Here is a 216,448-nt window from a genome sequence, read left to right on the forward strand (position 1 = left end):
CACCAGATGGATACCTCGGACTTTCAGTGGAAAAGAGTCCTGGACATGCAAACACACACATACAAGGACGGGTGTAGAAACAATATAACGCTCTTAGACTTGAAAAACAAAAGGAAAACACATTCTGTAAAAATGTGAACAAATTGAACACTGAAGCTGTTCAGCTATTTCAATAAACAATATTTCTAAGCAATCAAAAATTATCACTGTAAAAAATCATCTTTCTACCGGCCGATCTGATAATAATGCTCAAAGGGAGGGAAGATAAGGCTGAACAAAAGGACTCATTCCCATACTTCGTTATGTTGAAGCCTCTTGGAGCAAAGAAGGTTTCACAGCACCAAGATCATTTATTGAAACTTGTTTAACTTTGGGGGGAAACAATTCTGCTTTCTTTACTTGTTGCTAAAGTAGCGCTAAGTGCTAAATGCTGCTGAGAGCCAGGACTGAGAGCTGGGAATGTTGCGGTCCACAACGCTGTTTGATCAGAAGTAGCATACTCAGTACAGATGCACCTGTAATGCCACAGCTGGATCTACCACAGTGCAGTATTAGTGAATTCCACTCTGAAACTGTAGCTAACTAACAAACATATTGACTCTAACAATGTGCTGCTTTAATGGTGTGTTGTTTAGCTGTGTTCCTAACTTACGCAAGAACGTTACAGAAATAACCTTCCTGTGTGCAACATGCAGTCATGGGGCAACCCAGTCTCACGGCATTTCGTGTTATTAGTCACGAAATTAATTTAATCTATTGATTCGTGTTCACCAACACGATTTTCACCTTTTTTTCGTGTCACACAGAACGATTTTAAAAGCAATGTATTTCTATTGGTAGTATGTTTCGTGCCTGCAACACGTCTTTTTGTCCGGTCGGGTCTTGGAAGACCAGAAGCTGTGTGGTTCATAAAAACATGTTCTTACTCAATATCTTACCCTAGCCTAACCCTATCCCTTTTATTTTAAATTGTATAATGTCTGAGTTTTTTTGCCGTCAGTGAGGAAAAGAAATGTCTCAGAGCCTCAGAATACTGACATCTGTATTTTATGTCATCTCTATTTCCTTCTAATTTGTTATTATTTGGTGCAGGCACGAAACATACTACCAATATAAATACATTGCTTCTAAAATCGTTCTGTGTCAGAATACTGAAATCTGTATTTTTTTAAATGTCTTTTTCCTTCTAATTTGTTATTATTTACATTGCTTTTAAAATCGTTCTGTGTGACACGAAAAAAATGGCGAAATCGTGTTGGTGAACACGAATCAATAGATTAATTTCGTGACTATAACACGAAATGCCGTGTTGCATGAGGAGGTTAGTGGAGACATCGATTTCTCCTTTCTGTTATATAGTGTTTATTTAGTATAATGTTTGATTATGGATGCAGCATTGCACCTTAGCATATGTAGAGTTGTGTGTCCAGCTTCACAGCACATAGTAAGAGCTGTGTTCACATAAAGCTGACCTGGAGCAGGATGCTAGGCCTACCGAAAGCACAGAGGAAATCTTTCTGGCCAGGGAAGGGTTAACCTGCAGAGCGTGGCCTAAGCTCCATCCCTGCAGGTCAAAAATGGCCTTCAGACCCTGCGTCTGTGTCTCCGTTTCCATGGAGATGATCTCTGATGTCATCAGGCTGACACTGAACACCTGGAAGGCCAACCAGTCTTTTGGGTCCCACTGTCCTGCAAACAGAAACCACTGTACTCTGTCTTCATTCACATTGCATCAGTCTGTAGCAGTAAGCTCTGGTTACAACACGTATCAACAGGAACATAAATATATATATGAATATATCACCTTATATTGGAATGTGTTAGCAAAGCAAATATATATATATCCACACAAAGAACACAGGTTTACTGACCGATCCTGTAGATGAGCACCCTGCTGCCGCTGTGGTCCCGCTGGGGGAGGACAGCGTGGTACGTTGTGTTGAGGAGGCCGAGCACAGAGGAGGGGGACAGACAGCGGCTGATCTCAGGACTCTCCCTGCGCCACCGCTGATAGTTCAGTAACAGCTGCACAGGACACAGGAAATGAGAGTTATTCATAGGAATTAACTGCGTCCACCCCCCCCCCTGTGACTGCAGTTGAAATACTGGTGCACTATAGAACACATGCTAAACAAGTGCTATCAGCTACAGGTCGACACAGATCAAATGGGTTTATCGCCTATAATCTGTTCTGTTCCCAGTACCAAACCCTCAAGGTAAATACTGATCAAACCGAAAATAAAAAAACTAATTCAGTTGCGAAGTTTTATTAAAAGCAAATCCAAGAAGAATTTGTGTGGTAAGAGTCAGGGTCAGTTTGTGTGCCAGTGATTCAGACTGCTGAGCTTACACACAGTTGGGTGAGCTCCAGGTGTGTGCACAGTAAACCACTCAGCTTCATGTTGAGCCAACCAGAGGACCAGCTCTACTCAACAGCCATCAAACACTGCGTACTACAGTATACAGTCTGCGGTACGCCAGTGTATTTTATTATTTGATCTTTTATCAATGTAGGGTGACCTTATCATTTACAATTAGCGGATTTAATATTTCTGTATTGCTTGTTTTACACCAAAAAAAAATGTCTAGGATAATATTTGGCAAGCCTAACCAGATAAATATATGCAGTATTTAGTGTTTTAGTTGCCTCAAGAGGGACACATTTTGACTTCTGAATTCTGAAGCTCTGTGATTGTCAGTGTAACTGTGAACCGACATCCACAAGACCCTGAAACTGGAGCCACTGAATGCTATTCAGTCAAAATTAATTTGTATTTATGCACAGATGTTTTTGCTCTGTCTACATGTGTCTACACTATCAACAGTGTCCAAAGTCACTTTTTCTCTAATGGATATAGTTTTAGTGTACAAAACTGTAAGTACCCGATGGCTCGTTCAAGTACTGGATCACATGAAGGCTTGTTTGTAAAGTGCCTGAACGACGCATTTAGAGAGTAGCAAAAAATGCCTAAAATGTAGCAGATACACTCATCGCTGAAATAAATAAATAATGAATTTGACCATCCATAACCCGATCACACATATGGTTTGGTATCCTGCTGCAGAGGTCCCTCTCCCACCTGGAGAAGGCTCGGGGCTCTGTGAGGATCATGTTCTTTGATTTCTCCAGTGCCTTCAACACCATCCAGACCCCACTGGACAAGCTGCAGCTCTCGGGGGTGGATCACCACCTCACCTCCTGGATCCTGGATTACCTCACCAACCGTTCACAGAACACGAGGATTGTATTGCGTGGATAATAGACCAATCACAGTAAATGTTTATTTTTCATCTCACAGTGCACATATTTAAGTAATCATAACACAAAGCTAAAAGTTAATCTGTTGTTCCTTTCTCTTTTCAAGAGTGCTTCAGAGGATGGCTGAATTCACAAAACGTGGAGAAGACCAAGAGGGAGAAGTTGGCCGGTTACTACATTTCACAAAAAATGCAGGACCTTGTGAAAAGCGGAAAGAAACAGTTGAAGGAAATTGCTTACAAATATGAAGTAATGGGTGTTTTGAAATGTTTTCAAATGTGTGTTAATGTTCATTGTGTGTTATAAATTATTTTCTTGCTTCTAATCATTTGATGTATGAGTATTTATTTACAGACAATACATTCTATACATTCTGGTACCTTTCTGGTGAGGTAGGTGCTCTGATCTGAAATGATAGATGTTCATTGAGCTAGTGCAATTGGGTGAGAGTGTTTCATCATCATATATGACCAGCTTAACCATCAAGTAATCCCAGCTAAAGTTCTACTCAAGATCATACCAGTCTGACCAGCTAATGGTGACCAGCTAGAACACTGTGACCAAACCAGCTATCCTGACCAGCTAAAGTGTCCAAAACCCCTCAAAACCAGCAAACTAATAAAGCCTAATATTGACTGGCTGGTCTAAGCTGTTTTTTTCAGCAGGGTCTACTTTTACTTAAGTACAAGATCTGAGTACTTCTCCCACCTCTGCCTGCAGCAGTCATAAACAGCTCTATACTTCATTAAGTCAATCTGACTCCTCTCTCTGAAGTGTGTGTGTAAAACACTCCTCTCTCTGAAGTGTGTGTGTAAAATACTCCTCTCTCTGAAGTGTGTGTGTAAAATACTCCTCTCTCTGAAGTGTGTGTGTAAAATACTTATAATATTATTACTCGTATACTGCATTAGCCTGACTTCACACTTCTACCCACACATCGCCTCACACTCATCTGTTTTTATTTCATATGTATACACACTTTCTGTACCTTTTCCTTACATACACAACAACTTTAAAACTTTTAATTGAATTTGTATTTTTACTGGTTTTTATTTTTAATTTTCTTATTATTTATTTTTATTTTGTTCTTATTTTATTCTTGCTTTATTAAGTCCTGTGTATTAAGTGTTGTTATTTATCACAAAGCTATGTGTGACTACTGCTTATTACCTGGAAATGTGGGGTTAGTATTTGTTTTGGTTTTGGTTTATGAATCACTTTGAGTTACCTTTGTGTATGAAAAGTAAGTCAAACGTACTGTGCGTGTGTGTGTGTGTGTGTGTGTGTGTGTGTGTGTGTGTGTGTGTGTGTGTGTGTGTGTGTGTGTGTGTGTGTGTGTGTGTGTGTGTGTGTGTGTGTGTGTCGGGCAGGACGGGCTGTACCTTCAGGGAGAGCTCCACGTCCAGGTCTCTGGCCCACAGGAACTTGGTGAGGAACTGGTCTGAGAAGATCCTGACGGAGGCCAGCTCCTGCAGGGCTCTCCGCCTCAGGTCGACCAGCCCCCGGCCCAGCGGCTCCAGATCCTCCGGACCGCCCCCGAGCTCAGAGCCGCTCATTTCGCTCCCAGGTCCCGCTGCACTCACTGCCAGAGGGCTACTGCGGAGAGTGCTGTGTGTGTGTGTGTGTGTGCGTGCAGGGTTGGGTTGTAACGCAATAGCCTACATGTAACGGCGTTACGTAATCAGAATACAAAAATCAATTCAGCTCGCATTGTATTTGAAAAACGAGTAATCTCATTATAGTTACTTTCGTAAACCTGAAGTGAATACATTTTGGAATACTTATTGGAATTATTAGTGGAAACGGTTTCCTCACAAGTCACAACATGTACTATTCATTACCGGCAGATCTGTGAGAGAGAGAGAGAGAGAGAGAGAGAGAGAGAGAGAGAGAGAGAGAGAGAGAGAAGAGAGTTGAGAGAGATGAGAAGAGAGAGCGAGAGAGATGAATGAGCTAGAGAGAGGATAGAGAGAGATGAAGAGAGAGCAAGAGAGAGAGACGAGAGAGAGAGAGAGAGAGGCGAGAGAGAGATGCAGCGTGTCTGTGAGGCCCCGCCCCCGCACGCAGATGAGCGAGAGAGATCTATTTTTAAATATATTGAAAGTTAGATGTACGGAATTAGTTTTGTTTCATAAAGATAAAGCAACACTTTCTCAGTATCAAGCAAAAACTAAGAGTTTAAGAGAAACAAAACTGAGTCAAGCAAAATAAATGTAATTTCAAAAAATAAAACTAAAAACTTTCATGAAAACTCCCCAGGAGACACCAACACAAACGTGGCCGAGTGGGCTCCGGAGTTTGCTGCATGAGTTGCACTGTATAATCTGTGGTGTAGTGGGCTGTCACTCAAAAACCGAGTAGCCAATGGGGACGCACCCCTGAAAGTCCCGCCCACCTGGGACGTTTGTGTCAGAATCGTAAACAAAAAATGAGGGAGCGCAAACGAGAAGAGCTACAGTCTGATCATTGAGAAAGAAGCAAAGAGAACTGCAAACAAAAAGATATGTTAAAACAAAGAAAAAATACTTATAGTTTACATGAGTACACAAATGATTTGTTTGCAACTTATAGTTTCATTTTTTAAATTAAATTAGTTTTCCTTGATTCTGAGAAAGTGTTCCTTTATCTGTATGAAACAAAACTAATCCCATACTCATAGCCTACTGTGCTTTTCACGCAGACAATAAAAGTGAATTTTGAAATGACAAATAGCTTTTTTATTTGTATTTGCATTAAAAACGTGTTTTTAAACCCTTCTGTTCAAAGTTGATATTTTGTTTCTTAAAAGATTAAATCTTTAAAAACATGCTGTTTGCCATTTTTAAAGTTTGATGGAAGAAATTAAAATATAGGTCACTGACGTGGAGCTTTAGGCCTGCAATGCTTTAAAAAAAAAAGTTTAGTTGTTTCAGTTTTGCAGAGTGAATATGGATGTTAAATTCACAAATTAATATGAATAATCTTAAACAAGAACAGGATCTTGAGCCATGATGTTTTTAAAGTACAGAAACATTCAGAATGCATGACGATTCCTTCATAGGTTTTGTAATAGACCCCTAGTACTCTTAATTTATAAAGTAATAATAATACATGTGAATGATTGAGCTCATTAGTGGCCTGACTGGCCCTCCTAATTTCGTTTAAAAAAAGTAAATGATGATCATTGTGAAGGGGTGTCCAGCCCATATCAATAACAGACCAAACTACAGGCTAATGTGAGATTCAGAAATTAGTTTTAAAAATCATGTCTTCATGTTATAGTAGGCCTACCTTGCATGAACCTGTTTGAAACCTTAATAACCCCATGATGTGATTATTTATATCTTAAAACCTTTAACAATTATATTTAGATGTTCATAAATATCTACATTTATGTATAAATACATGTTAGACAAACATAATTAATAGATGATCTCATTAATACCTAATTTATATGTACTACAAAAATAAGATAAAGTTTACTAAGCCACCTTTTTGTTTTAATTTATTAATTAGACAAAATGAATTCTGCTGAAAGTCATATAATGCTGTGTCTCAAACAGATAGACTAGGTTATTCATTTATTTGCCAAATAGTTGCTGCAATGCTACAATAACATTTGCAATTCGTTTTTAATCTGCCATGTACGGTATCAATGTCTCTCAGCCACCGTAGGGTCGTATAGGGGGCGTGTCGCATAGGGGGCGTGTCGTATAGGGGGCGTGTCGCATAGGGGGCGTGTCCTATAGGGGGCGTGTCGTGTAGAAGCAATCCAGACGATCAACCGGATCCTGTGTTTATTTCACCCTGCTGCACTTTTCTGTTTTCTACAGGTCAGTACATGAAAAGGATCGATGTTAACTTGTGTAAACAAGGTATAATGTTCGAGATGTTTAAGAGAGTGTGTCAGAAAGTTTTGAGCATGTTTGACATTGTAACGGTACTTTAAAAATACTAAACTGTCGGCAACTATAGAAGTGTAATTCCCCAGTGTGTGCAGATTTGACATTTGCCCTTTATACAGTGAGTATTACTGTTAATTGCACTACATATTATAGTAGCCCTGCTTCGCTATTGCACATGTGATATTATACAGAATGTGTTGGGAAGTATAAAACTGTGTCACATACTAGTGAGTGAGATACATGTTTAAGTTGGGAATGATGTTGCACTTGAGGTACAGTAATTGACTGTGACTAGGGTTGCATATCGTTGACTTTTTTACGATACCGATACCACTGAACGATACCGATACTCAACCGATACATATCGTGATACTTTCATGTTGCATAAGGGAAACATTGAGTCATCCTGCAATTACTCCCATGAAGCACTTGATGATATAGTTAACATGTCAAATGAATATTAAATTCAATTGTGGGACTTGGACCTTTTAATACTGAACAAACAATGAAAAACACGTTATCTATGAAGAAAACAGATTCTGCAATATCATTTATATCAACCATCAGACGGGAATAGCACATCTTGTCAATGGAAAAAGAAAATGGCACCAGGATAATCAATATTCAACCTGAGATTCGACTGACCAGAGAACACATAAAGGATCATGAGATCTCGGCATTGCACATAAAACAAATAGCATCATTAAAATTCAGGGATGCAAACTCATCAGGTGAGAGCCTTGGTGTCATCCTGGACAGCTCCCTCTCATTTTCACCTCACATAAATAACATCACCCGGACTGCCTTCTTCCACATACGCAACATCTCCAGACTCCGCCCATCCCTTTCTCAATCAAACACTGAAATCCTGGTCAATGCATTTGTCACGTCCTGCATCGACTACTGTAACGCCATCCTCTCAGGCATACCCACCAAGCTCATCAACAAACTACAAATCATACAGAACTCTGCAGCCCGGATCCTCACCGGCACCAAGGCCTCAGAACACATCACCCCCATCCTCATCCAACTCCACTGGCTCCCCGTTCAATCAGTCATCAACTTCAAAAACCTACTGCTCACTTTCAAAGCCCTACATAACCTGGCCCCCCCCCTATCTGGCTGACCTTCTTCAGGAGTACACCCCGTCTCGCTCCCTCCGCTCCTCCTCTGCTGGTCTGCTAACCGTCCCCACCCCACGCCTCGTCACCATGGGTGCTCGGGCTTTTAGCTGCACTGCTCCCAGACTCTGGAACTCCCTCCCCCCGCACATCCGACAGTCAGACACAATCACCATATTCAAATCCCAATTAAAAACCCACCTGTTCAGATCTGCCTACTCACTGTAGTCCTCCCTATTATATGTTTCATTTGTGTCCACTTGACTGTCTCCTCCATGATTTCCTGTTTGTGTTTTTATCATGTTTTGTTGCCTATTAGCGTTTTATTTATTTATTTTTTAACAAATTGTACGGTGTCCTTGGGTGTCATGAAAGGCGCCTAAAAATAAAATGTATTATTATTATTATTATTATTATTATCAGGTATGAAAAAGGTGGCAAGGATCCGAGCCCCCCGACCCCCCCACGGAATATCGGCTTTAAAATGAGGAATAACAGGATGTTAGCAGTCAGAACAACTAAAGCAGGTAATAATAACAGAAACGCCAAAGAGTCACATCTAATATAAATATATAAAAGCATTTATTTTAATTGTGTAGCAGTCAGTTTATAATTTTGGCAGCACTGTTGAGCATTTTGAAAATGTATTTTCATGCCTCTGTGCAAGGCTTAGTCTTTCTATCTGTATAGCCAGTGGTGTAAAGTAACTAAGTTCATAAACTCAAGTACTACTTGGGTACAATTTTGAGATACTTGTACTTTATTTATGTATTTCAATGTTTTGCTACTTTGTTCTTCTTCTCCTCTACATTTCAGGTAAATCGTGTACTTCTACTCCACTACATGTATTTAATACCTTTAGTTACTTCACAGATCTGGATGAATGATGTGAAATATAACCAAGTGTTAAATCAGACTTTAGTTCCACCTGGAGTAAATCCACAAGCTACCCTGCAGTATACAAAGTCATTCAAACTAGCTGCACCTTTACCAGCTTTGATAACACTTTCATGATCAATCATTATAAAACATATCATATATATTATTCTGAAATGGACCAATCTGCACAATGACTACTTTTACTGTCGCTACTTTAAAGCTCCCATGTCATGCTTTTCTGGTTATTACCCGTCCCCTTGTGTTATGAAGGTTTTTCTGCATGTAACCGGTCTGCAGAGTCAAAAACCCTCAAAGTACACCCTGTAGAGAGTAAAACTCTGACACAGAAAAGACCTGTCTATGCTGCCCCAGAACGCTTCGTTGGACATTTTTCTTTTTCTATTTGTTTCTTCCGGGAACCGCATGACGTCATGCGGTTCCCGGAACCAAAATGGACCAATCCGCGGAGCTCCTCACACACCAGGAGGGGTGGGGACCTTTAGCGTAAATGTTCAACTAACAGGGAGTCCCCTGGTTGGTAATAGACGAGTTGGGATGGTGGAGAAATGCTCTCCGCAGACCCATTCTCACAGCGTTATAAACCTCTTACTCAATATCAAGCCACACTTATTGTTTTCACTTCGGCTGTGAGTGTTTGTGTGTGCTCAGGATGAGTTTCGCTTGTTCTCGCTGTATCGCCGACCCGGAAACCACACCAGTAAGCCAGCTCACTGAGCAGCGAGCCTCGCAACGTCCCGACCAATCGGAGCACACTGGGCTCACAGGGAGGGGGGGGGCAGGAGCTCCAACAAGCCGTGTAGGACAGAGAGTGAATACACATACTATACAGAGATGCTGTATGAGAAACCAATGTGAGTTTGGAACATTGCACAATGTAAATGTATTCTAGTAGACCTCAACAATGGAATTATGATCAGTAGAAATGGCCATGACATGGGACCTTTAACTATATTTTGATGATAATACTTTTTACTTTTACTTGAGGAACATTTTGAATGCAGGACTTTTACTGTAACAGAGTATTCCTACACTCTGGTACTTCTACTTTTACTCAAGTATAAGATCTGAGTACTTCTACTTTTACTCAAGTACAAGATCTGAGTACTTCTCCCATCTTTGTTTGTATGTTGACGGTTTAAAAAAAAAATCTTTAAAGCACTGAAAAACATTTTAAAATGTATTTAATTTACGTTGAATTTGTTTCATTACTGTATTCGTTTCTGTGTTTCTTATTGTTTCCGAATGTTTCGTCTATTTGAAAGAAGTTGTATTAGGCGCTTTCACACCGGAGTACTTTTCCCAGTATAGTTCCGATATAGTTCCGAAAATGTGCGTTCACACCAAAGAAATCCGGAACTAGAACTTAGTTCATGAACCTTTTCACCCCTTTTTCAGTCCCTGCTAGAGAGCAGGTACTGTCATGGGAGAAAAAGCAATGGGACGTCGTTTCCTCCGGAGCGTCACGTGAAGCGACGTCCGTTTGTGATGATGCCGCACAGCTGATCGTCTAACAGCAGCCAGATCAGTGCATGCGCTGCATCGTCCAATCAGTGAGTGATACACAGTAAGGGGGCGGGGCGAGTGTCTGAGGATTTCACCGGAGGATGGTCTGGTAGTTCCTCGATTATCGCTCCTCGATCCTCGGTCCTCGGTCCTCCGGCACAAATAAGGCCACTGGGACGATACTCAAGATGGCGCAGACAAATCAACTTCCGGTGATACCGAGACCGAGGAGCGAGGAAATGAAAAATAAGAGAAGTGAAACGCACCCAGGGACTTATTCCGGTGTGAACGCGATCTGCTCTTTAGTTCATCAGAACTAAAGAGTTCTGATGAACTAAGTACGGCATAGTACTTGGTGTGAAAGCGCCTATTGACAGTTTGTATGTGACAGTTTTGAATAAAGTTTTTTTTAAAGTGCTTGAAAGCAGTTTCAACTGTATTTATTCTACGTTGAATTTTATTTCTGTGGTCTTTTTATTTTTTGTATTGTTTTTGGAACATTTTGAACATTTGAGTGTTTTTTTTGTAAGTTGACAGTTTTAAATAAAGCTTTTTAAAGAAGTGCATGGCAGCAATTTGAAAATCATTTTTGGATTTGTTTTATTTCCGTCATCTTTTCTCATCAAGTTGTTTAAATTGCTCAAAAGCAGTGGAAAAGGTATTTATTTTAAGGATTTGTATACTTCTGTCGTATTTGTTAATTTGTATTCTTCATGCTTCATCTAAACATCTGATAATGACAGTGTTTGTATAAAGAATTTTTTTTAAAGCGCCAAAAATCGATAGAGAGGCGAAGTCCCTCCCTTTCCATGGGACCTTATTTTGGAAAAAGTATGTATTGAAGTCAATGGAGAGAGAAAGATGATCTTTGGATCCCGTTTGAATTGTGCCACGAATTACACATATGATGTTTGTCAATTTAAAAGATAAATTTCCAAGTCAAAAAAATAAAAATGTGTCGTAAAACTGTGAAGTAACACATTTGTTGGTGTGAAAGCGCTCAATGAACTCCATCTCCCGTCTCGCACCACACACCCAGACGGCCGTCACGTTGGCACATTTCACTTCTTTCTTTCAGAATGAGGCGGAAAGTATTAAACGAGGTGAAAATCACTCCAAGTCTGGGCATGTTGAGAGCTGTACATACACACAAGGGGAGTTAGTCTGTTCCTAAGAGCCAGCATGCGGGACCGGGACTCTGGGATTTGTAGTCTTTCTAGTTGCGTATTTTTCATAGTCTTATATTTCAACAGTTTTACGACAAACTGTGACTTTTTTGACATGGAAATTATTTTTTAAATTGACAAACATCATATGTGTAATTCGTGGCACAATTCAAACGGGATCCAAAGATAATCTTTCTCTCCCTATTGAATTCAATAGAGTGGCGAAGTCCCTCCCACTTACTTCCGGGGTATGGGACCTTATTTCGGAAAAATTATGCATTGAAGTCAATGGGGAGAGAAAACTTATCTTTCGATCCCGTTTGAATTGTGCCATGAATTACACATATGATGTTTGTCAATCTTAAAAAATCATTTCCATGTCAAAAAAGTCACAGTTTGTCTTAAAACTGTTGAAATATAAGACTTTGAAAAATACGAAACTAGAAAGACTACAAATCCCAGAGTCGCGTAAGTGATGTCACAATTGAGACACTACGATACACGTATAATACCGTATATATACGATCAGCGCCATATAGATATAATCTATCTATATGGCGGTGGCTAAGATAAGATAACTTTAACAAGATGCCTGTGTGCTTAGTACCAGGTTGTTATCATACCAGCAATGGGTCTTGCTCGTTCTTTCGCTTCCCGTCTGATGAAAGAGGAGTGTGTAGATCAAGTTAGCTACCTAGCTAGTAGCTAGCACGTTAGTTAGCATTACAGCCGTGTCATTTTTATTAGCCTTAACATGAAGTAACATTAAGTAACCCAAAATGTTAAACAGTAAGAGTAGTAGTCATATTTCGTGAACCCTTTGAAGAGTACTGTCACCGGTGTGATCATTCTATAATACACAATTTAAGCCCGGGGGAGAAATGCTAACGCTAACGCTAGCGATCTTCTCTACTTCATGCTATCTGCACAAATGGTTGACATTAAACATTAAAACGACCAGGCAGTTCAGAGAGAATCAAAGGAAGGCAGGCAGGCAGCTTTGCATGACATTCTTCAGGACGTGTTTCATTGTGGTGATAGTGAGGGTAGTCAATCGTTTTGTTGACAAGACAGTAGTGACGGCCATCTTGGTGACGTGTGTTGTTGACCAGAGATGTAGTTCATTGAGCGTTTCACACAAAAGGAAATTATGGTAAGATAATGGTGAGGTAATCATTAGGTAATGGGTAACTACTGTTTGAGTAATGGTAAGGTAATCATTAGGTAATGGGTAACTACTGTTTTAGTAACGGTAAGGTAATCATTAGGTAATGGGTAACTACTGTTTTAGTAATGGTAAAGTAATCATTAGGTAATGGGTAACTACTGTTTTAGTAATGGTAAAGTAATCATTAGGTAATGGGTAACTACTGTTTTAGTAATGGTAAAGTAATCATTAGTTAATGGGTAACTACTGTTTTAGTAATGGTAAAGTAATCATTAGGTAATGGGTAACTACTGTTTTAGTAATGGTAAAGTAAGCATTAGGTAATGGGTAACTACTGTTTTAGTAATGGTAAAGTAAGCATTAGGTAATGGGTAACTACTGTTTTAGTAATGGTAAAGTAATCATTAGTTAATGGGTAACTACTGTTTTAGTAATGGTAAAGTAAGCATTAGGTAATGGGTAACTACTGTTTTAGTAACGGTAAGGTAATCATTAGGTAATGGGTAACTACTGTTTTTGTTTGCGTTCCTTGAGTTTACCGTACCCAAACGGCCTAAGTAATGGTAAGGTAAATAATGATGACTTAAGCAGTAAAACGTGAGTCGGATCCACCTCCACCAGTTGATCCAGTGTGGGACCCAAGCCAGCCGAAGATGGCAGGTTTAAAAGCGCCCTGCTGCAGCGGACCATTGCTTCAATCAAAGTCTCCCAGGAACTCCTCATTAAGTAACCATTAACGAATGATTCGTTAATACAGTACCCCCCAGTCTGTTTACCAGTAACTAACTAACCATAAGTTCACTGAGGAACTACTCATTAACTAACCATTAACTATCTAGTAGTTCCTCAGTAACTAAGCAGCAACTAAGCACATTTTGTGTACCTTATTGTAAAGTGTTACCAAAGAAGTTGTTTGTGGCAATATTTCAGTCGGCTACCATTCCTTTTGGACACACATATTTCTACATGTTTGGCTTTTCATGGCATGTGTTGATTTATTTTCTACTCGTCGTCCTCAGTGGTGAAGAGGAAGGCATGGAGTTCTTCCTCGGCAGGTAGGTTGTCCTCCTCACTGACTCTGATCTTCTGCTCAACAGGGAAGCACCTGGGCATGAGCTTTCTTCTAGCCTGGAGAAAAAAGGATAAAGTTCAAACTGTTCAAAATGTATTTTTTAAAGTAACATTAACTTTTTGTTGCTGTAATGTACTCAAGCTGATTTTTCCCAAATCGTACCTGATGCCAAGTTTTATACATGTATTATATTATTTTTATTGTTTTATTAATTAATTAATTTAATAGGTTTTTATATTTTATCGTATTTATTGGTTTTGTCTTCCTTTATTTTACCGAGGGATCATATTGATGAAATGATTATTTATTTTGTATTAATATACCTTTTACCTCGTGTGTCCCTTAAAGTGTTGAACTATGATATCATGTTGCTATGCGGCATATGTGCTAAAAGGCTCTAACGTCTGGCCTGATGTGAAATTCTCTTTCTCTGCTTTGACTTGTGATGTGTGCCTTGTGTTTAAAGCACTTTGAGCTGCGCCTGGTGTAGGAGAAGTACTATAGAAATAAATCTTATAGTGGAGGATGATCCTGATTAATTGGATTAAATTAAAATGTGTGGTATAATGTTTCCAATATGGCATTATTCCTGTTGGAGAGAAGACTCACTTTTTTCTTGCTTCCATCCATTGATCTTAGCTTGCACTTCTTCAGCATTTCTAAGTGCTTCTCCTTCTCCAGTCTCAGCTGCTCCTCACGCAGCCTGGAACATGATGCAGTACAAGAGAAGAAGGTTTAACCTAACAGAGCTCATCACACAACCGCACCTCTCTACACGTTGTTAATAAACCATTTACTTTAGTGACTGGCCTGCAACATATGACACTAAAAAAAGCTCATTTGCAAAGTCTTCCCATTTTTTTCTGCACTTTCTGTTATTAGTCTAGTTGCCACATCATAGAGTCCTATTGTGAATCCATAAATATTGAGTACCACAACGTTTTCTGTAAGAAATGTATAGTACGGGTCCCCAGCACATACAAACTGCCGGATGCTAACTTTAGTACAGACACTAGTTAAAAAATGGGCAGATTTGGACAATTTCTGAGTGGTTTTGGGGGTTATTGAGGAGTCCATTTCTGACATTTTCAGGATCAAAAATGGCAGTTTTAACCAGAAAATGCCAATCTTTGTACTCTCTGTGGGCTGATTTGATTAATTTTGGGTGGGTTTAGAAGATTTAGGGGACTCTGGATCATTTGGATAGGACAGATTGCATATTTTGAAGATAAATTGTCTGCAGTAGGGATCATAACCAGCCTGTCACAGAGAGTACACATATTGCCACCTTCTGGTTAAAACTGCTATTTTTGATCCTGACAATGTCAGAAATGTCCAGGTTCACATTGCTGGCAAGTCATATCATTTCCATTTACAACATATGTGAATACTCTAGGGCAAATAGTAAAACACTCAGAAAAGGAAACAAAGGATTATGTACATGTTGGGTGAAATATATGACCCCTCATACACTCTCTCATTCAAAGCATAAATACTGTGATCCACAATATATTGATCTAAACACCACTGGGATCCACCTTTAACTCCAGGCTCATAAACACAGACCTGCCCCTCCTATCGTTGTCCTTGATCAGCCTCAGTGTCTTCAGGTTCTCTTTAGGGATGCTCTCCAAGAACTGGAACAGTACAGATATACGGTATTCAACACTGGACAGCTTCTCCAAGGTGCTGAGGTAGGTCATATGGGAGTCCACGCAGCAGCGATGCACTTCAGTTATCTTCACACCCAGAGCATCCGACATCGTATCCTGTAGGTAGGGAACAGACAGAAACACATATCAAACATCTCAATGAGATGCTGCAGGCCACACCCCTCTGCAAAGCCTTTTTTCATATTTTTACTTTTTGATATGGTTGGATCAGGACAGAAAGAGAGCGAATCTTTGTTCCTGAAACGTTGTGAGTCTCTTAACACAGAGGGGACACATGTGTATGTATAAAAGACATGAACAAGTGGATTTTGAATAATAGGCGACCTTAAAGTCACAGGAACAATGCAACATAAAACAAAACAAAAACAATAAAAAGTAGTGCAGGAAGGAACAGAGAATAAATAAAATAGTGCAAGAGAATGTTGCAAGACTAATGTGCAAGTAATGCAGGAGAAGTTAACTATAAGTCAAATCAAATAAGATGAGCTAAAGATAGAATGTAATATTACATTCTGTACAGTGAAATAAAATACTGTTTATTGTAATAATAGATCAATATTTCAGATGCAAACAGATTGATTGTATGAAGTGGTAGCAGTCTAATGGCCTGTGGGGTGAAACTGTCCCAGAGTCTGCTGGAATGTGTGCTGCGGTGAGATAGGATACCACTTTAGATGATTTCTTGCTTTTTAAATTGTAGGTTAAATCAAATGAAAGTGCATCCTTCAGAGTTCTACTCTGCTGTATCTAACGTACAGTACACTGGGCTTCCTTACGTGGTCCTCTGTTTTTAACGAGTCGTGGAGCTGAACCTTCTTTTTGAGCGTGGCGGCTCTCTCCTGGTCGCTGACGATCCTGTCCTTTATCTCGCCCAGCTGCAGCGTAAGTTTCTTATCATCCTCTTCCCTGCACACACACAGGGGAGAGAGACATTCATCAGTTTATTATCACATGCTGGTCACAGCTTAGTATCTAGCACTTCATGTTTTTCTTTTGAACATTTATTAAAACAAGTTCCTTGAAAGCCAGTCTCACACAACATGGTAAAGTGTTGGGAAAATCCTGAATGTCCTCTTCCAACATGAGAGTAACATGATAACAAAGGTATCATAACTGTAGCTGTGAACATGACAGGATGTCTGATTACCTAGAAGAGCATCAGGACTGTTTGAGGCATATGATAGCTATGTGATTAACATGATGATTCAGCCTCTATGGAGATAGACATATGACAAGCATGCTCATTTCTGACGTGGAGCTAATCTGAAGTAAACATTGAATACTGCTTTCTATTCCTCCATCTTGTGACTGTGTAACTCCCTCTCTTGGATATCAGCATGTGAAGGACACTGTTCAGGAACTAGTTGATGCTCTGTATGTGATGACTCCTTCCATTCTGGAGAGGATCACAGATACATGGATCCTGAGATTGAAGCTCAAGCCGGGGACCAGGGAGATTTTTCAAACATAAAGATGCGAATAATACTGTTTAAAAATAAAAAAGTACAATATAAAATAATATTTCTCAATACAAAAGTATTAGACATACAAAGAGGTTAAGGATTATTAACCTCTCTGTATGTCTTATTTTACTATTCCAAAATGTCCAATGTAATGTCTAAAATATGTTCACTTTGCTATATACCTTATAACAGGCGACCACTCCTCTCAATACATCTCCATCTTGAGTTGTAGCGCCCTTTGAGTTTGTTCCTTCTCAAAAAGACTCTGTGTGTAACCCCCTTTATAATTTCATCACACACATGTGCAGAATTCACAAACATGTCATGGATATAAGATAGGGATGGGAATTTGAAAGCAAATGTATATTAGAATATTCGACGAACTAAACGCTCTGGGGGGGCAAACGGCTCCGTGTTTACGCCTATACGATCATTTCCTGATAACGTTGAAGCAATAGCCCCGCCTCTCCCCACCTCTCCTGCTCAGAGATCAGCTGCTGGGCTGTCAGGAGACGGGGAGGAAAAGAGAGGCTCCGTTTTTTATTATTATATTATTATATAGAGTCGTTATCAATTTGTTTTAAAGCTCAATAAATAACAAAGAAGACCTTTGACCGGCACTTTTCTAATTTTGTCCGGAAGATTTAAACTTTAACGGACATGTTGACCGGCGAAAAAAAAATCTAACTGAAACTCTGCCGCACGGTCCCCTCGTTCCTTGGAAGAGGCGGAGAGGTGGGTGTTTGTCATCTGCTGGTGGACTAACCGGAGAGAATTACAGCAGCAGGAGCAAACGCTTGCCTCGGGGAGGGAGAAAAAGAGCCAGAGCGTCCACAGCGGAGAATAAACAGAAGGGCAACCATGGCAACCATGGCAACCATGGCAACCATGCGCGGGAAGTCTTCTTCGCTGCTTTTGCGGCAGGAGTACAGCGCCACTTACAGGCCCGGCATATGTACTACAGCGTCTCCAGCGCTTTCGAGCGGTCTCGTGTGAACGGACACGTTTCTGGTGCCTGTTGCGTGTGGACGGAAGACTTTTTTGATATCGATTTTGGTCCGTTTGCGTTATCGTCCTCGTGTGGCTCCAGCCTTAGTAATAGAGGAGAGGCGATTATTACCCTCGCCCAAACACTTATTTACTGATAAACAAAATCATAACTGTTACTCAGTGTGATTGGCTGCTTCACATCCCTCACAACGGAATAGGAATTATAATTTCTTGATCTTATGAAAAGTTACACTAAGATATTGAACCTTATTATCTGAGCATTGACTGTCATCTCAGTCCTGGGAACACCCGACATGTGTCTCAGAACATGGCGTCCCCGGAAGTCCGTATTTTATCTTTTTCAATTGTATTGGTTGGTTTGTGGGTTTTTTATGTTCCCTTAGTCCCGTTTTTTACTTTACATGTTTTTGTATTGTACATGCCTCTTTTTTGTCTTAATAATACCTTTAGTTTGTTGTCTTTTGTTAAAGCTCATTGACTTCAGAAGGAAGAGGATGTTTCAACAGCCCCTGTGCATTCTGGGAGAGGATGTTGTTATGGGGAAGGACTACAGGTACTTGGGAGTGCACCTGTCTCTTTTTCTATAACCCACAACAATTTGCACAACAGCTGCTTTGCACAGTTGTAATTAATATATAATACTATGCCAATAAGTGTCTGTAGTACATTTCTATATATTTCTGTAGCTTAGGGAGATTGTATATTGTAGACTTTAAAGTATTCAATGTATTCTATATTTTCGTTATATTGTGTATTATTTAAATACTCTAGTGATATATGTCCTTTCTATTGTGAATTTGTATATACTTGCTGCTAGTGTCACTTTTAATTTTATTTGTATCTTATTCTATCTTTTTTACATTTGTAACTTGTCGAATGCATGATAACACTGCTGCTGTGACAACATGATTTCACAATTTGGGATGAATAAAGTATTCATCCACCCACCCGTCCATCCGTCCATCCACCTGGGTCTGCCCGCCCTCCACCCCCCGTCCATACATCCATACATCCATACATCCATACATCCATATATCCATACATCCATACATCCATACATCCATATATCCATACATCCATATATCCATATATCCATATATCCATATATCCATACATCCATACATCCATATTTCCATACATCCATACATCCATACATCCATACATCCATATTTCCATACATCCATACATCCATACATCCATATATCCATATATCCATACATCCATACATCCATACATCCATATATCCATACATCCATACATCCATACATCCATACATCCATACATCCATACATCCATACATCCATACATCCATGCATCCATGCATCCATACATCCATACATCCATACATCCATACATCCATATATCCATACATCCATACATCCATACATCCATATATCCATGCATCCATGCATCCATACATCCATACATCCATACATCCATACATCCATACATCCATACATCCATACATCCATACATCCATATATCCATGCATCCATGCATCCATATATCCATACATCCATATATCCATATATCCATATATCCATACATCCATACATCCATACATCCATACATCCATACATCCATATATCCATACATCCATATATCCATACATCCATACATCCATACATCCATACATCCATACATCCATACATCCATACATCCATATATCCATGCATCCATGCATCCATATATCCATACATCCATATATCCATATATCCATATATCCATATATCCATACATCCATACATCCATACATCCATACATCCATATATCCATACATCCATACATCCATACATCCATACATCCATATATCCATACATCCATACATCCATACATCCATACATCCATACATCCATACATCCATACATCCATATATCCATATATCCATACATCCATACATCCATACATCCATACATCCATACATCCATACATCCATACATCCATACATCCATACATCCATACATCCATACATCCATACATCCATACATCCATACATCCATATATCCATACATCCATACATCCATACATCCATACATCCATATATCCATACATCCATATATCCATATATCCATATATCTAATGCTTTAGCCTCTGCATATTATTTAGGGCTATTCCTTTCTAGAGTCAAACTAACCTCAGGATAAATCATGCTTACATTTTCCTAGAGGTGGTCTCTATGTCCTGCACGAGCTCCTTCAGTGGCTCATCTCTATGTCCTGCACGAGCTCCTTCAGTGGCTCATCCACCCAGTTTGAGATGCGAGTCAGTGACAAGACCTGATCTGTAAACTCTGTCACCAGGTCCAGTATCTGGTGGGGTTCAGAGGAGAAGACATGTTCCTGCATGGGGGGGGGGGGGGGGGGGGGGGTACACTGTGAACATTGCAAATAAACACTCAAGACACAATGAGGTACAGCAGCAGGAAAACTGACCTCAGATTGGGAGCTGTCGCCATCCACGTTACCATCCGTGACCCTGCAATGCCAAAGACAGGGTCAGTGCTGGAGACAGATGGAGATGCACCGAGCCCTGAAGACTTCATCTGCTTGCATCTGACCATTTATTTATTTTATTATATATCACTACAATAAACAATACATTTGATTTGATTTCACTGTACAATATTTCATTTGAATGTCTTTACTTGTCTATCTTATTCTATTTACACGTCTCGTGCATTTACTTGGTTTTTGTTTTGTGTTCTATATAGGAAATAAGTATTTGATCCCTTGCAGACTTTGTAAGTTTGCCCACTTACAGAGAAATTAATATACAAAATATTTGTAAGAATATACAAAAGAAATCGAGAAATTGACATTATATAAAAGATAAAAATGTATTTGCATTTAATTGTGTGAAATAAGTATTTGATCCCCTTGCAACCAACAAGGATTCTGGCTCCCACAGACCAGTTACATGAGTCCTGTTCCTTTAGGAAAGTACTCCTAACATCAACTAGTTACCTGTATAAAAGACACCTGTCCACAGAATCAATCAATCAGATTCCAACCTCTCCACCAGGGGCAAGACTAAAGAGCTGTCTAAGGACCTCAGGGACCAGACTGTAGACCTGCACAAGGCTGGGACTGGCTACAAGACCATCAGAAAGCAGCTTGGTGAGAAGGAGACAACTGTTGGTGCCATTATTCAGAAATGGAAGAAACACAAAATGAGCATCAGTCGCCCCAGACGGGCCCCCCCGTGGGGTATTGATGATCATGAGAAAGGTGAGGGATCAGCCCAGAACTACACAGGAGGAACTTGTTAATGATCTCAAGGCAGCTGGGATCACAGTCACCAAGAAAACTATTGGGAACACACTACACCATAATGGATCAAATCCTGCAGCGCCTGAAGCCCCCCCCCCCCCCCCCCCCCCCCCCCCCCCCTGCTCAAGAAGAACATGAGAGGCCCGTCTGAAGATTGACAATGAACATCTGAATGATTCAGAGAAGGCTTGGGAGAAGGTGTTGTGGTCAGATGAGACCAACATCAAGATCTTTGGCATCAACTCGACATGCCGTGTTTGGAGGAAGAGATGCTGACTATAACCCCAGAACACCATCCCCCCCCCCGTCAGGCATGGAGGTGGAAACATTATGCTTTGGGGGTGTTTCTCTGCTAAGGGGACAGGAGGACTTCCCTGCACCGAGGAGAGGATGTACGGGGACATGTAACGTAACATCTTGGCCGATAGCCTCCTTCCCTCAGCCAGGACTCTGAAAATGGGTCATGGAGGGGTCTTCCAGCAGGACAATGACCCTGAACATACGGCCAAGGCAACACAGGAGTGGCTAAAGAAGAAGCACATGTAGGTGATGGAGGTGCCTAGCCAGTCTCCTGAGCTCAATCCCATAGAAAATCTGTGGAGGGAGCTGAAGCTTCCAGAGGCCAAGCATCAGCCTCAAAACCTGCAGGATTTGGAGAGGGTCTTCAGAGAGGAGTGGACCAACATCCTTCCTGAGATGTGCACAAACCTGCAGACCAACTACAAGAAGCGGCTGACCTCTGTGTGTCCAACAAGGGTTTCTCCACCAAGAACTGACACATGTTCTGCAAGGGGATCAAATACTTATTTCCCTCAGTTAAATGCAAATAAAACGTTATCTTTTATATAATGTCAATTTCTTTCTCTCATTAGTCAAATAAACCTACCATTAAAATCATAGACTGTTAATTTCTTTGTAGGTTGGCAAACTTACAAAATCTGCAAGGGATCAAATACTTATTTCCTCCACTGTATATATTATGTTGCATTGTTGGAGGAGCTTGGCACTTAAGATTGTCCTTGCCATATCTACACTGTAGCTTCTGTGTATATAACAATAAAGCCTTTGACATCTTTGAGAATGAAACACTGAACCACAGTATATGAGTTAGACCAACACTTGCGGCGGTGATTGTGGTGGATGTGAGCATTGATGTGTCCTTACAGCGTGTCAGTGTGGGGGGGGGGGGGAGGACTCCACCTGCACTGGAGTCCAGACCTCCCTCCGAGTCTGTGATCAGGGATGATTTCAAACCAAAGTCAGGGGATTTAAAAAAGATACCTTAAATAATACATTCATATTGTAACTGATGTTGATTCACTTAGTTGTAACACTTTACCCTGCACCCTTGCTGGCTCTCTGAGGTCTGTAGTTCTCAGAGCCTCCTGCCACTCTGAAGGCGGCCGCTTCAACAGGATGTTCAGGTATCTGTTATATTCAGGCCGGATCTCATCAAACATGGGAGGCTCCCTATGAAGAAGAAAGAGTACTTTTGGCAAAAATGTATTGGTAATTTTACTGAAGTAAAGCATCTGAATACTTCTTCCTCCACTGGGCATATGTTCACATACAGTTAGCGTGGGGCAGATGTTCACATACAGTTAGCGTGGGGCAGATGTTCAGTTCACATACCTGGGGCATATGTTTCACATACAGTTAGCGTGGGGCCATATGTTCACATACAGTTAGCGTGGGGCATATGTTACACATACAGTTAGCGTGGGGCCATATGTTCACATACAGTTAGCGTGGGCATATGTTCACATACAGTTAGCGTGGGGCATATGTTCACATACAGTTAGCGTGGGGCATATGTTACACATACAGTTAGCGTGGGGCATATGTTCACATTACAGTTAGCGTGGGCATATGTTCACATACAGTTAGCGTGGGGCATATGTTCACATACAGTTAGCGTGGGGCATATGTTCACATACAGTTAGCGTGGGGCATATGTTCACATACAGTTAGCGTGGGGCATATGTTCACATACAGTTAGCGTGGGGCATATGTTCACATACAGTTAGCGTGGGGCATATGTTCACATACAGTTAGCGTGGGGCATATGTTCACATACAGTTAGCGTGGGGCAGATGTTCACATACAGTTAGCGTGGGGCAGATGTTCACATACAGTTAGCGTGGGGCAGATGTTCACATACAGTTAGCGTGGGGCAGATGTTCACATACAGTTAGCGTGGGGCAGATGTTCACATACAGTTAGCGTGGGGCAGATGTTCACATACAGTTAGCGTGGGGCAGATGTTCACATACAGTTAGCGTGGGGCAGATTGTTCACATACAGTTAGCGTGGGGCAGATGTTCACATACAGTTAGCGTGGGGCAGATGTTCACATACAGTTAGCGTGGGGCAGATGTTCACATACAGTTAGCGTGGGGCATATGTTCACATACAGTTAGCGTGGGGCAGATGTTCACATACAGTTAGCGTGGGGCATATGTTCACATACAGTTAGCGTGGGGCATATGTTCACATACAGTATTTATGTTAAATGAACAATGTTAGCATAAGCCTACCTTTTATTAGTCCTTATTTGATCGGTTAACTCCTCATTTGTAGAATACTTCTCCTGTTTAACCTTGCCGTGTCTTTCAGAACTGATAACGGAGACAAGATTACAACATTAGATCAATATATTGTATCCAGTCTTAAGTTACAATGACAGAGAATCCACTGCTGCTCACAATATTCTGGCATTCTCGGATGTCTCCTCAAACTTCTTCTGGCACTGTTCAGAGATGTAATTCACTTCTATAAAGTCATATTCAACCAGTTTCACTTGTACCCTCTTTTTAAGACAGGCTTTCGTCAACTTCTTAGCCTTTGACCTGCCGGTCTTTAGAGACTCCTGTGGATGGAAGGATGAGGGGCAAAAGAGAGTTGCAGCTCATTAATGAGAGGGAGGGGGTCATCAGGGAAGAATTAACACGTTATGTTAAATTGATCATTTTCATTCAATTGAGATTATGTTGAACACATTTTTGGATCTCAGCATATATTTTTGATAGCGCGCCTTACAAAGGCAACCAGGCCCGACCTCAGCGACTTTGAAGTCGCTACATTTTGTCAACGGAAAATATAGCGAGCCTCTCACCCTCTCTTCCACACACGCCTCACACAGGTGAACAGGTGATTATATTTACTCTTAGTGCTGCCCTATACCCATGTTAGCCAATTCATCCAACCAATATTTGATCCAAAAGTAATAAGTAACAACATTATAAACAAAGACCTTATGACATTTACAACAGAAACCCCCACTCTCTGACATTCATGGCTCCTACAATGCATGTGATGTAAGCAGGAACACCAGCACAGTACAGCTTCGCTCCACTCTATGGAAACATTAGTTAAACCCCGGCAGCAATCAGAGACGTCCTCTGATCTACCCCCCCCCCTCCCCCAATCTTCTCACACAGAGCATTGCTGCGAGAAGTAGAACAGCAGGTGTAGCAGGTATAATAATACAATCCCCACCACCCTGTAAAGTATACAGCGTTTTAACAATAGCAGCAATACTAAAATGGAAAAAAGTGATTTAAAAGATGTCACTGATCCTGCCAGCCTCAGATCTCGGGCAGGGAGTTCCAGAGCTGCTCTGACGGAGAACGCTCGATCACTCTTTGTTTTTAGCCTGGTGTTGGTAACAGCCAGCAGAGCCCTACCAGAGGATCTGAGACTGCGGACAGGCTCATATGGGCACAACAAGTCAGGGAGGTAATCAGGAGCCAACCCGTTAAGAGCTTTAAAAGTAATCAGTGAAATCATAAAACAAATTGTAAAACAGACAGGTCGCCAGTGAAGAGAGACTAAAACAGGGGTGATGGGGTCTAGCCTTCTGGTATTTGTCAAAAGTCTTGCGTCTGTCATTTACCTCATAATCTTTTCTCCTGAGTTCCTTGTACTGTTCGTCATCGCTATCAGTCTCTGAGGATAGAGGAAAGATAATTGCAATATGAAGTCAGCAATCATTTCCTGTCATAAGTAATGCCTCTGCAACATTTAACATGCTCTGATCTCTCAACCACCTTGTTCATTTAGGAATGTCTTCTGGTCAGGACTGTCTTGTCTTTGTTTACAGGGAGCTGAGTTATTCTGTATTTGTTGAGGATTATCTATCTTCTGCCCCATTTGATCCATGTCTGAAAGAAGCATTAGATTATTATTATTATAGTTATTTTTTACAGTAGATACTTAGCTGTAGTGAGACAAACCTGAGATTGCTGAGCCTCTGAGGCTGTGCTGCCTCTGTATTACAGTAGCTGCAGAACGGTAACCATTCAAAGCTATTGAGGCAATTCTAGGCAGACAGAAGGGAAGGCAGTGTAGGGATACTCGGTTACAAGTCAAAGTCCTGCAAAGGTGCAGCTAGTTTGAATGACTTTGTATACTGCAGGGTAGCTTGTGGATTTACTCCAGGTGGAACTAAAGTCTGATTTAACACTTGGTTATATTTCACATCATTCATCCACATCTGTGAAGTAACTAAAGGGATTAGATACATGTAGTGGAGGAAAATTACACGATTTACCTGAAATGTAGTGGAGTAGAAGTATTAAGTAGCAAACAAATTAAAATACTCAAGTAAAGTACAAGTACCTTTAAGTAGGCCTACAGTACTTGATTAAATCTACTTTGTTGCTTTACACCACTGATTCCAGAGAAGGTAATAACATAATTAGAAAAAGGAATATGTTGAGTGTCATAAACGTACCGTTAGCCGTAGACAACAGTAAGCCTGCAGAGCGGGGCATTATGCGGACTGAACGTTGGCTTAATAAAGCTAAATTAGCTTAACAATGTATAATAGCTGAAAAACAATTGTTCTGACAGAGTATACATAAAGCAAACCGATTTAGTATTTAACTTAATATAACACCAAAAATAACTTAGGTATTTAACTTTATATATTATTATTTTTGTATTTATATATATTATAATGAGGCTCTACTTACTGTAAATTGAACTCTTTAGCGTTAGCTAGGTTAGCTAGGTAGCCCTGCGGTCATGGTAACTGCCTTCCACACAGCTTCAAACGGAAACATTGCAGATCGATGCCACCGTTTGTTTGTATCATAACATAATCGCAATTGCGCAGGTCTGCGCAGGTCTCGCTTGTCTCAAACAAGCCTACTGTTAATACTGTTCATACTGCTCACAGGCTGCTGTGTATATCTAGTGTATTCATACCCCTCACTGTTTATTCATCATTCAATTCATTCTATATTTTATTCTGTAGATTGTGTACATTACTTTTCACTTTACTGCTTGTTGCACTCCTGGTTAGAAGCTAAACTGCATTTCGTTGTCTCCTGTAATCTGTGCAATAACAATAAAGTAGAATCTAATCTTGAGCAGGAACAAATGTATTTACTTAGTACATATCTGACATTAACGATTAAACACATTTGTGCATTCTTTATAAATGCAAACTGGTCGAGAACACTGACAGAAGTAGTTTTGAAAAGTAATAAGTGGTTCTGTCTTTTACATGTAGGATTTAACCCCCCTTGTATTGATTTGTTTTAAAATGAACAGACACTTGAGTCATTCATTTGTAGTGATATAATAATTGTGGGATTTCTATTGCATCCATTTCATCTGCAACGAAGAACGCCAGCGCAATTTCGGCCTTTGCAAACCGAGTCAAGCCGACTCCGAGCTGTCCGACTTCAGACGAGCTGTTTGAGACCTCCCCCAGCTGCACTCGGCTATTCTCGTCTACTTTCGAGGCGAGACGCAGCTCATCTCAAACAAGCCTTATATTTTTTACATTGTATATTTTGTTCATCGCATTGTTTTCTCAGCCGTTTTGAATAACGTTTTAAATAAAGTATTTTAAATGGCTCAAAGGCATTTTAAACTGTATTTAGTATACGTTGAACTTTATTTCTGTCATTTTTTTTCTGTTTTTCGTATTATTTTCTCAACGCTGTTTCCACATGTCAATGATTCTGAAGTTTTATTGATTCTTTGTACGTTGACAGTTTTAAACAAAGTTTTTTTTATTTTGAAGAACTCGGTAGCCGTCTGAAGATGGCGGCCGTGAAGTTGTTGACAGTTGTACTTCTGAACTTTTCCTTCACTTTTGTCTCGTCTTTGTACTTTCACATGGGGGACACCGAGAGGAAATGCTTCATGGAGAAGATCCCGAACGAGACGATGCTCATGGGTGAGTTTAACCCGGGATAACGAGAGTTTAACCCGTGACAACGATACGTTAGCTCTCAGGCTAACAGCTGATCAACAAACTGAGGAAGTTATTTAGAGGAACAAAGGCACCTTAATGAACAGCATAAACTCATCGACTTTAAACAGAGGGGAAGAAGTACTCAGATCTAGTACTTCAGTAAAAGTAGAAGTACTCAGATCTTGTACTTGAGTAAAAGTAGAAGTACTCAGATCTAGTACTTCAGTAAAAGTAGAAGTACTCAGATCTTGTACTTGAGTAAAAGTAGAAGTACTCAGATCTTGTACTTCAGTAAAAGTAGAAGTACTCAGATCTTGCACTTCAGTAAAAGTAGAAGTACCAGAGTGTAGGAATACTCTGTTTCAGTAAAAGTCCTTCATTCAAAATGTTCCTCAAGTGAAAGTAGAAAAGTATTCTCATCAAAATATAGTGAAAGTAGCGACAGTAAAAGTAGTCATTGTGCAGATTGGTCCATTTCAGAATAATATATATGATATGTTTTATAATGATTGATCATGAAAGTGTTCTCAAAGCTGGTAAAGGTGCAGCTAGTTTGAATGACTTTGTATACTGCAGGGTAGCTTGTGAATTTACTCCAGGTGGAACTAAAGTCTGATTTAACACTTGGTTATATTTCACATCATTCATCCACATCTGTGAAGTAACTAAAGGTATTACATACATGTAGTGCAGGGGTGTCAAACTCAATTTCATCACGGGCCACATCAGCATTATGGTTGCACTCAAAGGGCCGGTTGTAACTTTAAGACTATATCATTAATTAATATAACTTCATAATTAACTACGTCTGAAAGCAGAAGTCTAGAGCAAATAATTGCAAGTCTCTTCAGTAAGAATGTCACAATATGATTTTAAAAGAAAAGCCACATTCTGGAAAAACATTGATTGTGACATTTTGAAAAAGAGAAGTGACATTTTGAAAAAAAAATCTATTTATGAGAAAAAGGCTAATTCTAAGAAAAAAGGCATATTTGGACAAAAAAAGTCAAATTCTGAGAAAAAGTCAAATTTGAGATGCATTGTGGGACATGTCGTTTATGGGCAACGTGCTTCTGTAAAGTAGCATGTAACCGTATAATAAACATATTATATTCTTTGCAAGCTCTTGTGGGGCCACAGAAAATGAAGTCGCGGGCCGGATTTGGCCCCCGGGCCTTGAGTTTGACACCCCTGGTGTAGTGGATTAAAGGTACACCATTGACCTCTGAACTGTAGTGGAGTAAAAGTACTAAGTAGCATAACATGGAAATACTCAAGTACAGTACAAGTACCTCAAAATTGCACTTCAGTACTTGAGTAAATGTACTTAGTTACTTTACACCACTGACTATAAATAAAAGTTACCATCAAATACACATACTTATGGTATAATGCTATTAACACTAGATTCAAAGGCTTTATTTTCATATGCACAGCAGCTACAGTAGATATGCCAATACAACACTTACATCTCAAGCTGCTCCAACAATTCAGCCTTAATATGAGACATCAAATCAATGTTAAAATAAAATAGTGCAATGAGTAACAGAGTAGAATAAACTAGTGCAGATTTTGTTGTGAGACCAATGAAGTAAAATATATACAATTTCAGAAAATAATAATAAAATAAGCTAAATGTTGCAGAGCTTGTTGTAAGTGACCAAGTAAAAGCAGGAGTCTATACACATATATACACATATATATATATATATATATATATATATATATATATATATATATACACACATATATATACACATATACTGTATACTAGCTAAGTTAGCTCACAGCTGAACAAACTATGAGGAAGTTCCTTTTAAGTCCAAATGCACAGTGATAAACATATTAAAGTAACTCATCTTGGCTTGGCAACTGGAAGGTCACCAGTTCGAGTCCCGGCAAGACCAAGTGCTACCGAGGTGTCCCTGAGCAAGGCAGCGTTCCCTACACTGCTCCCCGGGCGCCGGACACTGGCAGCACACTGCTCCTAACAATAGGATGGGTCAAATGCAGAGGAACAATTTCGTTACATAGTACCTGTACTGTGAAATGACAAAAAAGAGCAATTTAATTAATTTAAAATGACCTACCCCACCTTTAATGGATTGAAAGTATTTGTTACGATCGGCATCTGACATGAGAAATACTTCCTGAGCTAAGTCTTCATTGTATTCCTGCTAATGGAAAGTATACTCGTGTTACGCCCCTGATAAAAGGGGAGAATTATGACAAAGTTAGGTTTCACTTGCCGGTACTTTACTCGAGTCAGTTAACAAATGCAACACCTTTCAATAGCCGCGTTCACACCAAGTACTTTCCTGTACTTAGTTCCGGCACTAAGAGCCCTGGCGCTTTTAACCCCAGGGTACTTAGTACAGATCGCGTTCACACCGGAGTACTTTTCCCTGAGGGAAGATTACAAGTACAGTAGGTGGCGGTAAGCACCTTAAAGTTGTTTGCAACCCGCTACAAAACAAGAGAAGAAGAAAAACTGATACAGGATCTGTTTAATCGCCATGTCGGTTTTCTTTATTGCACTCTCAAGACATAACATTAAATAGAAATATTTTAAATGTAACTAAAGTGTCAGTTGTACATGTCAGTAAACATTGTCAATATAAAATAAAGTGTCAGTTGTACTATATAATAACAGTAATAACAATATAAAATAAACTGTCCCAGCTGTAGGGAGTCTCAGCAGCATACCCACCTTTATTATATATCTTCCTGAGACCCACTGCATCCGTCTGCCATAAACACTATGCAAACATACATGTTAGTTTTGCCCCATAGTGGACTCCATGTTGTGTTGTGTGAAATGGGGGGGAATTAAAAGTTTAGGTCAAATAATATTTAAAATGATATAAATTATCATATTTGTGTATGTGCCCCTGCCATTCCCCCACAAGGTTGCAACATTGATGATAAATAAATGACAAATAAAGCTTTGCCAGTTTATAACCGATGAAACATGATGGTATCAGAATAATCACTTACATGTGATGTATAGGATGCTACACAGGTCACAAAAGATAAAGTGTCAGGAGAAATAAGCTTAATCGCCATGTCGGTTTTCTTTATTGCACTCTCAAGACATAACATTAAATAGAACAATTTTAAATGTAAATAAAGTGTCAGTTGTACATGTCAGTAAACATTATATATAAAATAAAGTCATAACAGTAATAACAATATAAAATAAACTGTCCCAGGTGTAGGGATATTCTCAGCAGCATACACACCTTAGTGCAACGTTGTGTGTCGTGTCAGTATTTACAAAAACTATACCAAATAAACTGTTATTAAATGCAGTTTGTCGCTCATCCTGCCGCTGCGCCGACGCTTCCTCATGGCGCAGCGCCCACACTTCATCCTGGTGCTGCTGGCGCTCCATCTGCTGCTTGAACACTTCTGCCTGGCGCTCCATCGAGGTGAGCATCTTGTCCTCCGTTTCCTGGGCCTTGGTGAACAGCACCATCTGATCTCCACGCTGCGACTCATTCACCACGGCACGCCGGTCCTCCAACGCCTGGGCGGTGTCAAAGAAATTCGCATCCCGTGTCCGCTTTCCTAAGAGGGGAAAATAAGCAATATACAATATACAAGTTTAGTCGCCATGTAGTTTTACAACATACTAGGAATGTGTTTTTTGTATTTTCACAAATAGAATTAAGGTTTCACAAATCTGAAACTGTGTTATAAAGAATCTTTTGACTCTCTGGGATAATCCAGTCCAAATAAATCGGCTATGCAGCGATTTAAGAGGTTCAAACACGGAGGATTGTTCCTTTTTGAAGAGTGCTTCATGTATGCTTGAACTTTGTTTAATGTTGTTGAGGCAAGTTAAACATAAAATATGATGAATATTATGAAATAAACATGATTGTGAACATCAGTTCGATGCGTAACGTTCTTTCAAGACAAAGTTACAGTGTGTGTGTACTGTGTGCTCGGGGCCGGTGTTAGCCTATTATGGCTAGCATGGCTAGCTTGATCTACTGAGCAAATAAAAGTACATCTGAGACCATTATTGTGCAGATTAAAACCCCAGTGCATGTAGTTGATTTTACCTTCGTCGTGGTCGTCATCGTTGGCCACTGAATCCGCCGTTTGTAGTCCTGCCCGAGTTTCTTTATTTTTAGCCGGTGTGCCGTGGGGCTGTGCACAATTCCCAGGTCGAGTGAAAGCTACCGAACTGGCTTCAGTGCATTCCCTGGGTCGCGTCCTCTGCGTAGATCTCCAGAAGCGCCGACACCTCCTCATCATTTCTTGATGCTTGCCATAACTGCTTTCAAAAACAAACACAACGCACGGAGCGTTGTGTTTTTGTAGCGAGGAAAAACAATGGCGGCTCTACACAACATTTTCAGAGTTGTACGGGCGTGGTTTGCAATTCGCCCAGCCAATCAGCACTGGGGCACTTTTGGAGAACTTTTCACCCACAGAAAAGTACGCTCTCTGAGTTGGCTCTAAAAATGGGGGTAAAAGTACCCGAGATTAAGTACGATTTTTGGTGTGAACGCGACTCACGGAACTAAAACGCGAAAAGTACGGTGAAAGTACTCCGGTGTGAACGCGGCTAATAGCACACATACAGAAAGCCTCTCGTAAGAATGCATACCCTCGTCTATTAACACTGTAATTCAATCAGGAGACTCCTTAGCCCTAGTTTGACCGAGTTTCTCTCTGCAGGAAACTATGGGACCCGGCTGTTTGACGGACAGAGAGACGAGTACCTGCCGGTCTCTCAGAACATCACCTTATCAGTCCAGGTCAAAGATCCTAATGACAAGGTTAGTCCTGGTTTGGTTCTGATTAAATAAAAACACACGTTTGAACTTGTCTTCCACACTCTGAGGGTTTTTACACCTGAAAAACCTAAGTTAGAAAACAGTGTCTAGGTTTTTTCACAAATTACTTTTACCTCTATCTCCTAGGGTCAAAGTTCATATGGCTAGGGATTACTTTGACCGATACGCGCCGGCCCGTGCCTTGGACTTCTACACAACTGCTCGGGTCTTGATAGATTGAGTGGGGAAGTTCAGGAGATATTTCCTCCTGTAGAGGAGTAGGAGTACATTTAAAAGCATTATTTTGTTTAAAATGTTCATTAATGTGCACTGTTCAAATAAACGATTAAAAATGACAAAAAGTACAGAGAAGCAAAACATTGAAATACTTAAAGGTGGGGTAGGTAATTTTGGAGAAACCGGCTCGAGATCGCTAGAATTTGAAAATACACAACCGGAGAAAATCTGCCACTTCCTCACAGAGCCCCTCCTCCAACACACACGAACGCACACATGACCAATGAGGGCACGAGATAAGTTTGTGCACAGATGGAAGGCTGACAGGCAGGTAGGCCATCCAGTTATTTTAGCCGGGCCGGCTCAGATGATTGGTCGTGCTTTTTACAGTACTACGGCTTCCACAGATGATATTTATTTATGGATTTTTTGTCAAAGCATTTCAGATATTCATTGCTATCGGGATGTTAAGAGCATTCCATGGAATATAACAAGTGTTTCTGAAATAAATTAAATACCCCACCTTTAAGTAAAGTACAAGTATCTCAAAGTTGTACCCAAGTAGTACTTGAGTTTATGAACTTAGTTACTTTACACCACTGGCTATAAAGATAGAAAGACTAAGCCTTGCACAGAGGCATGAAAACACTTTTTCAAAATGCTCAACAGTACACAATTAAAATAAATGCTTTTATATATTTATATTAGATGTGACTCTTCTGTTATTATTACCACTGCTGCTTTAGTTGTTCTGACTGCTCACATCCTGTTATTCCTCATTTTAAAGCCGATATTCCGTGGGGGGGTCGGGGGGCTCGGATCCTTGTCACCTTTTTCATACCTGATGAGTTTGCATCCCTGTGTTTACCAACCGAGATGGAATAACATAAATGTGATTTAGTTGTTTATTGGTGTCAGTGTTGACTGTGGGGGAAACTTCTGCAGCAATAGGAGTCAGGACTCACAGAGAGACACGAGGAGAGCTGGAGCTTTGATGGAGTCAGGACTCAGAGAGACACGAGGAGAGCTGGAGCTTTGATGGAGCCAGGACTCAGAGAGACACGATGGAGAGCTGGAGCTTTGATGGAGTCAGGACTCAGAGAGACACGATGGAGAGCTGGAGCTTTGATGGAGTCAGGACTCAGAGAGACACGAGGAGAGCTGGAGCTTTGATGGAGTCAGGACTCAGAGAGACACGATGGAGAGCTGGAGCTTTGATGGAGTCAGGACTCACAGAGACACGAGGAGAGCTGGAGCTTTGATGGAGTCAGGACTCAGAGAGAGACACGAGGAGAGCTGGAGCTTTGATGGAGTCAGGACTCAGAGAGAGACACGAGGAGAGCTGGAGCTTTGATGGAGTCAGGACTCAGAGAGACACGAGGAGAGCTGGAGCTTTGATGGAGTCAGGACTCAGAGAGAGAGACACGTGGAAGCTGGAGCTTTGATGGAGTCAGGACTCAGAGGAGAGAACGAGGAGAGCTGGAGCTTTGATGGAGTCAGGACTCAGAGAGACACGAGGAGAGCTGGAGCTTTGATGGAGTCAGGACTCAGAGAGAGACACGAGGAGAGCTGGAGCTTTGATGGAGTCAGGACTCAGAGAGACACGAGGAGAGCTGGAGCTTTGATGGAGTCAGGACTCAGAGAGACACAAGGAGAGCTGGAGCTTTGGATGGAGTCAGGACTCAAGAGAGACACGATGGAGAGCTGGAGCTTTGATGGAGTCAGGGACTCAGAGAGACACGAGGAGAGCTGGAGCTTTGATGGAGTCAGGACTCAGAGAGACACGAGGAGAGCTGGAGCTTTGATGGAGTCAGGACTCAGAGAGACACGAGGAGAGCTGGAGCTTTGATGGAGTCAGGACTCAGAGAGACACGAGGAGAGCTGGAGCTTTGATGGAGTCAGGACTCAGAGAGACACGAGGAGAGCTGGAGCTTTGATGGAGTCAGGACTCAGAGAGACACAAGGAGAGCTGGAGCTTTGATGGAGTCAGGACTCAGAGAGACACGAGGAGAGCTGGAGCTTTGATGGAGTCAGGACTCAGAGAGACACGATGGAGAGCTGGAGCTTTGATGGAGTCAGGACTCAGAGAGACACGAGGAGAGCTGGAGCTTTGATGGAGTCAGGACTCAGAGAGACACGATGGAGAGCTGGAGCTCTGATGGAGTCAGGACTCAGAGAGACACGATGGAGAGCTGGAGCTTTGATGGAGTCAGGACTCAGAGAGACACGAGGAGAGCTGGAGCTTTGATGGAGTCAGGACTCAGAGAGAGACACGAGGAGAGCTGGAGCTTTGATGGAGTCAGGACTCCGAGAGACACGATGGAGAGCTGGAGCTTTGATGGAGTCAGGACTCAGAGAGACACGAGGAGAGCTGGAGCTTTGATGGAGTCAGGACTCAGAGAGACACGAGGAGAGCTGGAGCTTTGATGGAGTCAGGACTCGGAGAGAGACACGATGGAGAGCTGGAGCTTTGATGGAGTCAGGACTCAGAGAAAGACGAGGAGAGCTGGAGCTTTGATGGAGTCAGGACTCAGAGAGACACGATGGAGAGCTGGAGCTTTGATGGAGTCAGGACTCAGAGAGACACGAGGAGAGCTGGAGCTTTGATGGAGTCAGGACTCAGAGAGAGACACGATGGAGAGCTGGAGCTTTGATGGAGTCAGGACTCGGAGAGACACGATGGAGAGCTGGAGCTTTGATGGAGTCAGGACTCAGAGAGACACGATGGAGAGCTGGAGCTTTGATGGAGTCAGGACTCAGAGAGACACGATGGAGAGCTGGAGCTTTGATGGAGTCAGGACTCAGAGAGACACGATGGAGAGCTGGAGCTTTGATGGAGTCAGGACTCAGAGAGACACGAGGAGAACTGGAGCTTGATGGAGTCAGGACTCAGAGAGAGACGAGGAGAGCTGGAGCTTTGATGGAGTCAGGACTCAGAGAGAGACACGATGGAGAGCTGGAGCTTTGATGGAGTCAGGACTCAGAGAGACACGATGGAGAGCTGGAGCTTTGATGGAGTCAGGACTCAGAGAGACACGAGGAGAGCTGGAGCTTTGATGGAGTCAGGACTCAGAGAGACACGATGGAGAGCTGGAGCTTTGATGGAGTCAGGACTCAGAGAGACACGAGGAGAGCTGGAGCTTTGATGGAGTCAGGACTCAGAGAGAGACGAGGAGAGCTGGAGCTTTGATGGAGTCAGGACTCAGAGAGAGACACGATGGAGAGCTGGAGCTTTGATGGAGTCAGGACTCAGAGAGACACGATGGAGAGCTGGAGCTTTGATGGAGTCAGGACTCAGAGAGACACGAGGAGAGCTGGAGCTTTGATGGAGTCAGGACTCAGAGAGACACGATGGAGAGCTGGAGCTTTGATGGAGTCAGGACTCAGAGAGACACGAGGAGAGCTGGAGCTTTGATGGAGTCAGGACTCAGAGAGACACGATGGAGAGCTGGAGCTTTGATGGAGTCAGGACTCAGAGAGACACGATGGAGAGCTGGAGCTTTGATGGAGTCAGGACTCAGAGAGACACGAGGAGAGCTGGAGCTTTGATGGAGTCAGGACTCAGAGAGACACGATGGAGAGCTGGAGCTTTGATGGAGTCAGGACTCACAGAGACACGAGGAGAGCTGGAGCTTTGATGGAGTCAGGACTCAGAGAGAGACACGAGGAGAGCTGGAGCTTTGATGGAGTCAGGACTCAGAGAGACACGAGGAGAGCTGGAGCTTTGATGGAGTCAGGACTCAGAGAGAGAGACACGTGGAGAGCTGGAGCTTTGATGGAGTCAGGACTCAGAGAGACACGAGGAGAGCTGGAGCTTTGATGGAGTCAGGACTCAGAGAGACACGAGGAGAGCTGGAGCTTTGATGGAGTCAGGACTCAGAGAGACACGAGGAGAGATGGAGCTTTGATGGAGTCAGGACTCAGAGAGACACGAGGAGAGCTGGAGCTTTGATGGAGTCAGGACTCAGAGAGAGACACGAGGAGAGCTGGAGCTTTGATGGAGTCAGGACTCAGAGAGACACGAGGAGAGCTGGAGCTTTGATGGAGTCAGGACTCAGAGAGACACAAGGAGAGCTGGAGCTTTGATGGAGTCAGGACTCAGAGAGACACGAGGAGAGCTGGAGCTTTGATGGAGTCAGGACTCAAAGAGAGACACGATGGAGAGCTGGAGCTTTGATGGAGTCAGGACTCAGAGAGACATGAGGAGAGCTGGAGCTTTGATGGAGTCAGGACTCAGAGAGACACGAGGAGAGCTGGAGCTTTGATGGAGTCAGGACTCAGAGAGACACGAGGAGAGCTGGAGCTCTGATGGAGTCAGGACTCAGAGAGACACGATGGAGAGCTGGAGTTCTGATGGAGTCAGGACTCAGAGAGACACGATGGAGAGCTGGAGCTTTGATGGAGTCAGGACTCAGAGAGACACGAGGAGAGCTGGAGCTTTGATGGAGTCAGGACTCAGAGAGACACGATGGAGAGCTGGAGCTTTGATGGAGTCAGGACTCGGAGAGACACGAGGAGAGCTGGAGCTTTGATGGAGTCAGGACTCAGAGAGAGACACGAGGAGAGCTGGAGCTTTGATGGAGTCAGGACTCAGAGAGACACGATGGAGAGCTGGAGCTTTGATGGAGTCAGGACTCAGAGAGACACGAGGAGAGCTGGAGCTTTGATGGAGTCAGGACTCAGAGAGACACGAGGAGAGCTGGAGCTTTGATGGAGTCAGGACTCGGAGAGAGACACGATGGAGAGCTGGAGCTTTGATGGAGTCAGGACTCAGAGAGACACGATGGAGAGCTGGAGCTTTGATGGAGTCAGGACTCAGAGAGACACGAGGAGAGCTGGAGCTTTGATGGAGTCAGGACTCAGAGAGAGACACGATGGAGAGCTGGAGCTTTGATGGAGTCAGGACTCAGAGAGACACGATGGAGAGCTGGAGCTTTGATGGAGTCAGGACTCAGAGAGACACGATGGAGAGCTGGAGCTTTGATGGAGTCAGGACTCAGAGAGACACGATGGAGAGCTGGAGTTTTGATGGAGTCAGGACTCAGAGAGACACGATGGAGAGCTGGAGCTTTGATGGAGTCAGGACTCAGAGAGACACGATGGAGAGCTGGAGCTTTGATGGAGTCAGGACTCAGAGAGACACGAGGAGAGCTGGAGCTTTGATGGAGTCAGGACTCAGAGAGACACGAGGAGAGCTGGAGCTTTGATGGAGTCAGGACTCGGAGAGAGACACGATGGAGAGCTGGAGCTTTGATGGAGTCAGGACTCGGAGAGACACGATGGAGAGCTGGAGCTTTGATGGAGTCAGGACTCAGAGAGACACGATGGAGAGCTGGAGCTTTGATGGAGTCAGGACTCAGAGAGACACGATGGAGAGCTGGAGCTTTGATGGAGTCAGGACTCAGAGAGACACGATGGAGAGCTGGAGCTTTGATGGAGTCAGGACTCAGAGAGACACGATGGAGAGCTGGAGCTTTGATGGAGTCAGGACTCAGAGAGACACGAGGAGAGCTGGAGCTTTGATGGAGTCAGGACTCAGAGAGAGACGAGGAGAGCTGGAGCTTTGATGGAGTCAGGACTCAGAGAGAGACACGATGGAGAGCTGGAGCTTTGATGGAGTCAGGACTCAGAGAGACACGATGGAGAGCTGGAGCTTTGATGGAGTCAGGACTCAGAGAGACACGAGGAGAGCTGGAGCTTTGATGGAGTCAGGACTCAGAGAGACACGATGGAGAGCTGGAGCTTTGATGGAGTCAGGACTCAGAGAGACACGAGAAGAGCTGGAGCTTTGATGGAGTCAGGACTCAGAGAGAGACGAGGAGAGCTGGAGCTTGATGGAGTCAGGACTCAGAGAGAGACCGGAGAGCTGGAGCTTTGATGGAGTCAGGACTCAGAGAGACACGATGGAGAGCTGGAGCTTTGATGGAGTCAGGACTCAGAGAGACACGATGGAGAGCTGGAGCTTTGATGGAGTCAGGACTCAGAGAGACACGAGGAGAGCTGGAGCTTTGATGGAGTCAGGACTCAGAGAGACACGATGGAGAGCTGGAGCTTTGATGGAGTCAGGACTCAGAGAGACACGAGGAGAGCTGGAGCTTTGATGGAGTCAGGACTCAGAGAGACACGATGGAGAGCTGGAGCTTTGATGGAGTCAGGACTCAGAGAGACACGATGGAGAGCTGGAGCTTTGATGGAGTCAGGACTCAGAGAGACACGAGGAGAGCTGGAGCTTTGATGGAGTCAGGACTCAGAGAGACACGATGGAGAGCTGGAGCTTTGATGGAGTCAGGACTCACAGAGACACGAGGAGAGCTGGAGCTTTGATGGAGTCAGGACTCAGAGAGAGACACGAGGAGAGCTGGAGCTTTGATGGAGTCAGGACTCAGAGAGACACGAGGAGAGCTGGAGCTTTGATGGAGTCAGGACTCAGAGAGAGAGACACGTGGAGAGCTGGAGCTTTGATGGAGTCAGGACTCAGAGAGACACGAGGAGAGCTGGAGCTTTGATGGAGTCAGGACTCAGAGAGACACGAGGAGAGCTGGAGCTTTGATGGAGTCAGGACTCAGAGAGACACGAGGAGAGATGGAGCTTTGATGGAGTCAGGACTCGGAGAGACACGAGGAGAGCTGGAGCTTTGATGGAGTCAGGACTCAGAGAGACACGAGGAGAGCTGGAGCTTTGATGGAGTCAGGACTCGGAGAGAGACACGATGGAGAGCTGGAGCTTTGATGGAGTCAGGACTCAGAGAGACACGATGGAGAGCTGGAGCTTTGATGGAGTCAGGACTCAGAGAGACACGAGGAGAGCTGGAGCTTTGATGGAGTCAGGACTCAGAGAGCGACACGATGGAGAGCTGGAGCTTTGATGGAGTCAGGACTCAGAGAGACACGATGGAGAGCTGGAGCTTTGATGGAGTCAGGACTCAGAGAGACACGATGGAGAGCTGGAGCTTTGATGGAGTCAGGACTCAGAGAGACACGATGGAGAGCTGGAGCTTTGATGGAGTCAGGACTCAGAGAGACACGATGGAGAGCTGGAGCTTTGATGGAGTCAGGACTCAGAGAGACACGAGGAGAGCTGGAGCTTTGATGGAGTCAGGACTCAGAGAGACACGATGGAGAGCTGGAGCTTTGATGGAGTCAGGACTCAGAGAGACACGAGGAGAGCTGGAGCTTTGATGGAGTCAGGACTCAGAGAGACACGAGGAGAGCTGGAGCTTTGATGGAGTCAGGACTCAGAGAGACACGAGGAGAGCTGGAGCTTTGATGGAGTCAGGACTCAGAGAGAGACACGATGGAGAGCTGGAGCTTTGATGGAGTCAGGACTCAGAGAGACACGAGGAGAGCTGGAGCTTTGATGGAGTCAGGACTCAGAGAGACACGAGGAGAGCTGGAGCTTTGATGGAGTCAGGACTCAGAGAGACACGATGGAGAGCTGGAGCTTTGATGGAGTCAGGACTCAGAGAGACACGAGGAGAGCTGGAGCTTTGATGGAGTCAGGACTCAGAGAGAGACACGATGGAGAGCTGGAGCTTTGATGGCAAACACTGACGGTTTATTTGGAGCTTCGGCCGGAGAATTCACAAGACATGTCACGGGTCTGACCGCACGGTTGAGATGCCACAATCAGTTCTGAAGAACCCTTCCTCTCGTATGAGGTTTGAACTAGTTTCGCTAAGGGTAATCAACATTCTTCATTAGATAGACTAAACAGCTGAGGACACTGAATCACATTAGTTGTCGGTTATGGCTCGGGGTCATCTACGCCCCGAGAAGGATGTGTTCCAGGTGTCCCACAACAATGACTATCTCTGACCGAGAGTTGCCCAACAACAACTTGCTAGGGCAGCCCCTCCTTAAGGGAGACCTATCATGCAAAATGCACTTTTGTACGTCTTTTCTACATGAATATGTGTCCCCGGTGTTCCAGGGAACTCACCAAGTGTCAGAAAACACAACCCTCTCTATTTTCCTCCATACCCAAATCTCTAAAAAAGGGGCTGCAACGGATCTGATCAAAACTGATCCAGATTTGAACACTGTCCTGACGTCAGGACGGTGGCGCTACGGCTATTGGGCCAACTCCACCAATCAGGAGGAGACAGCCACGGCCATTGCCATTCGAAAGCGCTGGAGACGCTGTAGTACATATGCCAGGCCTGTAGGTGGTGCTGTTCTCACTGAATCTGCCCTTGCTAAAACAGAGCTAGAAATGGTCAAATTGAGCAAAATGAGGCATGGCTAAAATGCATGATCTGTTTGGTATTTTGAAAAAAAAAAAGTATAAATATGCCTTATATAGGTATGGTCCTACACTATATTATTCAAATATAGCATGATAGGTCCACTTTAAGGGAGATAACGGCTGCTCAAGGCTGGAGCATCTGTGTCAGAGGGTGAAGGAGGACACGAGGGCAAATGATTCCCTAACATTGACTGTAATACGAATGACTGGAAAACACCAATGTGAACAAACCTTTACTATAATAATAGTTTGAAATGTTTCTATACGTTTCTTATTTAATTTGTATTGAGTTTTAAAGTGTGTAACTCATCCCAGTTGTATGAGTTTTTGTTTTTTTTCTTAAAGGGTTTACTTTTTATATATATGTTTAGTTTAGCTAATTAGATTTCTCCTCTTTCTCGTGCGATAAAAAACAATCCCGGTTGGTTAACATTTGAGTAGAAGATCTTTGTTAAATGATATTGGATATTCTACCATTTTTTTAATCATATTTTTATTACATGTTACCAAACTGTATGTGTTGAACAGTCTGTTTGATTTCTTCCTGTGTTTCCTGCAGCTGGTTCTGTCTCGGTCTCACGGCTCGGAGGGAAGCTTCAGATTCAGATCTAAGGAACCTGGAGGATACCAGATCTGTCTCCAAGCAAACTGTTCACAGCACCCCCTGCCTGCTGGAGTCCTGCTGGTGAGAATACACACTGTTATAGAGTGGTGCAGGAATGAGTCCTAAAACCCAGAAGTGAGTCAGCATTTCACCACTTCCTGTTCCCTCGTCTCAGAGTCGATGGGATCTCTCCACTTCCTGTTCCCTCGTCTCAGAGCCAATGGGATCTCTCCATAGGATTTAGGAAAATAGCTGGAACTAAGGTCTGTGGTCGAGACACATTGAAGAGACGGATCACGTTTTGTTCTAGGACATTAAATCCATCAGCAGTGACCCCACTGGTGATTTCTGAAGAGTTGACGTGTCTGAAAAACGATGGTTGTTACCAAGTGGCTGAATAGGACTACAGAAGTTGTGGAGGACGTTGTACGTCATTACGCCGAACACGTTAACACTCCTCTAAGTTAGTTTGCCCTGTTCTGCTTGAAAGCAAGTCCCTGCCTCCTGCTAACTGTTCAAACAAACGCTTCAACTTGTTCCATTTAGAATCTGTATGTTTGAATATGGATCTGAAGTTGGCGTGACGTTGAAGTCGTGCTGCTGGACTCGGCTGTAGTTCCTTTATAGCATAACGTTAGCATTTAGCTTCTGGAGATTAGATTTATGATTAGAACATTATAAAAGTAGACATGTGGAGATTATCCGGCTGAACAAAACGTGCATTTATCAAACAGGTTCGTTTTCCACAGACATTATTTTTTACAATATTCCTAAATCCTGTGGAGAAATCCCGTTGCTTTTTGTCGAGGGACAGCAGCTTACTTCAGGGTCGGCCTACACAAATACGTCATCACTGCACCGCTCTATGAGTCCTAAAACCCGGAAAATACTTTTGCCTCCTCTGGTCCCCTCGTCTCCAAGTGAATGTTTTTTTTGAACTTGTTTGTGCTGAAATAAGGTCTGTTGTTAACACAAGCTGAAGAGTTGAAAAAAGAGATTTTCACGTTTTGTTCAACAACATAAAATATATCAGTAAATACCCCGCTGGTGAATGTCTGAAGCGTGTGATAAAAAAGGCAGTTGCTAACAAGTGGATAAATTAAACGACTAAATGTCACCACGCCTTGAGTTAAGGAGTGGAGATGCAACTGTTATGTAGTGTGTTTATATGACGTTAGCTTTTTCTCAAAATTCTGACTTTTTTTCTAAAAATTCAAACTTATCTCGTGCCCTCATTGGTCATGTGCGCGTTCGTGTGTGTTGGAGGAGGGGCTCTGTAAGGAAGTCTGAAGGAAGGGGCAGATTTTTTTCGGCTGCGTACTCTAACGCACTCGAGCTGCTTTCTCCATTCTTACTATTATATTTTTAATAATCCCTGGTCCCCGGCTTGAGCTTTAATCTCAGGATCCATGTATCTCTGATCCTCTCCAGAATGGAAGTAGTCATCACATACAGAGCATCAACTAGTTCCTGAACAGTGTCCTTCACATGCTGATATCCAAGAGAGGGAGTTACACAGTCACAAGATGGAGGAATAGAAAGCAGTATTCAATGTTTACTTCAGATTAGCTCCACGTCAGAAATGATCATGCTTGTCATATGTCTATCTCCATAGAGGCTGAATCATCATGTTAATCACATAGCTATCATATGCCTCAAACAGTCCTGATGCTCTTCTAGGTAATCAGACATCCTGTCATGTACACAGCTACAGTTGGGATACCTTTGTTATCATGTTGCTCTCATGTTGGAAGAGGACATTCAGGATTTTCCAACACTTTGATACCAACAATACCAAATTATCTTTAAACTGTTACACCTAACTTGTGTATAAAAGCTGAGGTGTTGGAGGTCATTTGAATAAATAATAATACATTTTATTTTTCAAGTTCATCTAAGACAAATGTCCCTCCTGCAGGCGGTTCACCTGGACCTCAGAGCGGCCGGAAGAACAAACAACTCCGCTGAGATCGCTGCGAGAGAAAAACTGACGGATATTCAGCTGAGAGTCCAACAGCTGATGGAGCAGGTTCTACAGATCCAGCAGGAGCAGAACTCCCAGAAGGTGGGTGTGTGTGTGTGTGTGTGTGTGTGTGTGTGTGTGTGTGTGTGTGTGTGTGTGGTGTGTGTGTGTGTGTGTGTGGGTGTGTGTGTGTGTGTGGGTGTGTGTGTGTGTCAGTAATTGACACCTTATGTTGAGGCCTTTCCTCCATGGATGTATAATAAGAACTGGATATCGCGTTGGAGGCGGGGTCTCGTTCTTTCCTATGAGAGCTGCTCATTGGCTCATGAGGACAAAATGGCCCAACTTTTGAGAGAGCGGCACGTCACAGATTACCCAGCATGCCTGGCACTCAGAGCAGAAGTACCCTGTATGTAGCTCATAGAGCATGTTGAGTTTCCCCTTAAGCCCCGCCCCCTGTCAGTAAGCCCCGCCCCCCGAGCTCCCACTCTCGGCTCATTAGAATTAATGGAGAGAGAAAATACATCTGGATTCGGCTTTTAGTGCATTTTACAACTTTAAGGACCGAATGATTCTAATAAGGGCTATAACATAGTTCATACTGGGTACTTTATTTAGTTTTTTAAAAAGTATCCGCTGATTAACAGACGTCTCTTTCCCGATGTTAGTCAATGGGAAAAAGTATTTTTGGGCCGGGTGACGTCACGGACTGATACGGAAGTTGCAGTACCGCCGTTTGGACACTACGGATATTGGGCACAGAGTCCGGCGCACTTCCTGGGGGCTTTCTTTCCTCACTGAAATGTCGGGTGGACACAATATTAGAAACATCTGTCAATAAAGTTTATTTTTTTAGCACGTAAATCTGCATTTATATAATAAACCAAAACAATTTATAATAGTAATTAATTAAACTACTCGCATCTTGCCGTTACTGAGATGTAATGAGTAACGCTGTTGCTTAAAGGGGAATCTGTTTAATTATAGCATGTGTGACCAGAAGATTTATTCTGGTGCAGTACGACACCTTCTTGTTTTTGTTGTTGTTTATTTGTTTACCTTTATTAACCAGGATAGGTCTCATTGAGATTACAAATATCTTTTTCAAGAGAGTCCTGGCCCAAGAACGGTAACAGCAAGTTTAAAACACACAATCACAACACAGTCATACAACAAGTTAGCCCGAAGCATTTACAGCCACAGCGGCTTCAAGGTCATTGAGAGTCGCTTCAAGGTCATTGAGAGTCGCTTCAAGGTCATTGAGAGTCGCTTCAAAGTCATTGAGAGTTGCTTCAAGGTCATTGAGAGTCGCTTCAAGGTCATTGAGAGTCGCTTTGAGTCGGTTTAAGGAAACCAGCTCTCCCAGGACGTCCCCATCTCAACTTTCTTTTCTAGTTTTCAGTTCAGTTAGTATCCTTCCTTAGCAAAGAAAGTCTATTTAATGTTGTTGAATCTCTGTGTCTGTTTGCTTCACAGTTGAGAGAAAGAGATTTCCTTGAGGTGACACAAAACACCAACATGTGGATCTTCTGGTGGCCGGTCGCCCGCTCGCTCTACGTGGTTTTCATCATCATCTGGCACACCAAGTCCTGGTGAGACCTCAATGATCCACAATACCATCACCAACATCACACATTAAAGGTCCCCTATCCAGGGTGCGTACGGGTGCTGGAAATCCTTGAAAATGCTTGAAATTGTACGAGGTGTTTTCAAGGTTTGAAAAGTGCTTGAATTTTGGGAATGGTGCTTGAATTTGGGATAAAGTGCTTGAAATTGTAAATGCTTTACTTCGCTTTTTAGATTAAAAGAAAATAAAGAAGTCGGAGCGCGCTTAATTGCTTCGCTTTTACATAAAACAGCTCCGCTCCGGCCTTCCCGCGCAATGCGTAAGTGTTTTTGTTACGTGTGTGACCTGGGCATTCTGATGAGAGTGATAGATGACAGTATGCCAGGAGGTTGCCGTTTCAACGAGCGTTGGCTAGCAGAAGACAAATACAAGCCATGGCTAAGACGAGGGTCAAGCCCACGAATAGCCTCCTGCAAAGTGTGCAACAATAACGATGCGAGAGTCTGCGCTGACGAGCCACACACTACACGAAAGGTACGCCATAGTAGAGCATTTTAGATTAGGCTATCGTTGCATGTAAAATACATGACACTTTTCTCTGTGCGGCAAAACAACCTCGCCAAAATGGCTTCACTAGTCTGGCAGTATTTTAAGTGTCCGAAAGTGACAATAAAATAGCGGTATGCAACGTGTGTGTGAAGCAGAAATCCTGCAGCTCCACCCGCTGTGACGGACCGGTGAGCGGAACACACATTAAGAGTTAGACCTAACACACTTAGCTATTTTATCTACCTCTGGAACAAGCTGATTCCGGCGATCGGCCCCAAAATTGGCGATCGGAGCATCCCTAATAATTGTATATGATATGTTTTATAATGATTGATCATGAAAGTGTTCTCAAAGCTGGTAAAGGTGCAGCTAGTTTGAATGACTTTGTATACTGCAGGGTAGCTTGTGGATTTACTCCAGGTGGAACTAAAGTCTGATTTAACACTTGGTTATATTTCACATCATTCATCCACATCTGTGAAGTAACTAAAGGTATTAAATACATGTAGTGGAGTCAAAGTAAACCATTTACCTCTGACTTGTGTTTACTGCCAACCTAAAAGTACCTCAAAAATAGTAATCGATAATGTATTGAAAAGTTATTTGGCTGATTGTTTTATATTGGCTCAGCCAGGTTATATGGGATGCCCAGTCTACGTACAGATGGGTCTCATTTTGAAATATTAAACTTAGTTTTCTTTTCTAACATTTTTAATTGTTCATCCTCATGTAGAATGCTATTATGAAACACATTTGGTTGTTTATAGCATAAAGAACATCAGATTTAATGTGAGGTAGGGAAATAATCATTTGAGTATAAGTATGTGTATATAAATATGTAATTTACAACAGCTGTAAGATGCTTGAAAAGCTTAAAAATGCAGCTTGAAAATGCTTGAAAAGTGCTTGAATTTGACTTTGGAAAAGGTGTAAGAACCCTGCCTATCATACTGTTTCTCATCAATATATCACAGGTCTCAGATATATCCAGAGCCTGTCTCTGATTGGCTGAAACACCAAACAGATCATTGCAGCATTACCCATAATCCCCTCTGTTTCAGCCCTGTTTCCAAAGTGCTGATTCTCTGTCTGTTACTTTAGATGAAAATAAGGAGCCCCTCCCCACGCCCCTCTGAGAGAGATTTGGTTACAAAGAACTCAATGGTGCTCTAGGAGGAGATTCAGGTGATAAGGGGGGGGGGGGGGGTTACCTTGGTTGCTGATTGGCTAATGGTTACACAAGCCAAAACATCGTTATGACATGTTGATGTAGAAGAGACATGAAGAAGAGGGGACACATGTTGATGTAGAAGAGACATGAAGAAGAGGGGACACATGTTGATGAAGAAGAGACATGAAGAAGTGGGGACACATGTTGATGAAGAAGAGACATGAAGAAGAGGGGACACATGTTGATGAAGAAGAGACATGAAGAAGAGGGGACACATGTTGATGAAGAAGAGACATGAAGAAGAGGGGACACATGTTTGATGAAGAAGAGACATGAAGAAGTGGGGACACATGTTGATGAAGAAGAGACATGAAGAAGAGGGGACACATTTGATGTAAGAAGAGACATGAAGAAGAGGGGACACATGTTGATGTAGAAGAGACATGAAGAAAGTGGGGACACATGTTGATGAGAAGAGACATGAAGAAGAGGGGACACATGTTAATGAAGAAGAGACATGAAGAAGAGGGGGACACAATGTTGATGAAGAAGAGACATGAAGAAGAGGGGACACATGTTGATGTAGAAGAGACATGAAGAAGAGGGGACACATGTTGATGAAGAAGAGACATGAAGAAGAGGGGACACATGTTGATGATAGAAGAGACATGAAGAAGAGGGGACACATGTTGATGTAAGAAGAGACAGTGAAGAAGAGGGGACACATGTTGATGAAGAAGAGACTGAAGAAGAGGGGACACATGTTGATGAAGAAGAGACATGAAGAAGTAGGGGACACATGTTGATGAAGAAGAGACATGAAGAAGAGGGGACACATGTTGATGTAGAAGAGACATGAAGAAGGGGACACATGTTGATGAAGAAGAGACCTGAAGAAGAGGGGACACATGTTGATTGAAGAAGAGACATGAAGAAGTGGGGACACATGTTGATGAAGAAGAGACATGAAGAAGAGGGACCATGTTGATGAAGAAGAGACATGAAGAAGAGGGACACATGTTGATGTAAGAAGAGACATGAAGAAGAGGGGACACATGTTTGAGAAGAAGAGACATGAAGAAGAGGGGACACATGTGTGAGGAAGATAAGAGACCATGAAGAAGGGGGGACACATGTTTGATGAAGAAGAGACATGAAGAAGTAGGGGACACATGTTGATGTAGAAGAGCATGAAGAAGAGGGGACACATGTTGATGTAGAAGAGACATGAAGAAGAGGGGACACATGTTGATGTAGAAGAAGACATGAAGAAGAGGGGACACATGTTGATGTAGAAGAGACATGAAGAAGAGGGGACACATGTTGATGTAGAAGAGACATGAAGAAGAGGGGACCACATGTGATGTAGAAGAGACATGAAGAAGAAGGGGACACATGTTGGATGAAGAAGAGACATGAAGAAGAGGGGACACATGTTGATGAAGAAGAGACATGAAGAAGAGGGGACACATGTTGATGTAGAAGAGACATGAAGAAGAGGGGACACATGTTGATGTAGAAGAGATATGAAAAAGTAGATTTTGCAGAATAGGTGACTTTTAAAAAAAAGTTTTATTTCAAACATTTCGGTGTTATTTTCATTACTTCATTATAACTTGTAAAACAAACAAAAGTCTTGATCTCAGGTAGTAGAAAAACAAAGATTTACATTTTAATATGAAAATACACAAAGTTTTATTTACAACGTCTGAAGAAAGCTCTGTCCATTTGAACATGAAGTGTCCGCTCTGTGTTTCAGGTGACGTTCCTCTTCAGTACACTTTGGACCTACAAGGGAAACAACAACAACAAAATGGGACTTATGAAACTTGTAAATATTTCCAGAAGCATAATCAAATACTTTTTTATATACTGAGACCCCCCTCCCACCCGACATCAGAATACCTTTATTAGTCCCACATGTACATTGTTACAGCAGAAAAGAGCCAAAGACAGCTTCATGTCACCTCAGTAGCATAACACATTTATTTTTTTAAATACAAGTTACAAAACACACCCTGATGAGGGCCGTAGTTTGGACAGCCCTGTTATATAGTCTGACCACTGCAGGAAGGAAGGGCCTGAGGTTATTTGAAATACTTTTTTATACACTGAGACCCCCCTCCCAACCCGACATGATTAGTTCACCTGGAGAAGGAGGATAAGGAGAGGAGTCCCAGCAGGAACTCCAGGGCGTAGAAGAGTAGCAGCACGGCGCTGAGGATGAACTCCAGCCGCAGGACGAAGGTCTGGAGCAGCAGGAAGTAAACAGCCAGCGCCGTGCAGGGGAACAGGATGAAGAGCGACGCACACGAGGCCAGAGAGCGCTCACACAGGTTCCCCTTCCACCCTGAACACACACAATGCACCCTGAGGTCAGTACTGAGAGAGAGGGAGAGAGAGAGAGGGTCAGTAGAGAGGGAGAGAGAGAGAGAGTCAGTAGAGAGAGAGGGAGAGAGAGAGAGGGTCAGTAGAGAGAGAGAGAGAGAGAGAGGGTCAGTAGAGAGAGAGAGAGAGAGAGAGGGTCAGGAGAGAGAGAGAGAGAGAGAGAGAGAGAGAGAGGGTCAGGAGAGAGAGAGAGAGAGAGGGTCAGTAGAGAGAGAGAGAGTCAGTAGAGAGAGAGGGTCAGGAGAGAGAGAGAGAGAGAGAGAGAGAGAGAGAGGGTCAGTAAGAGGAGAGAGAGAGATAGTCAATATAGAGAGAGGAGAGAGAGAGATGGTCAGTAGAGATAGAGAGAGGGTCAGTAGAGAGAGAGAGAGAGAGGGTCAGTAGAGAGAGAGAGAGAGAGAGGGTCAGGAGAGAGAGAGTATGAGCGAGAGGAGTCATAGAGGAGAGAGAGAGAGGGTCAGGAGAAGAGAGAAGTAGAAGGGTCAAGTAGGATGATGAGAGAGAGGGGTCAGTAGAGGAGAGAGAGAGAGAGAGAGGGTCAGGAGAGAGAGAGAGAGAGAGGAGAGAGAGAGAGAGGGTCAGTAGAGAGAGAGAGAGAGAGGGTCAGGAGAGAGAGAGAGAGAGAGAGAGGGTCAGTAGAGAGAGAGAGAGAGGGTCAGTAGAGAGAGAGAGAGGGTCAGTAGAGAGAGAGAGAGAGGGTCAGGAGAAGAGAGAGAGAGAGAGAGAGGGTCAGTAGAGAGAGAGAGAGAGGGTCAGTAGAGAGAGAGAGAGGGTCAGTAGAGAGACAACAACATTAGCCACCTTTAGCTTAGCGGTGGTGACCTGAAGTCATGTGACCGTGCTGTAGTTCCTCTAAAGCCCATTTCTGGCTTTTTACTTCAGAAATCACAGGGTGCTAATATGTGGAGATTATCCTGCGAAATGTAAGTATAAAAAATAAACGTGTGTTTGCCAAAGAGATTATTTTCCACAATATTCCAAAATCCAATGGAAAGATCTGATTGGCTTTTCACGGAGGGAACCAGGGAGATGCCTAAAGGGTCCACGAGATACAACATCCTGCCACACTTTGTTGGACGATATAACAAATGTTTGATTGAGCCATGCAGCACATTTCAGCACTCTCTATCTGGAGTTTTGTGAATGTAATATTGCGTTTGCCCACATGGTGGCAGCAAAGAGCAGATCTGTGGAAATGTAATAATAATATGCATCCTTATTTAAAGGTAGTTCAGGTACAGTTAGATTATTATTATTTTTCACCGTAAAAGATCCTGAGAGTCTCCAGGCCGAGGAAGAGCAGCAGCAGCACCACGTCCAGAAGCAGGTTATCAGACGGGTAGGGCAGAAGAATCCCTACACACAGGAACAAGACATATGTTTGGTGTTTCAGCCAATCAGAGACAGGTTCTGGATATATCTGAGACCTGTAATATATTGATGAAGACGAGGATAATAGGGGACCTTTAACGGAATAAAATGTGACCAAATCCTGAATCTCTGGGACCTTTTTTGTATTATATGCACTTTACTGTGTCTAAACTTTGCACAATGTATGCACTTTGGTTTCCTGACCCATTGTTGATTCACTTTAATGAATAAAAACTGAAATGTTCCTAATACTTGAAGCTTCATTTAGTTATTTATCGGTGCAGTGGTACCATATACACAATAACGATGAAGTGAAGGTTTCCCCAGCAGATGGTGCTGCTCTACAATAAAACATCTCAAAGTAATCCAGTGTCTTCACAAGGTCTTTCTCATCTCACAGACAGTAATGGTTTTTCAGACGTGTGGAGGTGTGAAATGTTCTCACAGACCTTTATAGATGAACATCAGGATCTCTGCCAGGTAGAAGGCAGCGAAGTACCAGACGTTCAGGTAGAGGAGGACCTGCAGAGGAGTGGACGACAGCTGAGGGAGAAGGAGTCAAGGAGCACAGGGGAGCGTAGTAAACACACACAATTAAACGGATGTGCGTGCATCAATTTCTTGTGAAGGATACAATTGGTTGGCTCCCTGCAGAGAAAAAGATACAATGATATTATTAATAGAGGTTATAAGTTGTACAATGCTCAAGAAAACCCATACTCCCTGGGATATATGAAGTATTGTCATTCTGATCTAAAGATGTATTCAAATGCATCACATTTTTTATCTATGTAGTACTATGTATATATATGTATCTGTCCCTTTAGTAGATTGGTATAGGAGAGTATTCAAATGTATTCTGTATATTGTATAGTGTGTATTCTTAGATACTACTTTGAGGTACTTGTACTCTACTTCAGTATTTCAATTTTATGCTACTGTGTACTTCTACTCCTCTACAGTTCAGAGGTACATGGTGTACTTTTCCTCCACTACATGTATTTAACACTTTTAGTTACTTCACAGATGTGGATGAATGATGTGAAATATAATCAAGTGTTAAATCAGACTTTAGTTCCACCTGGAGTAAATTCACAAGCTACCCTGCAGTATACAAAGTCATTCAAACTAGCTGCACCTTTACCAGCTTTGAGAACACTTTCATGATCAATCATTATAAAACATATCATATATATTATTCTGAAATGGACCAATCTGCACAATGACTACTTTTACTGTCGCTACTTTCACTATATTTTGATGAGAATACTTTTATACTTTCACTTGAGGAACATTTTGAATGCAGGACTTTTACTGTAACAGAGTATTCCTACACTCTGGTACTTCTACTTTTACTCAAGTACAAGATCTGAGTACTTCTACTTTTACTCAAGTACAAGATCTGAGTACTTCTTCCACCTCTGTGTATAAGTTATATATACTATATTATAAAGAAGTCTGATTAAATCACAAGCTAACATGCTAACTTGTAACAGCTGACAAAAACAAGCGGAGTTTTTCTTTCCTTTTTCTGTCGCAAGGTAAACTTGACAACAAACCGTTAAAGTAGGAAATAACGTTATTTCAATATACTTATTATTATTTGTATTTCATGTACAAATGTGTTTCGGCAGAAAGAGTGTTTGACTCACCCGGCGCCATGTTCGATTGCCATGGAAACAGCTTGGGCGGAAGAGCCCCTTCTTCGGGGTTAGGTTCAACCCGCAGCAGTTTTGCATTACTGCCCCTTACAGGCTGCATGTGGGACTACTAGATATATATAGATAGGTAGACAGATATATCGATAGATAAATAGACAGACAGATGGACAGACGCACAGATAGATAGATAGATAGATAGATAGATAGATAGATAGATAGGTAGATAGATAGATAGATAGATAGATAGATAGATAGATAGATAGACAGATGGACAGACGGACAGATAGATAGATAGATAGATAGATAGATAGACAGATGGACAGACGGACAGACGCACAGTAACATGTTTTGGCTCAGTCATTTTTTGATTTTACCTTATATCTATGTTCAATCACTTATACTATTCTTCATACTTGCATCTTGCATTAAGTAGCTCTTCAATGCTACTGTGTGTACAGTAACACAATCAACATGATGATTTAACATATATAATGTAAATCAAAAATATATTTTAGAATAGCTGAAGACATAACATGTTGACCAATGACCACTTTGCTTGGTATTGTATTCTGATGCAACAACATAATGTACTTTCAATTCCTCTGTTTTCAACAAGTGTGTGTTTCTTTCTATGTTTTGGTTGCTATATTGTTTTATTTCACTTCCTCTGACAAGTCCCACTTTAATTTGAAAGTGTTCAGCGTGCAATCCATCTCCTGTTCCTTCTGTGTGTATTAGTTTTTCTGTTCTCATATGTCCCAACGCTCAACAAACTACAACACCCAGCAGGCCCATACGGCGCGCTGATTGGCCAGACTTAAACGAGGGTTTACGTGGCACTGCTGTGTCCGCGCATGCGCAGTCTCTCTCTCTCTCTCTGCTGTGATGGTGTCTGTCAGGATGCGGTCGTGTGTGTTGTCGGTTTTACTCCTGAACGTTTTCTACAGCGTCGTCTCCTCTTTGTACTTCCACATCGGAGAGACCGAGAAGAAATGCTTCATCGAGGAGATCCCGGACGAGACGATGATTATCGGTGAGTGAGGAGAGGAAGTCAACCGGCTAATGTGCTAATGCTAACTAGCTCACCAACTTGAGCTAATATTAGCTAATCGGCTAACTGAGTTCACACACACGGACCTGTAGTGCTGATGTGTTGATTTACAGCTCAGTATGTAGACACACACACTCACTCACAGGAGTTACTCAGACATTACAAACTACTTTTATACTTGCATCTTACCTCCCGAGTTTAATCTTAATTAAAGCAGCATTTTAAGTCACATTTCAGTAGCTAAATCTTTGTTTATGTAGCTAAATGTTCAATTTGTACTTCTCTGGACACACCCTAAGCATCATGTAAGGACATTTTATATTCAACCACCTTTTCAAAAACTAATGAAACTAGTTTTTAGAACAAGTGTTCAATATGTTGGAGTCATGTTTCACAAAGTCAACAAGGGCTGGGAGATGTTAAGAGAATCAAACATTAAGATCATTTGTATTAAATAACTCAGTATTGCAGGTTAGACTATTGGTGCTTTCAAAAAATACTTTAAAAATGAGAATTCTGACAAATAATTGTAAGTAAAATGGATTCATTGACTGCGTAGTTAACCCTAACACTATTAGTATATTGAAAATGTAAAACTATATATAGCTTCATGTCACAAAAATGTGTTTCAGAAACCTAATGTCAACTCTTCTGGTGAAGAACAAGGTTATAAGTGACCAACCTCAGTTCACCTGTTTGTGCAAATAAAGCAACAGCTGTTCAAATGAAGGTACTTTAACAAGTTGCTTAATTATCTTGGATGTACTTTTTATTTCAAATGGAGTCTGCAAAATGACGGCAAAGAAAGAGTAGAAGTTATTTAAGTAACATATGTTTCAACTTGGCCAATAAAATCTAACAAAAAACACGATTCTCATTTATTTTTGTAGCTCTTAAAAGCACTTGTTATGATCTACCTGTCTGTATATAGATATGCTCATAAAACTGTGTGAAAGAAAGTGCATATTTATTATTGAAAAATGTACAAACGGGCCAAACCATGACCCAGCTGTCTCACTTTGTATACCGATCACACCGAGTACACTTACCCTTATATACACTTGGCTAAGATAAGGCAGAATGTACAATTAAACACTGTACAGTATAATATATATGTGTACTGTAAAAAGGGAATATTGCTCTGCCACTCCACTGAGACAGTACTGTTGAAGAGATGCCATTTGCAATATACACTTTTTCTATTCTTACATACTATTAGTGTTGTCACCTGCTGCTACCTCGTTATTTGACATGTTCCCTTCAGTTTTAGTATGCTGCTACTTATTTCTGTTCCCTGGATTTGTACTAATTTGATTTACTTTATTAACGTATGCTTGCCTCTCCATTTAATATGTTACTTACTTATCTTGTTCTGGCCTGCGTGTCTCTTTGCTGTAATAAAGTAAATGTCCCCGCTGTAGGACGAATAAAGGACACTTCACATAGTAAACGTTCATTTAAACATTAGTCCATTCATAAAATAGTCCACCTCCATGAACCCCTGACCTCTCTCTGTGCTTCAGTAAAGTATTCTCTGTGTTTCCAGGTAACTACCGCACTCAGCTGTACGACAAACAGCGGGAGGAGTATCTTCCGGCCACGCAGGGCCTCGGGATGTTCGTGGAGGTCAAAGATCCCGACGACAAGGTGACAAACATAATGTTAGAAACATCTCCCTGCTCACCGGCTTGAGCTTCAATAATCAGGATCCATGTGTCTGTGATCCTCTCCAGAATGGAAGTAGTCAAAACAAAAGAGAATTAGACTTTTTCTCAAAAATCTCAACATTCTGATATTTTTCTCAAAATTTGGATTTTTCCCTAAAATTTGGATTTTTCCCTAAAATTTGGATTTTCCCCCAAAATTTGGATTTTTCTTTTCCTCAAAATTCGGACTTTTCTCAAAAATTTGAGTTTTTCTCGAAATCTCAAAATTCTGTCTTTTTCTAAAAATATAAAAATCCAGATTTTTTCCAAATTCCCGACTTTTTCTCAAAATCATGACTCTTTTTCTCAAAATTCTGACTTTTTCTGAATACTTAAAGATGTTAATAATCCCTGGTCCCCAGCTTGAGCTTGAATCTCAGGATCCATGTATCTGTGATCCTCTCCAGAATGGAAGTAGTCATCACATACAGAGCATCAACTAGTTCCTGAACAGTGTCCTTCACATGCTGATATCCAAGAGAGGGAGTTACACAGTCACAAGATGGAGGAATAGAAAGCAGTATTCAATGTTTACTTCAGATTAGCTCCACGTCAGAAATGAGCATGCTTGTCATATGTCTATCTCCATAGAGGCTGAATCATCATGTTAATCACATAGCTATCATATGCCTCAAACAGTCCTGATGCTCTTCTAGGTAATCATACATCCTGTCATGTTCACAGCTACAGTTGGGATACCTTAGTTATCATGCTACTCTCATGTTGGAAGAGTACATTCAGGATGTTCCCAACATGAAGCAAACTCCTGCTCTCTGCTGCACTTTCTCAATGCATTGCGATGCATTTTAACCTGTCACCTGATTGTGTGTTGAATTTGCACTATCCTCATTTTAATGCACAATTTCATAGTTTAATCTAAATGTATTTTATATATGTCTACTCTATGCTATTTTTAGTTTGTTTTTATGTCTTTTAGTGGTAACTGTATTCTGTGTGATATCAATTTTCTGTGAAATGTCTATGAAGCACCTTGAACTGCACTTGTTGTATGAAAGGTGCTTTACAAATACAGATTATTACTATGTTATTCTGATCTGTGTGTGTGTGTGTGTGTGTGTGTGTGTGTGTGTGTGTGTGTGTGTGTGTGTGTGTGTGTGTGTGTGTTGTGTGTGTGTGTGTGTGTGTGTGTGTGTGTGTGTGTGTTGTGTGTGTGTGTGTGTGTGTGTGTGTGTGTGTGTGTGTGTGTGTGTGTGTGTGTGTGTGTGTGTGTGTGTGTGTGTGTGTGTGTGTGTGTGTGTGTGTGTGTGTGTGTGTGTGTGTGTGTGTGTGTGTGTGTGTGTGTGTGTGTGTGTGTGTGTGTTGCAGGTGATCCTGTCGCGGCAGTACGGCTCAGAGGGCCGCTTCACCTTCACCTCTCACACACCTGGAGAGCATCAGATCTGCCTTCACTCCAACTCCTCCAAGTTCGCTCTGTTCGCTGGAGGCATGCTGGTGAGGAGACTTTAGAGCTGATTTCAGATCAGGGCTGATTTCAGATCAGAGCTGATTTCAGATCAGGGCTGATTTCAGATCAGGGCTGATTTCAGATCAGGGCTGATTTCAATATAGTTTCTTTAGAAGCACGTTAAAAAAAACTTCAAGACAAGCGACCAGGATGCTGCTTAAACGCTGACGCCTATTTATTTTTCCAGATTCAAGGCTTTTATTGTCGTTTGTACATAGCCACAGTGTAGTTATGTCAATGAAAAACTTCACAGGTCACAGGCTTGAGTATTTCAATGTTATGCTACTTTGTACTTTTCCTCCACTACATGTATTTAATCCCTTTAGTTACTTCACAGATCTGGATGAATGATGTGAAATATAACCAAGTGTTAAATCAGACTTTAGTTCCACCTGGAGTAAATCCACAAGCTACCCTGCAGTATACAAAGTCATTCAAACTAGCTGCTCCTTTACCAGCTTTGAGAACACTTTCATGATCAATCATTATAAAACATATCATATATATTATTCTGAAATGGACCAATCTGCACAACGACTACTTTTATTGTCTCTACTTTCACTATATTTTGATGATAATACTTTTCTACTTTCACTTGAGGAACATTTTGAATGCAGTACTTTGACTGAAACAGAGTATTCCTACACTCTGGTACTTCTACTTTTACTCAAGTACAAGATCTGAGTACTTCTACTTTTACTCAAGTACAAGATCTGTGTACTTTCTCCTTCACAGGTCACAGGCTCCTTCAACAGTGCAACACAATAAAACAGTTAAAATAGTCCAAGTAAATACAAATACAAATAGAAATAGTGCAAGGAGAGTGTACGTAAGGGATAATGTGCAGCGACGCGGTCATTATGGGGAAAAGAACAGCGACAGGCTGATCAGGAGCCCGACGCGAAGCGGAGGGATCTAGATCTGCATGAAGGTGTTCTCCATAATGACCAAGTCGCTGCACATTATCCCGCTTATCACACGGCCACATTCTCAACAAAGTAATGATATGACTCCCAATATTAATTGAAATGCTTTTATGGATTTATAAAATTATTTTATTGATTTAAAAATAGTTGTATGTATTGATTTAAATTGACATGCATCCGCTAAGGAAAATAGTCCGTTGTTACCGTTTGAAAAAAAAACGTAGTAGCGGCAGGAAGGCGGAGCTTTTTGATTACTGATTTGAAAACATCGTTGCTTGCTTTAAAAGTAGCACAATTCATGATGTCAAACCTTGGAAAGTATCTAGATATCCCTGCCCTAATGCCAAAGGAACTGCACACTGAATATGTGTCGCCGTTTGATGTCTATGTCTGGACCGCTGCGTAAAAAGGAGGGTTTCTGCCCGTTACTTCTCCGCTGTTTTCTTGTCGCTCTTGTCTTGTCAGTTAGAAAAGCAAACTGCATGCAGTTTGCTTTTCAGCCAAACTGTATACAGTTCAATCGACCGGACTTGTTTGTGCAGATGTGAGCGTCCTTGACACCGGTCAATAAGTCCTTGACAGCGGTCTGTCTGTTCTGGATTAACAACGTGTCACGTGTTCTAAATTGACCAATCAGAATCGAGTATTCAACTAAACCATGTAATAAATACAAGTAATTGGAATATGATATATTAGATAAATAATGTGTTAGTTGCAAACAGATGAATGTTATTTCAAAGTTCAGGTGTTTAATAGTCGTATGGCCTGTGGGATAAAGCTGTCCCTGAGTCTGGTGGTTTGAGTCTGTCCCTGAGTCTGGTGGTTTGAGTCTGTCTCTGTCTCTGGTGGTTTTAGACCGGCAGCAGACAGAACCGCTTGTTTTGTGACTCCTTCCTGCCCCTCTCTAAATGCTCGTTGTGTTGCAGAGGGTTCACCTGGACATCCAGGTGGGAGAACACGCCAACAACTACGCTGAGATCGCTGCTAAAGACAAGCTGACGGAGCTGCAGCTGAGAGTCAGACAGCTGGTGGAGCAGGTGGACCAGATCCAGAAGGAGCAGAACTACCAGAGGGTCAGTACTAAAGCATGGTGGTGAGAGGGTTAATGCATCATGGGACAGAAGGAGTGAGTTGTTCACTAGGGGTGTAACGGTTCACAAACATTTCGGTTCGGTACGTACCTCGGTTTGTACGTCACGGTTCGGTACGTACCTCGGTTTGTACGTCACGGTTCGGTACGTACCTCAGTTTGTACGTCACGGTTCGGTACGTTTTCGGTACAGCAGAAAAAATTATCACGAAACATACAAATATTTTTTAGTTTTTTTTTTATTATTATTAAACTGTGAATAATGTATTCACTCAAATAAATACAAAATATAATAAAATAAACATTAAGGTGCAGCATTTCAATGAACTGAAATCATCTGTATTTGAACTGTACTGTACTAGTACCTAAGCAGCCATGACGTTAGGCTTGTCATTGTATTTTCATGTTTTTTTAAGAAAGATGAACTTGTCCACATTGCTTGCTGAAAGGGCAGATCTGCTGGCACTACCAATGTCTCCTGCTGTGGAGAACACCCTCTCTCTAGGGACAGAGGTAGCAGATACAGCCAGGTAGCGCTTTGCTAACATGGCAACATAAGGATATTTGGCGTTTGAAATAGCTTTGGCTCGGTCTGAACTTGTTGCGAGTGGTGGAGGCTTCAATGCTAGTGGGAGTTGGGTTTGCACTTCAGTCTTTTTTCTTTTGGTACCGGTGATATTCACCTTCAGGTGATGCCTTTTGAAATGAGAGTGCAAGTTTGATGTATTGCCAGCCGCGTAACCAATGTTAGTTGAACAACAATGTCGACAAACAGCTTTGGTTCGGTCCACCTGTCTTTGTCCGTCATCCTTGTACGTAACTGCAAAACCAAAATGTTCCCAAACCGGAGACTTCAATGATGCTGGAGGATCTTCCAGCTCAACTTTATCTGCGTTCGCCATTTCGACAGTTACGTGTACCGAACCGAAGGGCCCATACCGAATACGTATACGTTACACCCCTATTGTTAACACATGTTGACGTTTGTTTAAGCCAGGCTGCTACATGTGAACTAGCTCGTCTCCCTCCAGTAGACGGACGGAAAAACACGTCATCCTTAAACTTCAACTTTACAGATCAGATTAGGATTGTTTGTAGTTTTTTTACTTCGAAGTCTACTTGGTCCCTGCTGCTGTTATCCATCCTGATGTGTGTGTGTGTGTGTGTGTGTGTGTCCTCAGTACCGTGAGGAGCGTTTCCGGCAGACGAGTGAGAGCACGAACCAGCGCGTCCTCTGGTGGTCCATCGTCCAGACCCTCATCCTCGTGGCCATCGGCATCTGGCAGATGAGACACCTCAAGAGCTTCTTCGAGGCCAAGAAACTGGTGTAGACTTGTGACTGTGTGTGTGACTGTGTGTGTGTGTGTGTGTGTGTGTGTGACTGTGTGTGTGAGAGAGAGAGAGAGAGTGTGAGAGTGTGTGTTTGTTTGGTCTCTACTGATTGAAGAAGTGCTTAGAAGAAAAACTGCAAAGAAGATGGACGCAGATGGAAATCCAGCTGCACGAAAAAACATCCTTTAGATAATAATTATAATAATATTAATAATTATACAATGTATTTATGTAGACGCCTTTAAACGGAGTTGCTTTCACACAAAACATTTCATACCCAGAATAACCTTTCTCTAAAAAGGCAGAAACTTAACATCGAACATAAAACAAACATGAAAGCAATTCTGCAAAAGGTTTTTTAAAAAGTGATTTTATTTTAAATAATTGCAGCCCTGATTTTACGTAGGCAGACATTATTAATATTATTATCATCATTACTGGTTTCTGTTGTTCCCGTTGCTCTGCAGTAGACTATCAGGGGGAAATGTGACGACTGTATTTATTTAGTTCTGCTTCTCTTTCGTCAGAGTTAAACCCGTCAGTCGAGTTTTTAAAAGCTTCTTTCCGTCTCCTCTCTCTGTGAGGACGGCGTCACGTGTTACTGGCCAACGAGAGATTCCATTTTAAGCAAATTATAATCTGGATTCAAGTCATTTAATTTCTATTTCTGGGCAGGAATATAATGTGGATATGTTGCAACTGAAGTAATCAGTACTGTTGCTTCAGAGCGACTTCCCCCTCGTGATTGATCTTCTTGCTTGTCGTGTTTTTTCTGTGAGAACACAGGAAGTGGCAGACATCACATGTAGTGAAACGAGCTTTTTATCGTGCTGGATCGTAGTTTTTTTTTTATATCCGCCTCATTGCCATATATCAGGTTTGATCTCCGTCTGATTCAGATTAAAACCGACGGTGTTTCTCGACCAAAATCAAGCTTTTTGAGATGGTTGACGTGAACGCATCAGATGTTGCATCAAAAACGTACATTATTCGAAAAGAAAGATTTCTGAATGATCACGTGATCTTAACCCCGAGGTGTTTGAACTTCTTTTAACCCTATAATACAATCATTAACTCAGCTTCCGTTGTGTTCTGAATCTGAACCTGAGGAGTAAGAAACGTCCATCTTTCAGATTTAAAACACATTTTTGAGAAATACTAAAAGTGTTTCCCTCCTCAGCCTTCAAGAGTGACTTCATTGTTTTATTGTTTTCTTCCTCTCTGGTGGTTTGTGTGAGTTTTATGTTGCTGGTAGTTTTCAGAAATGTTTTCCGGGGTTAGAATAAAGATTTTGGAGGAGGGCTTTGGATTTATTTTATTTTTAGGGAGTTTTTTGTCCATGTGAAATCTGTCTGGAATTGCACTCAAAAATAAAGTTTGTCACATTTGTTCAAAGGCCTGATTGTTTCTTTCTTGTAATATTCCTCATTTAAACATTATTAATGTCACTCTAGGAGGTTTTCAAATGCTGTAACTATTTTCTTTATAGGGCGGATCATTCGACAGAGGCAAGGCAACGAAACTTAAAGGTGGGGTAGGTAAGTTTGAGAAACCGGCTCGAGATACACTTGTTATATTCCATGGAATGCTCTTAACATCCCGATAGCAATGAATATCTGAAGTGCTTTGACAAAAAATCCATAAAGAAATATCATCTGTGGAAGCTGTAGTACTGTGAAAAGCACGACCAATCATCTGAGCCGGCCCGGCTAAAATAACTGGATGGCCTACCTGCCTGTCAGCCTTCCATCGGGGCACAAACTTATATTTTCAAATTCTAGCGCACTCGAGCTGGTTTCTCCAAAATTACCTACCCCACCTTTAAGATAAGAAGCAGCATTTTACGGCGCGCCATGCATGGAGCCGCCTTGAGGGGGTTTCCCGACATGTTGTTGCAGTAAATTGAAGGGTGTTTCATGTTGTCGTTGCTGTGGACCTTTATCTACCTTCTTTGGGGGCCCCCTTCTGGTCCGGGGCCCCAAGCAGTTGCCTGCCTTGCCTGTTCGCAAGCGGCGCCCCTGACACAGACCCATCTTTAAGTAGCAATACTACACTGTACAAATACATCTAAAAATAAAGCAGTAAAATCTCTAAATTAAACGTGTAAGTCTGAAAAAAATATGTAATATGTGTTTTTAAAGTAAAAACTATTCATAACATTAATTTGAAAATTGTACGAAATGCACCAAAACAACATAACGTGACACGTCACAGAGTTTGTTTAGGCCAAATCTCTACATTATTACTAACACATTAATCCGTTAGCCACCGCAATATGTTTGCCTTTCACTTCCAGTGGTCTAATTATTATATTCTGGGATAAATATATATTTTTTAAAACACTAGATTTATGTATTCTTATATTTGTGGGTAGTAAGTCGGAGTAAACACTCCCTATTTACGGCCCGTCCACACGGCGGCGTGCGTTCCCATTCACTTTGAATGGGGTGACGTCACGCTTTGCCGAACTGCATTGTGCTTCCGTCGCTTCGCTTTGCTCTTGTTGCTCGCTTCAAAAGTTCAACTTTTGAAGGTTCGAAGGAAGCGCCAGCCAATCAAATCCCGTTTATGCAAATCTGCCAGTACTAGCGCTAGCCAATCAAACCGCGTGTATGCCAGGTCATTTCCTCATGTTCCAAAACATGGAGGAAAAAATAATTGTAGCGGTAGGGAATCACCCGGGTTTGTACGACCAGTCCCTGTTTACCTACCGGGATACACACCGGAGGAGCCAGGCATGGAGGGAGGTGGCAGAGACAGTGGGTCATACTGGTAGGTTTTCGCCTGTTTGGGGAGTTTATATCCAGTGTACTTCGTTTGAATGGACAGCTAGCAGGCATAGACAGTGTATTTAGCCACCATGCAATGTTGCATAAAATAGCACCATAGACATTAATGTCATAAATGTTCATCATATAAAGTGTGACATGTAAAACCTTTTATGCAAATGACAGTGATAAAGGGATTGAAATTATTCAAGTAATTCAAGAAATTAACTTTATTATTTCATTTCATTAGAGGAAGTGTGCAGGACAAGGTGGAAGTCACTGAGGGACAGGTTCAGGAGGGAGAACACTAGGGATAAAGAAGCCAAGAGAAGCGGGGCAGCGTCGTCAGGGGAATATAAGCCCTGGCGTTTCACGGCAGTGATGGGTTTTTTAACCCCATTTCTCACTGAACGTGAGACGTCCAGCAATGTCCCCCGGCAAACCCTGCCTCCATCCCCCTGTACTACTCCTGACCCTCAACTCCCCAGCCCGGTGCCAAAGGAAGAGAGCCAGCTAGGTGAAAGCCAGCTAGGTGAAAGTCAGCCAGCCAGCAAGCCGAGGCAGGGCAGACAGGACAGGAGGAGGAGAATGTTGAGGACCGGGGAAGAAGGAGAAGGGAGATGTCGTCCTTTGAGAACGGGTTGCTGTCAGCCATCGGTCCTCTGTGCATGCCACCACCTCAACTTCGATGAGGACGAGTTATTTTTCCGGAGCCTCTTGCCTTCAATGAGAAGGCTGTCAATAGCAAAGAGGGCAAGAGTGAGATTTGCTATTCACAAAGCTATTTTTGAGGCAGAGCTGGAGGAGGAAGAAAACTGATTTTTTGTTATTCACACACATACTGATCCACACTACATTTGTACACTCATCACTGCACACACTTCACTCACAACATTACATAAATAAAAGTTATTTAAAGTATGTTATGGCTATACTGTGTCTTCACTTGTTCATGTGGTTTGTCAGTTGCAACACCAGAAGCTTCATGTATGTCGATATATAATGTGCTGTCTTCTGTATAATTGTTCATGTGAAAACTATGAGTGGTTTATCAGTAAAAACAGGGCTGAAGGAAAAAGGTTGTTAGTCATATCATAATATCAATTCAAGAAACATGTTTATTAGGAATGTTTGATTTTTAAATGGCTCATTTGGAATATTTGCTTTTTAAAGAAAATATGGGTAGCTCTTAACCCAGATGCAGTGGGTCTTTTTTGACCCGGTGAGGTGGTTTTCTTGAAGTATCTTTGTAATTAAAAAATGTTATCATTACATATTCCAGCTATTCCTCAAAAAACATCTTTTGGATATCATGCCATTCAAATTTTTAATTTTTATTTTATACATTTTAAGAAATTGTAGTTTTTGTATTTCTACCCCAAGCTTCCATAAGTGGGTCAAAAATGACCCGCATGCATTTCTATGGGAACCTTTGATTCGTATCACCTGTTGCTGTCAGGAATACATTCACTGTAGACCACACAGACTACATCACAAGTGACACCTCTCAGGAAGATTATTTTACACAGCAAGATCTGATAACTGTCAGTATAATAATAATAATAATAATACATTATATTTTTATAGGGCTTTTCAAGGACTCAACAACTCTTTACAATATAAGGGAAGGTTTGGGTGGGGGGGGGTATAGGACTATCAAACTTGATCAACCGGCATGGATTGATGGGGGGCTATGAGTAGACAAGAGGAGAAGAGATGAGTTTTGAAAAGGGACTGGGATACTGTGAGGGTCTCAGAATAGCGGAGATCTTTGCATCGATATGTTCAAAACGTTTTTTTTCAAAATGTAATTTTTTTTCTAAAATTATAAATAGTGAAAAATGAAATATAAAATATTTCTAGTGTGAACCAAAATATAATACTAAATATTATACAAGTGATTTTTCTTAACCAAAATGACAAAAAAAGCATTAAAAACACATATTCTAATACGGGTCCTTTTTGACCCACTTATGGAAGGGTCCAGTCACTCGGGCATCTAAGGGTTAAAAGAGCTTTTGGCATGGAGGCTCTTAAAAGAGCCATGGTGACCCTACACCACATACTGCTGCCATGGCACTGCACCCTCCTCATTGAAATAGGAGCAGAAGTTCTCCCGCAGTTGGATGGATCTGCGTGTGGCATTGTTGGAGCCCATCCTCGGTGCATCACGCAGGGTTGGAGTAGCTGGAGCTTCATCCGTGGACTCCGCGATAGGTGTGCATAGTTGTGCAACACACAGGTGGCCTTCACACACTACTCTACTACCTCCGGGGTGGTGGTGATGACACGCCTCAACATTCTCCACTAAGATGAGAGGATGCCAAGAGCACATTCAACCACCAACCTGGCCCGGCTGAGGCGGTAGTTGAACATGAATTTGCCGGAGCCTGGATCACCACGTGCTTCCCAGCAATGGCACCAATAACATTTGGAAAGTTCCAGCGCTCCTGGAACTCAGCAGCGATGGCTCTCCAGTCCTCCGTCTGTGGTACCGGCATGGTCTCCTCAATCAGGGCGGTCCAGATGGCACCCGCAACCTCCCTGGCGATTACAGCCACCGTTGCATGCCCGACCCGATAGCTGAATGCTATATGAGTCACCGGTTGCCAGGTGCCTGAGAAAAAAGTAATAAACATGACATTTAAAAAACAAACAATTGCAGACCCCACACACACACACACACACACACACACACACACACACACACACACACACACACACACACACACACACACACACACACACAGACCCCCCCAACACACACACACACACACACACACACACACACACACACCACACACACACACACACACACACACACCACACACACAGACCCCCCCCCAACACACCACACACAGACCCCACACACACACACCTTTTTATTGTCTTTCCCACACATTTGCCATGTACACAGGGGAGCAAGACTGTGTTTACCTAGCTATCTAAATTAATGTTATCCATCTGAACTAAATCACAGACATCATTCATCCATGGCATGCATTCTCTCTCTTTCTATACAGAGTCAGATTAAAGAAGTAGAAATACACAAAACTTACCGTAGGCAGATGGCGAGTCGCTCGGCGGGTCCGATTGACAAACGCATACTGGTGTCCGCCTTTGTAATCAGTGGACCCACTTTGCCGAGCAACTCGTCGAAATTGTCTTTGCTCCTCCTAAAGTACTGCTGAAACAGTACGTCATCCAGACGGAGCTCTTGGACCAGAATGTGGTATTCCCCCCGTTGCTGACGTTTTTTAATTATCGAATGTACCCAACAGCGACGCACACCACGTCGCCTCCTGCGATACATTGCATACATTGCATAAACCAAAGCCACCCCAAACCGGCATCCATTGTGGCTATAGTGGAGAAGCGGGCTTTTTTGCTGTGTATGTCCGGGGCGGGAGATTCATGTGATTGGTTGTTGGTCGCATTAACCCCCAAGCTTTAGACACGCCCACCGGCAAGCTTCAACGCACCCCGCCGTGTGGACGCTGTGTTACGGTACGTCCACACGGCAGCGTCACGTTCAAGCTTGCCGGAGCGCGACCAACAACCAATCACATGAATCTCCCGCCCCGGACACACAAGCACGCGGTTTGATTGGCTAGAGCAGGGGTGCACACACTTTTTCAGCTTGGGAGCTACTTTTAAAATGACCAAGTCAAAGTGATCTACCTACAGGGCCGCCCCTGCCCAAAGTCATGTGGTGAGGCCCTCTGTGTCGCGAGCGGGGGGGGGGGGACTGCGAGCACCGGAACCTTGCAGCGGCGGGAAAATGTGGCGCGCTTACACTAATTGCGCCGCATTTGCACTTCAGATGAGGAGGTGAGGCCCCCTCCACGAGGTGAGGCCCCCTCCACGAGGTGAGGGCCCACGCAGTCTGCGTGATCTGCGTGTAGGAGGGTCTGTCTACCTACATTCTGAATGCTAAACATATATGTATTTATATACTGAGTATACCTTATGTTGCTGTACCTTGCATAACTGCATGAACCCGTATGGCACATTACAACTCAGTACATTTTTGGTCATTACGTCAATTTTATACCCTTTCTTTAGTAGAATTGTATAAATTGGAAGGCTAACTAGGTAATCAGCTCGCTGGTGATTTGCAGCTGGCGTGGTTGACCGTGCATGCGTGGTGAACTGCGTGTTAGAAAAGATGCGATCTCAGACTGGCTAACCTGTACGTCAATCAAGTGGCAAAGCCAAAGTAAGGATGGATTTGTTTTTTCAATGCCTTGCGTTCTACCCACACTACGGTCGATCACGATCGAAGTATTGGGATCGGGCTAGCGCTTGTACTGGCATATGATTTGATTGGCTAGCGCTTCCGTCGACGCTTGAAAAGTTGAACATTTCTCAACTTTCGAAGCGAGCAACGGAGGCAAAGCAACGGAGGCAAAGCAACGGAGGCAAAGCAACGCGACGGAACCACAATGCAGTTGGGCAAAGCGTGACGTCACCCCATTCAAAGTGAATGGGAAGCGTCTCCGTTGAAGCATGCGACGCTGCTGTGTGGACGTACCGTTACAGTTATTAGGAACAGTACTTGTGTAGACGTAGTTCTATGTTCAACATTCATTAATGTACCAAAAACAATCGTGTAATGTTCCTTCTATGTTATAAAAGTCACTTAAGAAGGAATGTGGAATATATTTTCAATTTTAATAAAGAAAGAAATAAGTGTCTGGTTCCTAAAGTTAAATAAAACTCCTGATCCAGTTTTACTCACTGGTTGTTTGATATCTGGTATTTTTCTTCTCAGACCCATTTTGTATTTATAATAAGAAAATAGAGTTATCAAAAGCCCTATATTAAACTCATGTAATTACAGGCACAATATGCAATAGGTTTATTTTTGATAGAATAAACAGTAAAACTATTCACATGACCTGGAAGTTATTGAAGAAATATGATAATTTTTCACATAAATAATACTAATACAAAATATTTAAAGTATTACAATGCAATAAAAAGAGGTGTGTCCTTTGCAGCCAGTGTAGTTATTTGATCCAGTACTGATATTGAATCATTAGGTCACATGACCTAGAAGCTATTGAATACATATTCTAATGTTTCCATAAATGATACAAATATAAAATATTATTATGAGAATCAAAATCTAATTAAAAGTGGTGTGTTCAACAAATGCAAGGCAAGGCAAGTTTATTTATATAGCACCTTTCAACACAAGGCAATTCAAAGTGCTTTACAAAAATGTAAGACATTAAGAAAATGGCATTTAAAAACAGTCATTAAAAAGCAAAGATAATAAAATCAACATTAAAAGACAAAATACATGATGTATGCTCTAGAGTGGATTTGTTTCACATTCACACGATCGGGAAGCTGTCGATTTATTAAAACGAACATTGTTCTTGTGTCATTGAAAAGTCATTAGTTGATGGTCCCTAAGTGAAAGCTTCAATTGTTTCGCGGAGAAGATTCAGCGAGAAAACTGACGCTCATCCAACCTGAAACTAACTTCACCACGGTCTAATATTAAAATAAAATAAGATGAAATGGACTTTAATTAATCCCCGTGGGGAAATTCAAGGGGATTCGGGTTTAATTGAAGATGTGCAAGAGGGAAATACATTCACACATAAAGCAAAGCTAGTATAATTAGCTTGCAGAACGTGTATTTATGAGATCTCGCTTTGCACAAATGGTTTAGTCCGCCTGCAGCACTGGGAGAAGAGGAGGAATAGGAGGAGGAATAGGAGGAGGAGGAGGGGTTCAGGGACCAGATGATGCTGTCAGAGAGGAGGATCAGAAACACCGAGCTCTCCATCCCATGTGCTTGGCAGAGAAATAAAGGATAATGGGCTCGGATCCTGTCATGTGCCGCGAGAAGAAACCTGAATAACGTCGCCTGGGTACAAAGAAGGACTATAATAATAATCAGTTTGATCTTTTCCTGAAAATGCTTCCCTGCTCTTCATCCGCGCAGATGGAGGGATGCGAGGAGCCGCACATACACACGGAGGTATACCGATACAAAACATTAAGAAAGAGCGAATTTGTCTCTCCATATGCGATGTATTCTGCATACTAAGCATTATGAATGTGTCCGAATATTAGTGCATGTGTTCTCGGCTAAAATTGGACATTTTTCACGGTGATATCAGCCGGTGTAATAATTCGCCGGCTTCTCCTGGAGGTTTTTTGTAGACATGAAAGAGCCGGACCCCTCCCTAAATCTGCTGCTCCTCTCGACATTCAAGCAGAGAGGAAGGATCACACTTTATATTCATTCCGGGGATCTTAAAGGCGGTTTCATGACAAACTTTCATGATTTCTAAATGTATTTGGTGGTTTTAGAGAGAAATGTGCCTGTCAGTCTTAATTCTGGGTTAAATGTCTGATTGTATTCCCCTAATAATCAGAAGTAGCCTCAGGTTTGAACATTAGAATAAAACAAAAAAAACATAATTATTCCATTCATTAGTTGCCTCTAATCTAGCATTTCATGTAGTATTTTACCCTAAAATCAGTAAGAATATAGTGGAAATTGACCCGCAACTCCCTCTGGGGATGATGCCTTGCTTAATTAATCACCAAAGGAATTGTGTTATAGTAGCTTAGCCATTAGCTCCACCCTTTGACTTACAAGGAAAACCATTCAGTAACAATGACTTGCTCAATTATTGGAGTTACATTGGGAGCTAAACCATTACAGTGTTTGATAATGCCTTGCTTTCCACTTTGACCTACATTCATTTTGCAACACACCTACCCTATAGAAGTGTCCAATTGTGTCCAAATAAAGGTACCTATTTACTGGAAATGGATCCCACAACCCTATAGGTGTGTTAATGCCTTGCTAATGTCGTTGACCTACATAAAGAGGAATGGATCACTTCTCTTCTTGCAGGAATGAGTCCTAAACCTGGAAATGAGTCAGCATTTTAGCACTTCCTGTTTCCTCTTCAGGGATTGTTTCTTGCAATTATCAGAAATCCAATGGAAAAATCCCATTGATTTTTTGTTGAGGGAGCCCTTGGGATGCTAACGTTCTTGAGAGCTTGTACCTAGACCTTTATGTTATACAAATTAAGCATCAAATATATACAAAAGTACTGACAAGATGGTCGATTAATTGCTTTAGATAGTTGAGTATCAAGTCAATTTACAGGCTAAAATGCGGAAATATGTGTCCAGTTTGAGGATTTTATAATGTTTGTCAGACAAAACAAGCAAGAAGTCACTAAAGAAACTGATATGTTATAGATTAGACGTGAACATAATCTTTAGTTTTGAGCTAATTGAAAGACAGATGATACCCTCTCTATATAAAACCTATTCTCTGTCCATCTGATTGAACAGAAGCTACATTAAAACGTTGGGTCCTGATGGAGGGCCGTCCCCCAGCTGGTGCATAAATCAAACAATGTGCCTCCTCCGACCTTTGTTAAAGCTCAGCTGGTGCCAACACCCCCGACAGAAAAGAAGAATTAGTGCTGCTTATAATGAAGCAATCATGAGCAGCGGAGCTAACCTAGCTTAACTAAACCAGGTTGTATTTGATCGTTTCTGTACATGCTGGTGTGTGTTGTTGGAAATAATATCAAACCACATGTTTAAATGTCATGAAATAAAAATGAAACATGAAATATCACAATATTTTTGATCAAACACGTCAACATATATATTGTAGTGTTGACAATTAATGTATTAAAAAAAAAGCTTATTTCATTTTCAGTATATATCAGTATGTAGTGTCTCTACTTTAAAGAGTCCTCTCCTGCTGATGTTCAGGTGTATATCAGTATGTAGTGTGTCTACTTTAAAGAGTCCTCTCCTGCTGATGTTCAGGTGTATATCAGTATGTAGTGTGTCTACTTTAAAGAGTCCTATCCTGCTGATGTTCAGGTGTATATCAGTATGTAGTGTCTCTACTTTAAAGAGTCCTCTCCTGCTGATGTTCAGGTGTATATCAGTATGTAGTGTCTCTACTTTAAAGAGTCCTCTCCTGCTGATGTTCAGGTGTATATCAGTATGTAGTGTCTCTACTTTAAAGAGTCCTCTCCTGCTGATGTTCAGGTGTATATCAGTATGTAGTGTCTCTACTTTAAAGAGTCCTCTCCTGCTGATGTTCAGGTGTATATCAGTATGTAGTGTCTCTACTTTAAAGAGTCCTCTCCTGCTGATGTTCAGGTGTATATCAGTATGTAGTGTCTCTACTTTAAAGAGTCCTCTCCTGCTGATGTTCAGGTGTATATCAGTATGTAGTGTCTCTACTTTAAAGAGTCCTCTCCTGCTGATGTACAGGTGTGTATCAGTGTGTAGTGTCTCTACTTTAAAGAGTCCTCTCCTGCTGATGTTCAGGTGTATATCAGTATGTAGTGTCTCTACTTTAAAGAGTCCTCTCCTGCTGATGTTCAGGTGTATATCAGTATGTAGTGTCTCTACTTTAAAGAGTCCTCTCCTGCTGATGTCCCGCCCCTTAGCCTATCACGTACAATGTGTTGGAGCGCTAGCCAGAAGCGCGAGTGTTACATAGTGATGTCACTGTATTCTAGAAGTAAACAAAGGAGTCCAATGGAGGCGTTTCAGGCAGAGGGGAACACAGGGATGTTAGCCTTTGGAGACCATTTACATGCACTCAAATCTATATAACACGCTACAGGAAAAGGGAACACCCCCTAAAAGCAGGGGCCTCTTTAAACATGTCTCCATTCAAATCCAGAGGAAAGAGACTGCTGACTTCACGTTGACCTTTCAGCGGGAACTGGGGATTTAAAATGTTCTTATTCAAAAGAAGGAAGTGAAGTCTCTCTGTCTCTCTGTCTCTCTGTCTGTCTGTCTCTCTGTCTCTCTGTCTGTCTGTCTCTCTGTCTCTCTGTCTCTCTGTCTGTCTGTCTGTCTGTCTGTCTGTCTGTCTGTCTGTCTGTCTGTCTCTCTGTCTGTCTGTCTGTCTGTCTGTCTGTCTGTCTGTCTGTCTGTCTGTCTGTCTGTCTGTCTCTCTGTCTCACTCTCAGCGTCTCCTGTCTGTCTGTCTGTCTCACCCTCAGTCTCCTCTCTGTCTCTCTTTCTGTCTCTCTCTCTGTCTGTCTGTATGTCACACCCTCAGCGTCTCCTCTCTCTCTGTCTGTCTATCTGTCTGTCTGTCTGTCTGTCTCTCTCTCTGTCTGTCTGTCTCACCCTCAGAGTCTCTTCTCTCTCCGTCTGTCTGTCTCACCCTCAGAGTCTCCTCTCTCTCTGTCTGCCTGTCTCACCCTCAGAGTCTCTTCTCTCTCCGTCTGTCTGTCTCACCCTCAGAGTCTCTTCTCTCTCCGTCTGTCTGTCTGTCTCACCCTCAGAGTCTCCTCTCTCTCTGTCTGCCTGTCTCACCCTCTGTCTGTCTGTCTCACCCTCTGAGTCTCTTCTCTCTCTGTCTGTCTGTCTGTCTGTCTGTCTGTCTGTCTCTCTCTCTGTCTGTCTGTCTCACCCTCAGAGTCTCTTCTCTCTCTGTCTGTCTATCTGTCTGTCTGTCTGTCTGTCTCTCTCTCTGTCTGTCTGTCTCACCCTCAGAGTCTCCTCTCTCTCTGTCTGCCTGTCTGCCTGTCTGTCTGTCTCTCTCTCTGTCTGTCTGTCTCACCCTCTGAGTCTCTTCTCTCTCTGTCTGCCTGTCTGCCTGTCTCACCCTCAGAGTCTCCTCTCTCTCTGTCTGCCTGTCTCACCCTCAGAGTCTCCTCTCTCTCTGTCTGTCTATCTGTCTGTCTGTCTGTCTGTCTGTCTGTCTGTCTGTCTCTCTCTCTGTCTGTCTGTCTCACCCTCAGCGTCTCCTCTCTCTCTGTCTGTCTATCTGTCTGTCTGTCTGTCTGTCTCTCTCTCTGTCTGTCTGTCTCACCCTCAGCGTCTCCTCTCTCTCTGTCTGTCTATCTGTCTGTCTGTCTGTCTGTCTCTCTCTCTGTCTGTCTGTCTCACCCTCAGAGTCTCCTCTCTCTCTGTCTGCCTGTCTCACCCTCAGAGTCTCCTCTCTCTCTGTCTGCCTGTCTCACCCTCTGTCTGTCTGTCTCACCCTCTGAGTCTCTTCTCTCTCTGTCTGTCTGTCTCACCCTCAGAGTCTCTTCTCTCTCCGTCTGTCTGTCTGTCTGTCTGTCTGTCTGTCTGTCTGTCTCTCTCTCTGTCTGTCTGTCTCACCCTCAGAGTCTCCTCTCTCTCTGTCTGCCTGTCTCACCCTCTGTCTGTCTGTCTCACCCTCTGAGTCTCTTCTCTCTCTGTCTGTCTGTCTCACCCTCTGAGTCTCTTCTCTCTCTGTCTGTCTGTCTCACCCTCAGAGTCTCCTCTCTCTCTGTCTGCCTGTCTCACCCTCAGAGTCTCCTCTCTCTCTGTCTGCCTGTCTCACCCTCTGTCTGTCTGTCTCACCCTCTGAGTCTCTTCTCTCTCTGTCTGTCTGTCTCACCCTCTGAGTCTCTTCTCTCTCTGTCTGTCTGTCTCACCCTCTGAGTCTCTTCTCTCTCTGTCTGTCTGTCTCACCCTCAGAGTCTCCTCTCTCTCTGTCTGCCTGTCTCACCCTCAGAGTCTCTTCTCTCTCTGTCTGTCTGTCTCACCCTCAGAGTCTCCTCTCTCTCTCTGTCTGCCTGTCTCACCCTCAGAGTCTCCTCTCTCTCTGTCTGTCTGTCTCACCCTCAGAGTCTCCTCTCTCTGTCTGTCTGTCTGTCTGTCTCACCCTCAGAGTCTCCTCTCTCTCTGTCCGTCTGTCTGTCTCACCCTCAGTCTCCTCTCTCTCTGTCTGCCTGTCTCACCCTCAGCGTCTCCTCTCTGTCTGCCTGTCTCACCCTCGCTGCTCCTCAGGGAGATGAGAGCTGACAGAGTGTGAGACTGCAGGTAGAGACGAGACAGAAAGTGGGACGCTTCCTGCTGGAGGAGAGAGAGTTCATCCTTGTGTCCTTTTATCTCTGAGTGCAGCGGTGACGCCCTGCAGAGACTCACATTCTCTCCGTTACTATCTGCATCAGGAGCAGGTCCAGCGCTATTTCTATTTAGAATACCTTGAAACCTCTGAAATATATTATGTCATTACTCGAATGGATGAGTCAAAACTTAAACTGGGGTGAATCAATATTTGTTTTATCCCCGTGGAATTGTTTTTTGTGACAGTTGATCTATTTTAGGATGAAAACAATAAATACAAATTGAAGACAGGGGCAGTGGCTCAGTCAGCAGGGGTGATCATTAAAGAGGGGTTCATCCTCCAATTCTATCTATTAAAAAGATTAAAAAAAGGTCAAAGTAAAATGTGCACTAAAAGATATTATACAAGACAAATATTTATTCAAAACCAAGTTAAAGTAAGAACTGCACTGACTTCCTTCCTACACTATATAAGCACAGAGGAGAATGCAGAGAAAGCAGAGACTTAAAGGGGACCTATCATGCTATATTTGAAACATATATTGTAGGGCCATACCTTTATAAAACATGTCTGTGAAGTTTTTTTTTCAAAATACCAAACAGATCATGCCTCATTTCGCTTTATTTGCTCTTTTCCAGCCCTGTTTTTGCAAGCGCTGATTCTGCTTTTGTGGCAGACTACAGCGCCACTTACAGGCCTGGCATATGTACTACAGCGTCTCCAGCGCTTTCGAGCGGTCTCTCATTCCCCTGATAGGTGGAGAGTTGCCCATATAGGCGGAGCTCCCTGTTTCTGACGTCAGAACAATTCAAATAATAATCAGATCCGTTGCAGCCCCTTTTTTAGAGATTTGGGTATGGAGGAAAATAGAGAGGGTTGTGTTTTCTGACACTTGGTGAGTTCCCTGGAACACCGGGGACACATATTCATGTAGAAAAGACGTACCAAAGTGCATTTTGCATGATAGGTCCCCTTTAAGGAAGGGTTTAATGACATGTAGATATGAAATAAGCACATAGGTAGAATGACAGGCAGCTACAGTCGGCTCAAAGCAAAGAAACTACAATGATCTGCAAACTGAGTGTCAAAAATACGAGGTGAATGCAAGACAGATTGGACCGGCAGGAATCTAGACATTTCACGAGGACATTGTGACACTTTCTCTTAGGGCTGTGCGATTATGGCAAAAATCATAATCACGATTATTTGGGTCAATAATTGATATCACGATTATTAAATACGATTATTCATTGACTTTGAAAACATCCATTTATTGAACTTTAAAACAAATACAAATAATAATTTGAACAGTATCTTTTTAACTGTTGATTACCCTGAACGTATCATTCAACTGAAAAACCAATACAAAAATAAATAAAAGAAATTATACATTTAAATAAATAATATCAAAATAATAAATACCAATAAAGAAGATCAACAAATATTTTGGAGCGCACTTCCACAAGCTACTAAACATATATAAATATGATAAATACAAATAAATGAGACCAAAATAATATGTTGCACAGTCACAACCTAGCAAAGCAAAATAATAGTTTTTTTCGATTATGTTGTTTTCGTAATTGTGGCAGGCCAAAATCGTAATTGCGATTAAAATACGATTAATTGCACAGCCCTACTTTCTCTTGTTTCAATCTTTATTGGTTGCACAAAGTTAATCTTTCTCCACTAGTTATTTACAACTACTATCAGAGAAGCTCCTTTTTTTCAATAATAGTTGAACTTGTAAATCTCCAGGACGTAAGGAATGATCGTACATGCAGTCTTTCTTCTGGAAGTAGCTTGAATCTAGATGGACTCTTTTCTTTGTTTGTTTTACACATGAGTTCACTGAGTTCTCCACGACTTCCAATTACCGTTTGAAATGAAGCGTGTGCAGATCAGCAGCATTTCAGATTCTCTATTTTTCAGAAGGCCGATGCACATCAGCGTCCAATAAAGAAAAGAGGCAGTAAGTGCAGTTCAGATGGAGGAGAGATGACTTGTTGACCTGAGATTAGACGGGAGAGGGAAAGACGATAAAGACATACACTTGGTTTGGTAGAAAACTCAACAATGATGCTTCAATGCATCTAATGGCGCATTTCCACTACTCGGCCTCGCTCGGTATGGCTAGGCCTCGTTAGGACTGGCTCACTTTATGGCACATTTCCATTACAGTTTAGGAACAGAGATAGTAACTATAGTAACGCAGTGTAGGCGGAGCCGTGACGTCATCTTCAATGAGAACCCCAGAAAAACAACACAGCCGTTAGCTGTTAGCACTCAGAGCTCACAGCTCCTCATATCTGTTCAGAAACTAGACCAAAGTGAAACAAGTACAAACCACAGACTGCCTGTGTCATGGTGAATACAGTCGCTGCTTTATTTATGTCTGTATAGGCCGTTGTTGTGAGTGTGGACGGTCGGAGCATATACTGCGTTAGCTTAGCCAATCTACATTTAGAAAACACGCATTTTAAAAGGTGTTTCTCCTGCCGTCTGTCTGCAGACTTGACAAAGCATTAATTCATGGTTTTTACTAACCGGTATCAGTATGTTGTTACTTCATCATTTTGAAACGTGTATTACAATTAAATCACGGTCAAATATGTCCATCTTGTTGTAGTTGTAGCCCCCTTGCCAGCGATTCTCTCTCTAGTTTAGCATACTCAGCCCGACTCAGCCTGGTTGTCTCTGGCCCTAGACCCACGATTTTATGAGGCCAGAAAAACTGTGAATTAGGACCCGCCGGCCGGTACTAGGCCAAGTGGAAACGCAACCAAAGACGGGCCGCTGACGTCACAGCCCTCTTAAACCGGGCTGCGCGCTGTAGTGGAAACGCGCCATAATTGGATGTTTCTCACTGAAAATGCAACTAGGGAATCTTAGTTTACCTCAATTTAATCTTGTTTAGACTTTTGTTTTTCATCAAATGACCAATTATTTTCAATCTGTACCGATGATTCAACGAGGCAACCATTTGTGTTCAACCATCTTGTTTCCATACATGTATTTTATGCCAATTGTGAACATGGGAAACACTGAATGGAAACGTCAACCTGATTACCTAAAAAAAGGTTTTTACACTCGCTTGCAGGTGATTTTTCTGCCTTTGTCGAAAGTAGGGATGTCCCGATCACCTTTTTTTGCTCCCGATCCGATTCCGATCATTTAATTTTGACAATCTGCCGATACCGATTTTTCCCGATCCGATCTTTATGCAATGCATTAAGAGAAAAAAAAGGTAACAGATAACGGCTGGTCATCCAACGCGATGAATTCAGCTATCTTGGCTGGTATTGTTTTGGCCTTTTCACTGTTCTGGGGCAGTTTCTCTTTCCTTTTAAAAGTCTCTGAAAGTGTCGGTTGTTTCAGTGCCGTTACCTGAGTGGCCGCTGTGTACTCGTCGTGTTGTTGTTGGTGTTTGTATTAGATTGGTCGTGTTGAACGTAGCTCTGTTCTTTCCACCACGCGGAACCTCCGCCTTGCAAACATTGCATCTGGCTGTTACACTGCCTTCGCTTTCAATTTTATAATACTTCCAAACTCCTGACATTTTCTCTGTCCCGACTCCCGAGGCACCAGCTGAACGTAGCCTCTCGTTACACCGGCTGAACGTAGCCTCTCGTTACACCGGCTGAACGTAGCCTCTCGTTACACCGGCTGAACGTAGCCTCTCGTTACACCAGCTGAACGTAGCCTCTCGTTGCACCAGCTGAACGTAGCCTCTCGTTACACCAGCTGAACGTAGCCTCTCGTTACACCAGATGAACGTAGCCTCTCGTTACACCAGCTGAACGTAGCCTCTCGTTACACCAGCTGAACGTAGCCTCTCGTTACACCAGCTGAACGTAGCCTCTCGTTACACCAGCTGAACGTAGCCTCTCGTTACACCAGCTGAACGTAGCCTCTCGTTACACCAGCTGAACGTAGCCTCTCGTTACACCAGCTGAACGTAGCCTCTCGTTACACCAGCTGAACGTAGCCTCTCGTTACACCAGCTGAACGTAGCCTCTCGTTACACCAGCTGAACGTAGCCTCTCGTTACACCAGCTGAACGTAGCCTCTCGTTACACCAGCTGAACGTAGCCTCTCGTTACACCAGCTGAACGTAGCCTCTCGTTACCACCAGCTGAACGTACTCTCGTTACACCAGCTGAACGTAGCCTCTCGTTACACCAGCTGAACGTAGCCTCTCGTTACACCAGCTGAAACGTAGCCTCTCGTTACACCAGCTGAACGTAGCCTCTCGTTACACCAGCTGAACGTAGCCTCTCGTTACACCAGCTGAACGTAGCCTCTCGTTACACCAGCTGAACGTAGCCTCTCGTTACACCAGCTGAACGTAGCCTCTCGTTACACCAGCTGAACGTAGCCTCTCGTTTACACCAGCTGAACGTAGCCTCTCGTTACCCACTGAACGAGCCTTGTAACCCGCTTAGCCCTCTCGTTACACCAGCTGAACGTAGCCTCTCGTTACACCAGCTGAACGTAGCCTCTCGTTACACCAGCTGAACGTAGCCTCTCGTTACACCAGCTGAACGTAGCCTCTCGTTACACCAGCTGAACGTAGCCTCTCGTTACACCGGCTGAACGTAGCCTCTTGTTGCACCAGCTGAACGTAGCCTCTCGTTACACCAGCTGAACGTAGCCTCTTGTTGCACCAGCTGAACGTAGCCTCTCGTTACACCAGCTGAACGTAGCCTCTTGTTAGCTTACTGCTACTATTAGACACTGCACCCACTCTGTTGCCAGATTTGAGAGAAATAAGCAACCAGGTTGATGAAAACAAGCCCAAAAGAAGCAACACATACATGATGTTGTGTAATTTTAAACCAAAACTAAGGCCTCAGGATGACTTTAAGACGTGAACATGGTCATTTTTGTTTTGTAACATTAAATAAAATAATAAAAATATTTTATTAAAAAAGAAAGAAAAAAAATCCCGATCCCCAATTTTTTTCTCCCGATTCCGATCTTTTGAAAATCACATGATCGGCTCCGATCCCCGATCGCGTGATCGGATCGGGACATTTGTAGTCGAAAGAGAGTTATTAGATTTGGAAACGCGTTTGTTGAAAGGGGGCGAATATTAAACGTGCATGCTGCTTCTGTTCTTTCAATCTCTCCAGATATATATTGACATTGTCTTCAGACATGGCCAATACTAGCCAACATGAAAGAACAATTCCCAATGTGCGCCAAAAATACAAAGTTAGGTCATTAATTACAACGAAGTTTGGGTTTTACAATGGGGCGAAAATGCTCGTTGTTTGGGTTTGATTTATAGTTTGATGCATTGTGTGTCCTTTCCAAAGATGCAGCCTGCAGTTTGTCCTTGAGTGTTGACGCAGGTTTGCACTTAATAACCTCAGTGACGTCTGCAGCTGTTTCATCGCCTTCAAAATCCACCCCAGCTTCTCCACAGCTGTTCATCTTATATATAGAACAATAGAGCCAATAGACCTCTTTTCTTAGGGCAGCTGTCATGTCAGCAGGAGCAGAAAGAGTCGATCTGTTATCAGAAGTGATGAGCTGTCGTTTGGTGAAATAAAGGCATGGGAACATTTGGAGACGATGGAGAAAGGCAGTGCAGATTGTAGTTTGTAATTGGGCCAAAATGTCCACATCTTCCCTCTGTGTCTCTCTGGATATTAGGAGACTTTAGAGACAAAGGCTGCTGTCCGATGAAAAAGCTCTCCATTCAAATGTAAAACAACCTTTACGTATGCGATTCATCTGAAGTTCTAGTTCTTAATAGTAGAATAGAAAAACACAGTTGGCCCGTTAACTCATGTAAAACGATTTGTATGAGCTAATGTTTCAAACTTAGAGGGTTTTAAGATCCATTCTGTCTTTTTAGAAATGGTTTGGGAGTCAAACTGTGTGTGTGTGTGTGTGTGTGTGTGTGTGTGTGTATCCTGTTGGTGTCAGTGACCTGTATACTCAGTGTGTTGTTGAACGTGATGTAATGAGTCGACCTGCTGTGTTCCTGCAGTGCACCAGACTGACGGAGGAGAGAGACGAGGCCGAGAGACAACTCAAACACATCAAGAGAGGTGAGTCCACAGATCCTCTGCATCCTCACACACACACACACACACACACACACACATACACACACACACACACACACACACACACACACACACACACACACACACACACACACACACACACACACACACACACACACACACACACACACACACACACACACACACACACACACACACATAACAAGTGTTTGTGTTTTCTAAATGTAAGTATATATCTCATTCTTGAAATAAGAAAGATATCTCGATGCTAGCAAAGCTACACATGTCTTGCAATAACCAGAAAGTCACTGATTCCAAACACAAGCCAAATGTACTCAAAAACAAACTGTCAATTCTTCTTTTACTATTAGCTTTTTCTTAATTTTGAATGAATCCTAAAGACCCAAGGTGTAGTAAACGTATCATTTAAAAAGGTTAAACACAGTCGATCAGATACCAAGTAGCACAGACCCCACATTTAGACAGGTGACACCTTCACTTCCTCCCCCTTCACACAATGAGGAGGGGGGGGGGGGTGTACCACATGTTTCCTTGACGACTGTCAGGATATTTAAGCCAACAGTGGGAGAGCTTTTGTGTTTTAGGGCAGATTAACTTCTGATAGTAGCTGGTAGGAAGAAGGCTGCTGTCATGACGATTAACACAGGTAAGAAATTGGGGTTTTTACAGCTTTTATTGGTAATAATCAGACATAGATGCTTGTAGGCGTTAGCTCTTATGTACATTGCCTTGTCTATCTATCTATCTATCTATCTATCTATCTATCTATCTATCTATCTATCTATCTATCTATCTATCTATCTATCTATCTATCTATCTATCTATCTATCTATCTATCTATCTATCCATCCATCCATCCATCCATCCATCCATCCATCCATCCATCCATCCATCTATCTATCTATCTATCTATCTATCTATCTATCTATCTATCTATCCATCCATCTATCTATCCATCCATCCATCCATCCATCCATCCATCCATCCATCCATCCATCCATCCATCCATCCATCCATCCATCCATCCATCCATCTATCTATCTATCTATCTATCTATCTATCTATCTATCTATCTATCTATCTATCTATCTATCTATCTATCTATCTATCTATCTATCTATCTATCTATCTATCTATCTATCTATCCATCCATCCATCCATCCATCCATCCATCCATCCATCCATCCATCCATCCATCCATCTATCTATCTATCTATCTATCTATCTATCTATCTATCCATCCATCCATCCATCCATCCATCCATCCATCCATCCATCCATCCATCCATCCATCCATCCATCCATCCATCCATCCATCCATCCATCCATCCATCCATCCATCCATCCATCCATCCATCCATCCATCCATCCATCCATCCATCCATCTATCTATCTATCTATCTATCTATCTATCTATCTATCTATCTATCTATCTATCTATCTATCTATCTATCTATCTATCTATCTATCTATCTATCTATCTATCTATCTATCTATCTGTGATGCTTAAAGCTAATGTCTTGGATGACCTAAAGTATTGTTGTGTGATACATGATACTAATGCTTAAAGGTTGTACAACATTTTGATATCACTTCAATTTAACTTTGAAAAACCGTCCAATTCTTTCTCATAATTTCGCTTCACATTTAAATTACTCGAAAATTAGCAAAAACCAACTGAGAAGCGTCTTCTTGTAGTTTCTTAGTCTTTATTTTGGCTGCATTTGCTTTTACTTGTCGTTGTTTCCATTATATTCCACCTGAGTCTTCAAATCTTGTGACCTTTGCTTAGACTCGCCGTTTGATTGTCATTAAACAGCTCCGTATTTGGCAGCCATTGGATGAAAAACAGATTTGAGAAAGCCCTTGTCCTGCAGTGGTTTGACTTTTAAAAACGAGTACAATCAAAATGTAGGACATTGTTTGAATATATGGGACAACGGATAGAAAAGCGGGTCACCTGGTCATCCTATTAGTGTGAGGCAAGTTTCTTTCAGAGCTGCTGGATATTGACTTGAACAGATGAATTAGTTTTACAAAAAATCGGGCATAATCTGCGTGTTTTAGCGAGCACTTCATTGGTGTCATTAGAGTTCAGAAAGTAACGATAGACCTCTGTGTGACAGGAAGTTGATCGAATGTGTGCAGAATGGCTAAGTTTGGGGTCTTTTTCTCAAGGTGAAGCACACTTTAAAGAACTTTCTTTAACAATACGGTCATTCGTTGGAATAATGTACCATATTTGATCAAGTAAGACGACACGTATATATCTTTTGTCCAGGTTTTGGTGACATTAAATTCACAAAAGCGGAGAGAAGAGTTGAATAACCATCACATATCACAGACCAGTCTTTAATGAGTTATGTATGTATCGGACATTAATGCTGGGTTGATTTACAGTATGTCTTTCTCTGCTTATGGATCAAGTATGTTCCTCCATATATTGCAGTATACAGTATGCAATAAGGTTTACTAAGGGCCGTTACTGTCAGCTGTGTTCAGTGTTTTACAGACGCAGTGAAAAATGGACTCAATGATTGTATTTCTACTTATTTACTTATTTAAAACCGAACAGTACACACAGCTGGATATAACACAAAAAGAGATCTAAGCTGACAAAGCAAACTTTTGATATCTTAGACTTTAAATACGACTCTGACCAGTTCACATGTGTATTTTCGGTCAGGGAAATAATGATGATACCCTGTAAGATAAACGCACGATAAGCCAGACTTGTTGTCAGAAACATCTCATAAACGTGTCTGAAGCAGCAAAACCTGACCTAAACTATTTTACTTGGAAACCAAACAGTACAGCTGGATGTAACACAAAAAGACATCTAAGCTGACAAAGAAATATCTTTTTGATATCTTAGATTGTTTAAACACGACTCTGACCAGCTCACAGGAGTATTTTTGGTCACATGGGGTGGGCTTCTATTTCACAGTTAAAAGTGAAACAAATGATGAAACCCTGTAAGATAAACGCACGATAAGCCAGACTTGATGTCAGAAACATGTCAAAAAACTTGTCGTGACATGGATGTGCATCTTAAGTTGGAAACCAACCAGCAGATGAAGCTGGATGTAAGACATAAAGAGATCTAGGCTGACACATTTGGATTTTTAGTAATATTTTAAAGTTAGAAGTGAAATGAAAGATGATACCCTCTAAGATAAACACATGCTATGCCCTTTGGTTAACCAGACTTGTTGTCAAAAACGTGTGTGAAGCATTAAAACCTGACCTAAAGTGATGCGAGTCAGCAGAAAGGCTGATCCTCCTCTTCATAACGTCGTGTCATACGTTCATTCTCTCACTCATTAATTCATCCTCGGCCGCTCCCCAGAGAACACAGCAGTCGCGCTTGTCATGTTATTCCTGTGAATTATTAAAGCCCACATGTTATGAATTATTCAGCAGCAGAAAATGGGGGAAGGATGAGTGTTTGGAGGATGGGGGAGGGGGGGGGGGGTTACTCTCCTGCCTGACTCTTTATCCATTGTGGTCCTTTCAAAAGGCCTTTTCTACCTGCTACTCCATATTTGATGGCCACATTTTAATGGATTTAATGAGGGAGCGTCTGCTCGGCAGTAGGTACTTCATTTGAGGCTCGTTTGAATCTCAAAAGGCCAAATTAACCGACTATAATACAGCGAAAACATGACCTGACCCAAGACTCAACGTTAGATAATTAACACCAGTATTTTGAACGAAAAGCCAAGTTTAATGGTGAAATTATGCCCGAAATATTGTAAATGTACATGATAGTTTACAGACTTCCTGTTTCACCGAAGCATTCTTCTTTTCTGTGTAAACATAATCATTTCAGGTGTGCTCACAGTTTTACCAAGAGTCAGTACAATAAGTAGACTCTGGGTTTGAAAAGTGAGTCCAATGAAGAAGTGCTTTTTCAGTCAAATTGTATAGAAGTCTAAACGAAAATTGCCCGACTCGTTTGAATCTCAAAAGGTTCAAACTGGGCGAATTAACCGACTATAATACAGTGAAAACATGACCCAAGACTCACCGTTAGATAATCAACATCTCCATAGTGGCATTTAATACGTGATCGTATTTGATGTTTTTCTATTCATTCATTGTCCCCAGAGGATGAATCCTGAGTGCTCAAAGCTTCCAACATTTTGGACTGCAACCAAAAAAACCTGCTATTTCATAACTTATAAGCAGGGGTGCACATAACTGGTACACAGGTACGCATGCGCGGCAACAATCTGAAATGCGTACCGTCACTTGTGTCACAAAGCGCATTTGCGTACCGACGTACTTGTGAAGCTTTTCCAGAAGGCGGTTAGATCACCGGACGACTGAGTCGGTCTCCTTGTGCACAGACGGGGCTGCTGTTAACGTCGGTCTGTACAGCAGCATTGCGCTAAAACAGCTGATCACAACGTTCACACGCGCTGTGGTCACGAAGCTCTGTACTCTACTACCACCCCCCCCCCCCGTTGACAATCGCGATGCAGAGGGCTTCATGGGAACTAAGTTGGAGTACCAAACACTGACTCACCTCACTGAGAAAGTTGTGTGCACCCCTGCTTATGACCCATTAATGGTGTGTTGTGTTGAGTCATTTTCTGCAGAGAGCCTACAGCCTTCTGTCTGGACTCTGGACATCAACCTGAACCCAACTTTAGAATATTTGGTCAATGAGCGTTCTAAAAAAATCTAGAGGTTGATAGAAGTAGCATCTCGGTGGCTGACAGATTGTTTTGTCTATTAAAATGTTTCTATAAGATTTGGTACAAACATTCATTGCTGAATCCTGAGTGCAGCGAACACCTCAAAGCTTCCAACATTTTGGACTGCAACCAAATATACCTACTATTTAATGACTTATAACCTATTCATGGTGTGTGGTTGTGTACTTTTCTGCAGAGAACCTACAGCCTTGTTTGTTTGTAGCCTTTATTTAACCAGGTTAAAAAATCCCATTGAGATCAACGATCTCTTTTTCAAGGGAGACCTGCAGTACATTGGTTACACATAAAAACAACAGAAAACAAAAAGGACATCACAACATAATTACAGGGTATAAATTAGCAACCTATTCACAGTATCAGGTATCTAATAACATTTCATCCAGCCGTGTTTTAAAATGATGCAAGGGAATCAAAATGCTCAAGGTCCATACAGCCTTCTGTATGGACCTCTTTTTTTTGTCGGTTCTGGACATTAACCTGAACCCAACTTTAGGGTTAGGGTTGTAGGAACATTTGGTCAATTGAGAGGTTGATAGAAGTGGCACAGATCGTTTTTTTCTATTAAAATGTTCCTATCAAATTTGGTACAAACATTCATTGTCCCCAGAGGATGAACCTGAGTGCAGCGAACAGCTCAAAGCAACAGAAAATACCTTCTTCTTAGCAGGAAAAATAGTTGCTCCACATTCTGTTAAAGGCAGATTTGGGTAGGATTTTCCTAATAAAACAAACAAAAACATTTATGGACTAATGACTTATAACCCATTAATGATGTGTTGTAGTGTCTGTTTCTGCAGAGAGCCTTAAAAATACCTCTTATTTTGCCGGTATTCAACCTGAACCAAACTTTAGGGTTAGGGTTGTAGGAATGATATTTGGACGAGCCTTCTAAAGATGTGAGAGGTTAATGGAAACTAAATAGTAGCAGCAATGATAAGAAGCAACTAACAATAGACATAGGGTAAAGATTACAGACAGAAATACACAGAATGGATGTGCAGAGAGTGAAGAGGGTTCCTTGAATAAAACAAGAAGAAGAATATGGTTGTTTTGCCTTCTGAAGAACATAAATCAGCTGACTGTGCCTGGGAGAAACTCGAGGATGTTTGGTCGTTTTTTAACGTTATTTTAAGGTAGAAAACGTCCTCCATGGAAGCAGGCGGAGTTGATGTCTCACCGTCTGTAAGTTATGTTTAAGCCGGAGCAGCAAGTCGTTAGAGAAGGAGCTGAGTGTCAAACAGAGGATGGGAGTTTTATAGAGATTGAAATCAGATGGAGGGAGAGGAATGAGTAAGAGTGAGTAACTTTCATACATCCATGGTGTAGACAAACAATCCCAGCAATGCAAAGCTACTCCCAAGGGTGATCAATAAAGATATTTATATATTAAGAAACAGGAGCGAGCATGAAGAGAATAAAGTCACTAAAACACACATATACGATGAATGTCACGCTTTAAAGGGGACCTATCATGCTAAATGCACTTTCTGATGTCTTTTCTACATAAACATGTGTCCCCGGTGTGTCCCCGGTGTGTCCCCGGTGTGTCCCCGGTGTGTCGGGAGGAAAATAAAACCCTCTCTCTTTTCCTCCGTACCCAAATCTCTAAAAACGGGGGAACAACGGAGCTGATCCAGATTTGCGTCCGATATGACGTAATATCTGAAATGTGGACCCACGGCCCTATCAGAAACGTTGCTATCAGAAACAATGCCCGACTGTTTTGGACGTAATATGGTCGGTGTTTACATTAGCATCGCTAACACTCAGAGCTAACCTGTACTGGAGAGCATGTGTGTGAAGAAGCAGGAAATAAAAAGGAACTCACCTTGTGGTATAACCGGCAAGAGAGAAAGCCTTTTTTGTTTGTTAAAGCTTTTCACCCAAAATCAGCACTTTAGAAACAGGAAGTGAAACAGAGGGATATGAGGCATGGCTAGAATGGGTGATCTGTTTGGTATTTTGAGCAAAACACTTCATCGACATGTTTTTTATATATTTTTATATATCTGAGACCTATGCTATTGCCTAAAAATAGCATGATAGGTGACCTTTAAAAACAAGGACTACATAAGAAATGTTATTTATTTTCGACCATACTTTTAATAACAACCAGTCTGCTACCATAACCTAAACAGCTCTTTTTCTGTTGTTGTTTTATACTGGCTATCAGGTGTAATCAATACAAAGGCTACAGCAACGTCAGACTATCTATATATATCTTATATATCTATATAAGTAAGATCACAGTGAAAATAGCAAACTGGTTCCACTTGCAAACCAAACAAGCACCTGCATGAAACTAGACTAGAACTCATTTCAGTGGAAAAGGTTGTATTACAGAAACGTCTGATGCTACTGTAAGTGAACATGTAGCTTGAAGCTAACTGTGATAGCACTCCTCTTTACAGAGCTGTTAGCCTGTAGCGTTGTTAGCTCACAGCCCAGTAATTCAGTACTCTGTAGATAAAAGCCTGTGGCTGCACTTTCCCTGCTTGTAATGAAACACTGAGAGCACAAAGGACCGACAAACTGGTGACAACACAGCTGCGAAGTCTCAGTTCACCAGTGGTGACCTTTTTGGCATCAAAGTACAACACAGTCTCACGGCATTAATCTATTGATTCGTGTTCACCAACACGATTTTCACATTTTTTTCGTGTCACACAGAACGATTTTAAAAGCAATGTAAATAATAACAAATTAGAAGGAAAAAGACATTTAAAAAAATACAGATTTCAGTATTCTGACACAGAACGATTTTAGAAGCAATGTATTTATATTGGTAGTGTGTTTCGTGCCTGCACCAAATAATAACTAATTAGAAGGAAAAAAAGATGACATAAAATACAGATGTCAGTATTCTGAGGCTCTGAGACATTTCTTTTCCTCACTGACGGCAACAAAACTCAGACATTATACAATTTAAAATAAAAGGGATAGGGTTAGGCTTAGGGTAAGATATTGAGTAAGAACATGTTTTTATGAACCACACAGCTTCTGGTCTTCCAAGACCCGACCGGACAAAAAGACGTGTTGCAGGCACGAAACATACTACCAATAGAAATACATTGCTTTTAAAATCGTTCTGTGTGACACGAAAAAAAGGTGAATATCGTGTTGGTGAACACGAATCAATAGATTAAATTAATTTCGTGACTATTACACGACATGCCGTGAGACTGGGTTGCAAAGTAGGGCAGGACGGCAAATCTTAAAATAGCCCTGTGACATTGGGTCATGAAGACTGTTGATTATTTTCATCAAGCAATTACATTAAGGCCAAAACCCGGACGTTTTGGCATCCATTTTGAGTTTTTCAGTCCAAAAACCCTCAAAAGCCCAACAGCTCATATTTACAGCTGTGGAGCAGAAGCTTAAGAGAAGCACTTGAAGGCAGGATTATCTCCTCTATTGTTCACAGTTTAGCTCCGTTAATGTCACAGCTTAAACACAACCGGCACACACTCTTTCTTTTGGTTGTAAATGTACGTTTTTAGGCAAAGAACTTGACATTTTTCACTCAATGACTCATCCCAAAAATAATAATTCTGACTGGAACTGAAAGTGTGTTGATTCCCCGTCGGTGTTTTTGAACGGTTTTAACACCGCGCTCCGTGGATGAATGTTCTGTTGGCTAATCCTCCAAATCATGTGGTAATAACACGCGCCGTCACTAAAGAGGCTTTGGGTTCGCGGCTGACAAACAATAGCAGCGTTCTGTTTTTAGCCCGGCGGATAATTACAGGTTTTAACGACACGTCATTTCTCTCAGCCTGAACTCTGCTGACCCAGAACTCTTCCTGACAGGCTGGAGGGATAACTGTGTCTCTGGGAGAGGAAGTGCTGTCTGATGGAGGCTTTTAAGCTCTCCGTTATGTTCTTGTGCCTCTGGAAATGATGTATATGTTGACCTGAAGTTGTATTATTACTTCCACCAAAGCAGAGATGGCAAAAGTACACACATCCTTTACTCAAGTAGAAGTACAGATACTCGTGTTTAAAAATACTCTGGTGAAAGTAGAAGTACTGACTAAACTTCTTTACTCAAGTCAAAGTAAAGAGGGCTTTGAAATGTACTTCAGTAAAAAGTACCCATAACTAGCAGCTGTTTTAAAGAGTACCTGACCTCCCTTTATATTAATAGAACAATAATGTCATTGTGAGCTAATGAATGTTTCCATGCTGAACAACGGCAACATGACAACGTTTTCATTGGTCCCTCTTCTTAGAGAAGACCAGGAAATGATGGATACACGGATCGTGTTCAAATCAATAGGCACGCAATGACTCTAAATAATAATGATCACGCCACCAAACACACATTCAAACTAAAGGAACCAGCCTGTTTGGGAAATGTGAGAAGTAGAAAGTACAGGTATTTGTGTTCAACATGTAAGAAGTAGAAAGTACAGGTATTTGGGTTCAACATGTAAGAAGTAGAAAGTACAGGTATTTGTGTTCAACATGTGAGAAGTAGAAAGTACAGGTATTTGTGTTCAACATGTAAGAAGTAGAAAGTACAGGTATTTGGGTTCAACATGTAAGAAGTAGAAAGTACAGGTATTTGTGTTCAACATGTAAGAAGTAGAAAGTACAGGTATTTGGGTTCAACATGTAAGAAGTAGAAAGTACAGGTATTTGTGTTCAAAATGTAAGAAGTAGAAAGTACAGGTATTTGTGTTCAACATGTAAGAAGTAGAAAGTACAGGTATTTGGGTTCAACATGTGAGAAGTAGAAAGTACAGGTATTTGTGTTCAACATGTAAGAAGTAGAAAGTACAGGTATTTGTGTTCAAAATGTAAGAAGTAGAAAGTACAGGTATTTGTGTTCAAAATGTAAGAAGTAGAAAGTACAGGTATTTGGGTTCAACATGTAAGAAGTAGAAAGTTCAGGTATTTGAGTTCAACATGTGAGAAGTAGAAAGTAAAAAGTCGTAAAATAAGTAGTGGAGTAAAGTACTGATACCAGAAAAATGTACTTAAGTACAGTAACGAAGTATTTGTACTCGCCACCCCTGCCGTTGGAGGCTTTTAAGCTCTCTGTTATGTTCTTGTGCCTCTGGGAATGATGTATATGTGGACATGAAGTCGTATTATTACTTCCACCAAGGAGGTTGGTTAGTTTCAAGTTTCAAGGCTTTATTGTCATGTGCACATTAGCTACAGTGTGGATATGGCAAAGAAAAACTGAAGCTCCTCCAACAGAGCAACATGAATATATATAGGAGGACATACAACAAATAAAACAGATAAAATAGTGCAAGAGAATGTTTTAAGACGTGCAAGTTAATACAAATAGAATATAAATAGTGCAAGAAGAGTCTATACACAAGTACATGGAAGGATATATTAGATAAATAATTTGCTAAATGCAAACAGATGGATGTTTATGGTTGTTTAATAGTCTTATGAAACTGTTTTTAAGCAGGATTACAGAAACTCTACTGACCCAATGTTCCTGAAACTTGGTGGAAAGGTGAAGCGAGAGCCAGGGAAAACACAATTACATTTTGGAGCAGATTGTGGATAGAGAAATTATTCTAAGTGCAGCCAACAGCTCAAAGCTTCCAACATTTTCGACAGCAGACATTATTCTGGCAGACATTAAAGGTGGGGTAGGTAAGTTTGAGAAACCGGCTCGAGATACACTTGTTGTTATATTCCATGGAATGCTCTTAACATCCCGATAGCAATGAATATCTGAAGTGCTTTGACAAAAAATCCATTAATAAATATCATCTGTGGAAGCTGTGGTACTGTAAAAAGCACGACCAATCATCTGAGCCGGCCCGGCTAAAATAACTGGATGGCCTACCTGCCTGTCAGCCTTCCATCTGTGCACAAACTTATCTCGTGCCCTCATTGGTCATGTGCGCGTTCGTGTGTGTTGGAGGAGGGGCTCTGTGAGGAAGTGGCAGATTTTCTCCGGTTGTGTATTTTCAAATTCTAGCGCACTCAAGCTGGTTTCTCCAAAATGACCTACCCCACCTTTAAGACGTTTGCTTGCAGGAAAAATAGTTGGTATACATTTTGTTTAAGGCAGAATGGGAAGGAAAATTGTGTGTGGTGTCTGAGAGCCTTTGTTTGAGCCTTCTGGATATTCCTGTACACACATGTTCAGCATCACAACACACAATACTGTATACACACACACACGCTGAAACCCCAAAACGTAATCAGTATGCCGTTTATTATCAAAAACCTCCAATAATAGCGATAAATGTGCAATAGAACAATATTTTGAATTACAAAAATGTCCCAAATTGGGATCAATAAAGTACATACACAAAAAACACAACCAAACACACACACACACACACACACACACACACACACACACACACACACACACACACACACACACACACACACACACACACACACACACACACACACACACACACACACACACACACACACACACACACACACACACACACACGTAAGCTCAGAAAATAGACTTGTTTTGTAACATGACTTTTTAGTTTCACACCACACATGAACAGTGATTGGTCTCCTGCGAAAAACGTAGTACTGATAATAAGTACCTTTGTTAATTAACTTAGGTTACATACATAGGCTAAGTTAAGTGTCTTAGAAAAGTTAAGTACGTTACATAAATGTACCTACATGTGTAAAAATAACTCCATGTTATGAGTCACAAACACAACAACCCAGACCTCCTAGACTTTGTTGCTCTTTATTCTACGTCACATGACTTCCTCCTGGAGTAATAACACTACGGCCACTAGAGGGCGCCACCTAACTAAAAACGTAAATATAAATCGCAATGAAAACGCCAGTGTTTTAACAATTTAGGTCAAAAAAGAGACATATACATTATATAGTACACATACAGAGCGTCATTTAAGGTAATATGTATTTATATAGCCATTCTGAAATGAGTTGTGCACTGATTAATAGAACGAAGAAAGAAATTGCAAAATCTTATGAAATCAAGAAAACTAGAATAACCTTTCACAGTGAAAGTCCGCAACTGCTGAAATGCCATCTAAGAGTTTGTCATGGCATAAAATCCACTTTACATTACGTAGACTTTGTTGGTCTTTGTTCTACGTCACATGACTTCCTACTTTCCTACCGTGTTATTAAAACGGCCACTAGAGGTCGCTGCCTAGCAAGAAACACAAATATATATCGTAATAAAACGCCAGTGTTTTTACCAATTTAGGACAGTCTTACACATTAAATAAAGCCACATCATATCACAACGTTATGTATAGTACATGTACATAATTTAAGTTAAGAGTTATGTATGTTGTTCTGAAATGCACTGATTGATAGGATAAAGGAAGAAAGTGATAACAAAACCTTGTAAAATCTAGAAACGTTTCTTCACCTGTAACTACTTAAATGCGGTCTTGCTGTTAATATTAATACTACAACCATTAGAGCTCGCCCCTTAACAAAAAACGGAAATAAAAAATCGCAATAATAAGCTTGTGTTTTTACAAATGAAGACAGTCATACTTCTAAAATCCACTTTTCGTCCTTTGTAGCGTTGAGAAAACACAACAACTTTTAACAACTATTCCCGATGTGTCACTCGAACGAATAAAGTTATTCTGATTCTAAATCCAAATGGTTTCTGTTTTTCGGAAGTGACCTTTGATAACATGTATCTGTCAGGGAGGCTGAGTCTGAGAGAAAAGCGAGGAGAGAGGAAGAAGGAGGACGGAGGGAAGCTTCTGGATCTATTTTTAATCCCTCATTCAATGTTTAATGCCTGTGGACGGGCCGGTGGTGTGATTCCCTCCCAGCCAGAGACTCATTCAAACACTCACACACACCACACGGCTCATCGACCTCCTCTTGGCTGCAGATCTGTGGGCAGAGATAATTAAAATGTTTATTCTGTTATAACTTTAATTACCCGTGTACAAATGTAATCAGTAACCTTGCATTGATCCTGATTACGTCATAGGTTACTCCCGAAGCCTGCTGCTGCTGCTACTACAACTACAAGTGCACGAATACATGAAATAATTACACATTGTAATATTCAAACATTGTATTATGTCCATACAACATGCTGCAGTTTTATTTTCTGCACTCTATGCATCCAGCTCTTGTTCTGAACTTCAGCACTGGATGGAAATCACTGTGTGTGTGTGTGTGTGTGTGTGTGTGTGTGTGTGTGTGTGTGTGTGTGTGTGTGTGTGTGTGTGTGTGTGTGTGTGTGTGTGTGTGTGTGTGTGTGTAATCAGGTTTGTAGGGCCAGCAGGAGTGTGTAAATGGATCAGGATGTTAGAGCTTCCTGCTGCTGGAAGACAACCTCAGGTCACATCACTTAAACTCAAACCATCAATGAGGAGAGAGAAAGATTCGAAGGCTTTATTTGTCATGTGAACAACAGCTGCAGCGTAGTACGGCAATAACCATCCCATGCTTCTCCATCAATGCAACATACAATATACTTAAGATATAAAAGAATAAATAGTGCAAGTTTTTTACCATTTGGGTATCTGGAGTGCTTCAGCAACTAAACTATGCAATAAGACAAACCCTCAGTCAGTATTTAGTGAAGATATTCACTCTTCTTCCCATGTCAGATGCAGGATAATAAGAATTTACGTTCCCTTATCTGAGTTTCTACACACATGAAGTACCTTTGCAATATTTCTTGCATTAGATCTCAGTTCACAGCGTGCTTCTTTTGAGACAGGGGCTTGAATGGGGTTTTTAAGACAGACAGTGGGTTTATTAGAAACACAAATGTACTTGCAAATGAGCATAATATGTCCCCTTTAAAGGACACCTATCATGCTATATTTAAATGATATATTGTAGGGCCATACCTATATAAGGTATATTTTACGTTTCTGTTTTCAAAATACCAAACAGATCATGCATTTTAGCCATGCCTCATTTCGCTCTATGTGCTGTTTGCTGTCTACGGGTCTGATTCTGCTGACCACGCCCCCCTGCAGGAGAGGGGAGACGTGCTCTGATCAGCTGCTGGGCTGTCAGAAGAGGGGGAGAAAAAGAGATCTCCGTCCTCCGTGTTTTATTATATAGAGTCGTTATTCATTTGTTTTAAAGCTCAATAAATAACAAAGAAGACCTTTGACCGGCACTTTTCTAATTTTGTCCGGAAGATTTAAACTTTAACGGACATCTTGACCGGCGAAAGAAAACCTAACTGAAACTCTGCCGCACGGTCCCCTCGTTCCTTGGAAGAGGCGGAGAGGTGGGTGTTTGTCATCTGCTGGTGGACTAACCGGAGAGAATTACAGTGCTTGCCTCGACGGGGAGGGAGAAAGAAAGGCACAGCGGAGAATAAACAGAAGGGTAACCATGGTAACCATGCGCGGGAAGTCTTCTTCGCTGCTTTTGTGGCAGACTACAGCGCCACTTACAGGCCTGGCATATGTACTACAGCGTCTCCAGCGCTTTCGAACGGCAATGGCCGTGGCTGTCTCCTCCTGATTGGTGGAGTTGGCCCAATAGCCGTAGCGCCACCGTCCTGACGTCAGGACAGTGTTCAAATCTGGATCAGTTTTTATCAGATCCGTTGCAGTCCCTTTTTTAGAGATTTGGGTATGGAGGAAAATAGAGAGGGTTGTGTTTTCTGACACTTGGTGAGTTCCCTGGAACACCGGGGACACATATTCATGTAGAAAAGACGGACAAAAGTGCATTTTGCATGAAAGGTCCCCTTTAAGATATCAATGTCATTTCTATTATCGCAGTTATCTGGTGAAATTCTGAATGAACACAAGTTGCAGAAAACCAAGAGGTTCATAAAAGAGAGTATGATCTTTATTTTGACACGGTGGCATTACTACTTCATCGTACCCGGTCTCCTGGCTTTCCAAAGTCTCCATATCTGGGTCATTTTAAAAATAACCGAGGGTTAGCTGAGCTCTGGTGACATGTTGGTCAGCTGCAGGCGTCTCACAGCCTCAGGGTCATTGTGAGAGTTTTATTTTAGCTGTTCATTGTTTACACGGAAAAACACTGAACACAACAGAAGGAGAAAAACTGCAGATCTCAGCTCTGCATTTAAAGGAACCTGTGAGTTTGGGGTTTTAATAGAAAATGGAGGACTGGATTACACAGTTGCTAGAGAAATTGTCAACACATTGTGTCGGGTGTGATATTCATGCTGTGTCAATGCAGATGATGGCAGCTGGTATTTGCTCATGTGGTGTATACAATAAGCTGGATCCACATTAAAAAACCTATACATCTGGCTCATGCTGCAGGTGTGAATGTATGGGGTCTGTTTCTAACAACTAACTTATCCTTTATTCAGTCTATTCCTCCATGTACAGGAGTTCAAACAAAAGGGAACTCTATCTATTCGACATATTCAATCAGTTCATAGGTGTGGGAAAATACTACTGATTATGTGAAAAGTGTTTCTATTACAGATTACAGAACTCTTTTTAAGCGGTTCCCATCTTTGAATTTGACCTGCATTTAAATCCCTGTCTCTCCTTTTCCTTTTGTGTGTGTGTGTGTGTGTGTGTGTGTGTGTGTGTGTGTGTGTGTGTGTGTGTGTGTGTGTGTGTGTGTGTGTGTGTGTGTGTGTGCTCAGTGTCTCAGATGGTGATTGAGGAGGTGAGCGTTCTGCAGACTCAGCTGGAGATCGAGAAGTCGTGCCGGGAGAATGCAGAGGCCCTGGCCACAAAGGTCAGAAACACACACACACACACACACACACACACACTCACACACACACACACACACACACTCACTCAATAATCAATACTAGGATTAGCATAATTTGGGGTTCAGCTGGCACTAGCAGGATGCTGAATCAGGATGACTCTGCATTGAGACTGTTTCCTCTAAAATCTTTACTTACTTGCAATAAAACACAGACATAAAATACGTAAGTGAATTAAAAAATGTGCTAACAAGTGTCTAAATGAGACGACTAAACATCATCACGGCCAACATTAGCTACCTTTAGCTTAGCGGTGGTGACGTGAAGTCATGTGACCGAGCTGTAGTTCCTTTATAGCCCAACATTAGCCACCTTTAGCTTAGCGGTGGTGACGTGAAGTCATGTGACCGTACTGTAGTTCCTTTATAGCCCAACGTTAGCCACCTTTAGCTTAGCGGTGGTGACGTGAAGTCATGTGACCGTGCTGCAGTTCCTTTATAGCCCAACATTAGCCACCTTTATCTTAGCGGTGTTGACGTGAAGTCATGTGACCGTGCTGTAGTTCCTTTATAGCCCAACATTAGCCACCTTTAGCTTAGTGGTGGTGACGTGAAATCATGTGTCCGTGCTGTAGTTCCTTTATAGCCCAACATTAGCCACCTTTAGCTTAGCGGTGGTGACGTGAAGTCATGTGACCGTGCTGTAGTTCCTTTATAGCCCAACATTAGCCACCTTTAGCTTAGCGGTGGTGACGTGAAGTCATGTGACCGTGCTGTAGTTCCTTTATAGCCCAACATTAGCCACCTTTAGCTTAGCGGTGGTGACGTGAAGTCATGTGACCGTGCTGTAGTTCCTTTATAGCCCAACATTAGCCTCCTTTAGCTTAGCGGTGGTGACGTGAAGTCATGTGACCGTGCTGTAGTTCCTTTATAGCCCAACATTAGCCACCTTTAGCTTAGCGGTGGTGACGTGAAGTCATGTGACCGTGCTCAACATTAGCTTTTTATTTACAGTGGTGTTAATATTTGAAGATAATCCTGCTGAATAAAACAAGTCCTTGCGATGCTAATATTTGTGATACCTTCAATCAAAACAGCTCATCAATATGTATTGCTCTCATCTTATTTCCATTGACCCCTGTGACCTTTGCCCTCCAGCTGAACTGTGAGAACAGGAAGTTTAAGTACCTGAGTCTGTCGTCTCGGACCAGTTTGGAGGAGCTCGCTCCCTCCATCGAGGCCGACAGCGCAGACACCAGCCCCGACAACTTCACCCAGTACCAGCAGCAGATTAAAGGTACACCACGTGGAGTTATATCCACTCAGTTACAGAAACAGATCAAAGGTACAATACAAAAAAATAAGCGTTACTGTTCTGATTGTCTGCAGAACTGAGGGAGACGGTGAACATGTTGTTGGACGAGAAGAAGAATTTCGTGTGTCAGGTTCATGAACAGCAGAAACGGATAGAAGAGCTGACTTCACAGGTGAGGAGGGAGCAATATCAATATCAATTCATCTTCATCTTCATCTTCCTCTTCTTCTCTAAGGTGCATACTAGTGCCTGATTGTATTTAATTCTCTTTGCAGTCAGAGAAGGATCAGGCGGAGATGAAGGAGCTTCGTGAAACTGTCGAGCAGCAGCGTAAAACCATCAAGAGATTCAACAGAGGTGAGTCTGACACATTATAAACACGCTGAGATGAAACAGAATCTATTTATTGAATTGTTACTTTATTATTTGCCCAACTTGTTTGTGTGTTTGTTTGTTTGTTTGTTTGTTTGTTGACACCGTGTAAAGCGGCCTTGGGCCCCTTGAAAGGCGCTATAATACATGTAATCTATTATTATTATCATATGTTTAAACAGAGGCTGAGGATACAGAGCTTTAAATACTTCAAAACAATATAGTCTGATATGTACAACCTTATTTTAATTAGCATGTTATACCTACAGTTATATACGCATAGTAGGGGGGCTTTTAATGGTGTTCAGACTGAATGCAAAGTGAATGATTAAGGCGGAACAATATCCAGAGAATAGCTTTAACACTAAAACTCTCTCTCTGGTCTAAAATGGGAAGAGACTAGCTTTGCATTTAGACGTTTCCTTAATCCATCCTGATGTTCTCTCTCTCTGCTCCCGTAGTCTCCATGATGGCGACTCAGGAGTACGACGGGATGAAGGAGCAGCTCGACCTGGAGCAGAGTCTGAGAGGCAAAGCTGAGACGTACGCACACGAGGTAAAGAAACCATCACAGAAACATGATGCTAAGCTAGCTAACAAGACAGTGTCCCATTTACACATCATACACATTTACACATGGCACCATTATTCATGTTTATGTACACCTGGTCAGTGTCCTTTAAAGGTCCCCTATTATACTGTTTTTCATCAATATATCACAGGTCTCAGATATATACAGAGCCTGTCTCTGATTGGCTGAAACACCAAACAGATCATTGCAGCATTACCCATAATCCCCTCTGTTTCAGCCCTGTTTCCAAAGTGCTGATTCTGAGTCTGTAGCTTTAAATGCTAATGAGCTGCAGCTGGCCACGCCCCTCTGATAGATGATTGGTTTAAAAAAACCACAATGGTGCTCTAGGAGGAGATTCAGGTGATAAGGTGTGGGGGGGGGGGGGGGGGGGGGTTACCTTGGTTGCTGATTGGCTAATTGTTACACAAGCCAAAAAAAAAATTGGCCAAAATCTGATCAGCTCATTTTCAGACAGGTTTTTATAGAAATGGATCAGGAGAAAAAGAGAGAGAACCTTTGTTCCTGAAACTTTCAGAGTCTCTTTCCACAGAGGGGACACATGTTGATGAAGAAGAGACATGAAGAAGAGGGGACACATGTTGATGTAGAAGAGACATGAAGAAGAGGGGACACATGTTGATGTAGAAGAGACATGAAGAAGAGGGGACACATGGTGATGTAGAAGAGACATGAACAAGTGGATTTTGCATGATAGGTCCCCTTTAAAACATGGTGGAATGATATCCCTTGTATTGATTGGTTACTGATGATCAGAATCTCTTTACACAGAGGGGACACACAAAAAGTGGATTTTGCATAATAGGTGACCTTTAATATTCGATGTTGGTCTTCGCCATCTCTTAAGCTGCTATATGTTGCATTGGCTTGTCTATAGAAGCAGTGCTTTTCAATATTAATAAATGGAGCTGCAAACTCTTGTTTTTAGAGCGGATGAATAGCATGTTATTTTTATGGTTTTCGTTGCAGCAATGCTTAAAGAGGAACCTGCTAAGTATCAAGTGTTTGCACCGATAACAGTCTGAAAACATTCCATCTAAATGTGACGTCAGCTGTTTTGCAGAGGCCAAATTTAAGTAATGTCTGATGTGATTAACATGTGAACAAAAGTCTTATTCAAGGAGCTTGATCCTCACATTTCTGAGGTCTGACGATATGAAGAAATGACTTCCAATGAATCGAAAAGCTGTTTGGTGTGTGTGTGTGTGTGTGTGTGTGTGTGTGTGTGTGTGTGTGTGTGTGTGTGTGTGTGTGTGTGTGTGTGTGTGTGTGTGTGTGTGTGTGTGTGTGTGTGTGTGTGTGTGTGTGTGTGTGTGTGTGTGTGTGTGTGTGTTAATATCTGTGTGTCTGATTTATGGAATCTGAATCTGATGTGTACTGACCTGAGAAGTGAAGAGCCTGCAGGATCCACCAAACTGTGTGTGATGGGAAAGATGTGTAGAAGATGTTTCATTCCTAACTCCCTCCTTGTTTCTGTCCTCTTCCTCCTCCTCCTCCTCCTCCTCCTCCTCCTCAGATGTTGGTGAAACAGAAGGAGGCGAACAGACAGAGTATGCTCCTCCTTCAGAGTTCAGAGCCCAGCATTCAGCTCCTCAAAGCTCTGGAGGACGTCGCTGCCGTCTCCAAAACTCTGGAGCAGGAGCGACTGCAGCATCAGCAGAAGGTGAACCTTCAGAAGAGAGGAAGCTCTAACGTACTGTCAGATAGACACAGCTATAAACTAGCTGGGCGAAGAAAGTGGAGCATTTAGAAGCTAAAGAGACAGATGTTGGGAGGTGGAGACCAAAAACAGAGTTCAGATAGTCAATGATGACAGTTTTTACAACCTTTTTGGCTTTAAATATAATGTTAAAATAATAAGAATACAATTAAATAACATAAATACGTTTTAAAAAAGTCATTAAAAAAATCAAAAATAAGATTAAATAAATGTAAAAAAAAATGTTTTGTATAATAAAGTAATAAATAAAAGAAATCTCATTAAATGAAAGTAAAATAAAAATAATTGGGTTGAAATTAAAAGTATGAAATAAAATAAAAATTGTGTATGTCCTTGTGCTACAACGTATACAATGGGAAAGATAAAACAGCTGTCACATATAAGATAGATGTGTCAGTTATTGATTATCGTGTGTGTGTGTGTGTGTGTGTGTGTGTGTGTGTGTGTGTGTGTGTGTGTGTGTGTGTGTGTGTGTGTCTGTGTGTGTGTGTGTGTGTGTGTGTTTGTGTGTGTGTGTGTGTGTGTGTGTGTGTGTGTGTGTGTGTGTGTGTGTGTGTGTGTGTGTGTGTGTGTGTGTGTGTGTGTGTAGGTGGACGGTCTGGAGGCCCAGATGGAGCAGAGCTGTGTGAAGAAGCAGCTGGAGGCTCTTCAGATGCAGCTGGAGCTCCTGGACGAAGCTAAGAAGGAGGTGGAGGGACGACTGGAGGAAGAGGAGAAGAAGAACGAGGAGCTGGAGAACAGAGGCACACACACACACACACACACACACACACACACACACACACACACACACACATACACACACACACACACACACACACACTCAGATCAAATCAAATCAAATCAGGTTTTATTTATAAAGCACTTTTAAAAGCGATTTTTGGTCGAGCCAAAGTGCTGTACATGTAATAAAAACACATTACTACAAATCACAATAAACGACAATAAATTACAACAGATATATATTAAAAACAAAATAAAAATAAAACACACGGAAAAGTCAGGAGTCGTGCTCCGCTCTGACTAGAAAGCCAGAGAGAAGAAGTGTGTTTTTAGTTTAGATTTAAAAACCCCTAGGGTCTGGGCCTCACATGGAGGGGCAGATACCCCTTTCACACCAAGGCTTTTCCCCTTCAAGCTCCGTGCTAGAGCTTTTCTGGTTCAGAACCGGTTCTTCGGTTTAGCGCCGGCTCTTTTCACACCGCTCAGAGCCCGACTGGTGCTGCCGCTGCTGCGTCATGACGTCACAGTTTACGTCGCTGAGTTTCTCCCCAACGCCGGAGCTCACCTCACAACAACAACGGGCCGGGGACTGCGTTGCTTTTAATCATACGAAGCCAGATTAAATTAAATAACGACTTCTCCAACCTTATACTTTTCTCCAGAGTGCCGTGGTTCATTGTTTATTAATGTGTTTCATTTACCGACCGCTGCAGTGCTGGCTGCTCTTCCACGGGAGTTTATTCTCCCGTTAGCTCCGGGTTAGCTCACACGGCTCTAAAGTATTCACTGTCTGACTGTCACACAAGCAGCTGATACATATCCCCAGTTCCCCTTAAGTGAATGTGTGTCAGTCTGAATTGACGCTGTTTGGTGTCAGTCTGAATTGACGCTGTTTGGCATCACAACGCTGTTATGAAAGTTTCTCTGGTATAACATGGGTGATGTTAGCATAGCAACCGAAGCTAAACTGACTACTTGCTAAGCAGTTTTCTACAGGCACTTTTTACCGGCGTATTTTTCATTATGATTCTACTTGTGATAGTCGGACATGACAACCTGTGCAGCCCATGTATTGATTCCATCCGATAGCTGCTATAATAACAAACAAAACGTCTGCCTGCTCTCCACAATGATCAATAACAGCGAACGGATGGTCAAAGTAAGGTACAAATAAACAGAATCACACGAAGCCTGGTTAGTGTTGCCTGACTTTATAAAGCGTGTTTTTTTTTAACAAGTGTGTGGTTGCGTTCTAGTCACTTTTGCTCAGCACTACTGCTGGTTACAACTTTTATTTGCCGTACTCGCCTTAAGTGTTAGCTCAGGTTAATCTCGCCCCCCTCCGACGTAAGCGTGACGTATGCGGTTCTTGCTTCTAGACGGACAACTTTTTGGTGCTCGAAACGAACCGGATTCCGGAGCTTAGAGGCTGCTCCGCTGCGGTGTGAACAGGAAAACCCGGTGCTTTTCAAGCACCAGCACCGAACCGGCCCCGAAACACCGTTGGTGTGAAAGGGGTATCTGTGTTCCAGAGCCTAGGGCCAGCTGCTGCGAAGGCTCGGTGCCCTCTGGTTTTTAGCCTGGTCTTGGGCACTACCAGCAGCAGCTGGTCAGCAGACCTTAAAGCTCTGGCTGGGGTGTAGCGCTGGAGGAGTTCAGCTATATAGGCCGGAGCCAGCCCATTTAGTGCTTTAAAAACAAATAAAAGGAGTTTAAAATCAATTCTGAACCAAACTGGAAGCCAGTGCAGTGAGGCCAGAATTGGGGTGATGTGGTCACGCTTTTTGTGGCCAGCTGGACTAGCTGCAGGCGTTTAATTGAGGCCTGGTCCATACCCACATACAGAGCGTTACAATAGTCCAGTCTCGAGGTTACAAAGGCGTTAATAACCCTTTCTAAGTCATTAAAAGATAAATACGACTTGGTTTTGGCCAATAGTCTTATTTTAAAAAAGCAGGATTTTACATGACCTGCTTGTCGAATTTAAAAGTCACACTCACACACAGAGAGTGGAAACAGCAGGTGGAGAAAAGAGGGTTCTCACTTGAATGGTATTGAATTAAAGGTGATAGGACACTCCGCATAGCAACAGAAAATACTAGTTTCTGATTGGCTGGCAAGTGTCTACTACTACTATCAACATATGTATGTTTGTATAAATGTGGCACATCTCCTACAATCTCATGTCAGGTGCCATTGTAAAATAAAAGCCCTCTGAAACAATAAAACAATTCATGAGATGATGAGGAAATTAAAACTCAGTAATTAGCAGCCACAGTTTAGTCACCGCTGTCTTCTTCTTCTGTGGTTTCTGTGTTTACTCCTCCATTGACTCCCAAATAGACTTTTTGTGACCCATCTGCTGCGGGGAACCTGGCAAACACACAGCATTTCTCCTGGCGTGCGACATGGCATCTGTGTGTGTCTAAATGGGTCACATGACGTCGGCCAAAAGCACCAGCTGAAACGGTTAAAACGACAACAATAAAAACAGAAGGCTCTTTCATGAGCCGGGGAAAGTCCTCAATCTGGAGGGAAACGTGGAGGCACCAGGAAAAACATTGTAAATCAAAGTGATGCAGTGTTATTAATGTGAAGTACTTTCTCTCTCTGTATTTGTGCACACATGCACATTAAGCTGCAACAAAATTGAATTTCGGTGGATTAATTCCTAATCTTGTGATCAAAATATTTAAAGAATATCTCGAGAGCATTGTTGAGTACAACCTTATTATCAAAATGCACCACATGTTTTAATCTAATACAATGTTATGCTTCAATGCTCTTTTGTTTGCGTTTTAAAGAGAATATTTCCACTCGTCAATAAATGTTACCTATTTAATTCAATCTATAATCAAACACTTCAATAATAGCAATAATTGTGTAATAAAAAATATTTATACAAACACAAGAAGGTAAAGGAAAAATAGAAATTGTGCTAAAAGTTCAAATAAAATAAAAATATTTATATAAAAACAATAACTTAATGAATATAATACTAATTGTTTAAATAAAAACAAAATGTTAAAGTAAAAATGTGCAAATAAAAGGAATAATCCAAATTAAAATAAATGTTTTTTTATAAGAAACAAAAATAGAAAATCTCAATACAAATATTTTATAAAATGGTGTTTAATGTTGAACATTTCAACATTAAAATACAAATACTTGTATTCACTAAAGTGAAATAAATACATATAATACATGTATTACAGTTCTCCCTGTTTTCACTGTGTCACGTTTCTGATTGTCTTTCTCTCCTCAGTGCACCAGCTCCAGCAGAAGGAGGTTGCCATGACGACCGTCCCTCCTCCCCCCCCTCCTGACCCCGGGGTCGCCCCTCCTCCCGCCCCCCCCGCCACAGCCGCCTCCACCTCCACCTCCTCCCCCTCCTCCCCCGCCGCCACCCCCACCCTCCAGATGCAACCCCCTCAGGTGAGGATGACACACACGCACACACACACACACACACACACACACACACACACACACACACACACACACACACACACACACACACACACACACACACACACACACACACACACACACACACACACACACACACACACACACACGCACACACACACACACGCTCGGGATCACATCAAAACACACACACATGAACTCATTATGCAGTGTATTGTTTGTAATTCTTTGTTCAAGTCAATACATTTTAGTAATTTAATTCAATCTTTAATCAAAAACCACCAATAATAGCGATAAATGTGCAATAAAACTATATATCTTTTATTACATTTAAGTCCCAAATTGGGATCAATAAAGTACATAAAAACCACAACCAAACACACCTCCAGCATCACAACACACACACACACACACACACACACACACACACACACACACACACACACACACACACACACACACACACACACACACACACACACACACACACAGTATGTAGTATATTTGTGGTAATTCTCTGTTTGTTAGGGTAGACAGGCAATCATGACATTTTACAGCATTATATCAAAATAAAAGACAAAAATTGAAATAAGTTTGAGTTTATTTGTATTTATTTTTGGATAAACATCAACATTATAAAGCAGTATATGTTTTAAACACACATGCAGTGTTCAGTGTTTGACTCTCACTCATTGCCTCTCAGCTCTCTGATCGCCATCATGAGGAAATCCTCCAAAGGCTCCAAAACCTCCGTGAAGACAGAGCAGCCTGCAGGTGAGTCTCCATGCACCTGAAAGTTAGACCAGATGGGATGTCATGTTATAATCCAGTGAATCAATCAGAATCTGAATCAGGTTTATTGCCAGGTACGTTTACACATACAAGGAATTTTCTTTGGTATCTGGTGGTGCGAACATAAAATATCTAAAAAAATATGTTGCAAAGTAGTTAAAAAAGCAATATATAAGAATGATAAAAAATAAGTATTTTTAAGAAACAATTTTGCATAAAAAAAGATATTTACACCAAATTTAAAAGTAACTATACAAATAACCTTACAAGCTAAAAAAACAATGGGATAATGAGTATATGGCAAACTACAGTCAATTATATTTTTAAATGGATGGCTGTGCAGACATGTGTGCAAAAAGCAGTCAGAGAGTTGAGCATGAACATGGCTCAATAAGAAAATGATGTTGTTATACCTCTAAAGATTAAAGTGGACCTATCATGCTATATTTGAATAATATAGTGTAGGACCATACCTATATAAGGCATATTTATACTTTTTCTTTTTCAAAATACCAAACAGATCATGCATTTTAGCCATGCCTCATTTTGCTCAATTTGACCATTTATAGCTCTGTTTTAGCAAGGGCAGATTCTGTGAGAACAGCACCACCTACAGGCCTGGCATATGTACTACAGCGTCTCCAGCGCTTTCGAACGGCAATGGCCGTGGCTGTCTCTTCCTGATTGGTGGAGTTGGCCCAATAGACGTACAAAAGTGCATTTTGCATGATAGGTCCCCTTTAAGTTAGAATGATAGCTTACTGTCTGATCAAGTCTGAAATGTTTCCCGGTCCACTGCAGCTCCATTTGAAACATCAACAAGGACAGATATTAAGACGAGAATCAGACATTTAACATAACATCACGATCACGGAAGACAATATGTTCAAGACCCTTTAACGTACATTTGATTTGAGATTTAACTTTGCATTTAATTTTAAGATTGACCCTGTATCTCCAATTTGATGCTAACAGAGGTATTGTTCATTTTGTATTATGTGTAAGCCTGATTTATCGAGTTCCTCAAAGGGTTGACCTACAATCTTTGAGCAGTGTAGTAGTTTTGACTCTAAAATGGTAAATTAAGCATTTTTACCGTAGTATAAATGCCTAATGTTCCCCTTTTACTTTCACTATCTATATAACTAGTTAGCTAGCTTACGTTAGCTCTTTTTTTAGCTTGTTCCTAACATTTTAATGCTGCCAGTAATTTAAGAACAATAATCCCAATGCATCTGTTTGTATGTATCTGTCAGGGAATACAGTAACCTTAATTTGTATCCTGATGACAGAATCCCATCACATGTCATCCATTACCTCCCAAACCTGATTATATAACGTATTAAAACTAAAATCGTTGAGCTTTCTTTACTCCAGAAGGCGAGGGTGACGACGTGAAGGCGAAGGCGGTGAACGAGATGATGGAGAGGATCAAACATGGCGTCGTCCTGCGGTCCGTCAAGAGTCAGGAGAGCAAGGTGAGGAAGAGGAGGAAACACTGAGGGGATTTCAAGAGGAAGCTGCTTTTATTTATTTAAAAAAAAACTATATTTTAGGTGTTTTCTGATCATAAAATAGCATTTAAAAAGAATCTATAAGTCACAGACACCTATAATTAACCTGTAGTGGCCTTCGAAAAATAGCATTTGATAAAATAATATCATCACAGCACTGCACTTTAAAATCTATATTGTCTTTTCAGATATATGAGCCAATGAGTGTTTTGTTAAAAATTACTAAAAAAGAGGAAAAAGTGCAGAATAAACAAAGTAAAATGTTAATTTCACTATTGCCATTATTTATTTTTTACTTATTTCGCATTTTAATTGGATAACGCAATAATATAGTTTCTGGTGACAATTTAAAATGAATTAATTCTGACCGTGCATCAACAATAGAGAGGAGGTCAAAGGTCACCACTCTCTGACAACAAATATTCCTGTGACGTCAGAATGATAAAGGAAAAATCAATCTCCACTTCTAAACATGTCAAAGCAGCTTTTGTTGTTTTAGTGTGATAGAGTGGTGTGGGAATGAGTCAATAAACCAGAAATGAGTCAGCATTTTAACACTTCCTGTTCCCTCCTCTTAAAGTCAATGGTTTTTTTAACGTGTTTTTGTTTGGAAGCCCAACATTAGCCGCCTTTAGCTTAGCGGTGGTGACGTGAAGTCATGTGACCGTGCTGTAGTTCCTTTATAGCCCAACATTAGCCACCTTTAGCTTAGCGGTGGTGACGTGAAGTCATGTGACCGTGCTGTAGTTCCTTTATAGCCCAACATTAGCCACCTTTAGCTTAGCGGTGGTGACGTGAAGTCATGTGACCGTGCTATAGTTCCTTTATAGCCCAACGTTAGCCACCTTTAGCTTAGCGGTTGTGACGTGAAGTCATGTGACCGTGCTGTAGTTCCTTTATAGCCCAACATTAGCCACCTTTAGCTTAGCGGTGGTGACGTGAAGTCATGTGACCGTGCTGTAGTTCCTTTATAGCCCAACATTAGCCGCCTTTAGCTTAGCGGTACGTCATCACTCCCCCACTCTATTGTTTTTTTCCCTCTTTTGTCTCTTCTTTGTCGTCCTCCTGTAAAGCTCAGGACGTTGGTCAGTAAACATGTCGGTTTATATTTCCTGTCTGCAGTCTGATGCACTCTGTCTGATTATCTCCTCTCTTTCTCTGCATGTGTCTCCACAGAGAGTAGCAGTAAAAGTGAGTATATTGACGTTTGCATCAATCTTGTGATGTGGGGGAGACACACACACACACACACACACACACACACAAACACACACACACACACACACACACACACACACACACACACACACAGACATACACATACACATATGGGCTGGACTGTGAACATTTCTTATTGTAAAGCCGCAATTTAATTCATTCAGCATAGAAAGTGAGTGTTTTATGGAAAATCCATGGCACTGAATCTCTAATGATTATTTTTTATTATTTACTAAGTATATTCGTAACATCTTGAAATCTTAAATGTAGTATCACTCAGTATAAATGCATGTATACAGAATACTTTATTTATCCCAAGGGGGAAAGTAGTTTTAAGATAGTTGCTCCTTAAAGAATAAAATGTAAATGGTAGATTGATATTTCTAGTACATTTGGCTAATATAATCAAACTCAATGAATTTGTAAAGGAGGTTTTAATCCTATTTTTAGGTATGAGGTATTTAGGATGTACATGCACTTACGCAATCAGTTTTTGAGCAGGAACTTTGCATGATAATCAGAAAACTAGATTTCTTTGCAAAAATGTGTATATTACAATATTGGTGTATCCATAAATGTGAAATTCCTGGTTGCTACAGTACATGCGTGCTAATAAACCAACTGAAATCTCCCACCTCTCACCCCTCTCATTGTTCCTCAAATGCATACAATTATATTTATGTTTTGTTCTTTTCTCCAGCCGCCTCAAATCAGTGAGGAGAAACCTGAGAAACCTGAGAAACCTGAGAAACCTGAGAAACCTGAGAAACCTATGAAACCTCAGGAGAGCGCCATGGAGGAGCTGAAGGGCATCCTGGTAAAAATATATAAATATGTATCTGGATTTTTTAGTTTTGTCCCAAAGCTGCTGCTCTTAAAGAAAAATAGTGTTGTTTTAGTACCGATATTAATGCTGAAATGTACAGTTCAAAAGGGATTTAAATAAGTCCAGTGTCAGTACATTGAATCAGAGCGCTCGTTGAAACATATCATAGATAATATGAATAATAGTAATAATAGTAGTACTAGTGAAGAGTCTGCAGTGACGCTGTGTTTCTCCAGGAGACGGTGAAGCGGAGCCCCAGTCGAGGCTCCCAGGATTCGGGTTCGTCCGTTCCGTCGGGGCCGTCTTTGCCTTCAGGGAAGAAGGACAGCGAGCTGGAGGTCATCCTGAGGCGCAGACGCAACAAGGCAGGGGAGGCCGGCTCCGCAGGTACACACACACACACACACACACACACACACACACACACACGCACACGCACACGCACACGCACACACACACACACACGTTTCGAAATGTAACGCAATACTTTTTCAACAAATATCTACCTGTCTCAAATAGTCTCATCTTGCAATAATGGCTTTTATAAAACGGTTTACTTTGATTGATTTGATGATTATACAACAGAGCCTCCAGGCGTATTTCCATTGTGGTCCTCTTGTATAACACCACCAATACATTAAGAAAAACAAACTTTTTTGTTTATTAAATTCAAGTTTCCACCCACTATATTTAAATAACTATTTAACCGGTTTATTACATTTGACCACTGAACACATGTAATGGTTTGAACCGCAGTGTGCATGTGCGCCCAGAGGAGGGCGCTGTGCTTCACAGAACGATGCACATTGTGTAACTAACAGGTCAGAATAACACTGACATGGATTTATCTGCTTTTCCATCATCGACTGACCTCATCTGGCCGGATGGTCTTCTCTAAAGAAGAGGGACCAATGAAAACGTTGTCATGTTGCCGTTGTTCAGCATGGAAACATTCATTAGCTAACAATGACATTATTGTTCTATTAATATAAAGGGAGGTCAGGTACTCTTTAAAACAGCTGCTAGTTATGGGTACTTTTTACTTTTTTGCATTTCTTCTAATGTGATGTTTATTTTTCCAGCTGTGAACAATCAAAAGCACAACTTTTGAAAGAAGAACATCCATAACATTAATCTGTTTGCACCTTAACAATTATTTATCTAATATATCAAATTCCAATTACTTGTATATAGACTCTCCTTGCACTATTTATATTCTATTCTATTTTATTTACTTGCACTATTATCTGTTGTATTGTGTTGCTCTGTTGGAGGAGCCTGTGACCGAAGCTTTTCATTGACATATCTACACTGTAGATATGTCAATGAAACATGAGCCATACTGTAGATATGTACAAATGACAATAAAAGACTTGAATCTTGAATTGAATCTAAGAAAACAATCTCATGAAATAACAAAGAAAGATGTCATCCTCTCTTTTCCCTCTGGTTCCTCTCCAGATGAGCGTGAGGGTCAGATGAGCCACGTCGCCTCTCTGGACAGTCTGAACGGGAGGCGAACCAGCAGCGAATCGGGGAAAGATACAGAGGTTTCGGGGGGTCTGAGCGTCCCCTCGGACTCTGCCGGTCCCCGGGTCAGTCCGGAGAGACGGGGGTCCGGACCGGGGCCCGCCGTGGTGGCCCGGAGGAAGAGCTCCGAGACTAAAGAGCCCAGAGCCGGGTCCTGGCAGGAGAGGAGGTCCTGCAGCTCGCTGTCTGAAGCTCACGAGAGTCCCACCAGCAACGGCTGCTCCAACAGGTCAGAGAGAGAAACTAACAGTGTTGGGAAAATCCTGAATGTCCTCGTCCAATATCAGAGTCCACATGATAACAAAGGTATCCCAACTGTAGCTGTGAACATGACAGGATGTATGATTACCTAGAAGAGCATCAGGACTGTTTGAGGCATATGATAGCTATGTGATTAACATGATGATTCAGCCTCTATGGAGATAGACATATGACAAGCATGATCATTTCTGACGTGGAGCTAATCTGAAGTAAACATTGAATACTGCTTTCTATTCCTCCATCTTGTGACTGTGTAACTCCCTCTCTTGGATATCAGCATGTGAAGGACACTGTTCAGGAACTAGTTGATGCTCTGTATGTGATGACTCCTTCCATTCTGGAGAGGATCACAAATACATGGATCCTGATGTTGAAGCTCAAGACGGGGACGAGTGATTATTAACATTTTTAAGTATTCAGAAAAAGTCATGATTTTGAGAAAAAAGTCAAGATTTCCAAAAAAATTAGAAAAAAGTCAGAATCTTTAGAAAAAAGTCAGGATTTTGAGGAAAAAAGTCAGGATTTTCAGATTTTCAGAAAAAACCCAACATTTTGAGAAAAAAGTCAAGATTTTCGAAATTTTGAGAAAAAAAGTCAGGATTTGAGAAAAAAGTCAGGATTTTGAGGAAAAAAGTCAGAATTTTCAGATTTTCAGAAAAAACCCAACATTTTGAGAAAAAAAGTCAAGACTTTGAGGAAAAAAGTCAGGATTTTCAGAAAAAAAACAACATTTTGAGAAAAAAACTCAGCATTTTGTACATGACAGGATGTATGATTACAAGAACCGGTATTCCTCCATCTTGTGACTGTGTAACTCCCTCTCTTGGATATCAGCATGTGAAGGACACTGTTCAGGAACTACTTGATGCTCTGTATGTGATGACTACTTCCATTCTGGAGAGGATCACAAACACATGGATCCTGAGATTGAAGCTCAAGCCGGGGACCAGTGAGATGTTTCTAACAGGAACCAATGCTTTACCCTGTTAGCTCTTATACTGTGATCTCTTGCAAGACTTTGTGCAAGGAAGTACCGTCTAGCTCCATTACATTGAAGAGAAGGCAAAACATCTCTACAACCGATATCTCACTCTCTGACAGTTTCCATGTGTTTGTCTTGTCTCCACAGTGCGGGCGAGGAAGATCAAACTGCGCCTGAGAAATGTATCGAGACGAACGGAGTCGATCACGCTGAACCCGGACAGGAAGAAGTCCTGAAGGACAACGGCAGCTCCGAGTGTTAGGCTGGACTCTGAGGATCCCGGGCTTGTTTCTGTTACCTGATCCATCACTGGCTCTGATTGGCTGACGTGAGAGCGACGTCATCGATATCCACTCTCTGATCAGAAGGGTTTAAAGTGCGGTCACACGTTTGCCTTTTTTGTTTATCGCCGTCAGAACAAGAGGGGGAAACTTTGTCGTACTTTTTTTGTATTTGTGTTTTTTTCAAAAGTATACTTATAATACCAGGTTACTCTGTTAACGAACATGTAGCTAATTTATTGAACACGCTTGAGCTTTTTCTAAATCTATTTCCTGAAGCTTTATGTTGAAAAAGCTGAATATTAAACGCAGATAAACTGTTCAGAACATGCTTGTTGTGAACGCAGCCTCACATTTCTAGCCATTGTAGAAGCCCTACCTCCTTAAAAACAACGCACCTGTCACTCGTCAGCAGTTTAGCAATGAATTGAATAAAGCGTGGGTCAGTGCAGGTACTGTAACAATGACAGGAACGTTTTTGAGAGATGCAATAGTCCTTAACCTGGAAGAAACACAGAAGAGCGTCTGCAAAAATGTGTTAAAAGTTATCAAAACGTCACGCTAATTTTACAATAAGTAGGTGATAGAAGACGCTAACTTTCCAAACAGACAATTCGTTGCAGTCGCAGTGTTTGCATTAACTAGAAAACATAATCTACTGTTTGTTTTCTTGATCACTTCATTGTGCAAGTGACCCCTTGAGGACATCTGGGCTTACAAGGCTTTACTTTCAGGCCATCAACATGCATTAAAAGTTCCTCTGCTGTTTCTAAAGGCACTGTTTTAGCATCTTAAACAACGTCTGTGAGCCTTAAAGTGATTGCAATTAGGTACAAAGTTTGGAGATAATAAAACTATATGTATAACACACTTATCTCGCTGGCCTTAACCGTTATGAGCAAAACAACCTTCATGAATTTCAAGTAGAAACTTTTCAAACCTTAATTTTCACCACCTTTTTCCATTGAATTATCCAAAATTCACCGACTGCTTCCCCCGTGTCTCAGAGAAGCTGATTGGTGGCCAAGGAAAGAGATCTTATTTTATTTTAGGTGGAAAATATGGTCAACAATAAGGAATAAAAGGTTCACTATAGAGATTGCATGTCTTAAGAAAACGTACGGAAACATGCACAAAGATAAAGAATACATCTCAAATGTTTAATGCGGACATTTTGGGATTCTTGTTTGACAAAAACGTTTCTGAAAAAAGCAATTGCCATACTTGTTGATTTTCATATCCTTATACCTTAAGTAGCCTCAAATCCATTCAAATATAACAATGGCTCTTTATTTGAGCTTGCATGGGATCTGTAATCCAATGAACTAAAGTGTTAAACCATTAAACCTTTTCACAGCTCAATAAAACTGCATGTATGAAAGGTTTACCCATAATAATCATCAAACATGACCGAGTATCGGCGAGGGGCTTTCTACAATGGCTGCTGTTAGGAAGATATGACTCCAGCATTTATGGGTTCTTTTCTTTGGAAGGTTTCTGAAAACAAACCTGTGGATCCTGCAGAACTGTACGAGGGAAGCTGCACCCTTTTTTGCACAGGACCTCTTCAACTTGTACAATGACTGCAAACTGCAAAGCTTTTAGTTGTTTTATAATCGATGCACAAATGATCTGTTCAATATCACTTTGTGTCATCAGAAGGAATGCACTGTACGGTTTAGATGCAGCTCTACAACCTCTTCTTTGACTTCCTCCCATGTGTGAGCGGGCTGCACAAACTGATTCACGGGAGATCAGGTTGCTTTTAGATTCATTGGTGGAAATAGAGTGGTGCAGGAATGAGTCCTAAAACCAGGAAGTGAGTCAGCATTTCACCACTTCCTGTTCCCTCGTCTCAGAGCCAATGGGATCTCTCCATAAGATTTAGGAAAATATCTGGAACTAAGGTCTGTGGTTGAGACACATTGAAGAGACGGATCACGTTTTGTTCTAGGACATTAAATCCATCAGCAGTGACCCCACTGGTGATTTCTGAAGAGTTGACGTGTCTGAAAAACGATGGTTGTTACCAAGTGGCTGAATAGGACTACAGAAGTCGTGGAGGCCGTTGTACGTCATTACGCCGAACACGTTAACACTCCTCTAAGTTAGTTTGCCCTGTTCTGCTTGAAAGCAAGTACCTGCCTCCTGCAAAGTGTTCAAACAAACGCTTCAACTCGTACCATTTAGAATCTGTGTGTTTGAATATGGATCTGAAGTTGGCGTGACGTTGAAGTCGTGCTGCTGGACTCGGCTGTAGTTCCTTTATAGCATAACGTTAGCATTTTGCTTCTGGCCATTAGAGTTATGATTAGAACATTATAAAAGTAGGGTAGACATGTGGAGATTATCCGGCTGAACAAAACGTGCATTTATCAAACAGGTTCGTTTTCCACAGATCTTATTTTTTACAATATTCCAAAATCCTGTGGAGAAATCCCGTTGCTTTTTTGTCGAGGGAACCAGCAGCTTCCTTCGGGTCGGCCTACAAAAATACGTCATCACTGCACCTCTCTATATTGGAGCAATTTACTTAACGGACGCTTTCCTTCAACCACTAAGGCAGAACATCTTGTCTAGGGTTAGGGTTAGGACAAACACGATCAAATTCAACGATTCAATAAAAACGTATATATTCCTTAATTACTTTAAAGCATTCATGGTTTCCACCTTAAGATTTAGATAAAGAATCAGTGTCCAAAATGTGCAAAGATACCTAAAGACATGACTTCCATTGGATTTGTCTTCTTTGGAGCAGTTCATAGATGAGTTTCAAGGCTATCTGCAGAGTCAGTTTCAATATTTATTGTGTTTTTATATATTTAATGTAAAAAACACACTTAATCAGGAAGTTCCTTTGACACCTAATTGATGATGCATTTTGATCGGGAACGTTATTTTTAACTGCAGATTCTAACCTCAGTGCAATCGATAACTATTTATATATCAATGAGTAATCCTAGCCCTAATCCTCATTATTAATAATACTAGATTGAGTGACCTTAACATTGATTACAAGTTCCAAGTAACTTGACTTCCTGAGCAAACTGCATCCACTGATGGAGTCCAAAAGTTGTGCCGACTTTGTTCAAGAACTGTTCAAGTCTTAAAGCTCTTGAGACGTCTTGAGTCTTCATTGTGCAGCCCTGACTGTAGTATAGAGGTTTTTAGAGTATCTCCTCATGAAGTTCGTCTGCTTAGACCAACTCTTGCTGAGCCTAAACTTAAGGAGGCTGAGGGGAAAACCCAGGACCAACATACTATAAAAACTGTGCTGGAAGAACTGTAGGAAAGCACTTTCTTTCCACTCTCGCTGCTGAGGCTCCGTCCAGGTTTCAGCGTGACGACTATCAGGCTTTTTGAGGCGCGAATCAGACAGATGTGGAGAAGAAATGTGGATAATATTTCAGGTTTAGAGGAACAACAGCAATGATAGTAGCACAGCGCTATCAGATAACAGAAGTGTTCTCAGGGTTTCAACCAAAAACCAATCTGCAGCAGGCAGCAAAGCGTTGGGGAGAAACGACCAGAAAGCCATTTTTCTATGAATGAGCGAAGGATAAGAGCTGCTTTGAAGGAACGAGGTGCTTGTTTTCTTTGTCTACCTCTCCACAAACACCTGCCTCCTTACCTGAATTACATGTTGTGGTGTGTAATACTGTCCCTCCAGCAGAAATAAGATGTCTTCCACACGCCTTCCTCCACTGTATGCACACTCATTGTTTCTGTACTCGGTCACTCACCGTCACATTTCACCGTGCATTCCTTGACTTTTTTATTTGGTAGGGCTGTACTGTCTATATATAGCTTTCCTGACACGTGATGCAACATTAGGAACCATTTTTGAAGAGTATGCAATTACATAAGGCACATTTGTATGATGCTTTCACACCTTGTCATTCTTTCTTTAAACACATTTCAAAGTGCATTGTGTTCCGTCCATTAGGTGTATTTGATTCTAATGCAAAGGACCAGGATTGAAGGAGGCACATTATAAAACCCACTGAATCTGATGCATATCGAGGGGTGGTGTTTTGGGTCCTATTTATTAACCAAGTGGCTACTTAACAAAGGGATTCACTGTATCTGACAGAGTTTGGGTGACTATAGATATTGTGTGTGTTTGGGATATACATGGAGTGGTGTTTTTTAAAACATGAATTTTGATTTTAGCATCACTTGAAATAAATTGAAACTAAAACCAGTGTTTGTCTTTTTTTTGAAAAAAGTAAATAAACAAAAGCCACCGATACACCTACACAAATGAATGGTTAGGACAAGCTCACCTACATTGAGAAAACAAAAAGAAACACAATATAACATACCTTGGCCCAAAAGACCAAATGCTCAATTATTTTGAAAGTTATTTTGTTATTTGGTTGAAATAACTCCCTAGTCCCATATACTTAGAATATAGAATATATAAATCATTGAACTTAATCATTGCTGACTGAGACTTCTACATACATTTCTACCAGAGGTGGGAAGTAGTGGAGTACAAATACTTTGTTACTCTACTTAAGTACATTTTTCTGGTATCAGTACTTTACTCCACTACTTATTTTTCTGACGACTTTTTACTTTGACTTCTTACATGTTGAACCCAAATACCTGTACTTTCTACTTCTCACATGTTGAACACAAATACCTGTACTTTCTACTTCTTACATTTTGAACACAAATACCTGTACTTTCTACTTCTTACATGTTGAACACAAATACCTGTACTTTCTACTTCTTACATGTTGAACCCAAATACCTGTACTTTCTACTTCTTACATGTTGAACCCAAATACCTGTACTTTCTACTTCTTACATGTTGAACACAAATACCTGTACTTTCTACTTCTCTCATTTCCCAAACAGGCTGGTTCCTTTAGTTTGAATGTGTGTTTGGTGGCGTGATCATTATTATTTAGAGTCATTGCGTGCCTATTGATTTGAACACGATCCGTGTATCCATCATTTCCTGGTCTTCTCTAAAGAAGAGGGACCAATGAAAACGTTGTCATGTTGCCGTTGTTCAGCATGGAAACATTCATTAGCTCACAATGACATTATTGTTCTATTAATATAAAGGGAGGTCAGGTACTCTTTAAAACAGCTGCTAGTTATGGGTACTTTTTACTTAAGTACATTTCAGAGCCCATACTTCTTTACTTTTACTTGAGTAAAGAAGTTTAGTCAGTACTTCTACTTTTACCAGTCCTGAGTCCTAGATCTGAGTCCTGGACTTCGAGTCGTGGCTGAACCTGTCTCTGCGGTCCTGCCTGACTCTCATCATACTACTTCCCTGATGGCTCCCACAGGATTGTTGACATCCTCGTGGATTCATCTTCTTCTTATAGACACATGCATTTCCAAACATTTGGACTACCTATGTTGTAAATGTATTATCTCTTCGATTTACACACGGCATCTATTGCACTTCTGTCCGTCCTGGGAGAGGTATCCCTCCTCTGTTGCTCTCCCTGAGGTTTCTCCCATGTTCCCCTTTAAACTGTGGGTTTTTCTCTGGAAGTGTTTCCTTGTACGATGTGAGGGTCTAAGGACAGAGGGTGTCGTATTGTCATACTGATATTCTGTACAAACTGTGAAGTCCACTGAGACAAATTTAACATTTGAGATATTGGGCTATATAAATTGATTTATTGATTGATTACCAGAGTATTTTTAAACACGAGTATCTGTACTTCTACTTGAGTAAAGGATGTGTGCACTTTTGCCATCTCTGATTTTTACTAACGTTAATATATTTATTAATTTCTGTGCGTGTTTCACACAATGTTGTTTTGCTTGTATCCTTGTATTCTGTGGATACGATAACATTTATAACAAGTGCACTTTCAATTTCTCTGAAAGATGGGCACGTGTCTTTAACAATATCTTTGAGTTGCTATCATATTTTATTTCACTTCTTCTGACCGTTCCCCTTTTATTTTGACTTTTTGTGTCAAGTTGTACACAGTGCGAGGAGAACCACAGTGACTGTTGTCTCTTCAGTAAATATTTTAAAAGCTCACATCACCTGGAATTTCCGGCATATTCACGTTCTGCAGTGCTTCTCAAAGTGTGTTCCGCGGGCCACTGGTGGTCCGTGAGCGCCCCCTAGTGGTCCGTGAGTATATTGGTACAATTTCACATTTTAAATAAATAATTACATTTAAAGTGGACCTATCATGCTATATTTAAAACATATATTGTAGGGCCATACCTATATAAAACATGTCTGTGAAGTTTTTTTTTCAAAATACCAAACAGATCACCCATTGTAGCCATGCCTCATACTGCTCAAACCCCTCTTTTGCAGCCCTGTTAGAGAAACGCAGATCCATCCTGTTCCAAACCACGTCAAGGATTATTTCTGAAACAGTATGGAGCTCAAATGCTTTTTCTCTTGCAGGTTTATCACAAGGTGAGTTCCTTTTTTTATTTCCTGCTTTTTAAACACATGTACTCTCCAGTACAGGTTAGCTCTGAGTGTTAGCGAGGCTTGCTAATGTAAACAAAGACGAGATTACGTCCAAAACACGTCAGGCATTGTTTCTGATAGCAACTCTCTGTGGGTCCGCCGACGTCACAGAGGATGGAAAACTGTATCCGCTCGTTGTACACCCGTTTTTAAAAGATTTGGGTACGGAGGAAAAGAGAGAGGGTTTTATTTTCTGACGCTGCATGAGTTCCCCGACGCACCGGGGACACATATTTATGTATAAAAGACATCACAAAGTGCATTTTGCATGATAGGTCCCCTTTAAGTTTTCCGCACTCTCGCGGGAATGTCTCCGCAATGGAGGCCGGATATGCACAGCATTTGAAACTGAAGGACGATGCTATTCCTAGTTTGTTTGGACCGTTTGGAGCAGGGGAAGATAAGTTTCACTTAAGCTCGCTCCGATTGCATGATATAGCCCAGCGCAACACCTTCGTCACACATGTTGCCACTTGTTTGTACCATTTTCAGGCGATTTGTAATCTGTTCTAGAAAAACGATGTGTTTTTGGATATTTATGGAGTTAGGTGGTCCGCGAGTGTTTTTTTATTGGTTAAGTGGTCCTGACCTTGGTATGAAGAAAAAAAAAAGTTTGAGAAACACTGGTATACACCTTAAAGCCCCCAGAGACAAAAGTAAAATGTGTGATATTGGGCTAATTAAATAAACTTTGATTTACTTTCATTGCTGTATTTGGCACAAGAAGTACACTTCACTTCAGAGCCCTCAAGAGCCAGACATAGGCCTAAATGTTTATTAGCGTCAAAAATGGTTTTGCTATTAAAGGTTTTGCTACTCCCTAAACCTCAGAAACAGGAGTGTAATGGATGGGATTTCTAACAGGTTTGAGATTTTAGATTTTGAAGCTCTTCTCCACTAAAGCAATGAGATCACGCAAACAGAGATAACCGTGTTGTTGTTACAATGGAGGGTTTTTTTAAACGGGGGAAAAAAAACTGAAGTTTGTTAAAGTTAGAAAGATACCAAGGCTTGTGACTTGTGTTTTGGGGATCAATAAAGTCCAAATCATCGTTGGGCTGTCACCCAATGAGTGACGTCTGAGGAAGATAAAAAATGTAAATTAAACATTGTTGAGAAAATGCTACATCTCTTGCATTTATTGAAGTAGAGGAGCCTTATTGTTTACCTTTTTAATATCAGTTTTGTTAAGTTTCAATTGCTTGGTTTTCGTGAAATTAGCCTATTTTCCTCTTAAAGTGTAACAGATTGATGCATCTCCACAGATCATCTTAAAGGCTTCGGAAACTAGGGACAGAAGGGGAGAGGGTACCAGGAAGGCACTTTTTAGTATTTGTAAGTATTTGAGTGAAACAGGGTTGATTACAAGAATTTAAAATAACGTAAACACAGTGGTATACTTCCACAAGTGGTGATAGGCTGACATGGTGATACACACTCTTGTACAGTAGGTGGCGGTATGCACCTTAAAGTTGATGAACATGTGTGTGTGTGTGTGTGTGTGTGTGTGTGTGTGTGTGTGTGTGTGTGTGTGTGTGTGTGTGTGTGTGTGTGTGTGTGTGTGTGTGTGTGTGTGTGTGTGTGTGTGTGTGTAAATATGCAGCGGTGTTCATTTGTAAATCATTTAGTATAATCACACAAATTCTGTGTTTTATATTTAATAATTCTGTGTTCTTCATTTATTGAACGTTTAATATCTGACTAGGTCTGAGATCAGTGGGCGGAACCTCTGAAATGTAGTCACTGTACTCAGAAGATTATTTTTGTGGGGACTTCCCCATTCATACTGTGTCCCTCACGTTTCCTCTTCCCTTTTTGCGAATGTTCCATGTGAGAAGAGTTGGTGTGAGGAGAAAAACAATTGAATGACGACTGATTTGTTGTATATTGTCAGATTATCATTGAATAAACGGAGATCGCCTCAACTGTGTGCTGGCTCGGGTCTCATCCATCATCAACACGTTACAACCCAGTGACGTGCGGTGAGGTTCATGGCTGGTGAGGCACTGACTCTTTCAGAGTCAGATTTACAAATATTATAGCCTATTTTTACCTTAATCGAAATATTCTGTTATTTTCAAAAGCTTTTTTAGTCTGATGCTATGATTCATTTTAAACAGACCGATCAACAAAAGGATACCCAAAATCTAAATATTGGATTGTTCTTTCTAAGTAAGATCCCATTTTCATTACAGTTGTGGTCTTACCTTGACTTGAAGATGAAGTCCATGCTATCCTTCTGGACAACAATCTCTATTACTGTTTTGTAAAAGTCGTCCTTATCTTCCTGTAGTTTCAAAAGTCTAGTTTGTTGTTTGCGGTAGAATAACAGTAGCAACAAGAACCTGTGGGCTCACGTGCGCCCCCTTCAGTGCGACAGAGGTTATGGCTGCCTCTCCTGGTGCTTTTTTCATTGCCGTTGTACGATGAGACCAGCGAGCCTAAATATCATATATACGTGAAATAAGTTATTTAGAGACTATGGATGGCGAGGATAAGTGTAATAAAGGGATCTACAAACATTACATTGGTGACCTACAGTGAGATGGGAACAGGCATGCGCTTAGGGCCCGCTTTCCAGCCAGTTTCTGTGGGGTCACGCATTCTGAATTGAGGCAGAGCTCATCTGTGCCTCACCTCACCCCACAGTAAATTAAATTAGTGCCCGCGCTCCAGCAAGTTACTGTGGGCTTACGTGAGGCAGTGCTCGTGCCTGCCTCACTTCTCATCGCTCCCGTAGCGGAGCTCCGCAAATTTGCTGATTTTGACTGTAAAAAGCGATTAGAATCATACAGAAATCACATTTACACAAGATCAGTGGAGACATTTTATTATTATTATTATTTAGTTTTTCTTTAATTGTTTTTCCGTTACATTGGAGTATGAGTATGAGGCTCTGCCTCCCCTGCCTCCACTGACTGCACGTCGCTGTTACAACCATAGACTGTATATATAAAGGTTACAACGCAGACACCGCTTAACGACACACCGGTTACATGTGTGTGTGTATGTGTTTAATGGGGGTTTTGAACCTCCAATCTAGAAGCTTTGAAGTCTTCAATGTTTTTGTTTCTATTATGTTGGAACTTGAGCATGATTCCTATCAGAGGGAGGAGCTGCAGAGGGGGAGGGAAGTTGAAAGTGAAAGTATGAAGTCAGACTTGTCAGACTGCCAGATGCCATTTTACAGCTCGACACGAGGAGGACAACAGCGTGAGTGTTCACTCCAGGATCTGCTTTCTAACACATTCATTATTTACTCTGTTATACTGGATGTCAGAAAATAACTTCTTGGTTAAAAATCTGCATCCTAGAGTCCAATGAGACTTCTGCAAGTGTTGTGAACTTTTATCATTTCCTGTTTTCTGATTCATCAGAGTTTCATAACATGTGACGCAGTCAAAATGGCGAGCGGCCTGTCTGAACCTGTCTGACTGATTTCATGTATTTGAACCAAGTTTATTATTAAGATGGTTTAGATTGAAACGTGTGTGTGTGTGTGTGTGTGTGTGTGTGTCTCCAGTGTTACTGGTGTATCTCTCAGACTGGAGAAGATGAGTGATTTAAAAGATGATGAAGAGGACAAATCTTCAGTCCCCAGCTGTCTGTCTCTGAAGAGTGACCGGTCTATGGGGGACCCTCCAACCTTCAGAAATGAACCTGGACCCTCAGACACAAAGTAAGAGTCTGTTTCTACTGTAACCTGACCTGAAGAGGATTCTGTTTTGTTGGTATCTGATAATCTAAACTGTTTAATGAAACCCAGTAGAGTACATTAACAACGTTGAACTCTTGCTCCTTGTCATCATCAGCAATAGTTAATGATCTACCAGTGAAATCGTCCTCACACTCTACATGTTGGACTTTGTGTTAAATTAAGCTAATAAAACTATTGATGTGTGCTGATTCTCTCGCGTCCAGGAAGAAGTTTAAAGATTAAGAGACAAATGAGTCTCTGAAAGGGTTCAAATTGGTTACTTTAATTTAAGCAGCGTGGTAGTGAAACAAACAAAGGGTAAGGAAGAGACAAAGCCGGTGATGTCTCCAGGGGGCTGCAGCGTAGAAAAAGAGGCCGGGCTGTACTTTCCGATCTTCTTTATCCTCTTCTCGTTCCCTCCCGCTGTGCAGATAGTGGGACCGCCCTTCTCATATTTCAATGTTCGATATCGCGTGAGAACAGATGATTTCGACATTCTGTATTCCCTGCCTACTTCCTTAAGCCTTTTCTCCTCCTTATCTCTGTGATGACTTTCTATTTAATGCCTTATAAACAGCTGTAATAGTTAGTTTAGAAGTCCTAGAAACACCTCTACGGCACAGTTCTCATTTATGGTAACTCCCTCTGACGTCATAGCTTACTCACGTATGTGTAAACACTCTACGATCAACTGTACCTTCATTTAATACTCAGCAGTAATAATATCTCAACGTCTATCGATGTAGTGTTAAAGTCTGTACGTTTTGGTGTGTAACACTCCAAGTCATTTTCACTTTACATTCAGAAAACGTATTATTATTAGCCACATGCTAACTGCTAACCGGATATGAAGGATTTTCAGAATAAAAGCTTGGCATTGAGATTTCCTTAGAACTTCTGGGTTTTTCCACAATAAAACAGCTTTTAAACTGACGATATGTTTTAGACTGAATTATGCTATTAAACATTGATTTTAATTTCTAACAATCCCTCCTTTCACACCTTTTAAGGTGTGAACACAATACTAAAATTAATGAGTTCTTCATCTGAACTTTGCATAGTACATAACTCATATTAAAAACATACAATCAGAATGTAATGGTTTAAATAACCATCATCAAAAATACAACAAATACAAAAAGTACTTTGGCTGGTCTTCAAACATAAAAGTTTTCCCTTCTGCATAACTTCTAGTTTTAATCATTCAATATCACTTTTTAAAATAGCAGCAACTTGTGGTATTAGAACATTTCTTACTCCCTCCTTTCACAGAAATCGTTCCTATACCACTTTCAGTGTTAAGACACTTGTTTTACAAAGTTTAAAGAAACATACCATTTGAGAATCGCATCAATAATAACAGTATAAAACATAAAAGTTAGAAACTATTTTAGAATAGTGCAAAGTAATACCACTTTGTAGCTGGTTCTTTATTCTAATGATTTCATCATTTGAAATTTCACATTTGGACATTCTTTGAACAATCTCATCATTTATCATCCATATCATTTAACATCATTTACACACTGTCATCATTTTCATCAATATCTGTATATGGGTTGGGTCGTCTTGTTCTGCTAGCAATTGAAACTGTTCCCTTATGAGAAATGTACCCTCCCCCCTTTCATACTTTTTAAAGTATGAAAGTAATATGTTCTCTAGAAAAGGCCGTGGTAATCAATCGGTAAGTTAGGGTGCGGGTACATGGAATGCAACTACAACATCTAGCACTCCCCTGGGCACCCCTATGCTATCCTTGTACACTGTGGAGCCTAAACTCCCTCCTTTGACTGGTCTCTTAGCCCTACTGGTTTTGGGGTGTTTCGCCATGTTGATTAACTGCCCCACTGTCATTGGTACTGCATATAAAACATCACTGGCTGTACAAGTGCACAGGTCCCAGTCCAATCCTGTGGCAAGACTGCGTACAAGGTTTTAGTTCCATGATACCATCAAACATCTACTCTGGGATACGGCATTTCAGACAGTCATTTCTGGGAGAAGATTTTGGTCAGTTACAACAATTAGAGAATTTCATCACTTATGGTTCCTACTTCAGTACCTTTGGGTGGTCTGTTCTAATGCTGTGATAAAGTTCCTTAAATGGTGTGAAAACCGGTGGAATATCAATAACTCATTACACTAATTTATCTTCAATTCTAGTCTACTTAAAGAACTATGCTAACCCCTTTAACAGTGTGTGGAACCTTGGGTGTTCGAGCATGTAACAGTTACTCCCTCCTTTATCAAGGATTTTAAAAACAGTAGTTATTTCATCCATGGTTTGTAGTTCAATTTAGGAATTTTCACTTATGGCGGATATGTTTCTACTTTAAATAACATCTCTAAATTTCAGGTCATCTCTGATTAAATGGATGACCATCAGGAGGTGGTGGCGCTTGTCTTTTAAACTCATAATTTGGTGCCGTGCGCTCCCTGTGAAGCTACAAGTAAGATTTAAAACAACTGCTGGGTGGGTTGAGTGACCCCTTCTCCCTAAACGATATGGGTTGTCAAAAATATGCATCATTGCAATGAGTGATCCAAGGTCCCGCATGTATTACTCCCAATTATATTGCTTTTTCCAAAATTAAATTTGCAATCGCTCTTTGCCCAGTGTCCTTTAAAACTCTACATCTTGGACAAACAAATGTTATTTCCACCTTAACAGTTATCCTATGGTAATAACTATGCTACAATGGCGAAAACAATACTTTAGATTGGGATACTATATTTGGCTTGGTATTAGCTCTCCCTTTAACATCGTCCAACAAACACAGATTTGTCTGTTCTTATAGAGTGGTCACTAAAACTATCCCTTTAGCTGTAGATCAATATTGTAACACATTAGATTTTTACCAAATTCACCCATGAATAAAATGTCTTAGGGAATAATTCGTTTCCATGATGGAAAGATTGAAAAATATGTTCTACTCTGTACTCCTAAGTCCCAAAACACTCACTGCTTAAAGTGTAAAGTGTGGTGAATATTTCCATCATGTCTACCCCTTTATCTCACAGTACCCTCAGTGTGTTTTAGGATTAATTCCTCATTTTACTTTAACAGTTTCCTCTTTATTACTATTTTAATTTACCAATTCATTAATTCATGGCTAATAAATCTTTTTGTCTTTTCGCATTTATCAAATCAATTCAAGTTTGTTTGTGAATAAGTGTGTTTATGTATAAACTCACTCACTCCCGTTTTCCTTTTTCTCCTCCTCTTGTTGTCTCAAGCCACGACCCCCTCACATTCTGTTAGACCATGCCAACTCCTCTGGTTCCGTCTTCTCCTCAGTCCATCAGCTCTTAAATCCTTCCGCTGGTACTCTTTTCAGTGGCCCAACTGCTTTGCATTTCATCTCCTTCTTTACAGTCTCTTCGCTGTTGTATGGAGGGCGTATTCTGCTTTCATGTCCCACACTCTGCTCTTGTGCCATATCTCGTGGCTCAGCTTGGAACTTCATGTCCTGGGTTAGGGACTGATGAGAGTATGCCTCTTTATGTCAGCATGCTGTTCTGGTTCTGGATGCCTCGGGTGGAGATGGTTCTGGATGCAGTCTTGTCGTTGTTGGTTCAGCTCTGGTTCTCTGTCTGTTCGATGGAGAAGGAGGAGGAGTCTCCTATAGTGAGGTATTTTGTCTGATAGGGGTCGTAGCAGTCTGACAGGCAGAGAGAGAGAGTCCAGGTCTCGGGACGTATTACCTATAGAAATTCTAACACACTGAGGTAAAGTAAATCCAACCTTCTCCACTCTATCTTCTAATCATACTATCTGTTTTAATTGTTAAATGCCATCTAAACACAATTAATGTCTACTAATAAATGTACTATATCTCTAAACATTGTTTTTCTCCCACCGTAACACGTCTACTCCAAATAACTCTTTCAGGAAACCATTTTCTTCTATAAATTGAAATACTTACATGTTTCAAGCACCACATATTTCACACACTATAAAAGGACGTCCCCATATATTCTCCAATATTTTAAATCTCACTATTACTTAGAGCAATAGTAACTTTTGTGACTGGATGGATCTGTGCACTGTCGCCACAATCTGTTGGGGTGGTTTTGTTCATAGAGTTTGTACATACAGTTGTCCTCGTGGGTTAGTACCCTGTTTCTACTGTAATAACTTTTCAATAATTGTGCTCAGGTCACCAGTCGGTTGTCCATAGTCTTAACGGGGGGTGTTTCTGGTACAGACTAAAACATGGATCCAGTGTATTTGGAGATTCCCCTAAATTGTAAATCCCCATCACTTAAATATTCCGATCACTTAAACCCATCTCATCATTTGGTACAAGAACTGCATATAGGGGGGGTGAATCATCTTGATTGTAACCTCCTCATCTTTGGGAACGAGTATTTCTAACTCCTCCTCTTGTTGCTCAACTGATCTTTTGGCTCTGGGGATAAGTGAAAGTCTCTGAAACACAGCTGGTGTTTTGTTAGTGATGTGGGCATTTTCTATGAGTGAACTAATGGATCCATGTCTTTCATGATATTGTACTCCCCATCCAACCAGAAAGGTGCCAAGTGTAATGAGCACAATCAACAATGCTATTCTGACTCTTATCCTTAGGGGACCCCCACAACAAAAATAAGTTTTCACTTTAGTGTGCAATCTTATACAAATCTAAAGACAATTCGTCTTTCCTGTAGTTTCTATCTTAATCTTATTTCTATTTATTGTTTTGTTCCAGCTCTGCCAAATCAGTCCTAGCTTCCAATACTTCTCTGGAAGTTGCCAGTGAAGGGTGACAATGTGTGAGGTGGTGTCAATTTGCTCCTTTTTTCTTTACCTTTAAACCGGAGCGCGTGTGAAGTTCATTACAACTTGTCACGGTTCCGACCACCGGGGATCAGCCCACTCTGTTTTGGGAACTTTCACCCTCACCCAATCACCTGACCGAACAGGAGTCTCTTCTGATGTCTCGTCTGGTATCTGTGCAGTTTTTCCTCGCCTGTGTAGACAAAAACTTGGATAATATTACTCTGAGCTCTGACATATTCATCCACTTCTATTTGTCTAATATCTAAAACTGGACCACTCCCTCCTTGGAGGAGGCCCAAGCTTTGGTATACCTTTTGTTGTTATGCGACCTATTGTTGACAACATGTTATTAGTTATTAACTACAACGTTACCGAAATCCATTATCTGACTAATCATGACCTTCCCTCCTTTGAGCATAAAATGCTCAATTAATATCGCAATGATTACTCTATTATGAATAGGACATGGAAAAACCCTTAACGTCGTAGCAAACACATAAATCCTCTGTGTACCCACAAGGCGTACAAAGATGTTGTGTGATGTATCGTCTTCCAATGGTATAAATGCACATTGACTAAAAATCTGCCATTAGCACAAAAATATAGTTTACTTCTTGTTAGTTCAATAATGGCTTTTGTCATGGTACTATGTATCAGTGTTGCTGCGAAAAAAGCACACTGGTGTTGCTAATACGTCTTAATAGCTCTAGGATTAGAGATTGGCTGACACTGTTAAACAAACAAATCATGACAAAATAATATTTCTTTAAACTAGAGGGAAATACGAACTATTCTCACAGAGGGTTGCACGCAGAAGAACATGAAGGGCTGATGTCCCTCACTTAAAAATAGATATTGCCTTATGCACTACTTTATAAATCAGCAAATTCACTTGAACATAAATAAATGAAGACTGATTATTGAAACTGTTGTAAAAAACCCTACAACTTCTTCATCCAAGCTCAGTGTTGTGTTATTTAGTTGGCAGCTCATGCCTTAAATCAGAAACTTCAGACCTATTATAAAAATGTGTTTATGAGAGAATGTAATCTGACTCCATATATTCCTCAATTTATAATAAATGAAGTTCCCCTTTAAACACAGCCCCGGTCTTCAGACAGGGTCTATCTATGTACTGGCTGGTAAATGTTGTGCCAGTTTCTGTCACTCTGTCACTGTTCTCCCGCTAACAGTCACTCTCTAGTTCTGCTGGGTTCTTGTTGACTTCTTCACTGGTTTGAGACAAGCGATCTTATTGAAACACCTCCCTTTGTAGCCAGACTTCACCACAGCAGAATCGAATTTCTGTTTTCAGGTCTCAGCAGCTCCACATCAGGTATATCTTCGCCCCTTGAACTGCAGTCGATTTCAACAGGAGGACTTGGTAAGGACCCTCCGTCTTGGGCGAGGACTAGGCTTTCATCTTCATCTTTTGGGCGTAAACCCATTGTCTTGACCTCTCTAGCTGTGTGGGCACAATAGTTTTCTGTGTGGGGGAACAACATCACTCGTAATCTCTTTCCTTCTCATAATTACAAAAATAGTCTGCTAAATGTTCTACTATGTTTTAATCTTCTTCTACTAATCTGTGGATGATTTATATTTAAATGCAATATGCTACTCACTATTGTTAAATAACATTCAACACATTCATGTTTGGAAATACTATTCCTCTTTGACATCCCTGAGACCCCCTGCCTCTGTTGTAGTCATGGAAACCTCCCCTGGGGTAACTGTGTGAAGGGCCGTTGTTTGGGGCTTGTTGCTGTGTGGTGCAATGTTCTGGTACTTGTAGCATCCTGTGGTGCGGATAATCTCTGGACCAATGGCCCATTTGGCTGCAACAGTAACATCCATCAAACCGGAATCCTCTTCCACGTCTTTGTTGGTTCTGCATCTGAATCTCTGGCACTACTCGAGTTTGAACTGTTGGAGGTGTCTGGCCTGCCTTCTCTGGTTCTATGGCTATCTCTGAAAGCTTCTCCTCCCTTCTCCTTGTCTTGTTCCTACAAGCCTCTGTGTCTTTCTCCGCTACCTGTATCTTCAAAAGTCTTATCTGTAGCGCTTCCCGCTCTGTCTTTTGTGTTTCTCTTTCTCGTCGTCTTTCTTCTGCGATTTCTTCTAATCGTATGTTCTCTTCCATCAGCTGTTTGGATTTACTGGTTAGCACTCTTACTTCATACTCCAATTCTTTGACACTTTTGTCCGTGGAGACTCCATTGAACTGCAATACTTCTATAAATCCAACATTTGGGGAGGGAGGAGGGACTTCGGCCAGGCTTAGATACAGCTTTGGAGTTTGGATAACTTGAGCGTCTTTAGTTTTTTCTGCTATGTCTTCCCTCACTGGCAGGTCTGCTACTTGGACCACATTTATGCTGTCTGTCAATAGGCTGGCATATTCCAGATGGAGTATCACACTTGTAACTCTTATAAACCTTTGTTCAGCTTCCCTCCATACATTTAGCTGTTGTAGGCATTGTTCATGTTCATAGTCGAGTACTGCTCTTCTATGGGCTTTTGTTGGTCCAGGTTGATCATCTGCTGGAATCAACCCTCTTGTTTGCCACTGTTTAAACAGTTTCTCTATTTGGTTCCATGTCTTCTGACTATCATTCGGATTTGTTGTAGCATCTGATCTGATGTTTACCCTTTCCTTGATGTCTGCAGTTGAGCCTGGCATTGCGAATGCTCTTAACTTGGTGTCTTTTGGTGACATATTTCTTAAGTAGTTGGATATAGTTATTAAATGTATCAAAGATGAATTACTAATCTACTGAATAGTACCTTCGTTCCTGATAAAAAATATCCTATGTCATCCGAACTTAACTTCAATATCTGGGATTCTTTTTTATTTTTATTTTTTTTTTATTTTTTTTTTTTAAAGATTAATAAAGTAAATAAAAAATATGCACATTTTTAATATCAGATTTTTTTTTTTTTTTTTTAAAACAAAAATTGTACAGTGGCTTGGCTTTGAAATATGCAAATAGAAATCTTGTAAAAATCTAACTTTACTGTGTATAGTAGTAGTGTTACCAATCCCGCTTCAATCTCATTAGTATGCATAAAAAAGTGACAGGTCACACCTTCTAAGTCCCCGCCCCCTAATTATGCTAATGAGCCCCCTTTGATATGCTAATGAGCCCCTTTGTTCGAGGTGTTATCGCGTACAGGTGTTACATCCTCCCGGTAGCCCCCACCCCTCTCAGCCCCCACCCCCCTTAGCCCCCACCCCTTCTCAGCCCACCCCCCTCCCCCTCACATACAGGTGTTACATCCGCCCTGTAGCCCCCACCCCTCTCAGCCCCCACCCCTCTCAACCCACCCCCTCCTCTCCCCTTACAGTAGGCGTCACATCCTCCCTGTCGCCCCCCACCCCTGAAGATAGTGAGGGGGTGGAGTCAGTCATAAAAAAAGAAATCTATGCAAAACTAGATAAAAGCCAGTCATTTGAGCTTTGAAACAAATTGATATGATTCAATATTAAACCAACTAATTATAGTAGATTAATTAACTATTCAAACGTGTACAGTAATTTACAATAACACGGGAATAATAAACGGGTCAGCAACAGCGGGTCTCTCCCGTCAGATTAGACTTTACTAGATTAGACTTTACTAGCGTTTATACCCATATCGATCAGATCTAGCTAGTTCTAGCTAATGATATGACTACCTGCTTATTAAAAGACACCTAAACAATAAGCGTCACTATGCAACGGGGTGAGGCCACAAAGTATAGTACAGCATTATGCATTTTGTTTACATGCCCACCGGAACCCCGAGGCATTACCAACAGATCAACGCGCAATCAACCCATACAGGACATCTCTTGCTACACATTATGTGTAGACATTATAATTGACTATTCTTGTCTGTCACATACTCTTTTGTCTGTCACACACTATTCTTGTATGTCACATAAGTGGCGCAACTGATGCGGTATTGCGCTAAAGGGGGCCAGTCAAGAAACGGGTGCAGTATCTGTGCCGGGTTCAGACCCTCCGTCTGAGGCTCTTCATGAAAAATGGAGTCTGGGTGTGTGAGACTGTCTCCCCTCATACCCCCTCCCACGACCTCCCCTCCCCCCTGCCTGTCACCTCCTGATCTTGCGATCAGCTGTTAATTCTCATTCACTAAGTCACCTAAAACTTTTATTGGAATTGGGTTTTCTTTAGAGCTGTTTTCAGTGAGACAATGCAGTTTCTGATCATTTTAAGTTTCAAGTTTCAAGGCTTTATGGCATATGCCCATTAGCTACAGTGTAGATATGTCAATGAAAAACATAGGTCACAGGCTCCTCCAACAGTGCACATAAAACAGATAAAATACTGCAATTTGTGCGTAATTCTCTCACAAAGGAACTGTAAGATACACGTGTATGTATGGAAAACTATATAACTTGGTCAAATATTCATTCATTTGTAATGTATTGAGTTTTCTTCAAGAATCAAACTCTAAATGGAGAGTTTGTGATTTTAACACTGTTTCGATGAAACAATGCAGTTTTGATAACTTGACTTGACTAACATTACTTTTTTAAATATATGTTTTTTAGATGCTTTACTTTTTGATTTCTTTCATATTATTTTAACACAACATTACTTTTTTCATATTTTTCAACATACTGTGATATATATATATTTTTTTCTCTCCATTATATTTTTGAATATACAGTGATTTTTATCAAAATACAACATGCAACTATTACATTATACAATATTACGACTTTTTGCGATATTTTCAACACAATATGGCTATAGCATTTGATGCATTTGATGCAATTCTAAAAGATAGTCAGATTCCTAAAAAGTTACAAACGGATGCAGGAAAATAATTATTTGTTTCTTCAGCAAGGCTTCAAAAATCTTGTTAAATAATTATTTTCCAGCATCCGTTTGAAACTTTTTAGGAATCTGACTATCTTTTAGAATTGCATCAAATGCTATAGCCACTTCTAAGATACGTTTTTTAAATGTTTTTCTCTCATCCTGCTATATTCCTTCCAGGGGAGGATCCCTGGGGATTGATCAGAGCAAAGAAAGGCTGTAAACACTGACACACTGACACACAAAACACTGAAACACTGAAACACTGAAACACTGACACACAAAACACTGAAACACTGAAACACAAAACACTGAAATACTGAAATACTGAAACACTGAAAGCACTGACACACAAAAACACTGAAACACTGAAATACTGACACACAAAAACACAAAACACTGAAACACTGAAACACAGAAACACTGAAACACTGAAACACTGAAACACTGAAACACCGACACACAGAAAACTATTAAACACCGCTGCTATATACTATGACCATTCTTTACTTATTTATAATATGGTTCAAATGGAGTAATTTGAGTTGTCTGATGCACTTGATACAATTTTACTTTTTAAAATACTGATGTGTTTATTCAAAACCATTTCAACACACAGTGTCATGACTTTTTCAGGATCTTTTTGTCAAACTATACTATGACTTTCTCTCATTTTTTTTATTTTTTATTAGAGATCCTATACTGACATTGCAGACAAAACTATATAATATATTTCTTAACTACATACTATACTTGGACTTTTTTCAAGATACTTTTAACATACTATACTAGTACTTTTAAATTAAATGTTTGGACATTCTACACTGTGACTCTTTTTTAAAATGCTATGTAGGAAATACTATACTATGATTTGAAGACAACAGTTTTTTTTTAAAATGTAAAAAACACTTTTTTTATTTGCAGAATTTCATATTTACAATTTATTGTTTTCACCCCATAGGAATCAATAATACATTTATACTGACTGCAACATCCCCAGGATCTTCTCCAGCATAGAATCCCCCAGATGAAGGGAAATATTATAATGGAGTTTTTGCACTTCGGCCAAAGTATTCATGTGTATGCTGTTTTTGACACAAAGATGCATTACATCTACAAACAGAGCATACAATGCGAGCACATGATACACTTTTGGTGTTTGTTTCATTTCTTCGGTAATGTTACAGAATGTTTCGGAAAATGAAGATTCCAGTACCACTTTAAATGTTTCGTTTACAATCGTTTCCCAATGACCCGGAATAGTACTGCCAGAATGAACGATATCCAAAATGTCTTCTAGTTTACAAACTTCAGCCGTTCTGTTTACACGGGGATCACTACTCATTCTGTTTTCAATCGTCATCAACAACACACTTATTAAACAGGTATTGACTGCATTCTGATAGATAAATACAGATTGTTTTCCATAGTAGTTACCCATTTTTATTTTACTTTAAAGAAAAGTCAAAGTATCGAAAAAATCCCCGGCTTCAAATCAACCGCTGGTTATTAGTCTTCTTCCTCTCCATCCAGCTCGGCGTGGATCTTTTCAAGTCTCTCCTTGAGGCGTCTGCAGTTTTGAGATTGTGCAGAAAAGCCTACGAAGCGCCTTGGATCCTTCATTCAGCTATGTAAATGTTTATATCATTAAGACTCTGGTCAATCGCAGTAATGAAGTCGGCGAGCCAAAGTCTTTTTCATTAACGCGTTGTAATTGTTTCTGAAGAAATATTCTGGAATGTCATTCACACAATCGTGTTGCCTCTGGCTGGGGTGACTGACTCGGGATCCATTGCAGATTTCTTCTCTGTACCGATGCAGCACCCTCTCCAGAATATCAACCAACTCCGATTTCACTATGTTCAAAAACAGAGACGTCTTGGCCCCAGGAGTAACATCAGCAGCTATAGTATTGCAAGATTTGGGTGTCCACAATGCTGGGGACGATAGTAGTCCAGGAGTTTGTTCCTGGCTGCATCTCGCGGGGGGGAGACTTGGTTTTTCTCAGATCCCTGGCTAGTTTTCAACGGGCGTCTTAGTGGGGTCCTTCGTTTTAGATGATTTGCTGAGTGGGGGGTGGACTTATTGCGTTGAGTGGGGGGAGTCATCTGTAGAATTGAGAGTTTTTAGAAAAGTTCTTTAAGCTTTGTAGCTTTTTCATCTATCATTTCCAACCAAGCAGCAAGAGGTCAAATGTAAGAATAAGTAATAGTTTGTCACGATTTTACGGAAAAAGTCAAAAGTATAGTTTGTCTGAAAAAAAAAAAAAAAAAAAAAAAAATATATATATATATATGGAAAAGTCATTGTGTACAATAGTATGTTGAAAAACAAAAAAGAAAACTCAATTCATTACAAAATAATGAATATTTTACCAAGTTATAAAGTTTTACATCCATTAAAGTGTAACTATAAGTATCTTTGTAGGAGAAAAAACAAAACAAAAAAAATAATTTAAGTTACTTCCATAAAACTGGATTGTCTTACCTTTAAGAGTCACAGTCTTAAAGAAAATCTGTTCAGAAAAAGTACTTAACTTTCTACCAGTTGTAAAGTTGTCATACATAAAACTGTATCCAAAGAGTAAGTGAAAGACAACGGGAGAAAAAAAAAAAAAAATTCCCCTTTTAGAGTCACAGTCTTTAAGAAAATACATTTTATTACAAAATAATTGACATTCTACCAGTTGCCAAATGTTCCTACATTAAAGTGTATCAAAAAAGTATCTTGGTAGCTGAAAATAACTAAAATATCAGAGATAACCTACATTATTTAACTGTACAAGTGTTTTTAAAAATAAAAAACGGGGTATTAAAGAAACCCCCATTCCTTACAAAGTACTTCATATTATACCCTTTTGTTAAGTGTTGCATACATCAAAAGTGTATCTAAAAGTATCTTGGTAACACAAGAAAAGAGAAAAAAAAGTAAATAAGTGTTAAAAATCACAAAACTTGCCTTTTAGAGAAACAGTCTTTAAGAAAAAATCTAATCAGACAATGTACTTCATTTTCTAGTTTTAAGGTTTTGCATTCCTCAAAGTGTGTCTAAAAGTATCTTGGCATGAGAAAAAAGCCAAAATCTGCCTTGTGTCAGTGAATAAGTGTTAAAATCACAAACTTATAGATAAGCTAGAGGCTATTTTAGATTTGTCTATTAGAGTTAAAGGGTTAAATAACATTTTCAACTGCTGTTCATAGTTACTGGATACATAACGAACCTCATCATTATCTCGATTTTCTACTTCCATTTTTTATTTAACAGTGAAACGTCTTATTTTAGTACAGTCTAGTCAAAGGAGTTAATACTATTACTATATATGAAAGCAAAAATAAAACACATTTTCATTTGTTATGGTTGCTTAATTGAAAAACACACCATTCGCCACATTTTCAGAAAGACATATTACATTTGACCAAGTTAATGTCGTAGTGCATTCAAGGTAATAGACTTAACGATTTGCACTGCTGCTTCTCTCCGCGTTTCATTTACAGTGATCGGTTTATCGTTCAATTCACATTGCCCAAGTAGATGTTTAGGGGTCTCTTGGAAGTAAATGAATGCATTTCTTTTTATATCAGATAAGTGCATTAACATCACTTGCAAATTCTCTATCCTTTCACCCGCAACGATTATAATCTGCTTTGCTTCTTCTTCGGTTTCACCATTATTAGCTCTGAATGTAATACTTTCTGGGGCTTCTTGTGCTTCTTGTGGTCTGTTGAATACCTGGCATAGGATTTGTTTAGCTGTAAGGACGGGTACCATATAATTATCTTCAAAAGCTGGAAATTCTTACAAGTTCCCCCTCCTCAAAGTTCATTCCCGTAGCACCTTTCCCCCACTGATGCTAGTGACCCCCCTTTGTATGCTAATTACCCCTTTGTTCGAGGCGTTATCACATGTAGGTGTGTTCAGTTAAACACTGAGATTTTCAACATACTACTCTACAAAATGATTTTTTCATATTCTTTTGACAAACTATACTTGACTTTTTTACGGAAAATCATGACACACTTTAATGTGACTTATTCTTAATTTTACCATACTAAAGTAAGACTTGAAAATACTATATCGTTTTCTAGTTTTTTATATTATACATCCTTATTTATGTTAGTGTGCTGAGAAAACACAATAAGCAATAGCGTTTTAACAAGCAGTTTAAACTGTCTGTGTCAGTTTTACTTATCTCCATATTAAGTGATTATATAATATGACAGTGATAATTTCTATGTTTATTCATTGCAAATACTTAGTTACTTACCACTTGAACTGTTTAGCTCTTCAAGGTTAACTGACCTAATATATACACTTTTTTTGTAGTATTGTCACCACGTTCTTAAGAATTATATGGACGAGTTGGCAGCTGCCATGGCTGGACTGTCAATCAAAAGTTACCAGTTATCAAGCGATGGTATGGACAACTTAACAGCTGACTTGGCTAGACTTACTATGAGGAGTCAGCAGGTAACAGATGAGTGTGTGAATGAAATAACAGCTGCCTTCAGAGGACTCTCCACTAATGCACAGCAGCTTCCTGTTAGTGCCTGCACTGAGAATCCTCAAATACAGAGACAAGTCACTTTGTCCACGCTCCCTGAGACCCTCAAGCCCACTAATGCCCAGGTGAATAATATTGACTTGTGTTAGTTTTACTTAAACTTACTTACAATAAGTGATCATAATATGACAGTGATATCTTCTATGTTTATGCATTGCAAATACTTAATTATTTTTTGTTAGTTCTTTAAGGTTATATAACCATATGTTTGTCACCGTGTAACAAGTGATCATTTGGAAAAATGTATCCCAGCCTTTGAAAAAACTCAAAGGGAGAGGACAGTGAAGGCCATGAAGCCAAAGCCAAGACGTGGTGGAGTGCTGCGCAGGTATGTTCTCTAACAGCAACACTCTATTAAACATGTCTTTATTGACTACAGCTTAAGTTCATCCTATCATAAGGCTAAAAAAGTATCTTAGTAACAAAAACAAAAGCAAAAAGCATTAATGTTAACAACGCCTCAAAGGGCGGACTCCTGAGTTCCATGGCACGTGGACTATTTATATCATCCAGGGCTCAACACCAGTAAATACACCTCTCTTTATCCGCTCTCCAAGCCTCCAAGGGCGGACTCCTGAGGTCCGTAATGCCCCCCTAACATGACACTTAGACTATTTACATCATCTAGGGAAGCACACCAGTAAATGTAGCCTCATGTAACTTCATATAGGGATTCTTTAATAGTTGTGTGAAGTAATTAAACAATAAGGGGGTATTAAGATCTTTAAATTATAATTTTCCTCTCAAAGAGACTTCGTTGCACACACACACACACACACAAACAAAACAACATTAAATAATGACATGATATTATAGTGATAACACATAATGTGTAGAAAGAGATCTCCTGTATGGGTTGATTGCGCGTTGATCTGTTGGTAAATGCTCATCTATCATTTTCAACCAAGCAGCATGAGGTCAAATTTAATAAGTAATAGTTTGTCACGATTTTACGGGGAAAAGTCAGAGCGCAATGTCACATCTTAAAGACAGCTTGAACTGGATAGATGGTTAGTCTTTTTTCAAACATACCATATGTTCTGCATGTTAGTATATTTGGCCAAATCGGGTTAGGCCCCACTGCCCCACTCCCTCAATAGGGAAGTCACGCTTTGGGAAGAGGTGTTTAATTTCACAGATCTGACTTGGTTGCTGTTGTGATGGCTGTAGTAAGAGGGACGGGGGAGGAAAATTCATAGGGGGAAGAAGCAGAAAGATAACTTGTTTGTAAAACGGACAGCACGTCAGTTTCAGGAAAGATGACACCGGTTTTAGGCATGACATGCCAAATATCCTGAAGCCCTACAAAAAAAAAAAGTATATTGTGTTGAAAATATCGCAAAAAGTCGTAATATTGTATAATGTAATAGTTGCATGTTGTATTTTGATAAAAATCACTGTATATTCAAAAATATAATGGAGAGAAAAAAATATATATATATCACAGTATGTTGAAAAATATGAAAAAAGTAATGTTGTGTTAAAATAATATGAAAGAAATCAAAAAGTAAAGCATCTAAAAAACATATATTTAAAAAAGTAATGTTAGTCAAGTCAAGTTATCAAAACTGCATTGTTTCATCGAAACAGTGTTAAAATCACAAACTCTCCATTTAGAGTTTGATTCTTGAAGAAAACTCAATTCATTACAAATGAATGAATATTTGACCAAGTTATATAGTTTTCCATACATAAACGTGTATCTTACAGTTCCTTTGTGAGAGAATTACGCACAAATTGCAGTATTTTATCTGTTTTATGTGCACTGTTGGAGGAGCCTGTGACCTATGTTTTTCATTGACATATCTACACTGTAGCTAATGGGCATATGCCATAAAGCCTTGAAACTTGAAACTTAAAATGATCAGAAACTGCATTGTCTCACTGAAAACAGCTCTAAAGAAAACCCAATTCCAATAAAAGTTTTAGGTGACTTAGTGAATGAGAATTAACAGCTGATCGCAAGATCAGGAGGTGACAGGCAGGCGGGAGGGGAGGTCGTGGGAGGGGGTATGAGGGGAGACAGTCTCACACACCCAGACTCCATTTTTCATGAAGAGCCTCAGACGGAGGGTCTGAACCCGGCACAGATACTGCACCCGTTTCTTGACTGGCCCCCTTTAGCGCAATACCGCATCAGTTGCGCCACTTATGTGACATACAAGAATAGTGTGTGACAGACAAAAGAGTATGTGACAGACAAGAATAGTCAATTATAATGTCTACACATAATGTGTAGCAAGAGATGTCCTGTATGGGTTGATTGCGCGTTGATCTGTTGGTAATGCCTTGGGGTTCCGGTGGGCATGTAAACAAAATGCATAATGCTGTACTATACTTTGTGGCCTCACCCCGTTGCATAGTGACGCTTATTGTTTAGGTGTCTTTTAATAAGCAGGTAGTCATATCATTAGCTAGAACTAGCTAGATCTGATCGATATGGGTATAAACGCTAGTAAAGTCTAATCTAGTAAAGTCTAATCTGACGGGAGAGACCCGCTGTTGCTGACCCGTTTATTATTCCCGTGTTATTGTAAATTACTGTACACGTTTGAATAGTTAATTAATCTACTATAATTAGTTGGTTTAATATCGAATCATATCAATTTGTTTCAAAGCTCAAATGACTGGCTTTTATCTAGTTTTGCATAGATTTCTTTTTTTATGACTGACTCCACCCCCTCACTATCTTCAGGGGTGGGGGGCGACAGGGAGGATGTGACGCCTACTGTAAGGGGAGAGGAGGGGGTGGGTTGAGAGGGGTGGGGGCTGAGAGGGGTGGGGGCTACAGGGCGGATGTAACACCTGTATGTGAGGGGGAGGGGGGTGGGCTGAGAAGGGGTGGGGGCTAAGGGGGGTGGGGGCTGAGAGGGGTGGGGGCTACCGGGAGGATGTAACACCTGTACGCGATAACACCTCGAACAAAGGGGCTCATTAGCATATCAAAGGGGGCCCATTAGCATAATTAGGGGCGGGACTTAGAAGGTGTGACCTGTCACTTTTTTATGCATACTAATGAGATTGAAGCGGGATTGGTAACACTACTTATAGTGTATTCTAAAGTGCATGCAATTATGCTAATATCATAAACTGTGTTTACTTCAATTATGTGGTGTTTAGATATTCTACAGTCTAGGTTGAAAGACTATTATGTAAGGTTTCTTATCTTAATATCAGGAACCACCTGTGATTCTATTTATGTGTGATGAAGTACGTATTCATCTATAACACTTGAAAGTAAACTTTAGCATATTATTATAATCAATTTGTGTTGTATTTATACGTTTTTCTTTTTACCCCTATTTTGTGCAACAATTCTGTACAACCAGCAGAGTGCGCTGTTGTTTTCAGCTTTTTCCACCCATGTCAGCACTTCTAAAAACGGACTTCTTTTTAACAAGAAGCTTATTTTCTTAATAACTACCTTTGATATGGGAAGGAAATGCACTTTATGATTAAACAGTAAAACATAAACCAGCGAATACACACTTGCAAGCACAATTTTTAAGGATTAATCAACAAAACATAAACCAGCCATCACACATTTGCATGCACAATGTTTAGGATTAAACAGTAAAGCATAAACAGGTAAAACTCCTTTGCAAGGACTAATATTTCAAAAATCAGATTTGAGCTTTAGAAAATACAATAATCCTTTTCTTCAAAGACCAAACTCCAACGGTATAGATAACCTGATTCAGCAAAATGGAATATCTAATTCCAACTTTGACTCAAGAAGAATGATTTATTCTACACACTATGGAGGTCATGAATATTGAATTAGCCTCATGTGAGTGAAACTGAATGGATTTCAAAAAACAACTGGTCCTCTGAATTTGCATTTCACAGAATGGCGACTGCCATGTGTTTGTTTGTCAACATGAGGTCAAAACAAGATGGCAACTGATTTCAAAACAAAGAGTTTTTTGCAAGAAGAATGGCTGTCTCTGATGCGTTGAAATCCTGAGGTGTTGATTCAACAAAGAAACCACATTCCAGGCCAAACTTCAGAGCAGTATAACAGCACGACACTCTCAATATGCTGAACAATTTAAACAAGTTAACAATACAAATAGTTAGAGACCATCAAAACTATTTAGTCTATGGTCGTCTGAGCAACTCTCACGCTATAATGCGACCAAATGGGAAGCCAGTCAAACACTATTAGAAGAATATCGTCTATCTAACGCACGAATGCCGCTTTTCTTTCCGTAATGCACACGCAATGATTAAAGAGTATACTTCAGACTTCCACAGACTCTTATCCCTCTTAGGTGCCTTACAAACAATGGACGTCCACTCTCGGGAGCGTCGGAGTGGTGCGGTCACCCTAAGTGACAGACCTAAAGTATCCGGGATTCAGGCATCTTCCCTGGCTTGTACATTTTTGGTGATGCGCCCTGGAGGTATCAGACTATTTTAAACAACTTTTCCCCGCTTTTCAAACACTTATTCCGAGGTTTTAGCCAGTCATTTTGCACGAAATCATTTAACATTGACGGTCTCCTGAAAAAGCACATATTCTGTGCATTTTCAGGAGAGCGTCTATGTTAAATGATTTCGTGCAAAATGACTGTCTAAAACTCTCTTCCAGACATTTAAAAATACTTTCCCCGACCATTTAAACATTATTTCTGGCTTGTAAAGTGCAGTTATGCGCCCTGGAGATATTGCACTATTTACAAAATGTAGCACTCTGTTTATTTCACACCTCCAGGAGAGACCAGGGGGAAATCACCTCTCTCTGCCCCCTCACAGAGCCCCAAGGACGGACTAATTACCTCCAGCATGTCCCCATAACAGTGGGACTCTGTTTCTTTCACAGCTCCAGCAGAGACCAGGGGGAAATCACCTCTCTCTGCCCGCTCACAGAGCCCCAAGGACGGACTAATTACCTCCAGCATGGGCCCCTAACAGTGGGACTCTGCACCTCCAGCAGAGACCAGGGGGAAATCACCTCTTTTTGCCCGCTCACAGAGCACCGAAGGACGGACTAGAGACCTCCAGCACCAGTCCCTAACAGGGGGACTCTGTTTATTTCACACCTCCAGGGCGGAGACCGGGAAAATCACCTCTCTCTGCCCGCTCACAGAGCCCCAAGGACGGACTAATTACCTCCAGCATGGGCCCCTAACAGTGGGACTCTGCACCTCCAGCAGAGACCAGGGGGAAATCACCTCTCTCTGCCCCCTCACAGAGCCCCAAGGACGGACTAATTACCTCCAGCATGTCCCCATAACAGTGGGACTCTGTTTCTTTCACAGCTCCAGCAGAGACCAGGGGAAAATCACCTCTCTCTGCCCCCTCACAGAGCCCCAAGGACGGACTAATTACCTCCAGCATGTCCCCATAACAGTGGGACTCTGTTTCTTTCACAGCTCCAGCAGAGACCAGGGGAAAATCACCTCTCTCTGCCCCCTCACAGAGCCCCAAGGACGGACTAATTACCTCCAGCATGTCCCCATAACAGTGGGACTCTGTTTCTTTCACAGCTCCAGCAGAGACCAGGGGGAAATCACCTCTCTCTGCCCGCTCACAGAGCCCCAAGGACGGACTAATTACCTCCAGCATGGGCCCCTAACAGTGGGACTCTGCACCTCCAGCAGAGACCAGGGGGAAATCACCTCTTTTTGCCCGCTCACAGAGCACCGAAGGACGGACTAGAGACCTCCAGCACCAGTCCCTAACAGGGGGACTCTGTTTATTTCACACCTCCAGGGCGGAGACCGGGAAAATCACCTCTCTCTGCCCCCTCACAGAGCCCCAAGGACGGACTAATTACCTCCAGCATGTCCCCATAACAGTGGGACTCTGTTTCTTTCACAGCTCCAGCAGAGACCAGGGGAAAATCACCTCTCTCTGCCCCCTCACAGAGCCCCAAGGACGGACTAATTACCTCCAGCATGTCCCCATAACAGTGGGACTCTGTTTCTTTCACAGCTCCAGCAGAGACCAGGGGGAAATCACCTCTCTCTGCCCGCTCACAGAGCCCCAAGGACGGACTAATTACCTCCAGCATGGGCCCCTAACAGTGGGACTCTGCACCTCCAGCAGAGACCAGGGGGAAATCACCTCTTTTTGCCCGCTCACAGAGCACCGAAGGACGGACTAGAGACCTCCAGCACCAGTCCCTAACAGGGGGACTCTGTTTATTTCACACCTCCAGGGCGGAGACCGGGAAAATCACCTCTCATTGCCCGCTCACAGAGCCCCGAAGGACGGACTAATTACCTCCAGCATGGGCCCCTAACAGTGGGACTCTGCACCTCCAGCAGAGACCAGGGGGAAATCACCTCTTTTTGCCCGCTCACAGAGCCCCAAGGACGGACTAATTACCTCCAGCATGGGCCCCTAACAGTGGGACCTCCATAACCTTGCACACCCTGAGTCCCCGGGCCCCCACAGTTAAGCACTCCCCCACGGACTAAACACAGGTATTCACACCCACCAGAACCTCGTGCCCCTGGTGACCTTACAAGGGGGTGGTTTTATGGTGCTTCTGTGTCCGCCCATCAGCATCCATATTCGGCCGTCTTCACGGCATCACCCCCCCTTCTGTGGAGGGTATTCTCGTGCCCCTGGTGACCTTACAAGGGGGTGGTTTTATGGTGCTTCTGTGTCCGCCCATCAGCATCCATATTCGGCCTTCTTCACGGCATCACCCCCCCTTCTGGGCTGGAGGGTATTCTCGTGCCCCTGGTGACCTTACAAGGGGGTGGTTTTATGGTGCTTCTGTGTCCGCCCATCAGCATCCATATTCGGCTTTCTTCACGGCATCACCCCCCCTTCTGGGCTGGAGGTTCAAACACTTTAACTTTTGTTCACCCTCCTCTGGCTTACACCTCCTCCGCCAACACTTGAGCGCTCATCACAGGGTTCAGCACCAAGGAGAGTGCCTCCCCGGTGCTGATGGAAAGTGGCACTTTTTCTGCCCCTGGTAACCATCAAGGTTATTGTTTTTTTTTTTTTTTTATTTTATTTGAACAAAAAACACAGTTGACAGTACAGAGAGGCTAAAACATAAACTATTTACACGTACTACTGCTACTATAACAGTACTACTAAATTTCTTAACCTACGTTTTAAAGTGCAGTTATGCGCCCTGGAGGTGTTGCACTATTAACAAAATGTATGCCCAGGATTCTGGCACCTTTCCTGGCTTGTAAAGTGCAGTTATGCGCCCTGGAGATATTGTACTATTTACAAAATGTATACACAGGATTATAATAATAATTATATACACGGTATACATATTCACAATGTTTAGCGGGATTCAGGGGACCAAATTAGGCGTCTAATTCTTACGGTGCACCAGGGCAAACAGGTTGAGTCCACGGCCCCTGCCCCATCATCAGGAGTGTCAACCAGCCCCGGTCCCGACTTCATTGGCCTCTTTCCCTCCCGCTTCCGCTTCCGCTGCTGCTGCCGCTCCAATGACCCATCAGGTGAAGATGATAGAGCTGTACTGTTATAGCAGCCCTCTTCGGAGGTCTCCCCATCTGACAGCGGTAGACATCCTTCTGATGATGATGCAGCTGCTGCCGCATCTGATGACGCCCTGAACATGGAGCGGATTCTCAATGCCTCCTTTATACCTGGCGCATTCGCGTAGAACCGGTCCGCCGTGGTTACGTCGTGACACATAAACCTGGCGAGAATCGACCGGCTTTCTGGATCTTGGTGATGCTTGATATTGTCAGCCAGGGCAGTGCGCAGGATTGTGAAGGTGACGGCTGTTTCTAGCCCAGCATCAGCCCATGCCCTCTTCAAGTGAGCGTTCAGGTTCTTGGAGGCCCGATTCCCCCTTGTGAAAAGGAAGAATTCATTCTGAGGACCCAGCAATGCCTCTTTAATCCCCATCCACCGCATGACCCAGCTAAACTCCTCTACTGTAAGCGCCAGCTGTGCTTCGCCATATGTCTTGGCCGTCTTGTGATCCTGCACATGGATGATGTAGCCCTCAGCAGTTCCCCTTATGGCTGCCTCTAAGACCTCACTGTTTTTCATGTTTGCGTACACGCCCGTACGGTGGCCATACAGGAGGCTCCAATGGAGGGTGAGATAGCCATAGAGAAGCTTCTGGGTGGTTGAGGTCGGCGTGCCGGCCATCAGGTCGAGGAGCTCCGGGATGCGCTTCTCAGCGGCCGCCATGGCGGCGAGAAGCTCCGCCTGGCTCGGCAGACGATCCAGTTTGTTCCTCTTCACCTTAAACTGATGTAGAGTGACTGCCTTATTCAAGTGTTTCATGTTGGCTTTCACCTCTCTCATTATGTGGGTCATATCAGACTGGGTGAGCTTGCACCCCCGGGGCTTTGACTCAGACATGTACCCCATGAACTGGTGCACATTCTTCAGGAAGAACTCTGATGTTGTGACTGCCCGGCCCGGCTTTACAATATACTCGCTCCAGCCACGGATCATCTTCATGTTTCTTAGGAACAGCCAGTCTGACAGGCGGTTAACACCATGGGCCATGTATACTATGAAGTTCTTTATCCGGCTGATCTTCGACACAACATTGTCTTTCTGTTTTACTGTCGGAGCGACACCCAAACAGTGATCCAAGTATGTCTGAAGGTACGCCTCCATGCTTCTAGGCAACGTGATTTCACGCATGGTATTCCCCCGTCCACACCCAGTGGACCAGTAATTTGAGGGAGAGGGCAAGTCATTAGCCAGCTTAGAGGCACGGGTCTTCCGGCATACAGGGGTCTCGCTACCGGAGGCTACTGCAAACATGACAGTTTCCACCGGGGTCTTCACAGGGGTCTCGCTACCGGAGGCTACTGCAAACATGACAGTTTCCACCGGGGTCTTCACAGGGGTCTCGCTACCGGAGGCTACTGCAAACATGACAGTTTCCACCGGGGTCTTCACAGGGGTCTCGCTACCGGAGGCTACTGCAAACATGACAGTTTCCACCGGGGTCTTCACAGGGGTCTCGCTACCGGAGGCTACTGCAAACATGACAGTCTTCACCGGGGTCTTCACAGGGGTCTCGCTACTGGAGGCTACTGCAAACATGACAGTCTTCACCGGGCTCTTCTCAGGGGTCTCGCTACCGGAGGAAACTGGTAATATGACAGTCTTCACTGGGCTCTTCACAGGGTTCTTGACCGGTCTCTTTCCACCGGAGGCTACTGCAAGCATGACAGTCTTCATTGGGCTCTTCACAGGGTTCTTGACCGGTCTCTTCCCACCGGAGGCTACTGCAAGCATGACAGTCTTCACCGGGCTCCTCACAGGGGTCTCGCTACCGGAGGTTACTGGGGACTGCATGACAGTCTTCACCGGGCTCTTCACAGGGGTATTGCTGCCTGAGGCTACTGTGTTTATGCCGGAGGTATTTGGGATTGCCAGGCCCTTAAATCGTATACATTCGTCCTCTTCCTCAAGAACAGCAGCACTCTGCTTCCTGGGTTTTAGCTCCTTTTTCAGCCTGGAGCGCAGGGTCTTCACCTCATCATTGAGGGCATCCTTCTGAGCCCTCAATGCCACATTTTCCAGCATCACCTGCCTGCAGTCCTCGTTGTCACACTCGGTATGTGGGGAGAAGGGTGGAGGGTGCCCGGGGTATTCCTCCTCATTGTCTATATCCAATGATGTAGCCATTCCAATGATGGGGTTAGTCTCACGGAGGTCATGGAGCAACTGCAGTGCCACACTATGCTTCAGCCTTGCCATGACCTGATGTGCCTTATGTCGGGACAACTCAGGGTGGTCATGTTTTACATGACGGTCCAGTCTCTTCCCAGCGTACGAACACCCAGCGATGGGACAGGGTTTGGTCCGAACATTTATCCTTCCACTGGCTATTTTCAGGAGGATTCCCCTCTCCTCCAAGTTCCGCACTGCATGCTTGTGCTTAAGGTGTTTGTTCAATGCCAGATAGAAGAGTCTGCACACCGGGCATTCAGATGACATCCTTCCTGAAACACACATAATGATTTTGATCAAAATTATGTTATAGTTCTCCGTTTATATGCGTTAGCGTGAGCGGTGGTTGCGACACTGGGTCCGATGCATCAATTCATGGTGCATGGACGAAGGGAAGTATTGGGTTACCACCGGGTCAGATGGTCCCACTTCCGCACCAACGCGGGGCTGGTGATGGCAACATTGGGTCCGATGCATCAATACATGGTGCCCCGACCATGAGAGGGTTTGGGGTACCCCGGAACCAGGCACCACCCCAGCAGGAAACGGGTTGTATGGTCAAAGGAGGAAAGAGTGATAGAACCGGGGTAAAGCAAAGAAAGTGTCCGACAATAGTGACTTGTGAGGCGGCCAGAGAGTCTGTCATATCTCGGTCCTATCCTCCAGGCAACGCTGTGGCCAAAACTGGGCTAAAAACTAAAAAAACTAAAAAATATTTCATCCAGGGAAATTTGGGTGAAAATGAAAAAAAAGTACCCCAAAATAGTCCTTCATTAGCCAGCAGCAGTCCCCTGTCGACTCATGTGACATTCCTCCAGGGTTACATAGAACCAGGGTGTGGGCTCCGAGCCATCTCCGAGACATCTCTAGTCCGTGTTGATAATGGGGGAAATGTACCCCAAAATAGTCCTTCATTAGCCAGCAGCAGTCCCCTGTCGACTCATGTGACATTCCTCCAGGGTTACATAGAACCAGGGTGTGGGCTCCGAGCCATCTCCGAGACATCTCTAGTCCGTGTTGATAATGGGGGAAATGTACCCCAAAATAGTCCTTCATTAGCCAGCAGCAGTCCCCTGTCGACTCATGTGACATTCCTCCAGGGTTACATAGAACCAGGGTGTGGGCTCCAAGCCATCTCCGAGACATCTCTAGTCCGTGTTGATAATGGGGGAAATGTACCCCAAAATAGTCCTTCATTAGCCAGCAGCAGTCCCCTGTCGACTCATGTGACATTCCTCCAGGGTTACATAGAACCAGGGTGTGGGCTCCGAGCCATCTCCGAGACATCTCTAGTCCGTGTTGATAATGGGGGAAATGTACCCCAAAATAGTGCATCATGACTCAGCAATCATCACACTCAACTTTGGTGAGAACCGGGCAAAGGGGTCAAAATCCGTCAATGTGGGGGGTGAAACGGCTGTACGCGAGCCCTGGGGGGGGCACCCGGGACCGGGCAGTGCCCCCGGCAGAAGGAACCGGGTCAAACGGGCCAAAACAGGAAAAAAAATAAAAATAAAAAGAACCAGGCAAAAGGGGGGAAAATGGGAAAAAAGTGTCCGAAAATAGTGCCTCATGACCCCGCAGGAGTCCCCCGCGGACTCCCCTGACATTCCTCCATGGTCGAAATCATCCAACTCAACTTTGGTGAGAACCGGGAAAAGGGGTCAAAATGTAAAAATTGTACCCCAAAATAGTGCCTCATGACCCCGCAGGAGTCCCCCGCGGACTCCCCTGACATTCCTCCATGGTCGAAATCATCCAACTCAACTTTGGTGATAACCGGGCAAAGGGGTCAAAATGTAAAAATTATACCCCAAAATAGTGCCTCAAAATCGGGTAGAGTCACCTGGAAAGTGCCCTCGCATTCCTCCATGGCTCAAAATGTCGAACTTAAACTATTTGGAGAACCAGAGAAATGTAAAAAATACGCCCCAAAATAGTGTCTCAAAATCGGGTAGAGTCACCTGCAAAGTGCCCTCGCATTCCTCCATGGCTCAAAATGTCGAACTTAAACTATTTGGAGAACCAGAGAAATGTAAAAAATACGTCCCAAAATAGTGTCTCATAATCGGGTAGAGTCACCTGCAAAGTGCCCTCGCATTCCTCCATGTCAAACTTTAAGTATTGAGAGAACCAGGCTGGGGGGTCCTTGCGCCACAAAATTAGGCCCACTCAAAGTGCTTGGTGAGCGGATACATTCTTCCATGATTTGCAACAGCCGTTATTTTTCTGAGTGCACCCAAAAACTGGGTTTCCGATTTCGTGCAGACGGTAGTTTGAAAAGTATGGATGAATCTTTTTAACAGAGAAGTGGAAATGAAGCCCAGGGACTTTTTCCCCTTCTCCGTTGTACCAACCATCGGAGAAGGGGAAAAATCGGCCTGAAGCGCCAATAGTCTGGCCCCTTCTCCCGTTGGCACTCTGTCATTTTTTTGACAATTTTTCAAAACTTCATTTTTGATTATTTTAAGTTATAATTAAGCGTTTTCTTCAATTTTTTTTGCTTTCCACGGGTGGGGGCGCCTGGCAGGCCGCCTATGAGCACCCAAATTCGGCCTGGATCATCCAGGATTTGTGGGCTAAGCTCCATAAACTGACTAAATCACCCAGAGAGGTCACCTTTCTAGCCCAAATATATATAATACAAATACATTTAAATAGTAAAAGGTGCACTTGTGCTCTGCATTACCCGGAATTTTATTTTCATAGCCCCATGATAGTGATTAAAAATCATTTTCATGGGAAAAAGTGTTAAAACGCCTGATTAAATTATATGCAGGACCCCAGTGAGCTCCAGACTATGTGCATTGTGTTGGGGAACCATATAAATGATAGAATAAATGCATTTAAATGCAAAAATAATGATTTTAAATCATTTTAGGGGGACAATTGTGGAGAGGAGCCTGAAAATGACTCTGCAGCAGGCTGCCTATGAGCACCCAAATTCGGCCTTCTTCACGGAACCACGACCCCTTCTGTGGAGGGTATTCTCGTGCCCCTGGTGAGCACACAATGACCCAGGAAAGAGTCTTCAAAACACAGGTAAAACTGTGTTAAACAGTGGGGTAACATGTTTGAAATGACAGCACACTGCTGCTTGTTGGCAGCCTGACTCACTTGACTTGTCTCACACACACCCAGGGGGGGAGAAAGAGGACACATTGACCCAGGAAAGAGTCTTCAAAACACAGGTAAAACTGTGTTAAACAGTGGGGTAACATGTTTGAAATGACAGCACACTGCTGCTTGTTGGCAGCCTGACTCACTTGACTTGTCTCACACACACCCAGGGGGGGAGAAAGAGGACACATTGGAGCACAGAATGACCCAGGAAAGAGTCTTCAAAACACAGGTAAAACTGTGTTAAACAGTGGGGTAACATGTTTGAAATGACAGCACACTGCTGCTTGTTGGCAGCCTGACTCACTTGACTTGTCTCACACACACCCAGGGGGGGAGAAAGAGGACACATTGACCCAGGAAAGAGTCTTCAAAACACAGGTAAAACTGTGTTAAACAGTGGGGTAACATGTTTGAAATGACAGCACACTGCTGCTTGTTGGCAGCCTGACTCACTTGACTTGTCTCACACACACCCAGGGGGGGAGAAAGAGGACACATTGACCCAGGAAAGAGTCTTCAAAACACAGGTAAAACTGTGTTAAACAGTGGGGTAACATGTTTGAAATGACAGCACACTGCTGCTTGTTGGCAGCCTGACTCACTTGACTTGTCTCACACACACCCAGGGGGGGAGAAAGAGGACACATTGACCCAGGAAAGAGTCTTCAAAACACAGGTAAAACTGTGTTAAACAGTGGGGTAACATGTTTGAAATGACAGCACACTGCTGCTTGTTGGCAGCCTGACTCACTTCACTTGTCTCACACACACCCAGGGGGGGAGAAAGAGGACACATTGACCCAGGAAAGAGTCTTCAAAACACAGGTAAAACTGTGTTAAACAGTGGGGTAACATGTTTGAAATGACAGCACACTGCTGCTTGTTGGCAGCCTGACTCACTTGACTTGTCTCACACACACCCAGGGGGGGAGAAAGAGGACACATTGACCCAGGAAAGAGTCTTCAAAACACAGGTAAAACTGTGTTAAACAGTGGGGTAACATGTTTGAAATGACAGCACACTGCTGCTTGTTGGCAGCCTGACTCACTTGACTTGTCTCACACACACCCAGGGGGGGGAGAAAGAGGACACATTGACCCAGGAAAGAGTCTTCAAAACACAGGTAAAACTGTGTTAAACAGTGGGGTAACATGTTTGAAATGACAGCACACTGCTGCTTGTTGGCAGGTAAACATTGTTTAATTGTTTAAGTGTTTTTAAATGTATGGAACAGTGTTTTGTCTCTTTCAAAACTCTCCCGTCATTGGCCGGATACATGGGGACGATTTTATATTCACTATGACCGTTACTATTCCAGTGAGACGAAGTACGTCCGGTGACGGGAGTGATCCCATGTTAATTTTGTCCAAAAACCAGAGCATTCCCTTATCACCAATTAAACAAGAGACCATCTCACTTATTTGGGACAATGAAAACAAGACGATTCCATCTGTTCTTGAGACTAAAAACGAGAAGATTCCATCAATTAACTCTTTAACAAGAAGAGTCCATCTTTAACTTGCTAATAAAAACGAGAAGATACCATCTATTTCTCTTTCAAGAAGATACCATCTGTCTTGAGAATATACAAACGAGAAGAGTCCATCTATTTCACTCGTCAAACACAATATAATATATAAATACCGGCTCAAAAGCACATTAATATATATCCGGCTTGGAAAACACACACATTATAATCATGCAGTTGGTTTAAAAACATGCAGTTGGTTAATGAATCAAAGAAAGGAAAATAGACTCACCCTTGGTTTGTCTCAGAACAGCGCCACGTGATATGTATTTGCTATAAATGTGGATATTTTAACATTAAACTAGGCAGTCCTTCTCAGGAGTCCAACTTACCAGACAGACACACACTCCTAATTATTTACTATGTAATCTATTGAAGATTTTGAATAAACAGGTACTTCTTTACCTTTCTGTATGGGCCCGAGTGTATGTCTGCCGGCATTGATCAAGCTCCTTTCAAAAACTGCAGCTTCTCTCCTGGTGTCGCGATCACGTCGGGAGGTTACCAATTATTGATGTGGGCTGATTCTCTCGCGTCGAGGAAGAAGTTTAAAGATTAAGAGACAAATGAGTCTCTGAAAGGGTTCAAATTGGTTACTTTAATTTAAGCAGCGTGGTAGTGAAACAAACAAAGGGTAAGGAAGAGACAAAGCCGGTGATGTCTCCAGGGGGCTGCAGCGTAGAAAAAGAGGCCGGGCTGTACTTTCCGATCTTCTTTATCCTCTTCTCGTTCCCTCCCGCTGTGCAGATAGTGGGACCGCCCTTCTCATATTTCAATGTTCGATATCGCGTGAGAACAGATGATTTCGACATTCTGTATTCCCTGCCTACTTCCTTAAGCCTTTTCTCCTCCTTATCTCTGTCATGACTTTCTATTTAATACCTTATAAACAGCTGTAATAGTTAGTTTAGAAGTCCTAGAAACATCTCTACGGCACAGTTCTCATTTATGGTAACTCCCTCTGACGTCATAGCTTACTCACGTATGTGTAAACACTCTATGATCAACTGTACTTTCATTTAATATTCAGCAGTAATAATATCTCAACGTCTATCGATGTAGTGTTAAAGTCTGTACGTTTTGGTGTGTAACACTCCATGTCATTTTCACTTTACATTCAGAAAACGTATTATTATTAGCCACATGCTAACTGCTAACCGGATATGAAGGATTTTCAGAATAAAAGCTTGGCATTGAGATTTCCTGAGAACTTCCGGGTTTTTCCACAATAAAACAGCTTTTAAACTGACGATATGTTTTAGACTGAATTATGCTATTAAACATTGATTTTAATTTCTAACAAAACACAAATATGTAAAACGTTTCAAACTCAAATGAATTTTAACAACAGAAACCCAGAATCAAGACTCAAAAACTAAATCAGGTGAACAGTCATAGATCAAAATCTGCTCTTTAAATAAACTAATGATGTTTAAAACATGTGTTGTTTCTACAGACAGAGAGCAGAGTCTCCAGTCCCCAGCTGTCTGTCTCTGAAGAGTGACCGGTCTATGTGGGACCCTCCAACCTTCAGTAATGAACCTGGACCCTCAGACACAAAGTAATGGCGCATTTCCACTACACGGCCTCGCTCGGCCTCGCTCGGTATGGCTAGGCCTCGTTTCCATTACAGTTTAGGAACTGGGGTAGTATCTATAGTAACGCAGTGTAGGCGGAGCCGTGACGTCATCTTCAATGAGAACCCCAGAAAAACAACACAGCCGTTAGCTGTTAGCACTCAGAGCTCACAGCTCCTCATATATGTTCAGAAACTAGACAAAAGTTAAACAAGTACAAACCACAGACTGCCTGTGTCATGGCGAATACAGTCGCTGCTTTATTTATGTCTGTATAGGCCGTTGTTGTGAGTGTGGACGGTCGGAGCATATACTGCGTTAGCTTAGCTAATCTCCATTTAGAAAACACGCATTTTAAAAGGTTTTTCGTCTGTCTGCAGACTTGTCAAAGCATTAATTCATGGTTGTTACTAACCGGTATCAGTATGTTGTTACTTCGGCATCATTTTGAAACGTGTATTACAATTAAATCACGGTCAAATATGTCCATCTTGTTGTAGTTGTAGCCCCCTTGCCAGCAATTCTCTCTCTAGTTTAGCATACTCAGCCTCGTTGTCTCTGGCCCTAGACCCACGATTTTATGAGGCCAGAAAAACTGTGAATTAGGACCCGCCGGCCGGTACTAGGCCAAGTGGAAACGCAACCAAAAACGGGCCGCTGACGTCACAGCCCTCTTAAACCGTGCTCCGCGCTGTAGTGGAAACGCGCCATAAGAGTCTGTTTCTACTGTAACCTGACCTGCAGAGGATTCAGTTCTTAGTGCATCAACAAAGTTGAACTCTTGCTCCTTGTCATCATCAGCAATAGTCAAGTCTCCTCTGATTTTGGTGCAGTTTCCCCACTTGAAAGGGACTTGAGGCATCTACTGACTTTGAACAGGATTCCACTCCAAAGACACAGCTTTACTTTCCAGTCTTTTATTTCAGCAGTTTACTTCAAACAGAAGTCCATTTACTTGCTGAATGGGTCATTTAGTGTAGGGGGAAAACCTTTGAAACAAGAAGGATGCATTTAGACAACTTGCAAGTTATTAAAATAAACAAAGCATGCAAACAATACACTGACACTGCTGCCTTAATGATATCATGTGAGCAGTTTGTAAAGGAAAAACGCAGCAGAGTACAGCAAGCTAACATTATTTGAGGATAATTCAATATGCAATTAAATATATTGTAGCGACCCTGTACAGGGTGCTGGGTGTGTCACTCAAGCGTCCCCCGTCTCTCTGCCAATCACAGAGCTGTACAGTAATGCTGGTCGGTGTTCTGGCCTGTGGTTGGGGGAGCAGAGGGGGTAGGGCTGGGAAGTTGTGACGATTGAGCCTGCTTGTGTGTGTGAGTTAGGGAGTGGAGTACGGAGTGATGATGAACCTGCAACTAGGCCTGTCGCGATAATCGATAAATTGACTTATCGTACGATAAATAAAAATGGACTCGATAACTTTTCTGAGCTCGATAAATTGCCGTTTACATAAGGATGTGACCAGCATTTTAGCCAGGAGCGCTGTGGCTGCCAGGCGCGCTGTGGCTGCCAGGCGCTCTGTGGCTGCCAGGCGCGCTGTGGCTGCCGGCCACGTGTGCTGTGAGGGGCGGGGCTGACACACAGCCAGGTCAGGACACTCCGTGTGCACGTGCAGCAGCGTAGCAGCCAAATTAATAATATAGCGACAACGTGTGACTTACTCGTGGGGAATTTTAAAGTGACATGGAATTGGTTACAAAACCTAACTACACATGTCAATTCTCCGGTGTGGCAGTATTTTGGATTCAAGCCAAATCAACGAGGTGAACCTACGGACTTGAATGAGCCGGGCGGTGTGTCGCATTTGTTTAAAAAAGGTAGCGACAAAAGCAGGCAATACCACGCATTTTAAACTACACCTAAAACACAACCCACCCCATTCCGTTTTCCCAGCTGTTAGCAAACACGGCAGCTGGAGATGGAGAGCCCCCACCATCCCGACAGTTTGCAATCAAAGATGCATTTGCCCGACAATGCAAACATGTTGGTGTTCCTTGCTCGAAAACTTTGAAAAACAGATTTGGATATGGCCTGTTGAGGCATCTGGGTCTTTGTATGGGCAGTGGACTGTACACTTGACTTGTTTTAAGGAGGTTTTTTTTGCTTGTGAGACAATGTGTGCTCATATTTATTTATTTATTTATTTATTTATATATATATCTATATATATATAGATATATATATATATAGATCTATATATATATATATAGATATATATATATATATATAGATATATAGATATAGATATATATATATATATATATATAGATATATATATATATAGATAGATATAGATAGATAGATAGATAGATAGATAGATAGATAGAGCTCTGTTTTCCAGCCTGAGTCTATTTCATTTATTGTGTTGGTTGTGTGTGTTTTAATTTATTTATTTGTTTTATTTATTATATATCATTTATATATTTTAACATTATTTCACATTTCATTTGCAATGTTGAATGTTGAATAAAAAGTTATGTTTGAAAGGATGTACTTGAATTATTATTATATATTATCATTATGTCAGTGGTCTAAAATGGTCTTACAACAGTGCCGACAATATTATCGTTTATCGCAATAATTTCCAGGAAAATGTATCGTCCAACAAAATTAATTATCGTGACAGGCCTACCTGCAACCTGTAACCTGAAACCGTATGCGATCAAAGGAGTTATTAAACCCAATAACTTGAAGCCTGTTTCCGACTCCTATTGTTGAACGTTACAATGTTATCATTGTATCTGTGGTATAAAATGGTTTTAAATATCATGTAATTAAATGTTGATAAATACTGATTTAAAAACTAAATATATCGTCAACAACATGATGTAACTACTTGGGCATAGTTATGACATTTCTTTTTTAAGATGTTTATTAATAATAGTAACAACTTGGTGAGCTGGTTGAGTTTGGCATTAGCAGATATAACAGAGTTTAAGAGATTACATGTAGAGTCAATGCAAAGACCCAGAACACGGAGGAAGTGAAGATGGGAAATTCATATCACCTGCGTATTCGTGCAGCGTGACACATTTCAACTTGAGTGTAAAGTTTGTGACGCTCTGTTACAAAAACCTGTCAGTGTTGAGATTGTGCTCCTGTGGTCTCTGACGGTCTGAGGGGAGTCAGAGAGGAGAACAGAGCTCTACAGCAGCTCATATTAAATCATGGTTATTAATGTTCCTGTTTAAACCAGAGACTGTCTGTGGTGCTAACAATATAGTCACTGCTGTACGTATGACTACATGAAGTTATTCTGAGTACTGATGGAGCAGCTACAATGTTAGCCTAGCTTTAATCAAACCAATCTCATTCAGAAAACAAACATTTTTAAATGTTTATGCTCGTTGTGTTGGAGACAGACTTGACAAAGCTTTTTACAAATCAGTATCATTCTGTTGTTATTTAGGCATCCTTTCCATATGTTTATTGATATGAATTCACAGCAGATTCTCTGTAAGTTGGGTTTATAAAGCACCAGGTTAATACAGCTGTGTGTCTTAGTAGATGTAGTGAACTTGTGCTCCTCTGGGTCATGAATCCAGACAGGATGCTCTTTGGTTTTATGATAATGTGAATTGTAAGCTATCTACCGGATCACAAAGGTATATTGTATAGACCTTTTTTTTAATATCAAACTAGAATGTGCCCCCTTGTTGTACCTTTGGTGATAATCAGCTCCCCTAAAGTGCTATAAAGGATGTGTTCATCTCCACAGAGGGAAGAGGAAGAGTGGTGTTCCTGAGGAGGAGCAGCTGTCCAGCTGTGCTCTGTGTCAGGACGTCCTGAAGGATCCAGTCTCTACCAGCTGTGGACACTGGTTCTGCAGACAGTGCATCACCTCATACTGGGAGCAGCAACATCCATCAGGAGACCCCTCCTGTCCCCAGTGTGGAGAAAGATCCAGAACCAGAGCTGGACTGCAGACAGCCAGTCAGACCAGCTCTGTACGAGGTAAGAGGCCGAACTCATGCAGCGTCTTATTCCTCTTCCTGGTTCATTTGGTCTTGATGAGGTATACTGTTGTAGAGCATAGACATTAAGCTGTTTGCAAAACATTTCAACTCAGTCTTTTTTTATTAGTTTTATTGTTAGATTCTCAAAAGCATTTTCTGATCCTCTCATGTTTCCTTCTCTTTCAGCAGATAGTGGTCTGCAGGAGGTTTTAGATGAACATAGGCTCAGTCTGAGGAGGAGATGTGAACGTGTGACTGAAGGAACTGATCAAAGTGAAACCCTCCTCAACAGGATCTTCACTGAGCTCTACATCACACAAGGCCAGAGTGAAGAGGTTAATACCCAACATGAGGTGAGGCAGCTGGAGACAGCTTCAAAGAAAGAGACCCTCCATGACACTCCAATCAAGTGCCAGGACATCTTTAAAGCCTTACCTGACCAACAGACTCTCATCAGAGCGGTCCTGACCAACGGAGTTGCTGGAGTTGGAAAAACCTTCTCAGTGCAGAAGTTCACTCTGGACTGGGCCGAGGGTTTGGAAAACCAAGATGTCAGTCTGGTGATCCCGCTCTCCTTCAGGGAGCTGAACCTGATCAAAGGTGAGCAGTACAGTCTTCTCAGGCTGCTCCATGTTTTCCATCCAACCTTACAGAAGGTCACAGCAGAGCAGCTGGCTGTCTGCAAAGTGCTGCTCATCTTTGACGGCCTGGATGAAAGCAGACTTTCTCTGGACTTCAGAAACAATGAGGTTGTGTCTGAGGTCTCACAGCAGTCCTCAGTCAACGTGCTGCTGACAAACCTCATCAGGGGGAAGCTGCTTCCCTCGGCTCTCGTCTGGATAACTTCCAGACCTGCAGCGGCCAATCAGATCCCTCCTGAGTGTGTGGACAGGGTAACAGAAGTACGAGGCTTCACTGACGCCCAGAAGGAGGAGTACTTCAGGAGGAGATCGAGTGATGAAAAGCTGTCCAGCAGAATCATCTCTCACATCAAGAGCTCCAGGAGCCTCCACATCATGTGTCTGATCCCAGTCTTCTGCTGGATCACTGCTGCAGTTCTGGACCACATGTTGACTACAGACCAGAGAGGAGAGCTGCCCCAGACCCTCACTGACATGTACTCACACTTCCTGCTGGTCCAGACCAAGAGGAAGAAGCAGAAGTATGAAGAGGGACATGAGACCAGTCCACAGCAGCTGACGGAGGCTGACAGGGAGGTTCTTCTGAAGCTGGGGAGGCTGGCGTTTGAACATCTGGAGAAAGGAGACATCATGTTCTACCAAGAAGACCTGGAGCGCTGTGGCCTTGATGTTACCGAGGCCTTGGTGCACTCAGGCGTTTGTACAGAGATCTTCAAAAGAGAGAGTGTGATCTTCCAGAAAACAGTCTACTGCTTTGTTCATCTGAGCATTCAGGAGTTTCTGGCTGCAGTCTACATGTTCCACTGTTACACCAACAGAGACACAAAGGTACTGAAGGACTTCCTGCAGGGAGACTGGCCCTATGAGAACAGTAACAACAGTTATCAGGATTACCCATCCCTGGATGTCTTCCTGGAGAAAGCCATGGAGAAATCCCTCAGTAGTAAAAATGGCCACCTGGACCTGTTTGTCCGCTTTCTCCACGGCCTCTCTCTGGATTCCAACCAGAGACTGTTAGGAGGCCTGCTGGGTCGCACAGACAAGCGTCCAAAAATCATCCAGAGAATCTTCAAAGGCCTGCTGGGTCGCAGAGACATCCAGAGAGCCATCAGCAACCTGAAGAAGATGAACAGTGATGAAATCTCTCCTGAAAGGAGCATCAACATCTTCCACTGTCTGACAGAGATGAAGGACCACTCAGTACATCAGAAGATCACAGAGTTCCTGAAGTCAGAGAACAGATCAAAGAAGGAACTCTCTGAGATCCACTGCTCTGCTCTGGCCTACATGCTGCAGATGTCAGAGGAGGTTCTGGATGAGTTGGACCTGAATCAGTACAAAACATCAAAGGAGGGACGACGGAGACTGATTCCAGCTGTGAGGAACTGCAGGAAGGCCAAGTAAGTCCAGATGTGATTAACTTTATAAACTAATGTGGATCAGATGTTTAATTATTCAAATACTGAGAGCAAAATAAAACCAACACTGTTCTTCTATTTATTTATAATAATAGTTAAATTGTTCCGTTTCTCTCTTCATATCGAGTGATGGAGGCGACATGTCAAACACATGAAGGACTTGAGAGGTTTCTCAGCATGTGATCACACCACACAGCAGGACTTACAGTTATCACAGAAACATGTTATTATTACTTTCTAGTAGTTTCTTTATCATTAAACACGTTTTTATCACAATGTGTTGGAGTTTAAAATCAGATCTATATAATTTCCCATCAATAACAGAGTTATGTCTTAATGCTGATATACTGAGAACATCTGATGGTATTCAGTTTAAAATATTGAAACTTTATTGGTTTGTTAGTTGTGTTTGTGTTCACAACACATGTTCAGATGCTCAGAGAAGCCTACACACTTTTCTCTGGGTATTGTCCACAGTAATGATGTTACATGTCTGATATGTGTAATGTGTATTTGTAAAGCACTTTGAGCACCTGGAAAAGCGCTATAATAAAATGTAATGAATTATTATATTATTAAACATTAATTATTCACATCCAAATATTAATTAACATTTAAATATGTACATCATCTATTGTGCAAAATCCTCTTCTGCATGTCTCTTCTACATCAACATGTGTCCCCTCTTCTTCATGTCTCTTCTACATCAACATGTGTCCCCTCTTCTTCATGTCTCTTCTACATCAACATGTGTCCCCTCTTCTTCACGTCTCTTCTACATCAACATGTGTCCCCTCTTCTTCACGTCTCTTCTACATCAACATGTGTCCCCTCTTCTTCACAGTCTCTTCTACATCAACATGTGTCCCCTCTTCTTCATGTCTCTTCTACATCAACATGTGTTCCCTCTTCTTCATGTCTCTTCTACATCAACATGTGTCCCCTCTTCTTCATGTCTCTTCTACATCAACATGTGTTCCCTCTTCTTCATGTCTCTTCTACATCAACATGTGTCCCCTCTTCTTCATGTCTCTTCTACATCAACATGTGTCCCCTCTTCTTCATGTCTCTTCTACATCAACATGTGTCCCCTCTTCTTCATAGCTCTTCTACATCAACATGTGTCCCCTCTTCTTCATGTCTCTTCTACATCAACATGTGTCCCCTCTTCTTCACGTCTCTTCTACATCAACATGTGTCCCCTCTTCTTCATGTCTCTTCTACATCAACATGTGTCCCCTCTTCTTCATGTCTCTTCTACATCAACATGTGTCCCCTCTTCTTCATGTCTCTTCTACATCAACATGTGTCCCCTCCTCTTCATGTCTCTTCTACATCAACATGTGTCCCCTCTTCTTCATAGCTCTTCTACATCAACATGTGTCCCCTCTTCTTCATGTCTCTTCTACATCAACATGTGTCCCCTCTTCTTCACGTCTCTTCTACATCAACATGTGTCCCCTCTTCTTCATGTCTCTTCTACATCAACATGTGTCCCCTCTTCTTCATGTCTCTTCTACATCAACATGTGTCCCCTCTTCTTCATGTCTCTTCTACATCAACATGTGTCCCCTCTTCTTCATAGCTCTTCTACATCAACATGTGTCCCCTCTTCTTCATGTCTCTTCTACATCAACATGTGTCCCCTCTGTGGAAAGAGACTCTGAAAGTTTCAGGAACAAAGGTTCTCTCTCTTTTTCTCCTGATCCATTTCTATAAAAACCTGTCTGAAAATGAGCTGATCAGATTTTGGCCACTTGTTTTGTGTAACCATTCACCATTAACCAATCACCAACCAAGGTAACCCCCCCCCCCCCACCTTATCACCTGCATCTCCTCCGAGAGCACCATTGTGTTCTTTTTAACCAAATCTCTCTCAGAGGGGCGTGGGGAGGGGCTCCTTATTTTCATCTAAAGTAACAATCAGAGAATCAGCACTTTGGAAACAGGGCTGAAACAGAGGGGATTATGGGATGCTGCAATGATCTGTTTGGTGTTTCAGCCAATCAGAGACAGGCTCTGGATATATCTGAGACCTGTGATATATTGATGAGAAACAGTCTAATAGGGGACCTTTTAATTTATGTTTCTTTTGGTAACAGTCAGTGACAGCAGGAGCACAGACATGTGGTCAGATCACACTGACAACACATTCAACTCTACTATAATATATTATGATATATAATATAAAATGGACTAACAGCAAATCTCAATCAGAACATATGTCAAATATGTTTTCATCAAATGCTTCAAGTTAATATAATGTTTCCTCTTGTTTTAACACATGTTGTAATATATGTGTTATTATAGACTCACTTACTGTGGACTCTCAGAGACTGAATGTGAAGTCGTGGCCTCAGCTCTGAAGTCTGACCCCTCTCATCTGAGAGATCTGGACCTGAGTCAGAACCCTCTGAAGGATTCAGGAGTGGAGCTGCTGAGTTCTGGACTAAAGAGTCCAAACTGCAGATTGGAGGCTCTCAGGTCAGTTCACTGACTGCAGTTCATTCAGATCTGTTTGTGTTTATGATTTTCTGAATTTGAACAAATACATTTTAATTGTTATTTCTTCCATCTTTGCTAATGACTGCATATTGATCAGATTAACAAAGAGAAGGTGAATGTGTGAGGGAGAGTGTTTGAGCTTCCACAGACTCACTCTGTGCTCCATGAGTCAGTGGAGATGCTGTCAGTACTGATGATCTGTGAGGGAGATGAAGGAGTTGTTAAACATCTGATCAAAGTTAAAGATCCAGATTATCAGTGGATTGTTTCTGCATCATCTCTGACATTGAAACCCTGTTTAACTCTGAACAGATTATTAAACCTGGAGTTATTTCAAACAGGAACATTGTTTTCTAAAGTTATATCATGTTTTCTTTATTCAGACTGGGGCTCTGCAGTTTGTCAGAGATCAGCTGTTCTGCTCTGGCCTCAGCTCTGAAGTCCAACATCCATCTGAGAGATCTGGACCTGAGTGAGAACGCTCTGCAGGATTCAGGAGTGGAGCTGCTGAGAGATCTTGTGGAGATTCCAGACTGCAGACTGGAGGCTCTCAGGTCAGTTCACTGACTCTCTGTTACTGCTGGAGATCTCACATGTATAATTTGTTATTCAACTTAATATTTTACATATATATAACATCCATACGTTTGTAAATGTTGTTTTGTTCACATTTGTATTTCTCTCAATGTAGTCTGCAGTCATAACAGTAGATTGTTTCCTAAAGAAACTATTATTCTTCCACTGTTAGTTGTTAAAGTAAATGTATGTTTTCTTTAGTAAATGGTCTGAATAAAGAAGGTCCTCTGAACTAATATTACGTCTGACAGTGGTGCTGGGCAGGACAGGACAGTGGTGCTGTTCTCACAGAATCAGCCCTTGCAAAAACAGAGCTAAAAAAGTGCAAATTGAGCAAAATGAGGCATGGCTAAAATGCATGATCAGTTTGGTATTTTGAAAAAAAAAAAGTATAAATATGCCTTATATAGGTATGGTCCTACACTATATTATTAAAATATAGCATGATAGGTCCACTTTAATGAACAAAGTGTAATCTGTACTTGGTCAGGGACAGGAAAGAGCACAGACAAATTATCATTTTAAAATCTGTATTTCTCAAAGAATTATAAACAAATGCAACAACAACAATATCTGAGTAGTACGCTACTGTTTGGAAATAACTTAGAATTTGACAAAATAGAATAAATACCAAAATATATCTTCTTTGAAAATAAAGATTTCTCTGCATACTTTCTGCACTACTATCCAGTAAATATAAGAACACATGCACATGTTCATTAAATAAGACATCTGGATGCCCAAACAAATGAGGATGTAACAGAGAAAAGAGCAAGTAACAAAATGGGGCATATTTAGTGTAACCTCTACAAATGGAACAACATATATGTTAAATAAAAGTGATACCCAAAGTATCTCCACATTACAGATGGAGCATTATTTTTGGCCACCAATGAACCTGAAAAGGATATTGCATTGTTTTTGTTACTTTCATTGCTATTGTTTACATTTCTTAAGTGTAATTTAACTCAACTTCCTGTTTTATTTAGACATGCTTTTATTTAGAAGGCGACTTTGCGCTATTAACAGGAAGCTACTGTTCCCAAAGAAAAAAACTTGACGGAGATGAACGGAGATAAAGTACAGACATTAACAGAGATATCTACATTTAAATACGGTGATATCAAAAGAAAAAGTTTACATGAAAGTATTAGCAAGAGGCACAAGGTTAGTGTTAACTAATATAAACATGTGTCCTGATTCGTTCATACTGTTTTATAACTTTACGGTTCACTTGTTTAATAGTATGCTAAAGTGATGCTCATATGGATGAAGCTTAACTGTAGTTGTTGTTTTGTGTATTTGTGTTGCTCTTACGTTGATTTTTGGAGTTTTTAATAAATGAGAAATCATCTGTCAAGTGTACGGCCATCTTTCGGAGGGATATGCTACACTTGGTGTTCCGGTTTCCTGTTGTTAGCATTCCAGCTTCACAGTAGCATGCAGCTAGCACGTTCTTGTGTGTGTAGTTAAATGGAAAATAAAGTGTGGAGTTCCATATTAAACACACCGCCTCCGACTCCCATTCATCGGCTCTACACCATGCACATTTTATATTTAATTAAATCGCAGCCTATTGCGGTTATGTAATCGCAAAAGCTGATATTGCGATTCGATCAATCGTGCAGCCCTAGTTCCCAATCATTTAGATGTGTTTTCACAGATAATAAACAGAAGGCTGATATAAAGATGATCCTCAATAACAGAATGACGGTCACTGTTATTCAGGGAAAGATCATTGATTAGGACGCAGTAATGATGAGCTGCACATTTCAGACCTGAACATCTGATTGGATTATAAACTGATTTTTATCCTCATCATGTTTTCTTCATTCAGACTGACGAACTGCAGGTTGTCAGAGATCAGCTGTTCTGCTCTGGCCTCAGCTCTGAAGTCCAACATCCATCTGAGAGAGCTGGACCTGAGTGACAACGCTCTGCAGGATTCAGGAGTGGAGCTGCTGAGGGATCTTCTGGAGAGTCCAGATTGCAGACTGGAGACTCTCAGGTCAGTTCACTCACTCTCTGTTACTGCTGGAGATCTCACACGTTTCATTAGTTATTTAGTGGGAATGCTGATACAGCATTCCAACTATATGTTATTCTACGGACAACATTTTTATTATTCCGCCGGAATTTTGCACCTCTTCTCCTCCTGCGTTCAACATCGCAGAAACTCCTGTTGTGGCGATCCAGTACTCACAACAGGAAAGAATGAAAAGAGAGGAATCAATGAAACACAAACACAGAAATAGTTGAGATTAATCATTATTATTTAGTTGCGCACCACCAAACAACAATGGGGAAACATTACCTGCTCTCAAGCAATCATACAGCAATGCTCCCACGAACACAAGACAACACAGGGCGATATAGGTTTCCTAAATGACACACGAACATGTTCCCTAATCATGTTTAACGCACACACATTGTCAGGTCTCCTAAACTTGGACATGTTCCAGATGTCGAAAGGTCATCATCTTATGACTTCTTTAGGGGTCTTGCAGGATATGAATTATCCAATTAACAAACTATATAAACGTCTGCACATGAGCGCACATACATTTCTTCCATAAACTAACACTTAACTGTATTATATCTAAATGTAGCCGTTTTGCATTTCCTTTGAGCTTGGCGTCAGCTCACTTAACGTAATAATTAGCAAAAAGACGATTCTATGGAAACTGTAATTCAATAACATACCTAGTTACTATGACTAGTGTTAAGGAATAATTCTTCTAGATATCTAACCTTTTGCTCTGTGACGTTTTATGATCTACTCTGACGTCTGTTATCTCCTTTAAGGAAAGGCATTGGTGCCATATGTGTTGTTGTTACCAGTTTGTGACCGGTCAACTTGTCTGGCACGAAGGGTAATTGTTGTGAGAACGCTGAGGCACTTCTTTATCGGTGTTTGTGGACTCTAAGGTGTGAAATCTTTGAGGCCATAAGTGTCGGACGCAAGTGATTCAGTGTTCCCAGCTGTTTAGTCTACTCCTTCAGAGATGTTGATTACTCTCTGTGAACCAGTTAAAAGGTCTAACATAGAGAGAGGCTCTTCAGAATTGACGTGTCAACTCTCCTGTGAAGTCAGACCCTCTGACTCGTGATTTGTGATGTGAATCCTCCAGCCGATACTCTGAATAAACCCATCAGTGTTTGACATCAAAAGCTCCAACTCTCACCGTGTCTCCTTCCTGAGTCGGTGACTCCCACTGCATTGCTACACAGAAGTTTCCCCCACAACTAGGTCCAAGATTGATATAACACTCCGTTCAAACATCAAAACGTTCAGCTCGGTCGGGAATCGATGGCTATCATTTTGATTATTCATAACTTTCATAATTCCAGAGATACATCCTATAATTCATCACATTTTTAACCATTGAAGTCAATGGAGAAAATCTTCAGACTTGAACAATCTTCATGTGACTTCAACTGCTAACTCTTCATTCATACTTTCACTCAGAAACCTCATTCCAACTTTAAAATGTTACACATCTTTCTGACATTATTCGTGTAACACAACTTTTAAATCTTACTTTTAGAGATATTAAACATTGTTCAGACCTTGGTAAAGAGGCTTTCTTCAGATTTTAACATTAACTAGAGTGCGTGATGTCACAGCTAGAGGGTAAGATATCTTGAAATTTGCCTTCATATTTTTTTTTTAAACTGCCTTAATTCCCAAACCCTCCATTCCTGAGACATAATTATTCATGACAAACGTAGGAAAACATCTCGTAGCTTGAAAAATGACAAATAATTAGGCAAAAATAATTAAACAAAATGCCTCTTGAGGGCATGAAGTGACAAAAACTTTCAACATGTCTCCATTAAAACCCATTGTAATTTCAGGCTGATATTTCCTCACAGCAGCAGCCGCACACCTTTAGTTAAACTGCCAAAAAGGCCACATTATTAACCCGAAAGTACACAAACATTACACTTCAGATACTCAACTTCCTTGACATGCTTCACGTTTTGAAATTTCACAGATATTTGTTATGGTTCTTCCACAAAACGTTCACATGTAAGAGGTTTATCTCTCATTCAGAACAATGCAAACCTTTGATCTCTACAGAGCTCATTAGCTCAACTATAAACACCTGTGTAATGGAACACGATGATGTCATCACTCCAACTGACAGCAGTCAGTTCTATTTCATACTTACTGACCGCCAGAGGCGGTGCTTTAGCACTGGATATCTTCTGTCTCGCGCATGCGTAGGTCGAATATTTATATCAACAAAGTCACGTGTGACCCCGTATGACACCGGAAGGTATAAGTTCCGGCGCTGTCAACGGGCTCAGTCCTTTTTCATCTTCTCGCTGCGTAGGTTACTACTTATGAGTAGAAGCCAAGCTAAGCTTACTGAAAATTGGGATTCTAGCTCATCGCTACCTGTAGCCTTGCGATCGTTTGATCGGAGCTGCGGGCTAGGAAAAACGCTCGCCCTCCAAAGGCTGCGACGAGCTGTCCGTCCTCCCAAGGGAGGGGACCGTGGTGTTCACCGCCCGGACCCCAGGAGCTCCGGACCGGTAAAGAGCGGACGCTCCTGCACACAGCCGGTGAGACCGCTACCAATTATTGCTGATTGTGCTATATCTATATACTCTCAAACTAATGAGATAATTGTGTACAAATTAACCGAGGGCTCTCGCTAATTTGTTACTGTTACCTGTACTATCATCCAGTTAGCCGAGTGCTCCCGCTGAAAGCTAACTTTCTACTGCGCTAGTGAAGAGAGCGTCTCCGCCCTCCTCCTCACTACATACTTTTGGTTCTTTACCTGTACTATCATCCAGTTAGCTGAGTGCTCCCGCTGAAAGCTAACTTTCTACTGCACTAGTGAAGGGAGCGTCTCCGCCCTCCTCCTCACTACATACTTTTGGTTCTTTACCTGTACTATCATCCAGTTAGCTGAGTGCTCCCGGTGAAAGCTAACTTTCTACTGCACTAGTGAAGGGAGCGTCTCCGCCCTCCTCCTCACTACATACTTTTGGTTCTTTACCTATACTATCATCCAGTTAGCTGAGTGCTCCCGCTGAAAGCTAACTTTCTACTGCACTAGTGAAGGGAGCGTCTCCGCCCTCCTCCTCACTACATACTTTTGGTTCTTTACCTATACTATCATCCAGTTAGCTGAGTGCTCCCGCTGAAAGCTAACTTTCTACTGCACTAGTGAAGGGAGCGTCTCCGCCCTCCTCCTCACTATACTTTTGGTTCTTTACCTGTACTATCATCCAGTTAGCTGAGGGCTCCCGCTGAAAGCTAACTTTCTACTGCACTAGTGAAGGGAGCGTCTCCGCCCCCCCTTTCACTGCATACATTGGTTCCTTGCCTGTTCTATCGTCCAGTTAGCTGAGTGTTTTCGTTCAAACTAACTGTTACGGCGTTAGTGAAGGGAGCGTCTCCGCCCCCCCCTCTCACTACATACAATTGTTTCTTTACCTGTTCTATCATCCAGTTAAGCTGAGTGTTTTCGTTCAAGTTAACTGTTACGGCGCGAGTGAAGGGAGCGTCTCCGCCCCCCTCTCACCGCATACATTGTTTCTTTACCTATTCTATCGTCCAGTTAAGCTGAGTGGTTTCATTCAAGCTAACTGTTACGGTGCTAGTGAAGGGAGCGTCTCCGCCCCCTCTCACAGCTCACAATTAGTTCCTGTTCTATCCTCCAGTTAGCCGAGTACTCTCGCTCAAAGCTAACTTGCTACAGTGCTAGTGAGGGAGTGTCTTCGCTCCCCTCTCACGGCGCACAATTGGTTATTTTATTTAATCGTTTATTTGACAGGGACAATGCACTGTAATGAACACTTAAAACATTTAAAGGTGTCAAACGTAACAGTGCCAGATTTAGCTTTGAGCTATTTTCCATTCTCTCACATAAAACATTAAGGAAATTACTTTTTACAAACAGGGTAAAAAAAATATATATATATATATATATATATATATATACATGATATGCAAAGAGTGGCAATGACACATAAAGTGTTCCATCCTCCAGTTAACTGAGTGCTCTCGCTCAAAGTTAACTTGCTACAGCGCTAGTGAAGAGAGTGAATCCGCTCCCCTCTCCCTGCACACAGTTGGATGCCCGTTCCAGCCTTCAGTTAGCAGAGTGCTCTCGCTTAGGCTAACTCGCTACGGCACTAGTGGAGAGAGTATTCCGCTCTCCTCTCACGGCATAAACCCATTAACTGACTTCATTTTTTCTCACTCCAGTTAGCAGAGTGCTCACGCTCAAGCTAACTACTATTGTGCTCACTCCCCTCCACGGCATATTTGTTTCCTGGCCAGTTATTTACAGGCAGCTGAGTGCTCTAGCTATCGCTAGGTCTAACGGCTCTAACACCTGTATGGCTCCTCTTTAACCAGAGGATGGCCATGACCTTTGCCCCTCTTGTCTTGGCCTCGAGCATCTGAGGGAGGGCCTTTCGGAGGACCCGTGCATGAATTGCACCATCATGCCTCGTGCGGTAAGAGCTGCCGAGGTTGAACTACTGACTGAGGGTGGCCTTCCCCCCCGCACAGTCGACTCCAGCCCAACCTACCCATCCTAGGCGTTGGGCCGCAGAGGCTGCGGGTGCACCGCCCAAGAAGAGGACTAAGCCTGATAGGCTGTCCTCCAGGGTGGACCTACTCACTACTGAGCTAGCCCAGATGAGGTCACTCCTCTTGGCTCTCCATTCCCGAAACAGCGCCTGCCAGTGCGTTCTTTAGGCGCACTCCGGCACCCGCCACCCGCACTGTTCCTCCCTCTTGTGAGTATCTGAGGGAGTTACATGCATGCTGGAGGGACACTAAGGCTCTTTACAGTCTTACGTCCGATGGCCGAGCCTTGGTAGCCATGCAGGATGCGGCAAGAGTTGGCCTTGACCACACGCCGGCTGTTGAGCCTACCATTGCTTCCCTCATAGTTTCCCCTGACGAAGCCCTGAGGTCGGAGGCCAGGTGCCCTCGACTCCAATGTCGGGTCACTGATGACCTGCTCACTAAGGTTTACGATGCAGCGGCGCGCATGGGCCGTGTAGGCACCTCATGCTCGCCCTCTCAGCTTCCCTGCAGCAGGATGCTCTTAGCGCTTCCTTAAATCAAGGGTACAAGCTTCAGTTCCGACGCTGGCCCCAGTCTTCAGCCGGGTCAAAATGACCACCATAAGCGACCCGGCAAAATAAATCGCCCTAAACCAGGAGCTGTCAGTCCTCCTTGCCAAGGGTGCAATCGAGCCTGTGGACCCCATCTCACAGCCCGGGCTTCTACGCGACCTACTTCCTTGTAAGGAAGAAAGGCGGTGGACTTCGCCCAATCCTCGATCTGAGGAGACTCAACAAGTTCCTAAGGATTTTAACTTTCCATGTGCTGAGCACAGCGGACGTTCTTCGTACCGTGGCCAGGGGGGAATGGTTCACGTCCGTCGACTTGAAGGACGCTTATTGTCATGTGCCTATTGTGCCTCATCACAGGCAGTTTCTTCGCTTTGCCTTCAGAGGTCGTCATTTCCAGTTCAGGGTGCTCCCATTTGGACTCTCCCTCTCTTGGACGACTGGTTAATCTGTGCACCATCCCGGTTACAGACGATCCAGGACACGGCTCTCCTTCTCTCTCATGTCGCCCGGCTAGGCCTCAAGGTGAACATGGAGAGGAGTTGTCGGAACCCCTCTCAGAGCCTAACCTTCATTGGGGTGGCTCTGGACTCAGTCACTCAACCAGCGAAAACAGTGTTCTCGCCCCCGCTCCTGGTAGACGTGATGCTTTATTCTAGCAGCAGCCGACTGGATAAACCGTCCTGCTAAAACTTCTTGTTTTTTCCAGCTAGGTGAAGGCAGTGCTCTCGCTCCCGCTCCCTCTGCTGGTAACATGGGTGTAGTTACATCCCTTTTGTGTTCGGCGAGTAGGAGCGTTGCTCTACTCTTTCCGTTCAGCAGGTAGCTGGTGAAGGCTGTGTTGTCGCACCCCGCTCCCGCCTACGCTGCATCTGGCATTCGTTATTAACTCAACCAGTGAGGGCGGTGTTCTCGCCCCCGCTCCTGATAGACGCGCTGCTTCATTCTAGCAGCAGCTGCCTGGCTAGGCTGTCCTGTTAAACTTCCTTGTTTAACCCAGCTAGGTGCGGACCTGTCCATCTGCTGCACAGACTCTGCTGTGGGACGCCTTGGCGTCTCCCCAACAGGAAGGACCTCTTGTCTCAGTTGGAGGGTCGGATGTGGCACCCCGACCCCTGCCACCTCCAGCTGTGGGTCTGGCCACTGGGCCCGACCCACTGCTGAGCGACTGCATAGAGTCTGTCAGGAAGACTATTCTCAAATGCTAGGGACAACCTACTCGTAGGCAGTACGAAAACAGGTGGAAACTGTTTTTTGACTGGTGCCAAGGGCGAAATGAGGACCCAGCATATTGCTCGGTACCTACGACCCTTGAGTTCCTTCAGTCCCTCCTGGACGACGGCCGGTGTCCCGCTACCGTCAGGGTGTATGTGGCTGCTATATCAGCTCAACACGCAAGGGCTGACAACAGCACAGTGGGGAGCCATAGGCTGGTATCCCTCTTTTTAAAGGGGAGCTCTGAGGCTTCGCCCCCCGAATTTCCCAAGGGCCCCTACATGGGACCTGCCCTTGGTGCTGGATGCCCTATGCTTGCCTCCTGTTGAACCTTTGTTACAGGCAGAACTGAAGTGGCTCTCAGCTAAGACTGCTTTCCCTCTTGCCATCACCTCAGAAAAACGTGTAAGCGAGCTTCAGGCCTTGTCCGTGAACAGCTCGTGTCTGAGGTGGAACTCAGATGGCTCAGGTGTCACCTTATGGCCGAACACAGCGTTCCTCCCTAAGGTGCTGGCACGCTCTCATTTTAATCAGCCTATCCAGCTGGCACGGTTTGACCCCCCATCAGGAGAGGGGGAAGAGAGGTCGAGACTCCTATGCCCGGTGCGGGCCCTTAGAGCTTATGTCCAGACTACCGCTGACATGCGTCAGTCTGAGCAGCTCTTTGTGTGTTACGGTGGTCCTAGAAGGGACTGTGCGCTCTCAAAACAGCGCTTGTCCCACTGGATCGTGGACGTCATTGCCCAGGCATACAAGGCGAATGACCGTCCCTTGCCACCTAGAGTAAAGTGCCACTCTACCAGGAGTGTCTCCACATCATGGGCGACCTGGAGAGGTGTGCCCCTGGAGGACATATGTGCTGCGGCCACATGGGCATCTCCGAGCACATTCGCCAGATATTACAGGGTGAATGTTGCCGCCCCTCACCCGCTGGGTGTGGTCCTCCTGCAGAGTCCGTCTAGGCCATCCTTATAGGTGAGTATTCAGACTTCCTCGTGACTCTGTTGATATAGGTCATCCAGTGCTAAAGCACCGCCTCTGGCGGTCAGTAAGTATGAAATAGAACGATAGTTACGTATGTAACTACGGTTCTATGAATACTGGATGACCGCCAGAGTTCTTGGTCACTCGGAATTTCGTGTTTCTGCGAGAAGATTCCAAAGGACTGAGCCCGTTGACAGCACCGGAACTTATACCTTCCGGTGTCATACGGGGTCACACGTGACTTTGTTGATATAAATATTCGACCTACGCATGCGCGAGACAGAAGATATCCAGTGCTAAAGCACCGCCTCTGGCGGTCATCCAGTATTCATAGAACCGTAGTTACATACGTAACTATCGTTCTAACTGTTCATTTCATACTCACACACACACACACACACACACACACACACACACACACACACACACACACACACACACACACACACACACACACACACACACACACACACACACACACACACACACACACACACACACACACTCTCTCTCTCTGTCTCTCACACACAATGTTCCAAACGGCCCAAAACTTCACAGGTTTGGTAACGATGCAGCCATCAACGCATCTAAGCATATTATGGGGTGTCATCAAATGCCGTTGCCATGGCGACAGACCACTCGCCATGAAACATGATGTCGCTGTAAGTCCAATGGACACCGTCCAATCGTCGTCCAATCTTCACTTGTATATCACCGGTCCATGCCTCAACAGCTCTACGCCAAATCTGAAATCTCACCATATGCCGTTTCCATGGGAAACGCATCCCTCGCCATAAAACACGATGTCCCTTTAACTCCTATGAAAATGTTAATAAAGTGCTCAAAATTCACATGTGTGCTAACAGTCCAGCCGTGAAGACATCTACGAGACAGTTTTGAGATTTCTTCAAATGCCGTCGCCATGGCAACACAATGCTCGCCATGAAACACGGTTTTCTCATAACTTCAGTGAAAATGCTTCAAACGGCCCAAAACTTCACAGGTGTGGTAACGATGCAGCCATCAACACATCTAAGCATATTATGGGGTGTCATCAAATGCCGTTGCCATGGCGACAGACCACTCGCCATGAAGCACGATGTCGCTGTAAGTCCAATGGGAACGGTCCGATCGTCCCCCAAACTTCGCTTGTATATCACCGGTCCAGCCCTCAACAGCTCTACGTCAATTATGGGGTTTCTTCAAATGCCGTTGCCATGGCAACACAATGCTCGCCATGAAACACGGTTTTCTCATAACTTCAGTGAAAATGTTCCAAACGGCCCAAAACTTCACAGGTTTGGTAACATGCAGCCATCAACACATCTAAGCGTATTATGCATAGACTGTATATATAAATGGACGTAGGGTCCGTGACGTCACCCATAGGATTCTGCAGAGTTGCCGAGAAGCCCTTAGTAGGCGGAGTCGGCCACTAACGGCTCGACAGTGGCGTCAGAGTTACACTCCCGCCTGCTCCAGCCTGCTCCAAATAAGGGCAAAGAGGCGGAGCCGAGGCGGGACCTCCTGCCTCCGGGCTGGAAGTTCCAGAGCTAGCTCATGCTACCAAGCTAAGCTAACATGCTCACTATCTGCACACTGCCGTCGCATTTTACGTTTCTAAGGTAAGCGGACATGAGACTATTCAGCAAAACTATAAATAATAATCTAAGTTGAGTTTTTAGCATAATACTTCAGAATCTTAAAATCCCTTAACGTTTGTATGCAATGTGCTAAATGCAACACTGGAATCAAGCAAATATTAATATGTTTGCATGACATTAGTTATTTATATTTTGCCATCACTTAATTATACGTTTAATACATTTAAGTTAAGCTAAGGTGCATGTGATGATAGCTAGTTAGTGCTCTTACCTGTGAGGCCTCCTCCAAACAGCATTATAACCAGACTGTATCATTAAAACTATAAGTACCAGTTCTAGATCCTTGACTTTAGACAAACAATTCAAAAAACAAAATGTATTTAAAGACCAATCTTTATTTGAAGGTGCCTCTTAACCTGAGATATTAGTTATACAGTAATAGTATTGACAATCTAAAAAAACTGAGCAACTCAACAGTCAACTTTATATTTCTTATTGTCTAAAGCAGGGGTCTCCAACCTTTCTTCATCTGAGAGCTACTTTGAAAAAATGAAAGTGGCCAAGAGCTACTTGCATCACATCGCTTACATTTATTCACATAGCCCTCATCAGTTGAATTAAGCTATACTTTTGTACACGTGTGAAATTGCAATACCTAAAGCTTATCAAAAATCTTAACTTCACATCAAGGTCCAAGAAAACGAAGATTTCTCACATATTATTATGGCCCACATAATAAGTACATCACTGAACATTCACATAAGTGTCCTTAATCACCATCTTACAAGCATTTCACTCTTTTGTTAGTGAGATGAATGGCACTGCATGCAGTCCACCATACAGGTGTATGCTGGACCCACTTAGGTTCACTCTAATAGAGTCATTTAAATGTTCATCAGTCGGTCTTGTTCTATATTTAGATTTCATTCATGTCAGAAAAAGCTGCTTCACAAAGGTTTGTAGAACAGAACCAAATAAAGCAGACATTTTCAGTGCTGCTTGGTGAATGTTCTATAGTTTTCTGGGTCTACAAGGCTCCAGAAATGTTGTGAGTTTTGCTGAGACTTAAGCTGAACATGATTTTGGAGATCTCCACAGGATTGACACTGAACAGTTGTTCAGCCATCTTTTTCTTCTTCTTCTTCTTCGTCTTGACATTAAATTATAAACCATAATAAATCAATTGTATAGGTCTAGCCTCCCTATATCTGTGTGTGAAAATGGTTCCATCCTCAAAAACAAAAAACTAATACTTCTGCAGTCTAGCTGCAGCTTCTAGCTACGGTCTTCTGTTAAAAAAAAGACACTGAATGTCTTGAATGTGGCATCACACACAGGACTTGAGTCTGAAAACAGCAGGAGTATTTACAACAGCATTATAAAAACTAAAATAGTGCATGTGGGTGCACACTTACATTCTCTGTCTTACTGTTACATAAATCCCATGAATGTATGAGATTAAGTTAGCTTCATCATATCTCAATCAGTGATTAAGTGAATAATAAAGTTTCTATCGGGTCACTATCAGCCTGTCACTCATTATTTTCAGGAGGGGGCGGGGCTTGGAGGAACGGAGAGGAGACGGTGATCGCGGAAGCTTTCCTCCTGCCTTCACAAACTTTACACAAGTATTTATCAACTGAAAATAGCAAGAGGACATTCATACTCTGCAATCCAAGACTTGATTAAATCCACCAAAAACCTGACATGACGATAACGAGTGTTTTTCAAAAAACACAAATCCCTCCCTGTGTGTCTCTGAGGCGCAGCGACAGGGCCTGATTCAGAGCGGGTCATTCTGCTGTTGGTTCTGGACTGGTGCTGGTGGAGAAAGCAGACTGCTCCGTGTGTGTTGTCGCTGTGCTGCTGTCACGTCTGTTCCTTGATCTCTGCATCACTGACCACTTGATATTCGTGTGACAGAAAAAATTCTAAAATAAAAAAACGTTATTGTCCAGCCGCGGCCGAAAAATCAATGAGCAACCTTACTACGCTATAATCGATAATCGAGCGGCGAGCTACTGAAAAGCTGCCCGCGAGCTACCGGTAGCTCGCGATCGACGTGTTGGAGAGCCCTGGTCTAAAGCATTTATTATTTTCATTTTTCCCCTCTCATATTCAGTGTGGATGGATTGAGACAGCGTGGTGTCCAGAGAGCTGCAGAGACTTCAGGGAGAAACCTCCGTGTGATGGACTGGTCTTAACATCTCATAACATCAGCTTTTAATTTTCCTATTGGATGTTTTTCTTGACCCTCAGAGAAAGAGGAGATGCTGAGTCGTGTCTTTCAGGCATGTCCTTTCCTAACAAAAATTACAGGAAACATAAAACATATTATGGCAGAACAAGTGTGTTATTTATGAAAGAGGTGAGTTTGTGTTTAGGGGCTGTAGATATAATTATTTTGTAATTGTCATGTTTTATTTTATTTCAACAGTGAGCTACAAAGACAATCAGATTATGAATGAACAGTATGAAATTCATCAACATTGAAATATATTTTATTATCAAAATAATATTTAACTGTTATTAAAACAAGCTTGCTCTGTTGTCTCACTGAAAGAATAACTTTTACCACGTTTTTACAGACAATATTGAGAGATAAATAGCAGTTGTCACTATGCGTTAAATATCTTTGCCTTCAATACCTTAAATTAGAAAGCTGACAGTCATATTGTTTGTTAACATCTAAATGTAACCCTTTGCATGGAAAAAACCCTCAACTTCACTGATGTGTAGGTGATCTAGTATTTAGTATTGTTTAATGGAATGTATATCAGTGTATTAAAGTCAATACTTCATTTATTTAAACCAATATCTTTCTTGATTCTTTGTACAGTATGAAAAAAGAGTATTTGTACCTGTGCTGAAGTTCACTGCTGTGAGGAGTCCAGTTCTGTCTCTCACTCTCTGGTCCAGCCTGTCTGCATAACCTGGAAACTTTAAACAAACAGATATATATGTAAAGTACCATGTGTACAAACAATATAACTTATTCTCTTTTGTTGAACATGTTGGATTGTGTATTGTCCGAGTTAAGGGCCTTTTTATTTTACTGTAACTTTGGAAGTTGTGTTACCAATGCTTACTATTTATTTGATACCAATTTGGTAATGCAATTAATAAAAACAACAAGGTTTGGGTTCGTTCTTCAGATGACTGTGATGTTAACGTGTAAGCTCAATAATGAAATCCAGCTCAACCAACCATATTGTAATATCTAAGTAATCATCTTGAAATATGACATTAATAATTGTAATATACACACATCTTATTGTGAGGTTGATTTCACATACACTACTTTGACGTTAGCTTGTCTACATACTTGAGCATAGCCAATTTAAATTAACCTTAGCGATGCATACAGTCCCTACCTACATAATAAAATATCTCTCTTAGTTACAAGGATGACCTTATTTTATCAACCTCAAACAGAAGCCGTTTGTTCTCCAGTATTATCCCACTTAACGCTTAACACTTGTCTATTTCGTTTTAACCTTTATATATACGGTCTATTTTTTTTTTTATTTTTTATTTAGCCTTTATTTATACAGGTTTAAAATCTCATTGAGACACAAGGTCTCATTTCCAAGAGAGACCTGTCAGTGGTAACACTACCACACAAAGTTACAGACAGACAGGACACCAAACACAGAGGCAACAACAAAATACAACATCGTAAAAAAAGCAGTCACCGAAATCCACACAGCAGTCAGTTAAAGCAGGTGCAAACACCCACAGATGATTTCTCCAGCTTTTTTAAAATTAGTTTAAAATCCGTGATGGGTATCAAACTGGTCAGCTTAAGTTCCTGCTGAAGTGTGTTCCAGGTCGAGGGGGCAGAGTATGATATGGCTTTTTTTCCAAGCACCGTGCGAACTGAGGGGACGGACAGAGTGATGTCATGTTGAGATCGTAGGCTATAGCTGTACTGTTTGTGTGATATGTAAGTGGATATGTAGAGGGGCAGCAGTCCAAGCATAGCGGTATAGATGAATTTGTACCAGTGCAGTGATCTGCGCATTGATAATGATGTCCAGTTGACTGAAGAGTACAGCGTGCAATGGTGTGTGAGGGGTTTACAGTTTGTTATGAACCTCAGAGCCCCATGGTAGACAGCGTGCAGTGGTGTGTGAGGGGATTACAGTTTGTTATGAACCTCAGAGCCCCATGGTAGACAGCGTGCAGTGGTGTGTGAGGGGGTTACAGTTTGTTATGAACCTCAGAGCCCCATGGTAGACAGCGTGCAGTGGTGTGTGAGGGGTTTACAGTTTGTTATGAACCTCAGAGCCCCATGGTAGACAGCGTGCAGTGGTGTGTGAGGGGGTTACAGTTTGTTATGAACCTCAGAGCCCCATGGTAGACAGCGTCCAGCAGATGAAGTGAGTGAGCTGAGGCGTTCATGTACACAACATCCCCGTAGTCCAAGAGCGGCAAAAATGTGGCAGCTACAAGCCGTTTCCTCGCACTTGTGGAGAAGCAGGCCTTATTTCTAAAAAAGAATCCCAGTTTTAATTTCAATTTCCTTAAGAGATTGTCAATATGCTGTTTGAAGCAGAGATTTTCATCTATAGTGATGCCTAAGTATCTGTAGGTGTTAACAGCTTCAATGGGGTTATGCTGTGCAGACATGATGCAGGGAAGAACAGTTGGTAACCTTTTCTTATTGGAAAACAACATGACTTTTGTCTTATCTGAGTTTAACACCAACCTAAGGTGGAACAGATGTGACTGAAAAGTGTCAAAAGCAGACTGCAGACGTTCAAAGGGCAACAGTGCTAGCACAACAGTACACAACAGTATCATCTGCATATAGATGTACAGAGGCATCAATGCTTTTACCCACATCATTTATATAAATAGTAAAAAGGGTCGGTCCCAAGACCGAACCTTGAGGAACACCTCTGGGCACATTAAGAAAGCTTGAGGAGAGACCGCTGAATTTTACACATTGCTTGCGATTCGAAAGGTAGTTTGCAAACCAACCAACAGCTTGGTCAGACAGGCCTATATGGGGTCACTTCATGGTCCACAGTATAAAAAAACTTGGATAAGTCTATAAAAAGGGCAGCACAGTAGCTCTTTGCGTCCAAGCTTTCGACAATGTCATTCACTACTTTCAAAGCAGCTGTTACTGTGCTGCTTCCTAAAGCCTGACTGGTGAGGAGATAGAATGTTGTTCAAGCTTAAATATTCTTTGATTTGATCATTCACCAGCCTTTCAAGTACTTTATTATTATTATTATTATTACTTTTATTTTAGTAGCTAAAATAGAGAGCTTGGAAATTGGTCTGTAATTATTCATCACCATGGGATCACCACCTTTCAATAAGGGGAGAACATTTGCAGTTTTCCAAACATCTGGAATGACATTGTTTGTTATAGAAAGATTAAAAACATGACACAGTGGTTTGGCTAAAATATCTGCAGCTAGCCGTAAGAAATAAGGGGGGAGATCGTCCGGGCCTGCTGATGTTTTGGGGTCTAGGCCCTTTAGAGCCTTACAAACCTCCCCAACATTGAAGGGGTTGAAGGAGAAAGTGTGGCTACTGGAGGCATGACTATTGGCGATGGAGGGAGATGATTTACCAAAAGATAATGTGTCAAACAAGGAACTGGACGCAATAAAATGTTTATTAAAACAATTAAGCATCTCTGTCTTATTTGACACAGGGGTGGAGTCAACAACAATGTTTGGAGGCAGCTCTAAGGAGCGAGAGCTGGCAGAGAGGGATTTTATGGCATGCCAAAATCTCCTAGGATCGTTCAAACTGTCTGTGGTCTGGGATAAGTAAAAATCGCTTTTGGCTTTTTTGGTTTTTATGGTTTTAAGTTAACTTTGAGGCTACGATTAGCATCGTTAGCACCGATGTAGCTACCACTCACTTACACGCTAATCCAAGCCTTAACATTCATTACGTAGCTGATTAAAATCATAAACACATAAGTACTCGAATTTCACTTACCGCAAAACGGCATTCATGCACCGTCTGTTTTAACCGCAGAGCGAGTCACAATAGTCCGATATATAAGCATGAAGAACAAACAAACACGGCCGGGGTCAAGTTGTGTTCCCTGGATGAACTGGGCAGGCAGAGTCCCTGTAGCTTCACGGACGGAGCAGCTAGCAGAGAGACAAGAAGCTAACAGCAGCAGTCACCTGACAGAGCTGTCACTCAATGTGACCACGCCCTAATTTATGCAAAAACTTTAAGACCTAATATAAATAAAAGGGTCATGTTAGAAAACAATTCACTCACAGATCCATAATCATGAAGGTGGAATCTAACTATATACATAATAAAATGTATTGGAGCCAGGGCTAGAAACGTTTTTTTTCTGCTGTGAAAATGGGCATTTTAACATGGGGGTCTATGGAAATTGCTCCTTTCTGCAGTCATCGCCTATCGGCCAATATATGAACTGCAGTTTGTGGCACTTCCGTATTGGCGTCCCGGCTCTTCCCCAGAGTTTGCCGCTTGGTATTATGGGGTGTCATCAAATGCCGTTGCCATGGCGACAGATCATTCACCATCAAGTTAGTTCAAAAGTTTGCAGTTCAAATATTCTGCTGCTTTTCCAAGCCTTTTTAATTTCTTTTCTTCACTCATCACACATTCAAGCCCCCAGTGTTCATGTATCATTTCAATCTAAATTCTTCACTTTCTTCTTACACATTACATTTCAGCATAGCAGTTTAGCGCCAGCTTTTCAGCATAAAGCATTCCCACTAGCAATTTCTTCAGGAATTGCATTCTCTAGTTCAACTTATTCTTCTACATATATATTACATCCATACGTTTGTAAATGTTGTTTTGTTCACATTTGTATTTCTCTAAATGTAGTCTGCAGTCATAGCAGTTGATTGTTTCCTAAAGAAACTATTATTCTTCCACTGTTAGTTGTTAAAGTAAATATATGTTTTCTTTAGTAAATGGTCTGAATAAAGAAGGTCCTCTGAACTAATATTAGTTTTACATAAAGTTTACTTTGTGACATAGAAATGTTTATGTTCCCAATAGGGCTTCACGATTTGGTGAAAAAGTCATATTGAGATTATTGTGGACAATATTGCGATTTGCGATTGAATGAACAAAGTGTAATATGTACTTGGTCAGGGAAAGGAAAGAGCACAGACAAATGATCATTTTGAAATCTGTGTTTCTGAAAGAATCATAAACAAATCCAACAACAACAATATCTGAGTAGTAGGCTACTGTTTGGAAATAACTTAGAATTTGACTAAATAAAATAAATACCAAAATATATCTTCTTTGAAAATAAAGGTTTTTTCTGCATACTTTCTGCACTACTATCCAGTAAATATAAGAACACATGCACATGTTCATTAAATAAGACATCTGGATGCCCAAATAAATGAGGATGTAACAGAGAAAAGAGCAAGTAACAAAATGGGGCATATTTAGTGTAACCTCTACAACAGGAACAACATATATGTTAAATAAAAGTGATACCCAAAGTATCTCCACATTACAGATGGAGCATTATCTTTGGCCACCAATGACCCTGAAAAGGATATTGCATTGTTTTTGTTGCTTTCATTGCTATTGTATACATTTCTTAAGTGTAATTTAACTCAACTTCCTGTTTTATTTAGACATGCTTTTATTTAGAAGGCGACTTTGCGCTATTAACCCTTAGATGCATAAGTGGGTCTTTTTTTACCCGGTGAGGTGGTTTTCTTGAAGTATCTTTGTAATTACATTTCATATTCCAGCTATTCCTCAAAAAACATGTTTTGGATATCATGCCATGCAAATGTTTTATTTACATTTTATACATTTTAAGAAATTGTAGTTTTTGTATTACTACCCCAAGCTTCCATAAGTGGGTCTTTTTGGACCAGGTGAGGTGGTTTTCTTGAAGTATCTTTGTAATTACATTTTTTTATCATTTCATATTCCAGCTATTCCTCAAAAAACATGTTTGGATATCATGCCATTCAAATTTTTTATTTACATTTTAAGAAATTGTAGTTTTTGTATTACTACCCCAAGCTTCCATAAGTGGGTCAAAAATGACCCGCATGCATTTTCTATGGAATCCTATGTGAACCTTTGATTCTTATCACCTGTGGCTGTCAGGAATACATTCACTGTAGTGACACCTCTCAGGAAGATTATTTTACACAGCAAGATCTGATAACTGTCAGTATAATAATAATAATACATTATATTTGTATAGGGCTTTTCAAGGACTCAAAATTGCTTTACAATATAAGGGAAGGTTAGGGTGGGGGGTATAGGACTATCAAACTTGATCAACCGGCATGGATTGATGGGGGGTGGGCTATGAGTAGACAAGAGGAGAAGAGATGAGTTTTGAAAAGGGACTGGAATACTGTGAGGGTCTCAGAATAGCGGAGATCTTTGGGACAATATGTTCAAAAATGTTTTTTTCAAAATGTAAAGAAAATGTCTAAAATCTTGAAAAATTAAATATAAAATATTTCTAATGTGAACCAAAATATAATACTAAATATTATACAAGTGATTTTTCTTAACCAAAATGACAAAAATGGGATAAAAACACATATTATTCTAATACGGATCCTTTTAGACCCACTTATGGAAGAGTGTAGGGTCCAGTCACTCGTGCATCTAAGGGTTAACAGGAAGCTACTGTTCCCAAACAAAAAAACTTGACGGAGATGAACGGAGATAAAGTACAGATATTAACGGAGATATTTACATTTAAGTACGGCGATATCAAAAGAAAAAGTTTACATTAAAGGGGACCTATCATGCAAAATGCACTTTTGTACGTCTTTTATACATGAATATGTGTCCCCGGTGTTCCAGGGAACTCACCAAGTGTCAGAAAACACAACCCTCTCTATTTTCCTCCATACCCAAATCTCTAAAAAAGGGGCTGCAACGGATCTGATAAAAACTGATCCAGATTTGAACACTTCACTGACGTCAGTAAAGTGGCGCTACGACTATTGGGCCAACTCTCCACCTATCAGGGGAATGTGGGGTTGGGCCACGGCCGGCCATTGCCGCTCGAAAGCGCTGGATACGCTGTAGTACATATGCCAGGCCTGTAAGTGGCGCTGTAGTCTGCCACAAAAGCAGCGAAGAAGACTTCCCGCCCATAGTTACCATGGTTACCCTTCTGTTTATTCTCCGCTGTGGCTTTCTTTCTCCCTCCCCGAGGCAAGCGTTTGCTCCCGCTGCTTTAATTCAATGCAATCCCTCCCCGTCGAGGCAAGCACTGTAATTCTCTCCGGTTAGTCCACCAGCAGATGACAAACACCCACCTCTCCGCCTCTTCCAAGGAACGAGGGGACCGTGCGGCAGAGTTTCAGTTTCAGTTGCTTTCGCCGGTCAAGATGTCCGTTAAAGTTTAAATCTTCCGGACAAAATTAGAAAAGTGCCGGTCAAAGGTCTTCTTTGTTATTTATTGAGCTTTAAAACAAATGAATAACGACTCTATATAATAAAACACGGAGGACGGAGATCTTTTTTTCTCCCCCTCTTGACTTGATCAGAGCACGGCTCCCCTCTCCTGCAGGGGGGCGTGGTCAGCTGCAGCTCACAGAATCAGCCCCGTAGACAGCAAACAGCACATAGAGCGAAATGAGGCATGGCTAAAATGCATGATCTGTTTGGTATTTTGAAAACAGAAACGTATAAATATACCTTATATACTGTAGGTATGGCCCTACAATATATCATTTAAATATAGCATGATATGTCCACTTTAAAGTATTAGCAAGAGGCACAAGGTTAGTGTTCACTGATATAAACATGTGTCCTGATTCGTTTATACTGTTTTATAACTTTGCGGTTCACTTGTTTAATGGTATGCTAAAGTGATGCTAATATGGATGAAGCTTAACTGTAGTTGTTGTTTTGTGTCTTTGTGTAGCTCTGACGTTGATTTTTGGAGTTCTCAATAAATAAAAAAATCATCAGTCAAGTGTACGACCGTCTTTCAGAGGGATCTGCTACACTTGGTGTTCCGGTTTCCTGTTGTTAGCATTCCAGCTTCACAGTAGCATGCAGCTAGCACGTTCTTGTGTGTGTAGTTAAATGGAAAATAAAGTGTGGAGTTCCATATTAAACACACCGCCTCCGACTCCCATTCATCGGCTCTACACCACGCACATTTCTTTATTTCATTAAATCACAGCCTATTGCGGTTATGTAATCGCACAAGCTGATATTGCGATTGCGATTCCATTAATCGTACAGCCCTAGTTCCCAATCATTTAGATGTGTTTTCACAGATAATAACCAGAAGGCTGATATAATGATGATCCTCAATAACAGAATGACGGTCACTGTTATTCAGGGAAAGATCATTGATTAGGACACAGTAATGATGAGCTGCACATTTCAGACCTGAACATCTGACTGGATTATAAACTGATTTTTATCCTCATCATCTTTTCTTTATTCAGTCTGTGGAGCTGCAGTTTGTCAGAGATCAGCTGTTCTGCTCTGGCCTCAGCTCTGAAGTCCAACATCCATCTGAGACATCTGGACCTGAGTAGCAACGCTCTGCAGGATTCAGGAGTGAAGCTGCTGAGAGATCTTCTGGAGAGTCCAGACTGCAGACTGGAGACCCTCAGGTCAGTAAGGGGTCTCTGCTGGTTCAGCAGTATTGTATTAAACACAGGGAGGTGTTTCTCTCACTGGGGAAACAGATCAGTGATGTTATACATCCATACGTTTTTAAATGTTGTTTTGTTCACATTTGTGTTTCTCTAAATGTAGTCTGCAGTCATAACAGTTGATTGTTTCCTAAATAAACTATTATTCTTCCACTGTTAGTTGTTAAAGTAAATGTATGTTTTCTTTAGTAAATGGTCTGAATAAAGAAGGTCCTCTGAACTAATATTAGTTTTACATAAAGTTTATTTCCTGACATAGAAAAGTTTATGTTCCCAATCATTTAGATGTGTTTTCACAGATAATAAACAGAAGGCTGATATAAAGATGATCCTCAATAACAGAATGACGGTCACTGTTATTCAGGGAAAGATCATTGATTAGGACGCAGTAATGATGAGCTGCACATTTCAGACCTGAACATCTGATTGGATTATAAACTGACTTTTATCCTCATCATGTTTTCTTTATTCAGTCTGAGGAACTGCAATTTGTCAGAGATCAGCTGTTCTGCTCTGGCCTCAGCTCTGAAGTCCAACATCCATCTGAGAGAGCTGAACCTGATTGAGAACGCTCTGCAGGATTCAGGAGTGAAGCCGCTGAGAGATCTTGTGGAGAGTCCAGACTGCAGACTGGAGACCCTCTGGTCAGTAAGGGGTCTCTGCTGGTTCAGCAGTATTGTATGACACTCAGGGAGGTGTTTCTCTCACTGGGGAAACAGATCAGTGATGTTACCCACTGACTGCAGGCTCTTTCATTCTTCCATCAACTATAGAAGGCCAGCTGAAAATGCAAAGCCACATTTATATATATTATTATTTATTTATAGCCACTGTCATTTTATTTTGTATATATTGATTGTTGTATTTTTTTATTTAGGTCTTTATGTGTAAAAATGTGTCTTTGATTCTGTGTAAATATATATATATAAATATTTGCATACATATTTTTATATACATTTGTTTTTATACTCTGGATTGTGGGAAATGGTATTTCGATCTCTCTGTACACACAAACTGGAAGATTGACAATAAAGTTGACTTTGACTTGACATTTAGTAATCAACTCTCTCACAGACACATGGGATTTGACTGAAGAGTGGAAAAGGTAGTCTGTTTTTATGGGATGTTTTTAGTTTCTAGACCAGGGGTCGGCAACCCCTGGCACGTGTGCCACCAATGGCACGCGGCACCGTAACCAGTGGCACACTAGGAATAAGTGGAATAAGTGTACAAAATATTTATTTTATTTTCGGATCCTGAACGAGACCGCCGCCAGAGCGCGTCTCCCTGTTACCTGCAGAAGGAAGCCATGCACGCAACGCAGCCCCACTCAAAAAGGCCGATCGCGAGACGTAACATACATGACACTTGTCTCGGTGTGCGGCAAAACAAGCTCGCCAAGATCGCTTCACCAGTCTGGCAGTATTTTAAGGTGTCAGAAAAAGACAATAAAATAGCGGTATGCAACGTGTGTGAAGCAGAAATCCTGCAGCTCCACCCGCTGTGACGGACCGGTGAGCGGAGCAGAACACACAAGAGTTAGACCTAACACACTTAGCTATTTGATCTACCTTTGGAACAAGTTATAAATATATTTATTCTTCACTGTCACTCATTACTGGATCAGTGAGCTGCATGAGATACTGACGGGCTGTCAGGAGAGAGAGAGAGGGGGAGAGAGGAAAAGAGAGCGCTTCCGCTCATTTCTCCCGTGTTATTATCCAAAGTTAATGTAATGAGTGTTAAACATCACTTTTCCCGAGTGTTTTCGTCGAGCTCATCAACACCCCCCCCCCCCCCCCCCCCCGTTGATAATTCACGATCGTCGGCACGCTGATCTTTTTTTTTTTTTAGAATGGCACTTCATATCAAAAAGGTTGCCGACCCCTGTTCTAGACTAATGACTGGTTACTTCCTGTAATGCAGCTGAGAGCAGTCAGTCGTAGTGTTTGCAGAGAAGATATGATGGGATGTAAAGCATGAGAGCAGTCAGGACTCTGAAGCTGACTGACTCAAAGAACAAACACTTATTTTAAACTGGATCTAAAACTGTTGGGTTGTGTTCATCCCTACAGGATCAGATATAATGAGCCTATCAGAGCCAAGATCCAGAAGACCTGTGAGTACTGAATATCCTCCATTCATCAAGATATGAAACTCTTTCATGGAGCATGACCTCAGAGGAAAACAACACTCTTGTTTTTCTCTCTTCATCATTCTGGATGTTTCTCTTCATGTTTTATTATCATCATGATTCTCTCTCTCTCTCCTTCTCCTCTCAGGTGACAGGAAGTGAAGACACACAGAGAGGTGAGAGGTCGTACTGTGTGAAGTTTATTTATTGAGGTTTCACCACGGAATAAATGTAGTTATTAGTTTTTCTGGGAAAGAAAGTCCTGCATTCAAAATGTTCCTCAAGTGAAAGTAGAAAAGTATTCTCATCAAAATATAGTGAAAGTAGCGACAGTAAAAGTAGTCATTGTGCAGATTGGTCCATTTCAGAATAATATATATGATATGTTTTATAATGATTGATCATGAAAGTGTTCTCAAAGCTGGTAAAGGTGCAGCTAGTTTGAATGACTTTGTATACTGCAGGGTAGCTTGTGGATTTACTCCAGGTGGAACTAAAGTCTGATTTAACACTTGATTATATTTCACATCATTCATCCACATCTGTAAAGTAACTAAAGGTATTAAATACATGTAGTGGAGGAAAAGTACACCATTTACCTCTGAACTGTAGAGGAGTAGAAGTACAAAGTAGCATACAATGGAAATACTCAAGTACAAGTACATCAAAATGTTACTTAAGGACAGTACTTGAGTCAATGTACTTAGTTCCTCTCCTGATCTGTAAAGCTCTCCCAACATATGCAGGTTAGCATCCGGCAGCTTCTATGTGCTGGGGACCCGTACTGTACATTTCTATCATCACACTTTGGGCTCCTCAACATCTCTGTGTTCCCAGCAGGACTCTCTGAGCTGCAGACACATTCTTTCTGTGACTTAGATCCAGATATTTGGAGCATAATAACTGAAGCTGTTTCTCCATGTTCAGGAACTCTGAGTCCTGCGGCAGGAAGCGGTCCTTCTCTCCAAGAACTCCTGGAGCCAGGCCTGCAAGCTGGTCCAGAACTAGAGTCCAACCGGTCGACCTCGTGAAGTTAAACTAAACTACACAATTATTAAGGATCATGTTTAAAGTTTAAAATGGATGCTTTCAGACTGCAGGGTTTCCCACACATAGACTCTACTTGTATACAGGTATATTAACGGCCGCCAAAGTATATTTCGCGACCCATTTTTTGTTTTGTCCGCAAGCACGACGCCATCTGCGATCGATTAACGAGTGGACAATGATCCCTCGCTCTACGCCTCCTGTAGAGCGAGGGATACTCGAATACTGAATGTTCCTTCTGTATCAGAGTAGCACATGATAACAGAGGCCCTACGTAGCTGTGTACGTAGCTGTGTACGTAGTCGGATGTCTGACTACATGGATGGTGCTCATGAGACACTGTGTTGAAGTTATGATAGCTATGTTCCTCAGATTGGCATGAGGACACAGCCCCTAGAGCAAGGGTGTCAAACTCAATTTCCTCTCGGGCCACATTAGCATCATGGTTGCACTCAAAGGGCCAATTGTATATATAAGACTATATAAAAATACATATAAATATTTAATAATATAAAATAATGTATTATATTACATTATTGCATTGGATTATTATCGGATAGGCTAGTAACTTCATAATTAACTAAGTCTGAAAGCAGAAGTCTAGGGCAAATAATTGCAAGTCCCTTCAGTAAGAATGTCACAAAATGAATTAAAAAGAAAAGCCAAATTCTGAAGAAAAAGAATGTCAAAATCAAAAAAATAAGTCAAATTTTGAAAATAAGTGACATTTTGAAAAAAAAGGAAATATTGGAAGAAAATAAGTCAAATTCTGAGAAAAAAGGCATATTTGAGCTGCATTGTGGGACATGTAGTTTATGGGCAACGTGATTCTGTAAAGTAGCATGTAACCGTATAATAAACATATTATATTCTTAGCAAGCCCTTGCGGGGCCACATCAAATGAAGTTGCGGGCCGGATTTGGCCCCCGGGCCTTGAGTTTGAGACCCCTGCCCTAGAGAGATAGGCATATGACTGTCATGTGTATTGCTTACGCAGGCCTTAGCTAATCTGAACTAATGTCAGAATACTGCTTTGAACCAGTATTCCTCCATCTTGTTGACTGTAACTCCTTCTCTTGTATATAAGCATATCAAGGACTCTACTCTGGGAACTATTTGTCCCACGCAGCTCTGTGTGTGAAGACTACTTCCATTCTTGAGAGGATAATAAATACATGGATCCTGATATTGAAGCTCAAGCCGGTGACGAGTGATATTTGTATAACACTCTGCTACCGCGTGAAGGGTCTGCTAACAAGCGACCAACAGAAAGGGAGACCTTACGAGAAACAGAGAAGACGACGTAAACATCGTTTCTCTGACTGCAGTCAAAGCAGATATTTTGTGGATTATAAAAATGAAACTATAAGAATTACTCAGAATGTTCTTTTACAAATATTTCAAATGTTTCTATCCGAGTGCTTTCCTCATGAATTATCCATAAATCTTGGAGTTTGTTTTCTGTGTATTTCATAATCTTAGAGGATATTTGATTTCATGTAACTTTCAGATCAAACATGTTTTTATTGCGTTTCTGCAATGCATAACAAGGGTTTGTCCTTTCAGAAATGGAAAGCTAAATGTATGCAAATACAAATGACACAATTGTTTGTAATGGTTATATGTACAAAGAGAAAAATAAAAAACAACAGAATGAGAGAGGCTTTAACATTTTTTATTATTGTTTTAAATAAAGAAGATTAATTGTGTTAATTGTTCAAAGGAGACAGGCTGCATGTTTGCTAATTTAATAGATCCAAGCTAAAGACATTAAAGTCTCATTTTATCCTCGGAAAGTTCACAAAAAAAGCTTCCTAAACTTTTATTCTGACAATCTCAAATGTGGAGAATCTCCTGACTGGTTTCACATCCACAGTTTGAACCAAAGTCTACAGATATCTCAGCGTTCATGTAGCCGAGAACACTTTTTCTTTATAAAAGTTTGTTGGTTTTGACACGTGAAAAAGTAGAGTATTGCTCCATATGTTGTCTCCAGTACTGAGCAAGACCACTCTCTATTCCAGTAAGTCTTCACAGGCTCTGCAGCATTTAGAAGTGACGCTGCACAGATCAGTGCTGCAGAGTTACAGCGAGGAAGAGGAGGAGGAAGAGGAGAGATGAGAGGAATCCTGCTACGAAGCTGGAATGGGAAAGATGACTTCAGCAGGGAGAGGAGATGAGGAAGAGGAGAGGATATTAGGAAGAGGAGATGAGGAAGAGTAGAGGATTAGAATAAGAGAGGCAGGGAGAGGACGGATGAGATGAAGGTAGGCAATGAAAAATATGAGAAATGAAGTAGAAATGGAAAGTCTGGGTCTGACCTTGCTTCAGTCTCTGAGGAAAAATACAAATGTTTGGTTGAACTGTCCCTTTAAAGACATCATCATCATCAGCTGGTCCCCCTTGAGGTGTCAGTTGGAAATTATTTCTCAAAAATCTGACTTTTTTCTCAAAATTATGTTTTTCCTCAAAATTATGACTTTTTAAGAATAAAACTGAAATTGATTTTATTTCTCAAAATTCCAACTTTTTCAAAAAAAATCAGACTTTTTCAGAAAAATAAGAAATTAGATATTTTTCCTCAAAATTCAGTTTTTCTCAAAATAATGACTTTTAATATTATAATTTTTAATAATCTGACTTTTTTTGAAAAATCTTTGTGAGCGTTATTCAGAGCTCATCTGTGTGTTTCACCCTCATGGGGAGTGGAGGATAAACGTTGCAAATGCATGAGTTTTTGCATTAAAGGATTTCTAAATCGTTGTTTTGGTTGAACTGTCCCTTTAAAAACAGAAGAGATCGTTTCCATAGCAACCTAAAAAAAGACACACATGCGGATGCTTTCAAATGTATTTATTCATATATAGGAATAAAGAAATGAAAGGGAATGAAAATAAAGTTGTCATTAATTTATTAAAATATCAAACAGATGTAGGTTACAGCTTGACTGATGATTCTAAAATGGGTTTAAACAATTAATTTGGTGGAAAATAATGACTTTATTTACTAGAAATCCTTAGTTAGCACTAAATGAAAGTTTAAATTAGTCTTCTTTGGGAAGCTGCACATCATCTTCATCATCCTCTTCATCATCATCATAATGCTTCTCCCCCTTAAAGTGTCAAGTGGCAATTTTAGCACAACTCCAGAATAAAAGAAAACAATTGGTATTTAAAATTAAATTAAAAAATAGTGTGCAGACATTTACACATGCAACAAATGGATATATACACAAACAGCTGGTTTAAATTATTTATGAATAAGGCTTTTATATCAACAAGCCTTTTGTATACTGCCACATAACACTGGAGACGTCTGAACAGAAGCAGTGAGTCTGCGGTTAAACCCAGAATAACTAACACGTGTCATTAAAATGTGTTTTATATTACATACATTACATTATAATACATGCAGAGCCTCTCTGTTCAATTAAAACCCAAAGAAAATAACATTTTCAAGGTTAGGTGTTTACAAATGCATGCTGTTTAATAAAACAAACAACAAAGTCAGTCAGAAATGTTTGTAGATACTTTAAAACACCCAAAAAATGTGATCAAAAGAATCAGAAACACAGGAGAGCTCCGACATAAAGACGGTACGACTCAGTTCCTAAAGTCTGACTGCATTATTACTTTGTTTAGTGACGGTTCATTCTGCTAGGGTCGAGTATCAGGGAGATCTCACTGATTATAATTATTCATATTTCTTTTTATTAAATCCTATGAATAATATATTTTCCCTTTTATCGTATTTTCGACTTCATCCAGATCTCAGGTTCCAGCATCACGTGATCTTTGGTGCCTTATAGAGACTAGAAACACAAACAATGCTGTAATGTAACTTTAATGTGTTGGACAAAAGAGAAATCATTTAAAAGGTTTTTTTAATATCTACGGATGAGGATTGGGGTCGAAAATAAAAAATAAAAAATTCTGGATTTTTCTTAAAGTTCTAACTTTTTGTCCAAATTATTACTTTTTAAAGAAATGAAGAAAAAGTTACTTTTTTCTCAAAATGTTCTTAAATTTAACTTTTGTCCAAATTATGAATTTTTGGAAAAAGTAACATTTTCTAGATTTTTCTGAAAAAGTCAAATGCTTCAATTTATTCTGAAAAAGTCACATTTTTAACACTTTAAGTATATTTCTGGGAAAAAGTTAATTTTTCAGATTTCTTTCTGAAATTCTGGCTTTTTATTAAAGTTCTAACTTTTGGTCCAAATTATTGACTTTAAATCCGAAATCTGACCTTTTGTCCAAATGATGTCTTTTCAGAAAAATTAAGAAATATGGATATTTAAAATTATGAGAAATGTAAGACTAAGACTCCTATTATTTTCTTTGGTGAATGTTATTAACTTCCATTCTCGCCTCACCTCGCTTCTGAATAATTCCCCAAAAGCTCTTATTTTTTCCAATTAGTTCTTATTTAATTGAATGATACTCAACCCCATTATTCCCTAAAAATACAGATACTTGATTTAGAGTTTTCCTGATGTGTCTAATGTCAAAGAAGCGCGCCGTTACTGAATAAGACATAAATCAAAGTGCAACAAAACATGTTGATTTTCTTCTAAATGAGGTGGTGGTTAAAAGATCTACAGGAAACTAAATGTCAACAACTAATGTGGAAAACGTTTTGATAGTCCAGATTTAAATAAACAAATGTGTGAGGTAGTTTGATTAAACATTAATATATTCAAAATGATAGACTACCTCTTAAATACCTCTACCTAAAATCTCTCGAAGCTACCTGAAGGAATGAATTTATCATTATTATTACGTTATTGTAAGTTTGCACGACTTTCCAGGACTTCAAATGAAATGTGGCAGTTTGTTACAGCAATGAAATGATGAAATACAAATTCTCACAGCTTCTTAAAAACACGAAAAAAGCAGTGTCCATCATATCCAACAGCAGCAAGTGGAAGGATCAAATCAAATAAAAAATGTGCCCTAATATGTTTTCTAAATGTCTTTTTTCGGGTCATCACTGCACCATGAAGGAGGAAAACGCCTCGGTGCTTTTGAGTCCGTTTCGCTCTATGATCTTCTCGATGGCGATGTAAGTTCCCGTGATGAAGCCGATGAGCCCGATGAGGCTAATGGCGGCGTTTTTGATGGTGACAAGAGGCGAAAGACCCTCCGTGTGGAAAGTGATGATCTACAGGATGGGCGGAAAGATCAGCGCCAGAAAACTGCTGCTGACCGAACCGACCAATGAGATGACGAGGTCCAGCTCTGGGATCAGGATGGCCAGAGCGCCTGGAAAAGAAGAGGGAAAGGAGAGAATATCGGTCATAACGGGGTCTACTTTAAAGAGTCCTCTCCTGCTGATGTTCAGGTGTATATCAGTATGTAGTGTCTCTACTTTAAAGAGTCCTCTCCTGCTGATGTTCAGGTGTATATCAGTATGTAGTGTCTCTACTTTAAAGAGTCCTCTCCTGCTGATGTTCAGGTGTATATCAGTATGTAGTGTCTCTACTTTAAAGAGTCCTCTCCTGCTGATGTTCAGGTGTATATCAGTATGTAGTGTCTCTACTTTAAAGAGTCCTCTCCTGCTGATGTTCAGGTGTATATCAGTATGTAGTGTCTCTACTTTAAAGAGTCCTCTCCTGCTGATGTTCAGGTGTATATCAGTATGTAGTGTCTCTACTTTAAAGAGTCCTCCCCTGCTGATGTTCAGGTGTGTATCAGTATGTAGTGTCTCTACTTTAAAGAGTCCTCCCCTGCTGATGATCAGGTGTGTATCAGTATGTAGTGTCTCTACTTTAAAGAGTCCTCTCCTGCTGATGTTCAGGTGTATATCAGTATGTAGTGTCTCTACTTTAAAGAGTCCTCTCCTGCTGATGTTCAGGTGTATATCAGTATGTAGTGTCTCTACTTTAAAGAGTCCTCTCCTGCTGATGTTCAGGTGTATATCAGTATGTAGTGTCTCTACTTTAAAGAGTCCTCTCCTGCTGATGTTCAGGTGTATATCAGTATGTAGTGTCTCTACTTTAAAGAGTCCTCTCCTGCTGATGTTCAGGTGTATATCAGTATGTAGTGTCTCTACTTTAAAGAGTCCTCTCCTGCTGATGTTCAGGTGTATATCAGTATGTAGTGTCTCTACTTTAAAGAGTCCTCTCCTGCTGATGTTCAGGTGTATATCAGTATGTAGTGTCTCTACTTTAAAGAGTCCTCTCCTGCTGATGTTCCTCTGCGGGCCTGCTAACCGTCCCCACCCCACGCCTAGTCACCATGGTGGTTATGCTTTGTTTTGAACGTTCATCACTATAATAATCAAAAGGAAAAATATGAAAGTTAGTTTTTACTGAAATGATCAAATAAAGTCAACGTTTCACAGAGTGTACTGAGCTGTGTGGGGTTTGTTAAAATTTTAAAAACATCTTTGAATGGTGATATACACAGTGATAGATGTGCAGGCCTAACACGTTTATACTAAATACATTTGTATTTATTTTAAGATATGTTCATACAATCATACGTATTGGGATCATTTGTATTAATGTGTTCCGGAGGGAGAGGGTGACGAGCATAAGTTTCACTCCTTTTTTATTTCAATTCCAACTTTGTTCATGAAGAATATGTTTCTCTGTTGTCCACGTTCATAAAGCATAACAGCATCAGAGCACGGTGCAGAGTCTCTAGATGAGTTTACAGTTGTCCGCCGTTCTTATTATACATCATGTAGTCCCCTGTATAGAAAACTCTGGCCGTGTCTCAATTCAGGGGCTGCATCCTTCGAAGGCTGCATTCGCAGACCGCATACGTCACTTCCGCCGAAAGAAGGCTGTCCCAATTTTTTTAAAAGACTCCTCCCAGGGGTAGACATTAAGGGTAAATGTCAGTATGTAGTGTCTCTACTTTAAAGAGTCCTCTCCTGCTGATGTTCAGGTGTATATCAGTATGTAGTGTCTCTACTTTAAAGAGTCCTCTCCTGCTGATGTTCAGGTGTATATCAGTATGTAGTGTCTCTACTTTAAAGAGTCCTCTCCTGCTGATGTTCAGGTGTATATCAGTATGTAGTGTCTCTACTTTAAAGAGTCCTCTCCTGCTGATGTTCAGGTGTAAATCAGTATGTAGTGTCTCTACTTTAAAGAGTCCTCTCCTGCTGATGTTCAGGTGTATATCAGTATGTAGTGTCTCTACTTTAAAGAGTCCTCTCCTGCTGATGTTCAGGTGTATATCAGTATGTAGTGTCTCTACTTTAAAGAGTCCTCTCCTGCTGATGTTCAGGTGTATATCAGTATGTAGTGTCTCTACTTTAAAGAGTCCTCTCCTGCTGATGTTCAGGTGTAAATCAGTATGTAGTGTCTCTACTTTAAAGAGTCCTCTCCTGCTGATGTTCAGGTGTATATCAGTATGTAGTGTCTCTACTTTAAAGAGTCCTCTCCTGCTGATGTTCAGGTGTATATCAGTATGTAGTGTCTCTACTTTAAAGAGTCCTCTCCTGCTGATGTTCAGGTGTATATCAGTATGTAGTGTCTCTACTTTAAAGAGTCCTCTCCTGCTGATGGTCAGGTGTATATCAGTATGGAGTGTCTCTACTTTAAAGAGTCCTCTCCTGCTGATGTTCAGGTGTATATCAGTATGTAGTGTCTCTACTTTAAAGAGTCCTCTCCTGCTGATGTTCAGGTGTATATCAGTGTGTAGTGTCTCTACTTTAAAGAGCCCTCTCCTGCTGATGTTCAGGTGTATATCAGTATGGAGTGTCTCTACTTTAAAGAGTCCTCTCCTGCTGATGTTCAGGTGTATATCAGTATGTAGTGTCTCTACTTTAAAGAGTCCTCTCCTGCTGATGTTCAGGTGTATATCAGTATGCAGTGTCTCTACTTTAAAGAGTCCTCTCCTGCTGATGTTCAGGTGTATATCAGTATGGAGTGTCTCTACTTTAAAGAGTCCTCTCCTGCTGATGTTCAGGTGTATATCAGTATGTAGTGTCTCTACTTTAAAGAGTCCTCTCCTGCTGATGTTCAGGTGTATATCAGTGTGTAGTGTCTCTACTTTAAAGAGCCCTCTCCTGCTGATGTTCAGGTGTATATCAGTATGTAGTGTCTCTACTTTAAAGAGTCCTCTCCTGCTGATGTTCAGGTGTATTTCAGTATGTAGTGTCTCTACTTTAAAGAGTCCTCTCCTGCTGATGTTCAGGTGTGTATCAGTATGTAGTGTCTCTACTTTAAAGAGTCCTCTCCTGCTGATGTTCAGGTGTATATCAGTGTGTAGTGTCTCTACTTTAAAGAGTCCTCTCCTGCTGATGTTCAGGTGTATATCAGTATGTAGTGTCTCTACTTTAAAGAGTTCTCTCCTGCTGATGTTCAGGTGTGTATCAGTGTGTAGTGTCTCTACTTTAAAGAGTCCTCTCCTGCTGATGTTCAGGTGTATATCAGTATGTAGTGTCTCTACTTTAAAGAGTCCTCTCCTGCTGATGTTCAGGTGTGTATCAGTATGTAGTGTCTCTACTTTAAAGAGTCCTCTCCTGATGATGTTCAGGTGTGTATCAGTATGTCGTGTCTCTACTTTATCTAAAATTATGAGAAATGTAAAACCTCTAAATAATAAAGAAAAGACTCCTATTATGTTCTTTGGTGAATGTTATTAACTTCCATTCTTTCAAGGACTATTGCAACACCTCGCTTCTGAATAATTCCCCATAAAGCTCTTATTTTTTCCAATGAATTCTTATTTAATTTTGATTAATGATACTCAACCCCATATATGCACTTTTAAGACCTTATAGACTCCAGCTGTGTTTTACAACAAAGATTTCAAGTTACAGATTACAGCCAATAAATCGGTTTATTCCAGACTGTTTCTGGCCCATGAAGCGAATTGGGGGACAACAAACATTGTCCTTTTTCACTACGATACTACTGTGTACTTTTAATGACACTCAATATGAATGCTGAGGCATTAATAAAAAAAAACAACATCCTGTCACCACAAAAGAACATTAAAAGGCTTTATTTGAGAACAGTCAGGCACGTGTTAACGTAACATAGTGGATCCAATAACAAAGGGATTGGATCCACTATGTTACGTTAACCTGTTAAGCCCTGAGCCTGTTTTTCAGCTTTCAGGCTTGAAAATGCCACTTCCACAACAAAGACTATATCTTCACTTCTAAAAGGGGGAAATGAATAATCTTTTTTCTCAAAGCAAGGTTACATCTGTGAGTTGGATGAAGAAGTGTCAGAAATCAATATAGATGTTTTTATTTTAAAATAAATTCATATGGAACATAGTAAAAACATGTAAATTCTATCTCCGCCTAAAAAAAACCCATTACAGATAGTGAAAACCACCCTTGGATGATGGGTTAGTAGACTAAAAGCTTTAGGAATCCAAAGTACAAAATATAATAAGTACCCTGTATCAAGATTGATGCAAAACAAGATAAATTTGACCTTTTTAGAGAGATTTAGAAAAATAAAGTCCAGGCGGACTCACCTCTGGGTAATTTGGGAACCATCAGTTCCATTTGACCTTTTTCACTGTAAAAATCATTTTATTACTTTGAATTATCACTATAGGTATTCATTCCATCCAAATACAACTGTTGTAAAAAAAAAAAAAAAAAATAAAAAAAATATACAAAATGAAGTTTGACTCCAACTGGAGCAGATTTATTTAAAACTTTACAATTTAGCATGCCATTCCTCGTAACAATTTTTTTTGGAAGTGAAGCACAGAGGGACCTCACACTTCCTGCAGTACACAGCTGTCTTCACCTTCTTTTTGCCAGCATCATGGCAGTTCCTGCAGTTCTTCCTGATCCGGACATCTTTCCCATAAAACTTGGGCCCGCATGTGAGTGGTGGTGGGGGTGGTGGTGGTGGTGGGGGGGGGGGGTGGAGGTGTTCCAAATTCCAACATTTCTGCAGCAAGCTGCTCCCTGAAAGTCTTCTGTGTGTGTGGCTTTGTCCTGCTGGGGTCACTCGTCATCTTGTGCAGCTCCTTGTGGAATCACCTGGGAAATTGAAGTTATATGGCCATTTCTTCCTCCAGTAGTCCGATCGGTTGGGAACGGTGACGAGGCCTGAGAAAATTATAATGGACAGGAAAACATAGAAATCCCTCACAGTCAGCATTTTCCAAACATGCTTCTTTCCAGCCTGCAGTCTTTTCAGGGCGTTGGCGTTCGTGTTGGAAATGATTGTATGAACCACTGAAGCGCTAAAAAAAAGTCTGAAAATGGAGAGGGGAGACCATGCTACAGTGGGGTCGAGCGCTGGGCCTGGGACCCTGGCTGGTGTGAAATTCAGTGGCTCTGGTGTTTGGTCATTCTCCTCTCTGTTGTGCCACCCGAGTTCTTCTTCTGTCATTCTGGAAGAGGAAGAACCTTGGCCACGCTTCCTGCGTTTTACACATTTATCTGATGCTTTTCCTTTTCCTGGCTGAGGAGCGGGAGCCCCACCTCGGCCACGCTTCCTTTGGTTTACAGATGCATCTGACGCTGCAGAAAGCTGGTAGAAACCAGACGATGGTAAGTGAGTGCTTTTTGGATGCAGGCTGAGTGGCCAATACTGGTGCAGATCTCTTTCTGGAGGAATGTGATGGTGATGCAGGTGTGGCAGGTGTGGTCTGGGTGAAAGTAGGCAGTGGTGAAGCCATTGCATCCTCATCTCCATCACTATGAAAAGAAATGTGGAAAAACAAAGAGATTAGATTAATCTAATTAATCCAAGATATCCGATTAAAGCTGAGACTCCACATATTCCATACATGTAGTGTCATCACTGTACGACCCCGAATTTGCGGAGCTTTCAGCCAGAAAAGAGAAAGTAAACAACATCCGGTTTCAAAAATATTACAATAATTACATCTTACGGTTTTTATTCCGTTGAACACAACTTTTGATCACAAATCAAAAAAGGTAAGATGTAATTATTGTAATATTTTTGAAACCGGATGTTGTTTACTTTCTCTTTTCTGGCTGAAAGCTCCGCAAATTCGGGGTCGTACAGTGATGACACTACATGTATGGAATATGTGGAGTCTCAGCTTTAATCGGATATCTTGTTTGTGCAGTTACGATAAGTAATAAGGGCATTTTGAGAGTGAGTGCTGTGCAAAACTCCGTTAGCATTAGTTAGCATTTTTTCGCAAAATGCTAATTCTAAGGCTTGGTAGTACTGTTGTGTTTCTTTTAGCTAAAAATGGTTCATATCTTCAGTTAGCTGAGATTATTATTATTATGAGAGTGCTACACATTAATAGTTTCATAAATTTAAGAAGCCCTGAGACATTATCTAAAAAAAAAAAAGTGGGAGGGGTCCAATGGGGGGATCGCCGGGCTTAAGAGGTTAACCCCACGGACCCTTCGGGGGGTCCGTGGGGTTAACGTAACATAGTGGATCCAATAACAAAGGGATTGGAACATATGTTACACCAGCATGAAAAAAGATAGAGGTGGTAGTGATCGTTTACATGAAAGTTGATCTGTAAGTTGTGGTAGTGCAATTATTGGTTATACTTTTAAAAAATCAGTAAGAAAAGATCAGTAAGAAAATACAAAAGGCAATTTGTGGGTTGAGTGTGGGAAGGGAGGTGCCCGTATCACTCATGGCTGAATAAGGCACCTCTTGGTCCCTGATTGCCACTAGTTTTTTTGCTGGCAGGAATGGAAAGTGCAAGATTTCTCCAGATCTGTTGAGGAAAAAAAAGTTACAAAAAGGGAATTGGGTATGCCGAGCAGATGCAAATATGTAGTGTGATATGTCTAAGATACAAAAATACAATAAAGAAAGTTATGACCAAACAGTGGTACTAACCTGGAGTGGTTTCACCGCACTGTCTGAGATAATTCATGGCAGTCATGTACTCTGCTCCCAAAAAGGTTTCAAAACTTGTTCCAGCCGGAATCGTCTGGAGACATTTGGTGGAGTCCTTGAAGAGGAGGTTTTTCCCTGAACCTGACTGGAACATCCTGAATGGGGCATCACTGACACTGCTACAAAACTTGGCCTGTAGACAAAACAAAGATTTAGAAACAGACCTATTTACAAGGCCAGCATTTGACCCGGGTTTAGAGTTAAAACAATGCTGTTGAAAGTTAGAAAAAATGCATGTTTTATTCTTTATCTTATGCCTCATGACCTAAATCATCACTGACCTGCTGTTCAAGAAGGATTCGAACAACCTCGCTGTGGGTCTCCGGACGCGTCACCACAGCGTGGGCGGGCACAGCAGCCAGGTTACACTTGGCGTACTCTGAGACTTCCACTGGGGCAGCCTGCCCAGGGCAGATCAGCTGGTAGTCATCAGCGTTTACTCCACTAGCCCATGCTGGACCATTGCCTTTGACAAGAAGAGGTGGAGGATGGTTTAGGTTTATATAAATAACACATTCATAGCTGAGATTAAGACAGGTAAGTGTCAGTCTCTCACCATTGCTGTTTTCTGGAACAATTGTGTGTTTTATGAAAGCAACCTCCCCTGCATCCTCAACCAAACACCTATAATGACATGCACAACATAACAACACAAAGATGAGGTGCTCTGGAAGAAAAAGTAAATGCCATGGAAATACCTTTATTTGCTTTATTAGAGCAGAAGATTGATACCCCTGAATGTTAGGTAAAGGGCTGAAGTCAGGTGGAAGTTAGCTTAACTTAGCATAAAGAATAAAGCATAGGGAAACAGCTAGCCTGGCTCTCTTGAAAAGTCAAATAAAATGGTTTATTAGCAGCAAAGAAGTTCATTCATTAATACAAGATATCTTCAGTTTTTATGCCATCCACAAACATATGTGTGTTTTGGGGTTTTATGAGGAGTTTGTGCTATTTCTTGGCTACCAGGATTGAAACTGAAAAAGGTTTGAATGTGGATGAATGTCCACTGTCCTTTGTCCTACCTAAAAGCTCCTGCGTAGCCGTTGTACTGCTCTTCAGCACTGGCACTGCACTTTGACTCATCTCCCACCGTCTTTCCACTGCCGGCACACTGAGAACAGAACGGAGAGCTGGGGTCTGATCCGGGGGCACAGCCGCTGCTGAAGAACTTGGCTGAGGAGAGGACGAGACGAAGGAGGCAGGTGTTACACTCAGAGGAAGGAAACTAATCATGGATCCTAAAACCTGCATTTCTAGTGCATGATTTTGGAGAAAACGTTATTGTGTTAATTGTGTTCCCTGAGAAGTTAGTTTTTTCTCTAGGATCATTTCAATTTGTTCTAGGTCATAGGGAGGTGGTCGGAGTTGATGTTGGGTATGCAAACCACAGAACTGTGAAAACCTAAATGATCTGTTTTGTTTCTTTGGTCACCATGGTGATGAGCTGTAATTGCTGTTTTTTGGATCTTACATCTCAGAGATCCAAACAGTGTTGTCTTTGTGAAAAATAGTATTAATAGTCTTAAGCTTATCTAACCAAGCGCTTTGAGTTGTCTAAACGCACTAAAAACGTACAAAAAAATGATGTTTAGTTCCTACAACTTTGTAAATACTGCGCATTCAATAAAAAAGGTCTTTATATTGTTGATCACAAACATAATGTTGGCAGCTTTCCGTGTCTTTCGTTACGTATTTGCACATGGGAAGAGCACACGGTCGCTTACTGAAGTCACAGTCTTGAGTCTGTTTGTGGATTTGACCCATGGGGATGTTCCAGCCAGCAGTTTTGCCGAGTCCAGTGTGGCAAGACCTGTGGCTCTTCAACGTGTCCCAGGTCAGACCTGAACTCTTCTTTACCACAGCAACAGCATAGTACGAGGCCGTGCCTGCAAGAGTGGAAGTACAGAAGGACTCCAATTACAAACGTTTTGTGCAACATCATTTGAAGTTATAGATAATTCAATTTGAAAGATCATCTGCTCTGGAATTTCCTAATCATTTTCACAAAGTGTTATTTAAGAGAATAAAAGGTTTTCACTCTGTACACTTCATTAGAATCAAATGGGGCTTCTCTTTTAAAAACTTGTCTTTCTTCATTTGTAATATTGTGACATTAAAACCATGTTTTGGTCCTCAAGGCTGCATTTGATCACACACTCCTAATCTTTATGGTTCAAGTTAAAAGTACTAGGTAAATGTATGTTATTTTGTTATCAAATATACTTATCAATATTTTAACATTTCATTTTACCTCCAGGGTTGTTGCAAAGATCTGTGGAGACAGACAGAGATCCAAATATTATGAATGTGTAACAGTTCAAACACAGGATTGTATGGGATGGTTTCTATGTAGGCCTCATACCTGCACTATACTGCTCCACCATAGCTGGCACCAGGCCGCACTTTCCTGCTGTGTACACCTGACCTCCATCCACTGCCATCGCATCAGCCTCTTTGCGCTACAGGGTCAAATATAGCATCAGAATAAAACACCACTGAATCAAAACTAAATAGATATTAAAGATATTCCCATATTTTCTTCATCAAGAGTCTTACCATAATCTTGTTCACGCATTCTTCAACTGTGGTGGCATTCTGGCATTCAATGGCGGTGCTGCCATCACCCAGACTGTTGATGCTCCACATGTCACACTTGGTGGTCTCAGCGTGGCCCACAGCGCACCATTTAATGGCTCTGGAAGCAGAGCTTGCTGGCTCTGGAAGGTTACGTAACAAGAGTCAGTGTCTGCAACTAAATAAGTGTGTTTGAGTGATGGTTTGCAAGTTCTGGGAGAGACACTACAGGTGAATAGGGTACAAGGTTTACATTAGTATATACATGACATTTCTTCAGTAGATTACTTACATTTTATGAGTTTTCTGAAATGTTTAAATGTGCAAATAAGGAATTATCTAATGCTAACTTTTGGTTTAGAAATGAAATCTTCAGATGCAAAAAGATTAGTAAAAGAAACACCTTCATGTTTAATTTGAATGATTTCTATCCACTAGTCTAACATGATAAAGTAGTAAAATAGCCTACATTCTTAAAATTGACCAGTGGACATTTTGTTTGTGTTGCCTGTCTCTACAGTATGTGTGTTCTATCTGTGTGTTAACAGTACCTTTCTGAAGGGAGCGGACAATGCTCATGTATTCAGCACCCAGATACAGGAAGGAGTCTGTGTTTGCAGGCAGCCTCACCAGCCTGACTGTTGAGTCCTTGAACATCAGGTTTTTGGAAGGTGCATAGTTTTCAGAAGAGAAGAGTTGAAAGTCCTGAAAGGTTTAAAAGTAACATGTTTGAATCAGTCATTTTATGTCCTGACTCACTGTATTCCTCCATCTCCTCACTTATTCAACGTTACTCCTCGATCTTTGTGCAGTACAGATCTTTGGTGTGATACCTGTACTGAGTTGAGGCTATTCCAGATTAAGTCAGCAAGCTGCGCGTCCTTGCGGCTGACGACTGCGTGAGCCGGTGCTCTGGCCAGATGGCAGGTCCTGTAGTCGTCAATAGGCGCTCTGGTGCCATCCTTGCACAGCAGCTCATAGTCTTGCTTTTCAGAATCTGAAAGTGTGATACAACAATGTTATAAATATCACTCCTACAATCAGTCAAAAAACTGATACCACATTTTGTCAAGTTCTGTTCATTTCATTGGTCAAATCCCACAAATATGATATCAGTTATGGCAATTATGACCAAGAGTGAGAATCTTAGCCGTGGTTTTAAATCCAAGCGTAATTTAACAGTAAAACTAATTCTCATATGAGTATGTGATTAAAGCTTCAAAAGATTTTCATTAGAACAATTACTGATACATAATTACAATTTGTAAAAACATATTTTAAACAAATAAGCTTGGCTAACATTAATATATAAGTCAATTATTCAAAAATGAATAGAATAAATGAAAATGTGACACTGACCAGGGACAGTGAGATGCTTCACAAAAGCCACATCTCCAGCGCCGTCCTTCAGACACCTGTTACAAACCAACAGGTCCATTAAACCAAAGAGTCCCAGGATGGAGCTGTGATCATATTGAAAGTTAACCGTGTAGAGGAGATACTGACTGGAAGGCTCCGGCGTAGCCGTAGTAACGCTCGTTGTGGGACCAGGAGCAGTCTCCACGGCACAGCTCGCACAGTTTGCTGCCACGCGCTGACCCTGGGGCACAGCTGGCGGAGAAGAAGTTGCTCACCGCTGTGCACAAAAAGAGATTTTAGAAATGCTGTTTTTTGAGTTCTTTACACGATGGAGCTGCTTCAAATGTTATATTATGTTTTTGTTGCCCGTAAATAGTCAAATTAAACACATTGGGCATACAAATACTTGTTTAACTAAGTCTATAATATATAGAAATATGCTTCTTACTGAGTGTTGTAAAAAGATTGATCCTGGTCTCCTAAACATTTTAAAACGGCCTTTTCAGGTACGTTTTGAGAAACACATTTTTTCTCCCGGATAAAGTTTGTTTTTGCACAAATGTCTTCGCAAAACCAAATGTCTTCGGTTCACTTTTCTGATTTCCGTCTGTAATTTAAATAACATAACAAATGTACTTTTCTTTTAAAGTCAAACCATCACATTTGACTCAACAGAAGCATGTGGTTTAGTTGCATTTTGTTTAAATGTCCAACATTAACCACATTTGAAAACTGCCACAGTAAACTTGAAGAACTTTACAATAAATGAGGTTGCAGGGATCTAAAATTATACAAATTCCAAGGAAGAAATACTGAGGACATAATTATAGTGACATATTGATTCTGTTTTTTGGATTGTCGTAAGATTCAGTGTTACTCACCGTCTTCCACAGAGGTGTCTTCAACGCCTGACCACTGAATTAAGTTCATGGACACCAGAGTGCCTACGGGGATGTTCCAGCCTGCAGTTTTACCCACGCCAGTGTGGCAGGATTTCTTCCCCTGGAGCCCTTTGATGCCAAATGTAGTGCCCTTCTTCACCACAGCAACAGCGTAGTAGCAGGTTTCTGAAGCTGGATGAGTGCAGAACAAATGTGAGCAAAAATTACACACGTATTTAATACATCAGAGAATTTCATCAGTAAAGACGGCTGATGTGTTTACTTACAGGTACTGTAGTCCTCAGCAATAATGGGCTCCAGGTTGTAGTTGTTCAGCCCAGCAGTGTAGATGTCCCCTCCGTCCAAAGTGATGGCATCTGCCTCACCAGCCTGTTTTAAAGCACCATTTATTACCAACCTGCACCAACATGTGATCAATGGTTATATTGCATAACTTGTGTGTAACTAAATGCAGTTGTTCAAAAACTGTTTTTCTTATTTTCAACAATACTTCTCCTATACTTGAGAACTTCCATTTAATACATATTAAATTAATATGAAAATATTGTTATTTTGACTTCACAGGATTACTGCAGTGGATTTCCAGGTTGAGATGATGTATTTGATTAGATATGATGCAATGTTATCGATGACAATGACTCAACAGTATATCAAGTAGCTCTATATTGACCAGCGAAAAGAATAAAACATTTCATAAATAATAATATGATTAATGGAAATCCTGTGTAGCCCACTATACTATAGATACTTAAGGAATATTTGGCAGTGGATACTTTTTTTAGACAAGCTTTCCTGTAAATATTATTAAAAATATTCACATTGTGCTGTTGCTACTTTCAAAAAAGGTGATGATCTTTCCTCCTTCATCACTTTCCTCCATGTATTAGCCATTTTCATTGGCTGAAATATCAAATCAAACTGAAGACAAAGTTTTGAAGAATATTTTTGATGTGATTCCTTATGGAGCACATCTCATTAACTGTATGCATTCCCTGGGTATATCACTCTCAGAGGTGGGAGAAGTACTCAGATCGTGTACTTAAATACAATTACCAGAGTGTAGAAATACTCTTTTACAAGTACAAGTCATTCAGAATGTTATTCAATAAAAAGTACAAAAGTATTGGCATCAAAAAATATGCTCAAAGTACCGAAAGTAAAAGTATTTATTATGCAAATTGTCCCATTCCAGAATAATGTATGATATGTTTTAATTATATGATCAAAGCTGGTAAAGGTGCAGCGACTTGTATTTACTTTGTAAGGGTAACTTGTGAATGTTACTCCCTGTGTAACTAAAGTCTTATTTTAGTGTTGTTTAACCTTGTGTTGTGTTCAAAAGCTGTTACCGTTCATGGTGTTCGCGGGTCAATTTTGACCCATGATTTATCTCAGTCCAAAACACACACAAATAATGACTATCATCCAATATTGTTTCAACTACATCATAACTAACTTCTAATGCATTCATAACCGTACAATCCTGTTGTAATTTTATTTTATGGCCCAAAACACATTACACCACATATTTAAGTAAAACATGTGATTCAATTCACTCATTATATTTCCTATAGGGGAGACAGTGGATCATTACGTTATCTGACTATAATAGACTATTAGAATACAATTTCCCCCAAAAAAGTTTTAAATGATTGTTACAGTGGATGAAGGGGGTGGGGTGGGGTGTCTAAAGACAAAGAAGAATCTTGATTGGGCTAAATTGGACCCCGAGAGACCCACAACATGCTGCTCGGTCTCCCCAGACCCCAACACCAAATTATACACTTTTTTTTTTAGAGACCTTCAGACTTGTCTAAAATGGTCAAAATCAGTTTTGTAGTGTTTAGCTGTTGTGGAGGATATCATGAAGCCTTGTTCCAATAAAAAAAACTAGAGCGTAGTTATTATATCATTTTAACTTGAAACGGGTCACGGGAGACCCGAACACAACATAAGGGTTAAGGAACTAAATATATTAAATAGATGGATAAGTGGAGTAAAGGTACACGATTTCAATTCTGAATTGTAGTGGGGAAGAAGTACAAAGTAGCAAAATGTTGAAATACTCAAGTACTTGAGTAAATGTACTTAGTTACTTTACACCACTGGTCACTCTCCTCACCTTAATGGCCATGATGCACTCGATGGTGTTAGATTTCGTCACGCAGGTGAAAAGCAGGAGCTATGGCTGCGAGGGCGACGCATTTTTCCAGCTCTTTCTCTGACTTTACGCACCATTTCACCTTGGCAGCGGGGGCCGCGAACACAGCGGCTGCAAACACAGATACACGGGTAAATAAATGCCAAAGCACAATCATTGAGCTTTTTAGGTAAATCTGTGATTAAACGATGCCTGTGCATGAATATGAAATGTTTTGTACCCAGGGATCCGAGCAGCGCCACAAGGAGGAGAGTCTGCATGTTGGGTCTCAGGTCAGAAGAGCATAGAGTGTGGGAGGCAGCCGGGGCTTTTATAGCAAACCTCTGATCAGCTGAACAAAAAGTTTGCTCAGGTTTCCTAATGTGTGCGTGCATGGGCGCGTGCGTGTTTGCACTTTAGGTTGCTGTTACGAGAAAACAGGAGGGTTACATTTCCAACATTTCCAGATAATGGAAATCCACAGATCCCTCTATTTAAATTGCAATGTAACAATTTTGATGTCAACACTTTTATCTGAAAATGTTTTGGTCGCCTTTCTAGTTACCCTTTGAGGAAAAATACATTGACTGATTGGTTGAATAATCAATCGATAAAGACATGGATTAACCAGGCTTTAAAGATTGTAGGTCCTTACATATAAATACATGAGAAAATAAGTAAAGTAAGCTAAGTAAGTGAACTTGGAAAAACATTAGCATGTATCTAATATGCAGAACAAAATGAGGCAACATATTGATGTATTAGTATTATAAGGCAGTATTAACCAGTGCATGAAGTAAAAGTACAAATAATCCATTAGAAGTCAATCCTCATATATCATATTATTTGTTTAAAAACCTAAAAAGACCTCCTTACATAGATGTTCTTAGTAATTGGGCTGTGGGTGTCCTAGCCTCCTGCTTTAATGAAGAATAGGGAACGTTAGTTGTAAACCTGAATATATACACTATATTAAAGTAATTCAGCCACTTCAGGGGACCATGGGACTCACATCAGTTAGCATCAGAAGTAAAAAGGCAAAAGCGTTTAAACTAGCCAACCATTTATCAAGTAGTTTTACTTAGAAAAGCTGCAGTGTGACCCACATACTTTAAGAAGTCGTGTTTACAGAGTCAATGTTACCCAACACAAGATCAAAGGTTCCTGTTGAGCTACACCTCCCTTTCTGGTCCCATCTGCCAAATATGAAAAATAACCCAATACCCAATAACCCAATAACCCAATAACCCAGATAACCCAATAACCCAGATAGATTTATTGTTTTATTCCGGGATGGTGAAACTTAGCAGATCCAATACTGGACGAATACGTAGATTATATTTCATGGACTTAGGCATCTATAGCTGTGGGAACATGTTTCAAATGGGGGGGGGGGGGGGGGGTGACACCAGGGCTGGTTCTGACCAATTTGCTGCCCTATATGCAGATTTTAGCTGGCAATGAAAAACCTCGACAAAAGACCAATACAAACGGTGGACAGTTATATAAAAGCCTTTAAAATGCATTTAGTAATTGTATGAACATGTTTTATTGGGAGGTGGACGTCACATCCTCTAGGGGGGTCCGGGGGTATGCCCCCCCGGGATGTTTTTTTTTAACATTTAAAAGTAAAAGCTTCAATCTGGTGCACTAAAGCCCCGGATGCCCAGGCCAGGCGACGCCACTGGTCTTGAGTCAATTGAAAATGATCCAAACTGCACGCAGACTTTGGATGATGGCTACTAGTCTCGGCCCTCAACACCTCAATATACAATAGTGAGTTTTCCTCTAAGCTGTTGCCATGGCAACACATATCCCTCGCCGTTAAGCATGATATTGCTATAACTCCTGTGTAAATGGTAAAAAAGTGTTCAAACTTTACATGTGTGCTAACGGGTACAAGCCCTAAAGACATATATGTGTCAGTTTGGAGATTTCGTCAAATGCCTTTGCCATGGTAACAAAATGGTCGCCGTGAAACAACGGTTTTCCTCATAACTCCAGTTAACATGGTCCAAACGCCCAGAACTTCACAGGTTTGATAACGATGCAGCCCTCACACATCTAGGCATATTATGGGGTGTCATCAAATCCGTTGCCATGGGCGACAGGATCACTCGCCATCAAACACATGTTTATGATACTGCTGTAATCCCATGTACGTTGTCCGATCGGCCTGAAACTTTCCACGTTTGCCACGTTCGAGTCCTCGAGACACCTAGACACACACCTCGACGGGCGGACAACAGCCTGCGGAGCGTCGAAGACCCCTACAACGCTGCTTGCAGCTTTATTTGTTATTATTATTTATTATTATTATTATTATTATTATTATTATTAGGGCCGCCGCTTTCCACCTTCTTCTCCAGTAGGAAACTCAGATGAGGGTGTACTCTTATGTGTGGCTGTGAACATTTTTTTTTATTATGAAGGGCAGACCATCTATTTGTATTTATATTTTTGTTTTTTTTAGAAAGGGGCAGGTCATATAAAATTGTATTCTTCTCCCTGCTCCTTTTCGCTCAATGGTGTGTAGGAGACAATGTGTTGTTGGCAATTATTGTACATTTGGCTATGCGTACCATGAGTCGGGACAAAGATAAAATGAAATGAAATATCCCACCAATCAGCTACTGTGGTGACTTGGCACAGTGGAGCTTATCATGTTTGTTAGATAATGGGCCCTGCAGTCCCGCGCACTTTGGATCAACAGGGACAGTGAGGGGGGGCTTAAAAGTCTCTTGAGACAATCTTGGCCCCCATTCCCTGTTCAATAAAGCACTATAAAACAAGATTGGATAACACTGTGGTCATCATCTAGAAGTTAATAATGAAAATATACTCAAACTGAGTTCTTAGAAGTCCATTCAAACACATTTCGACAGCTGTAGTAGATACTGTATCAGGTCACCATTGTCTTTAAATGCTTTCACACCTCAGGGGCAGATACGCCATGATTGTATCACAATATCATAGCTAATCACATCTCTGTGTCTTGTATCTCATAGCATCTCTAGCTCTGATGTTTAGATCTAACTTGAAAGGGTGATGTTAGTTTCCCCTTTTTATGTTTGGCATACAGCACACCAAAACAAACAAAAGACAGAAAAAAAACATTTATTACATAGAAGATTTGGATATAAAAAGAGATTCAAGTAGAAACACAAACACATATTCTGTAGTACCACCAAGGTACAAGACAGCATATATACTTTATGAAGACTCCTGTACTTTTACTTAAGTAGGATTTTGAACACAGGAAAATAATTGCTCATATTACTCATTAAAAAAAGTATCTTTGCATTGATGTTGATACTTTTAATCACAGTAAGTCAAGGATCTGAGTACTATAACTAGCACAAACCATCGTAATTTAATTATTTATTTACTTTTTGTTCAATGCAACTTTCTTTGGACATGTTCCTCCTTGACCTTTTTGAATATTTGAACACAAGCTTTCCCTACCTTTCCTTAGCAAAGAGTTTTCAATTGTTTAGGATTAAGACTAAAGATTTAAGAAATACTTTATAAATCCACAAGGGAAATTACATTTGTCCCAACCCTGACCCTTTTCACTCTGTTGTTATTGACATGACATCACACACATACTTTAACCACACTCTATTCATGTTTTGGTAGCCAAGTGCATATACTGGTATGATAATTATATTCTGATTCTGATAACTGTTTGTTTTAAAAAAAAAATCACATGACTGAATGTTAACCAGGTTTTCAGTCATTAACACTTTGGTTTAAAGCATCATACTCATTCTAAACAACTTTTTAAAGTATTTATTGGAAGCTGTGGGGAATTAAAGCAGAAGACATGAGCGGAGAAGTATTTTGCGTTGGCTCTTTCCTGAACTTCAGTTTTTGGTGCTCCCATATCAACTGCTGAACTGGATGGTTAACTTTCTGCTGAGAAACATTTGACCTTTGTTATAAAAATAAACAATCCATGGAATCACACGGCTAAAAATCGATAGTTCTCTTGCAGCTGCTGTGTTGCAATAATCAGATACACTTACACAAGATACAGAATTGTTGGGACACTAACACCCATACCATACATGTCAATCTGAATTAAAAGCTTGAAATAACACAAGATAAAGATTACACAAGATGATAAGTGAAAAACAAGTTAAGGTTTAGCAGCCGAAAGAAGTGAAACTTACTTACAGAACTTTGTGTTCCAAACCAGAAGTCATCATGCCAATGGCATTGATCTTGTTCTTGACTGATTCAACATGATGTTTTGTGTCAGAGAACAACAAACATGACATGGTTCTGTTACACGTTGGTAGCTTAAATACAAATACAAAATATTTGAGATTATGCAAGGGAAGGCCATGTGGCAAGACCAACCTGGTCTCACCAGAATGCGTGACTCCACCACGACTCCTTAACACTGCAGTGCGTGGTGGAGTCACGAACTTTGCTACATTTACGTGTCTGCACCACGCAAACAACCCCAATGTAAAGTGAATGAGGCTCCTTTGTCCTTAACCCTAGCCCTGAACAGCTCTACGCCAATTATGGGATGTCATCATATGCCGTTGCCATGGTGACAGATCCCTCGCCATGAAACACAGTGTTGTCATAACTCGATGGAAAATGGTCCAAACTGCACCAGACTTCAGATGACAGTTAATGGTCCGGCCCTCAACGCATCAATATGACAATAGTGAGTTTTCCTCAAAAGCTGTTGCCATGGCAACGCATCCCTCGCCGTTAAGCACGATATTGCTATAACTCCTGTGTAAATGGTAAAAAGTGTTCAAATTTCCCATGTGTGCTAACCGTCAAGCCCTCGACACACATATATGTGTCAGTTTTGAGATTTCGTCAATTCGTTGCTATGGTAACAACATGGTCGCCGTGAAACACGGTTTTCTCATAACTCCAGTTAACATGCTCCAAACGGCCCAAAACGTCACAGGTTTGATAACGATGCAGCCCTCAACACATCTAGGCGTATTATGGGGTGTCATCAAATTCCGTTGCCATGGCGACTGATCACTCGCCATCAAACACAATGTTTATGATACCGATGTAACTCCTAAATACATTGTCCCATCGGCCTAAAACTTCCCACGTTTGCCAACGGCCGAGTCCTCGAGACATCTGCCTGACGTCGACGTACGGACAACAGCCTGCGGAGCGTCGAAGACCCGCTCAACGCTGCTTGCAGCTTTAATTATGAATGTTGTTACATCAAGGCTGAAAATTCGTTTTTTTGTATTATATTTCCATTTAATCTTGTGGACGTGCAGATTCCCTGTCCTCCATCAGGGGGTGCTGCAGCACCCTCTGCACCCCTACTTCCCACGGCCCTGGATGTAAAGCATGAGGTCAGTCAGGACTCTGAAGCTGACTAACTCAAAGAACAAACACTTATTTTAAACTGGATCTAAAACTGTTGGATTGTGTTCATCCCTACAGGATCAGAGGAGAGACGTTCAGAGCCAAGATCCAGAAGACCTGTGAGTACTGAATATCCTCCATTCATCAAGATATGAAACTCTTTCATGGAGCATGACCTCAGAGGAAAACAACACTCTTGTTTTTCTCTCTTCATCATTTTGGATGTTTCTCTTCATGTTTTATTATCATCATGATTCTCTCTCTCTCTCTCCTTCTCCTCTCAGGTGACAGGAAGTGAAGACACACAGAAAGGTGAGAGGTCGTACCGTGTGAAGTTTATTTATTGAGGTTTCACCACGGAATAAATGTAGTTATAGGTTATGGTTTTTCTGGGATTCCAGACAAACCATAATAACTAACACGTGTCATTAAAATGTGTTTTATATTACATACATTACATTATAATACATGCAGAGCTCTGTTCAATTAAAACCCAAAGAAATAAACATTTTCAAGGTTAGGTGTTTAAAAATGCATGCTGTTTAATAAAACAAACAACAACAAAGCGAGTCAGAAATGTTTGTAAATACATTAAAACACCCAAAAAATGTGATCAAAAGAATCAGAAACACAGGAGAGCTCCGACATAAAGACGGTACGACTCGGTTCCTAAAGTCTGACTGCATTATTACTTGTTTAGTGACGGTTCATTCTGCTAGGGTCGAGTATCAGGGAGATCTCACTGATTATATTTATCCATATTTCTTTTTATTAAATCCTATGAATAATATTTTCCCTTTTATCATATTTTCGACTTCATCCAGATCTCAGGTTCCAGCATCACGTGATCTTTGGTGCCTTATAGAGACTAGAAACACAAACAATGCTGTAATGTATTAATTATAATGTGTTGCTATTGTACAAAAGAGAAATAATTAAAAACTGTTTTTAATACCTTCAGATGAGGATTAGGGTCGCATGTGAAACAAAAATGTATTTCTGAAATTGAAAATTATGGCTTTTTGTCCAAATTATGACTTTTCAGAAAAATTTGACTTTTTCAGAAAAATTAAGAAAATGTTACGCAAACTCCTTGTAAGTGAAAAAGTACTTGGAAATTAACCGGATCTTGCTTCTGAGAATATCTCTGAATATATCTAAAGTTATGAGAAATGTAAAATCTCTAAATTATAAAAAAAGACTCCTATTATTTTCTTTGGTGAATGTCATTAACTTCCATTCTTTCAAGGACTATTGCAACACCTCGCTTCTGAATAATTCCCCAAAAAGCTCTTATTTTTTCCAATTAGTTCTTATTTAATTGAATGATACTCAACCCCATTATTCTCTAAAAATACAGATACTTGATTTAGAGTTTTCCTGATGTGTCTAATGTCAAAGAAGCGCCGTTACTGAATAAGGCATAAATCAGAGTGCAACAAAAAATGTTGATTTTCTTCTAAATGAGATGGTGGTTAAAAGATCTAAAGAAAACTAAATGTCAACAACTAATGTGGAAAACGTTTTGATAGTCCAGATTTAACCTGGGTACTTGAGCAGGTCTACCTACTTGAGCAGGTCTCCCTTGAAAAAGAGATCAATGATCTCAATGGGATACAACCTGGATAAATAAAGGTTTGAAATGAAATGAAAACCTCTTAAGCCCTGAGCCTGTTTTTCAGGTCTCAGGCTCGAAAATGACATTCCCAGAACAGATGACCATATCTTCCCTTCTAAAAGGGTTAAATTAATAATCTTTTTTCTCAAAGTAATGATAAACATGTGAGTTGGATGTAGAAAAGTCAGAATCAATAGATGTTTTTTATTTTAAAGAAAATTCAGATTTTACATAGTAAAAAACTGTAAATTATAGTGTCCGTCCAAAGATTATTTTTTACTTATAGTGAAAACCACCCTTGGATGATGGGTTAGTAGACTAAAAGCTTTAGGAATCCAAAGTACAATATATAATAAGTACCCTGTATCAAGATTGATGCAAAACAAGTGACATTTGACCTTTTTAGAGAGATTTAGCAAAAAGAAACCACTTCTGGGGTCATTTGGGTGGATTTTCCATATCTCCATTGAAGACCTCTTTGGAGACTACAGAGCCAAGGTAAAAATGTTAGCATTTTTAGCTACCTAGCGTCACCTGTTTTTATGTCCGTTTTTGCTTATAACGTCGCCATTTCGTATAATTCAGTGATAATGTGGGTGTCCAACGATTCTGTGTCACCTCACGATGTGAATCGATGTGTTGGATGTGGTGAAAAGATAAATAATGTTTTGTGAGTGATTTTCGGTGCAGTAAGGTGTTAGCATTTTTCGCTCGTTGCTAATTCAGAGGCTCAGTGTTAGCATTGTGGGTTTTATTTAAAAAAAAAAAAAAAAACAGTTAGATGAGTTTCTTCCCCGTTACATGGATATAAAACATTCATAGTTTATTAAATGAACATGCCCTCAGACACTGTTTCCTGCAAGATGTTGCGGCAGTGCCCCGGTACCGGGGTCTCTCGGGCTTAACAGGTTAAATAAACAGATTTGTGAGGTAGTTTGATTAAACATTAATATATTCAAAATGATAGACTACCTCTTAAATACCTCTACCTAAAATCTTTCGAAGCTACCTGAAGGAATGAATTTATCATTATTATTACGTTATTGTAAGTTTGCACGACTTTCCAGGACTTTAAATGAAATGTGGCAGTTTGTTACAGCAATGAAATGATGAAATACAAATTCTCACAGCTTCTTAAAACACGATAGATTAATGCAACAAAAAAAAGCAGTGTCCGCCATATCCAACAGCAGCAAGTGGAAGGATCAAATCAAATCAAAAATGTGCCCTAATATGTTTTCTAAATGTCTTTTTTCGGGTCATCACTGCACCATGAAGGAGGAAAACGCCTCGGTGCTTTTGAGTCCGTTTCGCTCTATGATCTTCTCGATGGCGATGTAAGTTCCCGTGATGAAGCCGATGAGCCCGATGAGGCTAATGGCGGCGTTTTTGATGGTGACAAGAGGCGAAAGACCCTCCGTGTGGAAAGTGATGATCTACAGCAGTGGTTCCCAACCTGGGGGGCGACCAAAGATCGCAGGGGGGGCGCCAGGCCTCAGATGATTTGAGGCCAAATATCATATTTAGACTTTTTTTTTTATTTATTTTTTTTACATATAATTGTAACGCAATACATGATTGTCACTAAAAGCCTTGTCTCTACATTACAATAAAATATTAAAAATAATTGGTTAATTAATTTGAATAAAAATTCAAGTTAGTAGCTATTATAGGCATAACAAGACAGAAATGTATAATTCTTTCTTTAATAGAAATGTTTCTTCTGCCCGTAAAGTGTCCAAACCAGGCTTTTCTGGATAAGCGCATTTTTAAAACATAGTCATTGTCCATGCCGGTTTCAGATTATTTGTCACAGTTGCTCCGATCAGATCGGTCTCCTCCATTTTGTAGATTATTTACGACTTTTGAATCCGCATAAACACATCGGCAAAATCCGGCTTACTTTGAGCATGTGTTTTAAACAGTTTAATCCCTTTGTGAATTGTTTCCACTTGCGCCGTCCTTTAATTTCTTCATACAGCGGGAATCCAAATTAATTAATCCTGAGTCCAATAAATCACTCCAATAGTGCTCCTTAATTACGCTTTCATCCTCCTTTAACAACATACTTCACATTCATCCAGTTTGTGACAGTAGTTGTAGCATTTTTGAGACTTTTAAACTTTAATTACCGCTGTTGCGCCAAATGACTCCTGTTGGAAGTTGCGCCCCCCCCACACACACAGACACAAGGGGGGGGGGCACCTTCCAACAGGTGTCATTTGGGGGGGCTCTTGGGAAAAAAGGTTGGGAACCCTGATCTACAGGATGGGCGGGAAGATCAGCGCCAGAAAACTGCTGCTGACTGAACCGACCAATGACATGACGAGGTCCAGCTCTGGGATCAGGATGGCAAGAGCGCCTGGAAAAGGAGAAAAAGAGAGAATATTGTTCATAACTTTATCGCTAACTTTGTGGTGAAACTCAACGATACTCTAGGGCAGGGGTACTCAAACTTTTTTATTAAAGGTCCAGTTGTGAACTTTATACAAGGTCACTGGTCCGGATCCCCCCCCCCCCCCCGAGCGGAGAAACGAAACTGAAATTAAGAAGCAGTTTCTTGGCGCTCTATGCATGGGTGTTCATGCTGTCGTTGCTGTGCACCTTCTTAATCTACCTTCTTTGGGGGACCCCTTCTGGTCCAAGCACTTGCCTGCCTTGCCTGCCTTGCCTGTCGGTAAACGGCGCCCGTGTATACACACACACATTCAATACATACATACAGTATGGTGGCTTGAACTAGTGGGAGAAATGGCACTGTTTGTCTGTAGTCAATGCTTTGAACCTCTGCAAAAAGGCATTAGAAGCATTAGAAAGTCAAGGTAAACTTGCGGTTAACTTGCGGTCTGCTATGCGTGTCACGCTCGCACACACAAGTAAATATATATGCACGTTCATTCTCACAATGCGTCAGACACAAGACGCGCGTACATGATGATGTACATTAATTTATCAGAATCAGATTTTTTTTTTTTTTTTTTTTTTTTTTTATAATTTTTTTTTTTTTTCATAATGGGTCACAGGGTTCGGTCCGGATTGATTTGCAGTTCGGTCCGGATCCGGACCTTGGTCCGGAGTTTGAGAAGCCCTGCTCTAGGGTAAAAGTAGAGACGTCTCCGCAGAACCCCTTTACTATAAAAAGTCAGATTTCAGAAATGTTCAGAAAAAGTCAGATTTTCAGAAATATTCAGCCTCTCTGCACCAACACTGAAACACATGAGCACAGACTACCGTTTAAAAAAGCAGAAATACAATCTGAGCTGACAGAAAATGCTCCGTTTTAGTTTAATACACACAGTTTGATGAACATATGGGTTCACCTGCTGAATTAAAAACAGAACAGATGAAGCAAAGAAAGAGAAAACCATGAAGCAGATTCAGAAAGTAGAGATACATTCACACTGAAAGTATTAGAGAACAGAACAGCTGACAGAGAAGAGAGAACAGCTGATCCTTTACAACAAACACTATATGATCTTTTTAGGTTTCACTGACACTGTAATCATGCTAGTAATCCACAGTCCTTAACAGTAATCTGATTACATCTTTTTTTATGTAACTGATATTTATCTGTTACTCTCTGAACTGTTTTATTGCTTAACACAGCCTCACACTTTATGTGTTAAACTACTTTGGGTCTGAAAGGGTCAAAAATATAATATCATATGTCAGGTTTTATTAATACAAGATTTGTTGTGAGGATGTTGTGATTTATAAGGTTGTAATGGTTATGATGGCCATTGCTTTGAATAATTATTGAACTAGTAATTTTTACATGTTAAATGCTTTGGTTAAAGGGCTAAAAACACACTTGTTACGGACTTTAAACTCAACATTTGGGACTCGTGAGTTTGTTTCAACCTCTGGAGTTTTTATGGCACTTCTTCACATCTTCATCTCTTCTACCTGGAACTGGAACACATGGACTTCGGACCTGAAAAAGACAGACAAAACCCTTGAAGCAATACTGTGAACATTTTTAACTCATCCTCAAAGGGACAATCAACACTTTGACCTCCAGACCAGGGGAGAGGAAGTGATGAAATGGAAATGCTGACATGACTGTTTATATATTTGATTTAATTCAGGAAGTCTTCCCCAGAAAGCTTTCTATAAATGTTGGCCAATTCTAACTAGCTAATGTAACCCAGGTTATCTTTCCGACGCTAGATCTTACAGAGGTTCCCTGAACGCCTCACAGACACGAGAAAGAGTTCAACGGCTGCGCTCGCGCTCCAAGTCTCCTCCTCTGCTGTGGAGGATGGAACATGACTTAAGTATAAATAAATAAATAAATAAATAAATGTATGAAGAAATACAGGAATAAATAAATAAATACGTAAATAAATACAGGAATAATAAATGACGAAATAAATACAGAAATAAATAAATGTTGAAATAAATACACAATTAAATAAATAAAATAATAAATAAATGCATAAATAAATATGGAAATAAATACACCAATGTATAAATAAATAAATAAAACTCGAAAATAAAACAGAACACACGTTATTATATATCTTTCATATATTTCTACATTTACGCGACATACATTTTTTATTTATTTATTTATGTGTCCGTATGCTAATGAGGTGGGCGGTCCTAACCTCAGTCTGAAGCAGGATTCGCCAATTGTTGGAGCAGGCAGAAGCAAGAGATTCGTGGCAAGTCACATCTGTTCATTCTGTGTACAGTGTACACCCACGGCAACTCGCTAATAAGGCTTCTTTATAACCCATAAATAATCTTACAACTGTGGATAAACCATGGATGTATAAGATAAGGGCTAAACAGTAAAGCTCCTGCATTCGAATCAGCGCGGTTAGCCAGGCGTTAGTATAGCCCTCTGCCAGAAATGATCAACACTCCTGTAACCAATCCTGCTTCAGACTGAGGTTAGGACCGCCCACCTCATTAGCATATGGACACATAAATAAATAATAAATGTATGTCGAGTAAATGTAGAAATATATGAAAGATATATAATAACGTGTGTTCTGTTTTATTTATTTATACATTGGTGTATTTATTTCCATATTTATTTATGCATTTATTTATTATTTATTCTTTTATTTATTTATTTGTGTATTTATTTCAACATTTATTTATTTCTGTATTTATTTATTCCTGTATTTATTTATTTATTTACGTATTTATTTATTTATTCCTGTATTTCTTCATACATTTATTTATTTATACTTAAGTCATGTTCCGTCCTCCACAGTTAAGAGTTTGAATAAGTTGTTTAAATGTATAATTTTGATGAGCATGAGAGACAATTAGTTTTTTTCCGGCATTCCAGAACAAACACAGGACGATAACCCCGAACAGCTGGTAAGGACTTTATGATAACCCAACTGAACATTTCCCCGGACACAGTTAAGGACATAACATTTCACAGAGTGCACCGCACCGGCCAAAAAACACCTCAAACAAACGCCCGCGACCATTGACGCTAAATCCGAACATTTCAAACAGAAGCACAGGTACAGGGTCAAGGCAGACAGCTCAAAGGCACGGACTATGGACTCAACGATCAGTTCCCCTGAGAAATACCGCGGGCAGTGAGACTGTTAAAAAATTGAACTGTTGAAACAACTTCAAACATTCATCTGCTACTCAGTAGTATGTATCTAATACCTATATATATATATCTCATTCCAATAACTTGTATATATACTCGTACTGCACTATTCCACATCATAACTTTATTTTATTTTATAACTATTATTCTTTTTGTATTGCTTATGCTCTTATTGTTATTATGTTATTATGTTGCATTGTTGGAGAAGCCTGTGACATAAGATTTTCAACTACATAATTACTCTGTAGCTATGTCAGATTGACAATAAAGAACCTTGAACCTTGACCTTGAAATACTGGGCAACATGGTGATGAGCTAATGTGTATTTATTTTAAATGTATGAGAAACGAAGAGGGGAAACGGACATGTTTGTTCACTCCTGTTATTTAAGTTACTTTAGTGTGTTTAGTGTTGTGTTAAAGCAGATTGAATGATATCCGATGGTCGTTGATGTGTGGATGTTGTTGGTCTCCGTGGATGGCTGATGTGTGTCTTTGATAACTTTGTTGAGCTTGTTTTTATCTGCATGTCACTTCTGTCTTACTGAACATAGTCCCTTGTATGTGTACTGCTTCA

General features: G+C 41.3%; 8 protein-coding genes, 2 long non-coding RNA genes and 1 pseudogene across 11 annotated transcripts in view; 6 read left to right on the top strand and 5 right to left on the bottom strand.

Moving 5' to 3' along the window:
* The window catches only part of ttpa (tocopherol (alpha) transfer protein), a 6,249-nt gene extending 1,373 nt beyond the window's left edge, over positions 1-4,876 (bottom strand). The window contains exons 1-4 of the mRNA XM_034132692.1: positions 4,642-4,876; positions 1,872-2,025; positions 1,496-1,689; positions 1-39 (exon numbers count right to left, since the gene is read on the bottom strand). The exon at positions 1-39 is cut by the window's left edge and continues 72 nt beyond it. Of these exons, the coding sequence (XP_033988583.1) occupies positions 1-39; positions 1,496-1,689; positions 1,872-2,025; positions 4,642-4,815 (561 nt within the window). The 5' untranslated portion in view covers positions 4,816-4,876. The remainder of the gene's footprint in view (positions 40-1,495; positions 1,690-1,871; positions 2,026-4,641) is intronic.
* Positions 4,877-13,981: 9,105 nt separating this feature from the next.
* On the bottom strand, positions 13,982-19,224 carry LOC117484231 (coiled-coil domain-containing protein 38-like). The gene is made up of 5 exons (XM_034132695.1): positions 19,169-19,224; positions 16,523-16,652; positions 15,640-15,842; positions 14,683-14,776; positions 13,982-14,129 (listed from the first exon to the last, which is right to left on the bottom strand). The coding sequence occupies exons 1-5, from the start codon at positions 19,222-19,224 to the stop codon at positions 14,004-14,006; spliced, it is 609 nt and encodes a 202-aa protein (XP_033988586.1). The 3' UTR covers positions 13,982-14,003.
* Positions 19,225-22,652: 3,428 nt separating this feature from the next.
* LOC117484222 lies at positions 22,653-24,107 on the bottom strand. Its single transcript, XR_004556092.1, has 3 exons — positions 24,027-24,107; positions 22,829-22,959; positions 22,653-22,719 (listed from the first exon to the last, which is right to left on the bottom strand). It is a non-coding gene; the product is annotated as an uncharacterized LOC117484222 (long non-coding RNA).
* Positions 24,108-27,261: 3,154 nt separating this feature from the next.
* LOC117484235 (transmembrane emp24 domain-containing protein 9-like) lies at positions 27,262-48,975 on the top strand. 2 transcript variants are annotated; one of them, XR_004556093.1, is made up of 6 exons: positions 27,262-27,682; positions 32,393-32,493; positions 41,531-41,656; positions 43,494-43,640; positions 45,015-45,193; positions 48,585-48,975. XR_004556093.1 is itself a non-coding variant. In XM_034132699.1 (6 exons), the coding sequence occupies exons 1-6, from the start codon at positions 27,547-27,549 to the stop codon at positions 48,586-48,588; spliced, it is 630 nt and encodes a 209-aa protein (XP_033988590.1). In that variant the 5' UTR covers positions 27,265-27,546; the 3' UTR covers positions 48,589-48,975. The 2 variants fall into 2 exon arrangements, 1 of the variants encoding a protein (XP_033988590.1); XM_034132699.1 differs by having other exon boundaries at positions 27,265-27,682; positions 45,015-45,130.
* Positions 48,304-52,315, bottom strand: si:rp71-1d10.5 (transmembrane protein 216). The gene is made up of 6 exons (XM_034132700.1): positions 52,237-52,315; positions 51,219-51,232; positions 51,034-51,127; positions 50,477-50,569; positions 48,974-49,175; positions 48,304-48,613 (listed from the first exon to the last, which is right to left on the bottom strand). Exons 1-6 carry the CDS (start codon positions 52,244-52,246, stop codon positions 48,598-48,600), a joined length of 429 nt encoding a protein of 142 aa, XP_033988591.1. The 5' UTR covers positions 52,247-52,315; the 3' UTR covers positions 48,304-48,597.
* A 772-nt stretch (positions 52,316-53,087) lies between these two features.
* LOC117484224 (transmembrane emp24 domain-containing protein 9) lies at positions 53,088-61,213 on the top strand. The gene is made up of 5 exons (XM_034132688.1): positions 53,088-53,278; positions 54,843-54,943; positions 56,329-56,454; positions 58,320-58,466; positions 59,665-61,213. The coding sequence occupies exons 1-5, from the start codon at positions 53,131-53,133 to the stop codon at positions 59,812-59,814; spliced, it is 672 nt and encodes a 223-aa protein (XP_033988579.1). The 5' UTR covers positions 53,088-53,130; the 3' UTR covers positions 59,815-61,213.
* Positions 61,214-62,450: 1,237 nt separating this feature from the next.
* Positions 62,451-63,546, top strand: LOC117484227. Its single transcript, XM_034132691.1, has 2 exons — positions 62,451-62,587; positions 62,834-63,546. The coding sequence occupies exons 1-2, from the start codon at positions 62,458-62,460 to the stop codon at positions 63,400-63,402; spliced, it is 699 nt and encodes a 232-aa protein (XP_033988582.1). The 5' UTR covers positions 62,451-62,457; the 3' UTR covers positions 63,403-63,546.
* Positions 63,547-68,326: 4,780 nt separating this feature from the next.
* Positions 68,327-110,395, top strand: shtn3 (shootin 3). The gene is given in 18 exon segments (XM_034132696.1): positions 68,327-68,581; positions 79,437-79,497; positions 94,789-94,883; positions 96,018-96,156; positions 96,249-96,346; positions 96,450-96,531; positions 97,008-97,102; positions 98,655-98,801; positions 99,448-99,601; positions 102,847-102,932; positions 102,934-103,016; positions 103,714-103,784; positions 105,180-105,280; positions 106,493-106,507; positions 107,235-107,351; positions 107,597-107,747; positions 108,822-109,119; positions 110,281-110,395. Coding segments are annotated over 18 exon segments (1,971 nt in total). The 5' UTR covers positions 68,327-68,518.
* A 10,021-nt stretch (positions 110,396-120,416) lies between these two features.
* LOC117484233 (protein NLRC3-like) lies at positions 120,417-181,947 on the top strand (the record flags this gene model as incomplete). Its single annotated transcript, XM_034132697.1, is given in 9 exon segments — positions 120,417-120,608; positions 133,951-133,955; positions 150,527-150,625; positions 154,381-154,595; positions 154,832-156,659; positions 158,988-159,161; positions 161,596-161,766; positions 181,117-181,272; positions 181,788-181,947. Coding segments are annotated over 9 exon segments (2,976 nt in total), but the record flags the coding sequence as incomplete, so codon positions are not given.
* A 1,374-nt stretch (positions 181,948-183,321) lies between these two features.
* Positions 183,322-184,970, top strand: LOC117484221. The gene is made up of 3 exons (XR_004556091.1): positions 183,322-183,433; positions 183,597-183,624; positions 184,376-184,970. It is a non-coding gene; the product is annotated as an uncharacterized LOC117484221 (long non-coding RNA).
* Positions 184,971-195,839: 10,869 nt separating this feature from the next.
* LOC117484220 lies at positions 195,840-203,623 on the bottom strand (annotated as a pseudogene).
* Between the last annotated feature and the right edge of the window lie 12,825 nt (positions 203,624-216,448).

This window comes from Trematomus bernacchii, unplaced genomic scaffold (genome assembly GCF_902827165.1).
Source record: "Trematomus bernacchii unplaced genomic scaffold, fTreBer1.1, whole genome shotgun sequence".
Lineage (NCBI taxonomy): Eukaryota > Metazoa > Chordata > Actinopteri > Perciformes > Nototheniidae > Trematomus > Trematomus bernacchii.

What these genes read in the sequence shown, in the direction of transcription:
- LOC117484227 (XM_034132691.1), top strand. Translation starts at nt 62,458, where the DNA reads ATGGAGGAAAAAATAATTGTAGCGGTAGGGAATCACCCGGGTTTGTAC. An exon ending in AGAGACAGTGGGTCATACTG is followed by an intron (nt 62,588 to 62,833) that starts GTAGGTTTTCGC and finishes TCATTTCATTAG; the next exon opens with AGGAAGTGTGCAGGACAAGG.
- LOC117484224 (XM_034132688.1), top strand. Translation starts at nt 53,131, where the DNA reads ATGGTGTCTGTCAGGATGCGGTCGTGTGTGTTGTCGGTTTTACTCCTG. An exon ending in GGACGAGACGATGATTATCG is followed by an intron (nt 53,279 to 54,842) that starts GTGAGTGAGGAG and finishes CTGTGTTTCCAG; the next exon opens with GTAACTACCGCACTCAGCTG. An exon ending in AGGAGCAGAACTACCAGAGG is followed by an intron (nt 58,467 to 59,664) that starts GTCAGTACTAAA and finishes GTGTGTCCTCAG; the next exon opens with TACCGTGAGGAGCGTTTCCG.
- LOC117484231 (XM_034132695.1), bottom strand. Translation starts at nt 19,224, where the DNA reads ATGTATGGACGGGGGGTGGAGGGCGGGCAGACCCAGGTGGATGGACGG. An exon ending in CGTTAAAAACAGAGGACCAC is followed by an intron (nt 15,843 to 16,522) that starts GTAAGGAAGCCC and finishes CCCTACCTACAG; the next exon opens with GATACGATGTCGGATGCTCT. An exon ending in TGGATGGAAGCAAGAAAAAA is followed by an intron (nt 14,130 to 14,682) that starts GTGAGTCTTCTC and finishes TTTTTTCTCCAG; the next exon opens with GCTAGAAGAAAGCTCATGCC.
- LOC117484235 (XM_034132699.1), top strand. Translation starts at nt 27,547, where the DNA reads ATGGCGGCCGTGAAGTTGTTGACAGTTGTACTTCTGAACTTTTCCTTC. An exon ending in TCAAAGATCCTAATGACAAG is followed by an intron (nt 32,494 to 41,530) that starts GTTAGTCCTGGT and finishes TGTTTCCTGCAG; the next exon opens with CTGGTTCTGTCTCGGTCTCA. An exon ending in AGGAGCAGAACTCCCAGAAG is followed by an intron (nt 43,641 to 45,014) that starts GTGGGTGTGTGT and finishes TTTGCTTCACAG; the next exon opens with TTGAGAGAAAGAGATTTCCT.
- si:rp71-1d10.5 (XM_034132700.1), bottom strand. An exon ending in CCTGATGTTCATCTATAAAG is followed by an intron (nt 50,570 to 51,033) that starts GTCTGTGAGAAC and finishes TCCTGTGTGTAG; the next exon opens with GGATTCTTCTGCCCTACCCG. An exon ending in GACTCTCAGGATCTTTTACG is followed by an intron (nt 49,176 to 50,476) that starts GTGAAAAATAAT and finishes GTGTGTGTTCAG; the next exon opens with GGTGGAAGGGGAACCTGTGT.